We start from the raw sequence: 288,358 nt of genomic DNA, 5'->3' as shown, positions 1-288,358 counted from the left end.
CAGAGATACACTGATTGTAATGGGAGATATAAATGCTAAGATGGGGAAAGGATGAGAAGATAGCCTGTTGGTGCCTTGCAGCTTGGGAGAAAGAAATGAAAGTGGGGGAAACAGACTGGTGGAGTTTTGTAGAAGACACGAATTGATAGTGACTTAACACCTGGTTTCAACAACACGATAGAATACTGTATACTTGGGGAGTACTTGGACAGAGAGGTGAAGAAGTGAGAAATCAGATTGATTACATACTACATAACTCAAGATATAGAAATATAATACAAAATTACAAAATGCAGATACTTATCCTGGAGTAGACTGCAATAGTGATCATAACCTGCTCACAGTTAACACGTTCGCTGCCAACCACGAGTATACTCGTAGTTGGTAAACCAGCTACACAAGCCAGCTACGAGTATACTCATATGATGCTTACCGCCGGCAACGAGATTACCGTACTGACCTTGAAGAAGTGAAAATGCTTGGCTTGTGGAACTAGCATCAAAACTGTGTATTCTCATATATGGTATATGCTCTGCACGAGCCAACTATGAGTATACTCGAATGACGCTGACTGCCAGCAACGAGATTACTGTACTGACCTTGAAGAAGTGAAATTGCTCGGAGTAAGGGAACAGACTATGCCGAAGTAGCATGGCAGCAAATGTGTTAAAGTAAAAATCAGATTAAAATGAATAAAAAAAGAGAATTCAACTAGAAAAATAAGAATTGATGGGCTAAAAAGAAAAGATATCAGAGAGAAATATCAAGCTGAACTAGAAAATAAGGTCAGCAATATTGATACTGATAGGCCCTTGGAAGTAATCTGGACACTGATTTAAGAGAGAAAATCAAGGAATGTGCTAAAGGCCTTCTGGGTGAGGCCGAGAGGAAGGAGAAAGCCCTGAATTACTGAGGAAGTGATAGAAAAAACTGGATGAAAGAAGAAAATGGCAAAATAAGAACAAAGATGAAGATTATGCCAGATATAAAGAGATCAATAAACAAGTAAAAATTATGGCTAAAAAAGGCAAAAAGACTGGCTCAATCAAGTCTGCAAGGAAATATAGGAAAATGATATAGTAAAGGATATAAGAAAGGTCTATGAAGGCTTGAATATGATTTCGGGGAAGAAAAGAAGAACAAAAAGTCGTGCTTTGAAGGGTGAAGGAGGAAAGATCGTGTTGGAAAAAAATAATTATGTAACAGAACTTTATGGAGATGAAGATAATCTGGAATGTGATCAGATAGAAAAGATCATTTTCGATTCGATTTCCCATTCCATAATTTCTGGGGTATCATCGATACCCCAGAAATTAAGGAATGGGAAATCGAAGCAGCCTTCAGAAGAATAAAGGATAGGAAACTCCAGGAGTGGATGATATTCAAGGGGAGATGCTGAAGGCATTGGGAAAGGAAGGAGTAAAACTTCTATCATTTTTAATAGAAGACTGGGGGGAGGATAGAATACCTAAAGACTTTGTAAGAGCTATTTTTGTTCCTATTCTCAATACTACAGGAACAACGGATTACAATAAGCACAGAACTATCAGCTTGATTAGCCACGTTGCAATTGTCAACGGTAATATATAGAAGAACGGAACAGATGATAGAGAATTAAATTAAGCACAATTTGGTTCCAGGAGAAACAGAGGAACTAGGGAAGCCATCACAACACTATGGATATTGGGGAAAAGAACGATCTAGTGCAATAAAGGTTTATATCCATGCTTTGTGGATTACAAAAAAAAAGCTTTCAATAATGTTAATCACTCTGGTTTATTTAATATTATGAATAAAATAGGCATAGATGGAAAAATCATCAGACTGCTATTCAGAATATATAAAACTCAAGAAGCCAGGGTTAGATTTGAAGGAGAGAATACTGAATGGATTCCCATAAGGAAGGATGTGAGGCAAGGTTGTGGGATGTCTTCACTCCTTTTTAATGTCTTTTGAATAAACTGAACAGGGTTGTAAATGAGAGGGATAAAATTAAAATAAATGTTCAAAAGACAAAAGTGATGAAGACTTCAAGGATAGGAAATGATGGAATGGAATCGGTTTGAATGGAAATCACTTTGAACAGACAAAGAATAGAGAATATAAAAGTTTTGAGTATCTTGGAAGCTGGATAACAAATGACAATAGATCTAACTATGAAATTAAGAACAGAATTAAAAAAGCAAAAGCAACATTTTTCCAAATATACAACATATTAGGAAACAGAAATCTGAATAAAAAGTTAAAAGTAAGAATCCTCAAGACAATGATCTGGAGCATGGGACATATGGATGTGAGTCCTGGACAATCAATAAGGAGATGATTAACCAATTGAATGCATTTGAAGTGTGGTGCTTGAGAAAAATTGATCATATCAGCTGGAATGAAAGAGAGAGCAATGAAGAGGTTCTTAAAAGATTCAAGGTGAAAAGAGACTATATCCAAAGAAGAACAATAGCATTTGGAAGCCATTTAATGAGGGATTCTTCTGGAGAGATCCTAAGAATAGTATTGCAGGGGATGATGGAGGGATGCAGAGGAAGATCCCAATTGCAAAGGAAAGACAACATCAAAGACTGGACAGGAAAGTGTCTTACAGAAGCAAAGCAAAAGAAAGAGAGTAATGGAAAAGGACTGTTCGCCAGTTGCAACCCTCTCAAAAGAGGTGGCCACAGGATTAGATTATAGTGCTCTTTGTAAATTGTCTTCCTTATGTTTTATTAATACATCATCTGTATATAATAACATTTTATTATTCTGGGAAAAGTTTATATCTGGGTTATTTTGGGAATGTTGAGTGATGAGTGATAAGATAAAATAATAAGAACAATAAGAACAGCAACAGAAAATAACAACAATATGTCGTGATGAGAAGTAGCTGTGTATTTGAACAGTATTAAGAAAAGTGTTTTTTTTTTTCCCCTAATTTACATTGTGTAGATTTGTGTAATACTGCTTTTGTGTGATAGCCAGATTGAATATAATTATTGCACTGTGATACTGTGGTTATAAAAGTGTCTGCTTTGATTTTTATCCTGATTAACATGGAAGCGCTCGTTAACATTACAAAATTGGTGGCAGTGACAGCAAAGAAGCATATGCTTGCAGTGCAGACAGATGCAACTCAAAAATCAGGTTTTTCCCTAGACTTTTTGCAGTAGAAAAGATGAAACAAATGACATGATAAAAATAAACACCTTATAGCATGTGAGAAGTGCAATGAAAGGCTAGGATGTTCCAAAAATGAGAACGGTGTCACCAGAAATAATCCGGAAATGGATGGCAGTGTTTGTGACAGCAATAACAGAAATGACACGGAAGAGCTTAGGCAGGAGTTAAAGAAGATCAAGAGTCAGGTTAAATGTATGGAAGAGGAAATTGAACATTTAAAGAAGAGCATAACTTGTGTAAATGACAAGGAAATTAATAAGAAGAAGCAAATATCTAAAGATGATAGGTTGCTTTATATGATAACTCAATAATTAAAGGTGTGGTAAAAGATGAAGTGCACAAGACATATTTTACAAGTGGTACAAAAAAACGAATCTCTGATGCTTTGCATCAAAGGAAGGAACGATTGTCAGAATTAGTTGTAAACACAAACAACTTGAAGAGTGCAACAAAGAATGTGGAAAGGGATTTGAAGAAGTTGTTGCAGGCAGTAAAGAATAATAGTGTCATTGGGAAAGTGGTTAGTTTGTTACCTAGATATGACAGTAGTGAACTAAGAAGCAGAGCAATGATACTGAATGACAAAATGGCTGAATTTTGTCATGTGGAGCATGTTCAATTTGTGAATGTATGGAATGAATTTGAAGAGAAGTCAGAATGGTTCAAAGCTGATGGAATGCATTTGAATGGGTTTGGTATTGGTCATTTAGAGCAATTCTTGTTTAATAAGAAAGCAGAGGGTTCATACAAAATTAGTAGCAGAGTCAGAGAGAGGTTGAGAAGCAATATGGGAAAGAACAAAAAGAGGATGAATACAGAGGGGGAGGAAGTGATTATAGCAGAGTTAAGTGATGCAGTGCAAAATGATGGGGATCATAAGAATATAAATGAAAATCAGACTCAGGATCAGGTAAACAGAGATAGACAGAAATAAGAGAAAAGTGCACTATAGCAGAGAGAGTAAAAAGTGATTGTGTTGAAGAGATGGCCTCAAAGAGTGAAGAATTGTTATGCTTGTACTAATGTATAGAGCATCATAATAAAGGCTGAGTTTGTAGCACTGATTGAATCAGTATGTCCAAAGATAAATAGCATAAGTGAAACTTGGTTAACTGTGGATAATATATTGTCAGGACTTGAAATGGTAAGATATATAATTTTCCATAAGGACAGTAGGAGATGAGAGGAAGTATTGTTAATGAGAGCAGAGGAATTGTGCCCTTCAAGAGTCAAAGTGGAAAATTGTAGTATGTATGAAGATTTTGAAGCTGTTTAGAGTGAGGTAGAGATCAATAGAATAGTATATATAGTAGAATCTAATAAATGTTTAGACAAATTAGTTGGGCATGTAAAAATGAGATGATCCTAATGGAAGATTTTAATTATAGAACTGGAAAAAAGAAATATCATATAGTAAAAAGGAGAGTGAATTCATTGAGTTTCTGTGGGATAACTATCTAAAGTAGCATATAAAGGAAGCAACACGAGGTTTATCAGTATTAGATTTGGTGATATCCTCACAGCATGTTCTTGTGAATGAGGTACCAACACTGCCATCTGTTGGTGAAAATGATCATGAGGAATTGGACTAGAAGGTAGTCAAACAGTAAAAAGGTTAACAAGAAGGTCTACATGGGCGATTATCAGAAGCTCCGTAGTTAACTAACATCGATGCATCGGATTGCATCAATGAGTTTTGAAGAAAAGAGAGTGCATGGGAAATGATAACGCAGTATCTAACACAAGCAATGCATAACTGCATATCAAGAGTTAAGTGAATAAATAGAGTAGGTGTTAAATGGACGAATGGTAAAATAAAGCAAGTTGTGTTACAAAAGAAGTTGTTATGGAGTCCAAGACAGTTTGCAGTGAACAGATGCATGAATAATATGAACAAGAAGAATATAAAGTACAGACCAGAAAAGCTACATGATTAAAAATGGTTAAAAAAGAAAAGTAGAATATGAGAGGAGATTGCTCAGTCAGGTCAAAGCTAATCCAAATGCATTTTTCTGCTATGTGACATGCAAGAGGAAAAATTATGGCAATTTGATGCTGGTGGATAGTTATGGTAGTAGAATAATCATAACAAATGATATAGGAATTATTTAACAAACATTTCCTCAGTGTATATCACAGTGGTGTGAATGATGCTGTGCAACATGTAGAACAGAGACAAGAATTAGGACAAAGAAAGTTGAAAGAATCGGAAGTACATCAAATGATGTTTGGGTTAGATATTAATAAGGCTTTGAGAATGGATGACATATCACCACATATTTTTAAAGAATGTGCAAAAGAATTAGCCATGCCCTTGTCCTGATTATTTAATCGGAGTCTTGCAGTAGGTAAAGTTCCAATGATGTGGAAAGAGGGCAAAATAATACCTCTCCATAAACATGGTTCAAGAACAGAAGTTTCCAATTATAAATCGGTCTGTATATCTGCAGTTGTGATCAACCTGCTGGAAAAATTTGTCAGAAACGGAATATAAGATTAGATTGATGAACATAAGATTCTCTACGATGGTCAGGTCAGCATAGGTTTGTGAAGAGCAGGTCTTATTTTAGCGATCTCCATATGTTTTAGGATAAGGTGATGAATGTGTTGGATGAGGGAGAATCATATACAGTGATATTCTTGGACTGAAAAATCATTCAATGGATTACCACATGATAAGTTGGTGAACAAGCTGTAGAGAATAGGAATAGGTAGTATAATGGTTAGATGGATTGGAGATTCTCTCTGAAAATACCAGCAAGTTGTCTATGATGGAGCTGTTTCTCAGAAAAGAATTTGATCAGTGGAGTGCCTCAGGGTTCAGTTCTTGGGCCCTTACTATGTAATGTGTTTGTCAATGATATTTCATATGGATTTACTGGGGATCTTCAAATGTTTGCAGATGATGCAAAGTTAGGTAAAATTATCAGGAGTAGTGCTGATCTTAATTCCCTACAGGAAGATTTGAATAGGCTTTTAGATTGGACAAATGAGTGGGATTTGCATTTTTAGTGTTAATAAATGCAAAGTGTTACACTTTTGGATATGGAGATGTAAGGCTACATACTGTATTGAAGATGTACTTCAAAAAAGGAAGGAGATTTGGGATCTTGGCGTGATGGTTGACAGTGTACTAAATTCTGAAGGTACATCGTATTGCAGCTATGAAAAGAAGTACATTGACATGCAGTGACAAAGAGGTGGTTGAGCATCTAGATAAGGCATTGGTCTTACCACATACAGTCTCTGTAGCTCAGTCAGTATGGACTAAGCCTTTTGGTCGGAAAAACCTTGGTTAGATTCCTGTTGGTGGCGTGAGGAACCTTTATCTGGTCTCTTTCAACTAAACGTGAGTTAGATTGTCTCATATAGAGGTAGGTGGTTTTTTTTAACTGGAAACTTGAATTTTTCATCCCCCAGAACAGGTAAACCAGCTCAGTGAATACCCATAGATTACAGACATGAATACATCTCAGCCATATGCCGGTCCAGGTGCCCAGATAAAATTGAGGGGAGGAGATTGGGAAATCAATGGTGAACTACCCAAGTAAAAAATCTCGCCAAGAACACTTTGTGGACAATGTCTACAAAGTCACCTAGGGTGGGAAACAACTGAAAGGGAAAAACCAGCACCAGAAGCAGACCAAATATGGATTATTGTGCTCAGATTTGGTCACCTAGTTTTCATTATGGTGCGGAAACACTAGAGAGGGTCGAAACACAAATAATTAAAGTGTTATCAGGATTCTAGAGTGTTCATTATGTTCACTGAACACTCTAGAATCCTATTCTAGAGTGTTCAATAAACATAATTCTCTAGAGAATTCTAGAGAATATGGATTACAGAGGTTGTTGAAAAGGAAGAAAAGAGGATTTTTGGAAGGTTATTTTTCACTTGGTTAGACTATAATAAATTTAGTTTAATCCTTTATCCAAGTGTAAGCAAACAAAGTTTGCGCCTGAAAATATCTTCAGGACTGAGGTAAGGTGGTGAAACACCAGGCAACTCTGAGCAAAGGTGGACCAAGCTCTCGTCACTCCTTGTCTCAGTATCTCTCATAATGCAAAGCACATCTCCCTTGTGGACATCTATACTGCTATGCATTAAGGGAAGAGCCACTACCCAGACCAGTTTCAACCTGTATTGAGGTCTCGTCAGTGGGAGGCAGACCCAAACGTGCAGATACTAAGCAGAAGCAATAGAAGAGGTCATATTTACCTATACAAGTTGCCAACAGGTGTACCGTACTGCCTTATTATTGAATTACTCTGGATTTAGAGAAAGACATTGGAAGTATATTTTGCACTTGGTTAGACTATAATAAATTTAGTTTAATCCTTTATCCAAGTTTAAGCAAACAAAGTTTGCGCCTGAAAATATCTTCAGGATTGAGGTAAGGTGGTGCAACACCAGGCAACTCCGAGCAAAGGTGGACCAAGCTCTCATCACTCCTTGTCTCAGAATCTCCCATAATGCAAAGCACATCTCCTTGCAGACATCTATACTGCTATGCATTAAAGGAAGGGCCACTACCCAGACTGGTTTTGACCTTTATTGAGGTCTCGTCAGTGGGAGGCAGACCCAAACATGGAGATACTAAGGCAGAAGCAATAGGAAAGGTCATATTTACCTATACAAGTTGCCAACAGGTGTACCACCTTATTATTGAATTACTCTGGATTTAGAGAAAGACATTGGAAGTATATTTTGCACTTGGTTAGACTATAATAAATTTAGTTTAATCCTTTATCCAAGTGTAAGCAAACAAAGTTTGCACCTGAGAATATGTCATACGGTTGAAAATCAACTCATACGGTTCTTTTGTGAGATCACATTAGATACCCACGCAACTCAACAACCTACCAAGAAATTTAAAACACATAGATAACTACAGAACATTCAAAAACGAACTCTGGAAAATATACCAACAAAGTTAATATACCATTAACATGTCTTCTTGTAAGACCACAACATCTTCACTACTCTTCATTGTTCGAATATGCACATCACAAATCACCAGCATCCAATGCTGGTGATTTGTGATGTGTATATTCGAACCATCCCATCCTTTGTAGGATACATATCAGGAAATTGATGACAACTATAATGATTTTTAACTAGACTTGTTAATCATAGTTCAATAGCTATGATTCAACTTCAAAAGAAAAAAATAAGCATACAGGTTTTTTAAACACAGGAATTTTAAGATTTTTTTAAACTAGCAACTAATATCCCTGATCATTGATAAATAATGCATAAAGAAGCACATACACCCACCCACCCACCCAGCCACACACACACACACAAACAGACACACACCAATAAATGTAAAATTACCTGGATCTGGACAACTATCACCATTAATTATACTAATATCATCGAGAGCAAGCTGAGCAAGTTGTTCTCCGGACGCAACAACTTCAAATGCAACCTGGAATTTTTTAAAAAAAAAAAGAATAATAATATAAAATAAATTAATATATATATATATATATATATATATATATAATTTAAAAATAATTCACTCATTTGGAAATATTAACTCTAAACTGCACATGGATTATTTACAGTGTATAGAAGAAAAAGTTATAATAACTATTTCAAAACACAGTGGTTTTGAAAAATTTATTAAGTGAAAAGGTTTTGAGGCAGTATGGTGTGAGATAGAGGTGAATGGAATCAAATACTTGGTTGGATGTTGTTATAGACAAAGTGATGTGGATGGTGGGGATAATGAAATGTATAATGAAATTAGCCAGTCAAATAAGAAAAGGGTGATCATTATGGGCAATTTTAATTATGGCAATATAGACTAGAATGTTGACTTAGCAACTGGAAGTAAAGAAAATGAGTTTCTTGAGTTTTTGAGGGATAACTACCTCAGACAGTATGTAAAAGAGGTCACACGAGGATTAAAGGCCTTGGATTTGGTCATCTCATCAGAGGATGAAATTATAAATGAGGTGTCCAATCACTCAGTAGGTGAAAGTGACCATGAGGTGATTAGCTGGGTGGTTGACAGCAGTGTGAGGACCTCTGTGACAAAAGAGTATATGTGGAACTACATGGGGGGGGGGGGGATTATGAAGCGCTCAAGAGATGGGTGTAACATGGAATGAGGAATTAGCTGGAAAAGAGATCAATACAGCTTGGGGGATTTTCAAAAACTATCTAGTGAATGCAATGTCTAAATGTATTCCAAGGGTGAGATGATTAAATAAGGTAGGTGTAAAATATATGAATAAAGAGATTAAGCATGTGATATAGAGAAAAAGGGCATTGTGGAGCCAGCATAAGAGAAGTGGAAATAACATATTCCCTGAGGTCTAAAGACCAGGCAAGGAGGCTGATTTGGTTGGTGAGTAGCTAAAGAGAGGTATGAACAGCAGTTAGCTAATGAAGCCAAAAAAAAAGAATCCTAAGGAGTTCTTTCAATATGTAGCCAGCAAAAGAAAGAATGATTATGAAGGATGACATTGATTGGAGAAAATGGTATAAAGACAGCTGATGCAGAATGTGTGCTGGAGATACTTACTGAGCAGTTCATAAAGATCTTTCAATCTTGTGAATGTGACTTCATGGAGGGATTGAGAGCAGTTGATGATGGGGAGGAGAGACTGACTGTAGGTGAGCAAGATGTGTATGGGGGAGTTGAGTAAACTAGATGTAAATAAGGCTGTGGGACTTGATAATATATCACCACGTATTCTGAAGGAATGTGCCAGGGAGTTGACACCTGCCTTGACATATTTTTTTAATATGAGTCTTGCACTTGGTCAAGTTCCTAAGGAGTGGAAGGAGGGCAAGATTGTGCCACTTCATAAAGGAGATGATCGAACTCAAGCATCAAACTATAGGCTTATCTGTGTGTCAGGTATTGTGGTTAAATTGTTGGAGAAGCTTGTGAGAACTAGGATCCAGAGTTGGGTTGACAACAATGGTATTATCTTGATGGATAGCATGGATTTGCTAAAGGGAGGTCAAGTTTTAGTAATCTACTTAGTTATTACAATAAAGTGACTGCTTCCTTGGACAGAGGAGAAGGATACATAGTAATATACTTGGATTTCACAAAAGGCTTTTGATACAGTACCTCATGATAAGTTAGCAGTCACACTAGAGCACATGGGATTGGATATTAGACTAGTGCATTGGTTTGGAGACTGGCTGTCTGATAGGTATCAACAAGTTGTGTATGGGGGTGCAATATTCAGAAAAAGGAAAGTCACTAGTGGAGTGCCTCAGGGGTCTGTTTTAGGGCCATTACTGTTTAACTTGTATATTAATGATATTGGCAAAGATTTGCATGGAGATATTCAGTTGTTTGCAGATGATGCAAAGTTGGGACGAATCATAGAGAGTAGTGAAGATGTTGTGGCCTTACAATAAGACTTGAATAGATTGAGTGATTGGGCACAGAAATGGGGGATGTGAGTTCAATGTTGCAAAATGTAAGGCTTTAAAATTTGGAAAACAAAGATGGATGCAGAATTTATGCTTGGTGAGGATACATTGTTGGAGGTGGAAGAAATAAGAGATCTGGGGGGTGATAGTGGATAAGGATCTGAAATTTAGAGGACACATAGCCAAAATTGTGAAGATAACACAAAGGCTTCTTGGAATGATGCAGAGGAGATTGACTTGTAGAAGTAGGGAGATTCTTGTTCTGTTGTATAAGGATTTGATTAGGCCACACATGGAATATTGTGCCCAGATTTGGTCACCTGGTTTCCAGAAGGATGAAGAGATGTTAGAAAGGGTCCAAAGGCAATTGACTAAGGTAGTTTCTGACATTTGGAATTGAGTATGTGGAAAGATTGAGAAGATGTAATTTGCAGAGTCTGGTGGACAGGAGGAAGATATGGGGTGGATAGACCCCTACAAGTTGGTAAGGTTGTTATAGGATCAATGCTGGAGAAGTTCTACAGAAAATAGCAGGAGATCCGGGAAGAACCAGAGGTCATCCCTGGAAACTGTATAAAGAGGTTGTGTGTAGGAGAGTCAGAGGGTGGTTTTTTTCGTGCAGAGTTGTTAATGAATGGAATGCCTTGCCTGAGAGTGTGGTGTCTGCAAGGAGTTTGAATGTGTTACAGGCAGGGTATGATGAGCTGTGTGTGTGTGTGATAAAAGGACCTCTCAGATGAGTCTTTGAAACCCCCATGAAATCAAAGGACTCATTGCAGGAGGTCCATACTCTCTCTCATTCTCTCTCATGCAAAAAAAAAAAAAAGAAAATCATTGAATCATGTCTCACTCTCATTCACAATTCCTGCACTCACACATTTCTCACTCCACTGCTGACAACCTCCTTATACAGCTTCCAGAGATGGTCTCTATTTCTACCCTTGTCTCCCTCTACTGCATGAAAAATTCCCTCCACATTAATCTGGTAACAACTTCTCACTAACTTATATGTCTCTATCATATCTGCTCTCCTTCTATTCACAAGAGTCTGCAACTTGCATTCCCCTAATCTCTCCTCATATCTAATATTCTATAGATCTGCCAAACCAAGTAAACCTCCTTTGGACCCTCTCCAATACATCCCCCCCCCCCCCGAAAACTAGGCTTTATACGAAGCAACTATAATTTCTTTGCTTCCGCATGTTAATGTCCTTATTATTACCATAATCTGTTGCGATTTTTGCACATTTTTAGCAATATGATCCCGAAAATTCAAGTCTCTATTTCTGTCTACCATCACTCCCAGTCTGTCATCTCTTCCAACTCCTTCAAAATTTCCTCATCAATTGTATACTCTGTATCCCAACTTTACCTACCAAGTTTTAGATTTTACAGCATTAAACTGATAGCTCCACTCATTTGTCCACTCACTCACATAGTCTATTGAGATTTTCCTGCAAGGTCCACGACATCTGTTCTACTTCTTATTTTTCTTCCCAGTTGCATCATCAGCAAACAGCTTCAGATCTCCAGTACACTTCACCAGGTTGTCTTCTTGTAGTGGGATTTTTCTAGGGTCTTTCCCACTACAAGAAGACAACCTGGTGAAGTGTTTGGAACATTCAACAGCAACTGAAAGAAATCAGTTTATAACAATCAGAATTATCCAGAAGAATGTTAATACCTAAGGACTTCAGCAGTTTATTGGAGTTGTATTTATTTATTTATAATATATATATATATATTCTTTAATTTTTTTTTATTTAATTTTTATTTATTTATTTATTTATTTATTTTATTTATTTATTTATTTATTTTTTATTATTATTTTTTATTATTTTTTTTTATCACTAGAGGTCATATCTGCTCCATAGATATGCAAGGAAAAAAGATTTATTAACTACGTAGATTTATTTTACCGGTATGCAAGGCATGAGCATGTAGCTTGGTTCCGTATACGGTAGTATTCTTCTGATGATGACCGTGATATAGAGGTCGAAACGTCAAGTTTTATTTTATTAGTAATAAATAAAATAATCTGTTCAACACGTGTGTTTTTGTGTCCCTAAATCTACAAATATGAGTGCTGATCACCGTGTAACCCTAAAAGAAAGAACCTTAAATGTTTCTATCATACCCCCCCCCTTTTTTTTTTCACCTATCAACCACTTTTATAATTCAAAAACCCACAATCTATCCTCATTGGGAATATCCTACAGATCACTCATCATCTTGGTCACTTGCCACTGAATTTTCTCCATGAATTCCTCCACCCCAGGTGACTATACCTGAGGACAGTAATCCAGAAGTTGTCGTATTAAGGTTATATAAAGAGGAATGATAACCCCTTATTTTTGTTTGTTAGTGTGTTCGTTAATAAGCAAATAAGTCTGTGAACTACATGGGTAATTTAGCAATATATCCTCTAAGCATCAACTCTATCTACTTCTCTTCTAAGTATTAACAAATTAAACAGCAATGATCCAAGGAAAGAGCCCTATAGCACACAACACCAGTCCCTTGCCGTCTCCTGTATTCTGCTTCTCATATACTAGTTTTTGGTATTTATCCATCAGCAAACCTTTTATCCTAACACCAGTTTATCCATCCCCATTTTATTATTATTATTATTATTGTTATTATTATTCAGGCCTCCATGGAGTCAAAAGATTCATCGTGGGAGGTCCTTCCTAAGAACATAAAGTCTGTCAAGACTCATCGAGGGGAGGTTCCCCCTAACAAACCAAAGTCTATCATACCACTCCTTAAACTCATTGACCGTTCTCGCCCTCACCACTCTATCAGGCAGTGCATTCCATGGCTCAACCACCCTCCATACAAAGAAACCACTCCTCACCCTCTTGCTCACTGTTTCCTTTCGTAACTTCCAGGGATGGCCTCTTGTCATCACTCTTTCCCGCTGTTCAACCAAGCGAAAGAACTCCCAGTGTCAACCCTGTAACCACCTCTCAACAGTTTAAAAGTCTCAATCATATCACCTCTCCTTCTTCTATCCACCAAACTCTGCAGTCCACATTCTCTCAGCCGATCCTCATAACTATCCTTGTACAGTCCTGAAACCATCTTTGTCATCCGTCTTTGTATCCTTTCCACAGTTAATTTATCCCCTTCAAATCCTGGGGACCAAATCTGAGAACAATAGTCCAAATGCGGTCTGATCAGAGACTTATACAACGGAATGATAACCCTCTTATCTCTGCAGTTCAGTGTCCTTCTCATAATTGCAGCAATCCTCTGTGTTACCTTCACCACCTTTGCAATATGTCCCCTAAACTTCAGGTTTCTATCAATCATCAACCCCAGATCTCTTGTCTCCCCAACTTCCTCCAGTATAACTCCTCCCATAGAGTATACAGCATCCCATCAATGTTTCCCAAACCTCAAGACTTTACATTTTGCTGCATTAAACTGAAACCCCCATTCATTTGCCCATCTATCTAGCTTATTCAAATCCTCTTGCAGGGCTACCACATCTGCACTATTACTAATAATCCTTCCCGGCTTCACATCATCTGCAAACAACTGAATATCCCCTTGCAAGCCACTGGCAATGTCATTGATATAAAGGTTAAACAATATAGGTCCTAGTACTGAGCCCTGTGGGACCCCACTTGTAACCTTCTGTCTCCTTGAAACTGCTCCACCACACACAACTCTCTGATACCTATCAGACTGCCAATCCTGAATCCAGTTGACCAATCTGACATCCAGACCCATGTGTTGCAACTTAAATATCATCCAGCTTATCATGTGGAACCCTGTCAAATGCCTTTGCTAAGTCTAAGAAAATTGCAGTATATGCCTTTCCCTCATCTAATGTTCTTGTAACTTTATTATAAAAGGCTAGCATATTGCTAAAACAAGAGCGCCCTTTCACAAATCCATGTTGACTCTCACAGATAACATTACCCTCATATGCCCCGTGCTCTATACGGTCCCTCACTACTTTCTCCAAGATCTTAACAACTACTGATGACACACAGACTGATCTATAATTAGACACTTCCAGTCTGTTACCACCCTTATGCAATGGCACTATCTTACCTTCCTTCCATTCCCTGGGCACCTTTGCCGAAGCCAGACTTTCATTGAAAAGCCAGGTTAAAGGCACTGTCAGTTCCCTAACACATTCTCTCAAAACTCGTGGTGAAATACCATCCAGTCCAAAAGCTTTATTGACATCCAGAGTTCTCAGTATCTGAAACGTACTCTCCTCCTGTACCTCTAAACCTTGAACCTGCCCTATCCCTCTAGCATTAAAACTGACTCCTCCTGGATGAAATACTACAATAAAGTGGTCATTGAACAATTCCACTATGTCCTCTGTATCAGTCACTCTATTCCCATTTTTATCCCACAATATCATTCTTCCACAGTCATTTCTCCTCCTACTGGCCACATAGCTAAAAAATTCCCTATGATTTTCTTTGGATCTTAAGGCCAATCTCCTCTCATATTCCAGTTTCGCTTTCTTTACCACACTAGTCACTCTTCTGGCCTGTGTCTTATATTCTTCACGCATCCTCTCTTCACCTGTCTCCTTATATCTCTTCCATAGCCTCTTTTTCACATGCAATTCCTATTTAATATTGTTTGTCATTCACTTTACTCCAAATTGTGTCCTCTTCTTCACTCGTGGTATACAACTTACCATTGCTGCTAACAAATATTCTTTCACAATTTCCCATGCACTAACGATATCCTGGCCTTCCAATTCCTCCCTCCATGAAACTTCCCGAAATTGACGTCTAAGACTATTATAATCACCTGCATTATAATTCCACATAAGTTCCTGTCTCTTTGATACTCCTGCATGTCTATTCATTTTTCAAGTCAAAACCATATGGTCACTCTCTCCAACTGGTGGGAGAGATGTCATCTCAGTTATTATCAACTCTTCTGATGCTATAACCAAATCTAAAACTCTTGAACCTTTTGTTCCCTCTGTTGCATGTTGCCTAAGAGATTTGTCCCTCAAGAATTCTAGAAATTCCCTTCCACTATTGCTACATGTATCTTCCTTTCTCCAATTTATACTACTGTTGTTAAAATTTTCCATAACAATCATTCTTCTTGCACTTGCCAAATTTAGCTGTCTAAGCATCCCCTGGTCCTCATTCTCCTTGCTCCTGGGTCTGTAGAAACACCCCACTAAATATCCTGTCTTGCCTACCTCTACCTCACACCATATGCTCTCAAAATCATTTGTCTCACTTCCTTCCAAAGCCTCCACTCTTAGAGGACATAGGTCATCACTTATCATAAGCAGTACCCCTCCACTACGCTTTCCCCTCCTATCCTGACGAAAAATGCTATACCCAGCGACTTCTATTCCTGTTGTTATATCCCCTTCTGTCAACCACGTCTCAGTGATCCCAATAATTTTTGGCCAGGCTGATGCTATCTGCGCCACCAATTCCTCTCCCTTATTCTGGATACCCCTGGCATTTTTGTGGATCAAATGTATGTGCAAAATCAGTAGTATCACTGTGTATCCCTTTATCTGTTTGAAAAGATTTCTAATGTATGCCAAATCCTTCACAATGTCATGGTCGCCCTTCATAGAATATTATGTTCTTTTGCACACAATCCTGAATTCTCCTTTTGGCCAACTTTTAACACCGCTCCTGAGATACTGTTTGGTCTATAATTTGCTAGTACAGACTAAGCTCCTCCTTTATGCAGATGAATTATTTTCTCCTTTTTATACATTCTTGGGACTTTGCCAGAGCTGAGACAGATTAAGCAGCCTAGTCAAAGGCACTGCCAGTTCCCCCTGCTCATTTTCTTATAATGCAGGCCAATATCCCATCCACTCTCATAGCTGTATTTGCAATCAGATTATGAAATATCCTAAGCATCTCCAATTCATCAACCTCTCTTCTCATATCAGTATCTGTCACACCTCTGTGTTAACAATACAATATCTTCAATTGGATGATATTCCCTTGCAAAATGATGAACAAGTACAGGGGTGGTCTGTAATGTTCTCGGCCTAACAATGAAAAAATGAATTTATAATTTCAAAATTTTTATTTTTATTTTTCAACATAATCTCTCTTAAGACTAATACATTTATTCTAGCGATGCTCTAGCACCATTATCCTGTCCCTATAGTAGTTCTCAATAAGATCTGCAAAATACCAAAATATCACCTCTTGGTCCAAAGAAAAATGCTGACCAATGAGGAAGAGTTTTAGGAAGACACAGAAGTCAGACAGAGCCAAATCTGGGGAATAGGGTAGGTGTTCCAAAATTCATAGTGCAGATCCCATGTCCTTCATGTGGATCATCTTCAAGGCTGGTACGGCTATGTTTAAACTCAGCAACGCATTTCTTAATTGTCGAAAACGAAGAAGAAGAGTGCCCATAAACTTTTATGAACTTCAAATGAATTTCTTTTGGCATTAAATCTTCTTTTACAAAGAATTTTATAATCCCGCGATACTCAATTTTATCCATTTCAAGGGATACAGATAATACTTTTGCCTCAGACAGCTCTATAAAACAAACGACTTGATAGAATGACTTGCAATTTCACATGGATGCTTATGACAGATGTACCAACTTAAAAAAAGAAAACATTTTGCTAATAGTGTTGCCATCTATGGTCTAGTCGAGGCCAAGAACTTTTCAGACAACCCTCGTAGTTCAACAATTTCATGTGCTTTACCTTTTTTTTTTTTTACTTCTCTCCCATCCTTTGTTACCTCTCTACCATCCGTACTCATTCCCATTTTTCCTCATACTTGCCACATAACTATTTTAGATTTTCTTTTGCCTACTGTGCTAATTTCTTCCCATAATCAGATTTTGTCTTTCTTACTTGTACTATTCATGAGTTATCTGGTCACCTTTCTCCTTATATACCTTCCAGAACATTTTCTTTCTTTTTTATTATTATTATTTTTTTTTGTATCTCATACTTTATGATACTACTCATCAATCAGAATCTTACCCAATTTACCCTCCTGACCTTGGGTATACAGTGTGATATTGCTTTCTGCAGATAACCCTTGACTATTCCCCCATGCACTGTGATCATCCTTCCCTTGTATTGTAGAAAGCATTTTACATAATTTTGCGCTGTGTACCTGATTATGTTTGTTTAACACTATATTGTTTAAAAAATTGTTCTACATGCACCATTACATACAAAAAAAACTGGCAGCCAGCATGAAGTCAACATACTTATTGCTGAAAGTGAATAGTTTGTAGTACGTAAGAGTGGAGAGAGAGAGAGAGAAAATGTTGGAAAAGATTCATGAGCGAGTCCAAGAAATGCAAAACATATTAAAAGAAGTGGGAGAATGAATTAAATAATATTAATGATGTAAGGCAGGGCAGTGAGAGTGTTGTAGTGAATATAGTGGAAGGTGTGAATGATAGCATATCAAATATAAATGAGTATGAAAAAAAAAACAGCTGAAAGCAATACACATTATTATTATTATCCTGAGACTCCATGGAGTCAAAGACTCATCTAGGAGGTCCCTTTGTCATACACACAGCTCATCATCCCAGGCCTTGCAGGTCTTTACAGGCCTTAAACACACTCAAATTCTCTGCAGACACAGCCCTCTCAGGCAAGACATTCCAATCATTCACAACTCAGCATGCAAAAAACTTACTTCTCACTCTCCTACTCACACCCTCCTTATATAGCTTCCATGGATGATTGCTGGTTCTCCCTTGATCTCTCACTGTTTTCTGTAAAACCTCAGCAAAATGCATCCTATAACAACCCCTTGCTAATGTGTAGTTCTCTATCATATCAACCCTCATCCTCCTATCACTAGAATCTGTAATTTTCATCTTCTTAACCTTTCCTCATATTTGACATTCCAGAGATCAAAAACTAAAAACTGTTAGTCAGTCACCTCTGGACCCTTTGCAACTTCTCTTCATCCTTTTGAAAACTGGGTGACCAATTCTGTGCACAATAGTCAATATGTGACCTAATCAAAGTGCAAGACTTATATTAAAAAAAATGTCAAAACAGATGCCAACTCCATGACACATTCCTTCAAAATGTGTGGTGATGTATTATCAAGGATTATTAGTAATAGTACAGATGTGGTAGCCCTGCAAGAGGATCTGAATAAGCTAGATAGATGGGGAAATGAATGGGGGGGTTTCAGTTTAATGCAGCAAAATGTAAGGTCTTGAGGTTTGGGAAACATCGATGGGATGCTGCATACTCTATGAGAGGAGTTATACTGGAGGAAGTAGGGGTCTGAGGTTGATGATTGATAGAAACCTGAAATTCAGGGGACATATTGCAAAGGTGGTGAAGGTAACACAGAGGATTGCTGCAATTATGAGAAGGACACTGACCTGCAGAGATAAAAGGGTTATCATTCCTTTGTATAAGTCTCTGATCAGACCACACTTGGACTATTGTTCTCGGATTTGGTCCCCAGGATTTGAAGGGGATAAATTAACTGTGGAAAGGATACAAAGATGGGTGACAAAGATGGTTTCAGGACTGTACAAGGATAGTTATGAGGATGCGCTGAGGGAACGTGGACTGCAGAGTTTGGTGGATAGAAGAAGGAGAGGTGATATGATTGAGCCGATATGATAGCCCTTTCTTTCAAGGTTGGAAAGAGACAATGTTATTGATTTAATAAAGTCAGTGCTTAGTGGGATCCATTTTTGTTTAGAATCTTCAATCCATGTAGAAAGAAGTTGCCCTAATTCAATCATTATAATATTTTGATTTTGAGTGCATGCATGATGAACTTGAAGAAATCTTATCTTTCTCTCTGTATTCAGCAGCTTCACTTAAAATTTCTCTTATAGTTGATTCGGCCATTCTTGTGTTCTTGTCCTATCTTTGCTCTGGACTCGCCTTGTTCATTTTTCTTTATTATTTCAAGTTTTTCTTCCAATGAGATTACTTTTCAAATCTTTTTCATGCTTCCACTTTTTTGTTCGCTCAATCTTTTACTCATGATTAAAGGTTAGGAACATACTTTAAAATAAAAAAGTAAGGAAAACAATTGCAAAGGAGGCACAAGGTATGATCAGCAAAATGCTATGTAATTAGCAGATGACTTAAATTTTGGCAGTAAATATGGATATGGAAATAGTGTAGTATGCCATTAAAAAATAACTTTGTAAAATGTTTTAAATCGGTAACTAAATTATTTCATCCTGTTGAGTGATTTTTTAAAATAGTTAGCCATAAAAAATGTATAGATCGGAAATTTTTAAAATCTTTAACATTTAATTTTAAGATGCATATAGGACTAATCGAATTTGGGTATAGAAAAAAAATTACACACTAATCGAAAATGCACTAATCAGAGGCGCATTAATCGAGAGATTGCTGTAAATAACATGTAAATACTGAATCTGTGATGGATTTATTCCTTATCTATTAATATTAATTTCTAATGCACTCTATGCAGATTGTATGAAATGGAGACAAGCATACTTCATTAATTCTGAAACTATCCTTTCATTTATTGGAAACTTTAAGATCTGTTTCCTCTGAGTTAGATTCTGTCTGTTGGTTTAAGAAAATTTTAATTCTCTCTATCTCTCTGTAACATTACATATTTTAAGCTTGTATCAGGGCCACATTTCTATTTAACATAACTTCTTTCATGTTAATACTGACATCAAAAATCATGAAAATTATTACAATGAAATTTTTCAAGTCAAAGTTGAATTTTGTCAAAACAGAGGATTCTTTTAGTTAGCAGGATAATTGTGTGTATGCTTGTAAGCGTCATGTTTAACAGAAGTGGATCCTTTTTTGTAAATTAGATTATAGTTACAGTTACATAATCTTTACATAAAGAAAACTGTATTCACTTAGTTAACAAATAAAATCAATATTAAAAATAATGTACCCACCTGCCAAGCAACTGATGAAGCAACAGTAAATCGTGCACCATGCCATAATAAACCATAATGGTCTGCAGATACACTCCACAAAGGGTCACCAAAGCCATATGATGAAAATGAATACACATTTAAATCTATATCTGTTGCATTATGCATATGATACCAAAACGTTACACAACTTCCAAAGGTTGGCTGATACTGGGGTGAATATATTCTGATCTTAAAATCTGCATGCATATCACGAATATCAAGTGGAAGATACAAAAATTGACCTGTAAATTAAGAATAAAAATCAAAAATACATTTGTGTCCCACCACTTTTTTTGATTCAATAGACTTAGTAATGATAAAGTTAATAAAAAAATCTTTGATAACTATAATCTAGATCAAAGAATTCAAAGAGAAGAAAAGATGTGAAAAGAAGTAGTTAAATGAAGTGTTCACAGAGTATCACCAGTATCACCAGTGTTGAGAAGGCAAGTAGCAATGCTTTTGAAGTATGCTAAGAAAACAGTATTTTATAAATTATGTGTATCTTTTTTTAAATAGTCAGGCTGGATATAGAAATTCTGTGGTGTTATCATAATTTTGATAGTTTGAATTGTGAATGCTTGGATTCCCATTGATACCAGACATTCAAAAATGGTACCACAAGAAGGGACATGCCAGCAGCAGCATAGAAAGTTTCAACTCAAAGACTGAGTTTTTTCCTCTGAATATTTTGAAGTGAACATGCTGTAAAAATTTGTACATGCATGTATCAATGGACCATTACTTTAAATGTAAAGAAGAATCATAAGAATCATAAGAGAGGGAGAGAGAGAGAGAGTGGAGTGTGTGTGTAATAATGGACTAAAGTATTTGAGAGAATGCCATCATGAAAAGTAACTAGAAAATGGATGGAAGTGACAGCGACAATAATAATGAAAATGAAGTGAAAGGTAACAATTAATTATTATTATTATTATTATTATTATGCTACACCTCCAGGGAGTCCAGGGGATCATCGAGGGCTCACCTACTCTACAACTCTCCATCTCTACCAACTACAGCAAACCTCAAAAGGAAAGTAGGTAGGAATAAGCAAGAATCCAAAGGTGGTGATCAGAAGGCATGATATGAAAATTCAGTCAGAGATATGGTAAAAAACCAAGTACACATGGCTTGTTTTCCAGGTGGAATGCTGAAACAAATATCTACTTTGGATGGAAGAAAGGAATGGGCAGCAGAATTAGCAGCAGTTGTAGATATTGTTGATGAATGTAGTGGTCGTATAAAGATATACCAGAAAATGTGTTTTTAAATTTAAGTACATGGCTTTTTGTCTCAAATTGTGCTGCAGTTGTGCATTGGTTAGAAACAAGTGTCCTTTAATGGAGTTATTGTTTCAAACTCTGTTATATATTGTGTTTTCACTGCTGTTTGTTTCACTACTTCAGTGTCTAAAGATGGCGTCCAACAAGAAATGTACGTCAGTGGCTTGCAGGACTTCTACACAAAAGGCTGGCTCAGCATTAGATTTTTTGCAATGGATGCATTGCGGAAACTGCTACATGTATGCACCGAAGAATGTGAAGGATCTATGGACTGTTTGGCTAAATGAGAAGAATGAAAACATCGACTTATGTGGGAAGTGTCAGGACAGGCTGGAGCGTTTAGGAATGGAAGCAGACATTGGGACTGTAGCAGAAGAAATTCGGCAGGAGTTCATGAAAATGAAAAGTGACCGTCATCTTCTGAAAGAGGAATTGGAAGTGCTCAGTAAGGAAGTACTGGAAATTAAAACTTAGTTAAATGTGTTGAACAGAGAAATTAGGACAATGGAGATTACTTTAGCTGAAGTAACTAAAACAGAATTACGTATGGGAGAGTCTTTGGTGAACGATGAAGTAATAAATAGTATGGGAGCGATTGAGATTCAACAAAATAAAAGCACAAGAGGTCTAGAAGAAAGGAGATGTCGTGAGAGTGGGGGAGTAAGTAAAAGAGCGTTGAGGAAAAGTAATGAAACTGGGAGAGTCATGCTGAATAGTGTAGAAAATGAGTACGTGAGTGATGCTTGTTTGGGCTTGAATGAAGTTACGAGTGGTAAAATATATGGTGATTCTATGATTAAGGGTTATGAAGAGCGGTATGCCTGAAGAGTGCTGGGTGGTGGAACAATAGAGAGAGTGGCTTTAGCAATAAAGAGAGGGCATGATGCAGAAAAGATGATAGTTATGGTGGGTACAAATGACCTGAGTGGTAGTATAAATCAGGTAGCAAAAGATTTAAGAACATTGTTAGACATCGTGAAGAAGAAAAGTGTCAATGGGAGGATTGTGTGTGTGTGTGTGTGTGCTGCTTTGTTTTGACAATTATGAGTTAAGTAGACGAGCAATGATAATGAATTATGTGTTTCCAAGAATGTTCAAAAAAAGAGGTCTAGAATTTGATGATGTCTGGAGTGTGTTTGAAGGAAAAAGATGGCTGTATGCAAGAGATGGATTGTATCTGAACATGGAAGGTCATAAGCGATTGAAGAAGTTACTGTTTTCTGAACAAGTTGAAGTAATTGGGCAGGGAAACTAAAATTGAAAAGGTTGAGTGTAAGAGGGAGAAACTTTAGCAGTGATTGTATATTTGTTGATCCTTATTCACAGAATAAAATGCAGAATAGAGGGAATAAAAATCATCATGGGACTACTGAAATTAGTGACATGTTCTAGAGCCGGTACAAGAACTAAAGGAAATCTGCAATTTTTGTATACCAATGCAAGAAGCATTCGAAATAAGAGGGAAAAATTTTTGGCATTAGTCAGTGCAATCTCACCAAAAGTTGTAGGCATTAGTGAAACTTGGCTGTCAGCAGAAGACGTGGTCACTGAAATCGAATGTGATGGGTACAGTATTTTCAGGGAGGATAGAGAAGATAGAACAGGGGGAGGAGTACTGCTGATGATATCTGATGAGTTGCTGCCAAAAAAAGTAGTATATCAAGAAGATAGACATGTAAATGAGAGTTCATTTGAGGTGGTCTGGTGTGAAGTAGTGACCAACGCAACCAAATATACAGTTGGTTGCTACTATAGGTCAGGGGATACAGGGGGGGGGGGATATTGAATTCATGCATCAGCAAATTAGTGCAATGAGTGCAGGTTTAGTGATTATTATGGGGGATTTTATTTATGGTGATATCAATTGGAAGGAGGAAATATCACGTGGCAAAAAGGAAATGGAATTCATACACCTTCTAAGAGATAATTACTTGACACAGCACATAACTGAAGGGACACGTGGTGTGAGAGTGTTGGACCTGGTCATTGGTTCAGAGGATATATGCATAAGTAAGGTGTCCTTGTTACTTCCAATTAGTGAGAGCAATCATGTGGTATTGACTTGGGAGGTTGCAAAATCTGTGGATTTTTCTGTTAAGAAAGGGTATATACAGAACTACAGGTTAGGCAATTATACAAGCTTTGGAGTGAGCTTGCAGCAATCCCATGGCAGAACATATTGCAGGGGAAAGATGTTAGCAGTGCATAGGATAAAATCAGCCTCTTCAGTTTCTTGCAGCATAACCCTGCTAATATAATATGCTGCTGGAACTCTAATAACGCCAAAGTGCATAACTTTACACTTGCTAACATTAAACTGATAGCCATTTTCGTTTGCCCAGATTTCCAGTCTATTAAAATTATTTTGTAATTGCTGAATATCAGTAGCATCCCTGATTGCCCTGTCTATCTTCTATATATTGACATAATAAAAGAGTTATTAACTGTAACATATATTATTCTATAGTTCTGGTACCTTCACCACAACTCCAGATATACACATTGGCAATAATTTGTAGCCACAGCCTTATCACCACCTTTATTCAGTAGAACAATTTTACATTCTTTCCTCTCCCATGGAAACTGCTGTTGTAAGACATGTTAATAACAGACATTGGCATGTCTGTTATTAAACAGACATGCCAATTCCCTGAAACCTTAAGAAGCATGGTATGCCATCAAATCCTATTGCCATATTGATATCATGGTTATTTAGACTAGAAGTATACAATACATTAGTCCTGCCAGTCATATTGTATGGAAGTGAAATCTGGAAAATAAAACAAAAAGACAAAGATTAACAGCTAAAATGAAGTTTATGAGAAAATCTGCAAAGTATACTCTATTTGATCACAAAAGAAACGAAGAAATTATGAAAGAATTAAACCAGGAATCGGTAATAGAAAAAATTAAAAAATATAAGCACAAATGGATGTAACACATTGAAAGAATGAAAACAGAAAGATTACCAAAACAAGCCTTAAATTACAAACCATTGGGAAAAAGAAAACCAGGACGTCCTCTTAAGAGATTAAACAATGACTTCAAAGGCTGGAACAGGCCACTATAGGCCTAAATCCTTGATAGGCATGATGATGATGATTATGATTATCCTAAGACACCATGAAGTCAAACACTCTTCTAGGAGGTCCATTTGTCATACACACAGCTCAGCACACCTTGCCTGCTCAGCACACACACTCTCAAGCAAGGTATTCCAATCTTTCACCACATTGCATGCAAAAAAACTGCTTCTCACTCCCTTGTTCACACCCTTCTTATACAACTTTCAGGTACAACCTCTTGTTCTCCCCTGATCTTCCACCATTTTCTGAAAAACCTCTTCAACACTGATCCTATAACAACCCATTACTAACTTGTAGGTCTCTGTCATATCTCCCCTCTTCCTCCTATCCATTTTCTCAACCTTTCCTCATATTCAGCATTCCAGAGATCAGAAACTACCTTATTCAATCACCTCTGGATCCTTTTCAATATTTCTTCGTCCTTTTGAAAAAAAAAAAAAAACAGGTGACCAAATCTGTACACAATAGTCCATGTGTACCTAATAAAGGTCTTATACAACAGAGCAAGAATATCTTTACTTCTACAAGTTTAGTGTCCTTTACATTATTCCCAGAATTCGTTGTGTTGTCTTCACAATTTTGGCAAAGTGTCCTATAATTTTTGAACTTTATCCATCATCATTAAAATCTCTTATTTTCTCCACCTCCAACAATATATCCCCACCAAGTATGAATTCTACATCCCATCATTGTTTGCCAAATTTTAGAATCTTACATTCTGCAACATTGAACTTTCATCTCCATTCCTGTGCCCATTCACTAAATCTATTCATGTCTTCTCTGAAGGCTAGAACATCTAGTTTACTTCTCATAGTTTCTCCCAACTTTGCATCATCTGCAAACAACTGAATATCCCCATTGAAGTCTTCCCCAATATCATTAACATACAAGTTAAGCAGCAATGGCCATAAAAGAAATTTCTAAGGCACACCATTAGTGACTTTGCTCTTCTAGGATATTGCTCACCAACATACAACTTGCTGATACTTGCGAGATAGCCAATTTTGCAATTCCATGCACTTATCTAATATTCAACCCCAATGATGATAATAATAATACAATGATAATAATGATAATATTCTTTTCTTTGCTGTAGATTTTTTTTCTTTTCTTTTTTTTTTTTTATAATTTAACAGAAAGATATATTGAATGTGTAAATATTTGGATGCTTGTTGGGATTATCCATCAATTTGGATTTTTATTTTTCGATTATGATTTTGATTTGGATTATCAATCACTAGTGGGTAAAATATGAATGACAGCATGAAACAAGTGGCAGAAAGTAAAGTATTGATGAAGTGACAATAAAAAGTGAAACAGTGCATTTACAAGACATCCTTCACATGATAAATTGTGAGCTAGTGCAACTTGAAAAATGACTATCATGTGGTACAGCAGGCAGGAGAATGAAAAAAAAAAAAAAGAATGGGGAAAGAGGGAGCAGGTATTTCATGGATAATCAATGATAAGATGCATATTTAAAGAGAAATGATGAAAGAATGTTTCCCAAGTGCAAAGATCAAGTATATAAATAAAGCTATTAGTTTGCAGAATGGAGAAGCAAAAGAGTTGATTGTTTGGTAGGAACAAATGATTTGAAAGGAAAGTAATATGTAATGAGAGAAGATATAAAAGAATTGTTGAAAGAAATGTAAATGATGAGTAAGGAAGAAAATATAATGAGTCTGCTGCCTTGATATGATAGGACGGATTTGAGAAGAAGGGCCATGATTGCTATTGAGTCAATGAGAAGATTGTGCATGAGGAACTGTTGCGGGTTTTAGATGTATGGAGTGAATATGATTGATGACAGGACTTCTATATGCTTGATGGACTATATTTGAATGGTTTTGGAGTTAAATGTTGAAGCAAGAGCTGGTTATTGAGAGTTTGGAAATGCAAAACTAGGGAAACTAGAGTGATTAATGAGATGCAAACAAGCATGTGTCTGGCCATCCATGTGATAACTGAACTTGTGTACAGAAATGATCATATAATGCTGAATGTTGAAAATTTATTTTTCACTCGGTTAGACTATAATAATTTTAGTTTAATCCTTTATCAAGTGTGAGCAAACAAAGTTTGTCTGAAAGTATCTTCAGGACTGGGGTAAGGTGGTACAACACTGGGCGACTCGTTGCAAAGGTGGAGCAAACTAACATCACTCCTATCTCAGTATCTCCCATAATGCAAAACACATCGCCTTGCGGATATGTATAATGTTATGCATTAAGGGAAGGGCTACTACCCAGACTAGTTTTGACCTTTATTGAGGTCTCTTCAGTGGGAGCCAGGCCCAAGTGGAGATACCAGGCAGAAGCATTAGCAAGGTCATCTCCTCCTATAGGAGTTGCCAAACGGTGTGCCACCTTTTTATTAAATTATTCTGGATTTAGAGAATGATGTTGAAAGTTTATTTTTCACTTGGTTAGACTATAGTAAATTTAGTTTAATCCTTTATCCAAGTGTGAGCAAACAAAGTTTGCACCTGAAAGTATCTTCAGGATACTTTCAGTAATCAATAAAACACTTTCAATAATCAATATTTACAAATAAACACTTTCAATAATCAAAAAAGGTCGAAATTAGTCTGGGAAGTGGCCCTTCCCTTAATGCATAACATTATACATATCCGCAAGGAGATGTGTTTTGCATTATGGGAGATACTGAGATAGGAGTGATGTTAGTTTGCTCCACCTTTGCAATGAGTTGCCCAGTGTTGTACCACCTTACCCCAGTCCTGAAGATACTTTCAGGTGCAAACTTTGTTTGTTCACACTTGGATAAAGGATTAAACTAAATTTATTATAATGCTGAATGATTATACATGTTTCAGATTCAAGTGAGTTGGTAATGACATTGCACAAAGATAATGGTGGGTCCAATGGTATGTTGAAATTTAGGTACATGAAGGCCAGAAGTATCAGAAATAAGGAAGAAGATTTTAGCATTGGTGAGCTTGACTTTGTCAAAAATTATAAGCATCAGTGAGACCTGGTTGATAAAAAATGATACAGGGATAGAATGCAAAGGGTATTGTATTTTCAGGGAAGATAGAGTGAATACTACAGAAGGTATGGTATTACTGATGATAGGTGAAGAACTACATCCAACAGAACATTAGAAATTAAAGAATATTTTAGGTCTGTGGAGATGATTCATTTGAAGATGTCTGGTGTGAGATAGAGGACAACAGGACAAAATATATTATTGATTGTTACTATAGACCAGGAGGTCTATAGCAAGATGTAGATGGCATTTATCAGCAAATTACCACAATGAAAACTAGCTGAACAATTATTATGGGAGACTTCAACTATGGAGACATAGATTAGAAGGAGGAAAGGGTGCATAGCAAGATGGAATTTGAATTTACACAGTTTGCGACTGCTTGATCTGATAATAGCATCAGAAGATAACCAAGGTAGACACTTCCAATTGAGAAAAGTGATGGTCCAGTTTTGTTCTGGAAAGTTGCTAAGCATGTGGAATTCTCTGCCAAGAAAAGGGTTAAGTTGAATTATAAAGCTGATAATTGTGAACAGACTGTAGAGGCATCTTGGAGCAGTGTCATGACTTCAGAAGCTATCAGGAAAGAATGTCAGTAGTGTTCGTGGGTAGTATTTGAGAACAGAAGTGTCAGACTAGATATTCAAGGTCAGAAAAAGAAAACACTGTGGAAGTAACATAAATAAAACAGTGATCAGAATATTCATGAACAGTACAAGGTGCAAACAAAAAGGGTGACTAAGTATGGTAAGAAAGGCTAATTCATCTTATGAGAGAAAATTAGCTAAGCAGGCCAGAGTAAATTAAAAACCTTTTTTTTATTATTATTATTATATAGCAAGTTAGAGAAAAAATGACTATGGTAGGATCGCCAATGTATGATGACAGGTCTGTTAAATGCTGATGGTAGGAAGGGTAACAAAGACAAAAGATAGTTGAGTTGCTGAATGATCATTTTGCAAAGGTCCATTATCAAGGTAGCAATTTTCCAGTTGCTTACGTGACATAAATGCATGTTAAAATTGAGTTTGATGAACAGAAGGTGTTCAGCATAGTGAAAAATATCAATGTGAAAACAGCAGTGGAACTGGATGGCATGTCAAGCTCATGTACTATGCAAATGTTCAACAAAATTGGCATTAGCTCTGATGAAGATGTTCAATATAAGTCTGAGCTCTGGCAAGGTTCCAAGGGAGTGGAAAGTGAGTAAGATAGTACCATTGCATAAAGGTGGCTCCAAGACAGAGGTAGAAAACTAAAGACCAATTAATATATCAGGAGTGCAATAAATTTAGATTAATCCTTTATCCATGTGTAAGCAAACAAAGTTTGCAACTGAAAATATCTTCAAGACTGAAGTAAGGTAGTGCACCACCACCAGGCAACTCTGAGCAAAGGTGGACCACATTTTCATCCCTCCTTGTCTCAGTATCTCCCATAATGCAAAGCACATCTCCTTATGGACAGTATACTGCTACTATGCATTAAGGGAAGGGCCACTACCCAGACTGGTTTCCCTTTGTTCAAGTATGGGATACCATTCCAAAAACTCGTAAAATCCCCCGGATCACCCAATAATGAGCGACCCGTAGGATCAGAAAGTCAGAAACTCAGAAAAGCTCATTTGCTCATCTGGAAGGGTAACAGCAACAGATGTGCCTCAGTTAACTTCACAGGCAACATCATTGCCATTAATTACCCAACCACACAGGCCCTAGGTGACGTCAACAGCCAAGCCTAGCCTCAGCTAAAACTTCATGGGCTACAGCATTGCCATTTATCACACAAGCTTCCAACTGGTTTTTCAACGTTTAATGAGGTGTATTTAAGTAAAGACCTCTCTAAAAGTTAGACAAACCCAAAAGATCGCCTAACTCAGCTTTGTTCCACTCAGTGACAGGCTCACCCCGTCACCAAGAAGAACTTCTCAGCGTTGGCTCTACCCAGTGGCAGACTCACCCCACCACCAGCCAAAGCCATAATCTCAGTGGTGGCTATACTCAGAGACAGGCAAAAACCTATCGCAAGCAGAGCCTCTCATATATATCCAGCATGAGAGGCAGACCCAAATGTGGAGATACTAAAGCAGAAGCAATAGGAGAGGTCATATTTACCTATAGGAGTTGCCAACAGGTGTACCACCTTATTACTGAATTACTCTGGATTTAGAGAAAGATGTTGGAAGTTTATTTTTCATTTGGTTAGACTATAATAAATTTAGTTTAATCCTTGATCCAAGTATAAGAAAAAAAAGTTTGCACCTGAAAGTATCTTCAGGACTGAGGTAAGGTAGTGAAACACCAGGCAACTCCGAGCAAAAGTGGACCGAGCGTTCATCACTCCTTGTCTCAATATCTCCCATAATTCAAAGCGCATCTCCTTGCGGACATGTATACTGCAATGCATTAAGGGGAAGGCCACTACCCAGACTGGTTTCCCTTTGTTTAAGTGTGGGGATACCTTTCCAAAAACTCGTAAAATCCCATGGATCACCCAATAATGAGTGACCCACAGGATCAGAAAGTCAGAAACTCAGTTGGCTCTGCACCGTGGCAGGCTCCCCCACCACCGAGCAGAGCCGCTCATTTGCTAATCTGGAAGGATAACAGCAACAACCGTGCCTCAGGTAACTTCACAGGCTACAGCATTGCCATTCATCACCCAAGCTTCCAACCGGTTTCGCCCTTTATTAAGGTCTCGTCAGTGGGAGGCAGACCCAGAAGTGGCGATACTAAGGTAGAAGCAATAGGAGAGGTCATATTTACCTATAGGAGTTGCCAACAGGTGTACCACCTTATTATTGAATTAATCTGGATTTAGAGAAAGATGTTGGAAGTTTATTTTTCACTTGGTTAGACTATAATAAATTTAGTTTAGTCCTTTATCCACGTGTAAGCAAACAAAGTTTGCGCCTGAAAATATCTTCAGGACTGAGGTAAGGTGGTGGAACCACCTTTCCTCAGTCCTTCATTTGTCTTTTTGTCCTTCCATGATATCCTCATAATTCTTCACAGCATCCATATTTCAAAGCCTCCAGTTTTTTTACACTCAGATTGGAGAGTGCCCATGTCTCTACTCCATATAATAATGTAAACCATATGTAGCATTTGGAGATTCTTAGTCTTGTTTTCAGATTTAATTCTCTAGATGTTATAGATTTTTCATACTGTTGAAAGTTGACCTTGCAATTGCAATCTTTTTTCTAATTTCATCTTATGTCCTGCCATTCTCTGTGATTAAGTGTCTGAGGAATATGTATATTTCCACCTGTTCTAATTTATTTTCTTTCAAATTGATGCATATTTTTGGTATTTCCTTTTCTTTTGAAATTAATTTGATTTTTTACTTTTTAAAGTTGAAACTGAGGCCACACGGTTCGCTGTACTTGAGGGTTTCATCTATAAGAGTTTTGAGGTCATATCTGTTTCAGCTAGAAGAACTGTGTCATTTGCATATCATTTATTATTATTATTATTAAGGGCTCCATGGAGTCAAAAGATTCATCGTGGGAGGTCCTTTCTAAGAAAGGATATCAAGTCTATCAACACTCATCAAGGGAGGACCCCTCATAGGAAACACAAAGTCTATCGCACCTCTCCTTAAATGCATTGACCGTTCTCGCCCTCACCACTCCATCAGGCAAGGCATTCCATGGTTCAACCACCCTCCATGCAAAGAAACCACTACTCACCCTCTTGCTCACAGTTTCCTTTTGTAACTTCCAGGGTTGGCCCCTTGTCATGACTCCTTCCCGGTGTTAAACCAAGCGAAAGAACTCACAAGTATGAACCCTGTAACCACCTCTCAACAGTATAAAAGTCTCAATCATATCACACTTTCCTCTTCTATCCACCAAACTCTGCAGTCCACACTCCCTCAGCCGATCCTAATAACTAACATTGTACAGTTGCAACACCATCATTGTTATCCGCCTTTGTACCCGATCCCCAAGTTAATTTATCCCCTTCATATCTTGGAAACTAGATCTGAGAACAATAGTCTAAGTGTGGTCTGATCAGAATCTTATACAACAGAATGATAACCATTTTATCTCTGCAGGTCAGGGTCCTTCTCATTATTGCAACAATCCTCTGCATTACCTTCACTAGCTTTGCAATATGTCCCCTAAATTTCAGGTTTCTATCAATCATCAAACCCAGATCTCTTGTCTCTCCTACTTCCTCCAGTTACCTCCTCCCATTGAGTATGCAGCGTCCTATAGATGTGTGCCAAACCTGAAGACCTTATATTTTGCTGCATTAAACTGAAACCCCCATTCATTTGCCCATCTATCTCGCTTATTCAAATACTCTTGTAGGGCTACCACTTCTGCACTATTACTAAATACCCTTCCCAGCTTCACGTCATCTGCAAATAACCGAATGTCCCCATACAATTCACTGACAATGTCATTGACATAAAGGTTAAACAATATAGATCCCAGTACTGAGCCCTGTGGAACCATACTTGTAACCTTCTGCCTCTTTGATATTGTTCCACCATACAGAACTCTCTGATACCTATGGGACAGCCAATCCTGAATCGAGTTGACCAATCTGATATCCAGATCCATGTGCTGCAACTTGAATATCAGTTTATCATGTGGCACCATCAAATGACTTTGCTAAGTCTAAGAAAATGGCATTATATGTCTTTCCCTCATCTAATGTTCTTGTAACTTTATCATAGAAGGCTAGCATATTGCTAAAACAAGAGCACCCCTTCACAAATCCATGTTGACTCTCACTGATAACATTACCTTCATCTGCCCAATGCTGTATATGCCTCACTACTTTCTTCAAGATCTTACTAACTACTGATGACACACAAACTGGCTTATAATTAAAAGCGTCCAGTCTGCTACCGTCCTTCCATTCCATGGGCACCTTTTCTGCAGCCAGGTATTCATTGAAAAGCCAGGTCGAAGGAGCTCTCAGTTCTTAGCACATTCTCTCAAAACTTGTGGTGAAATATGTTCCAGTTCCACAGCTTTACTGACATTCAGAGTACTCAGTATTTGAAACACACTCATTTTCTATTGCACCTCTAAACCTCGAACCTGCCCTATCCCACTAGTATTAAAATTTACTCCTCCAGGATGAAATACTCCAATAAAGTGTTCATTGAACAATTCCATTATGTCCTCTTCATCAGTCACGCTATTCCCATTTCTATTCCACAATTTATTCTTGCAAAATCGTTTCTCTGCATACTGGCCTCATAGCTAAAAAATTCCCTAGGATTTTCTTGGGATCCTTGGGCCAGTCTCTTCTCATATTCCATTTTGCCTTTCATACCATAATAGTCACTCTCCTTGCCTTTGTCTTATATTCTTCACGCATTTGCTCTTCACCTGTCTCCTTATATCTCTTCCATAGCCTCATTTTCGCATGTAGCTCCTTAGCACATTCTCTCAAAACTCATGGTGAAATACCATCCAGTCCTTCAGCTTTACTAACATCTAGAGTACTCATTATGTGGAACACACTCTCCTCCTGCACCTCTAAACCTCGAACCTGCTCTATCCCTCCAGTATTCAAATTGACTCCTCCAGGATGAAATACTCCTATAAAGTATTCATTGCACAATTCCACTATGTCCTCTGAATCAGTCACTCTATTCCCATTTTTATCCCACAATGTCATTCTACCACAGTCATTTCTCTTCTTACTGGCCACATAGCTAAAAAATTCCCTAGGAATTTCCTTGGATCTAAGGGCCAATCTTTTCTCATATTCCAGTTTCGCCTTCCTTACAATACTAGTCACTCTTCTGCCCCGAGTCTTATATACTTCATGCATCTTCTCTCCACCTGCCTCATTATATCTCTTCCATAGCCTCTTTTATGCATGTAGCTCCTGTTTAATATTGTTTGTCATCCACTTTACTCCAAACTGTGCCCTCTTCTTCACTAATGGAATACAGCTTACCATTGCTGCTAACAAATATTCCTTCACAATTTCCCAAGCACTAATGATATCCTGACCTTCCAATTCCTCCCTCCACAAAACTTCCCCAAGTTGAAGTCTAACACTATTATATGATACTCCTTTCTTTGATACTCCTGCATGTCTATTCATTTTCCAAGTCAAAACCACATGGTCACTCTCTCCAACTGTTGGGAGAGATGACATCTCAGTTATTATCAACCTTTCTGATACTATGACCAAATCCAAAACTCTCGAACCTCTTGTTCCATCTGTTACATGTTGCCTAAGACATTTGTTCCTAAAGAATTCTAGAAATTCCATTCCCTTATTGCTACATGTATCTTCCTTTCCCCAATCTATACTGCTGTAGTTAATATCTTCCATAAAAATCGTTCTTCTTGCACTTGCCACGCTCAACTGTCTGAACATCTCCTGGTCCCCACCCTTTGTGCTCCTTGGCCTGTAGCAACACCCCACTAAATATCTGTCTTGCCCACCTCTGCCTCACACCAAATTCTTTCAAAATCATTAGTGTCACAGCCTTCCAAAGCCTCCACTCTTAGAGGACATAGGTCGTCACTTATCATAAGCAGTACTCCACCACCACGTGTTTCCTTCCTATCCTGCCAAAAAATGGTATACCCAGCAACTTCTTTCCTGTTATTATATCCTCTTCTGTCAACCACATCTCTGTGATCCCAATAATCTTTGGCCAGGCTGATGCTATCAGTGCCACCAATTCCTCTCCCTTATTCCGAATACTCCTGGCATTGGAATAAAGCATAAAAATGCCATTGTTTATATACCCAGCATTATCCCCTCTAGACTCCATTGGGCTCAGCGTTACCTTATGTCGTTCCCCTTCTAACAGGTACCCATTCCCGCAAGGGGCCACTCCCTTCTACCATCCACACTGGGACACACTGACTCATTCAGAACAGCAATCTCTCCAGATGCCTACGTCCTTCCTCATTCAAATGCAGACGGTCTCTCGCATACAATTCCTATCCGCTCTCAAATGCAATCCAAGCATCCACATATTCAAATCCTCTCTCTTGACACATTCTCGCTATTACCCCATTCAATATCACCACTCTTCTGCTCAACTCAACATTTTCATACCTATAATAAATTTAGTTTAATCCTTTATCCAAGTGTGAGCAAACAAAGTTTGCGCCTGAAAGTATCTTCAGGACTGGGGTAAGGTGGTACAACACCAGGACAACTCGTTGCAAAGGTGGAGCAAGCTACCAACGTACCTGTCTCAGTATCTCCTATAATGCAAAACACATCTCCTTGCGGATATGTCTAATGTTATGCATCAAGGGAAGGGCCACTACCCAGACTTGTTTCGACCTTTATTGAGGTCTCTTCAATGGGAGCCAGGCCCAAGTTGAGATATCAAGCAGAAGCATTAGCAAGTCATCTCTACCTATAGGAGTTGCCAAATGGTGTGCCACCTTTTTATTAAACTCCTATAGGTAGAGATGACCTTGCTAATGCTTCTGCCTGGTGTCTCCAACTCTGGGCCTGGCTCCCACTGAAGAGACCTCAATAAAGGTCGAAACTAGTCTGGGTAGTGGCCATTCCCTTGATGCATAACATTAGACATATCCGCAAGGAGATGTGTTTTGCATTATAGGAGATACTGAGACAGGTGTGTTGGTCTTGCTCCACCTTTGCAACGAGTTTCCCTGGTGTTGTACCACCTTACCCCAGTCCTGAAGATACCTTCAATTGCAAACTTTGTTTGCTCACACTTGGATAAAGGATTAAACTAAATTTATTATACTCTAACCAAGTGAAAAATAAACTTTCAACATTCATTTTCATACCTAGGCAACACACACACACACAATCTTTCCTCTCTGTGTCTTCTTTCATACAGCCTCAAGCAAGAATTTCATATCTCTCACTGCCCTATTTACACCATCACTTAAGTCATTTGTTCCCACCCTCACAATTGCCTCATCCACCCTTTCACCTCTCTTAATTGCCATAGCCACTCTTTCTATCATTCCTCCTGGCAAACACTTCTCACGCATCCTATCTTGAACACCACGGATCATTGAGTCCTCATACATTACACCTCTTACCATCATATTCCTCGATTGATCACATGCATCCCTCACTCTCTCTCTCTCTCTCGTAACAGTTTCTCTCTGTGCTCCCCCACTTACCTAACTTTCTGACATTACTCTATCACTAGTCCCTGTGCTCCCCTGCATTCCTCTCATTCCTTCTTTCCTGCTGTTTCCATTCTCACCTCTTCTATCATTCATACAACTCTCTCTCATTCCCTCTCTTCTACTGTTCCTATTCTCTCTTCTTCTTCTGCCATTCCCATAACACTCTCTTTCCTCTGCTATTGTTCCTATTCTCTCCTCTTCTCTCATTCCTATATCTCTCTCTCTCTCTCACTTCTCCTCTGATTTGCCTTCCATTTGCTTAATTTCATCTTTCACACTTCTCATCTCATTCTACCTGCTCTTTCAGCTCATCTATCTCTCTAAATAAGTCAGCAATTCTTGTTTGCCATCCATCCTACCAAATGAGACTACCTCCTAAAACTTCAGAATCATTCAACCTTTCCATACTCCCCACTCTTATTATTTTATTCATATTTCAATAAATTTAGTTTAATACTTTATCCAAGTGTGAGCAAACAAGGTTTGCGCCTGAAAGTATTTTCAGGACTGGGGTAAGGTGGAACAACACTGGGCGACTCGTTGCAAAGGTGGAGGAAGGTAACATCACTCCTATATCAGTATCTCCCAAAATGCAAAAGACATCTCCTTGCGGATATGTATAATGTTATGCATTAAGGAAAGGGCCACTACCCAGACTAGTTTTGACCTTTATTGAGGTCTCTTCAGTGGGAGCCAGGCCCAAGTGGAGATACCAGGCAGAAGCATTAGCAAGGTCATCTCTACCTATAGGAGTTGCCAAACGGTGTGCCACCTTTTTATTAAACTCCTATAGGTAGAGATGACCTTGCTAATGCTTCTACCCGGTATCTCCATAAAAGCCATTTGTAATTTTAACTGCCGCTGCTGCCATTATTTAAAATAGTGTCGCTAATTAATGTCAAAAAATAAATACTAAATAAGTATCAGGGAGTATAACTATAAGAAAAAGTACAAACAATTTCAAACAGAATTTAAGTACACTAGATATAAATAAATAAATAAAATGAAATAACTAAATAATGAAAACTTATCCTTCGTCTTGTCTTCCATCGTTATGCATTCGAACCGAGTCTTCTCGGTAACCAAAATAAACAATATCATGACAACACTTCAAAAAAACAACCACTGACAGACGCTCGTATTCCAGAAAACAACTTAGCACTACAAAAACGTAGAAAAATGGCCTATTCACCAATTAATAAGCACTTTCTTCAGCACAGCTCAAATTCTCCACCACATGCTATGGTGACTCTAGTGCCAATTATTAGGTTATTAATATTTCTGCCCCCTACCATGATTCCTTTGAGGTTACTAATTTTATTAAATATTTCTTCTGTGTACAGGTTAAAGAGAATCAGAGAAAAGACACAGCCTTGTCTCACACCTTTCTGAACTGAGGTCTCTCTATTTATTCTCAAAGATGCAGTCTGTTCCCAGTGAAGATTAGTTTAGCCTAATGTCTTTTCCATCCATGCCTATTTTTGAAAGGATTTCAATTAATTGTTCATATCGGACATTTTCAAATACCTTTTTGTAATCTATGAAGCAGAGGTATACACATCTTTTTGTTTTTCTAGATATCTTTCTATGATGGTTCTGACTTTGAAAATACCTTCTCTTGTACCTACACTTTCCTTGAAGCCATTTTGTGTATCATTTATTTCTATGTTTATTTTTCTTTTATTTCTTTCAAGAATAACGTAGAGGAGGACTTTTGATACTTGAGCGATGAGGCTGATTGTCCTGAACTCTTCACATCTTGTGGCTTTTGTTTTATTTGGGAATTGGAAAGAAAATTGAGTGATTAATATGTTTGGGTAGAAATGCAGTTTCATATATTTTATTACATAATTTTGTTAGAAATTTCAGTCCTCCTTCATCGAGCCCTCAATCATTCTGCCAAGATGTTATCTATTCCTGCAGCTTTATGTGGTTTTAATTTTCTGATGGCATTTTCAACTTCACAGAGTAAAATGGATGGTCCTTCTAAATCAGTCTGTTCAGGAATATTATTATTATTATTATTATTATTATTATTATTATTATTATTGTTCCGGGACACTCCAAGGAGTCGACAGACTCATCGAGGGAGGCCCCAACATCATGTCAAGAACAACTATTCAACATTCACACAGTATCTATCATACCTTGCCTTGAACTCATTCACAGTCGTAGCACCCACAACAGACTCTGGAAGCTTATTCCACTCATTTACCACTCTCCTAGTAAAGAACCTAGCTCTAACACCCTTGTCAACCACGCTCTTGCCCAGCTTCCAAGCATGGCCCCTAGTCCTCCCACCACCAGTCATATTATCAAAAATATCTTCTGGATCAATCTTATAAAAACCCTTCAGTAATTTGAATGTCTCAATCATATCAACCCTCCTTCGCCTATCGTCCAATTTCTGCAACCCACAAATCTTCAACCTATTCTCATAAGGTTCATTCCACAGACCTGCTATCATCTTGGTCACTCGTCTCTGGACCCTCTCCACTTCCTCCCCATCACAAAGAAACCCTGGTGCCCATAGCTGGGCACAGAAGTCCAGATGGGGTCTTATCAAGGCTCGATACAGAGGAACAACAACTTGTTCGTCTCTGCATGTTAAAGTATTTTTCAGAAGCCAAGTGATTTGGTGAGCTGTTTTAATTACTTTTGCAATGTGCCCCCTAAACTTCAACTCCCTATCCACCAACACTCCCAAATCCCTGGCCTCATCAATCTCCTGGAGTATGATTCCACCAATGCGATATACTGCTGCTATTCTTTTCACCCCAAAGTGCATAACCTTACACTTTGCCACATTAAATTGACATCCATTTTTCCTAGCCCAGTCCTCCAAACTATCCAAATCATCCTGTAAAATTTTGACATCTTGTGCACTCACAATTGCTCTACCCAACTTTGCATCATCAGCAAACAAGTGAACACTTCCTCTCAGATCCTTTCCAATATCATTGATGAACAAATTGAAAAGCAGTGGTCCAAGAACAGAGCCTTGTGGCACTCCACTAGTCACAAGACGTCTTTTAGACTCCACTCCTGAATAAACCACTCTTTGATATCTCTCCTTCAACCACCCTCCTATTCATCTCACCAACCCTATATCTATACCCATCTGCTCCAGTTTACTGATTAGGGTTCCATGTGGTATCCTATCAAAGGCCTTGGCAAGGTCCAGTAGTATCACTGTAAACCCATTACCACTATCCAGTTCAGCCGTCACTGTGTTATAAAACGTGAGCAAGTTACTGAGGCATGATCTACCTTTCACAAAACCATGTTGTCCCCCATACAATATCCCATTTTCATCTATCCAATCCTGTATTCTTTTCTTGACTAATTTCTCTAAGACCTTGACAATGATTCCTGATATGCTAATCGGTCGGTAATTTACAACAACAGTCTTGGAACCACCCTTATGCAGTGGAACTATTTTCCCCTCTTTCCACCCGCTCGGGACTAACCCAGACCCGAGACTCAAATTAAACAATATGGTCAAGGGTACTGACAATTCTTTAGCTGCTTCTCGTACAACACGAGCTGGTATACCATCCAATCCCACAGATGTATTGACATTGAGGTTATGCAATAGACTACTCACCTCCACTTCATTAACCACAATTCCCGTATAATCTACTGGTTTATTCGTTTCTGCAATGTCACCACCTGGATGATATACTTTTGCAAAGTGCTCACTCAGTAACTCAACTATCTCAACTGATTCAGTTACCTCCCTACCATCGGCATTCTTTAAAATCAATCTGCCATGTACATTTTTCCTTTTACTTGCTACATATCTAAAAAACTATTTAGGATTCTCTTTAGCCTGCATGGCCAATGTTCTTTTGTAATCCTTTTTTGCTTTTCTTACCACACTCGTCACCCTTCTGGCCTGCGCTTTATACCGTTCATGTGCCTGCCGGTCACCCTTCTCCTTAAATTCCCTCCATAGTTATTTCTTTTTTTGCAACTCAAGCTTAATGGTGTTATTCATCCATTTAACCCCTACTTGATTTATTATTCGGACTCTAGGTATACAGTCAGCCATTGCTTCATTCAAGCACTTCTTAACTACCTCCCATGCACTATCAACTTCTAGTCCTTGCAGTTGTACATGCCATGGCACTGAACCAATCAAACTCCTAAGCTTGTCATACTTTCCAGCCCGATAATTCCACATGTACCCTGTCTTAATTGAAAATTCTACACCTTTAGCCACCTCCCAAGTTAAGACCCTATGATCACTCTCACCGATTGGTGGCAATGTGGTCATATTTGTTACAGCCAAATCCTCAGATGTAATTACTAGGTCAAGCACTCTCTGACCCCTAGTATTTTCCATTACATGCTGTCGCAGATAGTTATCCCTTAATAACCGCATAAAATCCAGTTCCTTCCTCCCGTGTGTCCTCTCCTCACTCCAATCAATGCGACCATAGTTGAAATCTCCCATAATAATCACCCTCCTTCCACCTATTTCTTCTATTTGCTTGTGCATACTGTCACCACCATCTTTTCCATCACCTGGTCTATAGCAGCACCCAATTGTATATTTAGTTCTGCTAGCCACAATCTCACACCAAATTGCCTCAAATGTGCTCTTTTCTCTATCCTGCAATTGAATTTCTATTCTCCTTGGCTGGAGCTCATCAACTATCATCAACAATACTCCTCCCCCCATTTTATTCTCTCTGTCATTCCTGAACACACTATACCCATCACATTCAATCCCACTAGTTATATCATCTACAATCAGCCATGTTTCACTAATACCTATAACCTGTGGTCTGGAAGTGCCAACCATGGCCAAAAACTCTTCCTTCTTGTTCCTAATACTCCTAGTATTAGTGTACATGAATTTAAGACCCCCATTAGCCCCAACCATACCTTGATGCCTTATATTAACTATCCCACTCAGATTTGTTGTCCTTATTTGCTCTGGCATATTATATTCGTTCTTACATTCAACTGCCTCCATAAGGACTGTATCCCTACTCCCCCCCCCCCCCTAACAAATCTAGTTTCCCTGAATTTGCACATCCACTACATTCAGCAACACTTTCTCAAGTCTTCTTACACCGTAACCATTCAAATGCAAGCCATCCATCTTATATAGATCCTTTCGCCCATCAAACTCACTCCACACATCCACAAATTCCATACCACTCGTCATACATAACCCACGCATAAAGTCATTCGCAATTATGGCCCTCCTTTTAAACATTTCACTGTCATACCGTGGCAAAAGACTAATCATTCTAACTCTGTCACTCTTTTCTTTTGCTTCCTCAAACAATTCATTCAGGTCTTCTATCATTTCCATTTTATCTCCTTTCAAATCATTTGTACCTGCCACAACAATCATTTCTTTCACCCTTTCCTTTTGCTCTCTAATAGACGCAGTTACGTCCTTTATGGTCGCACCAGGTTGGTACGATTTTGTCAAATCCTCTACTAACACACCTCGTACTAACGAGTCTACATACAGCACTCTATCCTTCATTTTGTTCATGTTCACATTCATACGTCTATTTTTCCTGTCATACCTTTTATTATTGGTTGGTTCATTCAGTCTACTTTTGTTCATGCACTCTAGCTGCTGTTTTGCTCTTTCTATCGCACTATTCAACAACGCGATCTCACTCAATGCATCTATCTCATCTTTTTTGTTCTCTGAGAAACCATTTATACTATCATTCACACTTTCTACATTCACACTCTCACAATTTTCATGTACAACCTTGCCGTTTCTTGTCATATCCCTATTTCCTTCATTCTGCAGGTTGACAAAAATATCACACTCACGATCCGAAATACACTTCAATTCCTCATTCTCCCTACATTTTCTACACACATTCAATCCTTTATTATCATCTAACCACACTCCGACCGCACTCCGCAAAGCGTACATTTCACAGCTAGTACACTGACTCATTTCTTTTATGCTACCGTTCTTTGATAATGATGGCGAACCTTCATTACTGGCCGCCATTTTCCTTCGCACAGGTGCTATATTATTTGCAACATGTTTTGTCAAATTATACGTTATAACACACCAAAAATAGACGCACTAAAATACGCAAGGCAAACAAAATATCATTTCTTTGTTGTTCATATAATTTCCTTGTGTATTCAATCCATCTTTTCATGATTTCTTTTTTATCCATTAGAATATAGTCTCTTGAGTCTCTAATGATACTTGCATGATTTGCTGTATTTGTCCTGCTTGTCATTTCTCTGATCTTTTCATACATTTCTCTGCTTCTGTGTTTTCTATCAAGATTTTCTATATCTATACATTTATTCTTAATCCATTCCTCTTTGGCTTTCCTGCATTCTTTTTTTATTTCTTTATTCATGCTTTTATGTTCAGGTTTGTTCTTTAACTTTCTTTTTTGTTCCATCAACATTAGTATTTTTTCATTCATCCAAGGTGGAAAGGGTACAGAGGCAGATAACAAAGATGGTTTCTGGACTCTACAATATGAGTTATGAGGATTGACTGAGGGAATGTGGACTGCAGAGTTTAGTGGATAGAAGAAGGAGAGGTGATATGATCAAGACTTTTAAACTGTTGAGAGGCAGTTACAGGGTAGACAGTGGAGAGTTCTTTCACTTGGTGGAATGGCAGGAAGGAGCAATGACAAGGGGCCATCCCTGGAAGTAACAAAAGGAGGCTGTGCGCAAGAGTGTGAGGAGTGGTTTCTTTGCATGGAGGGTGGTTGAACCTTGGAATACATTGCTTGAGAGAGTGGTTGGAGCGGGAATGGTCAATGAATTCAAGGAGTGGATTTCCTAAAAACGACCTCCCACGATGCGTCTTTTGGCTCCATGGAGGCCTGGATAATAATAATGGTGATATAGATATCCTGCAGAATGATGTAAATAAATTGCCATTGTGGGCAAACGATAATGATTATCAATTTAATATTGCAAAATGAGAGTTTATTCACTTAAGGTTGAAAAGGTGGCATACTGTGTATCAGATTTGATGGTACTAAATTGCAGGAAATGAGGCTAGGGACTTGGGAATAATGGTGGACAGAGAATTGGAGTAAAGAGGGCAGATTCCAAAATTCGGTAAAATAGCTCAAAGGATCACTTGGATGTCAAAAAGCATACTAATATGTAAAGACATGTTATGTTAATTTATTTTTAACAGTACTGATGAGAACACAGACTGATTAAGAAAATGATACTATTTTATTAACTTATTTGCTGGTATTATATCCAGCATCTTCAGAGAACAAAAACAGTGTGTTATAGTATGCGAAACAACAACAATCTGGTATAACAATGGGACCAGTTTAAACAATTGCAATGGACAACACAAAGACTAAAGTCCTAATTAGGTGGCCATCTACATTAGAAAAAAAAGAGAGAGAGAAAAAGCAGGTATTAATTAGGCCTTAAGATGTGATTGGGAGACAGTCATCTTAAGACCTAATTAATACCTGCTTTCTCTCTCTCTCTGTTTTTTTTTTTTTCCCCAACACAGATGAAATATTAACGTGTACAGTGAACAGATAAGCCTTTCCACTTGTATGTAAAGATAGGGATACTATTATCCATCATTTGTAATGCTATGATTCAGTCACATCTTGACTACTTTGTGCAGATTTGGGTTTCTTAGGGATAAGTGGTAGATTGAATTCAGTGACAAGTAACTAAGCTGGTAACAGGTGTGTGGAATGCTCTCAATGAGGATAGGCTGAAGGTGTATGGATTACAAAGTTTAGTCATAGGTGAAAAAGAGCAGACATGAGAGAAGCTTATAAGATTTTAAAGGAGTTTCAAAAACTGCAGTACAAAGAATATTTTTCAATACATGACAGATTGTCAGAGAATTAGGAGTCATCTGTGGAAGTTGTATAAGAGTGCAATTGGAAAGCATGTGCAAACTAGATTTTATGTGTGGAAAGTGGAGAACATGTGGAATAGATTGCCAAAATTAGTTTGGAGTACCCTGACAGAGGATGAATTTAATGAGAGGTATGATAGGTTTTGCATTGTAAACGCTAGTATGAGTCTCCCCATGATGAGTCTCCAGACTCCATGGAGATACTGTAAATAACAACAGTACATTGAATTGCAACATCACTTCTTATTTCTATCCTCAGTTCAAAAATCAAAAAAAAAATGTAAACATAATTGGCTTAGAAGCTCACGTATGGAAGCATGCTTAGAATGCTGATGAAAGTTAAATATTATTATTATTATTCTTAATTTTAACTGATTACATTAAGTTAATTTATTTCAATTTTTTGGGTTGTTTTATATGGATGTGTAATGGAATTATTTATTAAAATCAAATAAAATTAAAATTATTTTTAATTTTAATTGATTACATTAAGTTAATTTATTTCAATTTTTTGGGTTGTTTTATATGGATGTGTAATGGAATTATTTATTATTATTATAATTATTATTATTACACAAGACCCCTTGGACTTAAAGACTCATCTAAGAGGTATTTTATCATACACAAAGATCATCATACCGTGCTTTAAACATACTCAAATTATCTGGAGACACCACACTTTCAGGCAAGGCATTCCAATTATTCAACAACTCTGCATGAAAAAAACCTACTGCTAACTCCCCTGCTCACACCCTCTTTATACAGTTTCCAGGGATGACCTCTGGTTCTCCCCTGATCTCCCACTATTCTCTGTAGAACTTTGCACCATTGATCCTATAACAACCCCCTTACTAACTTGCAGGTCTCTATCATATCTCCCCTCTTCCCCCTATCCACTAGCCTCTATAAATTGCATGTTCCCAATCTTTCCTCATATTCAACATTCCAGAGGTCAGAAACTACCTTAGTCAGTTGCCTTTGGACCCTTTCCAACATCTAGTCATCTTTCTGAAAACCAAGTGACCAAATCTGGGTGAAATAGTCCATGTGTGGCCTAATCAAAGCCTTATACAATGGAAAAAGAATCTCCCTACTTCTACACATCAGTGTTCTCCGCATCATTCCCAGAAGCCTTTGTGCTGTCTTCACAGTTTTGGCTATGAGTCCCCTAAATTTCAGATTATGAGATCCTTAATCCACTACCACCCCAGGATTCTTATTTCCTGCACCTCCAACAATATATCTCCACCAAGCATAAATTCTGCATTCCATCTTTGTTTCCCAAATTTTAAAACCTTAAACTTTGCAACATTGAAATCGCATCCCTATTCCCAATCACTCAATTTATTCAAGTCTTCTTGCAAGGCCACAACATCTTCTCTAATCTTCATGGTTTGTGCCAACTTTGCATCATCTGCAACCAACTGAATATCTCCATGCAAATCTTCACCAATATCATTAATATACAAGTTAAATAGTAATGGCCCCAAAAAAGACCCCTGAGGCACTCCACTAGTGAATTCCCTTTTCCTGGATATTGCACCCCCATACACAACTTGTTGATACCTATCAGATAGCCAGTCTCCAATCAAATGCACTAATCTAATATCCAACCCCATCTGCTCTAGTTTGACTGTCAGCTTATCATGCGGTAATCTATCAAAAGCCTTTACAAAATCTAAGTATACCACTGTGCATTCCTCTACTCAGTCCAAGGAAGCAGTCACCCCATTATAATAAGCAAGTAGATTATTAAAACATGACCTCCCTTCAGCAAATCCATGCTGTCCATCAAAGACAATACCATTGTTGCCAACCGAATTCTGGACCCCAGTTCTCACAAGCTTCTCCAACTAATTAACCACAACACCTGACACACAGACAGGCCCATAGCATGATGCCTGAGTTCTATCTCCTCCCTTATGAAGCAGCACAATTTTGCCCTAACTCCAATCCCTAGGAACTTGACCCAATGAAAGACTCATATTAAAAAAATATGTCAACCCCCCCCTTGACACACTCCCCAAGAATACTTGGTGGTATTATCATCAAGTCCCACAGCCTTATTATGATTTAGTTTGCTCAACTCTCCACACACTTCTTGTTCACTTACAGTCGGTCTCTCCTCCCCATCATCTACTGCTCTCAATCTCCCTATGAAGTCACGTTGTATCTCCATTACATCCTCCGCAACAGCCATCCACACTCTATTCCTCCGAATCAATGTCATCCCTCCATAATCATTCTTTTTTTTGCTGGCCACACATCGAAAGAACTCTCCAATTTAGATTTAAGAAAACCTTGTATATTTGTATTAAAGTAGATACTTCATGTGGAACAATAGCAGCCAAGACATCTTTCTTGGGCAAGCTGAAAATGCAAGATTTTGTTTAGTGCTTTATGTGTGAGATGTATTCATTGCAAAAGTCAAAACATTTGTGAAAGGAAAGTGAGATTGTTAGCAGATATGCAGCAAGTATTTTGAGAGTGAGTGCTGTGTGGAGAAAGTAAAAACGTGATCATGGAGTAGAAAATATTGACAGAAGCAAAGATAACTTTAGTAACTGTGATAATTTAAAGCTATGACTTTTTTTTATAAAGTCATAGCTTTAAAAAAAAGAAAACATGTAGAGGATGTAGTATAAGGAGAAAGGTGATCAGCAAGCTCAGGAGAACTACAGGGCTCAGGCAAGAAAAGTGACCAGCATGACAAAGAAGGCAAAACCAGATTATGAGAAGAAATTAAGGTGAAAGGGTGGATGAGATGCTTGTGATGGTCGGTATGAATGGCTTGAGAGGCAGTGAAATTCGGGTGGCAAGAGATCTGAGATTCATGCTTGAGGTTGTACAAAAGAAAACACGGAAAGGAAAGATAGTGTGTGTGTGTGTGCGTGTCACAAGCTGGGAAGACAGGCAATAATAATGAATAGCATAATAGCCAGAATGTGTCAGAAGAGAAGATGAGAATATGTGGATGCTTGGAGGGCATTTGAGAACAGAAAGGAACTGCATGCAAGAGACCGCTTGCATTTGAATGAAGAAGGACATGCATCTGGAAAGATTGCTGTTTTCTGAATGAGTGAGTGTGTCAATGCATAGAAACTAGAATTCCCAGGCTGGATGGTAGCAGGGGTTGCCTTTTGTGGGAATGGGTGCTTGGGGAAAGGGGAACGACATCGTGTAATGCTGAGTCCAGTGGATTCTCAAGGGGATATTGATAGGTATAGAAACAGTGACATTTTTATGCTTTATACTAATGCTAGGAGTCTCCAGAATAAAGGAGATGAATTGGCAGTGCTGATAGCATTAGCCTGGCCAAAGATTATTGGGATCTCTGAGGAGTGACTGACGGAAGATGATATAATAACAAGGGTAGAACTAGCAGGGTACAAAATTTTTTGGCAGGATAGGAAGGGAAAACACGATGCTGGAGTAATGCTCATGATAAGTGATGACGAATGTACTCTAAGAGTGGAGGCTTTGGAAGACAGTGACACTAATGGTTTTGAAAGAATATGGTGTGAGGTGGAAGTGAGCAAGACAGGATATTTAGTGAGGTCTTGCTACAAGTCAAGGAGCATAGAGGGTGAGGAGCAGGAGATGCTTAGGTAGTTGAGCTTGGCATATGCACGAAGAATGAGGGAGGCCATATACTAAACATCAGCTATCATACTTATTCTTGAATTCATTCACACTGCTTGCACTCGCAACATCCAATGGCAATCCATTTCAATCACGCACCACCCTATGAGAGAAAAATCTAGTCCTCACTTCCTTCTAAGCAGCCTTCATTCTAAGCTTCCAGGAATGTCCTCTCGTCCTTTCATCACTCTCCATAAATTCAAAATTTCCATCAATTGAAATTCTGTATGACCGTATCAGAGGTTTGTAAGTCTCAATCATATCACCTCTCTTTCTCCTGTTTGCGAGTGACTACAGTCTACCAATTCTCAATCTGTCTTCATAATCGGTATTCAACAATCCTAATATCATATTTAACACTCTCCTTTGCACTCTTTCCAATACATCAGAATCACAATGGAAACAGGAGACCAGACCTATGCACAATAGTCCAAGTAAGGTCTCATCAAGGTCTTCTAAAGAGGCAAAATAACATCATTATCTTTATGTGAACATTTGTTTCAGCATTGCAATTATCTTTTGAGTTGTAATTTGTAACATTTGTAATCTTTCCACATGTCCCCTGAACTTCAACTTCCTATCTATTAACACTCCAAGATCCCTAGCCTCATCTCACCAATATAACATGACATTGGATATTTAATCATGCTAAAGTGAATGACTTAACATTTACTATCATTGAACTGACAACCATTTTCCCATGCCCACAATTCCAGCCTATTCATATCATTCTGCAAGCATACACATCAGCAGCATTCCTGATTACTCTACCTACCTTTTCAGCATCAGCAAAGAGCTGTAAGTGGTTGGTCTGAAAAGTTCCCGGCATAACAATGAAAAAATGGATTTATGATTTCAAAATTATTTTTACTTTTCAATGTAATCTTCCTTAAGACTGATACATTTATTCCAGCAATGCTCCAGCACCATTATCCTGTCCCTGTAGGGGTTCTAGGTAAGATCTGCAAACTACCCCTCTACAGCTGCAATCACCTCTTGATTCGAAGAAAAACATTGACCAGCAAGGAAAAGATTTAGTTTTGGAAAGAGACAGAAGTTAGAGTGACACAGATCTGGGGAATAGGGTGGATGTTCCAACAATTCATAGTGCAGATCGCTTAATTTTCCATTATCAAAACACCGTTGTGGGCAGGTATATTGTCATGATGAGAGATGATTTTTTTCTTCTATAAACCGGTCTTTTCTCACGAATTCTTTCATCTAGTCTTGTTAAAAGATTGGAATAATATTTCCCAGTTATTGTTTTACCTTTTCAACATAATTAATAAACAAAATGCCTTCAGCATCCCAAAACACAGACCTTTCCTGCTGATGGAACCGAACAACTGGCTTCTGTCCACTGTTCTGAATTTGGATTCTGATGTGTAATGGTAAATCCAATTGTCATACATAGTAATAAATTGATGAACAAAATCAGTTTTATTCTTGTTAAAACACTCCAAGCACTGTTCAGAGATTTTCATGAAAGTGCATTTTTGATCTGCTGTGAGCAAGCGTGGCGCCCATCTTGTGCAAAGCTTTTTCATTTGCAATTCTAAATGCAAAATATATTCTACACGTTCTTTTGAAATGCCTAGAGTCTCAGCAATTTCACGTACTTTGATTCGCCGGTCATCTAATACCGTGCCATCATGCACTCGATCAATGATTTCTGGTGTCGTCACACTTTTTGGACATCCTTCACGTGGATCATCTTCAAGGCTGGTACGGCAATGTTTAAACTCAGCAACCTATTTCTTAATGGTCGTAAATGAAAAAGAAGAATGCCCATAAACTTTTATGAACTTTGAATGAATTTCTTTTGGCATTAAACCTTCTTTTACAAAGAATTTTATAACTGCACGATACTCAATTATATCCATTTCAAGGGATATAGACAACACTTTTGCTTCAGATAGCTTTATAAAACAAACAATGACTTGCAATTTCACATGGATGCTTATGACAGATGTACCAACTTAGAAAAAAATTTCTTGCTGACAGTGTTGCCTATTATGGTCGAGGCCAAGAACTTTTCAGACCTCCCTCGTATTTGTAACCTTGTTATAGTACATAAATTAGTTTGTGAAACAATATCCCTTTAACAAACCCATGCTGATAACCACAGAGAATAGTGCCATTACCATCCCATTTCTGTATTCTTATTCATACCAATCTCTCCAGTACCTTCACCACAACTCTGGATATAGAGTTGACCTATAATTTGAAGCTACAGCCTTAACACTACCTTCATGCAGTGAAACAATTTTACCCTCCTTACACTCCCTTGGAATCTGTGATTTTGCAAGACACTTCTTAAATAGTCATGTGAATGCTACTGGCAATTCCCTGGAACATTCCCTTAAGATATGTGTGATTATATGTCATCAAATTCAGCTGCCTTATTGACATCAAGTTTATATATTTCTTCAAACATCTTGCTCACTCACAATTAAGCCATCCTATCCTATGTCCTCTACACTTAATTTCCTAATGGGTCCACCCTGATCAGGATGGAACACCCTTATAAACTGATCATTGAAAATCTCAACAATGTCTTCTGCAGCAGTACCCATTCTACCATTTTCTTTCATTAATATCATCTTACCATCTATTTGCCACATATCTAAAAAAACTCTCTAATGATTTTCTTTGCATGATTTGTTAATTTCTGTTCATAGTGCACTTTTGTTTTCCTTACTAACTGAGTTACTCTTCTGGCTTGTTTTTTATACACTTCATGTAAGTGATTAATACCATTGTTCATCTACTACCTCCAAATAACCGTCATCTTCCGAATTTCATGCTCAAGTCCTTCATTCCTTCATTTTACACCTACCTTATTCAGACATTTGGCCTTCAGAATATATTCACACATTAATGCTGTTGTGTATTTCTTTGTCAGTTACCACATGACATATATTTCCTTGCCACTCAACTCCTCACTCCATACTATAGCTCCAATTGACTTCAAAGCTTGTCCTAACAACCAGCCTAATAATTCCACATATATCCTTTCCTCACAAAAGTCTGCATATGGCTAGCTACAACCCAGGTGAAAACATCATGATCACTCTCACCAACTGGAGGAAAGTGTGAAACCTCTCTCACAATTACATCCTCTTATGAAATGATCAGATTCCAAACTCTCGATCATTGCTTGCCCTCCTTCACATGCTGCCTCACATAGTTATGCCTCAAGAACTCAAGAAATTCATTTCCCTTATTATCAAATGCTATCTCTTCATTCCAATCTATTCTGCCATAATTAAAATCACCCATAATACTTACTCTTCCATTGTTCACTAATCCAAGTTGTTTATACATCTCTTCATCACCATCCTCCATATTTCCAGGCTATAGCAACATCCAACTGAATATGTCTTTCTCTCACCCTGCACGTTACAACATACTGCCTCATAGCCATTGAACTATTTCCCTTTTTCATGTCTACCTTATGTTGACATAATTCCGCTGCTATAATCAGCAGCACTCCCTCCTCCCTTCTTGTCCTTTTTATCTTCGTAAAAATTACTGTAGCCTTCAATTTCTATTCCTGTTAGATTATCATCTTCATTCATCCATGTTTCACTTATTTCAATGAGTTACAAGTGAATAAACTCATTTGCTGAAACCATTTCAATATGAAATTCAGTTTTATCCAGTTGAAAGCTAAATGGTGATCACTTCCATTTCAAATCTTGTGTAGGCTCTTGTGTCCTGAACCAGTAGGTAAACATTGCTATCCTCTGTAACATAGTCAATGAAACTTTTCTTATTTCTTCAATCTTCTCTCCATGTGAATTTATGCACAAATTTTTTATGTTGGAACATGGTGTTAGTTATAACTAATCCATGTCCTGAAGAGAAATCCAGCAGGCATTTACCATTATTATTAGCTTTGCATGTTTCTCCAAACTATCCAAAAACATTTCTATTTGTCTAGTAATCATATCCTACTGTACTGTTTAGATCTCCAATAAGGACCAAAGTTTCCTTTTTCATTGAGCCAGATGCTCTCTCTAATACCTCAAAAAATTCTTCCATTTCTTCCTTGGTACAGCATTCTGTGGGACCATAAGCACAAATATCTCATCATCCAGCTGCTCATTCTGATATTAGCCCACATCATTCTATTTGAAAATGCCTGTCATTTAACGAGATTATCCTCATATTTAGTGTTTTATATTATAACTAATGCTTACTTTCTCTGAATGTAACATGTTGTATTTGTCAAACATTTTCCATTTTAGCAAATCAAGGGATTCAATTAATGATACATTGGTCTGGCTGAAGGAAAGGTACCCAGGGAATGGAAGCAAGTAACATAGTGCAGCTGCATAAGGGCAGTAGCAGACTGGAAGTGTCTAATTATAGGCCTGTTTGTATGCCATCAGTAGTTGTTAAGGTCATGGAGAAATTAGTGAGGGAATATATACAGCGTTGGGTAGATGAGGGTAATGTTACCTGTAATAAATCAACATGGATTTATTAAGGGGTGCTCTTGCTTTAGTAATATGATTGTCTTTTATAATAAAGTGACAAGAGCAGTTGATGAGGGGAAAGGCATATACTGCCATTTTTTTGGATTTTACAAAGGCGTTTGACAGGGTGCCACACGATAAGCTAATATTTAAGTCGCAGCACGTGGGTTTAAATGTCGGGTTAATCAAATGGATTCAGGTCCTTTCTTTTAGGCTTGCACGGTGATCCGAATGCATTTTTGGAAATTATGGAGACAACTACCGTGTTTGAATAAAAACTTTAGTTTAATATTACTAAAATTTTACAATTCAACGTTTCGACCTTTATGTCAAGGTCATCTTCTGGAGTGTACAAATATACACAAGAAACAAGCTATACTACAATCATACTGGTTCGTTAAAGACACTGACTAACCGCTACCACAATTGTTGGCCTGACCTCTGGTGAAAAAAAAAAAAAATTAAATAAAATAAAAAAATTATACATCAACGCTAGAGTCCTATTATTTGTGTTGTCTACTATATACATATATTAACATCATTCCATCCAGTTGGAGTGGAATGGTTTCTAATACTAGCAGATTGGCTAGAGTCCTGACTTATGTTAAATCTTTCATATTAGGTTGGCTGAATGTGTGCCATCCAGATCCTTGGAATTTTCATACCATCTTTATTGTTGATATTTGGGTGGTTTATCAGGATTTCACAGGATTCTTTAAATTTTCTTTCGTACCATGTTCTTGTGCGGTGTAAGGAGCAGGTGCTTTTCCAGTTGATTTGGTGTAAGGTGTTAAGTGCATGGTCTGAGAGGCCTGCTTCACCATAATGGTTATATTTAATGTGTCTAATGTGTTCTTTCTTGCATATAGGGATTGTCCGTCCTGTTTCACCAATGTACGGTAAGTTACAGGTGCAACGGATGCAATAGACTCCAGGATGTGCTAATGGGAGGAGAGGATCCTTAGAGGAGCTGAATATGGTTTTAAGTTTAGTGGGTGGTTTAAATGTGGCATTGAGGTTATAATGTTGTAGGATTCTGTTGATTTTTTCTGATAACCCTTTAATGTATAGGATGGCTATGGTTTTACTGTAATCTAGATTCGTTTTTGTTGTGGTTTTATAGAGTATTTTATTGACAGTATTTTTGTTATAGCCATTGTTTATGAATGTGTCACTAATGATTTTTAGTTCTTGTTTCAGGGCTTGCTGGTTAGAGCAAATAGTTGTGGCTCTGTTTTTAAGGGTGTTTATGACTTTATGAAAAGCCAAACAAAACATAATAATAACGAAAGCGGATAAAGGCAGTGCCACTGTTGTCCTTGACAGGTCAACATACATACTGCAAATGAACCAACTAGTAGCCGATAACAACACATATAAAATGGTAAATTATAACCCAACAAAAAGGATAAAGGACAAAACAGAAAAACTACTAAAGTCTTGGCCACCAGACACAGTTAAAAAACTCAAACCCCACTACACCCACCCCCCCAGAATATATGGGGTTCCGAAAACACACAAACAAAATGTGCCCCTTCGACCAATAGTGGAAGGAATAGACAGTCCCAATTACCACCTAGCCAAGAAATTAGCGGCAACACTCAAGGAGTTGGTAGGTCATTCCAACTCCTACATAAAAAACACACAACACTTTATAAACAAAATCAAAAACATAACATGCGACAAAGACGATTTATTAGTCAGTTTTGACGTTTCTGCCCTTTTCACTAATGTCCCCATCAATGACACAATTCTCCTACTACAGAACAAATTTCCGCCGGACATTACGGCCCTCTTTGCCCACGTACTAAAGTCCGGTTACTTCGTGTGGCAAAACAAATTCTACCTACAAAAGGAAGGTACAGCCATGGGCTCACCATTATCCCCCCCCCCCCCCCCCAATCGCGAACTTCTACATGGAAACCTTTGAGCAAAGGGCTCTTGATTCCGCCACACATTGACTGACAATCTGGCTCAGATAAGTTGACGACGTGTTTGCGATCTGGCGGCACGGGTGACAAACGCTAAACACATTCCTCAGCCACCTAAACAAACAACACGAACGCACACAATTTACCATCGAAATCGAAAACCAAAATTCGCTCCCGTTCCTAGACACACTAGTTACACGTCTTCCTTCAGGCAGTCTATCCTTCACAGTCTACCGAAAACTGACACACACACGGGCTAATACATACATGCGAATTCATACCACCACCCAGCACAAAAATATGAAGTCATAAACACCCTTAAAAACAGAGCCACAACTATTTGCTCTAACCAGCAAGCCCTGAAACAAGAACTAAAAATCATTAGTGACACATTCATAAACAATGGCTATAACAAAAATACTGTCAATAAAATACTCTATAAAACCACAACAAAAACGAATCTAGATTACAGTAAAACCATAGCAATCCCATACATTAAAGGGTTATCAGAAAAAATTAACAGAATCCTACAACATTATAACCACAATGACACATTTAAACCACCCACTAAACTTAAAACCATATTCAGCTCCTCTAAGGATCCTCTCCTCCCATTAGCACATCCTGGAGTCTATTGCATCCGCTGCACCTGTAACTTACCATACATTGGTGAAACAGGACGGACAATCCCTATACGCAAGAAAGAACACATTAAATATAACCATTATGGTGAAGCAGGCCTCTCAGACCATGCACTTAACACCTTACACCAAATCAACTGGAAAAGCACCTGCTCCTTACACTGCACAAAAACATGGTACGAAAGAAAATTTATGAGAATGAAAAGAATCCTGTGAAATCCTGATAAACCACCCAAATATCAACAATAAAGATGGTATGAAAATTCCAAGGATCTGGATGGCACACATTCAGCCAACCTAATATGAAAGATTCAACATAAGTCAGGACTCTAGCCAATCCGCTAGTATTAGAAACCATTACACTCCAACTGGATAGAATGATGTTAATATATGTATATAGTAGACAACACAAATAATAGGACTGTAGCATTGATGTATAATTTTTTTATTTAATTTAATTTTTTTTTTTTTTCACCAGAGGTCAGGCCAACAATTGTGGTAGCGGTTAGTCAGTGTCTTTAACGAACCAGTATGATTGTAATATAGCTTGTTTCTTGTGTATATTTGTACACTCCAGAAGATGACCTTGACATAAAGGTTGAAACGTCTAATTGTAAAATTTTAGTAATATTAAACTAAAGTTTTTATTCAAACACGGTAGTTGTCTCCATAATTTCCAAAAATGCAAATGGTTCAGGATTGGCTGACTGATAGGTATCAGAGAGTTGTGTATGATGGCGCAATATCAAGGAAGCAGAAGGTTACAAGTGGGGTTCATCAGGGCTCAGTACTGAGACATATATTGTTCAATCTTTATATCAATGATATTGTCAATGGATTGCAAGGGGACATTCAGTTGTTTGCAGATGATGTCAAGTTGGGAAGGGTCATCAGTAATAGTGCAGATGTGGCAGCCCTGCAAGAGGATTCGAATAAACTAGAGAGATGAGCAAATAAATGGGGTTCAATGCAGTAAAATGTTAAGTCTTGAGGTTTGCGATCCAATGATGGGAAGATGCGTACTCGATTGGAGGAGCTGTACTGGAGGAGGTAGGGGAGTCAAGAGATCTGAGGTTGATGATTAATAGAAAACTGAAATTCAAGGAGCATATTGCAAAGGTGGTGAGGGTACTCAGAGGATTGCTGCAATACTGAGAAGGATGCTGACCTGCAGAGATAAAAGAGTTATCATTCCATTGTATAAGGCCCTGATCAGACCACACTTAGACTATTGTTCTCATATTTGGTCCCCAGGATTTGAAGGGGGTAAATTCACTGTGGAAAGGGTACAGAGGTGGATAATAAAGATGGTTTCAGGACTGTACAATAAGAGTTTTGAGGATCAACTGAGGGAATGTAGACTGCAGATTTTGGTGGATAGAAGAAGGAGAGGTGATATGATTGAGACTTTTAAACTGATGAAAAGTGGTTACAGGGTTGACACTGGGGAGTTCTTTCACTTGGTTGAACAGCGAGAAGGAGTGATGACCAGTGGCTATCCCTGGAAGTTACGAAAAGAAGCTGTGAGCAAGAGGGTAAGGAGTGGTTTCTTTGCATGGAGGGTGGTCGAATCTTGAAATGTATTGCCTGAGAGAGTGGTTGGAGTGAGATCGGTCAATGGGTTCAAGGAGTGGTATGATAAACTTTGAATTTCCTAAAAACGACCTCCAGCGATGAGTCTTTTGACTCCATGGAGGCCTGGATGATGATAATAATAATAATAATAATAATAATAATAATAATAATAATAATGAGAGGGTGCTTAAGAGTTAAAGCTGTATAACTCAGAGGAGACCTCCACATAGCCTTTGAAGGAATGCGGAGAGCCGAACAGAGCTTTTGACCTAATGTCCAATCCTCACCATCTCCCGTGGTGCACCCTGTTGGGTTTCTACCTCGATACTGAACAAACGAGGATGGGTTAGCAATTTGGGATTTAGCGACCAAATTGTATTTTTATTGGCTTAAACAAAAATACAAAATGATGGCATAACATGACAAAATTTCTTGCCGGCTCAGGCATCACCTGGTTAAACAAGGCCCCCTTGTTTTCGCCAGGGAATCAGGGCAAACAGCGAAAAGTCAGCTACTGGAACAAACCCTAAAACACACCCCAACTCCATATCCCCAGAGCTGAAGATCGGTACTATCGACATAAGAAGCGTGAATGGCAAAGAAATGAAGCTAGCTGAGGAATTAGATAAGTACCAGATCGATAGGGGTGACTGAAACAAAAAAGACAAAAACTGGTGAGATCTATCTCAGCAATAAATACAAAATGTTATATTCAGGCAATGACAATCAAGGAAAAGAAGGAGTAGCCATAGTATTCAACACTAAATACAAGGCTAATCTTCTTGAATGGCAGTCAGTCTCAAGTAGAGTGATGTGGGCAAATATCAGAATGAGGAACTGGACAATGAGACTTATTTGTGCCTATGGTTCCACAGAAGGCTCTACTAAGGTAGAAGTGGAAGAATTTTTTTGAGTCTCTAGAAAAAGGAAAAGTTGATCCTTGTTGGGGTTCTAAATAACTGAGTAGGAAGTAATTGTCAGACCTACAAAAATATTTTGGAAAAATTTGGAGGAAAGAGTAAAGTTAATAATAATGGCAAATACCTGTTTGGATTTCTGCTCAGGACATGGACTGGTTATTACTAACACCATGTTCCCACTTAAAAATGTGCACAAATTCACATGAAGAGAAGAGACAAGGAATAAGAAAAGTCTCATTGACTATGTTATTGTTAATAGTGAATCATAAACACAAGAAAGATATTTATTTAACCAAATATTTCTCTCTGGAAATAGCAGACCGTCCTCAGTTGTATTACAAGAACAGTTTAAAAAAAATACAAGCTAGAATTGTTCTTGTAATACCACTGAGGATGGGCTGCTATTTCCAGACCGAAATATTTGGTTAAATAAATATCTTTCTTGTGTTTACTTGAATATATCATTCAATCTTATGTCACAAGTATCCTTCAAACAGCAAACTCTTATCCTTCATGGGAAAAATGCTACCAAAATCACCGGTAAATTAGGAAAACTTTCAGTTATACAAGGTAGGTTACGAGCAAAGATCAATTTCTTAAAAAAGTGCCACGACAACAAGATTATTCCTAATTTCGCTAGGATTAAAGAAAAAATAAAATCTCCTGGCACTCATAATATTTACCGGAACACTAGTTTATCTCTAATCTGTAATCAACTTAAAGCTGCTAAACATGACCTTGCTATTCACAGTCATTACATTTCTGATCTACGCACCTATATTTCCACAAATTTGGATCCACATCTTTCTCACATAGTTCTAAATGTGGATAAACGTTCTACTCAACGTGCTTATAATAAACTAAGTCAACATCTTAACCGTAAATATGAAGCTCTTTCGTCTAGACAATCCAAGCCATTCATAACTCCAGATAATTGGATTGTAAATATATCCGGACGTCCTTTAACTGAAAGCGAAACACTCATCCTGTAAAAAGGACATGATTTTTCTATTGTTCCAAATAAGATACCATATCTAGATTTCCTAGTTAACATTGAAAGGAATCTCAATCATCTAATTAGTGATAAGGTTAATGCTATTCGCCTAGAAGTCGCTTCTTCTCTACTTAAGGCCAAACTTCCCCCTTCCAACATATCTGCTTCTGAAATGAAATCTTTACAGTCCTTGAGAAAAAATAATCACCTCATTATCACCAAAGCTGACAAGGGAAAAGCAAAACAGTAGTTATGGACTCAGCAAATTACAGAAGAAAACTTTCTCTTTTGCTTTGAGATTGCTCCATATATCAAGAAATTTATTATAATCCAACCAACAGACAATTAAAGAAATTAAATTCTCTCTTAGATGAAGTCATCAGTTTAGATAAAGACACAATTGAAAGACTTAAAACTCATTTTGCAAGGCCTCCTAGATTTTGTGGCCTTCCAAAAATCCATAAGATTGATTATCCTCTTCGTCCAATAGTAGATTGTATTGATTCTTCTACCGTATAGCCAAATATCTAGCTAAATTATTGAAATCTTACATTGGAAACTCTAATTCTTTTTTAAAAAACTCCTCAGATTCCTTAGAAAAATTAAAAAATGTCTCATTACAACCTACAAATCTTATGGTTAGCTTTGATATAGAATCTTTATATACCAATGTACCTCTCAAGGAAACTTTAAAATTACTTGCTGATATCTTTCCTCAAGACATTATAAAACTATTCGATTTCGTAATACATTCTGGATATTTCGTATGCCAAAATAAATTTTACAGCCAAGTAGAAGGAACAGCCATGGGAAGTCCTCTTTCTCCAGCCTTAGCCAACTTTTATTTAGAACATTTAGAAAGAGTCCTCTTCTCATCTATTTTCCCTCAACCATCTTTTTGGGTAAGATATATAGATTACATCTTTACTATTTGGCCTCACAGTAAAAACTCTTTACCTTCTTTTTTAAACAGTATTAATTCCTTGCATCATCGTATAAAGTTTACTATGGAATTAGAAGAAAACAACCAGTTATCTTTTTTAGACATTCTCCTCATCCAGTCACCTTCAAATATTCTTACAACTACAGTATACAGGAAACCAACGTTCACAGGTCGTTATATTCTTAAAGAATCAGCCCATCATCCATCTCAAAAAACAGGAATTATAAAATGCCTCATCAGAAGAGCCAAAACTAATTGTTCTACTTTTGATTATCTACAGAAAGAACTTTCTACTATCCAACAACACATGAAACTCAATGGCTTTTCTGAAAAAAGTATTCAACATCTCAATTCTTCTAATCCTCCACAAAACATCAAAGTTTCAATACGTCGAGTGCCTATTCCTTATATCTCCGGCATTTCAGAACCTATTGCAAGAATTTTAAAGAAATATGATTTAACAACTCCATATTCACCTATTAACAAATTGTCTTCTCATTTTCCTTCTCCTAAAGACAAATGCTCAACTTTATCTCTTCCTGGAGTTTATCAAATTCCTTGCAACTGTGATCTTTCCTATTTTGAACAGACTGGACATTCTCTTGAAAAAAGAATCCAAGAACATCAATCCTCCATTCTTCACAACAAACCTGAAAAGTCTGGATTGGCTCAACATGGGATTGAAACTGACCACAGCATTCTTTGGTCCAGGACTCGCCTCTACCATAGATCCCGTTATAGGTTTGAACGTTTGTTCAAGGAAAGCATGGAGGCCTTGCTCCATCATCCCAACCTGAATCTTAATGACTGTATATCTATATCAAAAATCTCAGAAAGTCTAATCAAGGTTACTCATCAATTTTTTTTTTTTCAATCATGTCTCTACTTCAAAATATTCCGTTTCATACTTAGTGATATAACATCACGCGGTGCGTTCTATTTTTAACAATCTATTGTTAGTATTCTAGTTTGTATTTTTTTAAACTGTTCTTGTAATACCACTGAGGATGTTCTGCTATTTCCAGACCGAAATATTTGGTTAAATAAATATCTTTCTTGTGTTTGCATGAATATATCATTCAATCTTATGTCACAAGTATCCTTAAAACAGCAAATTGTTAACAGTGATGTTTTCTCCCTGGTGCAGGACACCAGAGTGTACAGAGGATTTGAAATTGGAAGCAATCACTATTTAGTCTTGAGCAGGATAAAATTGAATTGCATGTGGAAAAGAATGACATGTAAGAAAGTTTTAAAGCGAATAAAAGTTGAGCAGCGCTCAGATATTATTTTATATTATTATTTGACACCTCCAGGGAGTCCAAGGACTCATCGAGGGAGGGTACCAGGTCTACAACTCTGTCTCCACCAGAACTGTAAAATAAAATACACAAAGATTATTGATGAAAAAATGAAAGAGTTTGAGAACAAGAACCAAACCTTGGAGATTCAGTGGCAAACCTTGAAGAAAACTCTGATTGATTCAGCCAGAGAGGCATGTGGTGAGGTTGTGTGCAAGGATAAGATAATCAGAACTACCTGGTGGACACGAGAAGTAAAAGAGGCAGTGAAGGAAGAGAAGAAAGCATATCAAAAATTCCTGGCAAATAAGTTAGCTTGTGCTCTTAGAGAATACAGAGACAAATGTAAGAAAGCCAAACACTGTGTAAAACTAGCTAAACAAAAGTCATGGGAGGACTTTGGCAAGAACATAGAAAATAAATATCAAGAAGGTGGCAAAATATTCTGGAGGTTGTTGAAGAAGCTCAGAAATTGAGGACAGAGTACTGTAAAAAGAATAAGAGATGAAAAAGGTGACATGAAAACAGGAGAAAAAGATATCCTTGAAGTATGGAGTAATTACTTTGAAAAATTGCTAAATGAAACAAGCAGTGATGACAGCACAGTGGCAAAAAACAGGCATACAGTGAGGAATACATATCCATACTTGAAGTAGAAAAAGCCATCAAAGGCTTGAAATGTGGAAAGGCAGCAGGAGTAGATGATATTCGACCAGAAATGGTTAAGTATGGTGGTATAAATGCAGTGGCTGTGCTGCATAGTTCAGAAGGCGTGGACAGAGGGACGAATTCCTGATGAATGGAGTAGAGCTCTCATAGTACCCATATATAAAAAGGGAAATAAAACTGAATGCCAGAATTACAGAGGTATTTCCCTACTGAGAAGAATTGTGAAAGAAAAGCTTGGTGAAGAACCAGCTGGATTCAGGGCCAAATAGAGGCTGTCACGATCAGATCTTCATTTACGACAAATAGTTGAGAAATCTTGGAAATATAACAAAGATCTCCATTTAAGTTTTGTCGATCTGGAAAAGTCATATGACAAGGTGCCAAGAGAGAAGCTATTCAATATGCTACAGTTATATGGTGTCAATGGGGCATTATATCAAGCAATACTTAGTCTTTATTTGAGTTGTAAGTCAGCAGTTAGAATTGAAGGAAGTACAGGAAGATGGTTTAATGTTAAATCTGGTGTGAGACAAGGATGTACATTATTCCCTCTATTATCTATTATCTATATGAATCTTATTATGAAGGAAAGTGGTATTTAGCCTGATATCAAAATTGGAGATGTTAATCTCAGCTCTTTGCTTTATGCAGACGATGTTATACTTCTAAATAAATCTGCTACAAGTCTGCAAGATTCTCTGACTAAATTGAATAGCTGTTGTAATAGATATGGTATGAAGGTCAGCAATAAAAAGACAAAGACAATGAAAATAGGCAGAATAGTTGAAAATGTCAACTGCATTTTGAATGGAGAACCTGTGTAACAAGTAAAACATTTCAGCTATTTAGGCATGATTTTTAGTGAAGATGGTAAATTAAATATCTTCTTCTTTGGTGCATCAATCTGAAAATTGGTAAATGTAGCAGCACATCACAACATCCTGTCTTGTGACTTCCTTTTTATCTCTTCATAACTCTTAGCGCCAGTTAGCATCATTATGTTATTTATATATGCAATTCTTGGTCTGCCTCGTGGCCTCTTTCCTTCTACAGTCCCCTCCATTATTTCTGTAATCAGTCCCCCACGCCTCAAAGTGTCCAATTAGGCTTTTTCTTCTCATATTGATGTGTTTCATTAATGACCACTCTTCATGAACTATATTCAGAACTTCTTCATTACTTTTCTTTTCTGTCCAACTAATTTTCATCATCTTTCTCCAGCACCAAAGTTCAAATGCCACCAACTTTTTCATGTCTTGTTTTGTTAGAGTCCAGGCCTCACAACCATATAATGCAATGCTCCATATGTATGTTTTCACTAGCTTTTTTTGAGCTGTATGCTAAGTCCTTTACTGGTAAAAATGTTTCTTCTGTTATAGAATGATTTTTTTGGCTAGCATTATCCATGCTTTAATATCTGATTATTTTCTTCCATCTTCTGTGATAAGACTTCCAAGATATTTAAAAGAGGATACCTGTTGTAGTAGATTATTATTTATTTCTAGGTTTATTTTCATTGGATTTGCTTTACTCGTAATTAATAATTTTGTTTTCTTATAAATTAATTTTTAGGCTGTACTGTGTGAAGATTTCTTCTATCTTTGTTATGGTGGCTTTCAGTTTATTTTCGTTATCAACTAAAACTGCTATATCATCCGCAAACCGTAGTCATTTAATATCAATTCCATTTATCTTAATTCCAGTTTCTATTAGTTCTTTCAGTTTATTTATTGCATCTTCAATGTTCAGATTAAACAATATGGGTGAAAGAGAGCATCCCTGTCTTACACCTCTTCGTATTTTTGCTATTGTGGTTTTTGTTGTATTGCTGGCTGCTTCTATTAGGGCTTCTTGATGCTTGTAAAGATTAAATATGAGCCTTCTATCTCTCCAATCTACCTTTATTGTTTTTAGGAGGTAAAACATTTGATTCCAGTCAATACTATCGAAGGCTTTCTCCAAGTCAAGAAAGACTATCAGAGTATTTTGATTCTTCTCCAAACTTCTATCAATAACTGTTCTTAGAGCTAGTATTGCTTCTCTTGTCCCCTGCTGTTTCCTGAATCCAAACTAGTCATTGCCAACATATTCTTCAACCTTCTTTGTTAATCTTTTTTGTATAATTTTCAGTAGTATTTTCGAAGCATGTGATATTAAGCTTATTGTTCGATGATTTTCACACTTGTTTGCATTATTTACTTTAGGAGTGGGTATGATAGAGCATTGTGTAAAATCTTTGGGGATGATCCCTGTTTCATAAATATCCTTTATGATCTTGAAAAGGTATGACTTAGTTATGTTTCCTGATTATTTTATTAATTCTGAAGGGATGTTATCAGTGCCTGGTGCCTTGTTGGCTGACAATTCATTCAGTGCCCATTCAAATTCATCTTTTAATATAGTTGGACCAATTTCTTCCAAATCAAGTCTTGTTTCATCTTCTATAGCCTTGGCATCTAGATCTTTTTCACTATATAGATCTTCTAAGTACTCCTTCCATCTTTCCAAAATTTCTTCCTTATCTATAAGTATGTTCCCCTGTTTATTTTTGATAATTGTACTTCTTGTCTTGTTTTGCTGGCTTATTCCTTTTATGTTGTTATAAGCTTTATCGATTCTTCCAGCCTTTGCTAGATCTTCTATTTCTTTACATTTCTCTGTATACCATTGTTCTTTTGCTTCTTTACACTTTCTATTTATCATATTTTTTATATGTTTATATTTGTCTTTGCTTTCTTCCATTACGGAGGGTTTGTATTTTCTTCTTTCATCTATTAGATCTAGAATGTCCTGGGTGATCCATGGTTTTTTTTATTTGCTTCTTGCTTAATCCTATGCAGTCATTGGCAGCCTTGATTATTGTATCCTTCAAATGAGTCCATTTTTCCTCTATGTTTTTCTTTTCCCTCTCTCCCATTTTAATGCTTTCATCAGTTTGCTGTATATTGTTTCTATGGTTTTCCTCTGTTTTCAGGTTACTTATGTTCCATTTGGGCTTTTTCCTTGGTTGTGACAACTTTTTAAATTTCAGATTAGATTTCAATAAAACCAAATTGTGGTCACTATCAACGTCAGCTCCCAGGTAACTTTTGCATGATTTTACTTGAATTAAATTAAATTAAAAAATTTTAAAAATAATTAAATTAAAAAAAATTAAGAAATTAAATATATCAACAAAATAAATCAACAAAGCGGGTATGGTAGAAAGTCAATTGAATAAATTCATATGGAATAAGAGAAATTAGCTGTATACAAGACAGTATTCAAACCAATTTAAACTTATGGATCTGAGAACTGGGTTAGAAATAAAACACTTGACCAAAGACTAGAGACCACAGATATGAGAGTCCTGAGAAAGATTAGAGGTGAACAGATGGCATCAATGGCAATATCATATTAAAAATGAGGATATTAGGAAAGAACTTGACATTGTCAGCATCCAGGAATGCATTAGCAGAGATAATCTCAGGCAGTATGGTCACTTAAACAGAATGGGTGAGGAAAGATTAGCAAAACAAGTGTTCTCTGCCAGGTTTGCAGGAAAACAGCCCAGAGGAAGACCAAGATATAGGTGGATTGATACGGTGCAAAGTGCCTTAGACGATAGAAATATAAGAATATAAGAAATATGTGATAATGTTGGAGTCTTGACAAGTAACAGACTGATTTGGAGGGAAAATTCTAGATAGGAAGTTAGTAATGATGTAAATTTTTCATTTAGTACTATCATATCCTGTACACCCCTTCAGGGTACATGGCAGGAATTTGATGATGATGATGATGATAATAATAATAATAATGATGAAGTCATATAAAAACTAATCATTATGTCTGAACTTTTTAAGATATGGTTTTCTAATAGCACCTATGTAGTGCAATTGTAGGAACGATGGTATGTAGTGCCCTTCAATTGGAAAAGGCCTCGGTTAAATTCTAGTCATGACAAGAGGAATCTTTATATGGGAATTTTTCAGTTGAAAGTGAGTTAACCTATCTCATATGGAGGTAGAAGGTTTTTTCCTCAGGACACTCAGGTTGTTCATCTCACATACAGACAAATCTATCTTCATAACATATGCAATTTACAGACAAATAGTACTAGTGGTGGTCATAAAGGTTGTTTTCTTGATCATAAATAGTAAATAATAATATTTGGTTAACCGATCAAGTGTTGATCAATATTTTATTAATTAACTGGACCAACTAGTTTCGCCACACTTATCTGTTGGCTTCTTCAGGGCACTAACATATAGGTTTAAACACTCTCACAATTATGCGTAACTGCAAAACTGACAAGAATAAAAACTGACTAGAATAATTACATATTAAATAGTATCGAACGTGAGTGAAACACGTATCGCGTGTACAAGATCAGCTAGCTGTTGTTGAGGAACCTTCTATAGTTTGTATTAAAGTTCATTTCTTCCGTTTTCAAGGCTCTGATTAGGGTTTTCCATATCTCTGGCAGTATTAGGCCTTGATTTCTGTTAAGGTTCACAGTAGAATGGGCGACTGTGGCTGCTTCTTTGAACATTCTTGAGTGGTAATCTTCCTCTAAGTAGGGGGAACAGCTTTTGTCCCACTCGATGACATGGTTAGTTGTGGAGAAATGAGACGATAGCCCAGAAATGTCCTGTCTGTTGTTTTTGACATAGCCAATGTGCTCCTTTTGCCTGATTTCGAGGCTTCTCGAAGTCTGTCCGATGTAATTAGAGCCACATGAGCATGGAATATTATAGACTCCAGCATATTTGTAGAAAGGATGGTTGTCTTTTGGAGTTCTTAGTAGTTTACGAATAGTATCTATAGGTTGAAATGCTACTCTTATTTTGTGTTGTTTGAGGAGATTGGCGAGCTTGTTGGAGATGCCACTTACATACGGAAGGGTCTTGTTGTCCGTTGAGATGCAAATAGCTCTTTTCTTTAACATGTGTATAATGCTGAGTTTATGTGATATGTGGTGAGAGGAGTTAAAATGTAGGTAGCGACCTGTATTGGTCGGTTTTCTGTAGACCGATAGATTTAAACTGCCATCAGTTTGTTTTTTGATTAAGATGTCTAAAAACGGAAGTTGTTTTTCTCTTTCAAGTTCCAGAGTGAATTTAATAGAATGATGGAAAGCGTTGATCTTTTTGAGAAAATCGTTGATCTTCTAGCCAGCTTAGATGTCACCTCTCTCTTTACAAATGTTCCCGTAGTAGAGGTCAGTGACATCTTAAGTACCTTATTCCCACAAGATATAACTGTATTGTTTGCTCACTGCCTAAACTCCAATTATTTTTCTTGGAAAAATAAAATCTATCAACAGTTAACAGGCTTGGCAATGGGAAGCCCACTTTCACCTTCATGTGCTGACCTCTTTATGGAAGACTTAGAAAACAAAATCCTATCACAAATTTTTCCTAGACCTAAAATTTGGTTTAGATACGTGGACGATATCTTCATCATATGGAACAACAACAAAGATGACATATATGATTTTCTCAAAAAGATCAACGCTTTCCATCATTCTATTAAATTCACTCTGGAACTTGAAAGAGAAAAACAACTTCCGTTTTTAGACATCTTAATCAAAAAACAAACTGATGGCAGTTTAAATCTATCGGTCTACAGAAAACCGACCAATACAGGTCGCTACCTACATTTTAACTCCTCTCACCACATATCACATAAACTCAGCATTATACACATGTTAAAGAAAAGAGCTATTTGCATCTCAACGGACAACAAGACCCTTCAAGATGAGTTAAAATTTATTTCCAACAATCTGTACTTGAACGGCTATCCAAGAAGACTAGTCAACAAAATCCTTTTCTCTGAACCACCACAAAGAGAACAAGAAGACATTCAATATATAAAAACGATAGCAATTCCGTATGTAAGTGGCATCTCCAACAAGCTCGCCAATCTCCTCGAACAACACAAAATAAGAGTAGCATTTCAACCTATAGATACTATTCGTAAACTACTAAGATCTCCAAAAGACAACCATCCTCTCTACAAATATGCTGGAGTCTATAATATTCCATGCTCATGTGGCTCTAATTACATTGGACAGACTTCGAGAAGCCTCGAAATCAGGCAAAAGGAGCACATTGGCTATGTCAAAAACAACAGACAGGACATTTCTGGGCTATCGTCTCATTTCTCCACAACTAACCATGTCATCGAGTGGGACAAAAGCTGTTCCCCCTACTTAGAGGAAGATTACCACTCAAGAATGTTCAAAGAAGCAGCCACAGTCTCCCGTTCTACTGTGAACCTTAACAGAAATCAAGGCCTAATACTGCCAGAGATATGGAAAACCCTAATCAGAGCCTTAAAAACGGAAGAAATGAACTTTAATACAAACTATAGAAGGTTCCTCAACAACAGCTAGCTGATCTTGTACACGCGATACGTGTTTCACTCACGTTCGATACTATTTCATTTGTAATTATTCTAGTCAGTTTTTATTCTTGTCAGTTTTGCAGTTATGCATAATTGTGAGAGTGTTTAAACCTATAAGTTAGTGCCCTGAAGAAGCCAACAGATAAGTGTGGCGAAACTAGTTGGTCCAGTTAATTAATAAAATATTGATCAACACTTGATCGGTTAACCAAATATTATTATTTACTAGTGGTGGTGTTGGAAAGTAGATGATGTTGGTGCACATGATGATGGTAGTGGTGGTTCAGTGTAGTTGATGGATTAAATGGTGGAGACAAAGAGTTGTGGAGCCTGTCCTCGATGAGTCTTTGGACTCCTTGGAGGTGTCACAAAATTATAATCATAATATACTTTTTAGGTCAACAGAAATTTTAATGAAGGAGGAAGAATTGTTTGGTGGGGGGTGGCTAGTAATTTAGGTAAGTGTTTAGCAAGCTTGTATATGGTACCATTTATACTATCCACATCCACAATTTATACACACATACATCCACAATCGGATATATGTGTATCCTGTTTGTGAATTTTTTAATGCTTCATTATGGGTGTTTTAACATGAAAAAGCTTCAGTTTGTTAACTGTTTCTTTTGGCCAGAAAGTGACTTTCTTCAATAATTTGCAAACGTTATTCTTTTGAAAATTAGTAGGATCACAATCTAAAATTTATGATGGATTAAATGTTTAATGAGGGATTAAATGTTTAATGATGGATTAAATGATTAAACTAACAATAATTTAGTATGTAGACTAATCATTGAAAAGTACGTACATATTGCTTTCATATTCTGTTGAATTTATCATCGCTGTTGTATTACCTTTTTCTGCTTTAGTTATTAAAATATTGTTATTACTGTATACCTCTTTTAAAGCATTGATTGCTCTTTTTTGCATATTGTTTTTAGTATGCTTGGATTGGATTAAGATGTTGGCTACATCCAATACAATCTGCATTATCATTATGGCAAGCTGGGTCTAGCAGACCATTCTTTGGATACCCCTTCACATTGGATCAAATGAAAGAAAACAAAACTGTTACACAGAAGTCATTACAAGTAAGAGATATTGTTTTTGGAATCAGCAGCAGCTCTAAAACACACTCCTAACCTCAACAATGTGGCTGTATCAATTTACCAAAAATCTGGGAGACAGTCATTTTAAGATCTAATTAATACTTGTTTTTTTCTCTCTCTTGAGCCAACAATAGATGGCACTATTATGATTTTAGTTTATGTTATCTGTTAAATTTTTTAAACTGGTCCCATTGTTACACCAATTTATTTTTGTTTTGTTTACTGTGACAAACTGTTCTTGTGCTCTGAAGATGTTGGATATAATACCAGCAAAATATCAGCTAATAAGTTAACAAATATCAATTATTTTGTTATCATTCTGTGTTGTGAATCAATACCATTAAAATAAACTAACATGTACTGCCAATACATAAGCCTGTCTACTCATTATAAGATGTTGGTTGCTCTTTAGTCCATTACAATACAGTTTACACAGTTACTTATTTTTGTTTCCCTGTGATTTCTGATAAGTGCTTTTTGTGCTCTGTGAACATCAACTAAAATCAGATGAAAGAGTAGCAGCTTATTAACTTACATATTTATATTGATGAGCCTCATCCTATGCAAATACAAACAAGGTATTCTGGCAGACCGTCTTCTGCATTCAAGGGAGGAAATCATGCACAGCAAAGCCAATTAAGGCCTCTTATGGTGCACTTTTAAGAACCGAGAAGGATATCCTCCACAGATGGAGCAATACTTTGAGAGCCTTCATAACCCGGGTGGCCTGGCAGCTGTGGACATCCAAGAGCTGCAGATCGAGGCGATGCCTAGTCTCCCAGCAGAAGAGGTCCATTTAGCAATAAAATCGCTAAAATCGGGCAGGGCTGCTGATGATGATGAAACATGGCCTGAAATGCTAAAAGCCTGAAATCTAAATGGTGTTCTCTGGCTTACTTGAGTGTGTCAGGCTGCTTGGATATCTGCGCGAGCACCAAAGCAGTGGCAAACAGGCATAATAATACCAGTCTTCAAGACAGGAGACCAGAGATATCGCAGCAACTATCATGGCATCTCTCTGCTCAGCCTGTCTGGGAAAGTATATGCTAGGTGCTTGGAAAGAAGGTGCAGGAGCATAGTTGAGTCAAAGTTCCAAGAAGAACAATGTAGCTTTCATCCTGGTAGAAGTAAAACTCACCAAATCTTCGCTTTAAGGCAAGTCTTTGAGAAATCTTGGGAATATGCCAAGAATGTCTACACATGCTTTATGGACTTGGAGAAGGCATATGACCAGGTTCCTCTGGATAAGCTTTGGCAAGTAGTACAGGAGTATGGAGTGGATGGCCAACTATTAGCTGCCATCAAGTCCCTGTATGAATGCCTGGAGTTTTGTGTCCAAGTTTGAACCTTTCACAGTCTCTGTTGGTCTCCACCTTTCATGATATTTATGGACTGAATTGATAGGCACAGCTGAGGCAGTGAGTGTGTCAGAATTGGAAGATGTAGCATTGGACATCTGCTTTTTGCAGATGATCTAGTCCTGATTAGCTCTGCCTCAGATGACCTCCAGCAGACTCTGGATAGGTTTGTAGCTGTTTGTGCAGAAGCCAGGATGAAGTTCAGTGTGGCCAAAACGGAAACATTTGTGGTCTCAAGACAACTAGCCCAGTGCACTCTACATGTAAGTAAAGTCTCACTAAGGCAGGAGACGTTTAAATACCTTGGGTCTATATACACGAGTGATGGAAAGTGGGAAGTAGAGCTAGATACTCGAATTGGCTCAGCAAGTGCAATATTGCAGGAGCTTGGCCATTCGGTAGTATTGAAGCAGGAGTTAAGCCAGAAGGCAAAGCTGGCTGTCTTCAATACAGTCTATGTCCCAATCCTCACCTATGGTCATGAGAGCTGGGTAATGACCGAAAGAATGTGGACACGAATCCAAGCAGCTGAAATGAGGTACCTTTGATGGGTTGCAGGGCTGACAAGACTCGATAGGGTCAGAAACTCGGCAATTCGGGAAACCCTCAATACTCAACCACTGCTTCTCCGTGTTGAGAGATTACAGTTATGATGCTACAGGCACCTGGTCAGAATGCCACAAGAGAGTCTCCCCCAGCAGGCCCTCTTTGCCAAACCAGAGGGTGGGAGACCATGGAGAAGGCCAAGGACTCACTGGATAGATTATATCCAAAACCTTGGGTGGACACATCTGGGAGTCTCACCAGAATACCTGATCTTGGTGGCAGAGGATCATGACCATACTAAGTCCCTCTTGCAGCTACTGCCCCCACAACACAATTAGGAAAGGTGGGCCTTGAAGATGGATGGATAGATTTATTTTGTTCTTGTTTTTTTGTTTCAAAGATACTTGCGACATAAGACTGAATGATATAATCACGTAATCACAAGAAAGATATTTATTTAACCAAATATTTCGGTATGGAAATAGCAGACCATCTTCAGTGGTATTACAAGGACAGTTTAAAAATTACAAGCTAGAATACTAACAATAGATCGTTAAAATTAGAACACGCCACATGATGTTATATTACTAAGTATGAAACGGAATATTTTGAAGTAGAAACATGATTGAATTTGCTATTAAAAAAAAAAAATTGATTAATTAATGAGTAATCTTTTAGACTTTCCCAGATTTTTGATATAGACATACAGTCATTACGATTCAGGTTGGGGTGATGGAGCAAGGCCTCCACGCTTTCCTTGAACAAACGTTCGAACCTATAACGGGATCTATGTAAGAGGTGAGTCCTGGACCAAAGGATGCTGTGGTCAGTTACAATCCCATGTTGAGCCAATCCAGACTTTTCAGGTTTGTTGTGAAGAATGGAGGATTGCTGTTCTTGGATTCTTTTTTCAAGAGAACGTCCAGTCTGTCCAAAATAAAAGAGATCACAGTTACACAGAATTTGATAAACTCCAGGAAGAGATAAAGTTGAGCATTTGTCTTTAGGAGAAGGAAAATGAGAAGACAATTTGTTAATAGGTGAATATGTAGTTGTTAAATCATATTTCTTTAAAATTCTTGCAATAGGTTCTGAATACCGGAGATATAAGGAATAGGCACTCGACGTATTGAAACTTTGATGTTTTGTGGAGGATTATAAGAATTGAGAAGATGTTGAGTATTTTCAGTAAAGCCATTGAGTTTCATGTGTTGTTGGATAGTAGAAAGTTCTTTCTGCAGATAATCAAAATATATCCGGACATCCTTTGACTAAAAGAGAAACCCTCATCCTGTCAAAAGGACATGATTTTTCTATAGTTCCAAATAAGATACCATATCTAGATTTCCTAGTTAACATTGAAAGGAATCTTAATCATCTAACCAGTGATAAAGCTCTTCGCCTAGAAGTTGCTTAGTCTCTACTTAAGGCTAAACTTCCTCCTTCCAACATATCGTCTTCTGAAATGAAATCTTTACAGTCCTTGAGAAAAAATAATCACCTCATTATCACCAAAGCTGACAAGAGAAAAGCAACAGTAGTTATGGACTCAGCAAATTACAGAAGAAAACTTTCTCTTTTGCTTCGAGATCGCTTCACATATCAAGAAATTAATTTTAATCGGTACTATCAATGTAAGAAGCCTGAATGGCAAAGAAATGGAGTTAGCTGAGGAATTAGATAAGTACCAGATCGACATAATAGGGGTGATTGAAACAAAAAAAAAAAGACCAAAACTGGTGAGATCTTTCTGAGCAATAAATACAAAATGTTATATTCAGGCAATGACAATCAAGGAAAAGAAGGAGTAGCCGTAATATTCAACACAAAATACGAGGCTAATCATCTTGAATGGTAGTCAGTCTCAAGTAGAGTAATGTGGGCAAATACGAGAATGGGGAACTGGACAATGAGACATTTGTGCCTATGGTCCCACAGAAGGTTCTACTAAGGTAGAAGTGGAGGAATTTTTTGAGGCTTTAGAAAAAGCAACTGACACAATGAAAAAGGAAAAGTTGGTCCTTGTTGGGGATCTAAATAGTAGAGTAGGAAATGATTGTGAGACACACAAAAATATTTTGGGAAAATTTGGAGAAAAGAGCAAAGCTAATAATAATGGCAAATATCTGTTGGATTTCTGCTCAGGACATGGACTGGTTATTACTAACACTATGTTCCAACATAAAAATGTGCACAAATTCACATGGAGAGAAGAGGCTAGGAATAAGAAAAGTCTCATTGACTATGTTATTGTTGATAGTGATGTTTTCTCCATGGTGCAGGACACCAGAGTGTACAGAGGATTTAAAATTGGAAGTGATCACTATTTAGTCTTGAGCACGATAAAATTGAATTTCATACTGAAATGAATAACATGTAAGAAAGTTTTAAAGCGAATAAAAGTTGAGCAGCTCTCAGGTGTGAACTGTAGACTAAAATACAGAAAGATTATTGAAAAGAAAATGAAAGAGTTTGAGAACAGGAATCAAACTTTGGAGATTCAGTGGCAAACTCTGAAGAAAACATTGATTGATTCTGCCAGAGAGGCATGTGGTGAGGTTGTGTGCAAGGATAAGATAATCAGAACTCCCTGGTGGACACGGGAAGTTAAAGCAGTGAAGGAAAAGAAGAAAGCATATCAAAAGTTCCTGGCAAATAAGTCAGCTTTTACTCTTACAGAATACAGAGACAAATGTAAGAAAGCTAAACAGTGTGTAAAACTGGCTAAACAAAAGTCATGGGAGGACTTTAGCAAGAACATAGAAAATAAATATCAAGAAGGTGGCAAAATATTCTGGAGGTTGTTGAAGAAACTTAGGAATGGAGGAAAGAGTGCTGTAAAAGGAGATAGAGATGATAAAGGTGACATGAAAACAGGAGAAAAAGATATCCTTGAAGTATGGAGTAATTACTTTGAAAAACTGCTAAATGAAACAAGCAGTGATGACAGCACAGTGATAAAAAACACTGACCAGGCATGCAGTCAGGAATACATATCCATACTTGAAGTAGAAAACCCCATCAAAGGCTGGAAATGTGGAAAGGCAGCAGGAGTAGATGATATTCGACCAGAAATGCTGAAGTATGGTGGTATAAAAGTCTTTCAGTGGCTGCACTACATAGTTCAGAAAGTCTAGACAGAGGGACAAATTCCGAATGATTGGAGTAGAGCTCTCATAGTACCCATATATAAAAAGGGAAATAAAACTGAATGTGAGAATTACAGAGGTATTTCTCTACTGAGTGTTCCTGGCAAGATCTATGCAAGTATACTTGAGAAACGGTTGAGAAGAATTGTGGAAGAAAAGCTTGGTGAAGAACAAGCTGGATTCAGGCCAAATAGAGGCTGTCAGGATCAGATCTTCACTTTACGACAAATAGTCGAGAAAGCATGGGAATATAACAGAGATCTGTATTTAAGTTTTGTCGATTTGGAAAAGGCATATGACAAGGTGCCAAGAGAGAAGCTATTCAATACGCTGCAGTTATATGGTGTCAATGGGGCATTATATCAAGCAATACTTAGTCTTTATTTGAGTTGTAAGTCAGCAGTTAGAATTGAAGGAAGCACAGGAAGATGCTTTAATGTTAAATCTGGTGTGAGACAAGGATGTGCATTATCCCCTCTGTTATTCATTATCTATATGGATCACATTATGAAGGAAAGTGGTATTAAACCTGATATCAAAATTGGAGATGTTAATGTCAGCTCTTTGCTTTATGCAGATGATGTTGTACTTCTAAATAAATCCGCTACAAGTTTGCAAGATTCTCTGACTAAATTGAATAGCTGTTGTAATAGATATGGTATGAAGGTCAGCAATAAAAAGACAAAGACAATGAAAATAGGCAGAATCATTGAAAATATCAACTGTGTTGTGAATGGAGAACCTGTGGAACAAGTAAAACATTTCAGCTATTTAGGCACGATTTTTACTGAAGATAGTAAATTAAATATAGAAATAGACAACAGAATCAGCAAAGCTGGTATGGTGGGAAGTCAATTGAATAAATTCATATGGAATAAGAGAGAAATTAGTCGGAACACTAAATTAGCTGTATACAAGACAGTGTGCAAACCAGTTTTAACTTAAGGACCTCAGAGCTGGGTCAGAAGTAAAACACTTGACCAAAGACTAGAGACCGCAGATATGAGAGTCCTGAGAAAGATTAGAGGCGTGAACAGATGGCATCAATGGCAATATCATATTAAAAATGAGGATATTAGGAAAGAACTTGACATTGTCATCATCCAGGAATGCATTAGCAGAGCTAATCTCAGGTGGTATCGTCACTTAAATAGAATGGGAGAAGAAAGATTAGCAAAACAAGTGTTTTCTGCAAGGTTGGCAGAAAAATGACCCAGAGGAAGACCAAGATATAGGTGGATTGATATGGTACAAAGTGCCTTAGATGATAGAAATATAAGATCTGATAATGTTATAGTTTTGACAAGTAACAGATTGATTTGGAGGAAAATTGTAGATAGGAAGTTAGTAATGATGTAATTTTTTCATGTAGTACTGTCATATCCTGTACACCCCTTGAAGGTGTGTGGCAGGAATTTGATGATGATGATGATGATTATAATCCAACCAACAGACAACTAAAGAAATTAAATTCTCTCTTACATGAAGTCATCAGTTTGGATAAAGACACAATTGAAAGACTTAAAACTCATTTTGCAAGGCCTCCTAGAATTTATGGCCTTCCAAAAATCAATAAGATTGACTATCCTCTTCGTTCAATAGTAGATTGTATTGATTCTCCTACTTACCATATAGCCAAATATCTAGCTAAATTATTGAAATCTTACATTAGCAACTCTAATTCTTTTTTAAAAAACTCCTCAGATTTCTTAGAAAAATTAAAAATTGTCTCATTACAACCTACAGATCTTATGGTTAGCTTTGATATAGAATCTTTATATACTAATGTACCTCGCAAGGAAACTTTAAAATTACTTGCTGACATCTTTCCTCAAGATGTTATAAAACTATTCGATTTCGTAATAAATTCTGGATATTTCGTATGTCAAAACAAATTTTATAGCCAAGTTGAAGAAACGGCCATGGGAATTCCTCCTTCTGCAGCCGTAGCCAACTTTTATTTAGAAGATTTAGAAAAAGTCCTCTTCGCATCTATTTTCCCTCAGCCATCTTTTTGGGTAAGATATATAGATGACATCTTTACTATTTGGCCTCACAGCAAAACCGCTTTACCTTCCTTTTTAAACAGTATTAATTCCTTGCATCATCGCATAAAGTTTACTATGGAATTAGAAGAAAACAACCATTTATCTTTTTTAGACATTCTCCTCATCCGATCACCTTCAAATATTCTTACAACTACAGTATACAGGGAACCAACATTCATAGGTCGTTATATTCTTAAAGAATCAGCTCATCATCCATGTCAAAAAACAGGAATTTTAAAATGCCTCATCAGAAGAGCCAAAACTAATTGTTCTACTTTTGATTATCTACAGAAAGAACTTTCTACTATCCAACAACACATGAAACTCAATGGCTTTTCTGAAAAAAGTACTCAACGTCTTCTCAATTCTTATAATCCTCCACAAAACAACAAAGTTTCAATATGTCGAGTGCCTATTCCTTATATCTCCAGTATTTCAGAACCTATCGCAAGAATTTTAAAGAAATATGATTTAACAAATACGTATTCACCTATTAACAAATTGTCTTCTCATTTTCCTTCTCCTAAAGACAAACGTTCAACTTTATCTCTTCCTGGAGTTTATCAAATTCCTTGCAACTGTGATCTCTTTTATTTTGGACAGACTGGACGTTCTCTTGAAAAAAGAATCGAAGAACAGCAATCCTCCATTTTTCACAACAAACCTGAAAAGTCTGGATTGGCTCAACACGGGATTGTAACTGACCACAGCATCCTTTGGTCCAGGACTCACCTCTTACATAGATCCCGTTATAGGTTCGAACGTTTGTTCAAGGAAAGCGTGGAGGCCTTGCTCCATCGCCCCAACCTGAATCATAATGACTGTATATCTATATCAAAAATCTGGGAAAGTCTAATCAAGATTACTCATTAATTAGTTAATTATTATTATTATTTTTTTTTAATAGCAAATTTAATCATGTTTCTACTTCAAAATATTCCGTTTCATACTTAGTGATATAACATCACGTGGCGTGTTCTAATTTTAACGATCTATTGTTAGTATTCTAGCTTGTATTTTTTAAACTGTTCTTGTAATACCATTGAAGATGGTCTGCTATTTCCAGATTGAAATATTTGGTTAAATAAATATCTTTCTTGTGATTACGTGATTACATCATTTGTTCTTGTTATTCAATACATGACTAACTGCCAACATATAAACCTTTCTATGCACCTTACAAAATGAATCAAATCTCTTACCTTGTAATGCTTGTAATGTATGATCCAATATTTGAAAGAAGAGAGTGTCATTTCCAGTCTTTATTTCCCAGTTGATTTTATTTCCAGGATCTTGAGAATAACCACACATGCTTTGATCTCCTTCATCAAAAGTGCACTGCTCTGTTAAAACAGAACAAAATATAATTATAATAAAAACAAATGCTAACAAGCACACACAAGAGGTTTAACAATACTTTATTAAATCAAATATTTCAATCTGAATAGCTTTCAAAACATGAGCTGTGTGCTAATATAATACAGAACAGTAGTTGTAAGGTGTGATTAAAAAATTTAATAAAATAAAATAAAATAAAAATAAAGAAGAAAAAGTAAATGTTGCTGGAAACTAATGACATATCACCACCCATCATAAGGGAATGTTCCTGGGAATTGGCAGAAGCATTGGCATGCCTCTTTAATAAGAGTCTAACAACAATGCAGGTTTTAAGAGGGTGGAAGGCAGGTAAAATTGTTCCAATATATAAAGCTGGTGATAGGGATTTTGCTGTATATCTGGAGTTGTGGTGAAGGTATTTGGAGGTTGGTGAGAAGGATACAGAAATGGGTTTATAACAGCAGTATTCTCTGTGGTTATCAGCATGGGTTTGTTAAAAAAAAGAGATCATGTTTTATTAACTTACTTATGTACTATAACAAGGGAGATGCATATACAGTGGGAAATTTAGATTTTGCAAAATATTTTGATAGAGTGCCACACAACAATTTGTTTAAATAAATTGAAACAGATGGGATTGGATAACAGATTAGTGAGCTGAAACGGTTACTAGCTGTCAGATAGGTATCAGAAGAGTTGTATATGGGGTACAGTATCCAAAGCAGAAGGTCACTACTGGTGTACTGAAGGAACCATTGGGACCACTGTTGTTCAATTTGTATGTGTGTTTGCAGTTAGCTGTTTGCAGATGATGCAAAATTGAAGACAGCAATGCAGAATCAAGTAAATGTTATAGCCATACAAGAGGACTTGAATAGATTGCATGAATGGGCAGGCAAGTGGAGCATTCAGTTCAGTGTTGTAAAGTGCGAGGTATTGAAATTTGGTTAGCAATGATGGGATGCAAAGTATACACTTGGTAGGGAAACTTTAAAAGAAGAAGAGGAGATGAGAGATCTGGGAGTGGTGGTGGACAAGGACCTGAAATTCAGGGACCACATTGCACAACTTGTGAAGATGTCTCATTGGATAATGGCAATGATGTAGAGGACCCTGACATGCAGAAATAAAAAGTTATAATGGCATTGTATAAGGCCTTGACCTATCCTCATATGGATTATTGTGCAGAGATTTGTTTGTAAGGTTTCATGATGATGAATATGTTTAAAACGGTGAAGAGAAAATTCACAAAGTTGGTCAGTGGTCCTTTCAGAAAATATAAGTTGCAAAGCCATGTGAATAGGAGGAAGAGGGGGATATGATTGAGACATATAATCAAGTCAGGCGTTGTTATCAGGTTGACATGGAAGAGATTATTCATAGAATGGGAGAAGGGAGTAGAACAAGAGGCCATTGTTGGAAACTGTATAAGGAGGGTGTAAGCAGAGGAGTGAAGAGCAGGTTCTTTCCATGGAGAGTGGTTGGTGAGTGGAATGCATTGCCTGAGTGTGTTGTAGGTGTAGGCACATTGAATCAGTTGAAGGCATGGTTAGATGGGCTTTGTGTGATAATGTGAATCTCCCATGACAGTCTCTTCACTACATGGAGGTCAGATGTTTTTTTTTTAATAGTAATTTATTGATTGCTAAAATATTTACACATACAATAGACATCTTGAGTGACATTGCAACTTATAATTTTACAGAATTCAGCTCTAATGCTGCATTTTCTACATTGATTTCAACTAAAAATTTTAATAGCATTTTTTTTGCCTCTATATTATGTATTTACAAAACATTTTTCAAACGTTAACAATGAAGATTATTCAGAATGTTTTTTGTATAATAATTTTTTTTGTTTATATAATTTTTTGATTATAAGATAATTTATTACATTATTTTTTCATGTTACATAAGAGTATTATATTAATGATATTATCACATAATAATCAGTATCTTCAGTATCTTCTTTATTGCTGTATAATTTACTGTTTTATTACATAATCTGCTTCTCTGGTTATAAGGATTACATGTGGTTGAGTGAGGTGAGTTAATCCCACTACTTCGAAGCTTAGGTTAGCTTTTGTGAAGAGAGTGAGATTTAGGCTTTACTATTTATGTTGTTGCTACTGTTTATGTATGGGATGTTGGCACTGGATACTGGTGATTTGTGATGTGTATATTAGTGTTAATGGTATATTAACTTTGTTGGTATATTTTCCAGAGTTCGTGTTTTAATGTTCTGCAGTTATCTAATAATATGTTAATATCTAATGTTAATAATAATAATAAGGTTCTCCTTAAGTTTACGCAAAGAAAGACAATTGTTACAGTTTAAGTTTGGGCAATACAGTAGGACTACATCTCTCTTTGAACAGATTCTCTAAATTGAAATGGCAGGAACCACTGGGACCTAGACCTGTGCACAGAGTTCCAGTTCCTGATGTTGCTGGAATCTTTGAATCAATTTGGAAGATATGGAAGAAATAATATTTATTCCCATCTTTATTCCTGCCAAAAAGAACTCTTATTGCTTAGCTTCATCAAGTTCCTTGTGACTGCCAACTCTTTTTACTTTGGACAAATAGGACAAGAAAAAGCTTATAAGGACACAATCTTATACCATCTATAATGATCATGAGAATTTTGGTTTTGTACATAAAGATGTCACTGACTACAGAAGCTGACCTTAAACTTGTTAACAACACCATTGTAATTTCAAATTTGAGCATTTGTTCAAAATATGTGAAAAGGGAATGTGGACTGCAGAGTTTGGTGGATAGAATAAGGAGAGGTGATATGATCGAGACTTTTAAACTGTTGTGAGGCGTTGCAGGGTAGACATTGGAGAGTTCTTTCACTTGGTGGAATGGCGGGAATGAGCGATGACAAGGGGCCATTGCTGAAAGTTACGAAAGGAGGTTGTGCGCAAGAGGGTGAGGAGTGGTTTCTTTGCATGGAGGATGGTTGCATCTTGGAATGCATTCCCTGAGAGAGTGGTTGGAGCAGGAACAGTCAATGGGTTCACTAAAGGAGTGGTATGATAAACTTTGTATTTTCTAAAAACGACCTCCCACGATGAGTGTTTTGACTCCATGGAGGCCTGGATAATAATAATAATAATAAAATGTAACTGCACTGCACTAACTTAAAACATAATGACTGTCTTTCTTTACTTAAAACCAGGAAGAGCCTTGACAGTTGCATAGGAATGTTTTATTTTATTTTTTAATCGCACCTTACAATCTATTGTACTGTATTATGGTAGTTATCATTATCATCAAATTCCATATTTGTACATTGAGGGGATGTACAGGATAATTATGATAGTACTACATAAAAAAGTTACATCATTACTAACTTCCGATCAATAATTTTCCTCCAAATTAACAGTTAACTTTCAAAACTCCAATATTATCATATCTTATATTTCTGTCTTTTAAGGCACTTTTTACTGTAATCTTGGTATTCCTATGGGTCTTTTCCATCCAACCTTGCAAAGAACACTTGTTTTGCTAATCTTTCCTCTCCCATTCTGTTTAAGTAACCATACCAACTGTGAGATGAACACTACTAACACATTCTTGAATTCTATTAATGGCACGTCTTTCATGATAGTCTCATTTTTGATGTGATATTGCCATTGATGCCATCTGTTTACTATACTAATCATTCTCAGAACTCTCATATCAGAGGTCTCTTGTCTGTGATCAAGTGATTTATTTCTAACCCAGTTTTCGGATCCATATGTTAAAATTGGTTAGCACACAGTCTTGTATACATATAACTACCATAATGTGCTGAGTAATTTCTTCTTTCTTCTTCTTCTTTACAGTACTTTTACCTGCTTATCATTCTCAAAACCATGACATGCCATGACTGTAGGAAACCCTAACCAGCTTGTCAGAGAGTTTGGTGTTGGTGTGTGTGGGGGGGGAAATCACAACTTTTATGACTGTAAATGTATGTGTTCATGGGGGCGGTTTACCTGTTCTTACGGAAGAAAAACACGAGATTCCAATTATAAACACCATTACCTCCATATGAGACTAGTTAACTCAATTTAAAAAGATATATTTTGGTGATTACACCACATTTTTTATTATTCAGTTATACAACATACTGAAATAATAGTTCCCGACAAGTTTCGTAAATAGTAGGATTTATATCTTCAGGAGTAAATAGTATAACTTAAAGTTTAAACAGGAGAAATTAATAAATACAAATCATAACCATCTGGCTATTCATAAACTCAAATAACTGAATGCAGATATAAAACATTATTGATGTTGAACAATACTGGACGATGTCATGTGTTCTTGTTCTCAATAACATACAGTCCAAGCACAGATTGAGGTAAATTTTTTATTAGAGCTGACCACACTTGATGGAGAATTAAACCTTGATTTTTATTGCATTGGGTTGGGTTTTTCAGCATATTAGCGGCTTCTTTAAATTTTCTTCTTCTTCTTATTATTATTATTAAACGAGACCTCATGGAGTCAAAGACTCATCTAGGAGGTCCTTTTATCTCACACACACACATCTCATCATACCGTGTCTTAAACACATTCAAACTCCTTGCAGACACCACACTCTCAGGCAAGGTATTCCAATCACTCCCAACTCTGCACAAAAAAAACCTGCCTCTCACTCCCCTACTCACACCCTCTTTATACAGTTTCCAGGGATGACCTCTGGTTCTCCCCTGATTTCCCACTATTCTCTGTAGAACTTCTCCACCATTGATCCTATAACAACCCCTTACCAACTTGTAGGTCTCTATCATATCTCCCCTCTTCCTTCTCTCTACTAGACTCTGCAAATTATATCTTTTCAATCTTTCCTCATACTCGACATTCCAGAGGCCAGAAACTACCTTAGTCAGTCGCCTTTGGACCCTTTCTAACATCTCTTCATCCTTCTGAAAACCAGGTGACCAAATCTGGGCACAATAGTCCATGTGTGGCCTAATCAAAGCCTTATACAATGGAACAAGAATCTCCCTACATCTACACGTCAGTGTCCTCTGCATAATTCCCAGAAGTCTTTGTGTTGTCTTCACAATTTTGGCGATGAGTCCCCTAAATTTTAGATCCTTATCCACTATCACCTCCAGATCTCTTATTTCCTCTACTTCCACCAATACATTCTCATCAAGCATAAATTCTGCATCCTATCTTTATTTTCCAAATTTTAAAACATTACATTTTGCAACATTGAACTCACATCCCCATTTGCTTGCCCAAGCACTCAATTTATTCAAGTCTTCTTGCAAGGCCACAACATCTTCACTACTCTTTATGGTTCGTCCCAACTTTGCATCATCTGTAAACAACTGAATATGTCCATCCAAATCTTTGCCAATATCATTAATATACAAGTTAAATAGTAATGGCCTCCAAAAAGACCCCTGAGGCACTCCACTAGTGACTTTCCTTTTCCTGGATATTGCACCCCCATACACAACTTGTTGATACCTATCAGATAGCCAGTCTCCAATCCAATGCACTAATCTAATATCCAACCCCATGTGCTCTAGTGTGACTGTCAACTTATCATGAGGTATTCTATCAAAAGCTTTTGCAAAATCCAAGTATATTACTGTATATCCTTCTCCTCTGATCATGGAAGCAGTCACTCTATTGTAATAAGGAAGTAGATTACTAAAACATGACCTCCCTTTAGCAAATCCATGCTGTCCATCAAAGATTATACCATTGTTGTCAATCCCCAACTCTGGATCCTAGTTCTCACAAGCTTCTCCAACAACTTAACCACAACACCTGACACACAGATAGGCCTATGGTTTGGTGCTTGAGTTCGATCACCTCCTTTAGGAAGTGGCACAATCTTGCCCTCTTTCCACTCCTAATAAACTTGACCAAGTGTAGGACTCGTATTAAAAAAATATGTCAAGGCAGGTGTCAACCTCTGGCACATTCCTTCAGAATATGCGGTGATATATTATCAAGTCCCACAGCCTTATTTACATCTACTTTACTCAACTCCCCAAACACCTCTTGCTCACTTACAGTCAGTTTTTCCTCCCCATCATCAACTGCTCTTAATCTCTCCATGAGGTCACATTCACAAGATTGAAAGATCTTTATGAACTGCTGATTAAGTATCTCCACCACACATTCTGCAACAGCTGTCTTTATACCATTTCCTCCAATCAATGTCATCCTTCCATAATCATTCTTTCTTTTGCTGGCTACATATCAAAAGAATTCCCTAGGATTCTTTTTGGCTTCATTAGCTAACTGCTGTTCATACCTCTCTTTAGCTACTCTCACCAACCAAGTCACCCTCCTTGCCTGGTCTTTGTAGACCTCATGAAATTGGTTACTTCCACTTCTCTTATGCTGCCTCCACAATGCCCTTTTTCTCTGTATTGCATGCTTAATCTCTTTATTCATACATATCACACCTACTTTATTTAACCTCCTCACCCATGATATACATTTAGACATTGCATCTACTAAATAGTTTTTGAAAATCCACCAAGCTGCATTAATCTCTTTTCCAGCTAACTCCTCATTCCATGCTACATCTGCAAGCTGTCTCCTGAGCTCTTCATAATCACCCCCCCCCTTATAGTTCCACATATACCCTTTTTTCACAGGGGTCCTTGCACTATAGTCATTGTTTTCTATGTATGACATCGTCGTTTTTTGCCAGAGTACATTATGTCCAATGGAAGTGGTATGGAAAGCAGGACCTGTTTTTTGTTCGCTTTTGTATTGTATGTCTTTTTGGTGTTCAGCCATGCGTATTTCTCCAGATCTTCCTGTCTGTCCTACGTAGCAAATCCCACAAGAGCAATGGATTTTGTAGACTTCTGGTTTTTTAAGAGGATGATGATGAGGTGGTTTTGGTGGTTGTAATAATCTTGAGATTTTTTCCATAGGAAGGAAGGCTACTTTTACGTTGTGTTTGATTAATTTGGGCTAGCTTATCTGTAACATTTTTGATATAAGGAAGCGAGATTGCGTTTTTGTAATCCTGTTTTATTGTGTTGTTAGTTGGAGGCATTTTAAGGATTCTCTTGATAGTTTTTGTTTCATATCCATTCTATTGGAGGATTTGTGTTAAATATTTTAGTTCTTCATTACATCTTTCTTGTGTGCAGGAGATATTGTATACTCTGTCTCGAAGAGTTTTAATTAAGTTTATTTTTTGTGAAGGATGGTGGTGTGAGGCTGCATTTAGAAATTTTCCTGTGTTTGTCGGCTTCTTATATACTGAGAAGTAGAGTTTATTTTCTTCATTATCTTCTAATAGAATATCTAGAAAAGGAAGTTTTCTATTTTCTTCTTGTTCTAAAGTGAATTTTATGGTGTTGTGCAAATTGTTGAGATTATCTTTAAAATTGATAAGTTCATCTGTTTTTCCATTCCATATGAGGAAAATATCGTCTACATAGCATAGCCATATTTTTTGTTTTTTATGGTAATTCTTTAGACCATTGTTTTCAAATTTTTCCATAAATAGGTTTGCTAATACCAGTGATAATGATGAACCCATGGCCAGTCCTTCTTTTTGTTCCCAGATTCTATCTTTATAAATGAAAAAAGTATTGTTTATACAATGTTTAAAAAGATTCAAGATGTCCGGAGGGAAGAGGTCTTCTAGGAGATTCAAAATTTCTTGTCTCTGGATGTTTGTAAACAAGCTGATATTGTCGAGACTTGCTAAGATGTCTGTTGGACCAATATGTATATCTTTCACTTTTTCTATGAAATATTTACTATTTTTTATGAAGGAAGATGTTTTTCCTATATGTTGTCAGATCATGTTGGTGAGGTATTTCACCAAGTTGGAAGTAGGTGAATCTCTTCCATCTACTATTGGTCTTAATTCATATCTGTCTTGTGGATCTTTGGAACACCACAGATTCTTGGTATCAAAGGATGTTTTCATTGTAAGTATTTTTTAAGTTCTTCCATCCAGAGAGGCACTTTTTTTATGAGATCATTTGTTTTTTTGTGTTTATGCCAAGTTGTGTCTCTGTCTAAGGGTTTGTAGGTGTTTGTATCCTCCAGGAGACTTTTCGTTTTATTAGCATATTCTGTAGCATTTAAAATGACAGTTGCGTTGCCTTTATCTGCTTTGATTATGACAATATTAAAGATTTAATTAAATTATGATAAAAATATTGTCATAATCAAGTAGATAAAGGCAATGCAACTGTCGTGAAAATAGACACAGAAGAAGAGAAGGAATGAGAGAGAGTTATATGAGAGAGAATGATAAATTCTCTCTCATAGCAGAGGATGGAAACAGAAGGAGAGAGGAATGAGAATAGAAGGGAGTGGGAGAATCAGGAATCGAGTGAGGCCAGGATGGCAGGTAAGTAGGGGAAAAGAGAGAGAAATTGTTAGAGGAGAGAGAGTGAGGAATGCAGGTGAGCAATCAAGGAACAGAGTGGTAAGAGGTGTGACGTATGGAGACTCGATGACCAGTGGTGTGCAAGATAGGATGCCAGAAGAGTTTTTGCCTTGAGGAATGATAGAAAGTGTGACTATGGCAATTAAGCAGGGTGAAAGGGTGGATGAGATGCTTGTGTGGCAGGTACAAATGACTTGAGAGGCAGTGTAAATCTAGGACATTAGTGCCGGACCATACACAGAATTGGGCAGATGAGGGTAATGTTATCTGTGAGGGTCAACATGGATTTGTTAATGGGTGCTCTTGCTTTAGTAATATGATTGCCTTTTATAATAAAGTGACAAGAGCAGTTGATGAGGGAAAGGCATATATACTGCCATTTTTTTTTTGATTTTGCAAAGGCATTTGACAGAGTGCCACATAAGCTGATATTTAAGTTGCAGCACATGGATTTGGATGTCAGGTTAGTCAGCTGGATTCAGGATTGACTGTCTGATAGGTATCAGAGAGTTGTGTATGGTGGGACAGTTTCAAGGAGGCAGAGGGTTACAAGTGGGGTCCCACAGGGCTTAGTGCTGGGACCTATATTGTTTAACCTTTATATCAAAGACATTGTTAATGGATTGCAGGGAGATATTCGGTTGTTTGCAGATGATGTGAAGCTGGGAAGGGTTATTAGTAATAGTGCAGATGTGGCAGCTCTGCAAGAGGATTTGAATAAACTAGACAGATGGACAAATGAATGGGGCTATCAGTTTAATGCAGCAAAATGTAAAGTCTCGAAGTTTGGGATACATTGGTGGGAGGCTGCATACTTGATTGAGGAGCTGTACTGGAGGAAGTAGGAGAGACAAGAGATCCATGGGGGGGGTGATGATTGATATTGATAGAAAACTGAAATTCAGGGAACATATTGCAAAGGTGGTGAAGGTAACCCAGGAAATTGCTGCAATACTGAGAAAGACATTGACCTGCAGAGATAAAAGAGTTGTCATTTCATTGTATAAAGCCCTGATCAGACCACACTTAGATTATTGTTCTGAAATTTAGTCCTCAGGATTTGAAGGGGATAAATTAATGTGGAAAGGGTACAGAGATGGATAACAAAGATTTCAGGACTGTACAATGTTAGTTATGAGGATCGGCTGAGGGAATGTGGACTGCAGAGTTTGGTAGATAAAAGAAGGAGAGGTGATATGATTGAGACTTTTAAACTGTTGAGAGGTAGTTACAGGGTTGACACTGAGGAGTTTTTTGTTTGGTGGAACAGCAGGAAAGAGCAATGACTAGGGACCATCCCTGGAAGTTGCAAAAGGAAGCTGTGAGCAAGAGAGTTAGGAGTGGTTTCTTTGCATGGAGGAATGGTTGAATCATGGCATGCATTGCCTGATAGAGTGGTGAGTGCAAGAACAATCAATGAGTTCAAATAGTGGTATGATATACTTTGTGTTTCTTAGGAAGGACCTCTCACAATGAGTCTTTTGACTCCATGGATGCCTGAATAAAAATAATAATATAACTGTAGTGATCTGAAGAGCTTTCCTCTTGGAACCTTGTCATATATATTTTTTTTAGTGATAATTTTTCTTAGCGATTTCTCAAGTATTCTTGCATAAATTTTACCAGTAACACTCAGGAGGGAAATAAGTCTGTAATTCTCATCATTTCCATAGTTTATTCACAATATGATACAAAGTGAAAAGGGAAAAGAGATTTACATTAAAAATTAAAGATTGCAATTTATGGTCTTCCAAGTCTCTCTATCTTGAGCTAACTTGTAGATGTCAGATGGAGTTTTACAATTCAGCCTGAATTCATCTTATTCTTCAATAAGCTTTGCTTCCACAATTTTTCTTAGCCATTTCTCCAGTATATTTGCATATATCTTATTATTACTAGGAACACTAAAGATGGAAAATACATCTGTAATTCTTGCATTCAGTTTTATTTCCCTTTTTATATTCAGTTTCAACCAAACTTTCCTAATTATGCAATGAAGTCACTGTAAAACTTTTATACCTCCATATTTGAGCATTTCTGGCTGAATTTCATCTACTCCAGCTGCCTTTCCACATTTCAGGTTTTCGAAGATTTTTTCTACTTCAATTATGGATATGTATTCCTAACTGTATTCTTGTTAAGAGTTTTCTAGTATCGTACGGACACTGCTTGTTTCATTTAGCAGTCTTTCAAAGTAATTACTACAGACATCTAGAACATAATTATCTTCACTTGTCGTGTCACCTTTATCATCTCTGATTCCTTTTACAATACTTTTGCCTCCATTTCTTAGATTTTTAAATAGCCTCCAGAATATTTTGCCACCTTCTTGACATTTATTTTCTATGTGCTTACCAAAAGTCTTCTCATGACTTAGTGCTTTGTTTTCTTAAATTTTTCTCTCTATTCCATAAGAGTACAAGCTGACTTACTTGCTAGAAACTTTCTGTATGCTTTCTTCTGTTCCTTGATTGCCTCTTTAACTTCCTGAATCCACCATGGAGCTCTGATTTTCCTATCCTTCCAGACAACCTCACTACATGCCTGACTGGCCAAATCAATCAATGTTTTCTTCAGGATTTGGCACTGAATCTCCATGGTTTTGTTTGTTTTCAAATTGTTTCATTTTTTCTTCAATGATTTTTGTATTTGAGTTCACTTATGAAATTGCCCAACCTTGGTGGATTTTAAAACTTTCTTATACACTCTTCTTTTCAATATGAAATTCAATTTTATCCTACCGAAAGCTAAAGAGTGACCACCTCTTATTTCAAATCCTCTGTATACTCTTGTGTCCTGTTATAGTCAATGAGTCAAAAGTCTCATTGACTATAACATACTCAATGAGAGTTCTTATTTCTTGGATCTTCTCTCCATGTGAATTTATGCACATTTTTATGTTGGAACATGGTGTTAGTAATAACTAATCCATGTCCTGAACAGAAATCCAGCAGACATTTACCATTATTATTAGCTTTGCACCTTTCTCCTAGCTTTCCAAAAACATTTCTATATGTCTGGTAATCATGTCCTATGCTGCTTATTAGATCTCCAATAAGGACCAACTTTTCATTTTTCATTGAGCCAGCGGCCCTCTCTAGTGCCTCAAAAAATTCCTCCATTTCTTCTTTGGTACATAGTTCTGTAGGACCATAAACATATATGTCTCATTCTCCAGTTCCATATTCTGATATTAGCCCACAACACTCTACTTGATATTGCCTGTCATTCAAGAAGATTATCCTTATATTTAATGGTTAATATTATAGCTATTGCTTATTTTCTCTGTCATTGCCTGAATATAACATTTTGTATTTGTCGCTTACAAAGATCCCACCTGTTTTTATCTTCTTTGTTTCAATTGAAGCCTCTTATGGTCAATCTGGTAATTATTGAATTACCCTGGTAGTTCCATTTCATTGATGCTTCTTATGTTTCTAGTACCAATCTTGAACTCAATTGATGCCGTATTGGGATGTGTTCTGGTACTTGTTTCAGTAGCTGACTTATCACTGTTCTACCTGGTTTGCTGATGAAAACAATGGGGTCCTTGTTTAACTGGGGAATGCCACAGTCAGCCTGAAATTCTATCATATTGTACTATCATTTTATGTGGTTTAAGCCAATGAGAATACAATTTGTTCAGTTAAATCCCAAATTGCCAGCACATCCTCATTCATTCAGTATCCAGGTAGATGCCTAACAGGGTGCTCCACAAGAAGGTGAGGATTGGACATTAGGTCAAAAGTCCCAATCGGTTTTACACATTACTTAAAAGACCCTGTGGAGGTCTCCTCCCAGTTATACAGCTTTGATTCTTAAGCATCCTATTATGGCAGCGTGCAGACATATCTTTTGAAATTCACTGTTGTTATTCTACCTTGGTGAATTTTTATCTCAGGTAACGATCAATTATATTCACATCAGGTATATGTTTTTGTGGTGTGTGTCATGCCATTAAACCCCCAAATTCTACTCCAAAATATTTGAGATTAGAATGAAATTATACAGGCATGACAGGCTGTATTAAAATGGTTTGCAGTGAGTATGCTGGATGGAAATATAGTGTGTGGAAATACAGTGTGTGATGTGTGTCTGAGATCAGAAGAAAGAGATGAAAGGAAAAATCATGAGAATAGTATTAAAGAGATAGAAGTGCTTGGCATTGGAAACAGTAGTAGTGTCAGGGAGGAAGAGAGAATGGTACAAGAGGAACAGTGAAATGGGAGGGAGCTCGGGTGGAGAGGGACTCATGGAATAGAGAGTGAACGCTGAAAGTGACAGTGCATGTGTGTATGAAAATGGAATATATATATTGCGATATGGGTGGAGAAGTTGAGACTGATCAGGTGTATGTGGTAAGCGGTGATAAAGGAGATTTTATTTATTTATTTATGCTTATGGCTACATGAAACTGGTGAGTGAAGAGTACAGTCACAATTTCCAGCAACAAATGATGAAAATCTAAACATATAAAAGTTCATTACATAAAAGGCACAACCAGCTTTCTAAGTCTTTCCTTTTTCTTTTTCTTTTTTTTTTTAATAAAAAAAAGTTACAGTAGGACGATAATTGCCCCTGGCTTGATTATGACAAGTTAGGGACAATTATCGTTCTACTGTAACAAGTATGACAAGGCTGCATGTTCTCACAACACTTCACAACATAAATGCAGCTGTATCCTAGGTTAAATTAGAGAGCAGTTGTGTCTTTTGTGAGAAAACTTGATCCATTAGAGAGGGGGCCCATTTCACATTACATCATCATCTTCTAACATGAGGAGGAGTTCTGCTGATACTATGACGAGGCCTATGAGAGTGACTACGAGAAGAACGTCTTTGTGCTGAGATGGGACCGTGGTCTTCTGTTTCCTCCATAACCACTGCCTACCAACTACAGGTCATGGTCCAGGCTGGAAAGCCAATTCAAGGCATCATCCATCACTTTGTGGATGTCCTGTAGGCCACCACCATGAAATTGGTGCCTTGGGAAGTCATACGCAATATGAGTAATCGTCTGAGCCAAGAGAGAACAATCACAATAAGGGTATCTGACAGCCTCCATTTATGTGGAAGGTAGCCACATCTGCCCTGACCAGTTCTGATCCTATTTATTGATGACCAAATCTTCCTAGGAAGATCAAAACCATGCTGTGGCGTACAGGGATCTTCTACCAGGAAACCGTTTGTTGGTAGATTGTTGGACCAGTGTTCTCTCCATATGTCAGATATTGATGGTAGAGTAGCTGAAGAGAGTTCATCCATGTTCCAGATAGGCTTTCTAGATTTGAGGCATAGACTAGGTGGGTTTATGAGAGTCTGATGTAGGGGCAGGAGTGGGTTGCTCACTGCTTTATTAAATTCCTTAATCAAGGCTTGTCTTCTCCGTATGTGTGATGGAGCAATGTTAGATAGAACAGGCAGCCAGGAGAGAGGGATGCTTCTCACTGTCCTACTTATTGTGCACATGGTAGAGTTTAGCTGGGTGTCTATAATGTTAGTGTGTCTACTTCTTTTCCATAAAGGAGATTGGGCATGGGTAAAGGGGAAATCATAACCAGCACATGACCTGGGTACGACTAGCTATACACCTAAAAATGAACTGTTGTGTTTGTTTACAAATGCCAGAAGTATCAGAAATAAAAGGGATGAAATGATTTCAGTGATTGATTTTATTTGCCCCCAAATCATTGGAATAAGTGAAACATGGTTGAATGAAGATGATATCGTAACAGGATTAGAAATGGAAGGGTACAGTATTTTTCATGAGGATAGAAAGGGCAGGAAGGGAATGCTGCTGATGAGAGCAGGCGAATTCAGTCCACATAACTTAGATATGAAAGGGGGAAATAGTGGCAATGGTTATGAGGCAGTGTGGTGTAATGTGGAGGTTGAGAGGAAGAAGCATTTAGTTGGATGTTGCTATAAGTCTGGGAATGTGGAAGGTGGCGATGAAGAAATGTATAAACAACTTGGATTAGTGAACAAAGGAAGGGTAATTATTATTATGGGTGATTTTAATTATGGCGGTATAGATTGGAATGAAGAGATAGCATTTCGGAATAAGGAAAGTGAATTTCTCGAGTTCTTGAGAGATAGCTAACTCAGGCAACATGTAAAGAAAGGCATGTGAAGACCAACAGTTCTAGATCTGATCATTTCATCAGAGAATGTAAATATTAAAGGGGTTTCACATTTTCCTCCAGTTGGTGAAAGTGATCATGAAGTAATCACGTGTGTTGTGGCTAGTCACAACACACGGGATTGGAGGAGACAGTTTGGAGCTATACCGTGAAATGAGGGGTTGAGTAGTAAGGAAATAAATGCTGCATGGGGACTAACAAAGAAATACATAATAGCATCAATGTATGACAGCATTGTGAAGGCCAAAAGGTTCAATAAAGTAAGTGTAAAATGGATGAATGTGAAACTTAAGCATGAAATCTGAAAAAAAAAAAACGGTACTTTGGAGGGAGTAAAAGATGAATAATGGTAATAATTAGTCACATGAAGAGTATAAAAAACATGAAAGGAGAGTGACTCGTTTGGTAAGGAAAACAATAGTAGAGTATGAGTAGAAATTGGCAAATCAGGAAAAGAAAAAGTTTGGAGAGTTTTTTTTAGATATGTGGCAAGTAGAAACAAGAATGATCATTGTAAGATGAAGTTATTATTATTATTATTATTATTATTATTATTACCACGGGCTACTCCAGGAGTCCTTAGACTCATCGAGGGAGGCCCTAAACATCATGTTCACACAGCTGTTCAACATTCTCACAGTATCTATCATACCTTGCCTTGAACTCGCTCACTGTCATAGCACCCACAACAGACTCTGGCAGCTTATCCCACTCATTTACCACTCTAAAAGTAAAGAACCCAGCTCTAACACCCCTGCTAACCACACTCTTTCCCAGCTTCCATAGGTGTCCCCTAGTTCTCCCACCACCAGTCCTGATCTCAAAAATATCCTCTGAATTAATCCTATAGAATCCCTTTAGCAATTTGAATGTCTCAATCATATCTCCCCTTTTCCACCTATCAACTAGTTTCTGCAACCCACAAATCTTCAACCTGTTCTCATATGGTTCATTCCATAGACCTGCTATCATCTTAGTCACTCGCCTCTGGATCCTCTCAACCTCCTCCCCATCAAGAAGGAACCGAGGTGACCAAATCTGGGCACAGTAGTCGAGATGAGGTCTTATCAGGGCTCGGTACAGAGGTACATTAACTTGTTTTTCTCTGCTCGTCAAGGTATTTTTCAACAACCAAGTGAGTTGATGAGCTGATTTAGCTACTTTCGCAATGTGCCCCCTAAACTTCATCTCCCTATCCACCAACACTCCCAAGTCCCTGGCCTCATCAATCTCTTGGAGTACAGTTCCACCAATGTGGTATACTGCTGTTAATCTTTTCACTCCGAAATGCATAACCTTACATTTTGTCACATTAAATTGACATCCATTCTCCTTAGTCCAGAACTCCAATCTATCTAAGTCATCTTGCAAGACTTTGACATCTTCTGCATTCACTATCGCCCTACCCAACTTTGCATCATCAGCGAACAAATGAACTGTCCCACTTAGACCCTTCCCTATATCGTTAATGAACAGATTAAACAGCAGTGGTCCAAGAACAGAACCCTGTGGCACACCACTAGTCACAGGCCGTTTTTTGGACTCTACTCCTGAATAAACTACTCTTTGATATATCTCCATCAACCACCCAGCTATCCATCTCACCAACCCTATATCCATTCCCATATGTTGTAGTTTACGGATTAGAATTCCATGTGGTATCCTGTCAAACGCCTTTGCCAGGTCCAGCAGTATCACTGTAAACCCATTTCCCTTATCCAGTTCAGCTGTCACCTTGTTATAAAACTTGAGCAAGTTACTGAGGCATGATCTACCCTTCACAAAGCCATGCTGTCCTCTGTACAGTATCTCATTTTCATCAATCCATTCCTGTATTTTTCCCTTGACTACTTTCTCCAAGACCTTGACAACGACTCCTGATATGCTGATCGGTCGGTAATTTGCAACCATAGTCTTGGATCCTCCTTTATGCAGTGAAACTATTTTCCCCTCTTTCCACTCCTTCGGGACTAAGCCAGACCTGAGACTCAGATTAAACAACATGGTCAAGGGCACTGATAATTCATTAGCCGCTTCATGCAAGACCCGTGCCGGTATACCATCCAATCCCACAGATGTATTCACATTAAGGTTCTGTAATAGACTATTCACCTCCACTTCATTCATCACAATTCCCATATAAACTAATGGTTCCTTCATTTTTTCAACGTCACCACCTGGATGATATACTTTTGCAAAGTGCGCGCTCAGTAACTCCACTATATCAACTGGTTCAGTGAACTCTTTACCATCGTCATTCCTTAAAATCATTTTGCCATGTACAGTTTTTTTTCTTGCTTGCAGCATATTGAAAGAACTGTTTGGGATTCTCTTTTGCTTGCATAGCTAGTTTCCTTTCATAATCGGCTTTTGCTGTTTTTACCACACTCGTTACCCTTCTGGCCTGTACTTTATACCTTTCGTGTGCCTGCAGGTCACCCCTTTCTTTAAATTCCCTCCATAGTTGTTTCTTTTTTTGCAGCTCAAGCTTAATGGTGTTATTCATCCATTTAAGTTAAAGGATGAAAGTGGCAGAATAGCAACTGTTGCAGAAGACACTGTTGTAGTATTCAGTGATGAATTTATAAGGATATTTCATCCTGATCAGGGTGGAATCATGAGGGACTTAAGTGTAGAGGACATAGGAGAAGATAGCTTAATTGTGAGTGAGCAAGAAGTATTTGAGGAAATAAATAAACTTGATGTCAATAAGGCAATAGAATTGGCAGTAGCATTGGCATGTCTGTTTCATAAGAGTCTTACAACAGCACAATTTCCAAAGCAGTGGAAGGAGGGTAAAATTGTTCCATTGCATAATGGTGGTGATAAGGCTGTAGCTTCAAATTATAGGTTTGTCTGTATATCTGGAGTTATGGTGATGGTTGTTATAATACATAACTGAGTTATGTACTATAACAAAGTGGCAAATACCTTAGACAGGGAAGATGCATATAAAGTAGTGTATTAATTATCAAAAACCTTCTGCAAAGACTTTTGATTGACTGCCACACAATAATCTCTTAAATAAATTGAAACAGATGGGACTGGATAACAGACTTCAGAGTTGGATCAGTGACTGGCTGTCAGAAAGTTATATATGGGGGGGAGTGCAGTATCCCGAAAGAGAAAGGTAACTAGAGGTGTGCAGCAGGTGTTAGTTTTGGGGCCATTGTTCAGTTTGTATGTTAATGATATTGGGTTGGGTTTAACTAGTGAAATCCAGCTGTCTGCAGATGATGCAAAACTGGGGCAAGCAATGCAGAGTGAATCGGATGTTATTGCCTTACAAGAGGACATGAATAGATTGCATGATTGGGCAGGTAAGCGAAACTATCAGTTCAATGTAGCCAAGTGTAAGGTTTTGAGATTTGGCAAGCATGAGATGCAAAGTATATGGTAGGTGGGGAAACTTTAATGGAAGTAGAGGAGATGAGCGATCTAGGAGTGATGGTGGACAAGGACCTGAAATTGAGGGGCCACATTGCACAAGTTGTGAAATCACATCAGATAATTGCAACGATGCGGAGAATCCTGACATGCAGAAATAAAGAGGTTATGATTCCATTGTATAAAGTCTTGATCAGGCCTCGTATGGATTTTTGTGCTCATATTTGGTTGCCAGGTTTTCATGGTGATGAGGATATGTTGGAAAGGGTCCAGAGAAGATTCACAAAAGTAGTCATTGGTCTTAGGAATGTCGAGTATGAAGACAGACTGACAGAATGTAAGTTGTAGAACCTCATGAATGGGAGGAAAACCGGGGGGATATCATGGGTTTAACTAGTGACATCCAGCTGTTTGCAGATGATGCAAAACTGGGGAGAGCAATGCAGAGTCAAGCAGATGTTATTGCCTTAGAAGAGGACTTGAATAGATTGCATGATTGGGCAGGTAAGTGAAACTATCAGTTCAATGTTGCCAAGTGTAAGGTTTTGAGATTTGGCAAGCATGAGATGCAAAGTATACGATTGGTGGGGAAACTTTAATGGAAGTAGAGGAGATGAGAGATCTAGGAGTGATGGTGGACAAGGACCTGAAACTGAGGGGTTGTTATTGGGTCGACATGGAAAAAATTTTTCATAGAATGGGAGAGTGGAATAGAACGAGGTGCCATCACTGGAAATTGTATAAGTTGGGTGTGAACAGAGTAGTGAGAAGTAGGGTCTTTGCATGGAGGGTGGTTGGTGAGTGGAATGCATTGCCTGAGTATGTTGTGGGTATAGACACGGTGAATCAATTTAAGGCACGGTTGGATGAGCATTGTGTGCAATAGTGTGTGTTGGATGAGCATTGTGTGCAATAGTGTGTGCTGGATGAGCATTATGTGTGATGATGTGACCTTCCACGATGAGTCTCTTACTCGCTGGAGGTCAAATGTTAATAATAATAATAATTCTTATTATTGTTATTCCTGACCTCCATGGTATCATAAGACTGATCATGGGAGGCAGATCTAGTCAATACAAGTCTATCTTACCACTCTTTTAACCTAGTCACCATCCACATTTATAACTCTTTCAGGTAATGTATTCCATTGTCCAATCACCATCCATACAAAACAAAAAAAGTCTCTTTTCCTCCTCCTTTAGTCAATCCTGTAAATACCTCTCAACTGAATAGATATCTCAGTTGTGTCACCCCTTCATCTTCTGTCCACCAAACTGTGCAGTTTGCATGCCCTTAGATAATTCTCATAACTAACATTGTAGTTTTGATATCATTTTAGTTATCTGCCTCTTTACTTTATCATGTATCACCCTATCAAATACCTTCACAAAATCCAAAAAAAAACAGTATTTGTCTTTCCTTCATCAATCGCTCTTGTCATTTTATTATAAAAGGCAAGCAGATTACTGAAACAAGAGTGCCCTTTAAAACATTGATTCTGACTTTCACAGATAATGTTAACCTCATCCACCCAATTTTGTATATGAGCCTTTACAAATTCTTGAATAACCATAATTGAGAGAGTTACTGAAAGTTAGTTACAGGGAGTATCCATAAGCTCTGCAGAGAACGAGGAGGATAATTAAGGCATTAGACACGAGGAAGAAACAAGCAAGAAGGTTAGTCATGATTGTGAGAACAAATGATCTAAGTGGACATATGGAAGATATGAGATTGAATATAAGGAGGCTATTGAGAAGAGTGAAAGATAAGTGTAGTAGTGAAAGCTTATCATGTGTTGCAGAGGTATGACAATAATGAGGTGAGATGGACAGCCAAAATCATGAATGGTATGCTACAGGAGTTCCGTGAGGAGAAGAGAGTACAGTTTATGGATGTATGTCATGTATTTGAGGGAAGAATGAAATTATAAAGACAAGATCAGTTGCATTTGAATGGCTTTGGATTGAGTGAACTGGAGAAAGTGTTGCTAGGTGGAAGTACAGCGTATGATATGTGCAAGAGACCAGAAGAAAGAGATGAAGGGAAAAATCAGGAGAGTGGTATCGAAGAAACAGCAGTGCTTGGTAGTGGAAACAGTAGTGGCGTGAAATAAGAAGAGAGAATAGGAATGCAAGAGGAAAAGAGAAATAGGGGAAGCTTAGGTGAATAGGGAGAGTAGATGTTGAAAGTGACAGTGAATTATTATTATTATCATCAAATCCGACATCCGTGGAGTCAGAGACTCATCGTGGGAGGTACTTCCTATTGCATACAATATTCATCCAACCGGGTCTTTAACTGATTCAATGTGTCCATCCATAACACACTCAGGCAATGCATTCTGCTCACCAGCCACCCTCCATGCAAAGAACCTTCTTCTCACTCATTTTCTCACACCCTCCTTTATACGGTTCCCAACAATAGCTTCTTGTTCTACTCCCCTTTCCAATTCTATGAAAAATCTCTTCCATGTCTACCTGATAACAACCTCTGACCAGTTTATATGTCTCAATAATATCACCCCCCCCTTCCTCCTATTCACGAGGCTCTGCAACTTACATTCTCTCAATCTGTCCTCGTACTCCACATTCCAAAGACCACTGACTACCTTTGTGAATCTTCTCTATACCCTTTCCAACATGTCCTTGTCACCATGAAATCCCGGTGACCAAATTTGTGCACAATAATCCATATGATGCCTGATCAAGGCCTTATACAATGGAATCATAACCTCTCTATTTCTGCATGTCAGGGTTCTCCGTATCATTGCCATTATTCGATGTGATGTCTTCACAACTTGTGCAATGTGGCCCCTAAATTTCAGGTCCTTGTAAACCATCACTCCTAGATCTCTCGTCTCCTCTATTTCTGTTAAAGTTTCCTCACCAAGTGTATACTTTACATCCCATCGTTGCTTACCAAATCTCAAACCTTACACTTGGCAACATTGAACTGATAGTTCCACTTACCTGCCTATTCATGCAATCTATTCAAGTCCTCTTGTAAGGCATTAACATCCACTTGACTCTGCATGCTCTCCTCAGTTTTGCATCATCTGCAAACAGCTGGATGTCACTAGTTAAACCCAACCCAATATCATTAACATACAAACTGAACAATAATGGCCCCAAAATTGACCCCTGTGGCACACCACTGGTGACCTTTCTCTTTTGAGATACTGCACCTCCATATACAACTTGCTGATGCCTATCTGAAAGCCAGTCACTGATCCAACATAGAAGTCTGTTATCCAATCCCATCTGTTACAATTTATTTACGAGCTTGTCATATGGCAGTTTATCAAAAGCCTTTGCAAAATCCAAGTATACACCGTATATGCATCTCCTCTGTCCAAGGTATTTGTCACCTTGTTATAGTATATAAGTAAGTTAGTGAAACATGATCTCCTCTTAACAAACCCAAGCTGATAACCACAAAGCATACAGCTGTTATCAACCCATTTCTGTATCCTACTTCTCACCAATCTCTCCAGGACCTTCACTACAACTCCAGATATACAGACTGGTCTATAATTTGAAGCTACAGCCTTATCACCGCCTTTATGAAGTGGAACAATTTTACACTCCTTCCACTCCCTTGTAATCTGTGCTGTTGCAAAATTCCTGTTAAACAGGCATGCCAATGCTACTGCCAGTTCTCTGGAACATTCTCTTAAGATGCATGGTGATATTTCGTCAAATCCTATCGCCTTATTAACATCAAGGTTATTTATTTCCTCAAATACCTACTGCTCACTCAATATTAAGTCATCCTCTCCTATGTCCTCTACACTTAAGTTCCTCATGATTCCACCTTGATCAGGATGAAACACACTTATAAATTGATCACTGAATACCTCTACAATGTCTTCTGCAGAAGTTACCATTCTACCACTTTCATCCCTTAACTTCATCTTTCCATGATCATTCTTCTTTTTACTTGCCACATAACTAAAAAACTCTCTAGGGTTTTTCTTAGCCTGATTTCCCCACTACACCTGAATTATTAATCTCATACTTCCTGCAAAATACTTTCTTTTTCTAGATTTCATGCTTAAGGTTCATCCATTCATCCATTTTCATCCATTTTACACCAACCTTATTCAGCCTTTTGGCCCTTGGGATACATTCATACATTGATGATGTTATGTATTTCTTTGTAAGTTCCCATGCAACATTTATTTCCTTACCACTCAACTCCTCATTTCATGTTATAGCTCAAAGTTGTCTCCTAAGCTTGTCATAATCACCAGCTTTATAATTCCACATATATCCTTTCCTCGCAAAAGCCTGCATATGACTAGCCACAACACAGGTGATTACTTCATGATCACTGTCACCAACTGGAGGAAAATGTGAAACCCTTCTAACAATTACATCCTCTGATGAAATGATCAGATCTAGAACTCTTGATCCTCGCGTACCTTTCTTTACATGCTGCGTGAGATAGTTATCTCTCAAGAACTCTAGAAATTTACTTTCCTTATTCCCAAATGCTATCTCTTCGTTCACATCTATACCACCATAATTAAAATCATCCATAATAATTACCCTTCCTTCGTTCACTAATCCAAGTTGTTTATACATTTCTTCATCGCCACCTTCCACATTTCCAGGCTTATAGCAACATCCAACTGAATATGTCTTTCTCTCACCCTGCATGTTACAACACACTGCCTCTTAGCCATTGAACTATTTCCCTTTTTCGTGTCTACCTTATGTGGACTTAATTCCCCTGGTATCATTAGCAGCACTCCCCCCTTCCTTCCTGCCCTTTCTGTCCTTCCATTTCTATTCCCGTTACGATATCATCTTCATTTAACCATGTTTCACTTATTCCAATGATTTAGGGACGAATAAACTCAATCACTGAAACTATTTCATCCCTTTTATTTCTGATACTTCTGGCATTTGTAAACAAACAGAACAGTTCATTTTTAAGTCTATAGCCAGTGCTATCCAAGCCATATGTTGGTTGGGATTTCCCACTACACCTGCCAAATGACCTTTATCACTGCTTACCACATAAACCTCCTCAATCTCCACTTCTCCACCCACATTGCAATATACTCTCCATCTTCATACACACATTCACTGCCACTTTCAACATTCACTCTCTCTATGCTATGTCTCCCTGTCCACCTGAGCACCCCCCCCCTGTTTCCCTGTTCCTCTTGTATTCCCTTTCTCTCTCCCTTTTTCACCACTACTGTTTCCACTGCCAAGCACTGCTGTCTCTTCAGTGTATAAAAATGGGGTATATTGCAATGTGGATGGGGAAGTTGAGATTGAGAAGATATATGTGGTAAGCGGTGATTGGGCAAGTGTGGTGGGGAAATCACAATTAACAAGTGTCTTGGATAGGACAGGTTATAGACCTAAAAATGAATTACTGCGTTTGTTAACAAAGACCAGAAATATCACAAATTAGGGAGATGAAATGGTTTTACTGATTGAGTTTATCTGCCCCACATCATTGGAATAATTGAAACATGGTTGAGTGAAGATGATATTCTAACAGGAATAGAAATGGAAGGGTAGTGTTATTTTTGTGAGGATATCAAGGACAAGAAGGGAGGGAGAGTGATGCTGATGATAGCAGGGGAATTGTCTACATCGGGTAGAAATAAATGAGCAAAATAGTGGAAATTGTTATGAAGCAGTGTGGTGTAACATAGAGATTGACAGGAAGATATATTTAGTTGGATATTGTTACAGAAAGTGGAGGGTGGTGATGAAGAAAAGTATAAACAACTTGGAGTAGTGAGAAAGGTAGGGTAATTATTATGGGTGTTTTTAATTATGGCAGTATAGATTGGAATGATGAGATAGCATTTGGGAATGAAGAAAATCAATTTCTTGAGAGATAACTACCTGAGATAGCACATGAAGTAGGCAAAGTTAGTACCTAGAGTTCGGGATATGATCATTTCATCAAAGGATATAATTGTCAGAGTGATTTCACACTTTCTTCAGTTGGTGCAAGTGAATGTAAAGTGATCAATAACATGATGGCTAGCTATATACAGACTTTTGTGAGAAAATATATGTGGAATTATACAGCTGGTGATTATGGTAAGCTTTGGGGAAATAAATGCTGCATGGGAACTGACAAAGAAATACATAACAGCATCAGTGTGTGAATGTATATGAATGTATACTGGAGACCAAATGGCTGAGCAAGCTAGGTGTAAAATGGATGAATGTGGAGCTTAAGCATTAAATCTAAAAAAAGAAGGTTCTTTGTGGGAAGTATAATGAATAACAGTAATAATCAGTTACATGAAGAGTATAAAGTACAAGCCAGGAGAGTGACTCAGTTAGTAAGGAAAACAAAAGTGCAGTATGAGGAGAAATTGGCAAATTGTTTGAAGAAAACCCTAGAGAATTTTTTTTTTTGATATGTGGCAAGTAGAAGGAATCATGATCACTGTAAGATGATGTTAATGGAGGAAAGTGGTAGACTGGTAACTCCTGCAGAAGATATTGCTGAGATATTCAGTGTTCAATTTATAAGAGTTTTTCTTCCTGATCAGGGTGGAACCATGAGGAACTTAAGTGTAGAGGACATAGGAGAGGATGGCTTAATATTGAGTGAGCAGTAGGTATTTGAGGAAATATATAAACTTGATGTCAATAAGGCGAAAGGATTTGATGACATATAATCACACATCTTAAGGGAATGTTCCAGGAATTGGCAATAGAACTGGCATGCCTGTTTAATAAGAGTCTTGCAACAGCACAGATTCCAAGGGAGTGGAAGAAGGATAAATTTATTTCACTGCATAAAGGTAGTGTTAAGGCCGTAGCATCAAATTACAGGCCAATCTCTATATCTGTAATTGTGAAGGTACTGTAGAAATTGGGGAAACAGAAATGGATTGGTGATGACACTATTCTCTGTGGTTATCAGCATGGGTTTGTTAAAGGGAGATCTTGTTTTACTGACTGATTTATGTACTATAACAAAGTGACAAATACCTAAGACAGGGAAGATGGATATGCAGCAGTGTACTTGGATTTTGCAAAACTTTTGATAGACTGCCACATGCTGTTGGATAAATTGAAACACATGGAATTGGATAATAGACTTCTGAGTTGGATCGGTGAGGAGAAGGTTCCTTGCATGGAGAGTGGTTGGTGAGTGGAATGCATTGCCTGAGTGTGTTGTGAATGTAGATACATTGAACTAGTCTAAAGCATGGTTGGATAAGCATTGTTTGCAATAGTATGTAATTCCCACAATGAGTTTCTGACTCCATGGAGGTCATATGTTAATAATAATAATACTAACAAATACAGAACAAATACAAACTGATCTATAGTTTAATGCCATCATTCTACCACCACCCTTGTGCAATAGTGCTAACCTACCCTCCTTCCACTCAACAGACACTTTCTCAGTAGCTAGAATCTCACAGAATAGCTAGGTCAATCAATCTGTACGTTCCTTTAGCACATCCTCCGAAAATATATTAAAATCCCTTCTAGTCCTACTTCCTTATGGATTTCTAAAGTTTACCTTTGTCTTCCTTACTGTACTAGTCGATTAGTTGGTATGAGTCTTAAATACCATATGAACCTCTCTCTATATACTTTTTTCACAACTTATTTTTCATCTGCAGTTCTTCCTGTTTGATTTCGTTAGTTATCCAACTTTATATGAAATCATTTTATCTTTTTCGCATGAGGAATGCCATTTGCCATTGCTGCTGATAAATATTTCCTCATTAGCCTCATGCACTGCTGACATCTCTCCTGTGAAGTCTGCCATCCACATAATTTCACATAAATTTCTTTCTCCCTGAAAGTTGAATCATAAGAGGAGTGATAATAATCAATACCATGAGTATTACAGAGAACAGGCAATAAGGGTGACTTGGTTGGTAAGGGTAGCAAAAGTGAAGTGTGAAGAGCAACAATGAGTTAATTAAGTCATTAATTAATTAAGTCAAAAAAAACAAGATTATGGAAGCATGACATTGATTGGAGAAAATGTTATGAGAATAACTGCTGCAGAGGTTATTATTATTATTATTACCCCAAGACCTCATGGAGTCAAAGACTCATCTGGGAGGTCCTTTTATCACACACACAGCTCAACATACCATGGTTTGAACACATTCAAACTCCTTGCAGACACCACACTCTCAGGCAAGGCATTCCAATCATTCACAACTCTGCATGAAAAAAAAAAAGAGCAGTTCATAAAGGTCTTTCATTCTTGTGAATGTGACATCATGGAGAATGTGAAAGCAGTCAATGATGATGAGGAGGAGAATTGACTGTAAGTGAGCAAGAGATATATGGAAAACAATACAACAACACTCCTGTTCGTTTTTTTTTTATTTTTTTTTATTTTATTTTTTTTATTAAAAGACAAAGATCAGAGGAATATGCCTAAGTGGAATATTAAAGCCTCTTGGTTGTGATGTGATTTTGCTATTATTTTGAATGTTTGTGCTACTGATTTAACTCTTGTTCTTAGCTAATAATCAACATATTCTTACAAAGGTCTACAAAAGGGCTACTTACCATCACATTAATTCCATCAAAATAATAATGAAGTTCACTTAATATCTCATATTGCTTTTCTAATGATAAAATGTACCAAATGATACATTTTATCATTAGCCACAAATACTAGGAAGAATATATCTCAGATAAATCATAAGAAATAATTTAAAAAAAAAAAATTAATGGGAAAATAAAAATAATATTTTCATACTAGTTGCTGGACAAGCATCGAATAAACCACTGAGGTCATCTATTGCAACAGTTCCCTTTTTCACTGTACCACGAATATAAATCTGTTAAAACAACAACAAAAAAGCAGAATTTTAATTTTATGAAATATATCAAAAATTTCAAATTAATTTCTTCAAAATTGAAAACATGAAGAATTAGCAAAAAATTGGTGAACATAATATAGTTAAACTAAAAAAAATTATAGTGCCTTGCAGTATTAGGATACTGCAAGGCAAAATTAGAGTACAAGTAACCCTCGTATAATGCAGTACTCATACAATGCAGTTTCGATATAATGTGGTCTACAAATTGTAGTAACCCTTGTTCAACGAGGTACATGTTCAATGCAGTTTTGATATAACAGTCTACAAATTGTAGTAACCTTTTATCTTTTTATATATTTTTCACCACGTGACTTAAAAATCAAATTTTATCTTCTTTAAATTTGCATCATCTTCCCATATCGTCATGTAGTTATAAGTAGCAAATTTATATTAAGGGAAATACCCTTTAGCAAGCATGTATGTTAACTGTTTACCGTATAAAATGTTTATGGTTGAAAATTGTCTTCGTTTTTTGCTGGGAAACGCATTAAAAATCATGTGTGTTAATCTCAAGCTGAGCACTTTATTTTCTGGTGAGTTATATACATAATTAATATGTAGTGCTTTTTTTATGTAAAAAATTAATTTTTTTAGTAATGGGCACTTAGAGGGATTGTGTGATATGGTTGAAAATGAAATTAGTGAATTAATTGATAGGGAAATAGGCTTAAATGAGGAGGAACTGGTACAGTTAACAGATATTGTCAAACCAAATGGCAGGGAAAGTTCTGCTGAAGATTCTGATTGTGATGAATTTGTTAAAGAATTCAGTTTAAAGAAATTAGCAGAAGGATTGGACCTGGCAAGAATGTTAGGAAGTTATTTTAAGGATAACGATCCCTTAATGGAGCGCTGCAGAAACTTCACGAGAAAATTGGATATTTCTTTAACTACGTATTATGAACTTAATAAAAAATTGCATCATAGCGGTAAGCAAGGTCTTATTACTAATTTCTTGATAACTAAACCAGCCGAAGTATGCAATAAAAATTATACAAATGATGTCCAAGAGTTTTCAATTGATGACGATGCCCGGCCACCCGTAAATAAAGAACTTCTACTTAATGTTAGTTTTGAAGACAATGATGACGATTAAAATATGCACTTTATTTTATTTTGCCTAAATCATTTATGCATTATGTGCAATGAAGTTTATGTGCAATTTGTAATTTTTATAATTTTCTACTATGTTTTTGTTTCATATTGAAACAAATACATAGTAGAAAATTATAAAAATTACAAATTATACGCAGTCCTGAAGATATTTTCAGGCGTAAGCTTTGTTTGTTCACACTTGGATAAATGATTAAACTAAATTTATTATATTTGTTTCATAGTTTATATTTTTTCTTAAATTACATGAATTACCTGAATTAAAGAAAAATATATTTTTGTCGGATATGCCAATGTTCTTTATATAATTAAAAAGAAAAATGATTTCGGAACATATGCCTATGTTTTCTATGTGATTGAGTCTCACATAATGCGATTTATATAATGCGGCATTTCTGTGGAACCTAACATCTGCATTATAGGAGGGGGTTACTGTAAATATATAATTTTTCTGTGTCTCAATCAACTCACCAGACTAACAACAAGAGGTCAAAGCTAAACACTCTATGACCATAATGCCTATCACATCTTACCTTATTTGTATAGAAAAGTGTAAGAGTAATAGATTTTATGATAAGTATTCAATTTATAGTAGTGACTGTTTAATTAAAGACTTGCAGTTCATCAACTTCAGAGAGGTAAAAGAGAGTAAGATTACTGCCATCAGCATCCATATCCTAGTAATTTACTTCTAACTCTTTCAGAATTCAGTTACGAAAACCCTCCCCCATTCTATTATCTCTGCCCTCTCTGAAGATATTATGTCTCTTGCATTCTATCCCAATGACTATATCATCCTTCATCAACCGAGTCCCATTAATGCCTTCAACTATTAGCAAAGGTAAACTAGCCAATGGCAAAAATCTCCTCACACCCTTATTCCATATAAGTCGGGCATTATTATGCATAAACTACAATACTCTTTTTAATATTATCATTATATTCAGGCCCCGATGGAGTCAAAAGACTCATTGTGGGAGGGCCCTCCTAGGAAACACAAAGTCTATCATACACTCCTTAAACTCATTGACCATTCTCGCTCTCACCATTCTATCAGGCAATGAATTTCATAGTTCAACCACTCTCCATGCAAAGAAACCACTCCTTACCCTCTTGCTCACAGCTTCTTTGCGTAACTTCCAGGAATGGCCTCTTGTCATCGCTCCTTCCCGCTGTTCAACCAAGTGAAAGAACTCCCCAGTGTCAACCATCAGTTTAAAAGTCTCAATCATATCACCTCTCGTTCTGTTCACCAAACTCAGCAGTCCACATTCCCTAAGCAGATCCTCACAAATAACATTGCACAATCCTGAAACCATCTTTGTTATCTGCCTCTGTACCCTTTCCATAGTTAATTTATCCACTTCAAATCCTGGGAACGAAATCTGAGAAGAATAATCTAAGTGGTCTCATCAGGTAGTTATACAAAGGAATGATAACTCTTTTATCTCTGTTGGTCATCATCCTTTTCAGTATTGCAGCAATTCTCTGGGTTACCTTAACCACCTTCGCAATATGTCAAATGAATTTCAGGTTTCTATCAATCATCAATCCCAAACCTCCTGTCTCCCTTAATTTATCCAGTACAACTCCTCCAAGAGAGTATGAAGTGTCCCATCAATGTGTCCCAAACCTCAAGACATTATATTCAGCTACAATTTTTGCAGCAAAAGTTGCAGCAAAGATAAGTCGGGCATTATTATGCATAAACTACAATACTGTTTATAATATTATCATTATTATTATTCAGGCCACGATGGAGTCAAAAGACTCATTGTGGAAGGACCCTCTTAGGAAACACAAAGTCCATCATACCACTCCTTAAACTCATTGACCATTCTTGCTCTCACCATTCTATCAGGCAATGCATTTCATAGTTCAACCACCCTTCATGCAAAGAAACCACTCCTTACCCTCTTCCTCACAGTTGCCTTTCATAACTTCCAGGGATGGCCACTTGTCATCACTCCTTCCCACTGTTCAATCAAGTGAAAGAACTGCCCAGTGTCAACCCTGTAACCACCTCTCAACAGTTTAAAAGTCTCAATCATATCATCTTTTCTTCTATTCACCAAACTCTGCAGTCCACATTCCCTAAGCAGATCCTCACAACTAACATTGCACAATCCTGAAACCATCTTTGTTATCTACCTCTGTACCCTTTCCACACTTAATTTATCCACTTCAAATCCTGCAGACGAAATCTGAGAAGAATAATCTAAGTGGTCTGATCAGGTAGTTATACAATGGAATGATAACTCTTTTATCTCTGTTGGTCATCATCCTTTTCAGTATTGCAGCAATTCTCTGGGTTACCTTAACCACCTTTGCAATATATCCAATGAATTTCAGGTTTCTATCAATCATCAACTTCAAACCTCCTGTCTCCCCTAATTTATCCAGTACAACTCCTCCAAGAGAGTATGAAGTGTCCTATCAATGTGTCCCAAAAATCAAGACATTATATTTTGCTGCATCAAATCCTCTTGCAGGGCTACCACATCTACACTATTACTAATAACCCTTCTCAGCTTCACATCATCCACAAACAACTGAATATCCCCCTGAAATCCACTGACAATTCATTGATATAAAAGTTAAACAATACAGGTCCCAGTACTGAGCCATATGGGACCCCACTTGTAACCTTCTGCCTCCATGAAACTGCCCAACCATACACGATTCTCTGATATCTGTCAGACAGCGAATCTGGAATCCAGTTGACCAACCCGACATCCAAACCCATGTGCTGCAACTTAAATATCAGCTTATCATGTGGCACCCTGTCAAATGCCTTCACTAAATCCAAGAAAATGGCAGTATATGCCTTTCCCTCATCTACTCTTCTTGTAACTTTATTATAAAAGGCTAGCATATTGCTAAAATAAGAGCGCCCCTTAACAAAATCCATGTTGACTTTCACAGATAACATAACCCTCATCTGCTCAATGCTGTATATGGTCCCTCATTAATTTCTCAAAGATCTTAACAACTATTGATGACACACAAACTGACCTATAATTAAAGACTTCCCCTTATGCAATGGCACTATCTTACCTTCCTTCCATTCCCTGGGCACCTTTCCCATAGCCAGACTTTCATTGAAAAGCCAGGTCAAAGGAGCTCTCAGTTCTTTAGCACATTCTCTCAAAACTTGTGGTGAAATATGTTCCAGTTCCACAGCTTTACTGACATTCAGAGTACTCAGTATTTGGAACACACTCTCCTCTTACACGTCTAAACCTCGAACCTGCCCTATCCCGCTAGTATTAAAATTTACTCCTCCAGGATGAAATACTCCAATAAAGTGTTCATTGAACAATTCCACAATGTCCTCTTCATCAGTCACTCTATTCCAATTTCCATCCCACAACGTTATTCTTGCACAATCGTTTATCTGCCTACTGGCCTCATAGCTAAAAAATTCCCTAGGATTTTCTTTGGATCTTTGGTCCAGTCTCTTCTCATATTCTAGTTTTGCCTTTCATACCATAATAGTCACTCTCCTTGCCTGTGTCTTATATTCTTCATGCATCTGTTCTTCACCTGTCTCTTTATATCTCTTGCATAGCTTCTTTTTCACATGCAGTTCCTATTAAAAATTGTTTGTCATCCACTTTACGTCAAATTGTGTCCTCTTCTTCACTCATGGAATACAGCTTACTATTGCTGCTAACAAATATTACTTCACAATTTCCCTAGCACTAATGATATTCTGTTCTTCCAATTCCTCCCTCCATGAAACTTCCCCAAGTTGATATCTAAGACTATTATAATCACCTGCATTATAATTCCACATACGTTCCCATCTATTTGATACTCCTGTATGTCTATTCATCTTCCAAGTCAAAACCACATGGTCACTCTCTCCAACTGGTGGGAGAGATGTCATTCAGTTATTATCAACTCTTCTGATGCTATGACCAATTCCAAAACTCTTGAACCTCCTGTTCCCTCTATTACATGTTGCCTTAGACATTTGTCCTTCAAGAATTCTAGAAATTCCATCCCTTATTACTACATGCATTTTCCTCATCTCAGCTTATACTGCTGTAGTCAAAATCTCCCATAACAATCATTCTGCTTGCACTTGTCGAGATCAACTGCCTAAACATCTCCTGCTCCCCACTCTCTGTGCTCTCTGGTTTGTAGCAACACCCACTAAATATCCTGTCTTGGCCACTTCTAGCTCACACCATATGCTTTAAAAACCATTCGTGTCACTGCCTTCCAAAGCCCTCACTCTTAGAGGACATAAGTCTTCACTTATCATAAGTAGTACTCCACCACCATGCTTTCCCTTCCTATCCTGCTGAAAAATGTTGTACCCTGCTACTTGTAATCGTGTTATTATATCCTCTTCTGTCAACCATGTCTCAGTGATCCCAATAATCTCTGGCCAGGCTGATTCTATCAGCGTCACCAATTCCTCTCCTTTATTCCAGATCCTCATGCCTTTAGTATAAAGCATAAACATGCCACTATTTCTATATCTAGCATTATCCCCTCTAGACTTCACTGGGCTCAGCATTACCTGATGTCATTCACCTTCTCCCAAGTACCCATTCCCACACGAGGTCACCCCTGCTACTATCCACCCTGGGCATTCTAGTTTCCCTGCATTGATACACCGACTCATTCAGAAGCAATCTCTCCAGATGCTTACATCTTTCTTCATTAAAATTCAAGTGGTCTCTTGCATCCAATTCCTTTCTGTCTTCAAATGCTGTTGAAGCATCCACATATTAATCCTCTCTTCTGACAGATCTAGCTATTGTTATTCAATATTACTGCTCTTCTGCTCAGCTTATCACTATCATACCAAGGCAACATGCACACTATCTTTCCTCTCTGTGCTTTCTTTTGTACCATCTCAAACAAGAATCTCATATCTCTCGCTGCCCAATTTACATTGCCTCTCAAATCCTTCGTTCCTACCATCACAATCATCTTATTCATTCTTTCACTGCTCTTAATTGCTATAGCCACACTTTCTATCATTCCTCCAGGCAAACACTCCTCATGCATCCTATCTTGTACACCACAGATCATTGAGTCCCCATACATTACACCTCTTGCCACCCTGTTCCTCAATTGCTCACCTTAATCCTTCACTCTCTCCTCTAACACTTTCTCTCTCTGTTTTCCCCTACTTACCTATCTTCCTGACATCACTCTATCCCTGGTTCCAGCGCTTTTGTTCCACTACTTCCTTACACTGTGTGTCAAATATCCTATTAACATCAAGAACTTAGAGCTACATTCAGCATTATGTGATCATTCTTCCATTATTTACTATCCCATTCATGTCCAGGTTATGCGAGCTTAAAACACTCACCTGAACCCCTGTAAACCGTCTAACATCCCTGACTCTGCAATTCCAAACTTACTGAGCAATACTTTTTCAAAACATTTAACTCTGAATCCATTCAAATGCAAGCCATTTGCCTTGTATAAGTCGAGCCACATATCAAATCCATTCCACACATCCACAAACTCTACCCCATTCACTACACAACCTGCTCTAAGACAAGCTATAAAAATCATACAGTCTCAGCTCATCTCTATCATATTGTGGCAAGATTTTTACTTAGAACTTTTAGTTTCTCATGTTCATCTAGATCATGGCCTAGATCATGTTCACTTTATCCTTTGCAATGTTGTAAGGAAGAAGATAAGATAAGAAACCTGATTTCATCATATTCTCTTCATGCATTCCTCATATGATGGCATTGCCATATAAAATTTTGCCTTTATTCTCCATCTTTCATTAATTCATTCATTCATACTCTGTTTTCTCTCCCCTCACTTCCTTTTTGTGACATACTACTTATGAAGTGTTTCTCCAAACATTCTATTTCATGTTTTGCTCTGTGGAGAACTCCATATAAGCATTAACCTTGATAGACCTATGTTTCATTCAGGATTTCTCCAAGAGTGCAGGTGACAAAGATGCCTCAATGATCTTGATCCTCTCTCTTAAATGTTATACCAATACGAGAGAGGTTTGAAAAGTTCTTGGACTAACAATGAAAAAACAAATTATTTTTATTTTTCAACATAATCTCCCTTAAGACTAATACGTGTATTCCAGTGGTGCTCCAGCACCATTATCCCATCCTTGTAGCGATTCCCAGTAAGATCTGCAAAATATCCCTCTACAGCTGCAATCATCTCATGATTCGAAGAAAAATGCTGACCAGTTTTAGTTTTGGGAAGAGGAATTTTAGTTTTGGGAAGAGATAGAAGTCAGAGGGAGCCAAATCTGAGGAATAGGGTGGATGTTCCAATAATTCATAGTGCAGATCCCATAATTTTCCCATTGCCAAAACAACTTTGTGGGGAGGTGCATTGTCCTGATGAAAGATGATTTTTTTCTTCTGTAAAACGAGTCTTTTCTCACGAATTTTTTCATCTAGTTTGGTTAAAAGATCGGAAAAATATTCCCCAGTTATTGATTTACCCTTTTCAAGATAATTAATAAACACAATGTCTTTAGCATCCCAAAACACAGATGCCATGACCATTCCTGCTGATGGAACTGACTTTGTCTTCTTTGGCGCTGAACAACTGGCTTCTGTCCACTCTTCTGACTGTTACACAAAAAAAAAAAAAAAAAAAAAAAAAATCGATGCACAAAATCAGTTTTATTCTTGTTAAAACACTCCAAGCACTGCTCAGAGATTTTCATGCAAGTGCATTTTTGATCTGCTGTGAGCAAGCGTGACACCCATCTTGCGCAAAGCTTTTTTTTTTTTATTAAAATAAAATAAATAAAATAAAATAAAATAAAATAAAAAGGATATTTAAGTTACAGTACATGGGCTTAGATGTTGGGTTAGTCAACTGGATTTGGGATTCGCTGTCTGATAGGTATCAGATGGTTGTGTATGGTGGGGCAATATCAAGGAAGCAGAAGATTACAAGTCGGATTCCACAGGGCTCAGTACTGGAATCTGTATTGTTTAACTTTTATGTCAATGACATTGTCAATGGACTGCAAGGGAATATTCAGTTGTTTGCAGATGATGTGAAACTGGGAAGGGTTACTAGTAACAGCACATATGAGGTGGCCCTTCAAGAGGATTTGAATGAATGGGCAAATGAATGGGAGAGATGTTGGTTTAATGCAGCAAATTGTAAAGTCTTGGAGTTTGGGACACTTCGATGGGAGGCTGCATACTTGATTTGAGGAGCTGTATTGGAGGAAGTTGGGGAGACCAAAGATCTGGTGGTGATGGTTGATAGAAAACTGAAATTCAGGGGGCATATTGCAAAGGTGTTGAAGTTAACCCAGAAGATTGCTTCAATACTGGGAAGGACGCTGAACTACAGAGATAGAAGAGTTATTATTCCGTTGTATACGTCTCTGATCAGAACACAGTTAGACTATTTTCTCAAATTTGGTCCTTAGAATTTGAATGGGATAAATGAAATGTGTAAAGGTTACAGAGCCAGATAACAAAGATGGTTTCAGATCTTTACAATGTTAGTTACGAGGATCGGTTTAGGGAATGTGGACTGCAGAGTTTGGTTGATGCAGAAAGAGAGATGACATGATCAAGACTTTTAAAATGTTGAGAGGAAGTTACAGCGTGGTCAGTGGGGAGGTCTTTCACTTGGCAGAATATTAAAAAATAGCAATGATAAATGCCATCCCTGGAAGTTATGAAAGGAACCTGTGAGCAAGAGGGTGAGGAGTGGTTTCTTTGCATGGAGGGTGGTTGAAACGTGGAATGCATTGCCTGAGAGAGTGGTGAGAGCAAGAACAGTCAATGAGTTCAAGGAGTGGTATGTTAGACTTAGTGTTTCCTAGGAAGAGCCTCCTGCAATGAGTCTCTTAACTCCATGGAGGCCTGAATAATAATAATAATAATAATATAAGTTAGCTAGAGATAGATACCAGATCAATGTGGAGACCATTTTTCATGGAATATCAGAAGGATGGGTGTAGGCAAGTGAGTGATTAGAAGGTTCTTTGTATGGAGAGTGCCTCTTAAGTGAAATGCATTGCCTGAGAGGGTTGTAAATGTAGAAACCATAAGTACATTTGTTTATTATTATTACCATTAACACCAGACCTCTATGGTGTCATAAGACTCATCGCTGAAGGCAAATACCACGCAAAGTCCATCAAACTGTGTGCTTTAAATTCATTTGAATCTCCATGAAAAAACCTGCTCCTACGCTCCTGGTTTCTCCCATTCTATAAAAATTTCTTCCACATCAACCCAATCACAACCCTTTACCTACTTATATGTCTCAATCATATTCCCTATCTCCCTCCTATCAACAAGGCTTTGCAAACTGTATTACCTAATTTGTCCTCATATCCAACATTCCAAAGACAAGATATGACCTTAATGAGTTTTCTCTGGACCCTTTCCAATATGTCATCATCATCATGAAAACCCGGGATTCAAATCTGTGCAAAATAATCCATACGAGGTCTGATCAAGGACTTATATTCTTATACAGTTAGGAAGTTTAAGGCAGGCTTAGTAATTTTTTTTTTTTTTTGAGAGTGTGTTGACCTCCAATGATGAATATTTTATCTCCTTTACGGCCTGATGTTATTAATGATAATACTATATTCAGTCAGAGTAATGTTAAAAGATGTGTGTAAAACTGTTAAGCAATTTGAGTAATAGTAGAATGAACTCTGAAGTTATTAAGTGCACATTGCTACAGTAGCCAGGAAAACTGAGATCATCACAGCTCCTTCAACAAAAAAGACACTGATAAATACTAATATCTTTATATTGATAAAAATACTGATTATATAAATAACTTGAGATACATGTGTGTCTAAAGTTTATTATTAATATTATTATTATTATTATTCAGGCCTCCATGGAGTCAAAAGACTCATCGTGGGAGATCCTTCCTAAGAAACACAAAGTCTATCACGACTCATCAAAGGGAGGTCACCCCCCCTAAGAAATACAAAGTCTATCATACCACTCCTTAAACTCATTGACAGCTCTCGCTCTCACCACTCCATCAGGCAATGCATTCCATGATCCAACCACCCTCCATGCAAAGAAACCACTCCTCACCCTCTTCCTCACAGTTTCCTTTCGTAACTTCCAGGGATGGCCTCTGTCATCACTCCTTCCCGCTGTTCAATCAAGCGAAAAAACTCCCCAGTGTCAACCCTGTAACCACCTCTCAACAGTTCAAAAGTCTCAATCATATCACCTCTCCTACTTCTATCCACAAAACTCTGCAGTCCACATTCCCTCATTCGATCCTCATGACTATCATTGTACAGTCCTGAAACCATCTTTGTTACCTACCTTTGTACCCTTTCCACAGTTAATTTATCCCCTTCAAATCCTGTGGACCAAATCTGAGAACAATAGTCTAAGTGTGATCTGATCAGGGTCTTATACAATGGAATGATAACCCTCTTATCTCTGCAGGTCAGTGTCATTCTCATAATTGCAGCAATCCTCTGTGTTACCTTCACCACCTTTGCAATATGTCCCCTAAATTTCATGTTTTTATCAATCATCAATCCCAGATCGCTTGTCTCCCCTACTTTCTTCAGTGTAACTTCTCAATTAGAGTATGCAGTGTCCCATCAATGTTTCCCAAACCTTAAGACCTTATATTTTGCTGCATTAAACTGAAACCCCCATTCATTTGTCCATCTGACATTTGACAGGGTGCCACATGATAAGCTGATATTTAAGTTGCAGTACATGGGTCTGGATGTCAGATTGCTCAACTGGATTCAGGATTGGCTGTCTGATAGGTATCAGAGAGTTGTGTATGGTGGAGCAGTTTCAAGGAGGCAGAGGGTTACAAGTGGGGTCCCACAGGGCTCAGTACTGGGACCTATATTGTTTAACCTTTATATCAATGACATTGCCAGTGGATTGCAAGGGGATATTCAGTTCTTTGCAGATGATGAGAAGCTGGGAAGGATTATTAGTAATAGTGCAGATGTGGTAGCCCTGCAAGATGATTTGAATAAGCTGGATAGATGGACAAATGAATGGGGTTTTCAGTTTAATGCAGCAAAATGTAAGGTCTTGAGGTTTGGGAAATATCAATGGGATGCTGCATTCTCTATGGGAGGAGTTATACTGGAGAAAGTAGGGGAGACAAGAGATCTGGGGTTGATGATTGATAGAAACCTAAAATTTAGGGGACATATTGCAAAAGTTTGGAAGGTAACACAGAGGATTGCAATTATGAGAAGGACACTGACCTGCAGAGATAAAAGGGTTATCATTCCGTTGTATAAGTCTCTGATCAGACCACACTTAGACTATTGTTCTCAGATTTGGTTCGCAGGATTTGAAGGGGATAAATTAACTGTGGAAAGGATACAAAGACTAATAACAAAGATTGTTACAGGACTGTACAAGGATAGTTATGAGGATCGGCTGAAGGAATGTTAACTGCAGAGTTTGGTGGATAGAAGAAGGTGATATGATTTAGACTTTTAAACAGTTGAGAGGTGGTTACAGGGTTGACACTGAGGAGTAATTTTGCTTGGTTGAACAGCAGGAAGAAGAGACCATCCCTGGAAGTTACAAACTGTGAGCAAGAGGGTGAGGAGTGGTTTCTTTGCGTGGAGGGTGGTTGAACCGTGGAATGCATTGCCTGATGGAGTCGTGAGAGTGAGAACAGTCAATGAGTTTAAGGAGTGGTATGATAGACCTTGTGTTTCTTAAGGGGGACCTCCCCTTGATGAATCTTGACAGACTTTTGTTTCTTAGGAAGGACCTCGCACTATGAGTCTTTTGACTCCATGGAAGCCTGAATAATAATAATAATAATAATATCAATCTAGCTTATTCAAATCCCCTTGCAAGGCTGCCGCACCTGCACTATTACTAATAATCCTTCCCCCTACTTTGTATCATCTACAAACAACTGAATATCCCTTTGCAATCCACTGAAAATGTCATTGATATAAAGGTTAAACAATATAGGTCCCAGTACTGAGCCCTGTGGGATCCCACTTGTAACTCTCTGCTTCCTTGAAATTGCCCGACCATATACAACTTTCTGATACCTATCGTTCAACAAATGCTGAATCCAGTTGACCATTCTGACATCCAGACCCATGTGCTGCAACTTGAATATTAGCTTATCATGTGGTACCCTGTCAAATGCTTTCGCTAAGTCAAAAAAAATGGCAGTATATGCCTTTCCCTCATCTAATGCTCTTGTAACTTTATCATAAAAGACTAGCATATTGCTAAAACAAGAGCCCCTCTTCACAAATCCATGTTGACTCTCACAAATAACATTACCCTCATCTGCCCACTGCTGTATATGGGCCTTCACTACTTTCTCCAAGATCTTACTAACTACTCATGACACACAAACTGGCCTATAATTAGACACTTCCAGTCTGCTTCCGCCCTTATGCAATGGCCCTATCTTACCTTCCTTCCATTGCATGGGCACCTTTACTGCAGCTAAACTTTCATTGAAAAGCCAGGTCAAAGGTACTGTCAGTTCCCTAGCACATTTTCTCAAAACTTGTGGTGAAATACCATCCAGTCTCACAGCTTTACTGTCATCCAGAGTACTCAGTATTTGAAACACACTCTCCTCCTGTACCTCTAAACCTTGAACCTGCCCAATCCCTCTAGCATTAAAACTGACTCCTCCAGGATGAAATACTCCAACAAAGTGTTCATTGAACAATTCCACTATGTCCTCTGCATCAGTCACTCTATTCCCATTTTTATCCCACAATATTGAAAACTCATCGAGTTTTCAATACTCATCGAGATCTCATACTCATAACAAGACACTCATCACAATCGAGGGGGGGGGGAACCTCCCCTCGATGAGTCTTGACAGACTTTATGTCTTAGAAAGGACCTCCCTCGATGAGTCTTTTGACTCCTTGGAGGCCTGAATAATAATAATAATAATAATAATAATAATAATATCATTCTTCCACAGTCATTTCTCTTCCTAATGGTCACATATCTAAAAAATTCCGTAGGATTTTCTTTGGATCTTAGGACCAATCTCCTTTCATATTCCAGTTTCACTTTCCTTACCACACTAGTCACTCTTCTGGTCTGTGTCTTATACTCTTTATGCATCTTCTCTTCAACTGTCTCCTTATATCTCTTCCATAGCCTCTTTTTTGCATGCAATTCCTGTTTAATATTGTTTGTCATCCACTTTACTCCAAACTGTGTCCTCTTGTTCACTCGTAGTATACAACTTACCATTGCTGCTAACAAATATTCTTTAATAATTTCCCATGCACTAATGATATCCCGGCCTTCCAATTCTTCCCTCCATAAAACTTTCCCAAGTTGATGTCTTAGACTATTGTAATCACCTGTCTTATAATTCCACATATGTTCCCTTCTCTTTGATACTCCTGCATGTCTATTCATTTGCCATGTCAAAACCATATGGTCACTCTCTCCAACTGGTGGGAGAGATGTCATCTCAGTTATTATCAACTCTTCTGATGCTATAACCAAATCCAAAACTCTTGAACCTCTTGTTCCCTCTATTGCATGTTGCCTAAGAAATTTTTCACTCAAGAATTCTAGAAATTCCATTCCCTTATTGCTACATGCATCTTCATCTCCCACTGTAGTTAAAATCTTCCATAACAATCATTCTTCTTGCACTTGCCAAACTGAACTGTCTAAACATTCCCTGGTCCTCACCTTCCGTGCTCCTGGGTCTGTAGCAACACCCCACTAAATATCCTGTCTTGCCCACCTCTACCTCACACCATATGTTTTCAAAAGCATTAGTGCCACTGCCTTCCAAAGCCTCCAATCTTAAAGGACATAAGTCGTTACTTATCATAAGCAGTACTACACGACCGCGCTTTCCCTTCCCATCCTGCCAAAAAATGCTGTACTCAGCAACTTCTATTCTTGTCATTATATTCTCTTCTGTCAACCACATCTCAGTGATCCCAATAATTTTTGGCCAGGCTGATGCTATCTGCACCAATTCCTCTCCTTTATTCCGGATACTCCTGGCATTAGTAGTTATTCTTAGTCAGTGACTAAGTTCCTCTTAGTCATCTTATGTTACATTATATATATAAATTACCAGGCATTACACAGATTATCTTTTATGGTCATGACAAATGACTTCATTTTCCTTTAACCTAATTTTACTCAGTTTAGCTTGAATAGTTTTACACTGTGTAGAATTTTCAACAAACGTTGATTGAACTAGTCTTAGTCTTAGATAGCAGTGCAACATTTTTTCTACTAAATCAAAAGTTACTGTGATTTAATACAAAATGACTTTCCTTTTTCCTTCAAAATCATTCCATCATAAATTTCTTGCAGATCTGAGAAGTGATTAAATCTTAGGGGTTTTTTTTCATCCAAATGCAGATACATGCCATCCTAGTTGGCAAATAGATAGTTCACCTATTCTCATTGGATGCAGGTTCAAATCTCATTGTTGTATGGATATTTGGGAAAGTCTTTAGTGCTAGGAAATTTTCATTGCTGGTATAAAACTATTACCATCCTGTCTATTCCAGCCTTGAAAGCTTCCCTGTTTGGTCTCTAGGCCAGGAGAATTAAATTATCTGACCCTTATTCCACCTGTGGTATTAAATGTGGTGATATCACAGGTGGACTAAGTGGTACTATGGAAAATAAAATTATTTTGACACTTTTGAAGTACAGTACTAAAAAAAACATTATCAACAAATATTTAAGTAACACAAAAACACTTGAGAAAGAAGTATAAAAGACAATTAATGCAACCATTAAAAGGTTCTAAAACCTATGGAGTTGGAGTTTCAATGAGCAAAGTTTTTGTATTGTAAAAGGACAACGCATATTCATATTAATAATGGAAACAAACAAAACAAATATCTATCTATCTATCTATCTATATATATATATATATATAAAGCAGGACTGTTATTACCTTGTAATCAACAGAGTTACTCTGAATAGGAATGTAGCTGTGCCACCAGCGATATTGAAAGTTTCCATTTTTAGTCCACAAAATTTTACGTTTAGATGTTGTTGATTTTACTTCTTCAATTTCGACTGACAAACTAAATAAAAGGATGAACATATACACAAAATTACACTCACAAGAAATATATAATTATACATAACTATATTCAGTATATATATATATATATCTGAAAACAAACAAATCTGAAAACAAACCCCAACTCAACATCACCAGAGTTAAAGATCGGTACTATCAACGTAAGAAGCCTGAATGGCAAAGAAATGGAGCTAGCTGAGGAATTAGATAAGTACCAGATCGACATAATAGTGGTGACTGAAACAAAAAAGACCAAAACTGGTGAGATCTTTCTGAGCAATAAATACAAAATGTTATATTCAGGCAATGATAATCAAGGAAAAGAAGGAGTAGCCATAGTTGAAAGTTTATTTTCCACTTGGTTAGAGTATAATAAATTTAGTTTAATCCTTTATCCAAGTGTGAGCAAACAAAGTTTGCGCCTGAAAGTATCTTCAGGACTGGGTTAAGGTGGTACACACTAGGGCAACTCGTTGCAAAGGTGGAGCAAGCTACCAACACTCCTATCTTAGTATCTCCTATAATGCAAAACACATCTCCTTGCGGATATGTCTAATGTTATGCATTAAGGGAAGGGCCACTACCCAGACCGGTTTCGACCTTTATTGAGGTCTCTTCAGTGGGAGCCAGGCCCAAGTCGTGATATCAGGCAGAAGCATTAGCAGGTCATTTGCTCACACTTGGATAAAGGATTAAACTAAATTTATTATACTCTAACCAAGTGGAAAATAAACTTTCAACATCTTTCTCTAAATCCAGAGTAATTTATTAAAAAAGGGTGGCACACCAATTGGCAATTCCTATAGGTGGAGATACCCTGCTAATGCTTCTGCCTGATATCACGACTTGGGCCTGGCTCCCACTGAAGAGACCTCAATAAAGGTCGAAACCGGTCTGGGTAGTGGCCCTTCCCTTAATGCATAACATTAGACATATCCGCAAGGAGATGTGTTTTGCATTATAGGAGATACTAAGATAGGAATGTTGGTAGCTTGCTCCACCTTTGCAACGAGTTGCCCTAGTGTGTACCACCTTAACCCAGTCCTGAAGATACTTTCAGGTGCAAACTTTGTTTGCTCACACTTGGATAAAGGATTAAACTAAATTTATTATAGAGTAGCCATAGTATTCAACACAAAATACGAAGTTAATCTTCTTGAATGGCAGTCAGTCTCAAGTAGAGTAATGTGGGCAAATATGAGAATGGGGAACTGGACAATGAGACTTATTTGTGCCTATGGTCCCACAGAAGGTTCTACTAAGGTAGAAGTGGAGGAATTTTTTGAGGCTTTAGAAAAAGCAACTGACACAATGAAAAATGAAAAGTTGGTCCTTGTTGGGGATCTAAATAGCAGAGTAGGAAATGATTGTGAGACACACAAAAATATTTTGGGAAAATTTGGAGAGCTAATAATAATGGCAAATATCTGTTGGATTTCTGCTCAGGACATGGACTGGTTATTACTAACACTATGTTCCAACATAAAAATGTGCACAAATTCACATGGAGAGAAGAGGCTAGGAATAAGAAAAGTCTCATTGACTATGTTATTGTTGATAGTGATGTTTTCTCCATGGTGCAGGACACCAGAGTGTACAGAGGATTTAAAATTAGAAGTGATCACTATTTAGTCTTGAGCACGATAAAATTAAATTTCATATTGAAAAGAATAACATGTAAGAAAGTTTTAAAGCGAATAAAAGTTGAGCAGCTCTCAGATGTGAACTGTAGACTAAAATACAGAAAGATTATTGAAAAGAAAATGAAAGAGTTTGAGAACAGGAATCAAACCTTGGAGATTCAGTGGCAAACTCTGAAGAAAACATTGATCGATTCTGCCAGAGAGGCATGTGGTGAGGTTGTCTGCAAGGATAAAAAAATCAAAACTCCCTGGTGGACACAGGAAGTTAAAGAGGCAGTGAAGGAAAAGAAGAAAGCATATCAAAAGTTCCTGGCAAATAAGTCAGCTTTTACTCTTACAGAATACAGAGACAAATGTAAGAAAGCTAAACAGTGTGTAAAACTAGCTAAACAAAAGTCATGGGAGGACTTTGGCAAGAACATAGAAAATAAATATCAAGAAAGGTGGCAAAATATTCTGGAGGTTGTTGAAGAAGCTTAGGAATGGAGGAAAGATGCTGTAAAAGGAGTTAGAGATGATAAAGGTGAAATGAAAACAGGAGAAAAAGATATCCTTGAAGTATGGAATAATTACTTTGAAAATTTGCTAAATGAAACTAGCAGTGATGACAGCACAGTGATAAAAAACACTGACCAGGCATGCAGTCAGGAATACATATCCATACTAGAAGTAGAAAAAGCCATCAAAGGCTTGAAATGTGGAAAGGCAGCAGGAGTAGATGATATTTGACCAGAAATGCTGAAGTATGGTGGTATAAGAGTCTTACAGTGGCTGCGCTTCATAGTTCAGAAAGTCTGGACAGAGGGACGAATTCCCGATGATTGGAGTAGAGCTTTCATAGTACCCATATATAAAAAGGGAAATAAAACTGAATGTGAGAATTACAGAGGTATTTCCCTACTGAGTGTTCCTGGCAAGATCTATGCAAGTATACTTGAGAAACGGTTGAGAAGAATTGTGGAAGAAAAGCTTGGTGAAGAACAAGCTGGATTCAGGCCAAATAGAGGCTGTCAGGATCAGATCTTCACTTTACGACAAATAGTCGAGAAAGCATGGGAATATAACAAAGATCTGTATTTAAGTTTTGTCGATTTGGAAAAGGCATATGACAAGGTGCCAAGAGAGAAGCTATTCAATACGCTGCAGTTATATATGGTGTCAATGGGGCATTATATCAAGCAATATTTAGTCTGTATTTGAGTTGTAAGTCAGCAGTTAGAATAGAAGGAAGTGCAGGAAGGTGGTTTAATGCTAAATCTGGTGTGAGACAAGGATGTACATTATCCCCTCTGTTATTCATTATCTATATGGATCACATTATGAAGGAATATGGTATTAAACCTGATATCAAAATTGGAGATGTTAATGTCAGCTCTTTGCTTTATGCGGATGATGTTATACTTCTAAATAAATCTGCTACAAGTCTGCAAGATTTTCTGACTAAATTGAATAGCTGTTGTAATAGATATAGTATGAAGGTCAGCAATAAAAAGACAAAGACAATGAAAATAGGCAGAATCATTGAAAATGTCAACTGTGTTGTGAATGGAGAACCTGTGGAACAAGTAAAACATTTCAGCTACTTAGGCACGATTTTTACTGAAGATGGTAAATTAAATATAGAAATAGACAACAGAATCAGCAAAGCTGGTATGGTGGGAAGTCAATTGAATAAATTCATATGGAATAAGAAAGAAATTAGTCGGAACACTAAATTAGCTGTATACAAGACAGTGTTCAAACCAGTTTTAACTTATGGATCTGAGAGCTGTGTCAGAAGTAAAACACTTGACCAAAGACTAGAGACCGCAGATATGAGAGTCCTGAGAAAGATTAGAGTCAAATTTGTGCAAAAATATCTATATATATAAGGCCTTAGAGAAGAATAGAGATCTGCAAGTTGTCCAACTTTGTCAGGCAGACTGCAGACAAGAGTATACAAAAGAACAAGCAGGTAGATTATTATGTCTGTACACGAATGCCAGGAGTATCAGAAACAAAGGGGTAGAGTTTGTTGCCTTAGTCAATATGTTGGGACCTCAGATTGTAGGCATTAGTGAGACCTTGCTATCAGAATCAGACATACTACCTGATATCGAGTAAAGGGCACACTATTTTAGGATGGATAGAGAGGATAGGAGAAGAGGGGGAGTTGTTGTTATGTTCCATCGAGTCGTTTTCAACTCCTAGTGATTCCTCAGAAGGATAATGAAATCCTCTGATGCTCCCATTGTTCTTAACATATTCCACAATTTCACATGATCTACAGAGCCAAAAGCCTTACTATAGTCAAGGAAACAAAGATAGACATTATTTTGATATTCCTGTGCTTTTTCTATTATCCATCTCACATCAGAGATCTGATCTCTTGTTCCTCTGCCTTTTCGAAATCTTGCCTGTTCATCTGGCATTTCTCTCTTCATTAGTGGTTCCAGTCTTTTCTGAATGATCTTAAGTAAGATTTTACTTGCATGAGAAAAATCAGTGCTATAGTTCTGTAATTTTCACACTCATTGCATCACTTTTCTTAAATAAAGGTATATAAACTGATTTTTTCCATTCCCTAGGCCATCTAGTTGTGATCCAAATTCATTGACATTGAGCTGTTAACATTTTATCTGCCTCTTCTCCTAGGGCTTTGAGCAGCTCAATAGGTATTCCATCCCCTCCTGATGCTTCATAGTGGATACCTGTTGCAGTGCCCACCTCACTTCACTCTCCAGTGGTAATGGCTCCTGTGTATAATCCTGCTCTTCAAATTTTTCAGTAATTTTGGAGTCCTTTCTGTAAAGGGCTTCTGTATATTCTTTCCATCTTTCTTTGATATATGCAGCTTCTGCAAGGTATCCTTTGTGACTACTTTTCAATATTGTCACCTTGGTGCTGAACTTCTCTATCAGTTCCCTGATCTTTTTGAAAAGATCTCTTGTTTTTTCTTTCTTGTTTTGGTCTTCTATTTGGTGGCATTCCTGGTTAAAATATTTTTCCTTGTCTCTTCTGACTTATTTGAAACTCTGCATTCAAATGCCATACTTCCTGCAAATTTCCGAATATTCCAACAAATCATTTGGATTTGTTGGAATATTCTTATTTGCGTCTGTTTTAATTATATCTTTAATTTCTTCCCATAGTTCATCTGGTTCTCTTTCACACAAATTGAGCATGTTGAACCTGTTCTGTATACTATGGGAGGAGTTAAACTGGAGGAAGTAGGAGAGACAAGAGATCTGGGTTTGATGATTGATAGAAACCTGAAATTTAGGGGACATATTGCAAAGGTAGTGAAAGTAACGCAGAGGATTGCTGCAATTATGAGAAGGACACTGACTTGCAGAGATAAAATGGTTATCATTCCATTGTATAAGACTCTGATTAGACCACACTTAGACTACTGTTCTCAGATCTGGTCCCCAGGATTTGAAGGGGATAAATTAACTGTGGAAAGGGTACAAATGCAGATAAAAAAGATGGTTTCAGGACTGTACAATGATAGAGTATACAACTGAGGGAATGTGGACTGCAGAGTTTGGTGGATAGAAGAAGGAGAGGTGATATGATTGAGACTTTTAAACTGTTGAGAGGTGGTTACAGGGTTGACACTGGGGAATTCTTTCGCTTGGTTCAGCAGGAAGGAGTGATGACAAGAGACCGTCCCTGGAAGTTACGAAAGGAAACTGTGAGCAAGAGGGTGAGGAGTGGTTTCTTTGCATGGAGGGTGGTTGAACCATGGAATGCATCACCTGATGGAGTGGTGAGAGCGAGATCGGCCAATGCATTTAAGGAGTGGTATGATAGACTTTGTGTTTCCTAGGAGGGACCTCCCTCAATGAGTCTTGATAGACTTGTGTTTCTTAGAAAGGACCTCCCACAATGAGTCTTTTGACTCCATGGAGGCCTGAATAATAATAATAATAATAATAATAATAATAATAATAATAATATTACATTCAACTGGTATGTTTCCAAGATCATATGTGATTGATATTTGTGTTGTTTTCAATTTCTATAATTTCACATGTATCATAGCCACTAATAATTCATGGTCTGCTCCACAGTCTGCACCTGGAAAAGTCACGACAGACTGAATTGCACTTCTCCATCTTCTTTGTCCAAGTATATAGTCGATTTGATTTCTGTTTTGTCCATCAGGTGATATCCATGTGTACAGTCTCTGTTTGTGTTGTTAAAGCAGGTGTTAGCAACAAAGAATTCTCTGCACAAAACTGAACTAGTCTCTTCCCTGGTGTTACGAATACTTAAACCAAAATGACCTGTTATTTCTTGTTCCTCGGTTTCTCCCACTTTTGCATTATTATGTCTGTACACAAATGCCAGGAGTATCAGAAACAAATGGTAGAGTTTGTTGCCTTAGTCAGCAGATTGTAGGCATTAGTGAGACCTTGCTATCAGAATCAGCCATACTAACTGGTATCGAGTGTAGAGGGTACACTATTTTTAGGATGGATAGAGAGGATAGGAGAAGAGGGAGAGTGCTGCTAATAATATCAAATGACTTGAATCCAGTTAGAGTTGAGACCCCATGACTGTAGTACTACTACTAACGATATTTCATGTGGCAGTGAGTTTGAAGCCATCTGGTGTGAGGTGGAATCTAACAAATCAATTATATAGTGAGGTGTTGTCACAGACCTGGTGGATCAGTTGCTAGTGATGAAGAAATGCATTGCCAAATAGACAAGATGAGTTCGAAAAGAGTAATCATAATGGGAGATTTTAATCAACCAAATTTTGATTAGGTAGCAGTAGAATCGCATGAGAAGAATGAAAATGCATTTATTGAGCTGTTGCATGACAACTTCCTAAATCAGCATGAGACAGAAGGAACTCGAGGTCAAAGAGTGTTAGATTTGATTATAGTATGAGAGGGCATTTCAGTTAAAAATGTAACTATTCTGCCTCATACTCGATTTTCTTAATGGAACATTCATACACTAAGTGTATGAATGTTCCATTAAGAAAAGGTTACAAAACTACAAAGCAGGAAATTATGACCAACTGAGGAGTATACTAAGTTTAGTGGAATGGGATCGGTTGATGGATGGGAAGAATATCGACGGCGCATTGAAAGCATCTAAAAGATACTTAAATGATGCAATATCAGAATGTGTCCCAAGAGTTCAAAGAATAAATAGGGTAGAAGTCAAATAAATGTATAATCTTATTAAGCAAGAGATTCATACGAAAAGGATGATGTGGAAGGTATACTGTGTGAATAAGATGAAGTTCGTTATGAAAATTATAAGCAGCAGAGTATAATAGTCGGGGTGCTTAAGGGTCAAAGCTGTATAACTGAGAGGAGACCTCCACATAGCCTTTAAAGGAATGCGGAGAACCGACCAGGGCTTCTGACCTAATGTCCAATCCTCACCTTCTCGTGGTGCACCCTGTTGGGTATCTACTTTGATACTGAACGAACGAGGATGGGCTGGCAATTTGGGATTTAGCCGACCAAATTGTATTCTTATTGGTTAAACCAAAATAAAAAATGATGGTACAACATGACAAAATTTCATGCCGGCTGGGGCGTCGCCCGGTTAAACAAGGCCCCCGTTGTTTTCGCCAGGGAACCAGGGCGAACAGCGAAAAGTCAGCTACTGGAACAAATCTGAAAACAAACCCCAACTCAACATCACCAGAGTTAAAGATCGGTACTATCAACGTAAGAAGCCTGAATGGCAAAGAAATGGAGCTAGCTGAGGAATTAGATAAGTACCAGATCGACATAATAGGGGTGACTGAAACAAAAAAGACCAAAACTGGTGAGATCTTTCTGAGCAATAAATACAAAATGTTATATTCAGGCAATAACAATCAAGGAAAAGAAGGAGTAGCCATAGTATTCAACACAAAATACGAGGCTAATCTTCTTGAATGGCAGTCAGTCTCAAGTAGAGTAATGTGGGCAAATATGAGAATGGGGAACTGGACAATGAGACTTATTTGTGCCTATGGTCCCACAGAAGGCTCTACTAAGGTAGTAGTGGAGGAATTTTTTGAGGCTTTAGAAAAAGCAACTGACACAATGAAAAAGGAAAAGTTGGTCCTTGTTGGGGATCTAAATAGTAGAGTAGGAAATGATTGTGAGACATACAAAAATATTTTGGGAAAATTTGGAGAAAAGAGCAAAGCTAATAATAATGGCAAATATCTGTTGGATTTCTGCTCAGGACATGGACTGGTTATTACTAACACCATGTTCCAACATAAAAATGTGCACAAATTCACATGGAGAGAAGAGGCTAGGAATAAGAAAAGTCTCATTGACTATGTTATTGTTGATAGTGATGTTTTCTCCCTGGTGCAGGACACCAGAGTGTACAGAGGATTTGAAATTGGAAGTGATCACTATTTAGTCTTGAGCAGGATAAAATTGAATTTCATATTGAAAAGAATAACATGTAAGAAAGTTTTAAAGCGAATAAAAGTTGAGCAGCTCTCAGATGTAAACTGTAGACTAAAATACAGAAATATTATTGAAAAGAAAATGAAAGAGTTTGAGAACAGGAATCAAACCTTGGAGATTCAGTGGCAAACTCTGAAGGAAACATTGATTGATTCTGCCAGAGAGGCATGTGGTGAGGTTGTGTGCAAAGATAAAAAAATCAGAACTCCCTGGTGGACACAGGAAGTTAAAGAGGCAGTGAAGGAAAAGAAGAAAGCATATCAAAAGTTCCTGGCAAATAAGTCAGCTTTTACTCTTACACAATACAGAGACAAATGTAAGAAAGCTAAACAGTGTGTAAAACTAGCTAAACAAAAGTCATGGGAGGACTTTGGCAAGAATATAGAAAATAAATATCAAGAAGGTGGCAAAATATTCTGGAGGTTGTTGAAGAAGCTTAGGAATGGAGGAAAGAGTGCTGTAAAAGGAATTAGAGATGATAAAGGTGAAATGAAAACAGGAGAAAAAGATATCCTTGAAGTATGGAGTAATTACTTTGAAAAACTGCTAAATGAAACAAGCAGTGATGACAGCACAGTGATAAAAAACACTGACCAGGCATGCAGTCAGGAATACATATCCATACTTGAAGTAGAAAAAGCCATCAAAGGCTTGAAATGTGGAAAGGCAGCAGGAGTAGATGATATTCGACCAGAAATGCTGAAGTATGGTGGTATAAGAGTCTTACAGTGGCTGCACTGCATAGTTCAGCAAGCCTGGACAGAGGGACGAATTCCTGATGATTGGAGTAGAGCTCTCATAGTACCCATATATAAAAAGGGAAATAAAACTGAATGTGAGAATTACAGAGGTATTTCCCTACTGAGTGTTCCTGGCAAGATCTATGCAAGTATACTTGAGAAACGGTTGAGAAGAATTGTGGAAGAAAAGCTTGGTGAAGAACAAGCTGGATTCAGGCCAAATAGAGGCTGTCAGGATCAGATCTTCACTTTACGACAAATAGTCGAGAAAGCATGGGAATATAACAAAGATCTGTATTTAAGTTTTGTTGATTTGGAAAAGGCATATGACAAGGTGCCAAGAGAGAAGCTATTCAATACGCTGCAGTTATATGGTGTCAATGGGGCATTATATCAAGCAATACTTAGTCTGTATTTGAGTTGTGAGTCAGCAGTTAGAATTGAAGGAAGTACAGGAAGATGGTTTAATGTTAAATCTGGTCTGAGACAAGGATGTACATTATCCCCTCTGTTATTCATTATCTATATGGATCACATTATGAAGGAATGTGGTATTAAACCTGATATCAAAATTGGAGATGTTAATGTCAGCTCTTTGCTTTATGCGGATGATGTTATACTTCTAAATAAATCCGCTACAAGTCTGCAAGATTCTCTGACTAAATTGAATAGCTGTTGTAATAGATATGGTATGAAGGTCAGCAATAAAAAGACAAAGACAATGAAAATAGGCAGAATCATTGAAAATGTCAACTGTGTTGTGAATGGAGAACCTGTGGAACAAGTAAAACATTTTAGCTACTTAGGCACAATTTTTACTGAAGATGGTAAACTAAATATAGAAATAGACAACAGAATCAGCAAAGCTGGTATCGTGGGAAGTCAATTGAATGGATTCATATGGAATAAGAAAGAAATTGGTCGGAACACTAAATTAGCTGTGTACAAAACTGTGTTCAAACCAATTTTAACTTATGGATCTGAGAGCTGGGTCAGAAGTAAAACACTTGACCAAAGACTAGAGACCGCAGATATGAGAGTCCTGAGAAAGATTAGAGGCGTGAACAGATGGCATCAATGGCAATATCATATTAAAAATGAGGATATTAGGAAAGAACTTGACATTGTCAGCATCCAGGAATGCGTTAGCAGAGCTAATCTCAGATGGTATGGTCACTTAAATAGAATGGGAGAGGAAAGATTAGCAAAACAAGTGTTCTCTGCCAGGTTGGCAGGAAAACGACCCAGAGGAAGACCAAGATATAGGTGGATTGATACGGTACAAAGTGCCTTAGACGATAGAAATATAAGATCTTATAATGTTGGAGTCTTGACAAGTAACAGACTGATTTGGAGGAAAATTGTAGATAGGAAGTTAGTAATGATGTAATTTTTTCATGTAGTACTGTCATATCCTGTACACCCCTTGAGGGTACATGGCAGGAATTTGATGATGATGATGATGATGATGAGTATAATAGTCACAATTGTTGTACAGAAAGCTAAGTCTGAGTATGAAAAGCAACTGGATCTGCATGCTAAAGACAACCCATAATAATTGTATCGATATGTTGCAAGTAAAAGAAAAAATGAATATGAAAGAATAACAATTCTAAATGCAGATGATGTGAGGGTTATAAATGCAGAAGAGTTGTTCAACTAATAAGTGCCCATTTTGTTAAAAGCTATCAAGTGTGTGTGATCAATCCGGTGTACGTAACATTGAGCTCACTGCTACACTGGATGAAGAAATTCGGGTGGATGAGGATGAAGTATTAGAGATGTTACACAAACTGAATAAGAATTCAGCAATAGGGACTGACTGGATATCAGCACATATACTAAAAGAGTGTTCAGCTGAACAGGCTGTTTAATATAAGTCTCAGAACAGGGAAGATGCTGCAGGAATGGAAAGAATGTATAGTAATTCCATTGCATAAGGGTGGTGCAAAGACTGTATCAAACTATCAACCAATCAGTATCTCAGGAGTGGTGAAGATTTTGGAAAAATTGGTTAGGGCTCGCATTCAGAAATGGGTTGATAGTGAATCTCTACTTTGCAATGAGCAACATGGGTTTACCAAGGGAGGATCATGTTTTAGCAACTTGCTCACATTCGATAACAATGTTGCCATTGAATTAGACAAGGGGAATGGATACACCATAATACTTTAGGATTTTGCTGAGGCTTTAGACAGAATACTGCATGGTAGACTATTGCATAAATTGTAGAATATGGGTTTGGATTATAGAATATTAGCATGGATGCCAGCAAAGGTTGGTCGATTGGTAGAGCCTCTGCTACTAATGGCTCACCAAAAGTTAAGCAAGTTTGAGCATGGTTAGTAGTTGGTAGGGATTAAATCGTTCGATGCTGTTAGCACACTCTCCCTCAATGAGTCTTTGGACTCCCTGGAGGTGTCACATAATAATAATAATAATAATAATAAGATAATGACTGACTGACAGATATCGAAAAGTGGTATATGGTGGATGTGAGTCTGCAAGATTTAAGGTAACCAGTGGCATACCACAAGGGTCAGTGCTTGGTCCACTGTTATTCAATCTATACATTAATGATATTGTGAATGATTTGACAAGCAATATGCTGCTTTTACTGATGATGCAAAGATAGTTAGGATAATCAGGAATGCTGCTGATATGCAGTACTTGCAGAATAATTTGAATAGGCTGGAATTGTGGGGAGGGGAAAATGGATGTCGGTTCAATGTCAATAAATGTAAAGTCATGCACTAAGGCATGATTATATTTCCATCATATTATATTGGTGGGATTATGCTAGAAGAAACTGATAAGGATAGACATCAGTTTCTTCTATGAGAAAATGAGATAAAAGACAAGTGGAAGATGCAGAAATTAAGTTCCTAAGACAGCTCGCAGGCTACAAAAGAATAGACAAGATAAGAACTGAAGAAATAAGAAAACAATTATCCATAATTAACATAACAGAAGACATCACAAATTATAGAAAGAACTGGAAAAACCTTGTAGGAAGAATGAATGAGGAAAGGTGACCAAATATTGCCTGGAAATATAAACCAAACGGACACCGATCTAGAAGAAGATAAGGAGGAAATGATTGAAGACTTTTGAAACCATCAAAAACGTTATAAGCAAACACTTGTCTAATACGGGTAGCCGAGAAGAAGAATGATGAATTGAGAATGATTCTGTCTTCATCAAGTTCAAACCTATCGAGCATGTGTAACGATGTATGCAAAAGTAAGGAACTAGATAAGAACAGAAATCTGCAAGTTGGTTGTTGAACTGTGTCATACAGACCACTGACAAGTGTATGCAAAAGGGCACAGGTAATTTATTATGTCTGTACACAAAAATGCTAGGAGTATCAGAAACAAAGGTGTAAGATTTGTTGCCTTGGTTATTATATTAGGACATCACACTGTAGTCATTAGTCAGACCTGGCTATCACAATCAGATGTATTGACTAGTATAGAGTGCAAAGGGTATGGTATATTTAGGAAGGATAGACAGAATAGGAGAGGGGGGGGGTTTGCTGTAATGATATCAGATGATTTGAATCCAGTTAGAGTTCAGACCTACGATTGCAATACTAGAAATGGTTTTTCCTGTAGCAGTGAGTTTGCAGCCATCTGGTGTGAAGTAGAGGCTAACAATATTAAATACATAATTGGTATTGTCAGTGCTGGCTCTAGGGATCCTGGTGCTCCGAAGCAATTTTAAATTGAGCGCCCATTACTTTTTTAAAATGTACTTAAAATTTAAAGGTTAAAAAATCAAAACATATATTTATGTAAAATTGTGTACTTTGAAAAATACATATATTAACCTCCAAACTGGCCAGGACATCTATATATGTCTAGCAAAATCTGGATACGTGCTATCTGTTGAAAGAAGATGGATAATTATTATTATTATTATTATTATTATTCAAGCCTCCATGGAGTCAAAAGACTCATCGTGGGAGGTCCTTCCTAAGAACATAAAGTCTGTCAAGACTCATTGAGGGGAGATTTCCCCTAAGAAACACAAAGTCTATCATACTACTCCTTAAACTCATTGACTGTTCTCGCCCTCACCACTCTATCAGGCAATGCATTCCACGGCTCAACCACCCTCCATGCAAAGAAACCACACCTCACCCTCTTGCTCACAGTTTCCTTTCGTAATAACTTCCAGGGATGGCCTCTTGTCATCACTCATTCCCACTGTTCAACCAAGTGAAAGAACTCCCCAGTGTCAACCCTGTAACCACCTCTCAACAGTTTAAAAGTCTCAATCATATCACCTCTCCTTCTTCTATCCGCCAAACTCTGCAGTCCCCATTCCCTCAGCTGATTCTCATAACTATCCTTGTACAGTCCTGAGACCATCTTTGTCATCCGTCTTTGTATCTTTTCCATTGTTAGTGAAAAAGATACAAAGTTAGATATAAAAGTTAGTCAGTGGCGCTAGCGTCGTCGTAGCATGTGGTGGTGAATTTGAGCTGTGTAGAAGAAAGTGATTTTTAATTGGTGAATAGTCTGTTTTTTTTTCCCCGTTTTTCTACGTTTTTGAGTACTAAATTGTTTCTCTGAATACGAGTGTACTTCAGTGGTTGCTTTTTGGAAGTTAGTTACTGTCACAATATAATATATTTTGGTTACCTTCGGAATCGAATGCATAACGGTGGAAGACAAAAAGAAGCTAAGATTTCATTACTGTATTTAGTTATATTTCATTTTATTTAGTGTACTTAAATGTTTTGTTTTGCTTGTAATTGTTTGTATTTTTTTTCTATTTATTTAACGGAATTTATTAATTGAATAATTAACGATTACGCTACTTGGCAGTAAGGAATGATGACGGATTCAGCAGCAGTCTCAAGTGGCGTATCACCAAGTCCTCTGCCATTTAAGAACTCAATTATTAGCAATATCATAAGGGACTTTGTGGCATGCAGTACTTGCGGCATGTATGTGTCTCGGGAATTAGATATGTGGCTTGTGAAAGAGAGCGGAGAGCATATATGCGCAAAATGCAGGCAGTTGGAGGAAATAAGTGCATTAGAAATATCGATATCCGACTTTGTTGCTCCAGGAACGGGGAATGAATGTAGGAAGACAAGTAGTGTGATAGGAGAGAATGAATAAAAGATATATATGAATGAGAAAATAATAGTTGATAGTGTGGAAGGTGTGAGTGACTGTGAAAGTTTAGGAGATGGTTTTGTTTGGGAGAGTGAATTTAGATTAAGAGTGACTGACCTGCAGAGGGAGATATATGAGTTGAAAGAGGAGGTGGAATGTCTTGTGAATGAGAGCAGAAGTATGAAAGATAAGATTAGGAGATTGGAAGCGATAAATGCAAGGTGAATCAGAGTAGGAGAGAGAGAGAATTTAGGGAGTATGAGTGAGAGGTATGGGGGTGGTAGAAGAGAAGAGAATGGAAACAGTAGAAGAGAGGGAATGAGAGAGAGGTATGGGAATGCTAGCAGACGAGAGGATGGAAACAGTAGGAGAGACAGAATGAGAGAGAGAGATATGGAAGTGCTAGAAGAGGAGAGAATGGAAATGGTAGGAGAGATGGAATGAGAGAGAGGTATGGGAATGCTAGAAGACAAGAGGATGGAAACAGTAGGTGAGACAGAATGAGAGAGGGATATGGAAGTGCTAGAAGTGAAGAAAATGGAAAGAGTAGGAGAGAGAGGTATGGGAATGCTAGAAGAGAGAATAGCAATAGAGGAGAGGGAATGAGAGAGACCTATGGGAATGAAAGAAGAGGAGAGAATGGAAACAATAGGAGAGAGAGAGAGGGAATGGTAAGAGGTATAATGTATGGCAACTCAATGATCTGTGGTGTTCAAGATAGGATGCATGAGGAGTGTTTGCCAGGAGGAACAATAGAAAGGGTGGCTATGGCAATTAAGAGAGGTGAAAGGGTGGATGAGATGACTGTGATGGCAGGAATGAATGACTTGAGTGGTAATGTAAGTCGGGCAGCGAGACATATGAGGTTTTTGCTTGAGACTGTGTGGAAGAAGACAGAGAGAGGAAAAATAGTGTGTGTGTATTGCCTAGGAATGATAATGATGAGCTGAGCAGAAGAGCGGTGATATTGAATGGCATAATAGCAAGAATGGAGAATAAGTGCAGTTTGGTTAGATGGTGCGATAATCCTTCACACTGAAGAGAAAACTTAACCAGATTACCTTGCAATCATAGCTATGTCTAAGTTACCTATAACAAGAAAATCAATTCCTTGTTCTATGCTGGATAACTGGACTTTTAGTAATATTGGATAGATTAAAAATATAGATTTTTTTTCTCCTTTTATTGTATAATTTTTAATGTCAGGACAAAATAACAGATCCTTGCATACTTTCTTGTCATTTTTATTTATGCTAATTTTGTTTAATTGCTTATTCGACAATGCATTTTATTTGTTCTTGAAGATTTTAATTCAAGATAGTTATTTGAAATATTTTGAAGAAAAAGAAAAAAAAATGGGCTGTCAATGTTCCAGATTACGTTATTTTTATTTTTGTTCAAAATCAAATTGCACAGAATACTTCACAGATTGCCTGAAGGATGCACTTTGACGACTGAAAATCTTTAACCATATCAAATGCGAAGTGTACATACTGTGAAAAGTATGAAATACAAAATTAGAAGAGAGTAGATGTTTATAATTCAGTTACTATATTACAATATTATTATATAACTATTGTTGTATAACTATATACAACAATATTATTGGCCTACTTCTTTTATCAAACGGCTAAATTAAGTAATAATAGATATTGAATACCATCTGTGAAAACTATCATACGAGTAGAAAATTACATAGAGTAGTTATTTATAATTCAGTTCCAGGAGTTCCATTCTGAAATAAAAAATCTATTGAACCAAAAATTTGAAAAATAAAAAATAAAAATAAATAATTAAAGAAATGCATAAATTATTCTTTGATTTTTAAAGCTATAGGTTAAATTTTGAATCTACTTACCTCAGTGCGAATTAACTACAAAGTCACTGTGTGTTTAGCAATCACAAATTTGATGATTTTAAAACATAGACTTTAAGCAGGGTATATGTTCCTGTCTCAAATGGCAAATGCATGCTGCATTTAAAAAAAATAAAAAAAAGGGTGAACACCCGGTTTGCCTATTCTTTCTGCCAGCTGTATATCACACACAGTGAAAAACAGTTTGCAGTTTTTGCTAAATGTTATTGAAAGTTACAGTATTTCTTACAATATATTTAGTGCATATCCGCATTTAATAAACGCTAATATTAAAGTGTGTTTTTATTTTATTTTTTCTACTCACTTCAGTGCCCCATGAAGAAGGCGTCCTGATGTGACGCATTGCCTGCTTACTGTGTTAAGCGGACCCTGGGTGTTGTTACAGACCTGGTGGATCAGGTTGCCAGTGATGAAGAAATGCATCACCAAATAAATACGATGGGAGGAGAAAAGAATAATCATAATGGGGGGACTTTAATTATCTGAACATTGATTGGGTAGCTATTGTGAGATAACTTTCTCAAGCAGCATATGAGAGAAGGAACTTGTGGTCAAAGAGTGTTAGATCTGATTATAGTGTCAAGGAGGTTTAAGTTAAAGACATAACTATTCTAACTCCAATTGATAACAGTAATCATTCAGTACTAGCTTGGGAAGTGGCAAAGTTTATGAATGTTCTACTGGGAAGATATTACAGGTTAAATTACAAAGCAGCAAATTATGATCATCTGAAGTGTATTCTGGGTTCTGTACCATGGTATTGATTAATGGATGTGAAGGATATTGACAGTGAATGGGAAGTGTTTTAAAAAATATTTAAACAATGCGATATCAGAATGTGTCCCTAGAGTTCAAAGCATAAATAGAGTAGGAGTGAAATTATTATTAATATCTGACCTCCATGGAGTCAGAGATTCATTGTAGGAGGTAGGTGAACACAATACATATCAAACCATGCTTTCAACTGATTCAATTCAATGATTCAATTCAAACACAATAAAACCCATTCAGACAATGCATTGGAATATAATAAATTTAGTTTAATCCTTTATCCAAGTGAAAGCAAACGAAGTTTACACCTGAAGTATATTCAGGACTGAGGCAATTCGTGGTAATGGTGGACTAAGCTCTCATCACTTGTCTTAGTAACTCCCATAATGCAAAGCACATCTCCTCGCAGACATGTATATTGCTATGCATTAAGGGAAGGGCCACTACCCAGACCGGTTTCGACCTTTATTAAGGTCTCATCAGTGGGAGATAGACCCAGAGGTGGTGATACTAAGGTGGAAGTAATGGAGAAGTCATATTTACCAACATGAGTTGCCAAAAGGTGTCTCACCTTATTATTAAATTACTCTGGATTTAGAGAAAGATGTTGGAAGTTTTCTTCACTTGGTCAGACTATAATAAATTTAGTTTAATCCTTTATCAAGTGTAAGCAAACAAAGTTTGTGCCTGAAGTATCGTCAGGACTGAAGTGCAAACTTTGTTTGCTTATACTTGGATAAAGGATTAAACTAAATTTATTATAGTCTAACCAAGTGAACAAAACTTACAAAATGCATTGGAATGCATTGCCTGAATGAGTTGTGAATGTAGACCACTCACCAACCACTCTCCATGCAAAGAATCTACTCCTCACTAATCTTCTCACATTCTCCTTATACAATTTCTAGGGATGGCCTCTTGTTTTATCCCCTCTTCGATTCTATGAAAAATCTCTTCGAAATCATCCTGATAACAACCCCTGACTAGCTTAATATGTCTCAATCATCCCTCCTATTTGCTCTTCCTCCTATTTGCAAGTTACATTCTATCAATCAGTTCTATTACTCCACATTCCAAAGATCGCTGATCACCTGTGTGACTCTTCTCTGGAATTTTTCCAGCATATCCTCTTCACCATGAAAAACTGGCAATCAAATCTCGGCACAATAATCCTTATGAGGTTTGACCAAAGCCTCACAACCTCTCTATTCCTGCATGTCAGGTCCTCTACTTCATTGTCGTTATCCGATGTGAAGTCTTCACAACTCATGCAATGTGTCCCCTGAATTTCAGGTCCAAGTCCACCTTCACTCCTAGATCTCTCATCTCCTCTACTTCCTTTAAAGGTTTCCCCACCAAGCATATACTTTGCATCCATTGTTGCTTAACAAATCTCAAAACATTACACTTTGCAACATTGAACTGATAGTTCCACTTACTTGCTCATGCATGCAATCTATTCAGGTCTTCTTGTAAGGTTATAACATCCACTTGATTCTGTATTGTTCTCTCTAGTTTCGCATCATCTGCAAACAGATGCACATTTGAATGGTCCCAAACCTCATCCTTGCGGTAAAACACTAGTGACCTTCCTCTTTTGAGATACTTCACCCCTCTATATAACAACTTTATGATACCTATCCGAGAGCAGTCACTGATCCAGCTCAGAAGTCTATTATCCAATCCCATCTGTTTCAATTTATTTGCCAGCTTGTCATATAGCAGTCTATCAAAATGTTTAGCAAGATCCAACTACACCACTGTTTATGCATCTCTCATTTCCAAGGCATTTGTCACCTTCATATATGCCAGTCTGGCTGGCCGAGTGTTAGTGTATATTCGCTCTCCAGCCAAAAGGCTGTGGGTTCAAATCCCGCTGTGGGCATGGATGTTTGTGATTGTCTGTGGAAATACTAGTGGTGGTGGTCGGCGGAAGATGGCGTTGGTATAGTTGTGGTCGGTTGGTGGATTGAGTGGTGGAGACAGAGTTGTAGATCAGGTGCCCTCCTTTGATAAGTCTTTGGATTCCCTGGAGCTGTCAAATAATAATAATAATAATAATAATAATAATAATGATAAGTAAGTTAGTAAAACATGATCTACCACTAACAAACCCATGCTGATAACCACAGAGAATACTGCTGTTATCAACCCATTTCTGTATCATACTTCTCACCAATCTCTCCACTACCTTCACCACAATTCCAGATATACAGACTGGCCTATAATATGAAGATACAGCCTTATCACCATGCAGGGGAACAATTTTACTCTCCTTCCAATTCTTTTGAACGTGTGCTGTTGCAAGACTTATTATAAAGGCATTCCAATGATACTGCGAATTCCCTGGAACATTCCCTTAAGATGCGTGGTGATATGTCATCAAATCCTATCGCCCTATTGAGATTAAGTTTATTTATTTCCTTAAATACCTCCTGCTCACTCACAATTAAGCCATCCTCTCCTATGTCCTCTACACTAAAGTTCCTCATGACTCCACCCTGATGAAGATGAAACACCCTTATAAATTGATCACTGAACACCTCAACAATGCCTTCTGCAGCAGTTACCATTCTACCATTTTCATCCATTAACATCATCTTATCATGATCATTCTTCCTTCTGCTTGCAACACATGTAAAAAACTCTAGGGTTTTTTCTTCTCCTGATATGCTAATTTCTGCTCATACTGCACTTTTGTTTGCCTTACTAACTGAGCCACTTTCTGGCTTGTTCTTTCTACTCTTCATGTAACTGATGATTACCATTATTCATCTTGTACTTTCTCCAAAGAACCTTCTTTTTCCAGATTTCAATCTTAACCTACACATTCATCATTTTACGGCTACCTTATTCAGCCTTTTGGCCTTCGAAATACATTCACACATTCATGCTGTTATGTGTTTCTTTGTCCGTTCCCATGCAGCATTTATTTCCTTACTGCTCAACTTCTCATTCCATGATATAGCTCCAATCTGTCTCCTAAGCTTGTCATAATCAACAGACTTATAATTCCATGTATGTCCTATCCTTGCAAAAGTCTGCATATTGCTAGACACATTCGAGGTGATCACTTTCACCAACTGTAGGAGAGTATGAAATCCCTCTCACAATTACATCCTCTGATGAAATGATCAGATCTAGAAGTCATGATCCTTGCCTTCCCTTCACATGCTGCCTGAGAAAGTTATCTCTCAGGAAACAATTTTTCTTATTCTCAAATGCTATCTCTTCATTCTAATCAATATCACCATAACTAAAATCACCCACAATAATTATCCTTTCTTTGTTCATTAATCCAAGTTGTTTATATATTTCTTCATCACCACCCTACACATTCCCCGGCATATAGCAACGTCCAACTAAATATGCCTTCCTGTCAACCTCCATGTTACACCACACTGCCTCAAAACCATTTCCATCTTTCATATCTACTTTCTATCCTTGCGAAAAATTAGAGGCTTTAATGTTTTCGATTTGGTGATAACTTCACAAGATGTAGTTCTTAATCTTGTGAAGATTAAGACACTATTCCCATTTGTGAGAGTGATAATGAGGTACTTGTTTGGGAAGTTATTGAACAAGAAAAGGTCACTGCCAAAAATGGATATATGTGGAAGTATAAAGCAGGTGATTATAAGAAGCTCTGTAGCCAGTTAGCATCAGTAAGTTGGGTAGATGAGCTGAGTGGAAAGGATGTTGACAGCGAATGGAAACTCTATTTACTCGCTTAATCCTTGGTATGCACTCATACATTGCTTTTGTCAGATACTGCCTTATTTGTCAGATACTTGCCTTATAGAAGTGAAATGGATGAACAGCGAAATCAGGTAAGCTGTGCTGGAAAAGAAAATGTTGTGGAAGAGGTACAAAACAGTTGGTGGTGATCAGATACATGAAGAGTATAAGATGCAGGCTATAAAGGTGATGAGCATGGTAAGGAAAGAAAAGGTGCAGTATGAGAGGAGATTGGCTGATCAGGCCAATGGAACTCAAGCGAATTTTTCTGCTAAATGGAAAGCAAGTGGAAGAATAATTATGGCAGATTAACATTGGTGGATAGTTATGGCAGTGTGTACCACAGTTGGTTATGCCCTTGATCTGGTTATTTAATGAAAGTCTTGCAGAGGGTAGGGTTCCTAAGGAGTGGAAACTCATAAGGCAGTATCTGACAAATGCAATGTATGACTGCATACTGAGGGTTAAAGGATGGCAAAATAGTACTACTCCACAATCATGGTTCTAAGCCTGTGTAACTCCCATTGTGGTCAAGGTGTTATAGAGATTGGTAAGGAATAGAATACAGAATTGTATTAATGGAAGCATTCTTTATGATGGTGGGCATGGGTTTGTAAAGGATAGGTCCTGTTTTAGTAATTTACTTGCATTTTATGATAAGGTGACGAGCTTGTTAGATAACGGAAAATTCATATGGAGTGATAATTCTTAGACTTTGCAAAAGCTTTTAATAGATTACTATATGATAAGTTGGTGTACAAGCTTCTAGGATAGGAATAGATGGTATATTGGTGATAAGAGATTGAACAATACCAGCAGGTTGTGTATGATGGAGCAGTGTCTCAAAAGAGAAGGGTAACCAGTGTGATGCCCAGGGTTCTGTTCTTGGGCTCCTGATGTTTAACTTGTTTGTAAACAATATATCATGTGGACTGACTGGAGATCTTCAGTTATTTGCTGATGATGCAAAGTTGGGAAGAATTATAAGTAACACTACTGATATTGAATCCCTTCAGAAAGATTTGAATAGACTTTTTACTTGGACAAAAGAGTGGGTTTGTAGTTTTAATATCAATAAGTGCAAGGTGTTGCATTTTGGAGTGTCGAAATATAAAACTGTCTACTATATCAATGGTGCTGTACTGCAGGAAGTGGATGAGATTGGAGATTTGGGAGTGATGGTTGACAGTAGACTTGGTTTAAATTTAGAGGGCATATTGCCAGTGTTGTAAAGGTTACACATCGTATACTGCTGCTATGATAAGAAGTGCTCTAACATGCAAGGATAAGGAAGTGGTTGTGCCACTGTATAAGGCACTGGTCAGACCACTATTGTGCTCAGATCTGGTCACCTGGTTTTCAGTGTGATGTGGAGCCATTGGAGAGGGTCCAGAAATAAGTGACTAAGACAATATCAGGAGTTTGGAATGCTGGGCTATGGAGAGAGGATGAAGAAATGTGGATTGCATAGTTTGGTACATAGGAGGAAGAGAGGTGATATGATAAAGACATTTAAGTTAATGAAAGGATTTTATCAGATTAATCCAGGGAGGATTATAAAAAGAGTAGAAGGTGAGAGAGGAAGAACCAAAGGTCATTCCTGGAAGTTATGTAAGAATGTGGTGAAGAGAGATGTGAAGAGTAGATTTTTTACATGCAGAATTGTCAGTTAATTCTGAATGCATTGCCTGAATGTGTTGTTAATGCAAGGAGTGTTAAGAAATTTAAGATTCTATATGATAAATATGTTGTCAGTTGAATGAACCTCCCATGATGAGTCTTTCAACTCCATGGAGGGTGTAATAATAACAATAATAATAAACTCAATCAGTACCATTCCATCCCCCTTATTTCTGATACTTCTGGCATTTGTAAACAAACATAGTAATTCATTTTTAGGTCTCTAACCTATCCAAGCCACTTGTTGGTTGTGATTTCCCCGCACACCTGCCCAATCCCCTTTATCACCACTTACCTGCTCATACCTGCTCAGTTTCAAATTTCTCACCCACATTGAAATATACTCCCATGTTCATACACACATTCTAATTAAACATACAATTCGTAAGAAAAAGATAATGTGAAAGGAATATCACGAGCATAAGGATGATATCAGTTATGATAATTATAAGCCGTAGGCCAGAAGAGTCACAAGTGTTGTATAGAAAGCGAAATCTGAGTATGAAAAGAAACTGGCTCTGGATGTTAAGATATAAAAGAATTCTATCGTTATGCTGCAAATAAAGGAACAAATGAATCTGAAAGAATATTTCTAATGAATGCACTTGGTATGCAGTTGGCTGATGCAGAAGTGATTGTCCAACTAATGAGCAGTCATTTTTCTAAAAGGTATCAACCTGGTATATGCAACATTGAACTCACTACTGCCTCTACCATATGAGGAAAGAAGGAAGAGTTGTTGCACAAACTGAATAGAAATTCAACATACATACACATACATAGCTCATGGCAAAAAACATGATGTTAAAAAAGAGAATCATGATGTCATTATATATTAACAGGATTGAAGAATTTAAAATATTTTAAGTTAAAAACTTTGTAGGAAAACATACATCTAACCCAAGGAGTTGGAAAATTAAAATAAGAGTTAAAAGTAAAAGTCTTAATATGTTATAATAAGGAAAAAAAACAACATATATATCATTATAAATTCAGATCTAAGTTCATAATCCAGGTCACAGCTTCAGGAGCCACTTGTAAAAAAGTCATTCCAGTCATTTTGATAAGTAAGGAAGGTGCACTCTTTTACAATATGTTGCATAGTCTGTCGTGGAGCACCACAGTCACATTCTGGAGATATTTGTTTGTTCCATTTATAGATAGTATCTCCACATAGGCTATGGTCTGTCCAAATCCTATTTAGTACTATCCAGGTTTGGCGAGGTAGATCTAATCCTGTAATGATTTGATCACCTTTAAAGATGTTATGCAAATGTTTTTTCATATTTTCCTTCCATGTTTTCTCCCACTTTGATAAAGGATTAAAATTATTTAGCACCAGTTCTTCAGCTGCTCGTAGTGATGAATGGTGAGATTTCAATCTATTCACGTTAAGAGTTGAGAAATCCTGATAAATAAATAGGTTCAGATTACCAGCAATTTTTTGAAATTCACGGATTAAAGAATTCAATCTACGTAGTTCTGTGGGAATAATGCCTGCTAAAAGAGGTAATCAATATGTTGCAGTTGATCTAATAGAGCCTGTAATTAATCTTAAGGTATTATTCAATTGAGAATCGATAATCCTTGTGTGAGGGCTATTTAGCCACACAGGAGCAAAATATTTAGCACTTGAGAATACTAAAACAAGGACTGTTGTCCAAAGAGTAGAGGCTCTTGAATCCCAGGTAGTGCCACAGAGTTTCTGTAGGATATTATACTCCCATTTATGAATTTATGCTGTGTAGTTATTGCTATATCGTCGGCATAACAAAATTTCCTTGATGTAGTGACGGGAAGATCAGATATATACAGATTGAATAATAACGGAGATAAACAGATCCCTGTGGCAATCCATTATTTAACTTCCTTTTGCTGCTAGTTTTATTACCTATAGCCACTATAAATCTTCTATCTCTTAGCATATTGTTAATAATATGGATTATTGTTTTGCATGGGATAATTTTATATAATTTATATAGAAGGCCTTGTCTCCAAACAGCGTCAAAGGCTGTTGAAAGTTTATTTCTCACTAGGTTAGACTATGATAAATTTAGTTTAATCCTTTATCCCAGTGAGAGCAAACAAAGTTTGCACCTGAAAATATCTTCAGGACTGAATATAGTGTTGTACTATCTGACCTGGGTAAGTAGTACAACACCAGGCAACTCGTAGCAAAGGTCCCAGTATCTCCCATAATGCACAACACATCTCCTTGTGGATATGTATACTGTTATGTATACATATCCACAAGGAGAGATTTAGAGAAAGATGTTTGAAAATCTTTCTCTAAATCCAGAGTAATTTAATAAAAAAATGTAGCAAACCTTTTGGCAACACCTATAGGTAAAGATGACCTTGCTACTGCTTCTGCCTGGTGTCTCCAACTCTGGGCCTGGCTCCCACTGAAGAGACCTCAATAAAGGTCGAAACTAGTCTGGTTAGTAGTCAATCCCTTAATGCATAACAGTATACATATCCACAAGGAAATGTGTTGTGCATTATGAAAGATACTGGAATAGGTGTGTTGGTAGCGTACTCCACCTTTGCTACGAGTTGCCTGGTATTTTCATTCCTGAAGATATTTTCAGGTGCAAACTTTGTTTGCTCTCACTGAGATAAAGGATTGAACTAAATTTATCATCTCTGTCAAAGGCTGTTGACAAATCAATAAATGCTGCTGATGTTTTTAAATATTTTTGAAAACCAACTTCTATGTAAGTCACTAAAGAGAGAACCTGGTCACAACACCTACGATTTGGTCTGAAGCCAGCTTGTTCTATTGGGACATTTTTAAAAATTGTGGAGCTTATTCTATTATAAATAAGTCTTTCAAAGAGTTTATAATAACAACTGAGGAGAGTAATAGGTCAGTAACCTTCCGGTTTATGATTAGGCTTACCAGGCTTTAAAACTGAAAGTATTTTTGCTTTTTTAAAAATAGTGGAAAGTTTACAAGTTGTAAGAATGTCAGTATAGAACATTATTATTATTATTATTTATTATTATTATTCAGGCCTCCATGGAGTCAAAAGACTCATTGTGGGAGGTCCATCCTAGGAAATACAAAGTCTATCAAGACTCATCGAGGAGAGGGCCCCCCCCCCAAGAAACACAAAGTCTATCATACCACTCCTTAAACTCATTGACCATTCTCGTTCTCATCACTCCATCAGGCAATACATTCCATGGTTCAACCACCCTCCATGCAAAGAAACCACTCTGCACCCTCTTGCTCACAGTTTCCTTTTGTAACTTCCAGGGATGGTCTCTTGTCATAACTCCTTCCAGCTGTTCAACCAAGCGAACAAACTCCCCAGTGTCAACCCTGTAACCACCTCTCAACAAGTTAACCATAATCTTGCATTTCTTCCCAGATTAATCAAAAATTCTGGATGAATGTTATCAAAACCAGGAGCTTTACCAGGCTTTAATTCCTTTAAGGATGCTTCAACTTCTTGTTGTGTAAAAGGGCATGCAAAATTTGAAGTTATAGGTGAAGACTTGCTAAATTCTTTTAATTTTCTCTTAATATATCTTGTATGCTTTTTATTGATTGGGATATGTGATATTTAACAATATGTATAGCTAGTTGATCTGGGGTGATTCTTGGTTGTTCTTTAATCAAAAGAGCACTACCACATAGTTTCCTAAGAATGCTCCAAGCTTTACGGCTGGAATGAGGAAAGTCTATACCTTCAACTTTATTTACCCATTTTTTCCTTCAGGATATGCGTAATTGTTTGAGTAAGAGTGGCTGTAAACGTTGTGTGCTACCGGTATTATTAGTGTGGGGGATTTTTCTTGCCTAAACTAAATTATGTAATCGTTATTATTAGACCTAATAACCTGCAGAGAGAAAAAAATTGGCGTGCGGCATTGTCATTCCATGATTTTAATTTAGATTTCAGTTTATTTCATTAAGTCTGAGGTCTGTTATATGTATTCTTTCGATTACATACATGATTTGTGGATGTTTAGCAGGGATGGAAGATGGGAGTGTGCAAAGTGTGATCTGAACGAGGAACTGATGACAGTTCCTCGTTCAGATCACACTTCGTTCAGATCACAATTCTGTTGATGACAGAATTTCATGGGAAACATGAGTGCATGTTTGAAAGAGAAGGATGGTGAGGAGAGTGGTGAAAAAATTTTAAAAATTCAGTAAAAAAGAAATACAGTGATTTGAAAACAGTAACGGATGTTAAAAGGGACGAAAGTAAGGTGAGAGTGGCGGAAGGAAATGAAATTGAGAGAACGAATGAAATTAGAAATGGAGTGTCAGGTGTAGTGGTTAAGTTGTTCAAGAAGCTTGTGAGAACTAGGATCCAGAGTTGGGTTGACAACAATGGTATAATCTTTGATGGACAGCATGGATTTGCTAAAGGGAGGTCATGTTTTAGTAATCTACTTACTTATTACAATAGAGTGACTGCTTCCTTGGAGAGTAGGAGAAGGATACACAGTAATATACTTGGATTTCACAAAAGCTTTTGATAGAGTACCTCATGATATGTTGACAGTCAAGCTAGAGCAGATGGGGTTGGATATTAGATTAGTGCATTGGATTGGTGACTGGCTATCTGATAGGTATCAACAAGTTGTGTATGGGGGTGCGATATCCAGGAAAAGGAAAGTCACTAGTGGTGTGCCTCAGGGAGTCTGTTTTAGGGCCATTGCTATTTAACTTGTATATTAATGATATTGGCGAAGATTTGGATGGAGATATTCAGTTGTTTGCAGATGATGCAAAGTTGGGACGACCCATAAAGGGTAGTGAAGATGTTGTGGCCTTACAAGAAGATGTCAATAAATTGAGTGATTAGGCAAGCAAATGGGGATGGGAGTTCAATATTGCAAAATGTAAGGTTTTAAAATTTGGAAAACAAAGATGGGATGCAGAATTTATGCTTGGTGAGAATATATTGTCGGAGGTAGAGGAAATAAGAGATCTGGTGGTGATAGTGCATAGGGGAGGGTAATTGAGACAATCTTCCCGTCCCCCCACCACCAGTGTCCTCAGTAATTCACCTTTACAATGTAGAGGCAAATCGATAATTCAACCTTTCTTTCCGTGGAAAAATGGTAGAACACGAGTCTCACCCAAAATACTTTGGGGTGAGCCTGGGCAGAAGCCTAACCTATAAAAGGCATCAACCGCTCCAATAAAATTAAAGCCAGAAATAATGCCATTTCAAGGCTTGCTGGAACAACCTGGTGTTGTGGTGCAGGTCCTAAGGTCATTTGCACTAGCCCTCGCATTCTCTGCTGCAAGGAATATTGTGCCCCTGTCTGGGAAAGAAGTACACACACTAACATTATAGACACCCAGATAAACTCTAACATGTGCACAATTAGTGGGACAGTGAGAAGCACCCCTCTCTCCTGGCTGCCTGTTCTCTCTAACATTGCCCCCCCCCCTATACATACGGAGAAGAGAAGCCTCGATTAAGGAATTTATTAAAGCAGTGAGAAACCCACTCCTGCCCCTTCATTAGACTCTGATAAACGCACCTACTCTATGCCTCAAATCTAGAAAGCCTCTCTGGTCCATGGACAAACTCTCTCTTCAGCTCTGCTGCCATCAATATCTGACATATGGAGAGAACACTAGTCCAACAATCTACCAACAAACGGTTTCCTGGTAGAAGATCCCTGTGCTCCGCAGCCTGGTTTTGATCTTCCTAGGAAGATTGGTCATCAATATACAGGATCAGAACTGATGAGGGCAGATGTGGCTCCTTCTACATAAACGGAGGCTGTCAGATCACCGTTATTGTGATTGTTCTCCCATGGCTCAGAAGATTATCCATATTGTGTATGACTGCCTAAGGAACCAATTTCATGGTGGTGGCCTACAGGACATCCACAAAGTGACAGATGAGGCCTTAAATTGGCTTTCCATCCTGGACCTTGACCTGTAGTTGATGTGGTGGTGGTTATGGAGGAAATAGAAGATCACGATCCCATCTCACCACGAAGACGATATTCTCGTAGTCACTCTCATAGTTCTCATCATGGTATCAACAGAACTCCTCATCATGTTAGAAGATGATGTAATGTAAAATTGAATCCCTCTAATGGATCAAGTTTTCTCACACAAGACACAAATGCTCTCTGATTAACCTTAGGATACAGCAACATTTGTGTTGTGGAGTTTTTGTGAGAACATGCAGCCTTGTCATACCTGTTACTGTAGGACGATAACTGCCCCTGGCTTGATTATGACAAGTTACTTTTGCTTTATTTAAAAAAAAAGAAAAAGGAAAGACTTAGAAAGCTAGTTATGCCTTTTATGTAATGAACTTTGATATGTTAAGATTTTCATCATTTGTTGCTGGAAATCGTGATTGTACTCTTCACTTACCAGTTTCGTGTAGCCATAAGCATAAATAAATAAATAGATAAGTGGATAAGGATCTGAAATTTAGGGACACATAGCCAAAATTGTGAAGACAACACAAAGGCTTCTGGGAATGATGCAGAGGACACTGATGTGTAGAAGTAAAGAGATTCTTGTTCCATTGTATAAGGCTTTGATTAGGCCACACATGGACTATTGTGCCCAGATTTGGTTACCTGCTTTTCAGAAGGATAAAGAGATGTTGGAAAGGGTCCAAAGGCTACTGACTAAGGTAGTTTCTGACCTCTGGAATGTTGAGTATGAGGAAAGATTGAGGAGATGCAATTTGTAGAGTTTGGTGGACAGGAGGAGGAAGAGGGGAGATATGATAGAGACCTACAAGTTGTTATAGGATCAATGCTGGAGAAGTTCTACAGAAAATAGTGGGAGATCGGGGGAGAACCAGAGGTCATCCCTGTAAACTGCATAAAGAAGGTGTGAGTAGGGGAGTGAGAGGCAGGTTTTTTTCATGCAAAGTTGTAAATGATTGGAATGCCTTGCCTGAGAGTGTGGTGTCTGCAGGGAGTTTGAATGTGTTCGTAGCATGGTATGATGAGCTGTGTGTTTGATAAAAGGACCTCCCAGATGAGTCTTTGACTCCATGAGGTCTTGGGTAATAATAATAATAATAATAGCCCCAGTCATATTATCAATCTTCATTTCCAGAAACATGCTTTCATTATTCAGTCATCTGCTTACCTCATATCACATAATTTACTATAAATTACCATATTTTTTAAAAATTTTTCACTCCTTTCTATTCTTTTAGATCTATGTGCCTCCGTAGCGCAATTGGAAGAATGACGGTACACTGCACCTTTCAATTGCAAAAGGCCTAAGTTCGAGTCTTATCATGACAGGAGGAATCTTATGTGGACTTTTTCAATCGAAGGTGAGTTAGCCGATCTGATACGGAGATTTGGCCCTTCAGAACACACGCAATTTACAGACAAAAAAATACTATCAGTGGTGATGGGCAGTAAATGGCTGATGTAGATGACTGGTAGTAGAGGTTCGGTGTAGAGGTGGAGATGGAGAGCTGTATAATAGGTGTCTGCGATGAGTCTTCGGACTCCTTAGAGGTGTCATGAAAAAAATAAAATAAAATTTTTTTCCTCCAGTCTCTCCATCTCCTGTTTGGTAATGTGAAGCACATATCACACTCCTGCTTTTTCTTTCCCCTACTAATTCCATATTAATTATATTACATTCTCTCACATCTTTCACACTTTTATCATGCATTTGTCATGCAACTTTCCACTTTCTTCACACTTGCGTTCATTCTAGCATATATTTCTACCTGCCTTTTAAATATTATCATTATTATTATTACATGACACCTTCATTGGGGACCAAGGATTGATTGTGGGAGGGCACTATGCCACAAATTCTGCCAATGCTACCTGTGCTATATATTGTCTATCAATACTCCATAATCCCATTCAGTATGCTACTATCCCCTGTTGAATAGTACTCCATAATCTACAGTTCCATTCATACACTGTATGCCACTACCAACCACCGCACTACTTAATCTGCCATCCACACTATGCTGTCTAAACATGCTAATAGTATTTTTGTCTATTAGACAAATGCCTTCTCTAGATGATTTGCCTATATGATAAGAAACAAAAAGTAAATAAATAAGAAGGGAAAAATTATTATATTAAAAAAAAAAAGTTTTTTCTTTTTATAATGGGAAAAATGTAACGCATTATCTCCTCTAGCTGATTTGATTATCTGAGAAGAAACAAACAAAATAAATAAACAAGAAGGGAACATATACGATATGAAAAAAAAAAATTACAAACATTAGAAAACTGCCCTGGCAGGTACAAAATATTTTGCCGGCAAAGGTTGGTCGATTGGTAGAGCCTCTGCTGCTAATGGCTCAGCTAAGTAAGTTTGAGCGTGGTTAGTAGTTGGAAGGGGTAAATCATTCGATGCTGTTGGCACACTTCACTCGATGAGTCTTTGGTCTCCCTGGAGGTGTCAAATAATAATAATAATACTAAAACATAAATTTTGTTTTTGTAATGGGAAAAACAAAACACATTATTGATGCAACAAAGGATCATAACATTATCCTACTTTTTTAAAGAGTCAACACTGAAATAAATACAATCAAAATATTTTAAATTCTGTGAGGATTATAATAATAATAAGTACATTATTATTTTTGAAAACTTAATAATTACTAATAAAATCAAGAAATATTCAGTGGGCTACTTCACCTGCTTTTTCCAATTGTTTCTATAATGTACCATAGGGAGAAACATGCAGAACCAAAGCTGCTTTGAAGGATGGGACTAACCAGACTTCCTGAGGCAACTTTGTCATTTCCATACACATAGGCATAAACACCTAAGACAGAATCATAATTATCATCTTCCTTATCCAACATCATAAGAGAAAAATAATAATAATTACTAATATTATAGTAATCTCCTGTTCACATGGGTAAGTAATCAAGCAATGCTACAAATATGGAAACTGTAAACAGCAAGATGAGGCTTGATGCCTTGAAGGAAAATATTTTAGAAAAAAAACTAGCATAAATATATATATATCTATTTTTGCAATATATGTATAATGAAACACACACACACACACACACACACACACACATATATCATCAGTAAATTTCTGATATGTACCCTCAGGGTGTGTACAGGAAGTTATGACAGAACTACATGTGAAAGTTCCACCATTACTAACTTCCAATCAACTATTTTGATCTAAATTAATCTGTAATTTGTCACGTTTCCAACATTATCAGAAATTATACTTCTGTCTTTTAAGATGCTTTTTGCTGTATCAATCAATTTACATTTTCGTCTTCCTCTGGATCTTTTTTCTGCCAGCATGGCATTTTTATGCTTTATACTAATGCCAGGAGTATCCAGAATAAAGGAAAAGAATTGGTAGTGCTGATGCATCAGACTGGCCAAAGATTATCGGGATCACTGAGACGTGGTTGACAGAAGAGGATATAATAACAGGAATAGAAGTAGCAGGGTACAGCATTTTTTGGCAGGATAGGAGGGAAAAGTGTGGTGGTGGAGTACTGCTTATGATAAGTGATGACTTATGTCCTCTAAGAGTGGAGGCTTTGGAAGGCTGTGACACTAATGATTTTGAAAGCATATGGTGTGAGGTAGAGGAGGTAAAGACAAGATATTTAGTGGGGCATTGCTATAGACCAAAGAGCACAGAGGGTGGGGACCAGGAGATGTTTAGACAGTTGAGCTTGGCAAGTGCAAGAAGAATGATTGTTATGGAAGATTTTAACTACAGCAGTTCAAATTTGGGAGAGGAAGATGCATGTAGCAATAAGGGAATGGAATTTCTAGAATTCTTGAGTGACAAATGTCTTATTGGTGTATATTATCGAATTCTTTAAGGTGTTGAAGAAGCCGAGCGATTATAATCTGGATACGTTGTTTATTTTGGATAAAATCAGATGTGCTAATTTTTTTCGGAGAAGGGAGACAATGTCAGGTAACACTGAGCCCAGTGGAGTCCAGAATTGATAATGCTGGGTATAGAAACAATGGCATTTATATGCTGTATACTAATGCCAGGAGTATCCGGAATAAGGGAGAGGAATTGGTGGCGCAGATAGCATCAGCCTGGCCAAAAATTATTGCGATCACTGAGACGTGGTTGACAGAAGGGGATATAACAACAGGAATAGAAGTCGCTGGGTATAGCATTTTTCGTCAGGATAGGAGGGGAAAGTGTGGTGGTGAGGTACTGCTTATGATAAGTGATGACCTATGTCCTCTAAGAGTGGAGAATTTGGAAGGAAGTGAGACAAATGATTTTGAGAGCATATGGTGTGAGGTAGAGGTAGGCAAGACAGGATATTTAGTGGGGTGTTGCTACAGACCCAGGAGCACAGAGAATGGGGACCAGGAGATGTTTAGACAGCTAAGTTTGGCAAGTGCAAGAAGAATGATTGTTATGGGAGATTTTAACTTCAGTAGTATAAATTGGAGAGAGGAAGATGCATGTAGCAATAGGGGAATGGAATTTCTAGAATTCTTGAAGGACAAATGTCTTAGGCAACATGTAACAGAGGGAACAAGAAGTTCAAAAATTTTGGATTTGGTTATAGCATCAGAAGAGTTGATAATAACAGAGTTGACGTCTCTCCCACCAGTTGGAGAGCGTGACCATATGGTGTTGACTTGGAAAATGAATAGACATGCAGGAGTATCAGAGACGGGAACTTATGTGGAATTATAAGGCAGGTGATTATAATAGTCTTAGACGTCAACTTCGGGAAGTTTCATGGAGGGAGGAATTGGAAGGCCGGGATATCACCAGTGCGTGGGAAATTGTGAAAGAATATTTGTTATCAGCAATGGTAAGTTGAATACCACGAGTGAAGAAGAGGACGCAATTTGGAGTAAAGTGTATGACAAACAATATTAAACAGGAATTGCATGCGAAAAAGAGGCTATGGAAGAGATATAAGGAGATAGGTGAAGAGATGCATGAGGAATATAAGACACAGGCCAGAAGAGTGACTAGTGTGGTAAGGAAAGCGAAACTGGAATATGAGAGGAGATTGGCCCTAAGATGCAAAGAAAATCCTAGGGAATTTTTTAGCTATGTGGCCAGTAGGAGGAGAAATGACTGTGGAAGAATGATATTGTGGGATAAAAATGGGAATAGAGTGACTGATGCAGAGGACATAGTGGAATTGTTCAATGAACACTTTATTGGAGTATTTCATCCTAGAGGAGTCAGTTTTAATGCTGGAGGGATAGGACTGGTACGACGTCTGGAGGTACAGGAGGAGAGTGTGTTTCAGATACTGAGTACTCTGGATGTCAGTAAAGCTGTGGGACTGGATGGTATTTCACCACGAGTTTTGAGAGAATGTGCTAGGGAATTGACAGTACCTTTAACGTGGCTTTTCAATGAAAGTCTGGCTTTGGCAAAGGTGCCCAGGGAATGGAAGGAAGGTAAGATAGTGCCATTGCATAAGGGTGGTAACAGACTAGAAGTGTCTAATTATAGGCCAGTCTGTGTGTCATCAGTAGTTCTTAAGATCTTGGAGAAAGTAGTGAGGGACCGTGTACAGCATTGGGCAGATGAGGGTAATGTTATCTGTGAAAATCAACATGGATTTGTGAAAGGACACTCTTGTTTTAGCAATATGCTAGCCTTTTATAATAAAGTTACAAGAACATTAGATGAGGGAAAAGCATATACTGCAATTTTCTTAGACTTGGCGAATGGATTCAGGATTGGCTGTCTGATAGGTATCAGAGAGTTGTGTATGGTGGAGCAGTTTCAAGGAGGCAGAGAGTTACAAGTGGGGTCCCACAGGGCTCAGTACTAGGACCTATATTGTTTAACCTTTATATCAATGACATAGCCAGTGGATTGCAGGGGGATATTCAGTTGTTTGCAGATGATGCGAAGCTGGGAAAGATTATTAGTAATAGTGCAGATATGGTAGCCCTGCAAGAGGATTTAAATAAGCTAGATAGATGGGCAAATGAATGGGGATTTCAGTTTAATGCAGCAAAATGTAAGGTCTTGAGGTTTGGGAAACATCGATGGGATGCTGCATACTCTATGGGAGGAGTTATACTGGAGGAAGTAGAGGAGACAAGAGATCTGGGGTTGTTGATTGATAGAAACCTGAAGTTTAGGGGATATATTGCAAAGGTTGTGAAGGTAACACAGAGGATTGCTGCAATTATGAGAAGGACACTGACCTGCAGAGATAAGAGGGTTATCATTCCGTTGTATAAGTCTCTGATCAGACCACACTTGGACTATTGTTCTCAGATTTGGTCCGCAGGATTTGAAGGGGATAAATTAACTGTGGAAAGGATACAAAGACGGATGACAAAGATGGTTTCAGGACTGTACAAGGATAGTTATGAGGATCGGCTGAGAGAATGTGGACTGCAGAGTTTGGTGGATAGAAGAAGGAGAGGTGATATGATTGAGACTTTTAAACTGTTGAGAGGTGGTTACAGGGTTGACACCGGGGAGTGCTTTTGCTTGGTTGATCAGCAGGAAGGAGTGATGACAAGAGGCCATCCCTGGAAGTTACGAAAGGAAACTGTGAGCAAGAGGGTAAGGAGTGGTTTCTTTGTGTGGAGGGTGGTTGAGCCGTGGAATGCATTCCCTGATGGAGTGGTGGGAGCGAGAACGGTCAGTGAGTTTAAAGAGTGGTATGATAGACTTTGTGTTTCTCAGGGGGGGGGACCTCCCCTCAGTGAGTCTTGACAGACATTATGTCTCAGGAAGGACCTCCCTCGATGAGTCTTTTGACTCCTTGGAGGCCTGAATAATAATAATAATAATAATAATAACATGTAATAGAGGGAACAAGAGGTTCAAGAATTTTGGATTTTGTCATAGTATCAGAAAAGTTGATAATAACTGAGATGTCATCTCTCCCACCAGTTGGAGAGAGTGACCATGTGGTTTTGACTTTGAAGGTGAATAGACATGCAGGAGTATCAAATAGATGGGAACGTATGTGGAATTATAATGCAGGTGATTATAATAGTCTTAGATATCAACTTGGGGAAGTTTCATGGAGGGAGGAATTGGAAGGACAGGATATCATTAGTGCTTGGGAAATTGTGAAGGAATATTTGTTAGCAGCAATAGTAAGCTGTATTCCATGAGTAAAGAAGAGGACACAATTTGGAGTAAAGTGGATGACAAACATTATTAAACAGGAACTTCATGTGAAAAAGAGGCTACAGAAGAGATATATGGAGACAGGTAAAGAGAAGATCCATGAAAAATATAAGACATAGGCTAGTATAGTAAATAAGGCGAAACTGGAATATGAGAAGAGAATGGCCCTAAGATCCAAAGAAAATCCTACGGAATGTTTCAGATATGTGGCCAGTAGGAGGAGAAATGACTGTGGAAAAATGATGTTGTGGAATAAAAATGGGAATAGAGTGACTGATGCAGAGGACATAGTGGAATTGTTCAATGAACACTTTATTGGAGTATTTCATTCTGAAGGAGTAAATTTTAATATTAGAGGGATAGGGCAGTTTCGAGATTTAGAGATGCAGGAGGAGAGTGTGTTCCAAATACTGAGTACTCTGGATGACAGTAAAGCTGTGGGACAGGATGGTATTTCACCATGAATTTTGAGAGAATGTGCTAAAGAACTGACAGCTCCTTTGACCTGGCTTTTCAATGAAAGTCTGGTTACGGGATAGGTGCCCAGTGAATGGAAAGAAGGTAAGATAGTGCCATTGCATGAGGGTGGTAGTAGGCTGGAAGTGTCTAATTATAGGCCAGCTTGTGTGTCATCAGTAGTTGTTAAGATCTTGGAGAAATTAGTGAGGGACTGTATACAGTATTGGGCAGATGAGGGTAATGTTCATAAGAAAGATTCCGGTAATTCAACCACATGTTTATCAACATAAATAACAATAAAAACAAAACCGACAAGTTTCGTAAGTCGTTTGACTTATTTCTTCAGTGGTTAAAGGTAACTAAAGGTTTAAACACAAGAAATTAGAAATTACTCAAAATAGTTCATTCTAAGCAGTTGTGGCTGTCTAACTGTTGAATAAATTAAATACCCGAATGCAGATTCAGTGTAATGCTAAGTTTGAACAATGCTGGATGCTGTTCACATTCACATTGTCCGCAGTCTGATTTGGGTATATTTTTTTATTAATGCTTACCAAACTTGGTGCAGAATTAGGCCCTGGTTTTTGTTGCATTGCGTTGGAATTCTAAGCATGTTTGCAGTTTCTTTAAATTTCCTTATGTAAAAATGTTTTTAATGTAAAACATGTTTGTTTTTTGCCTGAGTAGATAATTGCAGTGGAAGTTGTGTGAGACACTAGGCCTGATTTGTGTTCTCTTCTTTTTTGCACGTCTTTTTGGTGTTCGTTCATGCGAATTTCCTGTGTTTTTATTGTTATTTATCTTGATAAACATGTGGTCCAATTACCGGAATCTTTCTTATGAACTGCTAAACAACAAAAATCTACACCTACAACTAGAGGGTAATGCTATCTGTGAGAGTCAATATGGATTTGTGAAGGGATGCTCTTGTTTTAGTAATATGCTAGCCTTTTATAATAAAGTAACAAAAGCAGTAGATGAGGGAAAGGCATATGCTGCCATTTTTTAGACTTAGTGAAGGCATTTGACAAGGTGCCACATGATAAGCTGATATTTAAGTTGCAGCACATGAGTTTGGATCCCTGGTTGGTAAACTGGATTCAGGATTGGCTGTCCGATAGGTATCAGAGAGCTGTATATGGTGAGGCAGTTTCAAGGAGGCAGAGGGTTACAAGTGGGGTCCCACAGGGCTCAGTACTGGGACTCATGTTGTTTAACCTTTATATCAATGACATTGTCTGTGGATTGCAAGTGGATATTTAGTTGTTTCAAGAGTTATTATTAATAGTGCAGATGTGGTAGCCCTGCAAGAGGATTTGAATAAGCTAGACAGATGGGCAAATGAAGGGGGGAGTCGGTTTAATGCAGCAAAAATGTAAGGTCTTGAAGTTTGGGACACATCGATGGGACACTTCATACTCTATTGGAGGAGTTAAACTGGAGGAAGTAGGGGAGACAAGAGATCTAGGGTCGATGATTAATCCTGAAATTTAGGGGACATATTGCAAAGGTAGTGAAGGTAACACAGAGGATTGCTGCAATAATGAGAAGGACGCTGACATGCAGAGATAAAACAGTTATCATTCCATTGTATAAGACTCTGATCAGACCACACTTAGACTACTGTTCTAAGATTTGGTGCCCAGGATTTGAAAGGGATAATTGAACTTTGAAAAGGGTACATACAAAAGCAGATAATAAAGATGGTTTCAGGACTGTACAATGTTAGTTATGAGGATTGGCTGAGGGAATATGGACTGCAGAATTTGGTAGATAGAAGAAAGAGAGATGATATGATTAAGACTTTTAAACTGTTGAGAGGTAGTTACGGGGTCAACAATTGAGAGTTCTTTCACTTGGTTGAACAGCGGGAAGGAGTGATGACAAGGGGCCATCCCTAGAAGTTACAAAAGGAAACTGTGAGCAAGAGGGTGAGAAGTAGTTTCTATGCATGGAGGGTGGTTGAACCATGGAATGCACTGTCTGATAGAGTGGTGAGAGCAAGAACAGTCAATGAGTTTAAGGAGTGGTATGATAGACATTGTGTTTCCTAGGAGGGACCTCCCACGATGAGTCTTGATAGACTTTGTGTTTCTTAGGAACGACCTCCCGCGATGAGTCTTTTGACTCCATGGAGGCCTGAATAATAATAATAACAATAATAATAATTTTTACACCATATTTATTACAACATTTATTCAATTTAGTCAGGGAATCTTGTCACACACTTGATTTAACATCAAACCATCTTCCTATACCTCCTTCAATTCTAACTGTTGATTTACAACTTAAATAGAGACTATGTATTGCTCATCATAATGTCTCATGTACAGCATATAACTGTAGCATTTCGAAGAGCTTTTCTCTTGGTACCTTTCATATGCCTTTTCTAGTTTCTATGAAACTTAAACACAAATCTTTGTTATATTCCCAAGATTTCTGAACAATTTGTCTTATAGCAAAAATAGGATCCTGCAAACCTCTATTTGGCCTAAATTCAGCTTTTTCTTTCCTAAGCTTCCCTTCAACAATTTTTCTTAGCCATCTCTCAAGTATACATGCATAAATCTTATCAGGAATTCTGAATAGGGAAATATCTCTGATTCTCATATCCAGTATTTCAACCTCTGACCAAACATTCTAGATTATGGAAACTATCTATCAACTAGAAATCTAGTTGACATTTCCTCCACATAAGAAAGATATGCTAAGATATATTTTCAGGGCAGCAACACTTACTTTACCAGATTTTCATTGGGGAAACAGGACAAACAAGTGTGGATGTACAGGCTCAGGGAAACTAGATTTATTAAGGGGGGGGGGGGAGTATATATGCAGACTTTAGGGAGGCAGTTGAGTGTATGAATGAGTATAATATGCCCGAGCGAGTACGAAGGACAACAAATCAGAATGGGATAGTTAGTATAAGCATCAAAGTAGGGATGAGACTAATGGGCTTCTACAATTCATGTACACTATTGCCAGGAGTATTAGGAACAAGAAGGAGGAGTTTTTGGCCTTGGTTGGCACTTCCAGGCACCAGGTTGTTGGTATTAGTGAAACATGGATGACAGAAGATGATAAAGCTAGTGGGATAAAATGTGACAGGTATAGCATGTTCAGGAATGACAGGGAGAATAAAAAGGGGGGGGGGGGGAGTGGTGTTATTGATGATAGCTGATGAGTTGCAGCTAAGGAGTATAGAAGTTGAACTGCAGGATAGAGAAAAGAGCACATTTGAGGCTATTTGGTGTGAGATAGAGGCTAGCAGAATAAAATATACAAAACTGGGTGCTGCTATAGACCAGGTGATCGAATAGATGGTGGGGATAGTATGCATAGGCAAATAGAAGAAATGAGAAGAAGGAGGATAATTATTATGGGTGATTTCAATTATGGTTAGCTCGGTAAGTATGACATTGACTGGAAGGAGGAGAGGGCACATGGGAGGAAGTAATTGGTTTTATGCGGTTATTAAGGGACAACTATCTGCGATAGCATGTAATGGAAAATACTAGGGGGCAGAGAGCACTTGACCTAGTAATCACATCTGAGAATGTGGCTGTAACGAATATGACCATGTTGCCACCAATTGGTGAGAGTGATCATAAGATCATGATTTTGGAGGTGGTTAAAGGAGTGGAATATAAAATTAAGACAGGGAACATGTGGAATTACTGAGCGAGTAAGTATGACAAGCTTAGGAGAGTGTGCTTGGCTCAGTGCCATGGCATGTAAAACTTTAAGGGCTGGATGTTGATAGTGCATGGGAGGTGGTTAAGAAGTGTTTGCAGGAGGCAATGGTTGACTGTATACCAAGAGTCCAAATAATAAATCAAGTAGGAGTTACATAGATGAATAACACTATTAAGCTGGAGCTGCAAAAAAAGAAAAAATTATGGAGGGAATTTAAGGAGAAAGGAGACCAGCAGGTGCAGGAACAATACAAAAGCTCAGGCCAGAAAGGTAACAAGGGTGGTAAGAAAGACAAAAGCAGATTATGAAAAAAAAATTGGTCATGCAGGCTAAAGAGAATCCCAAACAGTTTCTCCAATATGTTGCAAGTAAAAGGAAAAATGTTTATGGCAGAATGATTTTAAAAAATGCTGAGGGGTAGGAAGGTAACCGAATCAGTCGAAATAGTGGAATTAATGAGTGAGCACTTTGCAAGAGTATATCATCCAGGTGGTGACATTGCATTGCAGGAATGGAAGAACCAACAGCTTATACTAGAATTGTGATGAATGAAGTAGAGGTAAATAGTCTATTACAAAACCTCAATGTCAACACATCTGTGGGATTGGATGGTATACTAGCTTGTGTCGTACGTGAAGCGGCTAAAGAATTGCCAGTGCCCTTGGCCATTTTGTTTAATTTGAGCCTTGGGTCTGGGTCAGTCCCAAGGGGGGGGATAGTTCCGCTGCATAAAGGTATTGCCAAAGGCTGCTGTTGAAAATTACCGCCCAATCAGCATAACAGGAATCATTATAAAGGTCTTGGAGAAAATAGTCAAGAGGAAAATACAAGATTGGATAGATGAAAATGGGATACTGTATCGGGGACAGCATGGTTTTGTGAAGGGTAGGTCATGCCTCAGTAACTTGCTCACATATTATAACACAGTGGCGGCTGAACTGGATAAGGGTAATGGATTTACAGTGATTCCTGGACCTTGCTAAGGCCTTTCACAGGAATTCTAATTCTAATCAGTAAATTCTAATCAGTAAAATGTAGCATATGGGGATGGATATAGGGTTGGTGAGATGGATAGGAGGGTGGTTGATGGAGAGATATCAGAGAGTGGTTTATTCAAGAGTAGAGTCTAAAAGACGGCTGTGACTAGTGGTGTGCCACAAGAATCTGTTCTCGGACCACTACTGTTTAATTTGTTCATTAACAATATAGGAAAAGATCTAAGAGGAACTGTTCATTTGTTTGCTGATGATGCAAAGTTGGGTAGAGCAATAGTGAATGCACATGATGTCAACATTTTGCAGGATGATTTGGATAGATTGGACGTCTGGGCTAAGGAGAATGGATGTCAATTTAATGTGGCAAAATGTAAGGTTATACATTTTGGGGTGAAAAGATTAGCAGCAGTTTACTACATTGGTGGAACTGTACTCCAGGAAATTGATGAGGCAAGAGATTTAGGAGTGTTGGTGGATAAGGAGTTGAAGTTTAGGGGGCACATTGCAAAAGTGGCCAAATCAGCTCATCAAATCACTTGGTTGCTGAAGAACACGTTGACAAGCAGATACAAGCATGTTATTGTTCCCCTGTATCGAGCCTTGATAAGACCCCATCTCGACTACTGTGCCCAGATTTGGTCACCTAGGTTTCTTCTTGATGGGGGGGGAAAGGATCCAGAGGCGCGTGATCAAGATGATAACAGGCCAAGATGTGGAATGAACCTTATGAGAACAGGTTGAGGATTTGTGGGTTGCAGAAATTGGTTGATAGGCAGAGGAGGGGAGATATGACTGAGCCATTCAAATTACTGAAGGGTTTCTATGAAATTAATTCAGAAGATATTTTTGAGAACATGGCTGGTTGTGGGAGGACTAGGGAATCCATGGAAGCTGGGCAAGAGTGTGGTTAGTAAGGATGTCAGAGCTGGGTTCTTTACTTTTAGAGTGGTATATGAGTGGAATAAGCTGCCATAGTCTGTGGTGGGTGCTGTGACAGTGAATGACTTTAAGGCAGGGTATGATAGATACTGTGTGTATGTCGAATAGTTGTGATGAACATGATTTGGGGCCTCCCTTGATGAGTCTAAGGACTTCCTGGAGTTGGCCGTAATTTTTTTTTTTTTTTCAAATATTTACATATGTACAATGATCATCTATTCAGTATATTATTTTACAAAGTTCAGCACTTTGTGCTACATATAATGAGATTTAAATAGTAATGATGATAACAGTTTTTTTTTAAAATAACAATCATAATAATAATTTATAATTATATTGTTCAGAGTTACATAAGTTGTATAATATTACATGTTGTAGTTTACTATTTTTTTTTTAAAGTTTGAAAAGGTGTGATTATACAACAGTATTTACACATATGCAATCTAAATATTATATTTCCTTATTCTCATAAACACACAGTGTAAACTCATGATTTACATTTAAAGTAATTTTTTTTTATTACATTGCATACATTTGTTACAGTTATTATATACATTACATACATTTGTTACAGTTATTATATACATTACATACATTTGATTACATATGATACATTACTTACATTTGTTTGCATATGATACTTACATTACGTACCTAGAAACTGTATAAAGAGGGTGTGAGTAGGGGAGTGAGAGGCAGGTTTTTTTCGTGCAGAGTTGTGAATGATTGGAATGCCTTGCCTGAGAGCGTGGTGTCTGCAAGGAGTTTGAGTGTGTTCAAGATACGGTATGATGAGATGTGTGTGTGTGTGATAAAAGGACCTCCCAGATGAGTCTTTGACTCCACGAGGTCTTGTTTAATAATAATAATAATAATACATACATACATTACATACATTGGTTTTCATGTGATACGTACATTACATGCATTTGGTTACATTGATACATCTTGTATGAGAACTAATTTCTTTGCTTTCATCCTCGAAGCTTATATGTAAGCTTATCTGAGGATGATACCAGTTGGTTATTATGTATTGTTTTTTTTTTTTTTTTTTTTTTTTTTGCTGTGTTGGGAAGCTACGAAATCTATGATTGAGAAATTCGTGTGTGCTCACTCGCGCACACACATGCAAGTGCACACGCACAAACACACACACAATAACTTGGAATTAAACGTGTGGACAGACTTATGTGTTCGTCAAACATGTTGTTTATTAATTTAACGGTATAATAGAACACAGAAACTAAGTAAATAATTAATTTATTAACTTGATGCTGATATTTCGCTGGTATTATAACCAGCATCTTCAGAGCACAAACACACTGTTTGTCACAATACGCGAGACTAAAATAACATGGTGTATTTAAACAAAATTGTAGCAGCAACACAAAGACTAAAGTCCTGATTTTGGCGCCCTCTATCTGAAAAAAAAAAACTATCATATATTACTAGAGTCCTAGAAAAGTGCTAGTTTTTTCTTTTTCTTAATATGACTGTCTCCCAGATCTTCGGCAAGTTAATACAGCCATATTTGTTGAGATTTGGAGTATGTTTTAGGGCTTCTGTCGCCTCTAAGAACAATCTCTCTGATTTATACGGATTTCTGTGTAGTACTTTTGTGTTTTTCCAGTTGATCCTGTGTGCAGGGGTATCCAGAGCATGGTCTGCTAGGCCCGACTTCCCATAATGATAATTCCGGATGTATCGTTTATGTTCGCTGATGTGGATATTCACAGTTCTTCCTGTTTGACCGTAGTAGGATTGATTGCATGAGCAGGGTACTTGGTAGACTCCTGGATGTGATAAAGGAGGAATGCTGTCCTTGTGTGAGCGGATGAGGGTGGCTAATTTGCTACATGTCCTGAATGTAGTGCGTAGTTTATGTTTATTGAGAATTCTTGAAATCTTTTCGGATTTGCCTTTAATATAAGGGATGGTGACTGTTTTGTTGTAGTTCTCTGTGGTGGATGGTGGGAGGGGTTTCTTAGGAGTGTTTAGTATTTTGTTTATTTTATGTGGATTGTAGCCGTTGGCCAAGAAGGTGTGGCGTAAGTGAGTCAGTTCAGCAGTAAGAGCCTTGTCATTGGAATGACAGGCAAGAGCAATTCAGACCATGTAGCAAATTAGCCACTCTCATCCGGTCACCCAAGGACAGCATTCCTCCTTTATCACATCCAGGAGTCTACCAAGTACCCTGCTCATGCAATCAATCCTACTACGGTCAAACAGGAAGAACTGTGAATATCCACATCAGCGAACATAAACGATACATCCGGAATTATCATTATGGGAAGTCGGGCCTAGCAGACCATGCTCTGGATACCCCTGCACACAGGATCAACTGGAAAAACACAAAAGTACTACACAGAAATCCATATAAATCAGAGAGATTGTTCTTAGAGGCGACAGAAGCCCTAAAACATACTCCAAATCTCAACAAATATGGCTGTATTAACTTGCCGAAGATCTGGGAGACAGTCATATTAAGAAAAAGAAAAAACTAGCACTTTTCTAGGACTCTAGTAATATATGATAGTTTTTTTTTTTCAGATAGAGGGCGCCAAAATCAGGACTTTAGTCTTTGTGTTGCTGCTACAATTTTGTTTAAGTACACCATGTTGTTTTAGTCTCGCGTATTGTGACAAACAGTGTTTTTGTGCTCTGAAGATGCTGGTTATAATACCAGCGAAATATCAGCATCAAGTTAATAAATTAATTATTTACTTAGTTTCTGTGTTCTATTATACCGTTAAAATAATAAACAATAACTTGGAATGTATTGATGCGTCGCTGAACTGGAAGCATGAACGAATATATTGTGTTTCATTAAGTTTGTATGGTATTTTGGGTGCATGTTTATTGTTCATAGTATGTCCTTAGAGCTCTTTTCAGGCTATTGTAGTATGTAAGGTTTCTGTATTCAAAAGGTAATTTGTTTATCATATCTGGGAATTAGAAGTTTTGGGGCCTTTCCATAGTGATTATTGTATTATGTGTGATAAAATTAGTAGTCTGAGGTCTTGTTATATGGTATGTATTTCTAACTGTCCTGTAGTTGGCATCGAAATAATGTTTTAGCAAAGCTGCATAGTGACATAAATGTTTTGCTGTCAGTATTTTGTGTTCTGACATTGCAATGTATATAAGGTCATGATTTTCTCTTTGTTCCCAAAAGATCAGTTTGTCATTCTGTAATGTAGCGACATTAATCTATTTAATTTGTAGGGTGCACAGAAAGCATACGTTGTTATAGCGTATCTTAGTATATTTTGGCATAGTGCTTTGCATATTAGTGTTTTTAGGCGTATGGGAACTATGTCTTTTAACCTGTTGTGTTTGCCACTTATTGTTTGGAGTTTGTTGTGTAGATAGTTTATGTGGCTATTCCAGTTCATATCTGCATCAAAGTAAATTCCAAGGTATCGTATTGTTTCAACCTGAGTGATTGTAGTGGTTTTGCTGTTCTGTGTGTTTTTTATGTTGGAAAGTGGATGTTGGATGGTTATTATTATTATTATTATTATTATCATTATTATTAAACAAGACCTCATGGAGTCAAAGACTCATCTAGGAGGTCCTTTTATCATACACACACATCTCATCATACCGTGTCTTAAACACATTCAAACTACTTGCAGACACCACGCTCTCAGGCAAGGCATTCCAATCACTCACAACTCTGCACGAAAAAAACCTGCCTCTCACTCCCTTACTCACACCCTCCTTATACAGTTTCCAGGGATGACCTCTGGTTCTCCCCTGATCTATCACTATTCTCTGTAGAACTTCTCCACCATTGATCCTATAACAACACCTTAATAACTTGTAGGTCTCTATCATATCTCCCCTCTTCCTTCTCTCCACGAGACTCTGCAAATTACATCTTTTCAATCTTTCCTCATACTCAACATTCCAGAGGTCAGAAACTACCTTAGTCAGTCGCCTTTGGACCCTTTCCAACATCTCTTCATCCTTCTGAAAACCTGGTGACCAAATCTGGGCACAATAGTCCAAGTGTGGCCTAATCAAAGCCTTATACATTGGAACAAGTATCTCCCTACTTCTACATGTCAGTGTCCTCCGCATCATTCCCAGAAGTCTTCGTGTTGTCTTCACAATTTTGGTGATGTGTCCCCTAAATTTTAGATCCTTATCCACTATCACCCCCAGATCTCTTATTTCCTCTGCTTCCAACAATATATTCTCACCAAGCATAAATTCTGCATCCCATCTTTGTTTCCCAAATTTTAAAACCTTAAACTTTGCAACATTGAAATCGCATCCCTATTCCCAATCACTCAATTTATTCAAGTCTTCTTGCAAGGCCACAACATCTTCTCTAATCTTCATGGTTTGTGCCAACTTTGCATCATCTGCAACCAACTGAATATCTCCATGCAAATCTTCACCAATATCATTAATATACAAGTTAAATAGTAATGGCCCCAAAAAAGACCCCTGAGGCACTCCACTAGTGACTTCCCTTTTCCTGGATATTGTACCCCCATACACAACTTGTTGATACCTATCAGATAGCCAGTCTCCAATCCAATGCACTAATCTAATATCCAACCCCATCTGCTCTAGTTTGACTGTCAACTTATCATGAGGTACTCTATCAAAAGCTTTTGCGAAATCCAAGTATATTACTGTGTATCCTTCTCCTCTGTCCAAGGAAGCAGTCACTTTATTGTAATAAGTAAGTAGATTACTAAAACATGACCTCCCTTTAGCAAATCCATGCTGTCCATCAAAGATTATACCATTGTTGTCAACCCAACTCTGGATCCTAGTTCTCACAAGCTTCTCCAACAACTTAACCACAACACCTGAGACACAGATAGGCCTATAGTTTGATGCTTGAGTTCGATCACCTCCTTTATGAAGTGGCACAATCTTGCCCTCCTTCCACTCTTTAGGAACTTGACCAAGTGCAAGACTCATATTAAAAAAATACGTCAAGGCAGGTGTCAACTCTCTGGCACACTCCTTCAGAATACGTGGTGATATATTATCAAGTCCCACAGCCTTATTTACATCTAGTTTACTCAACTCCCCAAACGCCTCTTGCTCACTTACAGTCAGTCTCTCCTCCCCATCATCAACTGCTCTTAATCTCTCCATGAAGTCACATTCACAAGATTGAAATATCTTTATGAACTGCTCATTAAGTATCTATGCTTGCGTTATTATGGATGGATATTATTGCTGTATCGTCTGCATATTGGAATATCTTACCTTTGAGTGGTAGCTGATTAATATCGTGCATGTAAATGTTGAAAAGAATTGGGGAGAGTACAGCCCCCTGTGGTACTCCACAGGTTACTGGTAGCTCTCTGCTTCGGTTTGACCCGATACGTGTGATATGCTTTCTTTTTTGAATGTAGTTTGTAGACCACCTGTGAAGAGGCCCATCTATTCCAACATGCCTCAGCTTCTCTAACAAGGTTTGATGTGTAAGTGTATCGAATGCTTTAGTTAGATAAAGACTACCATGGCAATTTTGTTTTTGTCTAAGGTGGTATTAATTACGTCTGTAAAGTCTTCCAAGAGAGATGTTGTTCCCTTATTTTTCTGAAAACCATATTGTGTTTTGGGGATAATATGAAAAATCTCAGTGTATGCTGTAAGTTTCATCATGCATGATCCGCTCCATAATTTGATTGATAAACGGTAATGTTGCTATGGGTCTGTAATTGCTGATTAAATTTCTTTTTCCATGTTTGTATATGGGTTTGATTATGACAGTCTTTAGCATACTTGGTATCTGTCCTGTTTTAAATATTTTATTTATTAGTTTTAGTAGGATAGGACTTAAACTAGTTGCTTGTTGCTTTATATCTTTAGGTCTGATACCATCTATTCCTGGGCCTTTGCCTGGTTTGATTTGATGTATTGCAGAGAGAAGTTCTGCTTCTTTTATGGTTGGGAAACATAATGTCTGTTTTGATTGTGGTCCAAATGGAGGGTCTCGTTTTGTGAGTGGAGGAATATTTCTGTGCAGTTCTTGGATGGAATCTGCAAAGTATTGGTTAAAGTAATTTGCTAGTTGTTGAATAGGTTTTGCATCTTTCATGAAGCTGTGTTTTATGGTTTCGGAGGGAGTGGTGTTGGGGACAAAATCTAGCATCTCATTGATCAGATGCCAGGTTTGTTTCATGTTGTTTTATGCGGAGGTTAGTTTGTCTCTGTATTAGCTTCTTTTTGCATTTCTGATTTGTGTTGTAAGGCGATTCCTTGTTATCTTATATTCAGTTTTTAAAGCTGTGTTATTTGGATATCGCTTTAATTCTTTCCATAAAGCGTCCTGTCTGTGTATTTCTAGGATTAAGTTTTGTGTTATTCAAGGATTTTGTGTTGTTTCTGAATGAATTCGGACTTTCTTTGTAGCTTTCTTATATATTTCCTCCAGTGTGAGTTTAATGTTGTTGTATAACATATCTGCTGAATCTGATGCCAGGTGTTCACAGTCTGTTTTTCTTATTTCGTGGTCGACTATTTCTTCGTCTATTATTGTTTTCTGTCGCTTTTCTTCTGTGGGACATTGCATGGATATTGTCTTGGTGTGCAGGTTTAGAGCGATGAAGTAATGGTCTGCTACTTTGCACTTTATGACTGATGCAGTGTAACTATTTGGTGGTGCTCGGACGTTTATATGATCTAGACAGGAGGCAGTGATAGTATTTCTGAATATTTCTTCTCTAGTACATGATGTTATTGTTGGTATTAGATTACATGGATAGTGTGTCTAGGTATTGTACAGTATTGTTCTGGTTTTCGTTTGCAATATTTATGTTTATGTCACCAATTATCATTAGGTGTTCGGTTGAGCATATTTCTTGGCTTGAAAGCCAGCAATTGAGTTTGTGCAAGAATTTTATCATGTTTAGTTTATCCTGTAAATAGCATTTAGTATTATGGAATGCTGTGTAATGGTGGTATTAGTGATTTCGAGGCAAAGGGTTTCAGCATGCTCAAACTGATAGGCCGTTTATTTTGCTATTAATTTTTATTTCATAAATATTAATATTCCACCCCTCTTTTTGTTTGGTGGCATGATCTATGTTGTTGGAAGCCTAGAATTTGGAAAGCAGTCACTTCGTCATTAGTTATCAAACTTCTGTAAGAATCAATATATCAATAACATCAGGTTAATTCCTCAGATAAGCCTGTAACAATAACCAATGTTTTTGGATGCTTCTGATGTTAATATGCAAGATTGAGAGACTTCTCACTTGTACTGTGTGTCGTTTCCATGCATCAAGTGATTCGAAAGTACAATTACTGATGTATTCTGGTGTAATTACATCTATCTGATGGTTCACATTCATTTTTGTTGTGTTGAGATATTCTTATTGAACTAAGTTGGAGTCTTTTGTTTCACTCTGGCAACCTGTCTACATCTTCCGATCTTTTTATTTGTATAGACTTTGAAGTCTGTGACTTTCTCAAGAATATTTTGCCATCTTTGATCCATAAAAATTGATACCTTTTACTGTTTTTTCTTTTCTTGCTTGGTACAAAAGATTCTGATTGAAAGGTGTTAAATACTCAGATAGAAAGATTGGTGTATTGCCTTGCGATGCATTTAAATCCTTGACTACTGGTTTTTTCAGTCTGTTGGCTTTTATGAGATTGTCTCTTGTAGCCTTGCTTGTCAGGCGAACTATGACTGGTGCGGGTCGTGGCGAGCCTTGTTTTCTGTTCTTCCTGCGAAACTGATTTATAGTCTGAATATCATTATGCTCTAGGGGGATGTTAATGGCATGGCCTAACTTTAATAATAATAATACCACTGAAGGTGGGATTGACCTAGCTAGGTCAGTATATGGAAGAAAGAGAGAGTATATGCTGCAACAGCCCTTTTAATGACATCATTATATGAACTGGTGATATGCAATATGCCATCTAAATGTTAGTCTACTCTCAACCATCACTTGAATCTCACTTCCTGCAGTACAGCACCATCAATATAGTAAAGAGACTTATATTTCTACACTTCAGAATGCAACACTTTGCACCTATTATTATTAAAACTATAACCCCACTCTTTTGTCCAAGTAAGATGCTATTCCAATCTTCCTGAAGGAATTAACATTTGTCGTTCTACTTATAATTCTCCCCAACTCTGCATCATCAGCAAACATCTAAAGATCTCTAATCAGTGCATATAATATATCACTTACAAACAAGTTAAATAGCATGAGTAAAAAAAGAAGAAAATATAGTCCTCAGACACCTACTAACCACACCTTTATTCAACTTCGAGGTATGTCCTCTTGTGTTCTGCTCCCTCTAGTGAAGTACTGAAATGCAACTTAAATTTTTTTATCATATCCCCTCTTTTTCTCCTATCAACCAACTTCAGCAATCCACACACCTTCAATCTGTTCTCAAAGGAAACATTCTCCAGGTGACTCATCATCTTGGTCACTCGTCTCTGAATCCTCTCCACTGCTTCCTCATTCCCAAGAAATCTAAAGGACTACACTTGAGCACAGTAATACAGATGTGGATTACTGTGCTCAAGTTCCACAAATCCATGCTGTCCATCAAGGATAATATCACTGTTATTATTATCATTATAAGGGCATCTCCATGGAGTTCAAGGACTCATCATGGGAGACAGCTTGCAGAGTTCAGGAGAAGCTGTCTCCTGAGAGAGCTCAGGAGGCAGCTTGCAGGTGTAGCATGGAATGAGGAGTTAGCTGGAAAAAGAGATCAATGCAGCTTGAGGGATTTCCAAAAACTATTTAGTAGATGCAATGTCAAATGTATACCATGGATGAGAAGGTTAAATGAGGTAGGTGTGAGATGGATGAATAAAGAGATTAAGTATGCAATACAGAGAAAAAGGGCATTGTGGAGGCAGCATAAGAGAAGTGGAAGTAACCAATTTCATGAGGTCTACAAAGACCAGGCAAGGAGGGTGACTTGGTTGGTGAGAGTAGCTAAAGAGAGGTATGAACAGCAGTTAGCTAATGAAGCCAAAAAGAATCCTAGGGAATTCTTTCGATATGTAGCCAGCAAAAGAAAGAATGATTATGGAAGGATGACATTGATTGGAGGAAATGGTATAAAGACAGCTGTTGCAGAATGTCTGGTGGAGATACTTAATCAGCAGTTCATAAAGATCTTTCAATCTTGTGAATGTGACTTCATAGTGAGATTAAGAGCAGCTGATGATGGGGAAGAGAGACTGACTGTAAGTGAGCAAGAGGTGTTTGGGGAGTTCAGTAAACTAGATGTAAATAAGGCTGTGGGACTTGATAATATATCACCGCATATTCTGAAGGAATGTGCCAGAGAGTTGACACCTGCCTTGACATATTTTTTTAATACGAGTCTTGCACTTGGTCAAGTTCCTAAAGAGTGGAAGGAGGGCAAGATTGTGCCACTTCATAAAGGAGGTGATCGAACTCAAGCATCAAACTATAGGCCTATCTGTGTGTCAGGTGTTGTGGTTAAGTTGTTGGAGAAGCTTGTGAGAACTAGGATCCAGAGTTGGGTTGACAACAATGGTATAATCTTTGATGGACAGCATGGATTTGCTAAAGGGAGGTCATGTTTTAGTAATCTACTTACTTATTACAATAAAGTGACTGCTTCCTTGGACAGAGGAGAAGGATACACAGTAATATACTTGGATTTCGCAAAAGCTTTTGATGGAGTACCTCATGATAAGTTGACAGTCAAACTAGAGCAGATGGGGTTGGATATTAGATTAGTGCATTGGATTGGAGACTGGCTATCTGATAGGTATCAACAAGTTGTGTATGGGGACGCAATATCCAGGAAAAGGAAAGTCACTAGTGGAATGCCTCAGGGGTCTGTTTTAGGGCCATTACTATTTAACTTGTATATTAATGATATTGGCAAAGATTTGGATGGAGATATTCAGTTGTTTGCAGATGATGCAAAGTTGGGACGAACTATAAAGAGTAGTGAAGATGTTGTGGCCTTGCAAGAAGACTTGAATAAATTGAGTGATTGGGCAAGCAAATGGGGATGTGAGTTCAATGTTGCAAAATGTAAGGTTTTAAAATTTGGAAAACAAAGATGGGATGCAGAATTTATGCTTGGTGAGAATATATTGTTGGAAGCAGAGGAAATAAGAGATCTGGGGGTGATAGTGGATAAGGATCTAAAATTTAGGGGACACATCACCAAAATTGTGAAGACAACACAAAGACTTCTGGGAATGATGAGGAGGACACTGACGTGTAGAAGTAGGGAGATTCTTGTTCCATTGTATAAGGCTTTGATTAGGCCACACATGGACTATTGTGCCCAGATTTGGCCACCTGGTTTTCAGAAAGATGAAGAGATGTTCAAAGTTGGGTTCAAAGGGTTCAAAGGTGACTGACTAAGGTAGTTTCTGACCTCTGGAATGTCGAGTATGAGGAAAGATTGAAAAGATGTAATTTGCAGAGTAGTGGAGAGAAGAAAGAGGGGAGATATGATAGAGACCTACAAGTTGGTAAGGGATTGTTACAGGATCAATGGTGGAGAAGTTCTACAGAGAATAGTGGGAGATCAGGGGAGAACCAGAGGTCATCCCTGGAAACTGTATAAAGAGGGTGTGAGTAGGGGAGTGAGAGGCAGGTTTTTTTCATGCAGAGTTGTGAGTGATTGGAATGCCTTGCCTGAGAGTGTGGTGTCTGCAAGGAGTTTGAATGTGTTTAAGACACGGTATGATGAGATGTGTGTGTGAGATAAAAGGACCTCCTAGATGAGTCTTTAATAATAATAATATTTTAATAATAATAAAACTCCTTCGTCTTGTTCCTGATACTTCTGATATTAGTATATAGAAACTGCAACATCCCTTAATGCTTCATCCACCTTTACTTTCTGAATTGAATATCCCTTTCAATATTTTTGCTCGAGACTAGATTCCTCACACTTGGTCATTCTCACGCTGACTTGCTTCATGGCTGCCTTCACACAAACTCACTTGCTTTCATCCTAATTGCTTAAGTTTCAGTGAATTTGCATTTCAGCATGCTCGGTGATCAAAGCACTCTCCAAACACTTAACACCAAAACCATTTAGATGCAGTCTATCACCATTGTACAAATCCTTCATTCCATCAAAAAGAGACCACAGATTCAAAAATTCTACATCATTCCCTTTGTACAATCTATGAATAGACCAACTAGCTATCAATGCCCTACTCCTCAGTTTGCCTCTATCATGGGGTGATAGGGGACTTACTATCTTCACCTTCTCACTCTTCAGACTTCCTCTTCTAACAACTCCTTTACATCCCCTCTCATAGAATACTTCTCCCCTCTAAAATCATTTTTACTAACGAAGACAATCATTTCCTTCAACTTACCTTTTTTGCATCTGGATGGTGTGGTGAATATCATAAATTTTTCCATCTGGGAATGTGATTTTTTTCAAACTTGCGATAAATACACTCCTGATCATTGAGTCTCCATACATAATTTTCTGCTGAACTAGTTTCTCTTGTTTGTTCGGTCAGTTATTATTCTTTCTGACTGCCTGTTTCTTTCTCATTTAAGCCCCACTGACCTCTTGCCACTTCTGCAATTTTTCAATTATTATGGCATAATGAGATAGCAACTGGAAGTAAAGAAAATGAATTCCTTGAGTTTTTGAGGGATAACTACCTCAGACAGTATGTAACACAGGGCACACGAGGATTGTGCGTCTTGGATTTGGTCATCTCATCAGAAGATGTAATTATAAATGAAGTGTCAAATCATCCACCAATTGTTGAGCGTGACCATGAAGTGATTACTTGGGGTGGTTGCTAGAACCTCTGTGAGAAAAGAGTATATGAGAAACTACAAGGGTGGTGATTATGAAGAGCTCAGGAGACAGCTTCCAGATGTAGATGGAATGAGGAGTCAGCTAGAATAAAGATCAATGCAGCTTGAGGGATATTCAATAACTATCTAGTAGAAGCAATGTCTAAATGTATTCCAAGGGTCAGAAGGTTAAATAAGGTAGCTGTGAAATGGATGATTAAAAAGATTAAGCATGCGATACAGAGAAAAAGGGCATTGTGGAGACACCATAAGAGAAGTGGTAATAACTAATTCGATTAGGATTACAAAGACCAGGGAAGGCAGATGACTTGGTTGGTAAGGGTAGCAAAAGTGAGATATGAACAGCAGTTAGCTAATAAAGCCAAAAAGAATCCTATGGAGTGTTTTCGATATGTAGCCAGCAAAAAAAAAAAAGAATGATTATGTAAGGATGACATTGATTGGAGAAAATGCTATAAGGACAACTGCTGCAGAATGTATAGTACAGATAATTAATGAACAGTTCTTAAAGGTCTTCATTCTTTTGAATGTGACTTCAGAGAGATTGAGAACAGTTGATGATGGGGAGTTGAGACTGACTGTAAATGAGCAAGAGGTGTATGGGGAGTTAGGCAAACTTCCAAAGGACTGGAAAGAGGACAAGTTTGTGCCACTTCATAAAGGAGGTGATAGAACTAGAACATCAAGTTCTATCACCTGATTTCACACTATCAGTTTGTCATGTTAAGTTGTTGGAGAAGTTTGTGAGAACTAGGATCCAGAATTGGGTTGACAACAATGGTATTATCTTTGATGAACAGCATAGATTTGCAAAATGTCATGTTTTAGTAATCTACTTACTTATTGCAGTAAGGTGACAGCTTCCTTGGACAGAGGAGAGGGATACGCAGCAGTACACTTAGATTTCACAAAGGCTTTTGATAGATTACTGCACATGATAAGTTAATTGTCAAACTACAGTGGATGGGATTGGATATTAGATTAGTGCATTGGATTGGAGACTGGCAATCGGATAGGTATCAGCAACTTATGTATGGGGGAGCAATATCTAGGAAGAGGAAAGTCACTAGTACTTTACATCAGTTGTTTCCTTTCTTTTAGGCTTACACGGTAATCTGAATACATTTTGGAAAATTATGTGGAAAACTACCGTGTTTGAGTAAAAACTTAATTTAATATAAACCAAAATCACATTCGACGTTTTGACCTTTATATCAAGGTCATCTTTGGGAGCGCATAAACTATATACATAGAAACAAGCTGCACTACAATCTACATGATTTGCTAAAGTAACTGAGCAACCGTTACAACAATTATTGGCCTGATCACTGGTGAAAAAAAAAAAAAAAAAACTTACTACATCAACGCCCGAGTCCTCTTATTAATATTATCTATTGGTTGTAAAATTCCAATGGGAGCAACAACAAGTCTATATATATATTAACACCATGATTATACATATAAATTCCAACCAGTTGGTATGGAATGGTTTTCAATACTAGCTGAGGGTTGCCTCGAGTCCTGAAGTATACTAAAGATACTAAATATTAGGTAGGCTGGATGTGTGCCATCCAGATTCTTGGAATTTTCATACCACCATTATTGTTGATATTTGGGTGGTTTATCAGAATTTTGCAGGCTTCCTTAAATTTTCTTTCATACCAAGTTTTTGTATGGTGTAAAGAGAGGGTATTTTTCCAGTTGATTTGGTGTAAGGTGTTGAGAGCATGGTCTGAGAGGCCTGCTTCACCAAAATGATTATATTTAATGTGTCTTATGTGTTCTTTCTTATGTATAGGGATTGTACATCCTGTTTCACCAATGTATGGTAAGTTACAGGTGCAGTGGATTCAATATACTCCAGGATGTGTCAATGGGAGGAGTGGATCCTTGGAGGAGTTGAATATGGTTTTAAGTTTTGTAGGTGGTTTAAAGGTGGCATTGTGGTTATAATGGTGTAGGATTCTGTTGATTATTTCTGATAACCCTTTAATGTATGGAATGGCTATGATTTTACTGTAATCTAGTTTCTTTTTTGATGATGTTTTATGAAATACTTTGTTAATAGTATTTTTGTTATAGCCATTTTTTATAAATGTGTCGCTGATGATTTTTAGTTCCTGTTTCAGAGCTTGCTGGTTTGAGCAAATTGTTATAGCTCTGTTTTTTAGGGTGTTAATGACTCCATATTTTTGTGATGGGTGGTGGCATGAATTAGCGTGTATGTATTGGCCAGTGTGTGTGTCGGTTTGCAGTAGGCCGTGAAGGATAGACTGCCTGAAGGAAGACGTGTGACCAGTGTATCCAAAAACGGAAGCGAGTTCTGATTTTCAGTTTCGATAGTAAATTGTATGTGTTCATGTTGTTTGTTCAGGTGACTAAGGAATGTGTTTAGCATTTGTCGCCCATGTGGCCAGATAACAAACACATCCTCAATGTATCTAAGTCACACTATAGGCTTTAGAGTGGAGGAATCAAGAGCACTTTTCTCAAAAGTTTCCATATAGAAGTTAGCGATTGGCAGGGGGGCAGTGGTGAGCCCATGGCTGTATCACGGAGAAGAATTGTGTCATTGATTGGGACATTTGTGAAAAGGGCAGAGATGTCGAAACTGACTAATAAGTCATCTTTGTCGAGTGTTATGTTTTTAATTTTGTTTATAAAGTGTTGTGTGTTCTTTATGTAGGAGGGGGGGAATGACCTACCAACTCCTTGAATGTTGACGCTGATTTCTTGGCTAAGTGGTAGCTGGGGACTATCAAGAATCTGGTTGGCACACATCCAGCCTACCTAATATTTAGTATCCAGCATACTTCAGGACTCTAGGCATCCCTTAGCTAGTATTGAAAACCATTCCATACCAACTGGTTGGAATTTATATGTATAATAATGGTGTTAATATATATATATATATATAGACTTGTTGTTGCTCCCATTGGAATTTTACAACCAATAGATAATATTAACTCTAGCATTGATGTAGTAAGTTTTTTTTTTTTTTTTTTTCATCAGAGGTCAGGCCAATAATTGTTGTAAGGGTTGGTCAGTTACTTTAACAAACCATGTAGATTGTAGTGCAGCTTGTTTCTGTGTATATATAGTGTATATGCTCCAGAAGATGATATAAAGGTCGAAACGTCAAATGTGATTTTGGTTTATATTAAACTGAAGTTTTTACTCAAACATGGTAGTTGTCTCCATAATTTTCCAAAATGTATTATATCAGTTGTCTGTTTTAGGGCCATTACTGTTTAACTCATATGCTAATGAAATTAGTGAAGATATGGATTGAGATATTCAGTTGTTTGCAGATGATGCAAAGTTGGGACAAACTATGTAGAATAGAGAAGATGTTGTGGCCTTAAATTGCGTGAACGGGGATGCGAGTTCAATGTTGTGAAATGTAAGGTCTTAAAATTTGGAAAACAAAGATGGGATTCAGAATTTATGCTTGGTGAGAATATATTGTTGGAGGTAGAGGAAATAAGAGATCTGGGGGTGATAGTGGATAAGGATCAATTTAGGGAACACATTGCCAAAATTGTGAGGACAACACAAAGATATTTGGGAATGATGCGGAGGACACTTACTTGTAGAAGTAGGGAGATTCTTGTTCCATTGTATAAGGCTTTGATTAAGCCACACATAGACTAATCTGCACAGATTTGGTCACCTGGTTTTCAAAAGGATGAAGAGATATTGGAAATTGTCCAGAGAAGACTAACTAAGGTAGTTTTAGATCTCTGGAATGTTGAATATAAGAAAAGGTTGAGAAGATGCAATTTACAGTCTAGTGGATAGGAGGAGGAGGGGAGATATGATAGAGACCTACAAGTTAGATGTTGGAGAGGTTTTACTGCAAACAGTGGGAGATCTGGGGAGAACCAAAGGTGATCCCTGGGAGCTGTCTAAAGAAGGTGTGAGCAGGGCAGTGAGAAGCAGGTTTTTTGCATGCAGAGTTGTGAATGATTGGAATGCTTTGCCTGAGAGTGTGGTATCTTCAGAGAATTTGAGTGTGATTGAGGTGAGGTATGATGAGCTGTATGTATGACATTCTTAGATGAGTCTTTGACTCCATGGGGTCTTGGGTAATAATAATAACCTGAAATGAAACTTCAAGGACTTCTGCGAGATCCTCCAATACCTCGAGGACTTCTGTTATTGATTCAATTCTGGATCCCATTTCTGACCAGTGTCTCCAACACTTTAACCACAATAACTAACACACACAGATAAGCCTATAATTTGATGCTTGAGTTCTGTAACCTTCCATATAAAGCACCGCAATCTTGCCTTCCTTCCACTGCTTTGGAACTTGAATGTGTGCAAAATTCAGATTAAAGAAATATATCAAGCCAGATGCCAATTCCCTGGCACATTACTTCAAAATACATGGTGATATATTATCAAGTCCCACAGCCTTATGAAAATCAAGTTTTCTTACTTAGAGTCAGTCTCTCCGTGGTTGAACCTTGGAATGCATTGCCTGAGAGAGTTGTTGAAGTAGGACCGGTTAATGGGTTCAAGGAGTGGTATGATAGACTTTGTATTTCCTAAAAATGACCTCCCATGATGAATCTTTTGACTCATCATGGGAGGTCGTTTTTCATGGAGTTTTATCGTTTCATCATGGAGGCCTAGAGTATATGTAACAGACTCCAGGAGTCTATATATAGTAATTTTCCTGGAATCTATATATAATAATTTACTGCTCTCATACAATTCATGATGTCCTATTTACAAGAATGAAAAACCTTTATGAACTGCTCATTAAATATCTCAACTATATCCTTGGCAGCAATTGTTCTGATATCATTTTTTCCTATTAATGTCATTCTTCCATTATCATTCATTTTTGTTTCCTAGCTACATGTTGTAAGAACTCCTTAGTATTTATTTTTGGATTCATTAGCTAACTGCTGCTCTCTTACTTCACTTTTGCTACCCTTAACAACCAAGTCACCCTCTTTGCCTGTTCTTTGTAATCCTCACAGAATTGATTATTACCACTGCTCTTGTGATGCCTCGATAATGCTTTTTTTCTGTGTATTGCATCATTAATTTCTTCATTCATCCATTTCACACCTACATTATTTAATTCTGAACCTTGGAATACATTTGATACTGCTTCTAGTAGATAGTTCTTGAATATCATTGACCTCCATATCAGCTACCTCCTCATTTCATGCTACACCTGCAAGTTGTCTCTTGAGCTTCTCATAACCACCTGCATTGTAATTCCACATATATCCCTTCCTCACAGAGGTTCTCACACTGCTGGCAACCATCAGGGTAATCACTTCATGGTCACTTTCACCAACTGGAGGATGATTTGACACCTCATTTATAATATCATCTGCTGATGGCATAATCAAATCCAAGATCCTCAATCCTTCAGTGCCCTTTGTTACATTTTTAGTAAGGGTGTTGAGCTGGGTTTTTTACTTTTAGAGTGGTGAATGAGTGGAATAAGCTGCCAGAGTCTGTTGTGGGTGCTATGATGGTGAATGAGTTCAAGGCAAAGTATGACAGATACTGTGTAAATGTCGAATAGCTGTGATGGACATAATGATTAGGCCTCCTTCGATGAGTCTAAGGACTCCTTGGAGGCATCCGTAATAATAATAATAATACCACCTGAGATAGCTGTCCCACAAAAACTCAAAAATCTCATTTTCTTTATTTCCAATTGCTATCTCTTCACCTTAGCATATATTGCCATAATTAAAATTGCCCATAATGATCACCCTTTTCTTATTTGATTGGCTAATTTAATTATACATTTCATGGCCACTACCATCCATGTTACCGTCCGACCACAGAAGCGAGAAGGGATACAGTTATATAAGGCTACATATTGTATTGGTAAAGCTTCACTTCAGGAAATGGATGATGTTTGGGTTTATATTTGGGGTGGAGTGATGGTAGACAGTGAACTGAACATATTTCCAATGCATCGTAAGTATTGGAAAACTGCACATTGTATTGCTGATATGATGAAAAGTACATTGACACGTAGGGAATAAGGATGTAGTGGTGCCTCTAATACAAGGCATTGGTCAAACCACATATGGACTAAACGCGTAGATAGGCTTATGTGTTCGTCAGACATGTTGTAATAGATTTAACAGTATTAATATGAACAGTGGCGGCACTAGTGTCTTTGCCACCCGCATGCAATTTCTATCTAAGTGCCCCTGTAACGATCCGGGCGTGTGTGTGTGTGCCCCGGTGGCAGCACCCCCTTCATAGCGGCACCTGCATGCACCGCATGCTCTGAATGCCTGCTTCCGCCAGCCCTGGATATGAACACAGATGGATAAGAAAATAACTATTTATTAACTTAAAAGCTAATATTTCACTGGTATGATATCCAGAATCTTCAGAGCAAGCAACACAAAGTTTGTTACAAATGCAAGACAACCACAATCCGGTGTAACAGTGGGGCTAGTATAAGTAATTACAGCATGCAACACAAGACTAAAGTCCTAATAGGGCACCATCTAGGTTAAAAAAATAATTTAAAAAAAATAGTTCAAAGTTTTGAAAAAGTTTGAAATAAGCTTCTACAAGTCAGACAGGTTGTTCCTGGAATCAACAGAAGTCTTAAAACATACTCCAAACCTTAACAAGTATGGTTGTATAAATCTACCAAAGATTTGGAAGACAGTCATCCTAAGACCAAATTAATATTTATTACTTTTATTTTTTAATTTATATTTTTTCAAACTTTCTAAGACTATCATTTGGACTGCTATTTCGAAACTTGAATTTTTTTTTTTTTTTTTTTTTTTAACCTAGATGGCACCATATTAGGACTTTAGTATTGTGTTGCATGCTGCAATCACTTATACTAGCCACACTGTTACACCGGATTGTGGTTGTCTTGCATTTGTAACAAACTTTGTGTTGTGTGCTCTGAAGATGCTGGATATAATACCAGCAAAACATTAGCTTTTAAGTTAATAAATAGTTATTTTCTTATCCATCTGTGCACATATGGACTATTGTGCCCAGATTCGGTCACCTAGTTTTCGTTGTGATGCGGAAACACTAGAGATGGTCCAAACACGAATAACCAAATTGATATCAGGACTCTGAAGTATTAGTTATGAAGAGAGTTTGAATGAATGTGGATTACAGAGATTAATGGATAGGAGGAAAAGATAAGATATGATAGAGATCTTCAAGTTAGTTAAGGGATTCTATCAGATTAATAGAGAAGGAGTTATAAAAAAGACTGGATGTAAAGATGAGAAGAATGATCTTCAGAAGTTGTATAAAGATGTAGTGAGGAGTAGATTTTTTGTGGATAGTTTAAATTAACCATGCTACTGACCAAGACATCTATAGACATCAAGGTTATCATGGATGCGAAGTGCATATTAAAATTGTAATACCGTTGATATTACATTGAAATATATGATGGATACGAAGCGTATGAGGATCATATTTGATCAATAATGGCCGGTAAGATGGTTAAAAGATACCAAGAAATTATCTTCTTGGTTTAATCCTTTATCCAAGTGTAAGCAAACACGTTTGTACCTGAAATGTTTTCAGGACTAGGGAAACTCATATACAGAAGCTTAAATGCAAAGCACATATCCTTACAGGTATGTATAGTGCTGTGCATTATGGGAAGGATCACTACCCAGACCAGTTTCGACCTTTATTGAGGTCTCATCAGTGGGAGCCAGACGCAGAAGTGATACCAAGGTTGAAGTAATGCTGAGATCATATACAAGTTGCCAAAAGGTGTTCACATCTTATTATTAAAATACTCTGGATTAGATATAGCTGTTGGAAGTTTTTTCGCTTGGTTATACTATAAATTAAAGATACCAAGAAATTATATACTTGGTTTAATCCTCTATGCAAGTGTAAGCAAACAAGTTTGTTTGCTTACAAACAAACAATTGGTTGCTGCTATAGGCTAGGGGGTACAGGAGGTGATATTGAATTCAAGCATCAACAAAATCAGTGCAGTGAGTGCAGGGTTAGTGATTATTATGGGAGATTTTAATTATGGTGATATCAATTGGAAGGAGGAAATATCACGTCGCAAAAAGGAAATGGAATTCATACACCTTCAAAGAGATAATTACTTCAAACAGCACAAAACTGAAGGGTCTCGTGGAGTGAGAGTGTTGGACCTGGTCATTGGTTCAGAGGACATAAGTAAGGTGTCCTCATTACTTCCAATTAGTGAGAGCGGTCATGTGGTATTTACTTGGGAGGTTGCAAAATTGGTGGATTTCTCTCTTAAGAAGGGGGTATATGTGGAACTACAGGTTAGGTAATTATAACAAGCTTCAGAGTGAGCTTACAGCCATCTCATGGCAGAACATATTGCAGAGGAAAGATGTTAGCAGTGCATGGCATAAAATCAGCAGGTATCTGAGGAAGGCAATTTCAGAATGTATTTCCATGGTCGGCAAGACAAACAAGGTAGGCATTAGATGGATAAGTAATATTATCAGGCTTGATCTGCAAAAAAAGAAAATGCTATGGAGAATTTACAAGGAGAAAGGCAATCAGTACACCCATGAGCAGTACAAGGCTCAAGCTAAGAAGGTTACCAGCATAGTAAGAGAGACTATGAGACTACTTCTCATAACAGATTATGAGAAGACCTTAGCTAAGGAGATCAAGGATAATCCCAAAGAGTTCTTCCACTATGTGGCAAGTAAAAGGAAGAATGACTCTGGAAAGGATAACCATAGTGGGTGCTGATGGTACTGAAGTGACCAATTCAGGTATAATAGTAGAGTTACTGAGTAATCACTTTTCAAAAATCTATCACCCAAGTGAGGATATCTCTGTACCTGTAGCAATAACTAATGTGAGAATTGAAGTTAAGAAACCATCTAAACCTGTAGGTTTATATGGAATATCAGCTCGGGTGTTACGTGAATGTGCAAAGGAATTGTCAATGCGTCTTACTTGGTTATTTAACTTAAGTTTGAACTCTGGTATGATCCCTAAGGAGTGGAAGGAAGGCCGAGTGGTTCCTTTGCATAAAGGTGGCTCTAAGACTGCAGTAGTTAATTACAGACCAATCATCATCTCGGGAGTTGGACAAGGGGAATGACTACACAGTAATACTTCTGGATTTTGCTAAGGCTTTTGACAGGATACCGCATGCAATACTGTTGCGCAAATTAGAGCAGATAGGGATAGATACTAAAAGCAGAGTCCAAGATGAGGCAGGTGACCAGTGATGTGCCTCAGGGCTCTGTGCTTGTACCGTTATTGTTTAGTTTGTACCTAAATGATAGAGGAAATGGCTTGAAGGGAAATATTCGGTTGTTTGCTGATGATGCAAAGTTGGGTAACGCAATAAAAAAATCAAGGTGATGTTGAGATGTGAAAAGTTTTTTTACCTTGGGTATAATATATGTTAAAGATACCAAGTAATTTTATAACCTTGGTTTTAATCCTTTTTTCCAAGTAAGCAAACAGACAAGTCAGTCAAGTTTGTGCCTGAACGTGGTTCAAGACTTATGGTGGTGCAACACCTTGGTGTTGCACCACCACAAGTTATAAAATTACTTAGTATCTTTAACATATATTATATCCAAGGTAAAAAACTTTTCACATCTTTCTCTCATCTGGAGACTCTTAATTAATAAGGTCAAAGCACCTTGTGGCAACTTCCATAGGTAAAATTGATAAGCTCTGTATTACTTAAACCTTGGCATTTCAGGGTCTGCCTACTCACTGATGAGACCTCAATAAAGGTTGAAACAGGTCTGGGTAGTGAACCCCACCCATGATGTATAACATCATACATCTCCTGGGAGATGTGTTTTACATTTATGGGAAATACTAAGGAAAGTGATCAGAGCTTAATCCATCTTTACCACGAGTTGCTTTGGTGTTGCACCACCACCATAAGTCTTGACCCATGTTCAGGTGCAAACTTGACTTACTTGTCTGTTTGTTTACTTGGGAAAATGGATTAAAATCAAGGTTATAAGAATACTTGGTATCTTTAACATATGTGATGTTGAGAGTTTGCAGGATGATTTAAATAAAGTGGCAAAATGGGCAAAAGGTAATGGATGTCAGTTCAATGTGGAAAAGTGTAAAGTTATGCATTTTGGGATTAAAAGATTACCAGCTGTGTACTACATTGATGGAACGGTACTCCAACAGATTGATGAGGCTAGGGACTAGGGGGTGTTGGTGGATAGGGAGATGAAGTTCAGAAAGCATATTGCTAAGGTGTCCAAGATTCCATATAGGATTACTTGGTTATTGAAGAACACACTAACATCCAGAGATAAAGAGGTTATATTATTCCTCTTTATAAGGTGTCGATACTTCCACAATTGGATTACGGTGCTCAAGTCTGGTCACCTGGACTCCTTGGAGATGAGGAGGTTGTGGAGAGGGTTCAGAGGAGAGTGACTAAGTTGGTGAGTGATGTACAAAATGTTCCCTACATTGATAGATTGAGAGTTTGTAGATTGCAGAGATTAGTTGATAGGCGGAGAAGAGGGTATATGACAGAAACATTTAAATTACTAAAAGGTTTTTATAAGATTGATGCAGGGAAAATATTTCAGCTGTGTGATAGGTATGGAGGAACAAGAGGTCATCCTTGGAAATTAAGGAAAAGTGTGGTTAACAAGGGTGTTAAAACTAGACTTCTTGCTTGGAGGGTGGTGAATGAGTGAAATGCACTGCTTGACTCAGTTGCGAGTTCTTTGACTGTAAATGAATTCAAGAAGAGGTATGATAGCTATTCTTGAATTCATACCTCTTCTTGAATTCATTTACAGACAGAATTCAAGAAGAGGTATGATAGCTATTGTTTTGAAAGTTTGGGTCTCCAGCGAAGAGTCTTCTGACTCCATAGAGATACCCGTAATAATAATAATAATTTACTAGATTTTGTGACTAAGTTGATTTTGTAATCTTTTTTCTTTTATACTTTTCTTTATTAGATGTATATCTCATTTTGCAGGTATGCTAATTTTTTTTTTCTTTTGCACCAATAACTTAAATTTGCTTCAATAACTTTCCCTTAATCCCTTTCTTTGATTTCCTAGATTATTAAATTTTTCAGATATTCCTGGTATTATATACTATGAAATAATGCACTTAGTCTCTAGCTATGCTGATAATTTCTGTTGGTTTTATCTAGAGTTTGTAATTGTTTGAAAAATGTATTTCTCTCTCTCTCTTGCCTTCTGTCTGCCTGCTCTCCATACCCTCCTCCCACTCTCCTTACATTGACTTGAAACTCTATTGTACCACTATTCACCTTCAACTATAATGAACTATTGTGGGAGCTGATTGTATCACAATAATTAAAAATAAACATTATTCCTAATAGAAATTAAAGACAGAAAAACAATTCACCTTCATAATTTCCTTTTGTGTGGTCAAATCGTGGCATCATTTCTTTCATAGTGCTGCGCTTATATAAATTCCATTCAAGTGAGTCACCAGAAACTGAAGTCCAATTGCAAAATGTTGCATCTTCAAAAGTACATTTTAACATGTTTTCTAAATCAATATAAACAAAAGAATGCAATCAGTTTAATTCAAAAGTTACTACAATAATTATTAAGCATAACAGAGTAGTGAAGTATAGTTCATTCTTATTAAAAGAATTATTATTATTATTATTATTAACATCTAACATGTACATCATGCTAATGTAAGTGATACTTTTCAATGTAGAATGGAGACAAATCTTTGTGAAAGTAACATCATGAGAAGTTAAAGTACAGAGGGTATTATTATGATTAACCTCTGACTTCAATAGATCCAGAGACTGATTGTGGGAGGTACACACTGTTGCATAAAGCTCATCCAAATGTGCCTTAAACTGATTCAATGTGTCAACATTCACAATACATTCAGATAATGCATTTCCACTCACCAACACTCTCCATGCAAAGAACTCCTCTACTCTCACCCTCCTTATACAGTTTCAGATGATGGCCTTGTTCTATCTCATTCTATCCCTCTTTCCCATTCTATGAAAAATCTCTTCCATGTCAACCTGATAACAACCCCTGACTAGCTTATATATCTCAATCATATCCCCCACTCTTTTCCTCCTATTCATGAGGCTTTGCAATTCTCTCAATCTGTTCTTGTACTCTGCATTCCAAAGATCACTGACCACCTTTGTGAATCTTCTCTGGACCCTTTCGAACATTTCCTCATCATCATAAAAACCTGGCAACCAAATTTTTATCTGTGCTCAATAATAGAGTTTGAAGCCAGATCAAGCTGTTATACAATGTCATCATAACCTTTTTATTTCTGCATGTCAGGGTCCTCCACATCATTGCCATTATCCAATGTGATGCCTTCACAATTGTGCAACGTGTCCCTGAATTTTGGGGCCATTATTGTTCATTTTTTATGTTAATGATATAGGGATAGGTTTAGCTAGTGATATGCAGTCATTTGCAGATGAAGCAAAATTGGGGAAAGCAATGCAGAGTCAAGCAGATGTTATGGCCTTACAGGAGTACTTAAATAGATTGCATGAATGGGTAGGTAAGTGGAACTATCAGTTGAATGTTGCAAAGTGTGAGGTTTTGAAATTTCCTAAGCAATGATGGGATGCAAAATATACACATTATTAGGAAACTTTAAAGGTAGTAGAGGAGAAGAGAGATCTAGTAGTGATAGTGGACAAGGACTCTCTTCTCCTCTACTACCTTTAAAGTTTCCTAATAATGTGTATATTTTGCATCCCATCGTTGCTTAGGAAATTTCTAAACCTCACACTTTGCAACATTCAACTAATAGTTCCACTTACCTACCCATTCATGCAATCTATTTAAGTACTCCTGTAAGGCCATAACATCTGCTTGACTCTGCATTGCTTTCCCCAATTTTGCTTCATCTGCAAATGACTGCATATCACTAGCTAAACCTATCCCTATATCATTAACATAGAAAATGAACAATAATGGCCCCAAAATTGACTCCTGTGCCACACTAGTGACTTTCCTCTTTTGGGATACTGCACCCCCATATACAATTTTCTCATACCTATCTGGCAGCCAGTCACCAGCCCAACTCAGAAATCTTTTATTCAATCCCATCCATTTCAATTTATTTAACAGCTTGTCTGGGGGGGGGAGTGTATCGAAAACTTTTGCAAAATCTAAGTACACCACTGTATATGTATCTCACTTGTCCAAGGTATTTGTCACCTTGTTATAGTAAATACATAAGTAAGTTAATAAAACATGATCTTCCTTTAACAAACCCATGCTGATATCCACAGAGTATACTGCTGTTATCAACCCATTTCTGTATCCTATTTCTCACCACTCTCACCAGTACCTTCACCACAACTCCAGATTAGAGTCAGAATTCTGCCTTCAACATAGCATGTAGTTTTTGCTGTAATTAGTCTGCTAGTTTTATGTGATAGCATTATTAAACAGAGCATAGCTTGCCAAATTGAAGTAAGTGCTGTGAATAAAAACTAGAACACTGAAAAAAAAGCAAAAAAAATGACCCTAAAAAGTTTTTTTTTTATATATGACTAGAACATACTTTTTTCATAAGTTGCTGAAAATCCATTGGGAAATCCAGCCCAGTTGCACTGAAATTAAATTTCCATGCAATGAAACAAACATTGGAGGGGGGGGGGGAATCTTTTTTTTTCTCTGCAGACATTTCAATATGTTACATCATCCAACATCTTTTTTTTTTACCAAATATAGAATTAAATTTTGAAATTGTTTCATATGTTGCTTGAACTCTCAGGAAAATGCAGCCAAACTGAACTAAAATGAAGAGAAGATGGGAGGAGGGGGGGGGGGGGGGGGAAGAGCTCACATCCTCCTCAGATACCTATATGATTGGTTGGTTGGTTGAAGCCCATAGTGCTCAAGTAATTGATGCTTCAAGATTGCTTTAACCAATGTTTTATGTCTTAAATGCTGATCTCCTTACCATTCTCAAGAGAGTTGAGGATAATCTGGTAAAATTTAATGCCAACAAAATGCAATTCTGTCTCATTTCTAGGAGGAATGTACACTGCCCACTCTCTCACTTTTGACAATATTCACTCTTGCTAACCAGGACCAAATTTATCTCCTTGGGTTAACTCTTGCATCTAATGTACCTAGCATAAGTACATTAGGTTCATAGCTTCTTCAGCCTCCAAAAAGCTTGGTATTGTTTACTGTTCTAAACAGTACTTCTCTCCTGCTCAACACCTATCACTTTATAAAGATCAAATCCATTCAGCGCTAACACGTTTGCTGCCATGCTCCTCAGGCATAGTTCGTTACTGCACGCCGAGTTACAAGTAATCTCGTTGCCCGTGGTAATCGACATACGAATATATTCGTAGTTGGCTTGTGAGGATCATATACCGACTACAGGTATACACACTTTCGCGCTGCTCACACATACTGACCCTGAAGAAGTGAAAATGCACGCAAGCATTTTCACTTCTTCAGGGTCAGTACGTGTAATCTCGTTGCCAGCGGTAAGCGTCATACGAGTATATTCGTAGTTGGCTTGTGAGGCTCATATACTGACTACGAGTATACTCGTAGTTGGCAGCAAACATGTTAAAATACTGTTCCCACATTTGGGGTGGTGCATCTAAAACTCCCCTTAGAATATTTTATTGTATCAGAAGCCAGCAAATGACACTTAACTGATAGCCCCACTCCGTAGCTGATTCCCTCCAGTTGATTTCCCATAAATGCTCTGTTGCTGCTCTTCTCCACTGACTTGGCCACTAGCATCCCGCCATTTTCCTGTACTCATATATATGAACATGAGCAGTTGGTAGCAAACATCCACATACATACATTCATTACTACTTCCATAATCCACACTCCTCACACTGTTTCCATGTCCACACTAACTCTCTGAACCACTTCCCTGTCTATCTTGCATTCCTGTTCTCATCTCACATTCTCATCTCCCCTTTTCATTAACAAGCACTTCAGTCTCACTTGTTCCCCTCTCATTTCCTTTCACATCACTTCTAACTTCCTTGAATCTCTTGTGTACATACATCACCTTCTTCTAGCAATAGTCTCAGCAGTTGATTCTCACTAAATCGATTTAAATGCAATCCACATGTTTCATACAATTCCATTCATTCTTCAAATGCATTCCATTCATCAACAAACTACACCTCTTGCTCTCCACACAGCTCTGCTAAGATAGTATTCTCATTTTTGTTCTCTATCTCATCTTATCCTTGTAATACCATGCAACACGCTAAATAATCTTCCTACCACACTGTTGTCTCCTCAACAATATTTCGATATCCATCTTCACATCCTTCCAGTGCCCAACTAAATCATTCATCCCACAACCATGACTAACTTCTTTGCATGTTTACTTCTCATGTTCAAAGCATCAATCACCTTGTTCATCCTCCATCTTGGAAAACAGACCATATGTACTCCATCATTAAGAGACTGGTACTCCATATAGTACTCCATCATCATATATATATATATATATGATGATGGAGTACTACACACACACACACACACACACACACACACACACACACACACACACACACACACACACACACACACACACACACACACACACACACACAGAGACAGCTTGGAAAGAAGTCAACAGACATCATATTGTGAGGAACAAACAGCCATGATGCCTAATACGTAGGACCTCCTTTTGCTGCAATGACTTCTATGCAATTCTATGGGAAATACTTTCCACAAGTGCATGATAGCTATTAATGGGAATTTGGGATCATTCTTCCTGTTAGCATGTAATGAGGTCCTGGACTGTTGTGGGATGGATGCTCAAGTTCATTCCACAGATGTTCAATATGATTGAGATCAAGGCTCTGTGGAGGCCAGTCGAGTGTGGTGATGTTCATGTTCCCAAACCACACATTTACAGCAGCAGTATTATTAGATGGTGCATTGTCGTGATTAAAGAGACAATCGACAGTTCAGTAAAAACCCACAAAGTAGGAAGCATTGCATTGTCCAGAATGCTCAGATATTTTTCATAATTCAATGTTTGTGGCCCCCACAAACATTGAACAACATAAAAAACAAGGCCATTCCATCACGCCATCATCTCCAAATTTCATAGTTGGGGTTACTTCCTCTGGTAAAAGACATTTACTGAGCATCCACCACACCCATCTATCTGCTTAATACAGGGCATAGCATGACTTTTGTTGCTCCAGAACACAACTTTCCAATCTTCCAGGTTCTACTGTACATTTTCTTTGAATCACTGAAGACGACACTGCATGTTGGTTTGTATAATCTTGCATATTGTGTTCCTACCATGGAAACCCCATGTTGTGACTTGGTTCTGAATATTTTTTTTTGTACAGATTCATGTTCCAGTTGATGTCAAGAACTCTGCAGTCAACAAACAGTGGTTTTACATATTATCTTTCATAGGACCCTATGTCATGTTCAGTGAGTGTCGTAGGTTATTCACTGTGGGATAGCACTTGCAGTAGACTCTCTCTATAGTTCCATCTCAGTATGGTGTCACTGATTGTTGACCTGTGATGAGACAATTCCTCAACAATTTGTTAAATTGATAGGCCTGAAACATGGCATCCTATTACAGTGCCCTTTTTTCAACTCCATCAGTTCCATCCTTTTAGCCATTTCATGTGGACACAGTTGCACTGACTTGGGAGTGTCATATTCCTCCAATTTATACTGGCTACAAACACGACTTGTTATTTGACATGATGCACCTGCCCACGGGAGTGGGGTGGGGGTGTCTACTGTCTTTTTTTTCAAGCAGTGTTTAGTGCAATGGAAAGGTTCAACAAAACTGTGCTGTTGTTTTGACATTTCCAGAGGTTTTGATCATGTGTGGCATATCGGTTTGCTAAACAAACAGCCATCCTTCAGTCTACTCTCTCCCTCTTCCTCTCTTTGAGCTTCACCACTAATACAAGAGTACCTCAAGGCTCTCTCTTATCACCTTTTCATCACCTCTTTATCATGTACATAAATGACCTATTCCCAATCACCAGTAATCCTATCCACAGCTTTGCAGATGATAATATTTACCATTTATACTCATTTGAAAAACCACACAGTGCACAGATATTGCCTTAAACACTGATCTATGTAGTAGCCTTCAAAGGGGCAAGGACAATGATACCAAAACACAGTCTTGCCTCTTTTCTTGCAAAAGAAAATCTCAGTTCACATTCTCTAACTCTCAGTAATACACAAATCACCAGACAAGATCAGATCTCTCTGCTTGGACTAACATTCACCTCCAACCTCTCCTGGCACAAATACATCTCAATAGCTTCTTTAGCATCCAAAAACTAGGCATTCTCTTTCATTGTATATTTTACAATCACCCAACTCTTAACAATATACAAATCCCAAATCCACCCATGCTTACAATACTGTTCACATGCTTGAGATGGAGAACTTAAAACTACTTCTACAAAAATTCTTGATGCTGTCCAGAAGAGCTCATGATATGATTCCTCTTTTACATATTCCCTTTAATCTCTATCTCACAGACACAGTGTTCATCTGTGTGTCTATTCTGTGGACAATTCAATGGTCATTGATCAACTGAACTGGCCACCATCATTCCTCCACTTTCTGCTGCATTTGTTAATACAAGAGCAGCAGTTGCTCAGCACCCCATTACTTTGCAACTGCAAATACACTGAACTTGCTTTTCATCTTCCTCTTCCATTCCATTTTTTTTTTATGTTGCTCCCAACCACAAAAGGTTATATTGTAAACTTATATGTACTGTGGGTGGGGTTAGGATTTTTTTTTTCTATTTTTATAAATTTTAAATATTTTTGTATTTTTCATTTATCTTTTATTTAAGTCTGGAAACCCTGCTCTGGAGACCAAACATGGAACTTTTTCAAGCAATTTCAAGCCTCCAATAAGTGGGGCAGTGGTCTCACACCAGGAAATGACATTCATCTTCCACCATAAGAAGTATTTCCAAGCAGCTACAATCTACAACACTTCAAAATATGTCAATATACTTCAGTCTGATTCCTCATCTGCATCCTAGATACAGCACTGATGTGCTTATAAGTCCGGCCTCTCATGTATGGATCAATATAAAAATATACACACACTCACTCTTTGTGTGTGTGTCAGTGGGTAAATTCAGCCAGGGCCTTCCACGGGCCCTACCCCAGAACTTTTTTTTTCATGGACTGGGGCCCGGACCCAGAACACTTTTCTGTTTTGTGACTTTTCTTCCTTTACGGTAATCATTCAACAATTGTTTACAGTTTTGAATGTGTATATAAAGTCAATATTAACAGTTGCCTGATTATGAACACGTGATGAAAGGGATGGGATGGTTTGGAGTTTTCTGTAATGAGTTGTCATGCAGTGATTGACAAGCTAACATTTCTAGTGTAGTGTAGCATTATTTTGACAGACTCGTAGCGATATTTTGTTTTTTCTGGTTGGCAACACTGTCAGCAGCAGTCAGTAACTAACAACAGAACAGCAGATTAGCAGTTGATTGTCAGAACTTGTGATAGCGAAAAGCACAAAGAAAATCGTGTGATATTTTTGTATTTACTTAGGCCTATTATTTCAACTGTGGATAAGTACATTGGTACCTTGTTTAAACAGAAAAATAGCTCGGATGACAGTGATAATACAAAATATGTAGTGATAGCTTGTGTGTAGATTCTGAAGAGAAAGACGTCTCTAACAAATTCACAGAAACATAAGATTCCCATCAGTGATAATACAAAACACGTAATGACAAGCTTGTGTGTAGATTCTGAAGAGAAAGAAGTCTCTAATGAATCCACAGAAACACAAGATTCCCAGAAACATAATATTAATACGTTGAACGAAAGGAAAGATTTGACGAATTGCTGGACACTTGACCAATGGATAGCATTCAAAAGTAAATACAACTAGCTATTTTGTAAGGATGGAGGTTAATCTCACATTTATGATCCTTACTTTAAAGACCCCAGAACTTATTCGTTTAGAATTTAACCAGTGGTGTGTGTGTGTGTGAATAGGAGATTGGCTCTGTGTCAACAAGTCGAATGGGATGCTGTGTGTGATAGAAAAAGGTAACAAGCAATGCACAAAGTCACAAAGCTAGTATTCTTGGGATCCTACTCTTTGAGTTGTATGTTAAGGATATTTGATGTGGATTGATAGGCAATATTCAGTTGTTTGTTGATGATGATGCGGAGTTTGGGAAAGTTATAAAGAGTGATGCTGATATCATTAGCCTTCAAGAAGATTTAAATATACAGTCAGTCCTCTTACGAAGAATGTGACTTATGACTAGCCATACCTATCACACAAATACCACCTCAATTTGGCAACCCATGGGCCAGATTATTTCTGTAATCAACAGGCTACTGCTGCTGGTGAGGATAAAAAAGAGAATTTTGGAAGGAATACCATACCTTGCAGCTGCAGCATGATGTGACATGACAACATAGTATATATATATATATATATTCATACATGTATGCTCTGTTGGGAATATATTTTCATACATGGATGTAGGATTTGACAAAACCTTACAAAAGATTAGTGAAAGATAATGCTGCTAGCTGAAGAGTTGGATTTGGTGGTTGAAAAATGGAGACAGAGAATCACCTCTTGATTCGAAGAAAAATGCTGACCAGCAAGGAAGAGTTTCAGTTTGGGAAGAGACAGAAGTCAGAGGGAGCCAAAGCTGGGGAATAGAGTAAATATTCCAACAATTCATAATGCAGATCCCTTAATTTTCCCATTGCCAAAAAACCTTTGTGGGCAGGTGCACTGCCCTGATAAAAGATGATTTTTTTTCGTCTGCAAACCAGGTCTTTTCTCACAAATTTTTTTGTCTAGTCTGGTTAAAAGATTGGAATAATATTCCCTGGTTGTTTTACCCTTTACAAGATAATTTATAAACAAAATGGCTTTAGCATCCCAAAGCACAGATGCCATGACCTTTCCTGGAACTGACTTTGTATTTTTTAGCACTGAACAACTGGCTTCTGTCCACTGTTTTGAATTTGGATTATGGTGTGTAATGGTGAACCCAAGTCTCATCCATAGTAATAAATTGAAACACAAAATCAGTTTTATTCTTGTTAAAAAGCTCCAAGCACTGTTCAGAAATTTTCATGCGAGCGCGTTTTTGATCTGCTGTGAGCAAGCAGGGCACCCGTCTTGCGTAAAGCTTTTTCATTTGCAATTCTTCATGCAAAATATATCCTACACATTCTTTTGAAATGCCTATAGCCTCAGAAATTTGACTCACCAGTCATCCAATATTATATCGTGCACTTGATCAATGATTTCTGGTATTGTTACTCTTTTTGGGCATCCTTCATGTGGATCATCTTTAAGGCTCGTACGGCCACGTTTAAACACAGCAGCCCATTTCTTAATGGATTGTTGGAAACGAAGGAGAAGAGTGCCCATAAGCTTTTATAAACTTCAAATGAATTTTGTTTGGCGTTAAACCTTCTTTTACAAAGAATTTTATAACCACACAATACTCAATTTTATCTATTTCAAGGGATATATAGACAACACTTTTGCTTCAGACAGTTGTATAAAACAAACTATTTGATAGAATGACTTGCAATTTCACATGGATGCTTATGACAGATATACCAACTTAGAATAAAAAAATCTTGCCGATAGTGTTGCCATCTATGGTTGAGGCCGAGAACTTTTCAGGCCACCCTTGTATCTCCTGGTTTTTTCACATACATCTGCAGTCTACTTAGCTTGGTTAGACAACTTTCTCCTTTCTTATCAAAGATGCACTTAAAAGGTCTGAACCCAAAGCTTCAGGGTTCTAACACTAAATCGATTCAAATGCATGCCATCCCTCTTAAACTTATGCTTTTTACAGTCACACTCGCTCCATACATCCAAACAGTCACATTCATTTCTTCTACACAATAAAATTGAATTACCCAGGTGAGGCAGAAACTCACAACCTCAGCATTATAATTTCTAAGATTATTATAGTCACCTGCTTTATTATTCCACATAAATTCCTTTCTCCTTGATAATTCTGCATACCAGTTCAGATGGTTGCCAGAATTTCCATTTCCTTACTAAAGCATGTTGCTTTCATTGCCTAATTTATACATACAATATTTAAAAACGCTAACATAATGATACACAATGGAGTTCTTTCACTTGGTGGAACAGCAGGAAGGAGCGATGACAAGGGGCTATCCCTGGAAGTTATGAATGGAAGCTGTGAGCAAGAGGGTGAGGAGTGGTTTCTTTGTGTAGAGGGTGATTGAACCATAGAATGCACTGCTTGATAGAGTGGTGAGAGCAAGAACGGTCAATGATTTTAAGGAGTGGTATGATAAATTATATGTTTCCTAGGAAGGACCTCCCACGATGAGTCTTATGACTCCATGGAAGCCTGAATAATAATAATAATAATAATAAATAACTATTCCTTCCTGCATCCACCTCACACAATATACACTTACAAAACTGCAAGAGTGACATTTTTTCAAATTTTCCACAGTGGCAGGAATCAACTCATTACTTATCATAAATAATGAAAAGAAAAAGCAAAATGAAGTGTAAATGAGGAAACAGAAATAAGGTGTAGCAGATCGAGAGGTAAGGGGGACTATGAGAGTGACAGAGAGTGAATTTGCTGCTTGAATACAATATTTGAAGAAATAGTCATTCAAAATGAAAAATCAAGTGAGGAATATGCAGAGTGATACTGGACATTTAGTGAAACAAATGACAGAGTGTAAAAAGAATAGAAAAAAAAGAAAAAAAAAGCAGCCGTGATGAATGATTCAAGAGCAGTGTATGGAGATTGGATTGTTAGAAGATTGGTTAATGAGAGAGTCCATAAGGTGTGTTATTCAGGTGGAAGAATAAGCAAGATAATTTATGCTTTGGATGTGAGGAGGAAATAAGCAAGAGAATTAATGGTGGTTGTGGGAATAAATGATTTAAGTTGTCATAAGGAGCATATAAGAGCAGATTATAAGAGAAGGTTATTGAGGAGGGTGAAAGATAACAGTATAATGGGAATGTTTGTCAGTGAGTTGCTGAGGTATGACAATGATGAGTTGACAGTGAGCCAGAATGGAGTTCAATATGTGAATGTATGGCTAAAATTTGATGTACAGACATAACAGATTGCATTTGAATGAGTTTGGAGTAAGTCAACTGGAGAAACAATTGCCAGATGGAAATGAATTGTGTGATACAAGCAAGAGATCAGACGAGGTGAACTGAAAGATCAGGAGAGTGATACGGAAGAGACTGAAGTACTTTGCAATGACAACAGTAGTAGTGTGAGAGATGAAGAGAGACCAGGAATGCATATAGGAAAAGAAAATTGTGGGCGGGGGAGTCTAGGGTGAATATGGAGACATGGTATACGGAGAATGCATGTTGGAAGTAGTAGTGAATGCATATATGGGGATGAGTAGCATAGAAATGGAATAGAGGAATGCGAATGTGATAGTTGAGACCGAGCGGATATATGTGTCAAGCAGTGATAAAGGTAATTGGGAAAGGGCAGATGTGGAGAAATCACAACCAATAAGTGGCTAGGGTAGGACTGATTATAGACATAGACTGGTTATAGACTGATTCAGTTTGTTCACCTCAAAATCACTGGAATAAGTGAAACATGGATGAAGATCCTAATGGGAATAGAAATGGAAGGGTGCAGTGTTTTTATCAAGGATAGAAAGGACAAGAAGGGAGGGGGGGGGGGAGTTGCTGCTAATGAGATGAAGGGAAGAGGTAGACATGAAAGAAGAAAATATTGGTAATAGTTTCAAGGCAGTGTGGTGTGAGATGCAGATTAAAAGCAATAGTTATTTAGTTAGACGTTGCTATAGGCCACTAAATGTGTGTGTGTGGGGGGGGTTGTGATGAAGAAATATATCAGAAACTTGATTTAGTGAGCAAGGGAAGTGTGATTATTATGGTGATTTTAATTATGATGATATAGAGTGGAATGAATAGATGGCATCTGGAAATAAGAAAATGAATTTCTTGAGAGATGTAAAGGAGGGCACGTGCAAATCGAGAGTTTTAGATCTGATAATTTCATCACAGGATGTAATTGTGAGTGGGAGTGGGTATTGCTCTTCTCTCAGTTGGTGAATGTGATCATGAAGAGATCACCTGGGTTGTGGCAAGTCATATGAAGACTTCTGTGAGGAAAGGATATATGTGGAAGTACAAAGCTAGTGAATATGACAAGCTTATGATACAACTTGAAGCATTTCATGGAATGAGTGGCAAAGAAATAAATGCTGCTTGGGAAGTGATACATATCATCATCAATGTATGAATGTATTCCAAAAGTCAAAAAGCTGAATAAGGAAGGTGTAAAATGCATGAATGAATGAAGGTTTTAATTATGAAATCTGGAAGAAGAAGGCACTTTAGAGGCAACACTAGATGATTAAAGTAATAATCCATTGCATGAAGAGTATAAAGAGCAGGCCAGGGAGTGACTGTTGGTAAGGACAATAAAAGTGCAGTAAGTAGAAAAAAATTAGCAAATCAGGTCAAGAAAATCCTCATGAATTTTTTCAATATGTGACAAATAAAAAGAACAATGATTATGGTAAGATGTTCTTAATGGATGAAAGTGGGAGATTTGTAACTACTGCAGAGGATATAGTCGAGGTATTCAGTGAACGGTCATTCAGTGTGTTTTCATCCTCATTGTGAAATCTGAAGCTCATCTGTAGAGAATGAAATGAGAGAAGACTTAATGATGAGTGAGCAACAGGTATATGAGGAGTTAAGTAAGCTAGATATTAATAAAGCAATAGGACTATAAGGAGTTAACATCAGATGTGGTCTACCTTTTTAACAAGAATCTTGCAACAGAACAAGACCCAAAGGAGTGAGGAAAGAAAAATTATTCCACTTCACAAAGGTGATAAGGTTGTACGAAAGAAGATGCAGAGAGGAAAGATAGTGTGCATGTTGCCTAGGTATGATAGTGACAAGCTGAGCAGAAGAGCAGTAATATTGAATAACAATAGCTAGAATGTGTCAGAAGAGAGAATTCAAATATGTGGATGCTTGGAGGGCATTTGAGGAAAAAAAAGAATTTTATGTGAGAGACTGCTTGCATTTGAATGAAGAAGGACATAGGCATCTGGAGAGATTGCTGTTCTGAACAAGTCAGTGTGTCAATGAAGGCAAACTAGAATACTCAGAGTGGATGGTAGCAGGGGTGGCCTCTTGTGAGAATGGGTACTTGGGAGAAGGGCGATGAAATCAGGTAATGCTGAGCCCAGTGGAGTCTAGAGGGGATAATGCTACGAAACAGTGGCTAATGGTTTTGAGGCAGTATGGTGTTAGTTAGAGGTGCATAGAATGAAATACTTCATTGGATATAGACCTGGAAATGTGGAGGATAATGACCAGCAAATGTATAAGAAAATTAGCAAAGCAAATATGAAAAGTGTGATCATTATGGATGATTTTAATTATGACAATATAGAATAGTATGATGCTACAGCAACTAGAAGTAAAGAAAATGAGTTTCTTGATTTTTGAGGGACAACAACCTCAGGTAGCATGTAACAGAGAGTACACAAGGAGAAGATCACAGATTTGATCATCTCACCAAAGGATGTTAGTATAAAGGATGTATCATATCTGATTCCAGTTGGTGAGTGGCCATGAAGTGATTACCCAGGTGCTTTCCAACCATGTGAATACTTCTGTGAAGAAAGAGTATATGTGGAATTACAACGCTGGTGATTATGAGAAGTCAGGTGACAGCTTGCACCTATAACATGGAATGAAGAGTTGAGTGGAAAGGAGATCAATGCTGCTTGGATGATATTCAGCAGCTATCTCATAGAATTATCAAAATATATTCCATAGGTCAGAAAGTTAAATAAAGGAGGTGTGAAATGGATAAATTATTTCTACTCCTCTTATGTTGCATAAGAGGAGTAGAAATAATCAATTCCATGAGGAATTCAAGGAACAGGCAAGGTGGGTGACTAGGTTGGTAAGTGTAGCAAAAGCTCAGTATGAGCAACAGTTTGAGCAACAGTTAGCAAATGAAGCAAAAAAAAAAAAAAAAAATTCTAAGGAGTTATTTCGATATGTAACCAGCAAAAAAAGTATGATTATGGAAGGATGGCATTGTTTGGTTAAAATGGTATAACAGCAACAACTTCAGAGAATATAGTTGAGATATTTAATAAGCAGTCCATAAAGGTCTTTCATCCTTGTGAATGTGACATCACAGAGAGTTTCACAGAAGTTGCTTGTTGGCTTTGACTCTCGAGCAAGGTATATGGGGAATTTAATAATCCTGATATTATTATTATTAGATGCCTCCAGGGAGTCCAAAGACTCATTGAGGGAGGGCACTTGCTCTACAACTCTGTCTCCACCACTCAATCTACCAACTGACTGCAACCACGCCAATGCCATCTACCGCTGACCACCACAACTAGTATTTCCAAAGACAATCACAAACATCCATGCCCACGGCAGGATTCGAAACCGCAGTCTTTTGGCTGGAGAGCGAATACGATAACCACTCGGCCAGCCAGACTCGCATATTAATAATTAATATTAATGATATTAATAAGGATGTGGGAATTAATGATATATAACCATGTATTTTAAAGGAATGTTCCATTGATTGACATCTGCCTTGTCATAGGTGTTTAATGTGAGTGTTACATTGGGTCAAGTTCCAAAGGAGTGAAAGGAAGGCTAAATTGTACTGCTTCATAAAGTAGGCAACAGAATTCAAGCATCAAATTATAGTCCAATCTGTGTGCCAGGTTTGTGGTTAAAGTGTTGGAAAGGCTAGTAAGAATTAGTATCCAGAATATTGATAACGATGGTATTATCTTTGATGATGAAGAATATAATAAATTTAGTTTAATCCTTTATCCAAGTGTGAGCAAACAATGTTTGCACCTGAAAGTATCTTCAGGACTGGGTTAAGGTGGTACAACACCAGGGCAACTCGTTGCAAAGGTGGAGCAAGCTACCACCACTCCTATCTCAGTATCTCCTATAATGCAAATAATGCAAAACACATCTCCTTGCAGATATGTCTAATGTTATGCATTAAGGGAAGGGCCACTACCCAGACTAGTTTCGACCTTTATTGAGGTCTCTTCAGTGGGAGCCAGGCCCAAGTGGAGATATCAAGCAGAAGCATTAGCAGTCATCTCTACCTATTTTTTTGCAGTCATCTCTACCTATTTTTTTTGCAGTCATCTCTACCTATTATTTGCCAATTGGTGTGCGTCCCTTTTTTAATAATTTACTCTGGATTTAGAGAAAGATGTTGAAGGTTTATTTTTCACTTGGTTAGAGTATAATAAATTTAGTTTAATCCTTTATCCAAGTGTGAGCAAACAAAGTTTGCACCTGAAAGTATCTTCAGGACTGGGTTAAGGTGGTACAACACCAGGGCAACTCATTGCAAAGGTGGAGCAAGATACCAACACTCCTATCTCAGTATCTCCTATAATGCAAAACACATCTCCTTGCGGATATGTCTAATATTATGCATTAAGGGAAGGGCCACTACCCAGACTAGTTTCGACCTTTATTGAGGTCTCTTCAGTGGTATTATCTCTGATGGACAGCATGGATCTGCTAAGAGAAGGTCATGTTTTAGTAATCTACTTACTTATTACAATAAAGTAAAAGTGGCAATGGATGTGTGAGATGGATACACAGTAGTAGTATACTTAGACTTTGCAATGGCTTCTGATAGATTACTGCATTATAAGTTGCTGGTCAAACTAGAGCAGATGGAGTTGAATATTGAACTGTGTTGAATTGGGGGATTGGCTTTTTGATATGTATCAACAAGTTGCATATGGAGGAGCAATATCCCAAAAGATGAAAGTCACTAGTGGTGTGCCTCAGGTGGGTTTAGAGTCGTTGCTGTTTAACCTGTATGTTATTGATATTGGGGAAGATTTGAATAGGGATATACGGTTGTTTGCAGATGAAGCGAAGCAAAGTTGGGATAAACTCTGAGGAGAAGAGAAGATGTGTCCTTACAGGAAGACTTGAATAGACTGGGTGAAAGAGCACAGCAATGGGGATGTTAGTTCAATGAAACTAATCCAGGGAGGCCATACTATTCATGCCAGCTGTCATACCTTAATTGAATTCATTCACACTACTTGCATACGCAACATGCAGTGACAATCTATTTCAATCACACACCACTATGAAAGAAAAATCTAGCGCTCACACCCTTCTTGACAGTATTTAATTCTCTACTCCAAAGGATAACCTTGCATTGTTTCATCACCCTTCATAAAATTAAAAATTCCACCTACTGAAATTTTGTGTGACCCTTTCAGAAGTCGGTAAGTCTCCATCATATCACCCCTCTTTCTCATGTTTGCAAGTCTCTGCAGCCTACAAATTCTTAATCTGTCTTCATAATCAGTACACCACAATATTTTAAAATCATTTTTGACACTCTCCTTTGCACCCTCTCCACTGTATCAGAATCACCATGGAAACCAGGAGAACAGACCTGCCCTCAACAGCCCAAGTGAGGTCTTATCAAAGCATTGTAAAGTGGCAAAAGATGGAATGTAGAATTTACTCTTAGTGGGGATATATGTTGGAGGTAATAAGAGATCTTGGGGCGATGGTAGATAAGGATCTAAAATTTAAAGGACATATTGCCAAAATTGTCAGGACAACACAATGCATTCTGCAATTATGCAGAGGATACCAACTTGCAGAAATAAGGAGATTCTGGTTCCATTGTATAAGGCTCTGATTAGGCCACATATGGACTACCATGCACAAATTTAGTCACCTGGTTTCAAAAGGATGAAGAGATGTTGGAGAGGGTCCAGTGGCAATTGACCAAAATAGTATCTAATCTCTTGAATGTTGAATATGAAGAAAGATTGAGATGATACAATTTGCAGAGTCTAGTGGATAGGAGGAAGAGGGGTGATAAATGAGATGTACATGTCAGTAAGGAGTTGTTATAGAATTAACATTGAAGAGGTTTTTCATAAAATGGTGGGAGACTGGGGCAGAACAAGAGGCCATTCCTGGAAGCTGTATAAGGAGGGCGAGAGCAGATGAGTGAGAAGTAGGTTTTTTTGCATGGAGAGCTATGAATGATTGGAATGCACTGCCTTAGAGTGTTATCAGTGAGTGAGTGCAGAAAATTTGAATGTGTTCAAGGCAGAGTATGATGAGCTATGTGTATGACAAAGGACCTCCAAGATGAGTCTGTGACTCCATGGGGGTCTTAGGATGATAATAATAATAATAATAACAATCACTTATAACAATCACCCTTCTCTTGCTCACTAAAACAATTTGCCTATGCATTTCTTTTTTCTCAATTTTCTACATTCCTAACCTATAACAACGCTGAACTAAATATCTTGTCCTATCAACCTCCATCTCAATTTATAATGCTCCAAAACCACTACATTGCCTATTTTCTTATTGAATCTCAAAATTTTACAAACATAACTTATCCTAATTAAGCTTGCAGATAAATTATATTCTTCTTTAATCCTCTATCCAAGTATAAACAAACCGAGTTTGAATGTGAAGTATCTTCATGACTAGAATACTTGTATATCACATTAATTGCCTTAGTTACCCATAATGCAGAGCACATGTCCTGTCAGGCATTATGGAATGGACCACTACACAAACCAGTTTCAACCTTTATCAGGGTGTCATCAGTGAGAGCAGACCCAGAAGAGAGAAGAGGATTGAAGTAATGCAGAAGTTCCATACACAAGTACTGAAACGATGCATCACCTTTATTATTAAAATACTGTGGATTAGAGATAGTAATAGAAAGTTTTTCACTTGGTCATAATTTTAGTCATTAGCCTCTATATACACACCCTAGTCATGAAGATATTTCAAAATTTGTTTGCTTACACCTGGATAAAGGATTAATCAAGACTACAATTTCTTGGCAAGTTTTATTATCTGATTTTTATTTTCTTATTCTTATTAACATCTGACCTCCATGAAGTCAGAGAATCATTGTGGAATATACACACTATCATGCACAAAACTCATCCAACAATGCCTTAAACTGATTCAGTATGGCTGCACTCCCAACACACACTCAGCCAGTGCATTCTAATCACCAACCAATCTCCATGTAAAGAACCTTCTCCACCCCCCCCCTTACAGTTTCCAGGGATAGCTTCTTGTTCTATCCCCCCCTCCCATTCTATGAAAATTCTCTTCCATGTCAACCTGATAACAATCACTGACTAACTTATATGTCTCAATCATATCCTCCCACCTCCTCCTGCTATTTACTAGGCTTTGCAATTTACATTCTCTCAATCTCAATCTCAATCTTCATACTTCACATTCGAAAGACCACTGATAACCTTTGTGAATCTTTTCTGGACCCTTTCCAACATATCCTCATCACCATGATTCATATCATCCCCATAACTCATCGCCAAACCAAAACTTTTCACTAGCTGTTGCATCTCTGCTCTTCTTGATAATGCCACTGATGTGGCTTTAATAAAAAGGATCTTCAAATTATGTAATCATGCCAAACATTTTGAAATATAAATTAAAAAAAAAAAGATAAAATTAATATTTCAACAATTACTTCACAGATTTTCAACAGTTACTAGATGCATATATCATTTAGCATTAAACATTATTAATATAACATTTGAAGACTACCTCCCTGCCTCCATAACACATTTCATACCTTCTTGCTGAAAAGATTCAAATCCCATCAAATACAAGAATTTTTTAGCTGCTTTCAAGTGACGATGGGTTATCTGGTCTCAAGGGATAGTAGGGTATTTTGATCAATTAAACAACACCTAATTTACCTATATAATACAAAAGAAATACAAGAATCTACCACACTAAGAATACCATTCACTGGTATCAGATGTAATACACTTTTAACTTGATCTTCAGGTGGAGGATAACAAGATAAGATATGTTTTTTGTTGCTATTTTAAGATAACTTCTCTTAAAATAGCAACAAAAGAAAAGAAATTATTTTGGGGAATACACTATTCTCTCTCTCTGTCATTTAAATTATAAACAAATAAAAAAATTCTACATCATACCATTTCATTTATATTTCCATTGGAATATCTATTAGGAGCAATCAAGGAACAGAGTGGTAAGAGGCATGATGTATGGGGACTCGATGATCCGTGGTGTGCAAGATAGGATGCCAGAGGAGTGTTTGCCTTAAGGAACGATAGAAAGTGTGGCTATCACAAGTAAGCAGGATGAAAGGGTAGATGAGATGAATATGATGATGGACACGAATAACTTGAGAAGCAGTGTAAATCGGGTGGTGAGAGATCTGAAATTCATGCTTGAGGCTGAACAAAATAAAATGCACAGAGGAAAGATAGGGTATGTGTTAACCAGATATGATGACGATGAGCTGAGCAGAAGAGCAGTAATAATGAATAGCATAATAGCCAGAATGTGTGTCAGAAGAGAGGATTGGAATATGTGGATGCTTCGAGGGCATTTGAGGACAGAATGGAACTGTATGAGAGAGACCACTGCATTTGAATGAGGAAGGACGTAGGCATCTGGAGAGATTGCTGGTTTCTAAATAAGTCGATGAAGGGAAACTAGAATTCCCAGGGTGGATGGAAGTGGGGTGGGAATGGGTGCTTGGGAAAAGGGGACGACATCAGGTAACACTTAGTCCAGTGGAGTCTGGAGGATACAACGATAAGTATAGAAGCAGTGACATTTTTATGCTTTATGCTAATGCCAGGAGTATCTGGAATAAAGGAGATGAATTGGTGGCACTGATAGCATCAGTCTGGCCAAAGATTATTGGGATCTCGGAGACATGGTTGATGGAAGATGATATAATAACAGGAATAAAAGTAGCAGGGTACAGCATTTTTTGGCAGGGAAAACACAATGGTGGAGAACTGCTTATGACTTATATCCTCTAAGAGTGCAGGACATAAGGCATATATCCTGACTTATGTCCTCTAAGAGTGGAGGCTTTGGAGAGCAGTGACACTAATGGTTTTAAAGCATATGGTGTGAGGTAGAGGTGGGCAACGCAGGATATTTAGTGGGGGTGTGATTACAAGCCAAGGTGCACAGAGGGTGGGGAGCAGGAAATGTTTAGGCAGTTAAGCTTGGCAAATGCAAGAATGAGGTTATGAGAGATTTTAACTACAGCAGTATAAATTGGGAAGAGGAAAATGCATGTAGTAATAAGGGAATGGAATTTCTAGAATTCTTGAGGGACAAATGTCTTAGGCAACATGTATTAGAGGGAACAAGAGGTTCAAGGGTTTTGGATTTGGTCATAGCATCAGAAGAAGTGATAATAACTGAAATGACATCTCTCCCCCACAGTTGGAGAGAGTGACCATGTGGTTTTGATATGGAAGATATGACATACAGGAGTATCAAAGAAAAGGAAACATATGTGGAATTATAAGGTGGGTGATTATAATATTCTTAAATATCAACTTGGGGCAGTTCCATGATGGGCAGAAATGGAAAGCTGGGATAACATTAGTGCTTGGGAAAATTTGATGGAATATTTGTTAGCAGCAATACTAAACTGTATTCCACGAGTGAAGAAGCTGACACAATTTGGTGTAAAGTGGACGACAAACAAAATCAAATAGGAACTACAGGTGAAAAAGAGGTTATGGAAGAGATATAAGCAGAGGAGTGGAGAGCAGATGCATGAAGATTATAAGACTCAGGCCATGAGAGTGGCTTATATGGTAAAGAAGGCAAAAGTGGAATATGAGAGGAGACTGGCACTAAGATCCAAAGATAATCCTTTGGAATTTTTTAGCTATATCACCAGGTGGAGGAGAAATGATTGTGGAAGAATAACATTGTGGGATAAAGATGGGAATAGAGTGAACTGATGCAGAGGACATCATGGAGTTGTTCAATAAACACTTTATTGGAGTATTTCGTCCTTGGAGAAGTAACTTTTAAAACTAGAGGGATAGTGCAGGTTCGAGATTTAGAGGTGCAAGAGGAAAGTCTGTTCAAAATACTGCGTATCCTGAATGTCAGTAATGCTGTGGGACTCTATGGTATTTCACCATGGGTTTTGAGAGAACGTGCTGAAAAATTGACAATTCCATTGACCTGGCTTTTCAATGAAAGTTTGGCTACAGTGGAGGTACCCAAGGAATTTATTTATTTATTTCTTCTTATGGCAAAAGGAATACGTTATGTATTCCTTTTGCCATAACCGCTACTGAATCAATGTCCAGTCTGAAAAGCCAATCCAAGGCCTCATCCGTCACCTTGTGGATGTCCTGTAGGCCACCACCATGAAATTGGTGACTAGGGCAGTCATTCACAATATGAGTAATCGTCTGAGCCACGGGAGAACAATCACAATAAGGGTGGTCTAACAGCCTCCATTTATGTAGTAGGTAGCCACATCTGCCCTGGTTAGTTCTGATCCTGTAGATTGATCACCAAATCTTCCTAGGAAGAGCAAAACCAGCTGCAGAGCACTGGGATCTTCTACCAGGAAGCCGTCAGTTGGGACATTGTTGGACCAGTATTCTTTCCACATGTCAGGTGTTGATGGCAGGGCAGATGAAGAGAGTTCGTCCATGGACCAGAAAATCTTTCTTGATTTTAGGCGAAGAATAGGTGGATTTATGAGAGTCTGGTGCAGTGGCAGGAGTAGATTGTTCAATGTTCTATTAAATTCTTTAATCGAGGCTTGTCTTCTCGTTATGTTTTGTGGAGCAATGTTAGATAGGACAGGCAGCCAGGAGAGAGGAATGCTTCTCACTGTCCCGCTAATTGTGTGCATGGTAGATTTTAGCTGGGTGTCTATAATCAGGGCAGGTGCTAGGGTCTATGACGCCCGCATGCAATTTCTAACTAAATGCCCCTGTAACAATTCGGGAGTGTGTGGTTCTTTTACGATAATAAAAATTTTAATTATTTGAAATTTGTTAAATAAATTTTGACAGAACAGCCACACCTTGGTTTGCTAAATGTAATGAACCGGGAATGTTGACTAGGCAGGATAATCATTAAAAACCTGTATATTCAAAAATTTCTCAAAAGTTAAAGCAAATTTTGATAAAGCCACTTCACTTTAATCGTTGAATATAATGATACAGGGATTATAGCCTTCTCACCAATCCGAATCACTAACAAAATTAAAATGAATTTTAATTAAAGTTAAAATTTATTTGAACTAAAGTTTAAAAAATTCTTGCATTTTACAAGTTGCTAAATTCTTAGTAACTTATAATAATTTTTATAAGTGGAACTATCTTTTAGAAAAATAAAAGAAACTCAAGATAGATGAGAAAATAAGAAAAGAATTCAGAAATAATTAGAACATTTAATATAAGTATTCAAATAATGACATCTTTACAGAATAACAGAAAATAAATTAAATTACCTAAATATACTTGAACATTTTTTAATTAAAATTTTAAGGTTTTTGATTTCATATTCACAAAATTAGAAATAATGGTCTTAATGTCTAATTCCACACATATATCGTTTTCAATAGTTATTAACGTCAAACTAACAAGCCTTTTTTGTGACATACTTGTTCTTAAGTAGGTTTTAATCAATTTCTACTTGGAAAAGGAAAGTTCACCACTCGCTACACTAACAGTTAAGGTTAATAGTATTCTTAAAGCAATTGAAAAGTTAGGGAAAGATAAATTATTGAACACAATAAAATTAAGAATATCGAAAGGGCTTTTGAATATTTAAATTATCCATCCGAAAAATATCCCGGAAAGCACATAACTCGTTATATAGTTTTATTGCATTTATGTTTTTATTGTCACAGTCCTTCAAGAGAATATCTAAATCATCACAAATTTTTCGTAAATCTTCATTATTAATTTGTAGTAATCTATACAAGAAATTGAAATTATCATATCTTTTAGTTGTTCAAAACGTTCTATTAATGAACACATTGCAACGTCTAGAAGTGTATAAACACATTCACTCTAAATTTATCTTTTGGCGATTGTGGTGTTTCCTCATGATGCTCGTAGTCAAATTGTTGTGTCTTCTTTCATCGTCGAACTTCCGTAACAGTTTTAAATTCTTGTTCCCCATCAACCTCTTCACTCAGTTATTTTGCCGTTTTTAGAACTTCTTTAAAATTTGTATCTGATCGATACTTTTGTAAGAATATTTTTAAGTTTTCGATAAATTCTAAAGCAAGTGTAATGTTCATATTTTTGTCTTGAAGTATTTTACTCACAGGGTTTATTCTGTTAAGTAAATCATACAAAGTTATAAGAGAGCAAATAAATTTGTAGTCCTTTATTTTAGCACACAATGTTTGTGCTTCATGCTGAGTTTCTTTATTAAAATTTTCATTATTTAAAATTTCAAACAGTGCATCATAAATTTCTCCTAACTGATATCGTATACAGGGCGGATTGCATTAATTTTACTTTCCCATCGCGTTTCTGATAACTGTTTCAATGTTAATTTTTTTTTACGAACTTTAAAAGGATTTCCCAACGTTTGTAAGAGAATGAAAAGAATTGTATATTTCTTGAATAATTGCAAAGAAACTAATTGTATCTGCATTCACTTTGGCTGCATCGTTAATGATTAAATTTAGAGTATGAGCAGCACATGGCATGTAAAAACCTAGAGGATTTTTGTTCAAAAGCAAATTTTGGAGCCCATATTTGCCCCATTGTCATACTCTTGACCTCGCATGTCTTCAATGGGAATGTTCCATTTTTCCAGTTGTTCCATTATTGTTGCACATAAACCATGTCCTGTGGAATCTGATATATCTGCAAAACCTAAAACGTTTTCCCTGATCTTTACAATTCCATTGTCACAGGAAACAAAGCAAATAATAATGGTCATTTGTTCTGTTTTACTTGAATCAGATGTGCAGTCTAAAATTATGGAATAATATTTAGATTTTCGAATCGATAATAAAATTGTATCTCTGATTGCGTTACTTAAAGTTTCCAATATTTCATTTTGACTGTCTTTACTCAAATAGTGTACTCTGTTGTTTCGTTGTAGGGCCCTTTCAACATGATTTTCCATAACGGGATCAAACTTCCCAAACAGTTCGACTAATTTTAAAAAATTGCCGTTATTTCTTTCATATAATTTATCAGATGATCCACAAAAAGCTAAATTTTGGCTATCAAGGAATTTTATAATTTCAATCAAGCATTCTGAAGCACTCGTCCAATGTTTCTTTTCCATTTCATACATGCTTTGAGTGTGTAAATCAATAGTAGTTTTGTTTTTTTTTACATTTTTATCAAGTTCCTTCCATTTTAAGAAATTTTTCATGTGAGTTAAACTAGTCTCATGTCTATGTAAAGTTGTACTTACATTTCTCCAATTGTTATAACCTTCTACAAGACTCAGTGGGTGATTCAGTTGATTCAGTAGGTGTGACAAGTTTGCAACAAAAGCAAAAAACAGAATTTAAAGTGTCGGAATAAATGAGCCATGTTCTTTGCACGAGCTCCCATTTTCCATTTTTTTTATTATAATACGTGTCGCTAAATTTATGACCATATGTATCTCTGGGATATATTATATATTTTAATTTGAACAGGCCCCATTACAATTAAAACAATTAAAACTTTCATTATTATTAAAAAATACTGACGAAAAATTACGAGTAATTTTTCATCAATATTTCCCCGTTCACCTGGATATTCTAAATTCACAGAGACGCTAACAATGTGTTAGTTTCGTGGTCAACTACAACTAAATCTTGTTGTAGTTGATTAAATCCTAACTATTTTTCACTTAAATCATGTTCAATTATCTTGTTCATTAGTTGCAATAGTACCTTCATGCAAACTGGATGATGTGCACGGTTCTTGAACTCTGATTTCTGATGTATCGAGTTGGTTACAATCTGCATCAGAATATTTTACTTTTTTTTTTTCTTATATATTCTGCTTCTTTTGCAGCATGATGCTTATGATTTTGTGCACCAGATAACTTTTTTTTTTTAATTTTTGATTCCATTTCTATTTTATACCCACAAGAAATTATTACACAACACGACACAGAGATGAAATAATAGTCCGCACCGCACTCCTGTCAGTAGCCTACTGAGATGCGCACCATATGACTGGTTAACTAGCAACAAATGTTTTGTATGAAAATTCGTTTCTGCGCATAAAATCTCTTCACCATTTCACTTTAGATAAACTGCAGTAGACAAAACATTCTTCAGGCAAGAATTTAGCCTGCTCTAGCTGCAAAATTGTAAACAGCCGGCTGATCAAAGAGGCAGCAACATACATTTTTTTTTTTCATTTTTATTCAGTGTATAGCCTCATTTATTTTAATATTGATCATTCTAAGAATTTTTTTGTTTTTATGATAAAAATTTTGTTTCTTAAAAATTAACTTATGAACCATTCCCTGGTGGCAGCGCCCCTCCCCAATCGTAGCACTGCCCACATGTCCGCTTCTGCCAGCCCTGTCTATAATGTTAGTGTGTGTGCACTTCTTTCTCAGAGGGGCACAGTATTCTGCTGCAGCAAATGCCAGGGCTAGTGCAGTCGACCTTAAGACATCAGCATCACAACCCCAGGTTGTTCCAGCAAGCCATGAGATAATATTATTTCTCATTTTAACTTAGTTGGACAGGTTGGTGATGTGCGCCTTTTATTGGTTAGGCTTCTGTCCAGGCTCACTCCAAGGTATTTCAGGTGAGGCTCATGTTCTACCATTTTCCCACAGAAAGAAAGGTTGTGGTGTTGATTCGCCTCTGCATAGTTCAGGTGAAATACTGTAGACACAGTTTTTGTTGGATTTGGTTTCAAGTAACACTGCTTGAAGTACTCTTCCAGGATGTTCAGGTCTGTGTTCAAGGTTGATTCCAGGTTGGCAAAGAAGGTAGATTGATGTAGAATCACTAGTTCATCAGCGTACATATAATTGCTTGAACTGGTATGTGGTAAGTAATACTTACCACATACCACAACTGGTATGTGGTAAGTAATACTTACCACATACCAGTTCCCAGATTCCTTCACAATGGTCTTCCACAGGTCTCTGTGGGAGACCGTCGTGAAGGAATCTGGGAATGCTCTTTTTTCTGCCAATATGGACCCTTTCGGTTGGAGAGAATGGATTCAAAAAGCTGGAAAGTTTTTTTGCACCTTATAATATTTCCTAGCTTTAGGAGGAAGGCCCTGATCCAGACTGTGTCATAAGCTGATGTTAGGTCAATGAAAGTGGCTCTGGATTTAAGTTTCTTCTCGAAGCCTGCTTCAATCTGAGTTGTCAGGGCCAGGACCTGGTCACAGCAACTTCTTCCTGGCCTGAAGCCAGCTTGTTCAATCAGGAGTGCTGTTTCGATGAGTGGTGAAATTCTTTTAAGGAGAATTCTTTCAAAGAGCTTAAAGGTGGAGCAAAGCAAGGAGAGAGGTCGTAGATTTGTTACATCATTTGGATCTTTCCCTGGTTTGAGCACGGCAATTATTTTGGCTTCTCACCACAGATTTCGTAGTTTTCCATTCTTTATCATTTTTGAGAAAAGGGCAGCAAGCCATGTTTGGCCTCGTTCACTGAGATGTTTTAGAAACTCAGGGAGGATACCATCGACTCCTGCAGCCTTGCCATTCTTTGTGAGTTTAAAGGCTACCTGTACTTCTTCCTGAGATACTGGGTGTGTAAGTTCAGGAAGCTCGGGGCCTGTCTTCAGGATTTATCTGATGGAAGATTGCAGTAATTTTCTTGATACAGCTGGGATGTATATTAGAGGTTTTCAGTAAATGATTAGCCATTTGATCAGGAGTTATCTCTGTTGTTTTGTGTGTCGTTGTTGTTGTTGTTGGTTCTGCCCCACCTAATTTTCTCAGAAGTGACCAGCTTTTCTGGATAGATGCAGGGAAATCGAGTTCATGGATGGTTGAGATTAATCTTTCCTTTCTGTTTTTACTGAGGACTGTGTCAGACACATAGGGTTCCTGGAGAGCCAAGATGCCAATTTCTTGTCTTTGGCTATTTTGCCAATGACTTCGGCTTTGGATTTAGATAGTCCTTCTATGTTTAAGCAACATATCTTGAGAGAGTGTTGTTTAGGGGACTCTAACTTATTTTTCGAAGTTTGCCCTCCATCCAAACAAGCAACATGATCCTTGTTATTCTGGGATTAGATCGAGCAGGCATGGAGCTTTTTGAGTCTAAAAGGAATGAAAGGAAGATAAGACAGTGCCATTGCATAAGGGGCGGCAACAGACAAGAAGTGTCTAATTATAGGCCAGTTTCTGTTTCATTGGTAGCTGTTAAGATTTTGGCAAAATTAGTGAGAGACCATATACAGTGTTGGGCAGATGAGGGTAATGTTATCTGTAAGAGTCAAACATGGACTTGTTAAGGGGTGCTCCTGCTTTAGTAATATAATTGCCTTTTATAATAAAGTGACAAGAGCAGTCGATGAGGTTAAGTCATATACTGCCATCTTTCTTTCGATTTTGCAAAGGCATCTCACAGAGAGCCACATGATAAACTGATATTTAAGTTGCAGCACATGGGTTTAGATGTCGGGTTAGTCAACTGGATTCAGAGGATTGGCTGTCTGATAGGTATCAGAGAGTTGTGTATGGTGGGGCAGTATCACGGAGACAGAAGTTTGCAAGTGGGGGTCCCACAGGGTTCAGTACTGGAACATGTATTGTTTAAACATTTTATCAAAGACATTGTTAATGGATTGCAAGGGGATATTCAGTTGTTTGCGGATGATATGAAGCTGGGAAATCGTATTAGTAATAGTACAGATGAGGAAGCCCTGCAAGAGGGTTTGAATAAACTAGACAGACGGGCAAATGAATAGGAGTTATCAGTTTAATGCAGCAAAATATAAAGTCTTGAAGTTTGGAATACATCGATGGGAGGCTGCACACTCGAATGGAGGATCTGTACTGGAGGAAGTAGGGGAGACAAGAGATCTGGGGGTGATGAGTGGTGGGGTAGCTGCTAGAGGGTTACATGGTGTGTAGTGTTTTCAGAGAGCACCTGAAAGCTAAGTATTATTTTGAGTGAAAATTGGAATATTGGTTTAAATCTTAATGTAGTATTGTTTATTTTTGGTAGCTTGTTGTGTCTGTGTGATTTTGGTGTGAATTCCGCTTTATTTAACTTAGTATTTTAAAGATACGTTTGATAGAAAATTTAATGTAAGGGAGTTTGTCCAGTGGGATGTATGCTTTCCCGAAAGAGGCTGGAGTTTGGATGGACAATGATAGTGGTGGGAAACTGCAGAAAGTGTAAGGAAAGTGAGGAATTGAAGTATGTGTCAGGTTGTGAGATTGTTGTGGTAGAAGAAAGCCAGAATGTGTAAGAAAATAGTGGCTTGATAGGAAACTGCGATGTTGTACAAGATAGCAATGAGAGTGGTGATCAAAGAGAGAGTGAAAGTAATTAGACAGAGAGTGAAAATGGTTTAAATGATGAAAAAAATGAGGAATTAGTTGTAAGGAGTGAGATCGCACGGTTATGCGAAGTAATACACAGTGCGAAGCGGCAGTTGGAGCACCTGCAAAACTCTTTCCAGAGTGCCTCGGCTAACGGAAATAAGCAAGTGTTTGAAAGGAAACATAAGCGTAAGAGTGGGAGAGTTTCAGAAATGAAGGAAAGAGTGTGTTGTACGGTGACTCGTTAGTAAGAGGTGTAATAGATGAGAGTTTAACTAAATCGTACGTACCGGGTGCGAAATTTAAGGATATAAGTGAGAGTTTTAGAGTGCAAAAACAGAGGGTGAAAGAATTGATAGTTGTGGCAGGTACGAACGAATTGAAAGGAGATAAATTTTTTATGAGAGAGGACTTGAGAGTATTGTTAAAGGTAGCGAGAGAAAAGAGTGACAGAGTTAGGATGGTGAGTCTGTTGCCGCAGTATGACAGAGAGGAGTTTAGAAGGAGGGTCATAATCGCACATGTATTTATGAGCAGGTTATGCAGATGGTTTAATGTGGAATTTGTGGACGTGCGGAATGTGTTTGATGAGCAAAAGGATTTGTACAAGAAGGGCCTGCAGTTCAATGGATTTAGTGTGCGGAGACTAGAAAAAGTGTTGCTGAATGAAGTGAAAATGGATGTGCAGAACCCGGGAAACTAGAACTATCAAGGAGGGGGGGGGTGGATATGCAGACATCAGTGAGACAGTCGAGTGTAAGAATGTATATAATGTACCCGAGCCAGTAATAAGGACAAGAAATCAGAATGGTATAGTAAGAATAATGCATCAAGATAGGGGTGGGACAAAGGGACCTCTGCATTTCATGTATACTAATGCCAGGAGTATTAGGAACAAGGGGGAAGAATTTTTGGCCATAGTTGGCTCTTCCTGGCCACATGTTATTGGCATTAGTGAAACATGGCTGACAGAAGATGCTAAAGCTAGTGGGATTGAATGTGTAGGGTAGCGTGTTTAGGAGGGACAGAGAATAAAATGGGGGGGAGGAGTGTTATTGATAATAGCTAATGAACTGCAGCCAAGGATAATAGAAGTTGTATTGCAGGATAGTGAAAAGAGCACATTTGAGGCTATTTGGTGTGAGATTGAGACTAGCGGAACAAAATATACCGTTGGGTGCTGCTATAGACCAGGTGATGGAATAGATGTGGAGATAGTATGCATAAACAAATTGATGAAATGAGTGGAAGGAGGGTAATTATTATGGGGGATTTCAACTATGGTAACATTGACTGGAAGGAGGAGAGGACACATGGGAGGAAGAAACGAGATTTTATTCAGTTACTAAGGGATAACTATCTGAGACAGTATGTAATATAAAATACTAGGGGGTTTGAGAGTGCTTGACCTGGTAGTAGCATCTGAGAATTTGACTGTAATGAATATGACCATGTTGCCACCTATTGGTGAGAGTGATTATAAGGTCACTTGGCCTGGGAAGTGGCTAAAGGTGTAGAATTTTTGATTAAGACAGGGTATATGTGGAATTACCATGCTGGCAAGTAGGACAAGCTTAGGAGATTGCTTGGCTCAGTGCCATGGCATGTAAAACTGCTAGGGCTGAATGTCAATAGAGCATGGGAAGTGGTCAAGGAGCATTTGCAGTAGGTTATGGCTGATCGTATACCTAGGGTCCGAATATTAAAACAAGTAGGGGTTAAATGGATGAATAACACCATTAAGCTTGAGCTGCAAAAAAAGAAACAACTGTGGAGAGAATTTAAAGAGAAATGTGACCTGCAGGCACACAAACGGTATAAAGTGCAGGCCAGAAGGGTATGAAATGTGGTAAGAAAGGCAAAAGTGGATTATGAAAGGAAACTAGCTATGCAAGCTAAAGAGAATCCCAAACAGTTCTTTCAATAATGCTGCAAGTAAAAGAAAAACTGTACATGGCAGAATGATTTTAAAGAATGCTGATGGTAAGGAGGTCACTGAATCAGTCAATATAGTGGAATTACTGAGTGAGCACTTTGCAAGAGTATATCATCCAGGTGGTGACGTTGAAAGAATGAAGAAACTATTAGTTCATATGGGAATTGTGGTGAATGAAGTGGAGGTGAATAGTCTATTACAGAACCTTAATGTGAATACATCTGTGGGATTGGATGGTATACCGGCACGGGTCTTACGTGAAGTGGCTAAAGAATTATCAGTGCCCTTGATCATGTTGTTTAATCTGAGTCTCGGGTCTGGTTTAGTCCCAAAGCTGTGGAAAGTGGGGAAAATAGTTCCACTGCATAAAGGAGGATCCAAGACTACTGTTGCAAATTACCGACTGATCAGCATATCAGGATTCGTTGTCAAGGTCTTGGAGAAAGTAGTCAAGGGAAAAATACAGGAATGGATTGATGAAAATGAGATACTGTATGGGGGACAGCATGGCTTTGTGAAGGGTAGATCATGCCTCAGTAACTTGCTCAAGTTTTATAACACAGTGACAGCTGAACTGGATAAGGGTAATGGGTTTACAGTGATACTGCTTATCACTGTAAACAGTATCACTGTAAACCCATTGACAGCGATACTGCTTATCAGTGATACAGTGATAAGGCCTTTGACAGGATACCAAATGAAATTCTAATCCGTAAACTGCAACAAATGGGAATGGATAAAGGGTTGGTGAGATGGATAGGAGAGTAGTTGATGGAGAGATATCAGAGAGTGGTTTATTCAGGGATAAAGTCCAAAAGATGGCCTGTGACTAGTGGTGTGCTGCAAGGTTCTGTTCTTGGACCACTACTATTTCATTTGTTCATTAACAATATAGGAAAGGCTCTAAGAGGAACGGTTCATTTGTTTGCTGATGATGCAACGTTTTGTAGGGCAATAGTGAATGCAGAAGATGTCAAAATCTTGCAGGATGATTTGGATAGATTGGAGGTCTGGGCTAAGGAGAATGAATGTCAATTTAATGTGACAAAATGTGATGTTATGCATTTTGGAGTGAAAAGATTAGCAGCAGTATACCACATTGGTGGAACTGTGCTCCAGGAGATTGATGATGCCAGGGACTTGAGAGTGTTGGTGGATAGGGAGATGAAGTTTAGGGGGCACATTGCAAAAGTGGCTAAATCAGTTCATCAAATCACATGGTTGCTGAAGAATACTTTGACGAGCAGAGATAAGCAAGTTATTGTTCCTCTGTATTGAGCCTTGATAAGACCTCACCTCGACTGCTGTGCCCAGATTTGGTCACCTAGGTTCCTTCTTGATGGGAAGGAGGTGGAGAGGATCCAGAGGGGAGTGACCAAGATGATAGCAGGTCTATGGAATGAATCTTATGAGAACAGGTTGAAAATTTGTGGGTTGCAGAAATTGGTTGATAGGCTGAAAAGAGGAGATATGATTGAGACCTTCAAATTGCTCAAGGATTTCTATAGGATTAATTCAGAGGATATTTTTCAGATCAGGACTGGTGGTGGGAGAACTAGGGGACATCTATGGAAGCTGGGCAAGAGTGTGGTTAGCAGGGATGTTAGAGCTGGGTTCTTTACTTTTAGAGTGGTAAATGAGTGGAATAAGCTACCAGAATCTGTTGTGGGTGCTATGACGATGAGTGAGTTCAAGGCAAGGTATGATATATACTATGAAAATGTTGAATAGTTGTGTGGACATGATGTTTAGGGCCTCGCTCGATGAGTCTAAGGACTCCTTGGAGTCCCGTGGTAATAATGATAATAATAATGCATGATAGAAAACTGAAATTCAGGGAACATATTGTAAAGGTGGTGAAGGTAACTCGACGATTGCAGCAATACTGAGAATGATGCTGACCTGCAGAGATAAAAGAGCTATCGCTTCATTGTATAAGATCCTTATCAGATGACAATTGGACTACTGTTCTCAAATTTGGTCCCCATGATTTGAAGGGGATAAATTAACTGTGGAAAGGGTACAGAGGCAGAAAACAACGATTTCCGGACTGTACAATGTTAGTTATGAGGATCTGCTGAGAGAATGCGGACCGCAGAGTTTAATGGATAGAAGAAGGAGAGGTGATATGATTGAGACTTTTAAACTGTTGAGAGGTAGTTACAGGGTCAACACTGGGGAGTTCTTTCACTTGGTTGAACATCGTGAAGGAGTGATGACAAAGTGCCATGCCTGGAAGATATGAAAGGAAACTGTGAGCAAGAGGGTAAGGAGTGGTTTCTTTGCATGGAGGGTGGTTGAATCATGGAATGCATTGCCTGATAGAGTGGTGAGAGCAAGAACAGTCAATGAGTTCAAGGAGTGGTATGTTAGACTTCGTGTTTCCTAGGAAGGACCTCCCACGATGAGTCTTTTGAATCCATAGGGATCTGAATAATAATAATAATAATGATAATAATAAAAAGGATATCATTCTCATGCAACCATGTTTCACTTACTGCAACTATTTTCAGGTAAATACACCCACTCACTGCAACTATTTAATCTTTCCTTAATTCTGATACTCCTGTGAATCATAAAAAACTGCAACGATTCATTTCTTGTCTATATCCAGTTCTATCCGTGTCATTTCTCATCTGTCACTGCTTCACACCTGATTCTGTCTCTTCATATTCATAATTTTTGACTACTCCATTTATTTCCTTAGATTCAGATACTTTCCATACATCCCAGGCAATCCGATTACGATGCTGACAGGCCTTATATATGCATTAATTACTGCATTTAAATGGATCTACTCTGCTTATATTGTGTGTCTCTTTCCTTATCTAATCCCCCCTCCACCCCATCCATTTTCCTATCCTACAGGCATTCCTCTTCTCACATTCTGCCTTTTCCATTCATAAATACTTCAGTCTCACCTGATCTATCCTGAATCAGCTGGTGATATCACCTGATCACCTGCTGATTCATATAACCTTTGACTTCCTTTGATCTTTGTTTACATCATTCATTAAACTTCTCTGTAGCAATATTCTCTTCAATTGATTCACAGCAAATATATTCAAATGAAATGCAATTTTGCTCTTTTATACAATTCTATTTGCTACTTAATGCATTCCACACACATCACTGCAATTTATTTTTCCTCGCACAGCTCTAACAAGCATTCCATTCATTTTTCACATCTCAAGTTGCCATTTTCCTATATGGGCAACACACACTCCTGTCTTTCACTCTTCTTAATAATTCCCCTGATATCCATCCTCACATTTTCTCTATGCCCAACCATTTCATTTGTTCCTACCACTAAATCACTTGCATACCTACTTCTCATATTGAAAGCATCTATTACCTTGTTCATCCACCATACCTTTAATAAGAGAATCTCCATATTTGGTTTTAATATGCATAAATTAATGAGACTTAGCTACTTCAAACCAAAACAAAAATTTTCAATTTCTTACTCAGTGTTATTACAATATCAGCCATATTGGCTGATATCTATAAAAGTACTAATTTTAAATTTCTTATTGAACCAAAAATATCAAAACGAAATGAAATAAAAATGTAAATATTTATTGTATTAAGTGATAACACACATAACATAACATTCAGAAACACATACAAATAAATCTCAGATCTTATATAATATAGAGCTAAATATATATTAATGTGTGATTTACCTGGCATATCATCTTCTGGAGTTATGGTAGTTATTTCAGCTATATCAAATACAAAAACAATAAATATATTCAAATGTACAAAGAAATATAAGTTAATAAACATCAGAATTATTATTATAACATAGCAACAAGTGTCAAAAAACTAATCACAGGAATTCACACTAATCAAATTCACAACACACTATACAAATACATTCCATTCACCCACCAATTTTCATGCAAATAAACCTGGTCCTCATTTTTACTGAATCTTTATAGTTTTTCAGAGATAATTTTTCATTCTTACTCTCTCAACCACTCAACCAAAATCCTTCTGATATGTATTTGAAAGACTCCAATCAAGAACATACATACATATTTCTCATACTTACTGTACTGTACTGTACAACTAATACTCTCTCAGTTTACTTCATAACTCGCAATCTACATTCCTAAATTTGCCATAGTCATGGACTGCTATGAGAATTGAAGGAATTCCACATCACTGTAAAATCCAGGCAAACAAATCTGAACATAAGTGCAGATCTGGTCTGAACAAAGCTTTATGCAAGGACATAACCAGCATCCTCAGCTTCAAACTTAGCTACATCATTTTCACCATAGCAGGAATCCTCCAACACAGGTTGAATAATTGTTTTTATAGGTTAAATAGTGAATAGAGTTGTGAAGTTCTCAGGCACACAACAAAGATTGTGTACCTCAGAACTTCACATCTCAGTTCACTATCACTGAAATATCCATTACTTCCTCTTTAGCATTGGTATTATTAAAATTATAATTATTATTGCACCCTCTATGGAGCCAGTAGGCTCATCATGGAATGTTCATTCCATGACAACATAATTATCTTACTGAATCGTAAAATCCTTCTTACATTAACAACACATTCTGGTAATGCATTCCATTCACTGACATTTCTCCATCTAAAATATCTACTCTTCACACCCTTCTTCACCACACTCTTACACTTCCAGGAATGACCTCTGCTCTTTCCCCTCTCACCTTCTACTCTTTATTTTATAATCTCATCTGAATTAATCCGATAAAATCCTCTCCTATTTTATTTTAAAAATCTTTGCACTGAAATGCAGCACCATTCTATGGTTTACCAGAACAAAGGCTTTGTCCCAATTAGGCCAGAAAGGCTGAAGCCAAAATACACCAAGATCTATCCCATGCCAGTACAAGGGATCATTTGTTGGTGAAGAAGTCAAGCCACCAGAGTGCCTTGCAAAGCTCTAAGCGACAAAATTTCAATGTCAGCCAAAGTAATGCCTATAGAAGTCAAGAGTCTTTGTAACTCTCATGACACCATACACCATTTTCAGAGATGGTAGCACAAATGAAATGAGGAGCTACCCTAAACTCCTCTTCAATCTGTCGAGCAAGATCTATATTCCACCCATAATATGAGACCGTATTCCTATGACTGACAACAAGTGGGCACCCAGTACCCACTATCTGTGCATCAATAACCCAAACTCTTTCGTCCTTCTTTGCAATTAAATCAGGCTTTCTAATACCAGCTGTATCCTGTAGTGAGTTTCAACTGTAGTCTTCCAACTAGTTATTTAATGTGGAGTCCACAGCATTATGCTGCTTCACCTGAATACCATGAGTTTGAAAACAACATTGGGCAATATGAGAGAGAGTTTCACTCTAGCTACATCCTGCCCTACAACTTATTGTAGGGCAGGATGTAGCTAGAGCCTCTATGGCTGTGGGTTGTGCTGGCCCTTGGGAGTAGGGCATTGATTCTAGCCCTTATTAAGTCAATAAATTCATAACCAGGTAAGAGTCAAGTACCTTCCTGTACCCATTGATGCTGGGGAGGCACTAGATTAGATCCATAAAGTGATGCACCATCAACAGAGCTACATAGTTGAGTGGCCTATTTCTTATACTCTGCTGATGTAGCTTCTATCAGCTCACCTTCATATTGGTCCACCCTATAGTACACCGAAGGAATACTTTAGGGTGGATCTGGATCCAAGATCATTGCCCTATTATCCAGGAAGGTCTTCCTGGATAATAGGACAATGAAATGCATCTCTGCAAATTTGAGAAGTGGATATTTCTAATTTCTTAATTCTATTATATCAGAGGCAAATAGCCCTATCCATATGGGACAGTACTAAATAAATAAATTCCATGTGATGATACAGCATTCCCCCTTTTTATGAGAGTTCACAGTACCATCTAGTACCCCCAAATTTTATCCAGGCTCTGGAACCAGCATAGGCTGACGAATCAGACCTATGGCTGGATCAATATTCCTGACTGTAATCCGTGTGTGTGTCCTCAGACCGGTTTGCCTGTTTGCGTGATGAAAAACACCAGATAAACTGGCAGAAAAACCCCGCTCTCCACACCCGAGACCAGCTAACTTGGCTATGGCTGAGGAAGATCCTTGAGCTCCTCACGTCATTGATGGGAATCAAACTTAGGACACTCCTCCCCCAGGCATATGGTTGCGAAGCACAAAGCCACTAATTTAAGCAAATAATTTAAAAGGAGGAAAAGTCTTTCTGGGGTTTGAGAGCAGCTTTTCTTAAAGATGACAAAGCATTTTCTAAAGAGAAGGGAATAAAAGACCATCCTTTTGGTGTAAAGAAGATACCAAGGTATCGCAATTCCTCCAGAACAATAAGGCAATGCAATGGCCTATCGTGCAGAAAAAACTCAAGATTTTCAACCTTCAGCTTCTTGTCGCACCCCAAAGGGACAAGTGTAATAAGCAGGATTTCTCTACATTTATGGTAAGACCTCTAACATGAAGGAAGTCGACTTTCCAGTCAAAGAGTTCCTGCAGGCCTACCTTAGTAGAGGCCATGAGAATAGGGCCTTGCAAAGCCAACAGCATTAAAAGAAGATGCATCAAGATATATATATATATATATATATATATATATATGTTCTCAGCACAACCATCCAAAGGGACAAATGCTCTCTGCCAAACATCATGTTGGATATACTTTTGCAGTCTCTTGACTAATACTTTATGATAAAGTCGAAGAAGAAGAAAGAAGAAACTGTAATAGGCCTGTAAACTACAGCAATACTAGCGGTATACTTCTTTGGGATAAATATAGTTTTTGAGTTCCATAAATAAGATTAAATAACTTTAGTTGATAGGAAAATATTCAGAAGATCTCAAAGGTTCTGAATGGGCACTTTCCTTAAATGTGACAATAAAAAGTCATTAGGGCCAGAAGCTGAATTACTAGGAAGTAAAGTTGATATAATTTCTTCGTGTAATACAGGAAAAATAAATGGCTGATTCAGGGACAGACCCAAGCACAACAAGGCTGGGCTTGATCAGGTAAATGCAGTGGTGGAATGGAGAAGACAGTACTTCAAAACTCCATAAAATCGTAGTGCTGATCTTCAGAGAGAGATGTCCCATCTAGTACAGTCTTTGCACACATCCTACGATTCCTCTTATATAAAGTTCGTATTTCTGTATAAGCTCCCTTCTTCAGTCGCCTATGTGAAGGCATGCTTCGAGGCTGGGGATGTCTTAGTTGTTGAGGCTGATGCTGCTGCTTGGAAAATATATTTTGGAGATAATGTTGAAGTTTGCCGGTGATATCATGCCCATTAAAGATGAGCACAAATAATGTCTTTAAAAGTTGTATGATTATATTCTTCTATAGGCTGATGGTTTAAAGCTGATGCAAACTTGAAAATCAGAGCCTCTGTTGCTAAAACTGGTTTTTGAAAATCAACTTGATGTTGAGTATGAACGGAAGGCAGGTGAGGAGATGTTACCCATCCCACCATTCCGAAGAAATTTCCAGGATTTGATGGTGTTCCTCCAGAATTTCTTATCCATTGTGTAACAATATGATAATGTGGCCAGCTGATTTTTTCACAGATATTTTAAACAAGGGTAGATTACCAGTAATGTTTAAACAGGTGAAAATCATAGCGATTTTAAAACCAGGGAAGCTGGCTGATTGACCAGAAGGCTATGGCCAATATCACTTTTGCTAAAAGTTGATGGAAAGAATTATATATAATCGAGTTAGCAATCTTATTTTTAATACTCTTCCACCTGATCAAGGCCCAGGCCCTTGCAGTCATCACATACATTCAGACTTCGATTCAATAAGCTTAAAAACTGGGACTGTCTTCATAGACCTCATTGCAGCTTGTGGCACAGTATGGAGAAAGGGATAATTTACAAGTTCCTGAAAATTACAAAATGTAATAAGATGACTCACCTACTAAACAAGATGCTTTCTGATAGGATTATCCAGGTGGCAATGGGTTATGAGAGTGGAGCCAAGAAGAGTAAGTGATGGCCTTCCTCATGGATCTCTTCATGCTCCACTGCTATTTAATTTATATACAGCAGACCTCCTTCTTAATTGCTCTTGGTGATTTGTCTGTGCCAATAACCTTGCAATTGCAACACAACATATAAGAGCAGAGGTTTTGGAGAATAACTTGAATAGGAACAGAGATAGACTGTGCAATATTTTTTAGGAAATGGAAACTTAAATGGAGTTTCACAAAGAGAGAGAATCTGATGCTTCTGTCTTTCTACCTTATAATTCCAATCACAAGTATTATTTTAGATATAATTTTATAAAGTGGCTGCTAAACTGAGAACAAGGAATAATGTTCTCAGCAAGCTGAGTGGTACATCTTGGTTAGCATATGCATCTACTCTCTGTGCTTCTACATTGGAATTAGCATACTCAACACCAAGTACTGCTCAGTTGTCTGTCTGAACAGTAGGTATACAAGTAAAATCAACAGTTTTAAATTAGACAATGAGAATTATATTCAATACTATTAGAACAATGTCTCTATTTTGTTCCCCAAATCTATGTCATATAGAACCATCCAATATAAGAAGAAATAGGAATTTACTATAAGAGTTTCATGAAATTGAAGGACGCATCTCTTCCCATTTACCATAATATAAATAATGGATTTGGTAATGGATTAAAATCAGCACAATCACCGGTTAATCATCCCAAGAAAAGTGCTTCAGGTAACTACAATGAACTAACTACATGGAACTTGGAGTGGATTGATAGGGCTCCTGTTGTGTGGCGGTTTCTTCTTAATCCGTTCTCTTCAGGGATCAAAAGGAAACAGTTGAAATTGAAAGGGTTCTAAAATTAAGAAGCAGCAAGGGAAATGGCGCCAGTTGAGCATGGAGAGATCACATCGAGTGAGTGGTATCAGTGGAACTAGCTGTAGATCCAGAAATGAGCTGTTGTGTTTGTATACAAATGCTAGAAGTATAAGAAACAGCGCAGATGAAATGGTTGCACTAATTGCGTCTGTTCACCCAAAGATTGTCAGAATAAGTGAGCCATGGTTGGAAGAGGATGACATCCTGAGAGGAATAGAGATGGAAGGGTATGATGTGTTTTGTGAGGATAGAAAGGGTAAAAAGGGAGGGGGGGGTGCTATTGATGATAGAGAAAGAGTTACATACAGAGTAGAGATGCAAGATGGAAATAGTGCCAGTGGTTTTGAGGCAGTATGGTGTGAGATAGAGATGAATGGAATCAAATACTTGGTGGGATGTTGTTATAGACCAGGTAATGTGGATGGTAGTGACTTTGAAATGTATAATAGCTTGACATATTTTTTTTAATATGAGTCTTGCACTCGTTCAAGTTCCTAACGAGTGGAAGGAGGACAAGATAATGCCGCTTCATAAAGGAGGTGATCGAACTCAAGCATCAAACTATAGGCCTATCTGTGTGTCAAGTGTTGTGGTTAAGTTGTTGGAGAAGCTTGAGAGAACTAGGATCCAGAATTAGGTTGACAACAATGGTATTATCTTTGATGGACAGCATGGATTTGCTAAAAGGAGGTCATGTTTTAGTAATCTACTTTATTATTATAAAATAATTATTACAATCATTACAAGTGACTGCTTCCTTGGACAGAGGAGAAGGATACACAGTAATATACTCGGATTTTGCAAAGGCATTTGATAGAGTACCTCGTGATAAGTTGACAGTCAGACTAAAGCAGATGGGGTTGGATATTAGATTAGTGCATTGGATTGGAGACTGGCTATCTGATAGGTATCAACAAATTGTGTATGGGGGTGTGATATCCAGGAAAAGGAAAGTCACTAGTGGAGTGCTTCAGTGGTCTGTTTTAGGGCCATTACTGTTTAACTTGTATATTACTGATATTGGCAAAGATTTGGATGGAGGTATTCAGTTGTTTGCAGATGATGCAAAGTTGGGACGAACCATAAAGAGTAGTGAAGATGTTGTGGCCTTAAAAGAAGATGTCAATAAATTGAGTGATTAGGCAAGCAAATGAGGATGGGAGTTCAATGCTGAAAAATGTAAAGTTTTAAAATTTGGAAAACAAAGATGGGATGCAGAATTTATGCTTGGTGAGAATACATTGTTGGAGGTAGAGGAAATAAGAGATCTGGCAGTGATAGTGGATAAGGATCTAAAATTTAGGGGACACATCACCAAAATTGTGAAGACAACACAAAGGCTTCTGGGAATTATGCGGAGGACATTGACGTGTAGAAGTAGGGAGATTCTTGTTCCATTGTATAAGGCTTTGATTAGGCCACACATTAACTATTGTGCCTAGATTTGGTCACCAGGTTTTCAGAAGGATGAAGAGATATTGGAAAGGGTCCAAAGGCAACTGACTAAGATAGTTTCTGACCTCTGGAATGTCGAGTATGAGGATAGATTAAGAAGATGTAATTTGCAGAGTCTGGTGGACAGGAGGAAAAGGGGAGATATGATAGAGACCTACAAATTGTTATAGGATCAATGGTGGAGAAGTTCTACAGAGAATAGTGGGAGATCAGGGAAAAACCAGAGGTCATCTCTGGAAACTGTATAAAGAGAGTGTGAGTAGGGGAGTGAGAGGCAGGTTTTTTTCATGCAGAGTTGTGAATGATTGGAATGCCTTGCCTGAGAGTGTGGTGTCTACAAGGAGTTTGAGTGTGTTTAAGACACAGTATGATGAAATGTGTGTGTGATAAAAGGACCTCCCAGGTGAGTCTTTGACTCCATGAAGTCTTGAGGTAATTTTTTTTTTTTTAAAGAATTTTTTTTTTTTTTTTTTTTACATTGCATACATTTATTACAGTTATTATATACATTACATACATTTGTTACCATTATTATATACATTACATACATTTGTTACAAATTATTATATACATTTGTTTATATATGATACATTACTTACATTTGTTTACATGTGATATTTACATTATGTACATTGGTTTTTTCATGCGATACGTACATTACATGCATTTGGTTACATATGATACATCTGGATGAGAACTAATTTTTTTTTGCTTTCATCCTCGAAGCTTATATGTAAGCTTATCTGAGGATGACACCAGTTGGTTATTATGTATTGTTTTTTTTTTTTTTTTTTGCTGTGTTGGGAAGCTACGAAATCTATGATTGAGAAATTCGCACGCGCACGCACACAATAACTTGGAATGTATTGATGCGTTGCTGAACTGGAAGCCTGAACGAATATGTTGTGTTTCATTAAGTTAGTATGGTAATTTGGGAGCGTGTTTCTTGTTCATAGTATATCCTTAGAGCTCTTTTCAGGCTATTGTAGTTTGTAAGGTTTCTGTATTCAAAAGGTAATTTGTTTATCATGTCTGGGATGTAGAAGTTTAATAACTGTGATGTCTGGGATGTAGAAGTTTAAATAATAATAATAATTTTATACCTCGCTATAATATCTATACAGTGCTGGTTTCAGTTCTGTGTAGGTCTCTCTTGTGAAATGTCAGTTTGTTGATCATGTTAGGCATGTAGAAGCTTTGGGTGCCTTTTCCATAGATGTTATGTAGTTTGTTGACTGTAGTCTTGTTATGTGATAAGCTGTTCTGGTTACTCTATAGGTTGGACTGAAATAGTGTTTTAACATGACTGTGTAGTGGCATAAATGTTTTACCTTCAATATTTTGTGGTTTCTTTCGTTGTAGTCTGTATGAGTGTGGGCTCTTCTTTTTGTTCCCAGAATATCAGTTTTACCATTTTATTTTTCAATGATTGTAATCTGTTAAGTCTGTAGTCTGCGCAGAATGCATATGATGTAATTGCGTATCTTGAAATGTTTCCACGTAATGCCTTGTAGATTAGTATTTTTATGTATGTCAGAGCAATGTCTTTAAATCGATATCGTTTGCTTGCTGTTATCTTGAGTTTCTTGTGTAGATAATTTGTATGGCTATTTCAACTTTGACCAGCATCGAAGTGAAGTCCAAGATAATGTGCTGTTTTCACCTGTCATGGTTGTGATTTTAATAAGTACTTTGTGTATAGGAGGATGGATGTAAGTAAGATATTTAGTTTCTATAGGTTGGTTCTGGGAATTTTTGAAGATCATTAGCTGGTTTTTTCAGGGTTTATATATATGCCATTTTCAGTTAGCCAGTTGGTGATCAGATTGATGCCATGTTGCATATATGTGTAAACTTTGAATCATTGTGAATGGACACTATGGCCATGCGATCTGCATATTGGAAGATATTACGTTTCAGGAGAAGTTGGCTAATGTTGTGTGTATATGTTAAACAGAATATGAGAAAGAACTGCTCTTTGTCTAAATTGCTTTCTGTTTTCCATGTATGCTTTGAACCACAGGAGTAGACATCCTCTGATTCGGATATGTGTTATTTACTCAGCAATGTTTTGTGTGTTAGTATGTCAAATGCTTTTGTTAGGTCAATAAAAACAACTAATACTATTTGGGTTTTTATCTAACACAGCATTTATGTGGTTTGTGAAATCTTCCAGGAGGGGTTTTGTTCCATTATTGTTTTCAAAATAAAACCATATTGTTAGTGGAATTAGGTGGAATTATTTTATGTATGTAGAGAGTTTGCAATACATAATGTGCTCCATAATTTGGTTGATTCCTGACAATGTGGCAATGGATGTATAGTTACTTATAATTTCCATTTTTATGTATGGTAGTGATTAAAGCAGTCTTTAGTGGTTCAGGTACATACTTAATTTCTAATACTTTAAAAGTTTTAGTATAACCGAACATAGGTTAGTTGAGCATCTTTTTAATGTCTTTTGGTCTAATTGCTTATATTAGGAATTATTGAGATTAATTTGGTGAATTGCAAGTGACAGTTCTTCCTTTGTTACTGTTTGGAACTGCAATGACTGGATTGCCTGTGGTCCTAATGGAGAATATTTCTTGGTGTGAGGGAAGAATTTTTTTCCCTCAGATTTTGGACAGACTTCCCAAAGTGCTGATTAAAGTTGTTTGCCAACTATCTGAGGGATTTGGGCTTGCAAGCAAAGCTGTGTTTTACCATTTCAGAGGCAATGGCAGTGTGTATCATCTAGCATTTTGTTGATCGAGTTGTAAATATCCTTTATGTTGCTCTGAGCTGTTGTTAATTTGTTTCTATAATCATTTCTTTTTGCAGTTATAATCTCCTTTGTCAGGTTGTTCTGTTTTCTTCTGTATTCAGCTTGTAATACTGTATTCTTAGGCAACCTCTTAAGTAGTTTGTTTCCATAAGGCATATTTTCTTTCTATTGTATATTGTTTCTATTGTATATTGTATCTATTAATATGTTTTATATTATTTGGTTTGAGAGAGTATTTTTATTTTTGTTATTGCTTTGTTATATATTTTATTAAATGTAAGTTTAAGATTAGTATATATAGTATCAGCAGAGTCTGAAGATGCTATCTACATCCAGTCTATTTTCCGATTTTCTAAGTTGGTACATCTGTCATAAGCATCCAACATGAAATTGCAAGTCATTCTATCAAATAGTTTGTATTATACATCTCTCTGAAGCAAAAGTGTTGTCTGTATCCCTTGAAATGAATAATATTGACTATCATGTGGTTATAAAATTCTTTCTAAGAGAAGGATTAACGCCAAAAGAAATTCATTAGAAGTTCATAAAAGTTTATGGGCACTCTTCTCCTTCATTTTCGACAATTAAAAAATGGGCTGCCAAGTTTAAATGAAGCCATATCAGCCTTGAAGATGATCCACATGAAGGATGTCCAAAAAGTGTAACAACACCAGAAATCACTGATCAAGTGCACGATATGGTATTCGTTGACCCACGAGTCAAAGTGCATGAAATTGCTGAGACTATAAGCATTTCAAAAGAACATGTAGGATATATTTTGCATGTGGGATTGCAAATGAAAAAGCTTTGCGCAAGAATAGGTGGCATGCTTGCTCCACAGCAGATCAAAAATACACTCGCATGAAAATCTCTGAACAGTGCTTGGAGCATTTTAACAAGAATAAAACTGATTTTGTGCATCGATTATTACTATGGATGAGACTTGGATTCACCATTACACACCAGAATCCAAACACCAGCCAAAACAGTGGACAGAATTCAGTTGTTCAGCACCAAAGAAGATAAAGTTGGTTCCATTAGGGTCATGGGATTGGTGTTGTGGGATGCTAAAGGCATTTTGTTTTTATTAATTATCTTGAAAAGGGTAAAATAATAACTAGGGAATGTTATTCCAACTCTTAACCAGACTAGATAAAAAAATTTGTGAGATAAGACCTGGTTTGCAGAAGAAAAAAATCATCTTTCTTCGGGACAATACACCTGCCCAAAAAAGGTGTTTTGGCAATGGAAAAATTAAGAAATCTGCACTTTTAATTGTTGGAACATCCACCCTATTTCCCAGATTTGGCTCCCTCTGACTTATCTTTTCTCAAAACTCTCGTTGGTCAGCATTTTTCTTCGAATCAAGAGGTAATTGCAGCTGTAGAGGGGTATTTTGCAAATCTTACTGAGAACCACTACAGAGATGGGATAATGGTGATGGATCATCGCTGGAATAAATGTATTAGTTTTAAGGGAGATAATGTTGAACAATAAAAATAATTTTGAAATTGTAAATTCGTTTTTTCATTGTTAGGCCAAGGAACCTTACCTCAGAAGGCTCTTGGCCTAACTCCTTAGGGTTCCTAAGGAGTTAGGAACCCTACCAACTGCAAGACTTTCATTAAATAAACAGGTCAAGGACATAGCCAGTTGTGGTGCATATTCCTTATGAATACATGATAATATGTCATCCACAGCCTTATTAACATCTAACCCAACCAACTCCTGATACACCTCTGATTCTTTCATATCCAATTCTTCTAATACTTGCCTCTCCTCTATGTATTGCACTGCATTATTTACACTAGTATGATATATGCTCATAATGTGTTCTTCCAACAATTCCACTATATCTTTTGCAACTGTTATTCTGCTGCAATGGCTATCCACCAGTGTTAACCTGCTATAATTTCCAGAGTAATTTATTAAACAAGGGTGGCACACCATTTGGCAACTCCTATAGGTAGAGATGACCTGCTAATGCTTCTGCCTGGTATCTCCACTTGGGCCTGGCTCCCACTGAAGAGACCTCAATAAAGGTCGAAAGTAGTCTGGGTAGTGGCCCTTCCCTTAATGCATAACATTAGACATATCCGCAAGGAGATGTGTTTTGCATTATAGGAAATACTGAGATAGGAGTGTTGGTAGCTTATCCTACCTTTGCAAGGAGTGGCCCTGGTGTTGTACCACCTTACCCCAGTCCTGAAGATACTTTCAGGCGCAAACTTTGTTTGCTCACACTTGGATAAAGGATTAAACTAAATTTATTATCTTCCAGCAATTAGAAGAATTTAAAGGAGTCAGCATAGGAGGCAGGAATATAAACAACTTAAGATATGCAGATGATACAGTGCTGCTAGCTGAGAATAAAAAAAAATCTTCAAACCTACTAGAAGAGATGCTGAGGCTCAGTGAAAAATATGAACTTAATTTCAACTTCAAAAAAACCAAAACCATGCTGGTAACAAGAGAAAAAGGGAAAATACCCGATATAAATATTAAGATCAGAGGAAATACTTTAGATCAAGTAGAGAGTTATATATATTTGGGTCAACTAATTACAGAGAATGGAAAGTGTGATAAGGAAATATTAAGAAGAATAGAAATTACTAGATCAACCTTTATTGGCATGAAAAGCATTCTGACCTCAAGGGAAATTCACACAAAAACAAGAATTAGGCTGTCCAAATGCTACGTATGGTCCACACTGCTATATGGAGGAAAAACTTGGACAATATCAAAATATTGTGAAAATAAACAAAAAGCCTTTGAGATGTGGATCCTCAGAAGAATTCTTAGAGTCCCATGAACTGCCAAAAAAACTAATTTAGAAATATTAGAGATGATTGCAGAAGATAGGAATCTGTTGAAACCATAAAGGAAAGGAAAACCATCTACCATGGTTTTCATACTAAGGCAAGAATCCTTACAAAAAACACTTCTAGAAGAAATAATACAAGGAAAAAGAAGAAGAGGAAAACAAAGAACAGATTGGATGAGAAATATTAAGGACTGGACCTTTTTATCCTATGAAGAAAGCAAAGGAGAAGCACAAAACTGTACATGGTGGAAGCTCATGGTAGTGAACCTCCTGGAATGAGATGACATCTGACAAGACAAGAACAGCTGTTCAGAGGTGAAGTAACTACTTGAGCGAAAGAGAAATCCTAGTTTTTTAGAAGCTGAGTATGCAATGGTTGTCATGTGTTTATGCCAGGAGAGTCTTGATGTTAGGGTAATTCCAAGATTATCTGAACTTCTTTGTAGGATGGCTTGGAGATCAGAATCAAGGAAAGTTGATGTTAGATCGAGGTGAGTTGTATTGAGTAAGGTTTATTAAATGAAAGGAAGGTTTGCAATGTGCTGTCAACTGCAAAAATATATATCGGCTGAGATCAACTGATATATAGAAATAAGAGGGTTGGTGAGAGAATAGAACCTTGCAGAACCCTGGCATTAGTTGAATGGCGAGAGGATAAGGCACCATCCATTATCACACACAGTGTACATCCAGACAAAGCTGGCAATCCAACTGCAGAAGTTCTGGGACAAATCCAATGAAGGGATGTTTGTTTAGTAAGCCTTTGTGCCACACCTGGTCAAGAGCTTTGGAGATATCAAGTGCAACCACTTGAAATTCAGCAAACTTCTCCATGGCATTTGTCCAAAGATGGGTGATATATGTCTGCTTATTTCCTGTTGATCAGCAGCAATGGAATCCATACTGGTGGTCATTTATTAACTGGGTGCCTTTAAATAATTGGGGGGGGGGGGTGATTTACCATGGTCAGTTATGCATGCATTGGAGGCAAAGTGTGAATCCTGGTTTTTGCTCTTTCAAACTTTGTTTTCGAAGCATTGATAGTTTTCTTGAAGCTATTTCAGGCTTGAGTATAAGCACTAAAGGAGGATGGAGTTGTTCTTGATGTAAACCAGTTGTAGTATGCTTGATTTTCAATTTGTACAGCCTTGGCACATCTTTTATTATTATTATTATTATTATTTAGGCCTCCATGGAGTCAAAAGACTCATCGTGGGAGGTCCTTCCTAAGAAACACAAAGTCTATCAAGACTCACCGAGGGGCAGTTCCCCCCCCCATGAGAAATACAAAGTCTATCATACCACTCCTTAAACTCATTGACCGTTCTCGCTCTCACCACTCCATCAGGCAATGCATTCCATGGTTCAACCACCCTCCATGCAAAGAACACCATTCTTCACCCTCTTGCAAGGTGAGGAGTGCTTCCAGGGATGGCCTCTTATCATCACTCCTTCCCGCTGTTCAACCAAGTAAAAGAACTCCCCAGTGTCAACCCTGTAACCACCTCTCAACAGTTCAAAAGTCTCAATCATATCACCTCTCCTTCTTCTATCCACCAAACTCTGCAGTCCACATTCCCTCAGCCGATCCTCATAACTAACATGCTACAGTCCTGACACCATCTTTGTTATCTGCCTTTGTTCCCTTTCCACAGTTAATTTATCCCCTTCAAATCCTGCGGACCAAATCTGAGAACAATAGTCTAAGTGTGGTCTGATCAGAGACTTATACAACGGAATGATAACCCTTTTATCTCTGCAGGTCAGTCCTTCTCATTATTGCAGCAATCCTCTGTGTTACCTTCACCACCTTTGCAATATGTCCCCTAAATTTCAGGTTTCTATCAATCATTAACCACAGATCTCTTGTTTCCCCTACTTCCTCCAGTATAGCTCCTCCCATAGAGTATGCAGTATCCCATTGATGTTTTCCAAACCTCAAGACCTTACATTTTGCTGCATTAAACGGACATTTCCATTCATTTGCCCATCTATTTAGCTTATTCAAAAAATCCTCTTGCAGGGTTACCACATCTGCACTATTACTAATAATCCTTCCCAGCTTCGCATCATCCACAAACAACAGACCATTCCCCTGCAATCCATGGACAATGTCATTGATATAAAGGTTAAACAATATAGGTCCCAGAACTGAGCCCTGTGGGACCCCACTTGTAACCCTCTGCCTCCTTGAAACTGTCCCACCATACACAGCTCTCTGATACCTCCAGTTGATCAATCTGACATCTAGACCCATGTGCTGCAACTTAAATATCAGCTTATCATGTGGCAACCTGTCAAATTCTTTCGCTAAGTCTAAGAAAATGGCAGTATATGCCTTTCCCTCATCTACTGCTCTTGTAGCTTTATTATAGAAGGCTAGCATATTACTAAAACAACAGCGCCCCTTTATAAATCCATGTTGACTCTCATGGATAACACCACTCTCATCTGCTCAATGCTGTATACGGTCCCTCATTACTTTCTCCAAGATCTTAACAACTACTGATGACATGCAAACTGGTCTATAATTAGACACTTTTTATGCAATGGCACTATCTTACCTTCTTTCCATTCCATGGGCACCTTTCCCGCAGCCAGACTTTCATTGAAAAGCCAGGTCAAAGGCACTATCAGTTCCCTAGCACATTCTCTCAAAACTCATGGTGAAATATCATCCAATCCCACAGGTTTACTGACATCCAGAGTATTCAGTATTTGAAACACACTCTCCTCTTGTACCTCTAAAGTTTTAGAGAACCTGAGCTTAGGGTATAGCAGTTCAGAGTAGTGGGGGGGGGATGTATGTTTCCATGTAAGATAGCAACTGAATAACTGAATAACCAATTACTCTTGACTGATCTGATGTTATGTAAATTACAGTAATTGAATATTACCTATTTCTGCTTTTTATGTAGTGTGCTCTTTACTTACATTTACATGGATTCCTTTCAAGCTGCACATCATCAAAAGCAACGAAACATCTTTCACCTTTTCCCTTAGTCACTTCAAAAACAATGTGATAATTGTCATCACTTGATATTGTTGCATTTAGCTGATTCCAATATTGGCCTTCATATTTGGTCCATGACTTAATAAGAAGTTCTGATCCATTTCTCATTAACTGAGTAATATTAAAAGATCCAAAATCTAAAAATAAATATAAAATACATAATATATATATATATATATATATATATATATATATATATATATAAAGATAGATAGATAATATTTCCAAAATTATTGTTATTACTTTTGAAAAAAAAATTAATATTAGTTAAGTACGTTATTAAGTTTCTGAAATGCTACAGCATTTCACATAAAGTATATTAAGAATCCTCTAACAACCTATTGGCATACAACATTCAAAAGGATGTGTTTCTTTGGTTGCATTTTAGGCATGTTAGCTCATATAATAAATACAATAATTCATTAAACTAATGATATTTTACTGGATTTCAAATTACCACCCACTTATTCTACCAGTGATTAAAATCCAATTAAATAGATAAAATAATACAACTTCCTTCCCTAACACACAAAAACAGAATAAAATATTATTATTTTTCAGACTCCATCTTTCTGGCTTAATATTTCTCCTTAAACATGTCCACAAAAAAGGCACACATAACATCCAACAGTAGCCCATTCCACAATCACAACAATAAAGTAGCCCTTAGAGAGCTTCATAATCATCCCCTATCACACCTCAATGTGAATTCAGGAATGACCCCCAATTCTTCCCTTACACTAGATACAAAGTTGAATTTTTCTATCATATTTTCTCTCCTCCTTTTATTCTAACTGATTACTACACCTCTTCACTCTGTTCTTGTATGCATAGTTCCACCTTGCACTACTCTGATCTGATATAGTCACCCAATATCTATCTCTACAGAACCAAGGTGACTAAAATTATTACTTTAGTAATCTGATCATCATAGTCCAGATGTAGTTATCAAAGCCTTGTAAAGTGGGAGAAAACTTCCTTTATCCTATAATTAAGTCTTTTCTGCAATGTTGCAGTTGTTATTACTACACAGAAACCCCCATGAAGTCCAAAGACTTATTGTAGGAGGTGCATACTTACCACCACAACCAGCAAATCATTCCATTCATACACTAGAGTTCAAGTAAAAAAATCTACTCCTCAATTTTGGGGTGAAAGGATTAGCAGCAGTATACCACATTGGTGGAACTGTACTCCAGGAGATTGATGACGCCTGGAACTTGGGAGTGTTGGTGGATAGGGAGATGAAGTTTTGGGGGCACATTGCAAAAGTAGCTAAATCAGCTCATCAACTCACTTGGTTGTTGAAAAATACCTTGATGAGCTGAGACAAGCAAGTTATTGTACTCTGTACCAAGCCTTGATAAGACCTCATCTCAACTACTGTGCTCAGATTTGGTCACCTAGGTTCCTTCTTGATGGGGAGGAGGTAGAGAGGATCCAGAGGCGAGTGAATAAGATAATAACGGGTCTATGGAATGAACCATATGAGAACAGGTTGAAGATTTGTGGGTTGCAGAAATTAGTTGATAGGCGGAAAATGGTAGATATGATTGAGACATTCAAATTGCTAAAGGGTTTCTATAGGATTAATTCAGAGGATATTTTTGAGATCAGGACTGGTGGTGGGAGAACTAGGGGACACCTATGGAAGCTGGGAAAGAGTGTGGTTAGCAGGGGTGTTAGAGCTGGGTTCTTTACTTTTAGAGTGGTAAATGAGTGGAATAAGCTGCCAGAGTCTGTTGTGGGTGCTATGACAGTGAGTGAATTCAAGGCAAGGTATGATAGATACTGTGAGAATGTCGTATAGTTGTGTGGACATGATGTTTAGGGCCTCCCTCGATGAGTCTAAGGACCCCTTGGAGTCGCCCGTAATAATAATACTCTGATTAAATGCTTATTTAGTAAAAAAAAAGGGGTGGGAAGATCTCTATTTGCTCCTATCCTGCTATGTATTGGAAAATTTCTTCAGTATCTACTCTATATATCCATCCTCTATATCAACAAAACTTGTGACCCACAAACCTACATCCTATTCTCATAGGAGTATTCCAACAGACAAATCAGCAATGTGGAAATGTTGGAGAGGATTTACTTCTGAATCCTCTCCACATTTCCACAGAGTAATATTTTCATCCCAGAATGTATTACACCAACACCATTATCTTTTGTTCACACAGTCAGCCTTTTTAGAAAGCTTGGTATTATTTTCATTTCAAAAAAAAAAAAAAATTATGGGCTCCATACCCATGAAACTATGCAGTTTCTTATGTTATAGCATTACGTCAAGCTATCTGTTAAGCTTGTTGTAAATAACAGCACTGTATTTCCCCACATATTGCTTGTTACTGAAAATTCCACATGTTTATTCAAGTCAGGTCCCTCACAAGTCAAGACATGATTACTCTTCCAAAACAGAAGCAAGATGGCAATGGACAAATCCTCTGATAGTATCAGTAGATCCAGCATTCTCAACTTCTGTTTCTCTCCATTATGTTATTTCAGGTAATCATATTTTAGCTGATTTGAAAGCAGATACTTGAATATGGAATAAATGAAAAGAATTGCAGATATGTATGGAAGAATGAAGAAGAAGAAGAGAAAAATAAAGGATGTTGGTATGAAAAGGGTAATGAAAGACCTGCAACAGTGCATTGTATGGTGATTTGATTATTAGAAATGTGGTAAATGAGAAGATGGACAAGGTTTATTTTCAAGGAGATAAAATGAATAGAGACTTTGGATAGAAGGAGTAAGCAAGAAAAGGAGTTGGTAGTGGTAGGAGACAAATGACTTGACTGGGAACAAAGGAAAATATAACACTGGATATCAGGAGGTTGTTGAGAAGGATAAAAGATAATAGGGTGATAGGAAATTTAGTCAAGTTGTTGCCCAGGTGTGACAGTGATTACATGAGGCAGAGAGCAAGAATTATGAAAGATATGTTAGTAGAAATGTATGAAGAGAAAGGATTGCAGATTGTTAAGGTGTGGAATGAGTTTGAAGGAAAAACTGAACTGTATAAGGGTGGTGGACTACATATGAATGTTTTTAATGCAAGTCATTTGGAGAGGACTACTGCTGGAAGGTAGAGTAATGAGTTTAGATTGTGAATCTCAGCAAGTAAGAAGCGATGTGAAAGAGCAAGACAGAAAGAAGGAGAGATTGAAGTTGTGTTTATGAATGAAGAAGTGGGTAGCATGAGTGTAGAGAATGAGTGAACAAGGGTGCAAGACAGGGAAACAGAGAGAGTCAGGGTTGACAGTAGAACATAGAATGAGAAAAAGTTCATGTTCCAAGAGGATGTGAATGCATGTGTAGACAAAATGAGAAAGGGATCACCTGGTATCTAGAGAAAACAGATGGATTTGAATAAGGATGTGGGATAAGTAAGGAGAAAAAGAAATGGCTCAAGGGAAGAATGGAAAAGTCACATCTAGTAAGTGTATCAGTGAAACTTCTTATAGATTGAAGAATGAGTTATGTTTCTCTATCTACTTTGTTTTATCTACTTTGTAGGGATTGTAGCCGTTGGCTACAATCCCTACAAAGTAGATAAAATACTACATAGGCCCATTGTTCTGCCCGCCCCTAATACACAAGAATACAACATGACCATTTCTATTCCCTATATCAGAGGTACATCGGAAAAGATAGCCAAAGTATTGTTGAAACATGGCCTTCGCACCACTTTCAAACCTCATGTCAAGCTGGCAACTCTGATCTGCTCACCTAAGGATAAACTTCACCCTTTAGCACACCCAGGAGTGTATGAAGTTCCTTGTGACTGACTTTGGCCTATTATGGGCAAACAGGAAGATCAGTGAACATCCATCTGGAAGAACATGAAAGATACATTCGCTATTTAAATTAAGGGGATATTGAATCCCACATAGTTTTAAAACCGAATAAGAAACTCAAAGATTAGAATCAGAGAGTTTCTTGCCGAATATAGTAAACTATAAAGTATCGGCGGACACTAGCGTTAGCCAATGCAAGTGATCCTAGTACATAGTACATTACTGGGCAACTCGTTGCAAAGGTGGAGGAAGAAGTTCAGATCGCTATTCTTAGGTATTTTCCATAATGTAAAAACACATTTCTTAGGAAATGTATGCTGTTATTACATTATGGAGGGAGGTCACTACCCAGACCGGTTTCAGCCTTTTTTGAGGCTTCATCAGTGAGCAGCTAGACCTAATACCATAGTGTATATAGCGAAAAGAACTTATGTACTTTGCGAACGAGTTTTCCAAACAGGTGCAACCATTAAGTTACTAAAGTATAAAGAGCTAATAAGCTTCATTTCGGCAATAAAAACATTACTTAAATTAAGGGGATATTGAATCCCACATAGTTTTAAAACCGAATAAGAAACTCAAAGATTAGAATCAGAGAGTTTCTTGCCGAATATAGTAAACTATAAAGTATCGGAGGACACTAGCATTAGCCAATGCAAGTGATCCTAGTACATAGTACATTACTGGGCAACTCGTTGCAAAGGTGGAGGAAGAAGTTCAGATCGCTATTCTTAGGTATTTTCCATAATGTAAAAACACATTTCTTAGGAAATGTATGCTGTTATTACATTATGGAGGGAGGTCACTACCCAGACCAGTTTCAGCCTTTTTTGAGGCTTCATCAGTGAGCAGCTAGACCTAATACCATAGTGTATATAGCGAAAAGAACTTATGTACTTTGCGAACGAGTTTTCCAAACAGGTGCAACCATTAAGTTACTAAAGTATAAAGAGCTAATAAGCTTCATTTCGGCAACGCCGATACTTTATAGTTTACTATATTCGGCAAGAAACTCTCTGATTCTAATCTTTGAGTTTCTTATTCGGTTTTAAAACTATGTGGGATTCAATATCCCCTTAATTTAAGTAATGTTTTTATTGCCGAAATGAAGCTTATTAGCTCTTTATACTTTAGTACATTCGCTATTATTACTATGGCAAGTCGGGACTGGCAGACCACGCTTTGGACACTCCTTCACACAGGATTAGATGGAGGAAAAAGAATGTGCTATTTAGGAGTTGTTATAGATCTGAAAGATTATTTTTTGAGTCAAAAAAATTGTTCAAAGCAATGCCGTTGAACAATTCTCCCAACCTTAACAAATATGGTTGCATTAATTTGCCAAAAATTCGGGAGACGGTTATCCTAAGAAAAACTCCTGGATAGCTGCTTCCCCCCCCCCCCCCCCCTCCCATTAGAGGGTGTCAAAATAAGACTTTAGATCTTTGGTCTTTTGCAATTATATTGTTTCACTCACTCACTGTTGAGTATACAAGTGTGTTGTGCTCTGATGATGCTGAGTTGAAAATCAGCGAAATATAAGCGTTAATAAAACATCTTTGTGATAAAAGTGTGTGTGGTGTTGTTAATACCGTGAAAAATAAGTCATGAATAACCATCAACACCTAAGCTTATCTGTTAGATTAATCATCAAATAAACCCAGAGTTTTGGAAATGGAAATTTTTCTGCTACAGGTATAATTACAGGCTTAGAAAATATCACAGGATGTTCATATATTTCTGGCTTATAACAAAAATTCTGTCAGAGGTAATGCATGTGAGTAGAAAAATGCTTCCTTTATATGTCTTCCATATTATTTATGTAATTCTTCTTTGTTTGATTCAATTATTAATTGAACCCTTCCAACTACTAACCATGCTCAAACTTGCTTAACTTTTTGAGTGAGCCATTAGTAGGAGAGGCTCTACCAATTGACCAACCAAGAATAATGAAATAATGTTTGGAATTCATTCTTGTTACCAATATCACGTTTTTTTAATATCATCTTGTGAGATAACTGTACAAATAAGAATACTACAAGTTATCATGAATACACATTTACTGATTGTGTATCTTCTCTTTAAGATTCATATTTACGAATTTAGGGACACGAAACACACATGTTGAAATGATTATTTTACTTATTATTAATAAAATAACACTTGACATTTCAACCCCTGTATTGAGGTCATTTTCAGAAAGATACAAGTGTATAGGAAACCAAGTTACATGCTCTTGCACTCTATAAGGGTAAATTAAATCTATGCTGTTAATTAATCTTTTTCTTAGCCTGACTTCTAGTGATAAAAAATAACTAAATAAATAAATAAAAATTTAAAAAATTTAAAAAAATTTAAATAAATAAATAAAAAATAAAAATAATACAAAAATAAATAAATAAATATAAATAAATAAATAATTGATTAAATAAATAATAAATAAAATAAATAAAAAACTACAATAAACTCTGCTAAAGTCCTCCTGTACTAAGATTCTTCTGGATTTGTATACTTCAGATTGTTATACTGAGGATTGTTATACTTCAGATTGTTATACTGTTATACTTCTGCACTTGTACACTTCAAGTTGTTATTGAATGTTAAGGGGAGAAAAAAAAAAAAAACATTTTACCAAGTCTTCTTATATTGAGATTTTTCTTTGGCTTGTTCTGGTTGCTATAAAGGTTGCGAATTCCACATTCTTGGAATGGTTAGACCATCATTTTTGTTCAAATTTGGATTATGTTTGAGCATTTCACATGCTTCTCAAATTTCCTCTCAAACCAGGTTTTGGTGCAGTGTAGGAACTTGGTACCTTTCCAATCAATTCTGTGGTATGTTTGGAGTGCATGGTCAGAAGCCCGGTTTTTCCAAAATGGAGGTATTTAATGTGTCTTTTGTGTTCATCCTTCCTAATTGGAACAGTTCTCCCTGTTTCCCCTATGTATGGTAGGTTACATGTGCATTGTATTTTGTAAACCCCTGGATGGACTAGATGTGGAAGAGGATCTTTGGAAGAACTGAGTAGGGGTCTTAATTTTGTCGGTGGGTTTAAAGGTGGTTTTCATGTTAGTGTAGTGTTCTGTCTAATTTTTTGGATATACCTCTAACATATGGTATGGCAATAGCATTCTTGAAATCTTTTTTTTTGTTTTTAGTGGTATCTCTGTGGAGGATCTTGTGAATATTTTTTTACTGTATCCATTTTTTATAAATGTATCATTGATGATCTCGTATTCCTGGTTTAGAGCTTGTTCATTTGAACAAAAAGTTTGAGTTTTAAGGGTGCTTACAACCCCTAGTTTTTGTGTTGGGTGGTGATAAGAATTTTTGTGTATGTACTGGCCTGTGTGTGTAGGTTTGCGGTAGACTGAGAAGGAGAGACAGTATGAGGGAAGATGTGTGTGTCTCTAGGAATGGAAGAGAGTTGTTTTTTTCTATTTCAATGGTGAATTGGATATATTTGTGTTGTTTATTCAGGTGGCTAAGGAACATATTTTGCCACACTAAATATATGGAGCAGAGTACGTGGGCAAAGAGGGCCGTGATGTCATGTGGAAATATGTTCTGTAGGGGAGACTTCAGAAGTAAGGTATAGTCCATTATATAAGGTGCTGCTGAGATATGGATTATGATGAACTGATTCAGTCAACTAGTTTTCAAGGAGATTTGGAAAAGGTTCAGAGATGATTGCATTAGGTGGATTCCAGTCTCTGAAATGAGGAAATGCAATTTTCAGTGTCTATAGATAGGAGGGGGAGGATAGGGAAGCTCTATATGATTGAGAACATATAAGCTGGTGATTTTTATCTGATTAATGGACAGTAGAGAAGGGCACAACAAGAATCTGTATAAGGAGGATGTGAATAAGAGGCAAGGCTGAATATCAGTATAAAATTATGATAAAAAATTATCTAAGTATCTTCTTTGCAACTAGTAGAGTTTGGATTCATATCTGGATGTTACTGAAAATGAAAGAGATTTCCATTGCCTAGTGTGCATCATTACTCGGCATGGTGGATGCCCAGAGATCCAAAAGGATCTCTTCAAATTACTAATGCTATACAGTTGCCAGCTTATCCATGCCTTGGCCAACTTTCATGTATACTAATGTAAGCATATAAGTTTCTTGATTTTATGGAGTACAATTACTTCTAAAAGACTTCTAAAAGACATTTTTAAAGACTACTTTTTGTAAAGTGAAGGAAATATTCTGAAAAAATTTATTTTTCTCAGAATTTATTTTCAATTGTAGGCAATTAAACAAACACTTCATATCAGCATAATTCTTGGTCCATAGCTGAGATTTGTATGAATAGCGAATGTGGTAACTCTATGAAGAAGTCAAATTTGTTTCAATTATGCTGAATTATAACTGCTACCTCTATAAAAAATGCAGCGTTGCCATGATTTTTAAATTTTATATGAAAGAATTTCAACTGATGAAGAAATAATTTAATGATCACTAAGAAAACTACTAACCCACACCATCAATATAATAATACAATGATAAACATGCTTCCACAGTTGGCTCTAAAATTTCACTTATTAGTTTTGCCTTCTGTCCTTCTTTCAGAAGAGGAGATGTAACATCAACATATGCAAACATATCTAAAAAAAAAAAAAAAAAAATCAAAGTTTGAAATTTTGACAATTATAAATTTTCCACATTCATACATAAGTGTATACTGCAATAAATAAAACATTTTGCATAAAAATTAGCAATGAAAAAAATATAAAAAAAGTTTAAAACAAGCAATTCTTAACTTCCAAGCATCATGAGTTTTGTATTTTAATCTACCTACTTGGATGTGTCTTTTAATCTGATGGAGACCGGATGTTAATAAAAATAATAAGATCTACAATAATAATCTGATACTCAAGATGCATAATGCTCATGAACTGCAAGGTAACTTTGGCTTATATACCTGAACATCAAGGATGTTTCTGAAACTTTTTGCTTTATTGCATACTTGAAGAAGAAGAAATGAATGACTTGATTACTTTTGCTGACATGAATGATTTAAAATGAGAGAAATTTGTAACAAAGTAGGTATGAAAGAGATAATAACAAAAAAAGAGTGAGAAAGTAAAGACTAGCTCATTATCTTATTGATGAACAATAACATAGCGAGAGTGAATGAATGAAAAAAATAATGCAAGATTTGAAAGCTGACATGGTGAAGATGAGGCAAGAGATGAAGCATTCAGCAGTGAAATAAAGAGAATTGTACATATGTATGGAAGAATGAAACTTATGGGAATGAATGATGTTAGAATGAAAGAGGTAATGAAAGAATGTGCATGTATGGAGATTTATTATTATTATTACCCAAGACCTCAAGGAGTCAAAGACTCATCTGGGAGAACCTTTTATCACACACACACACACATCTCATACCAGGTCTTAAACGCTCAAACTCCTTGCAGACACCACATTCCAAGGCAAGGCATTCCAATCTTTCACAACTCTGCATGAAAAAAACCTGCCTCTCACTCCCCTACTCACAGCCTCTTTATACAATTTCCAGGGATGACCTCTGTTATCCCCTGATCTCCCACTATTCTCTGTAGAACTTCTCCACCATTGATCTTATAACAACCCCTTACCAACTTGTAGGTCACTATTATATCTCCCCTCTTCCTTCTCTCCACCAGACTCTGCAAATTACATCTTCTCAATCTTTCCTCATACTCAACATTCCAGAGGTCAGAAACTACCTTAGTCAGTCGCCTTTGGACCATTTCCAAAATCTCTTCATCATTCTGAAAACCAGGTGACCAAATCTGGGCACAATAGTTCATGTGTGGCCTAATCAAAGCCTTATACAACGGAACAAGAATCTCCCTACTTCTACACATCAGTGTCCTCCTCATCATTCCCAGAAGTCTTTGTGTTGTCCTCACAAATTTGGCGATGTGTCCACTAAATTTTAGATCCTTATCCACTATCATCACCAGCTCTCTTATTTCCTCTACTTCCAACAATATATTCTCACCAAGCATAAATTCTGCATCCCATCTTTGTTTTCCAAATTTTAAAACTTTACATTTTGCAACATTGAACTCACATCCCCATTTGCTTGCCCAATAACTCAATTTATTCAAGTCTTCTTGCAAGGCCACAACATCTTCACTACTCTTTATGGTTTGTCCCAACTTTGCATCATCTGCAAACAACTGAATATCTCCATCCAAATCTTCGCCAATATCATTAATATACAAGATAAATAGTAATGGCCCTAAAACAGACCCCTGAGGCACTCCACTAGTGACTTTCCTTTTCCTGGATATCGCACCCCCATACACAACTTGTTGATACCTATCAGATAGCCAGTCTCCAATCCAATGCACTAATCTAATATCCAACCCCATCTGAGTTTGACTGCAACTTATCATGAGGTACTCTATCAAAAGCTTTTGCGAAATCCAAGTATATTACTGTGTATCCTTCGCCTCTGTCCAAGGAAGCAGTCACTTTATTGTAATAAGTAAGTAGATTACTAAAACATGACCTCCCTTTATCAAATCCATGCTGTCCATCAAAGATTATACCATTGTTGTCAACCCAACTCTGGATCCTAGTTCTCACAAGCTTCTCTAACAACTTAACCACAACACCTGACACACAGATAGGCCTATAGTTTGATGCTTGAGTTCGATCACCTCCTTTAGGAAGTGGCACAATCTTGCCCTCCTTCCACTCTTTAGGAACTTGACCAAGCGCAAGACTCGTATTAAAAAATATGTCAAGGCAGGTCTAAACTCTCTGGCACATTCCTTTAGAATATGCAGTGATATATTATCAAGTCCCACAGCCTTATTTACATCTAGTTTGCTCAACTCCCCAAACACCTCTTGCTCACTTACAGTCAGTCTCTCCTCCCCATCAACTGCTCTCCCCATCAACCCATGAAGTCACATTCACAAGATTGAAAAACCTTATGAAATGCTCATTAAGTATCTCCCCCATCAAATTCTGCAACAGCTGACTTTATACCATTTCCTCCAATCAATGTCATCCTTCCATAATCATTCTTTCTTTTGCAGGCAACATATCGAAAGAACTAATGAAGCCAAAAAGAACCTAGGATTCTTTTTGGCTTCATTAGCTAACTGCTGTTCATACTTCTCTTTAGCTACTCTCACCAACCAAGTCACCCACCTTGCCTGGTCTTTGTAAACCTCATGAAATTGGTTACTTCCCTTCTCTTATGCTGCCTCCACAATGCCCTTTTTCTCTGCATCGCATGCTGAATCTCTTTATTCATTCATCTCACACCTACCTTATTTAATCTTCTCACCCTTGGAATACATTTAGACATTGCATCTACTAAATAGTTTTTGAAAATCTCCCAAGCTGCATTGATCTCTTTTTCCAGCTAACTCCTCATTCCATGCTACACCCGCAAGCTGTCTCCTGAGCTCTTTATAATCACCCCTCCCCATGTTGTTCCACATATACCCTTTTCTCACACAAGTCCTCACACTGCTGGCAACCACCCAGGAAATCACCTCATGGTCACTTTCACCAATTGGTGGATGATTTGACACCTCATTTATAATTACATCCTGTGATGAGATGACCAAATCCAACACCCTCAATCCTCATGTGCCCTCTGTTACATACTGTCTGAGGTAGTTATCCCTCAAAAACTCAAGAACCTCATTTTCTTTAATTCCAGTTGCTATCTCTTCATTCCAGTCTATATTGCCATAATTAAATTCACCCATAATGATCACCCTTTTCTTATTTGCTTGGCTTGTTTGACTATACATTTCACTATCACCACCTTCCACATTACCAGGTCTATAACAACATCCCACCAAGTATTTGATTCCATTCACTTCTATCTCACAGCATACTGCCTCAAAACCACTGGCCCCATTTCCCTCTTGCATCTCTACCTTGTATGGACATAACTCTTTTTCTATCATCAATAGCACTCCCCCCTCCATTTTTACCCCTTCTATCCTCACAAAACATATTATAACCTTCCATCTCTATTCCTGTCAGGATGTCGTCCTCATCTAACCATGTCTCTCTTATTCCGACAATCTTTGGGTGAACAGACGCAATTAGTACAACCATTTCATCTGCCTTGTTTCTTATACTTCTAGCATTGGTATACAAACATAACAGCTCATTTCTAGATCTACAGCTAGTTCCACTGATACCACTCACTCAATGTGATCTCTCCATGCTGGACTGGAGCCATTTGCTTTTCTGCTTTTTCATTTTAGAACCCTTTTCAATTCCATCTTTTCCTCTTGATCTCTGGTCATCCCATTTCTTTCCTGCCTACACATGCTCTCATCTCTTCTTGGAGCATTCACCTTTCTCACGCTGTGTACCCCTGTCCACCCTGAGGCTCCCCGTTTCCCTGCCCCTCTTGCACACTCCTTCTCTCATATTCTATACTCATACCACTCACTTCCCCATTCATATCCACTTCTTCAATCTCTCCTGTCTTACTCTCCTGCTCTTCCACATCACTCCCCTCTTGATCTGATTCATTCTCTCTATTCACTTCTCTACCTTCCAGCAGCAGTCTCTCCAAGCGACTCACACCATAACCATGCAAATGCAGTCCATCGCTCCCATACAGCTCACTTTGTCCTTCGAACTCATTCCACACATTAACAAACTATACTCCCATCTCCTCACACATTTCAGCCAGAATATCATTCATAATCCTTGCTCTCTGCCTCATTTCACCACAATCATACCTAGGCAACACACTGACTACCCTTCCTGTCACACTATTCTCTTTTATCTTTCCAAGCAGCCTCCTGATATTCATTCTGACATGCTCTTTGTTCTCTCTCAAATCATTTGTACCAATTAATACTATTAACTCTTTTGCTCGTTCCTGCCTGATATCCAATGCCTCAATCACTCTACTCATTTTACTGCCTGGAATTCTCTTAATTTCATTCTGCATCCATTTCATTTCTTGTCTCATCTAATCCAATTCACTTTCCGAATCTCACGACACATTCACTCTATCATTCAATCTTTGTAACTTTCTAACTCTTGACCCCCCTCTTCTCACTTTCCCTCTGATTCATGTGGTAAATGGGAAGATGTACAATGAACTGTGGTATTGGTTAAGAGGAGTAGGTGAGCAAAAGAGGTGGAAGTATAATAGGAACAAATGACTTGACTGGAAACAAGGAGAATGTAAGATTGGATATCAGGAGGTTACTGAGAAGGATGAAATATAATAGGGTGATAGGAAAGGTAGTCAGGGTGTTACCCAGGTATGATAGTGAGGAAATCAGGGTGAGAGCAAAGATTGTGAATGATATGTTAGAAGAAATGTGTGAGCTGAAAAGAGTGTAGTTTGTTAATGTGTGGAATGAGTTTAAAGAATGCATTGAACTGCATTTGAATGGTTTTGGTGTGAGTCATTTGGAGAGACTGCTGCTGGAAGAGAGAGAGAGTAATGAATGCAGAGAATGAATCTGAGCAAATAAGAAGAGATGAGAAATAGCAAGAGAGGGAGGAAGGAAGGAGAGATTGAAGTAGTGCTTATGAATGAAGAAGTGGGTAGCATGAGTGTAGAGAATGAGAGAATGAGTGTGCAAGACAAACAGGGAAACAGAAAGAATCACGGTGGACAAGGGAACAGAACATGAAAAAGGTTAATGCTCCAAGAGGATTTGAATTGTGTGTAGAAGAAAAGGGAATGGAATGACCTGGGATGTAGAGAGAACAGATGGATAAGAAGAATAATCTGGGATGGGTTAGGAGAAACGAAATAGCTCAAGGAATATATGGAAAACTCATATCTAATAAGTGGTATCAGCGAAACCTGTTATAGATCCAGGAATGAGCAGTTATATTTGTATATGAAGGCTAGGGGCATCAGAAACAAGGCAAATGAAATGGTTGCATTGATTGAGTCTGTTCATGCAAAAATTATTAGAATGAGTGAGGCATGGTCAGATGGGGGATGACATCCTGACAGAAATAGAGATGCAAAGATATGATATTTTTCATGAAGAGAAAAAGAGTAAAAAGGGAAATGAGTGCTACTGATGAGAGAGGAGAGTTATGTCCATAGAAGGTAGAGATGCAAGGAAAAAAAATAGTGGTAGTGGTTTTGATGCAGTATTTTGTGAGATAGAGTGAATAGAATGAAATACTTAGTCGGATGTTAATATAGACTTGGTACTGATGGTAGTCACCATGAAATGTATAAGCAAATTAGCTAAGCAAATAGGAGAAGGATGATCATTACAGGTGATTTTAATTATGGCAATATAGAGTGTGATGACAAGACATCAACCGGAAGTAAAGAAAATGAGTTTGTTTGTCGAGTTTTTGAGGACAACTGCCTCAGGCAGTATGTAAAAGAGGCACACGAGGCTTGAGAATCTTGGATTCGATCATGTCATTAGAGGACATTATTATAACTGAGGTGTGAAATCTCCCTCAGATGGTGAGCATGACCAACCTGGGTGGTTGCTATCCATGTGAGGACTTCTGTGAAGAGAGAGTATGTGTGGAACTACTACAAGGCTGGTAATTATGGGAAGCTCAGGAGTAGCTTGCAGCTGCAGCATGGAACAAGAAGTTGGATGGAAAGTAGATCAATGCTGCTTAGGTAATATTCAAGAACTATATAATAGAAGCAAAGTGTAATGTGAGCCTCCATATCCCAGTCAGTATAGACGAAGCCCTTTGGTCAAAAAGACCTTGGTTCAATTCCTTTCTGTGATGTTAGGAACCTTTATCTGGTTTCTTTCAATGAAAGGTGAGTTAGCCAGTTTTCAGGTGAGTTATCACCTGGAAACCTAAGTTTTTTTCCTCCAGAACAGACAAACTGGCCCTGTGAACACACACACACACAAATTACAGTCAGGAATACTTAAGACCCAGCCATAGGCTTGATTCATCAGCTATGCCAGTCTCGAGCCTGGATAAAAATAGAGGAGATTGAGATGGTGATGTGCCTCCCTGTAAAAGGGGCTCATGGCTGTTGTATCATCATACACTAATAAAAAGTGTAATGTATTCCAAACGTAAGAAGGTTAAATAAGATAGATGAGGAATGAACAAACAAAGAGATTAAGCATGCAATACAGAGAAAGAAGGCCTTATTGAGACGATATAAGATGTGTGGTAATAATCAATACCATGAGGAGTACACAGAAGACACAAGAAGGGTAATTCAGTTGGCAAGGTTAGCAAATCTTTAGTATGAGCACCAGTTAGCTAATGAAGCAAAAAAAAAAAAAAAAGAAACTGCAGGGAGTTCTTGTAGGCCAGCAAAAAAATAATAAATTATTATAGTAGGATGATACTACATGAAGAAAATGGCATAAGGGCAACTGCTGCAGAGGATATAGTTGAGATATTAATGAGCAGTACATAAAGATCTTTCGTCCTTGTGAATGTCAGAGAGTTTGAGAGCATTGGATGAGGAGAAGGAGAGACTGACTGTGAGTGTGAGTAAGAGGTATATCTCCATAGTCTTTGCAATGTTTTTGGCTGGTATTTGTTTATCAACAAGGATCATGACATGCACTGCATTGATGTACTCAGGTGTGACTGTTGTGGAAGGTCTTCTTGACCTGGGGGCATCTGTTGTCTTAGGATGCCCAGTTTTAAATTTCGCCTCCCATCTGGCAACTATTCGATATACTGGGACACAGTCCTCTAATGTCTCACATAAAGTTTAGTGAATCTCAGCTGCAGACTTTTCTTGCAGCATGAAAAAATTGATAACAGCCTGCACCTTTGTGTCTTTGAATTTTTTCGAAGCCTCTCATGTCTTTTTATATATCCTAAAAGAAAAAGAACAAATTATTACAATTTGATGAAACACTGGGGTTAAAGAGTTGAAAGATATGTTCTTTCTTGTGGTTATATCAATTTTTTTTAATATCATTTTTGTTCCAGGTGTTTATCAGAACTTTTCACCCTCGCCCTCATAAAGTTTGAAAATCTGTAAAACAAAGATGGGATGATTTACTCTTTATGGGGATATATTGTTTGTTATATATATTATAACATTTATAACTTATTTGCTGATATTAATTTCTTATCATTCTGTGTTGTCATCAATACTGTGAAAATAAATAACTTTAGGAGGATGTATCATTGAAGTGGAGATATTACAGTTGCTAATATGGCAGAGACTGATGTGAGAATTGAGGTAGATGAACAGAAGGTGCTCAAGCATAGTGAAAAGTATCAACATGAATACATTACAAGAGAACTGGTATTGTCCCTTACAAAGTTTTTAGTCTAAGTTTCAAAGCAATCAAAGAGGGCGAGATTGTTCCATTACATAAAGGTAGCACCAAGACAGAAGTAGAAAATTATGAGGGGGAATCTGAAAAGTTCTGATAAACACCTAGAACAAAAATGATATTAAAGCAACTGATATAACTACAAGAAAGAAGATATCTCAAAACACTTTAACCCTCATGCTTCATCAAATTGTAATAATTTGTTCTTTTTCTTTATACAAGAACACATATAAGATATATAACAAGACCTGTAGACATTTGAAGACACAGAGGTGCAAGCCAGCATGAAGTTTTTCATGCTGCAAGAAACGTTTGCAATTGAGAATCACCAAACTTTGTATAAGACTTTAGGGGACTGTGTACCAACATATCCAACAGTTGCCAGGTTGGTGGCCAAGTTTGAAACTGGGCATCCTGAGACAACAGATGTTGCCAAGTCAGGAAGCCCCCTCCACAGTGATCACACCTGAAAACATTGACACATTGCCAACCAAAAGAGAGAAAATGTGCTCTCATCTCAAGTAATTTGGGGTCATTTTGAGAAATCAGGTGCACATTTTTAGGCAAATATTGTTGACTGTCGATGAAACCTGGCTTCATCACTATGACCCATAGACCAAGCAAGTCAATGGAGTGGAGACAGAAAGGTTCTCCACAGCCAAAGAAGTTCCGAACCCAAAAGTCAGCACAGAAGGTTCTTGCCATTTTCTTTTGAGATATGGATGGTGTAATCCTTACCAAGTGCTTCAAAATAAACGATGAAACTGTTACAGCAGCAGTTTATTCAACAACTCTGAAGGAATTGAAGGAAAAAGGAGTGGCACTAGGGTCGCTGAAGCGCATGGTGGTAGATTTGAGCTGTGGTAAAAAAAAATTGTTTTTCAAACCATGTATAGTGTGAATTCTTTTGTGAATTGCTACATATTTTCTCAATAACACAAGTGTTCTTTAGTGGTTCTGCTTTTGGGGTTTCATTGTTATATACTGTGTTATTCTTGGGTTACTGAGCAGGTGAGGTCACACAGTCGGCAACATTTGCGGTGGAAGAGAAGAGAAGTTTTCGCTAATTAGTATAGTTGATTATGGTGTTTATATTTATATTGTAAAAATCTGATGTAACTTAATAATGCCAGAAAGCCTTACATAAATTTTTACAGAAGTCAAGCCCAGTAAAGGATTGTAACCTGTATATCTGTGTATAGTTAAAACAGTTTGTTAATGTAAATAATCCCTATGGGAAATGTCCGTACTTGCTGTCCTAAAACGAAAATTCTAGAATGTATTGAACTAAGGCAATACCTTGCCACCAGAAACCGTATATGTTAACTCATTATAAGGACATAAAATTTGTTTGTGAAGTCAACCTGTAAATACTCAAGGTCAGTGTTAAACGGACTGACAAACTTCAGATGCATGTCCGCTGCCCGAAACAAATAGGATTAAAGGAGTACACGAGAAGAAAAAAGAAAGGGTCAGCATGAGTTGAAGAACAAAGGACCGCACCGAAATGCTTGGGATCCCATATCTTCATGCAGGGATACAAAAGAAGGCGAATAAAGGTGTTGGCCGGAAGATCGCGTATCGGTTCCAGGAGTTCCTCATCGGTTGTTGAGAGGTCGTTATCGAGAAGTCGTCAGCAGTTGTGCATCAGATGTAAGTCATTGAGGATGCGACTTTAGGAGAAATCATGCCAGTGGTCTGAAAGAAAGATGACGGGAGCTGACCCACCAGGCAAAGCAGATATTTGATGACGAATCTTCGCCAGGAGCTGTTGTCCAAGGGAAGAAATTGCTCCGTTTCCAATGCACATGCAAGCATTCCACAAGCTGATATTCTTCACCTGAAGTGCAGTGAGGACAGCGTCCCAGAAGCATTAGTAAATCTATCACGGCATAAAAGGGGAGAGAAAAACCTGATTCGGGAGAAAACGGGCAGGACTCCAGTTCGAAGCCAAGTACACAGTGGGTAGCAGCCATAAAGTAAGTTGATCCATTTATTCAATTTTCATGAATTACAGGAGAACTTTATTTCTGGACTGTTAAGTTGAGGCTGATGAAATTGAGCAGAGTTAACAGTTGAAAATTAGATATTTAATAATTAATAGAAATTTATATGTGTAACAGTCAGAGGGTAACTGTTTGTCAATGGTGCATTTTGACTATAGAATTATCTTAATATCAGAAGGAAAAAGCTTTTGTGCGTAATGATATTTTTTATGTGCATAACAGTTAAGAAGTAACAGTTTACTAATAGGTAACATTGCTTAGGGTAGTAACTTGTATTTGGAAGAGAGTGGTTATTTATGTGACATAATTTTCATGAATTGAAAGGGCATTTTAAGCTAATCGTCTTATGTAGAGTTGAACTAAGCAAATTTTTCCTTATTGCAATAATAGTGTAAATTGTTTTATGGTAAATAAATGTGTTGTTTAAATGTTAATAGAGTGTTGCCTGATATTTAATTATTTGATGCACTGTTCTGAAAAATATATTAGAGCCTATTAGAAGGAACCTAGGAAAAGGGATAGTAAAGGATAGATAGAAGACCACGACTGCAGATATTAATTAATCAGGGAAAATTTGAATGCAATCCTAGAGAATTTTTTAGATATGTGGCCAGTAGAAGGAGAAATGACTGTGGAAGAATGATATTGTGGGATAAAAATGGGTATAGAGTGACTGATGCAGAGGACATGGTAGAATTGTTCAATGACCACTTTAATGGTGTATTTCATCCTGGAGGAATCAATTTTAACGCTAGAGGAATAGGGCAGATTCAAGGTTTAGAGGTACAGGAGGAGAGTGTGTTTCAAATACTGAGTACTCTGGATGTCAGTAAAACTGTGGGACTAGATGGTATTTCACCACGAGTTTTTAGAGATTGTGCTAGGGAACTGACAGTGCCTTTGACCTGGCTTTTCAATGAAAGTCTGGCTACTGGAAAGATGCCCATGGAATGGAAGGAAGGTAAGATAGTGCCATTGCATAAGGGTGGTAGCAGACTGCAAGTGTCTAATTATAGACCAGTTTGTGTGTCATCAGTAGTTAGTAAGATCTTGGAGAAAGTAGTGAATGACCGTATACAGCACTGGGCAGATGAGGGTAATGTTATCTGTGAGAGTCAACATGGATTTGTGAAGGGCACTCTTGTTTTATCAATATGCTAGCCTTTTATGATAAAGTTACAAGAGCATTAGATGAGAGAAAGGCACATATACTGCCATTTTCTTAGACAGCGAAGGCATTTGACAGGGTGCCACATGATAAGCTGATATTTAAGTTGCAGCACATGGGTCTGGATGTCAGATTGGTCAACTGGATTGGCTGTCCGATAGGTATCAGAGAGTTGTGTATGGTGGAGCAGTTTCAAAGAAGCAGAGGGTTACAAGTGGGGTCCCACAGGGCTCAGTTCTGGGGCTATATTGTTTAACCTTTATATCAATGACATTGTCAGTAGATTGCAGGTGGATATTCAGTTGTTTGCGGATCATGCAAAGCTGGGAAGGATTATTAGTGCAGATGCAGCAGCCCTGCAAGAGGATTTGAATAAGCTAGATAGATGGGCAAATGAATGGAAATGTCCGTTTAATGCAGCAAAATGTAAGGTCTTGATTTTTGGGAAACATCGGTGGGACACTGCATACTCTATGGGAGGAGTTATACTGGAGGAAGTAGGGGAGTGAAGAGATCTGGGATTGATGATTGATAGAAACCTGAAATTTAGGGGACATATTGCAAAGGGGTGAAGGTAACACAGAAGATTGCTGCAATACTGAGAAGGACACTGACCTGCAGAGATAAAACAGTTATCATTCTGTTGTATAAGACCCTGATCAGACCACACTTGGACTATTGTTCTCAGATTTGATCCCAGGATTTGAAGGGGGTAAATTAACTGTGGAAAGGGAACAAAGGTAGATAACAAAGATGGTTTCAGGACTGTAGTATGTTAATTATGAGGATCGGCTGAGGGAATGTGGACTGCAGAGTTTGGTGGATAGAAGAAGGAGAGGTGATATGATTGAGACTTTTGAAACTGTTGAGAGGTGGTTACAGGGTTGGCACTGGGGAGTTCTTTCGCTTGGTTGAACAGCTGGAAGGAGTGATGACAAGAGGCCATCCCTGGGAGTTATGAAAGGAAACTGTTTGCAAGAGGGCGAGGGTGGTTGAACCATGGAATGCACTGCCTGATGGAGTGGTGAGAGCGAGAACGGTCAATGAGTTTAAGGAGTGGTATGATCGACTTTGTGTTTCTCGGGGGGAACCCCTTGATGAGTCTCGATGGACTTTGTGTTTCTTAGGAAGGACCCCCCCCCATGATGAGTCCTCTGACTCCATGGAGGCCTGAATAATAATAATAATAATAATAATAATAATAATGGGAAAACTACTGGATGTATTTAACTCTTCTTGTTACTAGAAAACGGACATCAGTGGCGCAGTTTTTTTTTCAAATAAATTTTCTGGTGTTCAAAGAATAAGAAGGCAAGGGCAGAAGGCAGTATAGCATAAAGAGATATTAAAAAGATATAAAGAAATACCAAAGAGTGATAAGGAAGAATAGTTAGAAGTACATAATAATGATTGCATTAAAGTATATATATATAGAGAGGGTGGATGCAGAGATAAGATGAAATAAGATAAGCCAATTAAAGGGATATATAAAAAATAAATAAAACAGATCCCCCCATTTACAGTATATATATATAGCATTTAATTGTGTGTGTGTATATATATATATATATATATATATATATATATATATATTTTTATATTAGAATTTTACTGACTAGAAACAGAAGATAAAACAAAAACTTTAATTAGAACACAACTAGTTTCTTCTTCTTCAGATGTACATACTAACAAAAAACTGGAAAATTTTTTTTCATTTTTTTTGTGATGGTATGTAAACCTGAAGAAGTCGGCATTCCGACGAAACTAGTTGTGTTCTAATTAAAGTTTTTGTCTTATCTCAGTGTTTCTACTCAGTAAAATTCTAATATAAAAATGTCTACTATCCAAGTAAATACCCTTAATAATAAATAAATATATGTATATATATACTTATGTATATATATATAATAAATATATGTATATATATAAAAAAAATATATATACATATACTTGTATGTATATATATAATACAGTGTTTATATAGCTTTTATTTAGCATTTAGTTAAGTTGTTCTTCGGCAGCAAGGAATGATGCAGACAGCAGCTGCAATCACAGATGGTGTCACCAAATCCTCTGCCATTTAAGAACTCTATTATATGTAAAATAATAAAGAACTTTGTAGCATGCATTTCTTGCAGCCTGTATGTGCCCTGGGAGTTGGATATGTGGTGAGAGAAGGGGAGAGTGCTTATATTCACAAAATGTAGACAATGGGAGGAAGTCAATGAATTAGATAACCGACCTAGTTGTGTCAGGTACAGGAAACGGATGTCGGGAGATGAGTAGTGTGATAGGAGAGAATGACGAGCAAAATATTAGAGATTAGGAATGAGATTAGGAGAATGGAAGAGATGGATGGAAGGCGAATCAGAGTAGGAGTGAGAGAGAGAGTTTTGGGAATGATAGAAGAGGAGATTATAGAAACAGTAGGACAGAGGGAATGAGAGAGAGAGTATGGGAATGCTAGAAGAGAAGAGAATACAAACAGAAAAGAGAGGCGATGACAGAGAGAGATATGGGAATGATAGAGGAGGGAAGAATGGAAACAATCAGAGAGAGAAAATGAGAAGAATGTGAGAGGGTGCTGGAACCAGGGATAGAGTGATGCTAGGACAGCAGGAAAGTAGGGGAACACTGAGAGAAAGTGTAAGAGGAAAACTCTTGAACCTCTTGTTCCCTCTATTATATGTTGCCTTAGACATTTCTCCCACAAGAATTCTAGAAATTCCATCCCCTTATTACTACATGCATTTATCTTGTTCCAGCTTATACTGCTGTAGTTAAAATCTCCCATAACAATCATTCTTCTTGCACTTGCCAAGCTCAACTGTCAAAACATTTCCTGCTCCCCACTCTCTGTGCTCCCTGCTTTGTAGCAATACCCCACTAAATATCCTGTCTTGATTGTCCTCACACCATATGCTTTCAAAACTATTCGTGTCACTGCCTTCCAAAGCCTCCACTCTTAGAGGACATTAGTCATCACTTATCATAAGCAGTACTCCAGCATCATGTTTTCCCATCCTATCCTTCCGAAAAATGTTGTATCTTGCTACTTCTATTCCTGTTATTATATCATCTTCTGTCAACCACTTCTCAGTGATCCCAATAATCTTTGGACAGGCTGATGCTATCAGTGCCACCAATTCATCTCCTTTATTCCGAATACTCCTGGCATTAGTATAAGGCATAAAAATGCCACTGTTTCTATACCTAGCATTATCCCCTCTAGACTCCACTGGACTCAGTGTTACCTGATGTTGTCCCCCTTTCCCCAAGCACCCATTCCTGCAAGAGGCCACCCCTGCTACCATCCACTCTGGGAATTCTAGTTTCTCTGCATTGACACACTGACTCCTTCAGAAAACAGCAATCTCTCCAGATGCCTTCATCCTTCCTCATTACATACAGTTCCCTTCTGTCCTGAAACACTCTCCAAGCATCCACATATTCCAATCCTCTATTCTGACACATTCTGGTTATTATTCTAATCATTATTACTGGTCTTCTGCTCAGTTCGTCACTATCATACATGGGAAACACACACACACACACACACACACACACACACACACACACACACACACACACACACACACACACACACACACACACACACACAATCTTTCCTCTCTGTGTTTTCTTTTGCAAAACCTCAAGCAAGAATCTCAGATCTCAAGCTGCCCAATTTACATTGCCTCTCAAGTTATTCGTACCCATCATCACAATCATTTCATCCAACCTTTCACCTCTCTTGACTGCCATAGCCACATTTTCTATCGTCCCTCCATGCAAAAACACCTCTGGCATCCTATCTTACACACCAGAGATCATTGAGTCTCCATACACACCTCTTTCCACTCTGTTCTTTGATTGCTCACCTGCATTTCTCACTCTGTCACATCTCTCCCACCAGTTGGAGAGGGTGGCCATGTGGTTTTGACTTGGAAGATGAACAGACATGCAGCAGTATCAAAGAGATGGGAATGTATGTGGAATTATAAGGCAGGTGATTATAATAGAAGTAGATATCAACTTGGGAAAGTTTAATGGAGGGAGGAATTGGAAGGCCGGGATATCATTAGTGCTGTGGAAATTGTGAAGGGACATTTGTTAGCAGCAATAGCAAGCTGTATTCAATAAGTAAAGAAGAGGCCAATTTCGTGTAAAGTGGATGACGAACAATATTAAACAGGAACGGCATGTGAAAAAGAGGCTATGGAAGAGATATAAGGAGACAGCTGAAGAGCAGATGCATGAAGAATATAAGACACAGAGCAGGAGAGTAACTAGTATGGTAAAGAGTGCGAAACTGAAATATGAGAAGAGATTAACCCTAAGATTGGCCCTAGGGAATTTTTTAGCTATATGGCCAGTAGGAGTTGAAATGATTCTGGAAGAATGACATTGTGGGATAAAAATGGGAATAGAGTGACTGATGCAGAGGACATAGTTGAAATGTTCAATGAACACTTTATTGGAGTATTTCATTCTAAACAAGTGAATTTTAATACTAGAGGGATAGGGCACATTCGAGGGTTAGAGGTGCAGGAGAAGAGTGTGTTCCAAATACTGAGTATGGATATCGGTAAAGTTGTGGGACTGAATGGTATTTCACCAAGAGATTTTTAGAGAATGTGCTAAAGAACTGACAGCTCCTTTGCATAAGGGCAGTAGCAAACTGGAACTGTCTAATTATATTCCAGTTTGTGTGTCATCAGTAATTGTTAAGATCTTGTAGAAATTAGTGAGGGGACCATATACAGCATTGGGCAGATGAGGGTAATGTTATCTGTGAAACTCAACATGGATTTGTTAAGGGGCACTCTAGTTTTAGTAATATGCTAGCCTTTTATAATAAAGTTACAAGAGTAGTAGATGAGGAAAAGGAATATACTGCTATTTTCTTGGATTTAGCGAAGGCATTTGGCACTGCCACATGATAAGCTGCTATTTAAGTTGCAGCACATGGGTTTGGATGTCAGGTTGGCCAAATGGATTCAGGATTGGCTGTCTAATAGGTATCAGAGAGTTGTGTATGGTTGGGCAATATCAAGGAGGTAGAAGGTCACGAGTGGGGTTCCATGGGGCTCAGTACTGGGACTGGCATTGTTTTCCCTTTATATCAATGACATTGTCAATGGATTGCAAGGGAATATTCAGTTGTTTGCAGATGATGTGAAGCTGGGAAGGGTTATTAATAATAGTGCAGATGTAGCAGCCCTGCAAGAGGATTTGAATAAGCTAGACAGATGGGCAAATGAATGGGGATTCAGTTTAATGCAGCAAAATGTAAGGTCTTAAGGTTTGGGAAACATTGATGGGACACTGCATACTCTATTTGAGGAGATATATACTGGAGAAAGTAGGGGAGACAAGCGATCTGGGGTTGATGATTGATAAAAACCTGAAATTCAGGGGACATATTGCAAAGGTGGTGAAGGTAACACAGAGGACCGCTGCAATACTGAGGAGGATGCTGACCTGCAGAGATAAAAGAGTTGTCATTCCATTGTATAAAGCCCTGATCTGACCACACTTAGACTATTGTTTTCAGATTTGTTCACCAAGATTTGAAGTGGATAAATTAACTGTGGAAATGGTACAAAGGCAGATAACAAAGATGGTTTAAGGACGATTTATTACTATGGATGAAACTTAGATTCACCATTACACACCAGAATCCAAACAGCAGTCAAAACAGTGGACAGAAGATGGTTGTTCAGCACCAAAGAAGACAAAGTCGGTTCCATCAGCAGAAAAGGTCATGGCCTCAGTGTTTTGGGATGCTTTTGTTTATTAATTATCTTGAAAAGGGTAAAACAATAACCAGGGAATATTTTTTCCGATCTTTTAACCAGAAAATAGACTAGATGAAAAAATTCATGAGAAAAAATCCGGTTTGCAGAAGAAAAAAAATCATCTTTCATCAGGACAATGCACCTACCCACAAAGGTGTTTTGGCAATGGGAAAATTATGGGATCTGAACTATGAATTGTTGGAACATCCACCCTATTCCCCAGATTTGGCTCCCTCTGACTTCTATCTCTTCCCCAAACTAAAACTTCTTCACTGGTCAGCGTTTTTCTATGAATCAAGAGGTGATTGCAGTTGTAGATGGGTATTTTGCAGATCTGAGAACCACTACAGGGATGAAATAATGGCACTGAAGTATTGCTGGAATAAATGTATTAGTCTTAAGGGAGATTATGTTGAAAATAAAAATATTTTTGAAATTATAAATTCGTTTTTTCATTGTTAGGCCAAGAACTTTTCAGACCATCCTCGTATATAAAATTGTTAAAAATTTGGAAAAAATCCATATCCTGCCCACAGTACAAATGTTTTCTTTCTTTCTTTATTTATTTTATTATTATTTTTTTTATGCTGAGCCACCCATACACGAGAGGTTGGTTGAGCAACCTAAAGTACATTAGTACTGTATGTGGGTAGTGGATTGGGAAAGGAGAAACTTGTTTACATTTGATTTAAAAGCCTGTATATTGTATCCCTGCTACTGCTGTACTGTTCACAGTACAGCAGTAGCAGGCATGAAGGAGGAGAAAAAGAATCTTGTTCTGTGGGTTTCAAAGTGTACTGTGAATGGATGTTGGGTGGCAGCTACATGTGTTCCAACAGGCTTAGTACTAAGTAGGGGAATTATCGATGCTATTTTAGATGAACATTTGCTGTGGAAATATTTATGGAATACACAAGTTGCAGAGATCAAATGTCTGTGTGAAAGTGGGGGGGGGGGGGTGAGTTGATAAGAGATGAGTGATTTATCAATCTAATTGCACTCCTTTGTATTTAGTCAAGCAATTTGATGGAGCCTTTAGGACCCCCCACCATTTCAAATGTGAGATCAGTATTCAATAGCTGGTGGATTTGTGATTTGTATAAGGTTAAAGCTGTTCAGAGGTGAAGTAATTTTTAGAAGTTGAGGATGCAATGGATGTGATATGTTTATGCCAGGAGAGATTTGATGTCAGGATAATTCCAAGAAAATAAATTTCATCTTGTCTGGAAATTTAAGTATTATCAAAAATAATACTGGGGTAAAATAGTTATTTTCTGTGAGAAATAAGACAGAACTGAGTTTCACTAGCTTTGAAATTGACAAGGTTATCTGAGCCCCATTGGAGGTCAGACTTGAGGACAGTAGTGGTAATATTCTGTAGGTTGAGGCGAGTTGTGTAGAGTAAGGTTTATGAAATGAAAGGTAGGAGTGCAAGGTAGTAGGTCACTGATATACAGAAGGAAGAGGGTTAGTGAGAGAACAGAATCCTGTCATTAGTTGTATGGTGAGAGGATAAGGAATCATATACCATCACACATAGTGTGCATCCAGACGGAAAGCTGGCAATCCAACTGCAAGTCTTGAGACAGTACAAGAGATGGGAGGTTGCTTAGCAAGCCTTAGTACCAGACCCAGTCAAAAGTTTTGGAGATATCATGTGCAACCACTTGAGATTTTCCAAATTCCTCCATGGCATTTGCCCAGAGATGGGTGATATATGACAGTAGATTTCCTGTAGACTGGCAGCAACGGAATCTATATTGGTGGTCGCTTAATAGCTGTGTTTCTTCTAGGTAGTGTAGGAGTTGGGAATTAATGGTTTTCTCCACAACTTTATATAGGACTGAGGTGAGTGAGATAGGGCAGTAGTCTGATGGCAGTGATTTGTCACCCTTCTTGGGAATAGGGTGAATATAGGCCAATTTCCAGGCTGTGGGATAGGTATCAGTGGAGCAAGAGAGTATGTACAGGTGGCATAAGATAAGAGTCAGTTCTGGTGCACAAACCTTCAAGACAATTGGAAGAATGCCATCAGGGCCAGGAGACTTTTTTATGTCTAATTTAGACAACAGGCTCATGATCTCTTTCTGGAAAAAGGATATAGGGAGCTTTGTATGCTGGGCAGCTGGAATGGTTGGGCATTTCCATCATCAGTTATCAGTACATTGGAGAAAAAGTGTGCAGCCAGGAGATTGGCTTTTTCTGTGAGTGATGATGTAATAGAGCCATCTGGGTATAATAGGGTGGGAATAGTGTTGAACAAACATTATGACCAATTGCTGTGGCAAGAGACCAAAAGGCATGACTATCACTTGGCAGGAAGCAAGTTTCCTGCTTTTTGCAAATTCTGGTTTTGGAAACATTGATGATTTTCTTGCATCTTTTTCGGGCTTTGGTTTCAGCATTAAAGAAGGATGGAGTTCTTGATTTAAGTCAGTTGTGGTATACTTGATTTTTCATTTGCACAGCCTTGGCACATCTTTTGATGTGCCAAGTGAATATATATTCAGTTGGGAATATATGTTTCCATGCCAGTGAGATTACTTTGGTGATACATTCGTTGCATATGTTAGGATTGGAAGACAGGAAACAATAGCCCAACCACAGGAATGAGGCACAGAAGTCATGGAGGCTATCCCATTTGGCACTGTTATAATGCCAAACTACTCTTGTATGGGAGTGACTTTGTAAGCATTATTGCATGGAGGAGGAGATGAGCAATAGATTGTGGTCAGAATTACCGGGGGGTGGGGGCTCACTATATTCACTGTGTATTTGGATGGGTGATTGGTAAGGAAAAGATCTAGGATGCTGGTGGAGTGGTTTGGGTTATATGGTATTCTTGTTAGCATGTGAGCAATTTGTGTAGTGTTGGCAAATGTTTCAGCATTTCTGCTTGCAAGATCTGTACAACTGAAGAGGGACAGCCAGGTTTCTTTTGGACATTAAATCTCCTAGTAGGATGATTTCAATATTAGGAGAGTGAGACTGGAGAAAATCAATTTTTAAGGAGAGGAAATTAAAGAGATCAGAGTGGTTGGTGTTATTAGGACAATATATTGCTAAAAACGGTAAGTCGAGTTTAGTGGACTGAAGATGGTAGTGGACACTATTAATTATTATTATTATTCAGGCCTCCATGGAGTCAAAAGACTCATCGTAGGTCTTTTGACTTTTCTAAGGTCCTTTCTAAGAAACAAGTCTATCAAGACTCATCGAGGGAGGTCTATCCTAGGAAACACAAAGTCTATCATATCCCTCCTTAAATGCATTGACCGTTCTTGCTCTCACTACTCTATCAGGCAATGCACTCCATGGTTCAACCACTCTCCATGCAAAGAAACCACTCCTCACAATCTTTCACACAGTTTCCTTTCGCATGTCATGACATGTGGCCATGACATACGAAATTAGTCATGACAAGGGACCAGGGATGGCCCCTTGTCATGACTCCTTCCTGCTATTCAACCAAGTGAAAGAACTCCCCCAGTGTCAACCCTGTAACCACCTCTCAACATTTTAAAAGTCTCAATCATATCACCTCTCCTTCTTCTATCTACCAAACTCTGCAGCCCACACTCCTTCAGCCAATCCTCATAACTAACATTGTACAGTCCTGACACCATCTTTGTTATCTGCCTTTGTACCTTTCCACAGTTAATTTATCCCCTTCAAATCCTGAGGACAAGATCTGAGAACAATAGTCTAAGTGTGGTCTGATCAGAGTCTTATACAACGGAATGATAACCCTTTTATCTCTGCAGGTCAGTGTCCTTCTCATTATTGCAGCAATCCTTTGTGTTACCTTCACTACCTTTGCAATATGTCCCCTAAATTTCAGGATTAATCATCAACCCCAGATCTCTTGTCTCCCCTACTTCCTCCAGTTTAACTCCTCCAATAGAGTATGCAGCATCCCATCAATGTGTCACAAACTTCAATACCTTACATTTTGCTGCATTAAATTGACACCCCAATTCATTTGTCCTTCTATCTAGCTTATTCAAATCCTCTTACAGGGCTACCACATCTGCAGTATTACTAATAACCCTTCCCAGCTTTGCATCATCCACAAACAACTGAATATCCCCTTGAAATCCATGGACAATGTCATTGATATAAAGGTTAAACAACATAGGTCTCAGTACTGAGCCCTGTGGAACCCCACTTGTAACCTTCTGCCTCTTTGATATTGCTCCTCCATACACAACTCTCTGATACCTTATCAGACAACCAATCTTGAATCCAATTGACCAATCTGACATACAGACCCACGTGTTGCAACTTGAATATCAGCTTATCATGTGGCACCCTGTCAAATGCCTTTGTTAAGTCTAGGAAAATGGCAGTATATGCCTTTCCCTCATCTAATGCTCTTATAACTTTATTATAAAAGGATAGCATATTGCTAAAACAACATAACTCAATCAAGTCATATACTGTTGACTTGATTGAGTTATGTTGACAATTAGGTTACAGAGTTCATTAATGGGCAAGGGTACACTTGCAATGAGATGCTGACTTTCGAGCAGCTAAAGCTTAACTTTCCAGTGTTTGGATTTTGTAAGAGAAGATTTATCATAGTAGTAGTAAGGTGTTGTTTTAAGTTTTCAAATTGTTTGCCTAAGTTCAGAAGCTGTTTTATGGAAGGGAGGCACAGCAAACAGAAAAAAGGCTGGCTGAGGAGATTGATAAAAAGCTTGTGTGCCAATTCATCTATTTTTGTGCAGGAAGTATGTAGCAAGTGGCAACAGATCGCACAATATACCCTTTTTTATCAGTAACGTTGGTTATCCAGCTGGAGCATATTGTTATTGGATATCCCACGATGAGTCTTTTGACTCCATGGAGGCCTGAATAATAATAATAATAATGTCAGCGATCAACGGTCCTATGCTGACATAACTCAAGGTGCTCTTTCATCATTGCCCTTTGTTGCCACTCTTTACTTCATATGGTAAGCAGAGCGGACCCTTGTATGTGGCCGTTATTTAATTGTAAGGATAACTGATTTGATGGACTCTAGATACTTATAGGTTGTAAATATGTAATTTGGCTCCTTAGTACCCGCAGTTAGTTTTTGTGTTTACTGATTATTTTGCATGAAAAACTCTTACAATGACAAAAAAATGTGAGAGCACAAGTTTAGAGTAGTTTATTCACCAAAAGTGAAAATAGTTTACCAATAAAATTTTGTGGGTAGGAACAACAGAAAAGGATAAATTACTTGAAATAACTCACATTAGAATGGCTCTCTTTCAAAGAATTTCAGATATTGCTATAGTGCAAAACTTTCTTGCAGTTGCAACAAATATTTATTATTATTATTATTTAGAAAATAACTAATAATAAAAACACATATATAATAATAAATATCAAAAACAATTCTTACTATTCCTTGCCCGATTGTCAAACTTTGGGATATCGACAATTTTTGAATTTTGAACTCTACCTACTCCTATTAGCCAGTCAAAATCTCCTTCTTTACTATATCCACAATAATCAGTATCAAATGTACAATGACCAGGTGTACTGCATGGTATTACGTTTATTTCGATGTCATCAAGAGCAATTTCAATGTCATTTTTTTTTTCCTTTTCGAGCATTAAATACAATCTGAAAATAAAAATATAAAAAAAAAGTTTATAAAATTCTATACTTATATATAACAACAGAATGAGAAATGTACATGGAAAAAAACAATAACAGAATTTTTTCCATTGTGTGGTTTGACTTGTCCAAAAAATAAAGTCATTAGTAAGATTTTGATGACTGAGAAGGATATTATTATTATTATTATTATTATTATTATTATTATAGCACCCTCCATGGAGTCGGCATACTCATCATGGGAGGTTCATTCAACTGACAACATATTTGTCATACCGAATCATAAAATTGTCAACACTTCTTGCATTAACAACACACTCTGGTAATGCGTTCCATTCACTGACAAGTCCCAATGTAAAAAATCTAGTCCTCACACTTCTCTTCAATACACTCTTACATAACTTCCAGCAGTGGTGCACCCAGGGAGGGAAGGGGGCCCTAGCCCCCCAAAAGAAAAAGGAAAATAACACTAGAAAATTTTCCCAAAATCTTTTCCTAATTAAACTTCATTTTTTTATTTATGTTGTGTCGTGTCTTCTATTTCTATACTACTTATGAATTAGCGGTCACATAAGGTCGGAATACCCTATAGCTCTCAGAAATCATAGCCAATGTGAACCAAGGCAGACGAAGTAGAGCACTACTTTGCTTTTGCTTGCTTGAGCCATGCCAGAGCAAGCGAAGTAGTGTATCATGTATTGGCGAATCATCACTGCAGATGCTCAGTCATAGATCGTATGCAATGTGTAGTGTGTATTCTCAAATCATCTACTCAACTCCCCCCCCCCCCACAAGATTAAATCCTGAGTGTGCCACTGACTTCCAGGGATGGCTTCCAGATTTTTCCCTTTTGCCTTCTACTCTTTTTATAATATCATCTGGATTAATAAAATACTCTCACTAACTTAAATGTCTCTATCATATCACCTCTTTTCCTCCTATCCACTAAACTCTGAAATCCACATTTCTTCAACCTCTCTTCACAGTCAGCAGTCCAAGTCCTGATATTGTCTCAGTCACTTGCCACTGGACACTCTCTCAAATGTCTCCACATGACACTGAAAATCAGGTAACCAGATTTGAGCACGATAGTCCAAGTGTGGTCTGACCAGTGTTTTATACGATGGCATAACCACTTCCTTATCTCTACTAGTTAGAGTACTTCTTATCACAGAGGCACCACGATGTACATCCTTTGCAACACCAGCAATATGCCCTCTAAACTTTTGTATCTCTGAACAATACCAGCAGGTTTGGGAGTGATGATTGACATCCCACTGTCAACCATCACTCTCAAATCTCATCCACTTGATGCAGTATGGCACCATCAATATAGTACACAGCCTAAATATTTCTGCACTCCAAAATGTAATGTAACACATTGCACTTATTAATATTAAAACTACAACCCCACTCCTTTATTCAAGTCAAATGTCTATTCAAATCTTCCTGATTAGCAGTGATAATTATAATTCTTCCCAATTTTGCATCATCAGTAAACAACTGAAGATCCTCAGTCAGTCCACATCATATATTTATTACAAACAAGTAAAACAGCAAGAGGCCCAAGAACAGAAAACTGGGGTATACCACTGGTTTTCCTCCTTTTTTTTTTTGAGACAATACTCCATCATTCAAAACCTGCAGTATTGTACAGAGAGACAATCTCCATCTAACCAATATATGATGTATTCCCATCCTCTGCAGATTAGACATCAACTTATTATGTGGTAATCTATTAAATGCATTTGCAAAGCCTAAAAATATCTCTGCACACCTGCATATCTCTGCCAGCCTGATTAGCAGAGTGGTTAGCATATCCGTTCTCCAGCCAAAAGGTTGTGGATTTGAATAAGCTAGGATGTTAGTGATTGTCTGTGAAAATACCAGTGGTGATGGTAGTGGTGGGCAGTAGATGGCATCGGTGTGGATGATGATAGTAGTTGCAGTCCATTATAGTTGGTGGATTGAGTGGTGGAGACAGAGTTGTAGAGTAGGTGCCCTCCCTCGAAGTGTCATGTAATAATAATAATAAGAATAACATAATTTTCCCTTATCTAACACACTTGTTACCCTATTATAAAATGCAAGTAAATTGCTAAAACAGGACCTTCCCTTTACATTTCCATACTGACCATAATAAAGAATACTATATCCATCAACCCAATCATGTATTCTATTCTGAACCAATCTCTCCAATCCCTTAATCCCAACTGCAGTTACACAGACTAGTCTATAATTGGAAACTTCTGTCCTAGTACCATGCTTGTGGAGTGGTACTATTATGCCTTCTTTCCACTCCATGGGAACACTAACCACTGCAAGACTTTCATTAAATAAAAAGTTCAAGGACATAACCAATTGTTGTGCATATTCCTTAAGAATACGTGATGATATATCATCGATTCTCACAGCCTTATTAACATGTAACCCAAGCAATGGGTTACACCTCTGATTCTTTTGCTTCCAATTCTCGAAGTGCTTGTATCTCTTCTATATATTGCACCACATCATTTACACCAGTATGATACATGCCAATAAAGTGCTTGTTCAATAATTCCATTATATCCTTTGCAAATGTAATTTTACTACCATGACTATCCACTAGTGTCAACCTGCAGCAATTATTCTTCCTCCTGCTTGTCATATAGCAAAAAAATGCACCTCAGTTAACTTGGTCTCATATACTGCACCTTTTTCTTTCTTAATCATGCTCATCACCTTTCTATCCTGTACTTTATACCCTTCATGGATCTGATCACCACCAGCTGTCTTGAACCTCCTCCATTGCCAATTATTTTCCAGAACAGCCTGCTTGCTTGTTTTCACTGTTCATCCATTTCAATCTTACCTCTATTTATTATTATTATTATTAAGAGAGACCTTCAGGGAGTCAGGGACTCATTGAGGGAGGCCACATACCTATTCTTGAATTCATTCATACTACTTGCACTCACAACATCAAATGGAATATCATTCCAACCAGGCACAACAAATCTTTTCATGTGAACATTTGTTTCAGCATTGAAATTATCTTTTGAGATGTATTTGCAATCTTTGCTACATGGCCCTTGAACTTCAACTTCCTATCTACTAACACTCCAAGATCCCTAGCCTTCAGTTTCTTCCAGCATAATAATATAATATGACATTGGATACCTAATCATGGTGAAGTGAATGACTTTACATTTACTGACATTGATGTGACACCCATTTTCCCATGCCCACAATTCCAGCCTATTCAAATCATTCTTGCAAGTACTGCATATCAGCAGCATTCCTGATTATCCCACCTATCTTTGCACCTATCTACCTATCAGCAAATAGCTGTATGTCAATTGTCAAATCCTTCTCAATATCATTAATATAAAGATTGAATAACAATGGACCAAGCATTGATCCTTGTGATACACCCCTGGTTACCTTAAATCTTACAGACTCACATTCCCCATATATCACTTTTTGATATATGGTGGATGTGCCGGCCTGGTTGGCCGAGTGGTTAGCGTATCTGCTCTCCAGCCAAAAGGCTTGGGTTCGAATCTCACCATGGGCATGGATGTTTGTGATTGTCTGTGAAAATATTAGGGGTGGTGGTCGGTGGTAGATGATGAAGGTAGTTGCAATTAGTGGAGACAGAGTTGTAGAGTGGGTGACCTCCCTCAATGAGTCTTTGGACTCCCTGGAGGTGTTATGTAATATAATAATAATAATAATATCACTTTTTGATATCTGTCAGTCAGCCGTCCTCTTATCCATGCTAATATTCTATAACCAAAACCCATTTTCTCCAATTTATGCAGCAGTCTGCAATGCTGTATTCTGTCAAAAGCCTTAACAAAATCCAAAAGTATCATGGTGTAGCCATTCTCCTTATCTTGTAACATTGATATAGAATGTGAGCAAGTTGCTTAAACATGACCTTCCCTTAGTAAACCCATGTTGTTCATGCAAAGTAGAGATTCACTGTCCACCCATTTATGAATGCGAGCTCTAACGAATTTTTCCAAAATCTTCATCACCACTCCTGAGATACTAATTGGTCAATAGTTGGATACATCAGTCTTTCCACCACCCTTGTGCAATGGAATTACCATACTCTCTTTCCATTCCTGTGGAATCTTCCCTATTTTGAGACTCATATTAAACAGCCTGGTCAAAGTAATAGCCAGTTCAGCTGAACAATCTTTTATCCCATCAGTCCCTATTGCTGAATTCTTATTCAGTTTGTGGAACAGCTCTAATATCTCATACATCTGAGTTTCTTCATCCAATGAAGAGGTAGCAGTGAGCTCAATGTTGCTTACACCAGGTTGATAGCTTTTAACAAAATGGGCACTCATTGTTTGAACAACCTCTTCTGCATCTGTAACCTTCATGCCTTCTGCATTTAGAAGAGTTATTCTTTTGTATTCATTCTTTCTTTTACTTGCAGCATATTGATAGAATTCTTGTGGGTAGTCTTTAGCATGCAGAGCCAGTTTATTTTCATACTCAGACTTTGCTTTCTGTACAACAGTTAGTACTCTAGCCTGCTGCTTATAATTTTCATAATGCACATCCACACACACAGTATTCCTTCCAAATCATCCTTTTTTTCTTACAAATCTCTGCTAAATAAGATTAGACATCCATTTGACACCTATCCTATTTATTCTTTGAACTCTCAAGGCACACTCTGATATAGCATCATTTAAGTATTGTTTAAATGCTTCCCATGCACTGTCGATATTCTTCCTATCTATCAATCGATCCCATTCCACTCAACTTAGCATACTCCTCAGTTCATCATAAGTTTCTGCTTTGTAGTACAGCATGTAACCTTTCCTGAATGGGACATGCATAAACTTAGGCACTTCCCAAGTGAGTACTGCATGATCGCTGTCACAAACCAGAGGCAGAATAGTTACATCTTTAACTGAAATGCCCTCTGACGCTATAATCAAATCTAACACTCTTTGACCTTGAGTCCCTTCTGTCACATGCTGCTTGAGGAAGTTGTCCTGCAACATCTCAATAAATGCATTTTCTTTATTTTCATTCTTCTTGCTTATTTACTTGCATCATATGCAGTTATAGAATGCTCATGTAATATACTGCGTTGTGAACTTCCATGCATTGTCAACATCCTTTTGGGTCGGCTCATCTACACTGTATACTGATGTTAACTGACTACAGAGCATTCTCTAATCACCAGCTTTATACTTCCACATATATCCATTTTTGGCAGTAATCTTTTCTTGTTTCACCACTTTGCAAACAAGTACCTCATGATCATTCTCACCAACTGAAGGCAATGTCAACACCTTAACAACTGCATCCCTACATGCTATGAAGTAATCACCAAATCCAAATGCACTGAAATCTCTAGTTGCTTCAGTCACATGCTGCTTATGATATTTATCTCTCAGAAGTTCAACAAACTCACTCTCTCAGTTCCCATACACTATCTCCTCCTTCCATTCTATATATCTGTAATTAGAGTTTTCACTCAGGATCATAACTTTTTACATGTCCAACGAATTTGCCTAAACAGCTCATAATCAGTATTCTCTGCATTCCCTGGCCTATATCAGCATCAATATCCAATAAACTAGCCTGTTAATTTAAACTTCAAGTTAGCAAATGAAGTCAAAAAGAATCCTAAGGAGTTCTCTTGATATGTAGCCAGCAAAAGAGAGCTCGTGAGTCAAGCTTGGTGGATGTGTGTAAGAAGAGCTCCGGATTGAGATAAGTTATTCTTGGAATAATTAATTCGCTGTTTTAAGGATACTTGTGACATAAGACTGAATGATATATGCACGTAACACAAGAAAGATATTTATTTAACCAAATATTTCAGTCTGGAAATAACAGACCATCCTCAGTGTTATTAAAAGAACAGTTTAAAAAAAATACAAGCTAGAATACTAACATTAGATCGTTAAAAATAGAACACGCCAGATGATGTTATATCACTAAGCATGAAACGGAATATTTTGAAGTAGAGACATGATTGAAAAAAAAATAAATAAATAAAAATAAAAATTAATAAGTAATCTTGATTAGACTTTCCGAGATTTTGGACATAGATATACAGTCATTACGATTCAGGTTGAAACGATGGAGCAAGACCTCCACGCTTTCCTTGAACAAACATTTGAACCTATAACGGGATCTATATAAGAGGTGAGTCCTGGACCAAAAGATGCTGTGGTCAGTTTCAGTCAAATGTTGAGCCAATCCAGACTTTTCAGGTTTGTTGTGAAGAATATCTAGCTAAATTATTGAAATCTTACATTGGCAACTCTAATTCTTTTTTAAAAACTCCTCAGATTTCTTGGAAAAATTTAAAAATATCTCATTACAACCTACAGATCTTATGGTTAGCTTTGATATAGAATCTTTATATACTAATGTACCTCTCGAGGAAACTTTAAAATTACTTGCTGACATCTTTCCTCAAGACATTATAAAACTATTCGATTTCGTAATACATTCTGGATATTTCGTATGTCAAAATAAATTTTATAGCCAAGTAGAAGGAACGGCCATGGGAAGTCCTCTTTCTCTGGCTTTAGCCAACTTTTATTTAGAACATTTAGAAAAAGTCCTCTTCTCATCTATTTTCCCTCAACCATCTTAAGATGGATGAGATATATAGATGACATCTTTACTATTTAGCCTCATAGCAAAAACTCTTTACCTTCTTTTTTAAACAGTATTAATTCCTTGCATCATCATATAAAGTTTACTATGAAAATAGAAGAAAACAACCAGTTATCTTTTTTAGAAGTTCTCCTTATCCGGTCACCTTCAAATATTCTTACAACTACAGTATACAGGAAACCAACGTTCACAGGTCATTATATTCTTGAAGAATCAGCCCATCATCCATCTCAAAAAACAGGAATTATAAAATGCCTCATCAGAAGAGCCAAAACTAATTGTTCTACTTTTGATTATCTACAGAAAGAACTTTCTACTATCCAAAAACACATGAAACTCAACGGCTTTTCTGAAAAAAGTACTCAACATCTTCTCAATTCTTATAATCCTCCACAAAACAACAAAGTTTCAATACGTCGAGGGCCTATTCCTTATATCTCCAGTATTTCAGAACCTATCGCAAGAATTTTAAAGAAATATGATTTAACAACTACGTATTCACCTATTAACAAATTGTCTTCTCATTTTCCTTCTCCTAAAGACAAATGCTCAACTTTATCTCTTCCTGGAGTTTATCAAATTCCTTGCAACTGTGATCTCTCCTATTTTGGACAGACTGGACGTTCTCTTGAAAAAAAGAATCTGAGAACATCAATCCTCCATTCTTCACAACAAACCTGAAAAGTCTGGATTGGCTCAACACGGGATTGAAACTGACCACAGCATCTTTTGGTCCGGGACTCGCCTCTTGCATAGATCCCGTTATAGGTTCAAACATTTGTTCAAGGAACATGTGGAGGCCTTGCTCCATCGTCCCAACCTGAATCATAATGACTGTATATCTGTATATCAAAAATCTGGGAAAGTCTAATCAAGATTACTAATTCATTTTTTTTTTTAATCATGTATCTACTTCAAAATATTCCATTTCATACTTAGTGATATAACATCACACGCGTGCTCTATTTTTAACAATCTATTGTAAGTATTGTAGCTTGTATTCTTTTAAAACTGTTCTTGTAATACCACTGAGGATGGTCTGCTATTTCCAGACCGAAATATTTGGTTAAATAAATTTCTTGTGGTTACGTGCATATATCATTTAGAATAATTAAGTATATATGAGTGTCTGTTTGAGTAAGAACTGCTGTAAAAGTTGTGCGCTACCATTATTATTAGTGTGGGGGATTTAGTTTTGCTTAAACTTAATTATGAATTTGTTGTTATTATTAGACTTTAAAGTGGTAAATGGCAGATTAAACATGGCGGCGGCTTTGTCATTCCATGACATTCAGTCATTTCATTAAGTGTGAGGTGTGCTATATGTATTCTTTGGATTACATAAATGATTTGTGGATGTTTAGGTTGGATAGAAGGAGGGTGTATGCGAAGTGTGATCTGAACAAGAAATTGATGAATGCTAACATGAAATTGATGACAGAAAGTGTTAGTAGCGAGAATGCGAGGGAAAAATGAATGAATATTCAAAAGAGAAGGATGGTGTGAACGAGAGCCAAAAAATTTTAAAAAATCAGTAAAAAAGAAAACAAGTGATCTGAAAACCATAACAGATGTTAAAAAGAACAAAAGTGAGGAGTGGGAGGTGGAAAGGAATGAAATTTGGAACGAAACTGAGAGAACGAATGAAAAAGGAAATGGCGTGAAGCAGGAATCGAAAGTGGAAAAAATCAAAAGAAAGCATGATAGTGAAAGTCGGACACATGTTGGACTGAAAGTACGGAAACACAGAAGGATGAATGAGAGTGAAAGTGAGAAGAGGTGGGGTCGAGAGTTAGAAAACGAGAAAGATTGAATGATAGAGAGAATGTGACACGAGATTCGGAAGTTGAATTGGATTGGATGAGGCAGGAGAAGAAATGGATGTGGAATGAAATTAAGAAAAATTTGGGTAAAAACTATTAAAACAAATCTTGATGGCATGAAAGAGTTAATGAAAGACCAGCAAGTGGCGTTGTATGGCAACTCCATTATTAAAGGTGTGCTGGATGATAGGATACAAAAGATATGTTTTCCAGGTGGTAAAATGAATAGAGTGATTGAGGCATTGGATATGAGGAAGGAGCGAGCATAGTAGTAATATCGCAAGATTTTAATAGGTTTTAATAAGAACGAATGATTTGACAGAGTACAAAGAGAACGTCAGAATGGATATCAGGAGGCTGCTTAGAAGAATAAATGAGAATAGTGTGACAGATTGGGTAGTGAGCATGTTGCCTAGGTATGACTGTGGTGAGATGAGGCAGAGAGCAAGGATTGTGAATGATATGCTGGCTGAAATGTGTGAGGAGATGGGAGGACAGTTTGTTAATTTGTGGAACGAGTTTAAAGGATGAAGTTAACTATATGGGAGTGATGGACTGCATTTGAGTGGTTATGGTGTGAGTTGCTTGGCGAGACTGCTGCTGGAAGGTAGAGAAGTGAGTAGACAGAATGAATCAGATCAAGCAGGAAGTGATGTGGAAGGAAAGTAAGACAGGAGAGATTGAAAAGGTTATCATGAATGGGGAAGTGAGTGGTATGAACATAGAAAATGAGAGAATTAGTGTGCAAGAGAAGCAGGGAAAGGGAGGCTCAGGGTGGACAGGGGTACATAGTGTGAGAAGGGTGGATGCTCCAAGAGGAGGTGAGACTATTGTGCCCAGATGTGGTCACCTGGTTTTCAGAAGGATGAAGAGATGTTGTAAAGTGTCCAAAGGTCACTGACTAAGGTAGTTTCTGATCTCTGGAATGTCGAGTATGAGGAAAGATTGAGAAGATGTAATTTGCAGAGTCTTGTGGACAGGAGGAAGAGGGAAGATATGATAGAGACCTATGGGTTGGCAAGGGATTGTTATAGGATTAATTCTGGAGAAGTTCTATTAAAATACTGGGAGAACCAGAGGTCATCACTGGAAGCTGTATAAAGAGGGTGTGAGAGGCAGGTTTTATTCTGTGCAGAGTTGTGAATGATTGAAATGCCTTGCCTGAGATTGTGGTGTCTGCAAGGAGCTTGAGTGTGTTTAAGACACGGTATGATGAGCTGTGTTTGTCATAAAAGGACCTCCCAGATGAGTCTTTGACTCCATGAGGTCTTGGGGTAATAATAATAATAATAATAATAATAATATATTAATCAGGAATACATTACCAGGAATACATACCTTTTTTACCGCTATTACTGCTTGCTTCATTTAGCAATTTTTCAAAGTGATTATTCCATACTTTAAGGATATCTTTTTCTCCAGTTTTCATGTCATCTTCATCATCTCTAATTCCTTTTACATCACTCTTTCTTCCATTTCTGAGATTCTTTCAAGAAACTCTAGAATATCTTGCCATCTTCTTGATATTTATTTTCTATGTTCCTACCAAAGTCTTCCCATGACTTTTGTTTAGCTAGTTTTACACAGTGTTTCGATTTCTTACATTTGTCTCTGTATTCTCTAAGACCACAAGCGGACTTATTTGCCAGGAACTTTTGATATGCTTTCTTCTTTTCCTTCAATGCCTCTTTAATTTCCTGTGTCCATCATGCAGTTCTGATTTTTCTATACTTGCAGACAATCTCACCACATGCCACTATGGCTGAATCAATCGTTGTTTTCTTCAGGGCTTGGCATTCTCTCCATGGTTTGGTTCCTGTTCTCAAACTCTTTCATTTTTTCTTGAATAATATTTTTGTATTTTAGTCTACAAGTTCACATCTGAGAGCTGCTCAACTTTTATTCACTTTAACACTTTCTTACATGTTCCTCTTTTCAATATACTGTATGGGGGACAGCATGGTTTTGTAAAGGGTAAATCATGTCTCACTAACTTACTCACATTTTATAACACAGTGACGGCTGAACTGGATAAGGGTAATGGGTTTGCAGTGATTCTACTGGACCTTGCTAAGGCCTTTGACAGGATACCACATGGAATTCTAAACAGTTAACTGCATAATATGAGGATGGATATAGGATTGGTGAGATGGATAGGAGGGTAGTTGATAGAAAGATATCCGAGAGTAGTTTATTCCGGAGCAGAGTCCAAAAGACGACCTGTGACTAGTGATATGCCGCAGGGTTCTGTTCTTGGACCAATAATGTTTAATTTGTTCATTAACGATATGGGAAAGGATCCGAGAAGAACTGTTAATTTGTTTGCTGATGATGCAAAGTTGAGTATGGCAATAGTGAATGCACAGGATGTCAAAATCTTGCAGGATGATTTCGGATAGTTTGATCGACTGGGCTAAGCAGAATGGATGTCAATTTAATGTAGCAAATGTAAGGTTATGCATTTTGGGGTGAAAAGATTATCAGCAGTATACCACATTGGTGGAACTGTAGTCCAGGAAATTGACGAGGCCAGGGATTTGGGAGTGTTGGTGGATGGGGAGTTGAAGTTTAGGGGGCACATTGCAAAAGTGGCTAAATCAGCTCATCAAATCACTTGGTTACTGAAGAATATCTTGATGAGCAGAGACAAGCAAGTTATTGCTCCTCTGTATTGAGCCTCGATAAGACCCAATCTAGATTATTGTGCCCAGATTTGGGCATCAGGGTTTCTTCTTGATGGGGAGGTGGAGAGGATTCAGAGATGAGTGACCAAAATGATAGCAGGTCTATGGAATGAACATTATGAGAAGAGGTTGAAGATTTGTGGGTTGCAGAAATTGGTTGATAGGTGGAAGAGGGGTGATATGATTGAGACATTCAAATTACTGAAGGGTTTCTATAAGATTAATTCAGAGGATACTTTTCAGAACAGGACTGGTGGTGGGAGGACTAGGGGCCATCCATGGAAACTGGGAAAGAGTGTTGTTAGCAAGGGTGTTAGAGCTAGGTTTTTTACTTGGAAAGTGGTGAATGAGTGGAATAAGCTGCCAGAGTCTGTTGTGGGTGTCATGACTGTGAATGAGTTCAAGGCGAAGTATGATATATGCTGTGAATGTTGAATAGTTGTTCTTGACATGATGTTAGGGCCTCCCTCGATGAGTCTAAGAACTCCTTGGAGTTGCCCATAATAATAATAATAATAATAATATGAAATTCAATTTTATCCTGCTGAAGACTAAATAGTGATCACTTCCAATTTCAAATCCTCTGTACACTCTAGTGTCCTGCACCAGGGATAAAACATCACTATCAACAAGAACATAGTCAATGAGACTTTTCTTTATTATTATTATTGCGGGTATCTCTATGGAGTCAGCAGACTCATGGTAGGAGACCCAAACTATCAAAACAATATCCATCATGTCTGTTCTTGAATTCATTTACAGATGAAGAACTCACAACTGAGTCAGGCAATGCATTCCACTCATTCCCCACCCTCCAGACAAAAAAACCCTCATTTTCACACCCTTATTAACTACACTTTTCCTTAATTTCCAGGGGTGACCTCTTGTTCTTCCATCACTATCACACAGCTGAAACATTTCCCCTGCACCAATCCTATAAAAACCCGTCAGTAATTTAAATATTTCTATCATATCCCCTCTTCTCCTCCTATCAACCAACCTCTGCAATCCACTAGCTCTCAATCTATCAATGTAGAGAGCATTTTTTACATCACTCACCAACCTAGTCACCCTCCTCTGAACGCTTTCTACAACTTCCTCATCTCCAAGGAATCCAGGTGACCAGACTTGAGCACAGTACTCCAAATGTGGAAGTATCAACACTTTATAAAAGGAAATAATAACCTCTTTATCTGTGGATGTTAGTGTGTTCTTCATAACCAAGTAATCCTATGTACATTCTTGGACACCTTAGCAATGTGTCCCCTGAACTTCATCTCCCTATCTACCAACACCCCTAAGTGCCTAGCCTCGTCAATCTCTTGGAGTACCATTCCATCAATGTAGTACACAGCTGGTAATCTTTTTTTTTTGTTTTTGTTTCAGTCACCCCTTATGTTGATCTGGTTCTTATCTAATTCCTCAGCTAGCTCCATTTCTTTGCCATTCAGGCTTCTTATGTTGATAGTACCAATCTTGAGCTATGGTGATATTCAGTTGGAGTGTGTTTTAAGAATTGTTCCAGTAGCTGACTTTTTTCTGTTTGCCCTGATGCCCTGGCAAAAACAATGAGGGTCTTGTTTAACCAGGCAATGCTCCAGCCAGCATGAAATTCTGTCATGTTGTACCATCATTTTATATTGTGGTTTAAGCCAATAAGAATACAATTTGATTGGCTAAACGAATTGCCAGTCCATCCTCATTCATTCAGTATCCAGGTAGATACCTAACAGGCTGCACCACGAGACGGTGAGGATTGGACATTAGGTCAGAAGCCCTGGTTGGTTGTCCGGATTCCTTTAAAGTCTATGTGGAGGTCTCCTCTCAGTTATACAGCCTTGACCCTTAAGCACCTTATTCACATTTTTCTCCTTCTAGAAATTTATATACCCTTCTTATTTCCCCAACATCAGATCCTCCTCAGACAACTAAGTTTCACTTATTCCGATTAATTTTGGGCATACCGTCTCAAGCAATGCAGCAAACTCAGCTATCCTGTTTTGAAGACTCCTTACCTTTGTGTACAAACATAATACCTGTGTCTTTGAGGCCATTCTACCAGCACCAACATTCTTTACTCTAGCCACTATACCACACCTCTCTCTCTATCTCTCTTTGGTTTTTCCACTCCTGTTTCCCTAATCCTGACTCTGATTCCATTACTATCTGTCTCATTCTTATCTTTATGCATTCCATCACTTTGTGCTGCTGCACAAAGTGATGGAATGCATAAAGATCTTCAACCTCATATCCATCTTCCTTCTGTAGTACAATTCATTTATTTGTGCTATCCTGCTTCACAAGTAGACTCTGATCATTTACTACAGCAAAGTCTTGACTCTGTGCCTTCTCAGAAAACAATTGCCTTTCTGAATGTCCAACATCAAACTTATTCAAATGCAATCCATCAACTTTAAACCATTCCAACTTTTCTTTAAATTAACTCCCCAAATTTACAAATTGAATTCCCTTTGCCTCACACAACTCAGCCATTTTACTCATTATCTTTGCTCTCCTTCTCAATTCACTATTTTCATATCTGGGCAATATGCCTACAACTTTTCTAACAACAGAATTATTCTTTACCTGCCACAATAACTTTCTCAAGTCTCAGTCAACATTCTTTTATTCTCCAACTAAGTCATTTGTGTCCACGACTACCAGACAAATTTTGATAGCTGCTCTTTCCATGTCTGCAACACATCAGTTTTGTTTTTTTTCCTTCTCTGTTCTGCCAGGAAAGTGTGTTTTGTGTACTTTATTAGTCATTACACCACTAATGATTGAGCCCCCATACAATGATATACGACTATCCTTTGATTCTTTCTTCACACTACTAACTACTCATTCTCATCAGCCAATCTTTTCTTTAGATGTTTAATATCCTCTTCTAAATGTTTCATTTCGATTTTTGCTTTCACTAACTCTTGTTTAACCTTTTTTAACCTTCTACTACGGTCCCAACTCTTGTACCCATTTCTAATCGCTCTAATCTATCAAGAGTTAAGAAATAAATTGAGTCAAGATCTGAATCAAGAGCTAGCATTTATCAAAAATGATGACGTCATGAGGATTGATGAATCATGGGACAAATTAAAATCTGTCTTCATAGAGAAATGTACCGATACCTTAGATCAGGAAAAAAAAGAAGATTGGATAACTGATGAAATTCTTTCTCTCATGGATCAATGCAGATCATATAAAAATCATAGTCCAACAAAATATAAAGAGGTACAGAAAATTATTAAATGCAAGATCAAAGAAGCAAGCAAAAGAAATCTGGATGAATGAAAATTGTAAAGAAATAGAAATTCTGCAGGAAAAGCATGACAATTTTAATCTACACAAAAAGTTTAAAGAGACCTTAGGTAAATTTAAGATAAAACAATTATATATCTTTCTAAACAAAAAGGGAGAAATAATATCCGAAAAGGATGGCAAATACAAGAATAGATGAAATATATAGAAGAACTCTTTACTGATAACAGACAGAACCCAGAATATACTTATGAACAGATGGAATGTGCACTGCACTCAGCTAAAAATGGTAAAGCCTTAGGCCCGGATAGAATACCAGGAAATAGTAAAGTTATTAGAAGGTGACAACATTAATATATTAGTAAAGCTATTTAATAAGATCTAAGATATACAGGCATAATCCCTCAAGACTGGTTACAGTCGACCTTCATCATGCTACCTAAAAAAGAAAATGTGAAAACTTGTAATGACTATAGAATGATCAGCCTAATGAGTCATGTTCTCAAAATGCTTCTGAAAATAATTCCAAAAATAATATACAGAAAATGTGAAGACACCAGCAGTGATACCCAATTTGGCTTTAGAAACGTTTTGGGAACAAGAAATGTTATTTTCTGTTCTCAAATCTCATTCCAAAAATGTATTGACCAAAACAAGGAAGTATTCGTTTGCTTCATCAACTTCGAGAAAGCATTTGGCAAAGTCCAACATGCTAAATTGATTGCACTATTAAAAAGAAATGGATTAGATGGTAAAGACATCAGGATCATTGAAAGCTTATATTGGAACCAAAAGGCATTTGTTCAAGTTTATGACATTATTACAGACTCCATTAACATCAAATGAGGAGTAAGGCAAGGATGTACTCAGAAGCCATATTTCAAAAAGTCATAAAAGGAAGAAAGGAAGGGATTAATGAAAATGGTGAAATCGTCAGTAACATCCGATATGCTGATGACATAGCACTCCTGGCTGACAATATTCAGGATCTTCAACATCTTCTGGAACTAGTGAATGAAGAGGGTGAAAAAATGGGATTAAAAATAAATATCATCAAAACTAAATTCATGGTCATAAGCGAGAAACCAATTCTTAATTCAGCACTTTAATAGAAAAAGTGGCAAAGTTTAAATATCTCAGCTGCTGGTTAAATGAAGATTGTAATCCAGAAATGGAAATAAAAGTAAGGATTGAAATGGCAAGAAAAAATTTTCTCCTGATGAAATCAACACTGTGTAACTGCAGTTTGAAAAAAAAAAAAAAGACTTTAAGCCTTTGAGATGTGGTTATACAGATGAATGTTAAAAATCCCATTAACAGCAAAAACGTCCAATCAGGAAGTATTGGAACAAATGGGAAAATCATGTGAACTTTCAGATACCATAAAAAGAAGGAAAACTGCATATCTTGGTCACCTACTTTGTAATGAAAAATATAAGATACTTCAATTGATTATAAAAGGGAAGATAAATGGAAGAAGAGGACAAGGAAGATGAAGAAAATCTTGGCTGGCAGACATCAGACAGTGGACTGGCATGATCTCTGAGGGACTGCTCAGAGTAGCTGAGGATCACTAAAAATACACTCAAAGAAGAATGCTTCATTTTTCTCATTTACCCAAACAGTCCACAAATTTTTCAAAGCATTGTAAAGCTACAACATCTACTCTACTCCTCATAGTTCTTACCAACTTTGTATCATCTGCAAACAGCTAAATATCCCCATTCAAATCTTCCCCATCATTAACAAACAAGTGAACCCCAAAACATATCCTTAAGGCACACCACTAGTGGCTTCTCTCTAATAAGTTATTAATATTAACATTTGACCTCCATGGAGTCAGAGACTCATTGTGGGAGATACACTATTGCACACAATGCTCATCCAACTGTGCTTTAAACTGATTCAATGTGTCTACACCCACAACAATCTCAAGGCAATGCATTCCATTCACCAATCAATCTCCATGCAAAGACCTACTCCTCACTCCTCTGCTCACACTCTCCTTATACAGTTTCCAGCAATGGCCTCTTGTTCTATCCCTCCCATTTTATGAAAAATCTCTTCCATGTTGACTCAATAACAATCCCTGACTAGCTTATATTTCTTAATCACACCCCCCCCTCCTTCTATTCCTGAGGCTCTGCAACTTACATTCTCTTAATCTGTTCTCGTACTTCACATTTCAATGACCACTGACCACCTTTGTGAATCTTCTCTGGACCCTTTCCAACATATCCTCATTATCATGAAAACCTGGCGACCAAATCAATGCACAATAATCCATGTGAGCCCACTCAAAGCCTTATACAATGGCATCATAACCTCTCTATTTCTGCATGTCAGTCCTCTGCATCATTGCCATTATCCAATGCAATGTGGTCCCTTAAATTTCAGGTCCTTGTACACCATCACTCCTTACTGATCTCATATTCACAACTTGCCTGATATCTGTAAGATAGAAAATTTCCGATCAAACACACTGATTTATTATCCAAACACATATAATTTAACCAACTTATCATATGGTAATCAATCAAAAGCCTTTGCAATATCTAAATATACCTCCATATATTCATCTCTCTGTCCAATGCACCTGTCTCTTATTGTAATAAGTAAGCAGATTACTTAAACATGACTTCCTTTAGCAAACCCATGATGTCCATCAAAGAGAATGCTGCTGCTCTGGATCTTGGTTCTCATTAATATCTATAACACTTCAACCACTCAGTCACATAGATTGGCCTGTAACTCAAAGTCTTAGTCTTATCATTACAAAGCACAATAATTACAAAGTGAAATACACCCTCACAAAGCAAAATAATGTTGCCTTCTTTCCACTGCTTTAGAATTAGGCTCCTCATTGTACGACTCACGTGAAAAATGTCTGCCAAAGCTGTTGTTCACTACCTGGAATATTCCTTCAAAGCATGTGGTGAAATACCAAGTCCCATGGCCTTAATAACATCAAGTTTACTTACATTAGCATCATGCTTACCAACATGTGAGGTAAAGAAATAGATTGCAGCTACTGAGAAAGTTTTACTTAACACACATCACATGCAACAGAAGGAACCTGGGGTTTGAGAGCACTACTTCTGGTGATAGCATCAGAAAATATGCTTATATTCAAAACAACCACTTTGTTTCTGATTGGTGAGAAGGGTATGTGTGAAACTATAAAGCTGATGATTATGATAAACTCATAATAAGCTTGGAGCTGTACCATCACATGAGAAACTACAAAGGAGGAATATTAACACGTTCGCTGCCAACTACGAGTATACTCGTAGTAGGTGAACCTGCTTCACAAGCCAGCTACGAGTATACTCGTAGGACGCTTACCGCCGGGAACGAGATTATTGTAGTGACCTTGAAGAAGCCAAAATGCTTGGCTTGTGGGGCTAGCATCAAAACTGTCTATTCTGATAGACCGTATATGCTCCGTACAAGCCAACTACGAGTATACTCGTAGGACGTTTACCTCCGGTAACGAGATTATCGTACTGACCTTGAGGAAGGAAAACTGCTCGGCGTAGGGGAACAGACCATGCCAAAGTAGCGTGGCAGCGAACGTGTTAATAGTTCATGGGAAACAATCAAGATCTGTTTAAGGAAAGTGGTATCAAACAGATTCAATTTAATACTGGCTTGACTGTGAGCAGTCACATTCAGTACAGGGACATAGTTTTCAAGAAGGAAAAAAAAAAAAAGAAAAAAAAAAAGAGGAATATCACTAGTGTTAAGCCACATGGGTCTGTTTTATGGTCACGTTTTAATTTTTATGTTAATGATATTGGGATGCATAGTCATTTGCAGATGAGCAAAGTTGGTGAAAATCTATGATGAGCAAAACTAATGTTGCTTTCCAGTAATATTTAAATAGATGGGGGGAATATCTGAAGGAACAATAACTGTCACTTCACTTTGCAATTCAAAATTGCAAAGCAAGATTTTAGAAATTTAGAGTTTGAAGATGGGATGCTGTATATTTAATTGGTGGTGATGTGTTGAATTTGGTGGAAAAGAAATTGAAAAGGATGAAATTTAGGGATCATCATCATTGGCTCAACAGCACTGTGTGGAAATACACTGGGTGTATATGCCCACTGTGTGGGCCATGGCCTTCTTCAGAAACTTCAGCCAGCCTACCTTGTTCAATGCCAAACTCTTCCAATTTTTGACTCCTAAAACCTTAAATCACTCCACTTCCAATTTTTCTTTTTCCTTCTAGCTTAGCATTAACATCTTCTCTTTATCTATTTATTTTTATGTACTTAATAATGTCTGTCTCATTAAATAGTCTGTATAGTTCATAGTTATATATTTTCCTCCACACACCTTTATTCTTTTGTACTGCTCCAAAAATATATCTGAGAACTTGTCTTTCAAACAGACCTGGCAATCTTCCATCTGCCATTGATAATACTCAGTTTTCAGAGGCATAGTTTAACACTGGTCTTACAAGTACTTTGTACATCATTTTCTTTGTCTCTTTTGAGATCAGATGTGACTTTAGGTGTTTCCTAAGTCCACAAAAGCATCTATTTGCAGCAAGAATACATCTCTGAATCTCGGTACTGATATCATTTTTACAATTAACTTTTGATCCTAAGTATGGACAATTTCAAATTTATAGGAAAATTTTGATTTGAGAAGGATTATTATCACAAATCTTTCTAGTTACTGGCATATACATTGTTTTTTCTTGGTTAATCTGCAAATTCATCTTCTTTGCTGCCTTTTCTAAACTGATGAAAGTTTCTTCCATTGCTTTTCATGTCCTTCAAATAATATCCATATTGTCTGCATATGTCATAATCTGTAGTGACTTGTAGAAAATAGTTCCCCTTGAATTAATGCCAGCATCTCTGAAAATATTTTTAAGTGCTATGTTAAACAGTAAGCAAGCTAAGCCATCCCCTTGTCAAACACCAGTGTTTATATATTTTAGTTCAGACTACATGTTCTGAATTTTGATCTCACAATGAGTATTTCTCATTGTAGCTTTAACTAAAGCAATAAGTTTTCATGGAATCTGTAGTTCTTCCATTGCAATAAATAAGTTAGATCTATCTATGATATCATATGCAGCTCTAAAATCTATGAAAAGGTGGTATGTTTCAATTCCAAATTTTATTACATTTTTCAAGTAATTAGCATATATTAAAAATCTGATCATTTGTAGATCTTCCTTTATTGAATCCAACTGATAATCGACAATAACATTCTCTACATTGGGATAAAGTCTCTTAAAAAGAATATCAAAGAAAATTTTATAAGTTGTACATGGCATTTTTTTATTTTTTATTTTTTATTTTATTTTTTATTTTTAATGTTGGGCCCATATAGAGAGGTTGCCTGGTCAACTTATAGTATATGGGTAGTGGGTTGGGAAAGGAGAAACTTGTTGATAATTGATTTAAAATCCTGTATAAAGGTGCCCATGGAATGGAAGGAAGGTAAGATAGTGCCATTGCATAACAGCAGTAGCAGACTGGAAGTGTCTAATTATAGGCCAATTTGTGTGTCATAAGTAGTTGTTAACATCTTGGAGAAATTAGTCAGGGACTGTATACAGAATTGGGCAGATGAGGGTAATGTTATCTGTGAGAGAGTCAACATGGATTTGTGAAGGGGCGCTCTTGTTTTAGCAATATGCTAGCCTTTTATGATAAAGTTACAAGAGCATTAGATGTGGGAAAGGTATATACTGCCATTTTCCTAGACTTATCAAAGGCATTTGACAGGGTGCCACATGATAAGCTGATATTCAAGTTGCAGCACATGGGTCTGGGTGTCAGATTGGTCAACTGGATTCAGGATTGGCTGTCTGATAGGTATCAGAGAGTTATGTACGTGGAGCAATATCAAAGAGGCAGAAGGTTACAAGTGGGTTCCACAGGGCTCGGTACTGGGACCTATATTTTTTAACCTTTATATCAATGACATTGTCTGTGGATTGCAAGGGGATATTCAGTTGTTTGCGGATGATGTGAAGCTGGGAAGGGTTATTAGTAATAGTGCAGATGTGGTAGCCCTGAAAGAGGATTTGAATAAGCTAGATAGATGAGTAAATGAATGGGGGTATCAGTTTCTTCTTCTCTCTTCCGTCATCTATGTGGATGATGATGCAGCCGAATGAACTCTTTCCACTTCTGTCTGCCGGGAGAGTCCGAACAATTCTGTCCAGTTTGGTGCCGCTTGTTGTGATTTGGTTTTCAGGTCCTCTTTTATTTGTCTATCCATCTAATTCTGGGCCGTCCTTTGGATCTTTTACCTTCCATCATTGTGTTCAGGGCTTTAGATGGTAGTCTTTCTGTTCCCATTCTGATCACATGGCCAAACCATCACAATCTTCTTTCTTGGATTTTGTCTATTATTGTTATTTCTTGTTTTAGTCATTTCCTTATGTCTTCGTTTCTTAGTCGATCCAGCAGACATACTCCAAGTAATCTTCTTAGCCAACTAATTTCAGCAACTAATAATTTTTTCTCTTCAGCCTTTTTGAGATTCCATAGAGGAGTATTGGGAGGACCATTGTCTCATAGATTCTTACTTTTGTTACTTGTTTGATGTCTCTTGACTTCCATATTTTATTAAGTCGTCCAAAAGTTTGGGATGCTTGACTGATTCATCTGTTTATATCTTTTATAATTTCACCATTGTACTCAATAACGCCTCCAAGGTAGGTGAAGTTTTCTACCTGCTCTAGATTCTTACTATCAATTTCAATTTTCAGATTGGTGTTTCTTTTTCCTATTTGCATAATTTTTGTTTTGTCTATATTTATGTTTAATCCAGATTTTATACACTCCGCCTTTATTTTATCAGAAATTCCCTGTAGATTTTCTTCTGTGCTTGCAAGTAATGCAATGTCATCTGCAAATTTTAAATTTGTCACATTTTTCCCATATATTTGATTCCGGAGTCCTCATTGTTTAAGGCCTTATTGGTTGCTTCTTCCAGTGTAAGATTGAACAGGTCTCATGACAGATTGCATCCCTGTCTTACTCCGCTCTCTGTGTGGAAAACCAGTTGGTTAAGGTGTCCTCCATTCGTACTGCACTTTCAGATTTCTCATACAGATTCTTTATTATTCTTATGGTTTTGTTGGGAATTCCAAATTCTTCCATAGTTTTCCATAGTTCTCTTCTACGGATTGAACAAATGCCTGACAAAAGTCTATGAAATTTATGTAGCAACTTTGGTTGTACTCTAGTGATTTTCTATTAGCTGTCTTAAGGTGAATAGTTGGTCAATTGTGCTTTGCCCTGGTCTGAAACCGGCTTGTTCTTCTCCTAGTGCCAGTTTTATATATATGGCTTAATTTGTTTTTGGAGTACTTTCATAAAAACCTTACTTGGAATACTGAGGAGGCTAATGCCTCTGTAATTATTGCATTCTGTTTTATCTCCTTTTTTGTATATAGGAGTTATGACTGATTTGGCCCAATCAGTAGGCACTGCTTCATTTTTGTAGATCCTTTCAAATAATCTTTTTAATGGTTCCAAAAGTTGTTCCTTTCCTGCTTTTAAGAATTCTGCATGTATTTGATCAATGACAGGTGCTTTCCTAGTTTTGAGTTTTTCTATGCTGTGTGCTATTATTTCTTTGGTAAAGATATTTATTTCCTCTTCCATTTCAGTGGCTGGAATCGTAATATCCTGGGAGCTGTTTTCATTATATAAATCTTTGAAGTATTCTTTCCGTCTGGCCATTCTTTTTGTTTTACTTTCAATTAGTTTTCCCTCTTTGTTTTTGATCATTATAATTTTTGTCCCTCTTTGTCCCTCGTTGATCATTATAATTTTTGTTGTCCTTGTCTTACTAATTTGGTCTATTTGTTTATATAATCCATGAAGGTTATTTTTCCCTCTTTGTTTTTGATCATTATAATTTTTGTCCCTCTTTGTCCCTCGTTGATCATTATAATTTTTGTTGTCCTTGTCTTACTAATTTGGTCTATTTGTTTATATAATCCATGAAGGTTATTTTCTTTTGATAGCTTTTCTGCCATTTTGCATTTTTCTTCTAACCAGTTATTCTTGTCTCTTTTAACTGTTTTTCTAATTTCTCTGGTTAATCTATTATATTCATTTCTGTTATAATTCTGTTTTAGTTTCATGCTTTTCCTTTGATCGCTTAACCTTTTTTACTTCATTCGAGATCCAATTCTTTTTACTTTCTCTTTCTGTGTAATTTTGTTTTTTCTGCCGAATTTAATATTATTTCCTTTAATTTGTACCAATGTTCTTCAATGTTTATATTCTGTTTTGGTAGTTCCTTCAGGTTTTTATCTAGTTCTAGTTGATATTTTCTTAGAATATTGTTGCCTTGTAGTTTTTTTACATTCAGTCTCCTTTTGACTCTAAAAGTGCTTCCAGATTTTAACTTTATTCTTAGGTTTGCTAATACTAGCTTATAGTCTGATCCACAATCTGCAGAGAAGGATATCTGCGGTTTAGGATACTTGATTTCCATCTTTGGTTTACAATAATATAGTTTATCATGTTCTTGGTTTGTCTGTCTGGTGATATCCATGTCCATTTTCTTTGGGGTTTTGGATGTTTAAAGAGAGTGTTGGTTATTGTTAGTCAATTATTTGAGCAGAAGTTTAGCAGTCTTTCGCCATGTTCATTGCTTTCTCCATGCCCGAACTTTCCGATTACTCTTGGCCAGGTATCCCAGTCTTTGCCTACTTTTGCGTTTAAGTCCCCCATTACAATTAGGAGATCTTGACTTGATGTCTGCTGTACTGCTTTTTGCAAATCTATATAGAACTCCTCAATGTCTTCTTCTGATGATGTTGAAGTTGGTGAGTATACTTGAATAATAATTAATGATCCAATCGATCTTTTAAATCTTGCTTTAATTATCCTAGTTGAGATAGAATTGTAGGACAATAAAGAGTTTTGAGCCTTTGGTTTTAATATAAGTGCTACTCCTTCTTGGTGTTTGTTGTCTTCCCTGCCTGAAGTTAAGATTTTGTACTGTCCATGGTGGAATTCTCCTTTTCCAGTCCATCTGGTTTCGCAGAGTCCAATCACTTCCCATCGGTAGTTGTCTAATTCATGCAGTAGTATTTCCAATGCTCCTTCACGGTGAAGAATTCTTACATTCCATGTTCTTATTCTTGTTATGTTTTTCCTGTCTATTAGGTGATGTTTTGTTGATGTCTTGGGTGTCAGTTTAATGCAGCAAAATGTAAGGTCTTGAGGTTTGGGACACATCGATGGGACACTGCATACTCTATGGGAGGAGTTAAACTGGAGGAACTAGGGGAGACAAGAGATCTGGGGTTGGTGATTGATAGAAACCTAAAATTTAGGGGACATATTGCAAAGGTGGTATCAGGACTTTACAATATTAGATACGAGGATCGGCTGAGGGAGTGTGGACTGCAGAGTTTGGTAGATAGAAAAAGGAGGGGTGATATGATTGAGACTTTTAAACTGTTGAGAGGTGGTTACAGGGTTGACACTGGGGGGGTTCTTTTGCTTAGTTGAATAGCAGGAAGGAGTCATGACAAGGAACCATCCCTGGAAGTTACAAAAGGAAACTGTGAGAAAGAGGGTGAGGAGTGGTTTCTTTGCATGGAGGGTGATTAAACCATGGAATGCATTGCCTGGTGGAGTGGTGAGAGAGGGAACGGTCAATGCATTTAAGGAGTGGTATGACAGACTTTGTGTTTCCTAAGAGGGAGCTCCCTCAATGAGTCTAGATAGACTTGTTTTTCTTAGAATGGACCTCCCACGATGAGTCTTTCGACTCCATGGAGGCCTGAATAATAATAATAATAATAATTGTATTTCTTGGGAAATACATCAGGGGGGGAAGACTGTTTCACAGTACCGCAGTAGCAGGGATGAAGGAGGAGGAAAAGAAACTTGTTCTATGGGTTTAAGCTGTACAGTAAAAGAATGTTGGGTAGCAGCTGTACATGTTCCAATGGGCTTAGTGGAATTAGTGGGGGAATTATTGATGCTGTTTGAAATGAACATTTCCCATGAAAATATTTATAGAATATACAAATTGCAGAGACTAAATGTCTATGTGAAAGTGGGGGGAGTGAGTTGGTGAGAGATGGATCATTTAGCAGTCTAATTGATCCTCTGTATTCAGTCAAGCATTTTGAGTGAGATTTTAGGAGCCTCACAAATGTGAGAACTATATTCGATAGATCGGCAGATTTGTTATTTGTACAAAGCTAAAAGCTGTTTAGAGGTGAAGTAACGTCTTGAGTAAAAGAGAAATCTTTTTTTTTTTTTTTTAGAAGCTGAGGATGCAATGGTTGTGATGTGTTTGTGGCAGGAGAGGCATAAACAAATATAATACTGGGGAAAATGGTTCTTTTTTGTGGGAAATAAGACAGAACTGGGTTTTACTAGCATTGAAGTTGACGAGGTTATCTGAGTCCCATTGGAGGATGGCTTGAAGGTCTGAATTAAGGGAAGTTGTGGTTGATGTTCTGTGGGTTGAAGTGAGTCATGTAGGGTAAGGTTTATCAAATGAAAGGGAGCAATGCAATGTGCTGTCATCTGCAAAACTGTGTATTGAGTTGGAGGTCAACTGAAATAGGTCATTGATATACAGAAGGAAGAGGGTCGGTGAGAGAACTGAACCTTGTGGGATCCCAGCATTAGTTGGATGGTGAGAGGATAGGGAGCTATCTACCATCACACATTGTGTACATCCAGACAGAAATCTGGCAGTCCATCTGCAGAAGTCCTGAGACAGTACAAATGATGGAAGTTTGCTTAGTAAGCTTTTGTGCCAGACCTGGTCAAAGGCTTTAGAGATATCAAGTGCAACTACTTGGGATTCGCCAAATTTCTCCATAGCATTTGTCCAGAGATGGGTGATATATGAGCGCAGGTCACCTATTGATCACTTAATAGCTGTATACCTTCAAAGTAGAGTAGGAATTGAGAATTGATGGTTTTCTCCATCGCTTTAGATAGGACTGGGGTGAGTGAGATAGGGCAGTAGTTAGATGGCAGTGATTCGTCACCCTTTGTAGGAATGGGTTGAATATAGGCCAATTTCCAGGCTTTGGGATATATACCAGTGGAGTAAGAGAGTATGTACATATGGCATAGAATAGGAGTCAGTTCTGCTGCAAAGACCTTCAGGACAATTGGAGGAATGCCATCAGGATCAGGAGCTTTTTTTGTTTCTAATTTAGGCAACAGGTTTATGATCTCTTTCTGCAAAAGGATACAGGGGACAGTGTATGTTGGGCAGTTGGAATGACTGGGGGGCATTTGCC

At 37.6% G+C, this 288,358-nt stretch overlaps 1 protein-coding gene across 1 annotated transcript; it reads right to left on the bottom strand.

The window, feature by feature from the left end:
* Window positions 1–68,859: 68,859 nt before the first annotated feature.
* On the bottom strand, window positions 68,860–265,840 carry LOC150101229 (MAM and LDL-receptor class A domain-containing protein 1-like). Its single transcript, XM_090402192.1, has 11 exons — window positions 265,833–265,840; window positions 262,456–262,679; window positions 240,307–240,435; window positions 231,946–232,161; window positions 216,814–216,852; window positions 183,168–183,314; window positions 149,458–149,587; window positions 118,685–118,817; window positions 103,543–103,624; window positions 76,755–76,895; window positions 68,860–68,948 (listed from the first exon to the last, which is right to left on the bottom strand). Exons 1-11 carry the CDS (start codon window positions 265,838–265,840, stop codon window positions 68,860–68,862), a joined length of 1,338 nt encoding a protein of 445 aa, XP_090258318.1.
* Between the last annotated feature and the right edge of the window lie 22,518 nt (window positions 265,841–288,358).

This window comes from Typopeltis vanoorti, chromosome 12, assembly GCF_054136105.1.
Source record: "Typopeltis vanoorti isolate ZY-2024b chromosome 12, IOZ_Tvanoo_1.0, whole genome shotgun sequence".
Classification (NCBI taxonomy): Eukaryota; Metazoa; Arthropoda; class Arachnida; order Uropygi; family Thelyphonidae; genus Typopeltis; species Typopeltis vanoorti.
Note: the sequence above shows the minus strand (reverse complement) of the source record. Positions and strands in the feature narration are given on the sequence as shown.

What these genes read in the sequence shown, in the direction of transcription:
- LOC150101229 (XM_090402192.1), bottom strand. An exon ending in TGAAAGGAATCCATGTAAAT is followed by an intron (nt 216,853 to 231,945) that starts GTAAGTAAAGAG and finishes TATTTGATATAG; the next exon opens with CTGAAATAACTACCATAACT. An exon ending in GTAACTCTGTTGATTACAAG is followed by an intron (nt 103,625 to 118,684) that starts GTAATAACAGTC and finishes TTGTTTTAACAG; the next exon opens with ATTTATATTCGTGGTACAGT.